Source organism: Varanus komodoensis, unplaced genomic scaffold (assembly GCF_004798865.1).
Source record: "Varanus komodoensis strain SLA01 unplaced genomic scaffold, ASM479886v1 scaffold27, whole genome shotgun sequence".
Classification (NCBI taxonomy): domain Eukaryota; kingdom Metazoa; phylum Chordata; class Lepidosauria; order Squamata; family Varanidae; genus Varanus; species Varanus komodoensis.
Window position 1 is genome coordinate 9,009,642 of NW_025335701.1, and position 239,634 is coordinate 9,249,275.

Sequence of the window (239,634 nt, forward strand, 5' to 3'; positions counted from 1 at the left end):
ATCAGGCTCTTCTCCAGGGAGTCCTCCTTCTCATTAGGTGGCCAAAGTATTTGAGCTTCATCTTCAGGATCTGGCCTTCTGAAGAGCAGTCAGGGTTGATCTCCTCCAGGACTGACTGGTTTGATCGCCTTGCGGTCCAAGGGACTCGCAGGAGTCTCCTCCAGCACCACAATCCAAAGGCCTCAATCCTTTGGCGCTCAGCCTTCCTTGTGGTCCAGCTTTCACAGCCACACATTGCAACTGGGAAAACCATAGCCTTGACTATGCGCACTTTTGTTGGCAGGGTGATGCTTTTTAGTATGCTGCCTAGATTTGCCATAGGCTGGCTTTGCCCGAAGAGGCAACAGCAAGGGGGCACTGGGGAAAGGCACCAGGGCCACCCTCTTACCCACATGGTTTGGACTCCAAGAAATTGGCCTTCAGCAGCATCCATCTCCTTTTCAATAATGCCCTGATTTCAGCCCATGAAAAAATGCCGCAAAGTAATGAGCTACCGAGAGGTGAGAATTTTGTTTCAGTTTTTTTTATTTATTAGATTTTGTAAAACTCCCTGGGCAGGTTACAGATAAAAATGTCTTGGTTGTGTTGTTTTGTCTGAGAATTTTGTTTTGTTTTGGTTTTATTTTGTTTGATAAGATTTTACCAAAATTTATTCATATCTGAGATGGAAAGAAATTGAGGATAAAGCATTTGAATGGAGGAAAAACCAAAACTGAGCTTTGCTCTTAAAAGTCTGCCAATTGACATCCAGGCCCAAATCACAGTGCTGGTTCTAACCTTTGAAGCCCTAATTGCTTGGGGCCAGGATATCAGAAGAAATACTTTGTCCCGTATGTTCCTACTAGAATTTTAAGATCACCCACCAAGGTCCTTCTTAGGGAACCTCCTTCCCCAAAGAAGCAACAGGGGAAGCCACCAGGAGAAGGGCCTTTTCGGCTGTGGCACCTCCCCAGAGAGGTATGGCTGGCACTGTCCTTGTCTTCTTTTCTGTTCCAGGGGAAACCCTTTTTATTTGCCAAGCATTTAAACAGTTCGATCTGCAATGACGCTTTAAATATTGTTTTCTTACCTGATGCTGAATGGAGGGTTAACTTATGATACTGCTGTTTTTCCTTTCCTGTTCTGCTGCTTTATAGCTTTATTGTTATTTGATGTGAATACTTTTTTAATTTTTATTTTCTTAACATGTACAAATACATAGAAGGAAATGTGCAATAAAAGAAAAACTAATATAAACAGAACAGACTAGAGCAAACAAGATAAACAAAGTTGCCAAGGGAATTCTAAACAAATGCAGCCCATATTTTGCAGCCCCCAAAACTGACTTTCTTCAGATGTGAATACTTATTGAATGCATGTATAATTTTAATAATTGTAAACTGCCCAGACAGCCTGGACTATAAACGTAATAAATAAATAAGCCAGGAAAGGATGCTACAACTCCACAAGTCCTTTTGATTGGTGACTTCAGGAGACGGCAGTCTGGCAGACCCAGTAGAAACCGGAAAAGGAAAGGACAGCAACACACCTTCTTCAAATACCCCCTTTTCTTTTGCAGTTCCTTCTGAGGCATATTCAAGAGGGGGCTTTAGACCCTTGCGGAGAATCTCTCGCCCCTCCTCAAGCCCAGGCGCTCAGACAAAGGCGCTTAGCACCATCCAGCAGCCAACAGACGCAGGCACGGCCGAAGGGGCCTGGTAAGGGATTTCTGCACTTGACACTGAAAAGAGCAAATCAGAGCAGCTTCATAATGGTTGGTGGAATGATTTCCATGTGCAAATTTCTTGGACAGAATTTGCATGGCTAATTAAATAATTACGACTGCCTGGTGAGGGGAGGGCGTAACTGGGCTTCCAACCAAAATCCGCAACCTGACGCACTTCATTGTTTCTGAACTCTGGAGGCGACCCTGTCGCCCAGCCCTCGATTCACCAAGCCAGAGGCAGGGCGTCCCATCTCCGCCACCTCCCCGCATTGCCCCCTGGTTATTTAGGCAGCCATTTGCAAACAGCTACATGAAGTGAGAGAGATCCATCCCAGAATAAGCCACCCGGAAGATTGTGCCCTTGCTGTGTTTCTCTGATGGACAGACGCTCATGCCCCGGATAACTGCATGTGTTACCTAACCAACATTCTGTGTTGTCTAATCAAACAGTGGCTAGAAAACCACCCCAGCATTGCCACTTACTTTCCTAGCAAGGGCGCTGTGCCTTTAGCGACTGGATGGCGCGCACTCAGTTAGCAAGGGAGGGCCTCTGCCAGTTTACCTCCATGCCAAGAAATGTGGGGCTGCTTAATTTCTGGACGACACGTGGCTGTTTGCGCAGGAGCGGTGGCCAAAAGAGAACAGAAAAAGATGGCAAGCCTGCTCTGCCGTCGCCAACCCAGGGGCCAACATCAGCGCGACCGTTCGTGCCTCGCTTTTTGTTTTGTTTCAGTTGCAAAGAAGACCGTGGCAAAGTCTTCCTTCTCCAGGAGTTCGTACAGCATTTGGAAAAAGGAAATCTCCAGACTTCCTTTTGGGACTCCAAGGCCCAATCTGCCTTTCTGTTCAGGCAGAATTCCTGAGAATTCTTATTGTTAAACCATCCCAAGACCACAGTAAGGGACAGTCTAGAAAAGAGTTAAATAAATATACATATAAATAAATCCTTTTCCAACTTTTCATGTGAAGAAGAATCTGCAGTGCTTTGCCAGGAGCCCCCACCAAAGGAATTGAGATGGGGCACGACTAAGAAAAGGGCTTTCCTGTTCTGGCACCCCACCTGTGAGGCTCAGCCGGGACCTCTTCCTCTCCCTTTTCAGCCTCCAGCTTGCTCTTTCTCTCCCCTCTCTCCCTCTTTCTCTGCCTTGCCATTTCTCCGCCTCCCAGCACTGAGCCTCGTTTTTCTCCCATGTGGTCTCTAGCTCACCGTTCCTCCCCTCCTCGCCTTCGCTGTTTCTCCCTCCCTCCCAATGTCTAAAATCACAATTTCTCCCCCCGCCCCTTGCCTTGCTGTTTCCCCCCTCTCCCAGCCAAGGGCCTTGCTCTTTTTCTCTCCACTCCCCCTTTGCCTTGCTCTTTCCCCACTCCCTGCCAGCATCCCCCTCTTCTGACCCATCAGGATGCCACCGGAGCTGTTCCTCCAAGCCTCCACATGCCCACATCCCTTTGAGCTTGGGGACTCCTGCCCTATCGCATTTCTCCATCTCTTGCTTCCATCACTTTCAAACAGCCCCTGAGCATTTCTTTCCTCTCCCAGACAAAGTGCCCAACTGAGCAGCACAAAACGGAGAGCCAGTGTGGTGTAGTGGTGAAGAGCGTGGGACTGGGACTCAGGCGATCTGGGTTCGAGTCCCCGCTCAGCCATGGAGCCCACTGGGTGACTTTGGGCCAGTCACAGACTCTCAGCCCAACCTACCTCACAGGGTTGCTGTTGTGGGGATAAGATGGAAGAGGAGATGTAAGCTGCCTTGAGCCCTTTGTCGGAAAAAGGCAGGATATAAATCGAAAAATAAATAAATAAAACTCTGCTGGGTCGTTGTCCACAAGTCCCCCAAGCCAGTCCCGCCACCACCACCACGCAGTGACCTCTTTGTCATCTGAAGCAAGTATGATAAAGAAACGCGTCCCAATTCTTCAAGAAAATCCAGAAAGCACTGCCTATTTGCCAGGGCAGGATGGAGAGATTTTGTGCAGTTAAAACGGAACAATGTTCCTCAGGATGAATTTCGAGCAGCTGTCATTTTGATGAAGGCATGCAAGTTGATGGCTCAGACACATCCAGGTACACTTCAGAGCTGATCCCAGGGATGGGAGAAATACGTTCAAGTCATATTTCAATGTAAACTTACCTGATGGTGCACTTTAAACACAATACTCAAACCGAAGCTCTGATTTCCCTCAAAATATGCACCTTTCCAAATTTGCAGTGGAGTTCTCCACTTCAAAAATTGCTTACACAAAGTTACTATTAGTCAAAATTTTGCACAAGCATGTAAGATTCAGGAGAAATCCTCATGAAAATGCAACCCTTAAACATTTTCTCAAAGTGTGCAGTGAACAAAACTTAAAATGGAAACATCCTCAACAGTTAGGATGAAATGAATGGGAGATAAATAGGATGGATGAGAGAAACCAAAATGGACAAATCAACCCATATCACTCAGGTGGGTTCCACAATGAACTTGGAGGCAAATGGCAGGAAAATGAGAGAAAAGCAGGCCTAGTAAAGAAAAGAATTAAGCATCAGGGCCCGCCTTATTCATTATATTTATTGCATTTTTACCGCAAAAGTGGCACCACTGGGCAAGCCATACATAGGCTGCTCAAAGCATCTCAGAGACAGATGGCAGAAGACAAGATTCTGGTTGCAACCCAGATACCAACCACGGGCTTTTCAATCTCCACATGATGCGAGAGATGGAACACACGTGGCTTCTCCCCATTTCTCCCCAGTGAGCAGAGGCTGAAGGATCTGGTGACACAGAGAAGGGGCATCGGGCAAGGCAGCATGGCCAAAGGATCTGTCGGTATCAACAGGTCCAGGGTGCAAACTCCTACAGGTTTAGAAAAAAGGAACTTCTCTCTGTTCAGGAAGAAAGAAGCCCTAAGCTTTCATAGGAGTGCCAGGGAAAGGCAGAAGAAGAGAAAGAAGAATTTCCACGGTATGCCAGAAGAATTATTTACATACTCAGGTACACAAACAATTATCAGGCACAGAAATGACTCAGGCTGCAAAGGCTGAGCCACGTTCTCCGTGCTTCATTCAAAAGGAGCAACGCTATGCACAGGACGATATTTGCTCCTGACCCTTTTCAAGGACTGCCGCCTTGCCTTCACTGCATCATCACTAATTTCATCTCTCTTCTTAAACTTTCCCGGGCAATTCCATCCACACTGACCGTATGCAGAAAGCTGCTGAATCTGGGACTAATGGATTGGATTTTTCACCACTGCCTTGTGCCTTAAAAGTGGTTATTGCTGGTAACGAAGGCTTGGGAGAGGCAGCAGAACAAGGAAAATGCTGCAGAAAAGCTAGGAAATGCCAGACTATCAGCAGCTGAGGCCAGGGTAGTGAGGCTGAGTAACTAGGTGGGCTGACGAGCACCCCTGGGAGTGGCGTCGATCCTTCTCTGCCATTCTCTTCCCTTGGCATTCCCTCTTAAAACCTCTGAAGGCATGCAAGTTGCATATGCTGCAAATCAGGAAGTCTGCAAAAAGGGAAGCGGCTTTGGAGTTCACTCCTGAACAGACGGCCGTCCCAGATACAATGCCTCTGAAGGGTATTTTTAAAAATAAACAGCAACAAATGTTTTACTGTGTGTGCGAATCTTGCTCTTGTGCAAGCGATTCTTCAGCAGCAGCAGCAGCTGAAATGTTTTTTCCCCAGAGATGGACGGGTGAGCAGCAGGAGTTCGTTTGTTCGTTCGTTCGTTCGTTCGTTCGTTCGTTGTTTTTATATGCTGTCCAATACCAGAGTCTCTGGACAGCTTACAAAACCCCCCCAAAACCCAAAAACAAAAACCAACAACATACCAACAAGCAACGCACTGCATCTGACCATTAATGATAACATCAAAGATAAAACCAAGTAACTGTTAAAATGTTGGGAAGATAAAAAGATTTTCACCTGACACTGAAAAGAATATAGGAATGATGCCAGGTGAACCCGTCTTAATTTCCTTCCAAGAGGGCTTCTGGAGAAGGACATCTGCCTCAAAGGGTTGGGTGAGAGAAAGAGGGGCAGGGGGCAGGGGGGAGAGAGAGAGAATGCTGTGCCAAAATTTTCTCCCCCACTTTCAGTAGTTCTCATTTAATTTGATGGTGGGGGGGGGGAATGCTTTCCAAAATATTATCAGGGTTGGATTTAGGATTCAAATGAAACTCACCAGGCTCTTGAGTGTTTCCCAGACTTCCTCCTGGCCTTGGTCCAGTCTCGCAAAACGAGCTGAGCTGAGAGGAAGTCCACAAGCGCTTGCACAAGGAAGACTGAACAACTGGCAGTCTCCTTCTGCATCAGGTGCAGTAGAACAAAGAGTGCTGCCATTGGTGTGGGAGAGGAATGCTGCTCACACAGAGGCTGTGCAGGTTCGCCAGCGCTGGAGACCGGCATGAGCGCTGCTCGAGCACCTGCCCTCTTCCACGTCAGGGGCTGTGGGCAAGGGATGCTGCAGTTGGGTACCAGTCCCACCCGGGCTGCCTCTTCCATGGATGCTGCATTGGCCCAGAAAAGGGCAGTGCATGGGGCTCAGCCCCTAGCCAGTTCCCCACAAACACTGGGGACCCTCCCCAGGATCTCGGAGCCACTGAGCCAGGTAGGTTGGGGCCAGGCAGGTGAGCCCAGGGAATCTAGTGGGTTCCCAGTTCCACACCCAAATTCATCCCCATCCCTTGCTGGACTCGCGTTTCTTGTAATTTGGAGGTCAAGAAGCATCCATCTGCATGTGCTCCATTTCTCTGCAGAATCTTCTCCCTAGCAGCCTCCTTCCCTTCCCACATTTCCACCCCAAGAAATGCCATGATGTTATTCTGCCTACAGGCCTTTCTCAGATCAGGAAACGTGGCCAACGGGGAGGCTGCAGAGCCTTGGAGAGCCCAGGAAGAAAGAGAACTCTTCTGAAGCAGCCGGCCACCTGCATTAATTTGGCAAGCTCAACATCTCCATCCAAAGACATTCGCAACACATTACAGACTGCCCTGAAAAGAGGTCGAGAGACCTTTTTCCCTCTTTTGGGGGAGGAAAGTGTCTGTAAATTCTAGGAGGGATTCTGGCATAGTGCTCCCCGTGCCTGCAAGGTTTATCCACTCCACCTTTTTGGAAGACATTGGGGAGGTGCGAAGCCAAACAATTTTGGAAGGCATTTTGCTTAGAAAAGTTCAGAGATTCGTTCTTTCAATCCGTTTCCCCGCCCCCTGGAAACAAAGGGCCACTTTGCAGCATTTTCTCCCCAAACGTTCTTTGCCAGTTTTGGGGTGAGGGGGGGCATGGTGCTGGCCTTCCCCTTCTCTCCCAGGAAATCATAGGACAAAGCAAGGCAAAGGACATTGTGCAAGAGTACAAGCTGGTGGCCAGGTGGCTGCAATTCCTGCAAGGCTCACCCTCCAACCTTCTTCTGCACATGTCTCTGATCAGCAAGCAGAAAAAAGAGGCTACATAAAGGCAATTGATCTTTAAATATCCTACCCCAAAATGAAATGTGCTTTGCAGGCATAAAACCTTGACATGACACAGAATTGCCCTGTGCTTTGCATGCGTGAAAGCAGTTGAGATGTGCTCACTTCTGACTACACCAGCACAGCATTGTTTTGTACGTTCTGTGCTGTTGATTCATGGCTTCCAAGGCACTTCCCAGATTGATGTTTGTCCACCCGCCTGCCCTGAAAATCTCCTATCCCTGCCTTGGCAGAGCTCCTGCAGATTTTGACAAGTTCTCTGCTTGCTGAAAATTCTTTTCCAGGGATTTATTTTGGCTTCTAAATCCTGCCAGTCGTTCTGTCTCCGCTTGTCCTGGAGATCCATCTTCCTGACTATTCCTGTGCTTTCTCCCTCGGTCTTGCTCAGGCACGAGGCATCCTGGGCCTGTCCGTGCAGGGAGGGCATGCCACTCCTAAATGCAGACATCTCTCTGCTTTGTAAACTGTTTAACCACATCAGCAGTCTAGGGCACGGTGCTGTTTCTGCTCCACGCCACGTTGCTTGGCTCCAGAGAATCTGATGAGCTCTAGATAACAGGTAGATGGATGTGTGGACACAGGGCCTCCTTAAATAGCTCCAGCACAGTCTGCCATTAAACCTCCCTACACCCTTGTAACCATGGGTCTGTAAACCGGGCCAGCCCTCCCCAGTTCCTGCACTTGGCACCTGCAGCTGTGTTGCCAGCTTGTTCTATGAACAGTGGAGCTGGTGAGATGTCGTAACTTTAAAAGCACCAACAAGGCAGGGGCAGGGAGAAGGCGGGGGGGGGCGGGCGGGCGGGGGGAGCCTGCCTTCTTCCCAGTCCTCAAGGGAGGTGAGTGATGCGGAAATTAGTGGGGCTCCTTTCGCATTGCAGCTTTTATTTTGAGCTTTATAGGAACGAGCCACATGCCTAGTTCGGGTGTGTTCAGCACCATGGATAGCTCCTATTCCTTGCACCATGGAGGCTGTGGCGTCTGCTGACGTTGGAGTCATCAGCCGCTCCTGCCAGCCCTTTCATCTGTTCCTCCCCGCAGTCTGCCACACGGAACATCTGGACACCTGCTCTTTACAGGGTAACGCTGACAAAAGAGCTGGAACAGAGACAGGTAAGACAGACCTGGCTGCAGTGTGCACCATTTCCTCAGAAACGGGGACAGATGGCATGCTCCATTTTGGTTTCTGCTTGTCACCTGCACTTCATAGTATTTGCAACACTGAATTCTATTTTTAAAGGACATGTGACCATTTGTATGTATTTGTGCATTTTACCCACAATACATACTATACTGTTTCCTAATATAATGCGGTTATGTTACTCTAATCTACACAGTTTTGTATATGCCTTTGTATACTTTTTTCAGAGAACTTCATTGCACAATTGGGAGAAGTGGAAACTTTGAAGGAAAGTGTCACATTGTGTGAAACTGGGTAAGTTTGCATTAAAAGGTGAGGTGAAAATTTCTTTCTAGTCAGAGGAGGGAATGAGCAATAAGCTTGGAGCAAGGCTAAGAATGCGCACAAATTCAGCAGTTCATCCAGCACACGAAACTCAGGTTAGGAAAAACGGTATTTGTTAGGCTACTTGCTAAAACAGAGTTGATCCTGATGTGCGTAAAGGTGAAGCGGAACCTGGATGCATTCCGAGTGTTGAACTTTAGGTCAAGGGAGAAATTCTCGGGATATCTTCCAGTTTGGAGAAACTCTGAGGAGCCCCATTCCAGTGATGGGCAGAACAAAAGAGCTGGAGCCAAAGGACCAGAATTATCCGTGCATTGTAGTTTAAAGCTCTTCCTACCAGTGAAGCATTTCGACATTTAAGAATGGCAGACCAAGTCGGGAAACCACCAAATAAGTGGGGGTTGGGGGAACTGGGCAGAGTGAGAATCTCCCAGGGCAGTCAGTGGTCATAAGGAATTGCGATTCTGTGTTTCAAAGGCATTTCTGAGCAGTGGGGCACCGTTTCTTATGGTTTCCCAAGCAACTGAACACACAGAAATTCCAACCAGTACAAGGACTCTCTCAATTCACAATGCAAATTATATGGTGGTCCCCAATGGAGTGGGGGTCAGACTAGATGGTCTCTGAGATCCCGTCTGAATCTGGGATTCCATGGCTGACTTTTCAGCTCATGGCATTATTAAAGCTGCGAAGAGGAAAATTGGAATGAATTTGTGCCAGGAAATTCTTCTCCCCCTTCTCTTCGGTTCACCTCGCCACCGAATGTGTGTCGGTTACACTCTGGATAGCTGCGATTAACTTCATGCTGGAAAAATTCTTTGGGAATATATTTCATTTCAGTCTCTGGCAGCACCCAATAGCTGGGTATCGCTTTCTCCAAAAATGCCTGAAATACGCCATTTCTAGCACAGGCCATGAAAATAGGCTGGGCCATTGAGGATCAAAGTTTCCCACCTGCCTCCACCATCAAACCAGTACCTATAACTAAGGTTGGGGCAAACCTTTTCAGCACCGTTCCTCCAGCATCTGTGGGCCTCCTCTGTGCTTGGCCTGGTCTTGCAGAGCGAGCTAACCCAAGAGGGCATCCACAAACACCCACAGGTCCCTGGGTGCGCGGCCGGCAACCTTCCCCATTGCTGCCGCCCCCTGAATTGGTGGACTGCAAGGGATGCGCTGGGAGCCATTCCTGGGGCACCACCCTCCTTCCCTGCCCACGCAGCCCGTGGCAGCAGCACCAGGCCCAGAAGCGGGGAGCTGCTTGCACAACGCCTGGGCTCGGCTCCCGGCGAGCGTCCCACGAGTGCTAGGCGCGCCCGACAGGAGCGTGGCCCCACGGCTGCTGCTCTGGGCCCAGAGAATCTGGCAGATTCGCACCCTTAAACAGAGAGGTGCCTCATTCCTTGCCTACAATAGCGAGGGTCCCGTCCCTGTTTGGATGGCCCCTTCCTGAGGGAGGTGCTGGGGGTTATTGCTCTGCTCCATGCCAGGTGGGCCCCCAGGACTTGAATTTATCCCTCCCGTTGTTTAACAACTACACAAACCCACGGGGTGGAGGTTACCTGAGGACGTCCATCGAGAGGCCACCAATATGCCGATGCCCCTCCTTTCTGTCAACCAGGTGATGTCCTGGATCAGTGCTTGAGCAGGGCCACAGATGGGACGAGGGCCAACAGATGGAAGCTCGGCCCGGACGAGGCAGATGGACAGTCAGCAAGAGACCCGCCGCGGCCCGCCCTCTCTGGGAGGAGGCCGAGGGGTTCCGGCCGTGCCTGCACCCACCACTGTCCCTTGGGGCCTGGGTGGCCTCCATAGCCAGGAGCCACTTTCCTCAGCTCAGGCTGCCACAGCCCTGGCCTCGTGACACCCGCCCCTGCGCTCATCGCATCCCAGCCAGATACTGCTCTGCATTACATGTACACTCTGCAGACGGCTCAGAAAGGGCACTCGGCTCAGAACTGCGCTGCAGTGGCTTCCAGGCCCGTTCAAAGTCCAGCTCCAAAGGGTGGTGTTTCCCTCTAGAGCTCCAGATGACTTGGGATCAAAGCAGGGATGTGGAGGGATCTGCCCTGGGGCCGGGAACCCAGCAGGTCTCCTGGCTCCACACCCCAGACTCCAGCCCACTTCGCTGTGGCCCGGGGCAAAGTTCCTGGCCAGCTTGCCCGGCCCAGCACCATCAGGTGGGAGATGCTCAGGGGCTGGAAAATGGGGCAGCCCCTCCATGGTCCTGAGTCCCAGCGGTTAGCCTGCCCTGCACTCTGCTGAACTATCTGGCTGGGGGATGATGCAACTTGTAGCCCAGGTATCTGGAGGGTACCAGGCTGGGGAAGGCCTCTGGAAGCAGCAAAGGGTAGGGCGACCCAGCTGTGAGAAGCTTCGGAGCAATTTTTGTAACAAGTCTCTTCTGTGCCCCCCCTTGCAGAACTGGGCACATGCATTTATTCTATTCTATTTACACCCCACCTTTTTCCTTCTTGGCCTTCCTCTTCTGCTCCTTATAATCCTCACAGCAGCCCTGAGAGGTAGGTTAGGCTGAGAGTTCCATGGCCAGGTGGGAATTTGAACCCAGGTCTCCTCGGCCCCAACCACAGGACCACATTGCCTCTATGGAGGCTAAGAACGAAAGAGGAAGACTTCAGCCAGTCTCCCATTTCCCTATATCAGCCCTTCCCACAAACACACCCCACAGCAGCACCTCCCACCAACTTAACATTATTATCCCATAGGCATTTGCATGGGGGGGATTGTACAACTCGGCTCCCAGCTGGCATTGCAGGCCTTCTCTCTCTCTAAGCCTCCATTGGTTGAGTTGGCACTGGGCTTTTCTCCACAGCGACTGCAGCAGCTTTTGATAGGTTTCTTCCTTGAGGAACTGTTTGCATAAAGTTTTACAGCAACCGCCCTTCCTGTTCCAAGCGGGAAATCAGCCCCACGGGGACTGATTCTAAGCGATCTCATCCTATTTGGTTTGGGGAAGCTCCTTTTTGGAGGCATCTGATGATCCTCGCAATGAGGGCGAATTAATAAGATGAGTCTGGCCCAGTTCCTGTGCACAAAGCCAGGATATCTTGCTTCCCTCCTCTCTTTAAACTGCACTTTACGGATTGTGTGTGATCTCCTGATAACAACTTGAAAATCACCATGAATGGAAACTGTTATTTCCACCAGCCAAAGGCACCTGTTACAACATAGATCCATGGCAGGCCACCCTCCACAGGGTTGCCCCCTCCCTTTTTGCAGGTTAGCCACTTTGTTGTATTTATTTAGGGGTTATTTGAGGATAATCACTTACCACAGCTATACAAATGACTGATTTCCAAACTATAATGTATTTTGTGCAGCGTTATGTGTGCAGGAACAGGTGTGGATTTAGGTTGGAGAAACAGCATGGGGAAAGGGCTAAACTTCCCTCCCCCTGCAGGGGTCAGGATAAATCCAGATCCCCCCCTGCCCCCCGAAATGGACACTTTCCTGTAAGAATAGGGATGGCTGGGAGAGCTGACTACAGATCCCTTGGTTCTGGGGTGACAGATTTGCTGAACCACTTTTGTATTGCTGTCATAAAGTGCTCATATCAGTGCCGTGAAGTCATCACTTGAGCAACTCAATGCTGGTCTCCAACATTGGCAACCAGCAAAGACACCAAATGCCGACTGGCTTCGTGGAAAGCTTGGATCAGTGAACAGCGCATTTGCTTTGACGCCGGCAGTTGGTTTCCAGCACGCCTATTAAAGCAGTTGACATATTCCTGCTCACCCCCGGCTTTTAGTTATCTTACAACCTAGCCTGAAACTTTATTTGTTCATTGAGTTTATATGCCATTCCACTAGCCCTAAGTTCTCTGGACAGCTTACATCATGTTAAAATCTGTACACAACATAATAAACAATACAATATACAACACAACAGCTCACAGTTACAAAAGGACCAATAACAATAAAAATCCATAAATAATCTTCCAAATTTAAAGAAAACAAGATGGGAATAATAAAACAAACAAACAAAACAGATATTATATAAAACACCAAGAATAAAACACAGACCCATTAGAATTTAATTTATATCAAGATCTTGCTTTTTAAAAACATGATGGCAGCAGCATCTAATGGGATAAAATCTTTAAAAACGTCATTACAAATCAGCAATTCGCCAATTAAAACAGCAGCGGAACAGAAACTTCTTAAGTTGGTGCCTAAGATGAGTAGAGGCCAACCGGACCTCCCATGGAACCGAATGCCAGAGCTGGGGTGCTCTGCGTGAACAAGTCCCCCTCCTTCCAGTCTCCCCCTTACTTCGGAGGTGGAGCTGGGCTCCTGATGAAGGCTGCAGTGAACGGGCTGGTACATACGGACAGCATGTACCTGAAGCTGCTCCTCTCATCACCACCATTTCCCCTCTTGCCCAATGGTTTACGCCCTCGCGTAGGTTTTGAGACCATTTAGTGCCCAAGATCCTGCAGTGGTCGCTAACCAACGCCAGCATGTACGGACTGACAGTGCTATCCATTTTACTGATCGAGTGGGGCCAGCTGTGTGCACACCATATTCAGTCCATGAGTGCTTTGTGAATGGCCAGGTATTCTCAGCTCCATGAGCCACTCATTGATAGAACTGGGTTTTTTTCTCCTTCAGTAAAGTACACAAAAGCATCCACTGCAATTTAATTTTCAGCTGTATGAACTATTTTGCTTACTTTTCTTAGTGCTGAAGACAAAAAGGAAATGTGTCAACGGTGGTGGTGGTGGGGTTAATGGCAAGTATATTTCCATATTTCCATCTATCTTTTGTACTTTTCTATATTTGCATATCATTCTGGAAAATGAAAAGCAAGGAAGGTTCATGCCAGCAGAATGGACAAGACTTGGTAGATGCCGCCCTGCTACAGAATCAGTAGGCCGAGTCTCTGTAATCTTAATCATTTGAATCTGCTAGAATTTCTTTGACACCCTTATTCACATGGCTAATTGAGTAAGGAGGGAGGGCGAACTGAGTCAACAAAGAGCACTCAAGGGAGGTTACGGCATCGAATAGGAGAAGCAAGCACATGTTTGCACCAACCAAGTCTTGACTGTGCGGTGCATTGCTATACGCCCAAAACTAGCAGAAAGAAAGAAGCCAGTATTCTGCACTTTGCTTTCCATAGCTCATTTTGTCCTTCTGACGGTACTGGCTGCATTGTTACACTGAGTATTCGGGATCATTAGTCTTCAGTTATGAGCCATAGGTGCATCATAAAAAAGATGGGTAGGAATTGCATTTTGGCTCAGTTTTGAATTTACCCAGATCTGGGACAAGATGAACTTGTGACAAATAAATGAAAAAAAACGAGTGAAACCAACATGGTCTGATTTGTCCATCATTGGAGCAGCACATGTTTGCAACCATTTGGACAGAGAAGAAATTGCTTTTTTAAAAGAAGTGTTGCAGGAGAAGAAAGTTTTAGGGAAATTCTTGAGGATGGGGTATGGGGTTCTTATTTATTTATTAAAACATTTATATGCCGCCCCTTGCCGAAGCCTCGGGGCGGCTTACAACATCAAATAAAATACACAATACATTAAAACAATAACAATTAAAATATATACAGTAGAATAAAATAAGCCACCCTGGCCAAATAAAATTCAATAATATTAACATTTAAAATGCTGCTTAAATAAAAAGGTCTTCACCTGGCGCCGAAAAACAAATAACGACGGCACCAGGCGGACCTCTCTGGGGAGCGCATTCCATAACTTAGGCGCCACCGCTGAGAAAGCCCTCCTCCGAGTAGCCACCCTCCTAATTTCCTTCACTGAGGGCTCCTGGAGGAGGGCCTCTCCCGCTGATCTCAAGGGGCGGCTGGGCATATATGGACGTAAGCACTCCTTCAGGTAACCAGGACCCAAGCTGTTTAGGGCTTTATAGGTCATCACCAACACCTTGAATTGGGCCCGGACTTCAATGGGAAGCCAATGAAGCTGCCGGAGAACTGGAGTCATGTGAGCATAACGTCCAGTTCCCGTCAGCAGCCTGGCAGCTCTATTTTGAACCAATTGAAGTATCCGGACCTTCTTCAAGGGAAGCCCCACGTAGAGCGCGTTACAGAAGTCAAGACGGGAAGTCACCAGTGCATGAGTCACTGTTGCGAGGCTGTTGTACTCCAGGTAGGGGCGCAACTGATGAATCAGCCGAAGCTGGAGGAAAGCGCTCCTCGCCGCTGCTGTTACCTGAGCTTCGAGTGAAAGCTCCGGGTCGAGGAGCATTCCCAAGCTGCGGACCTTGTCCCTGGGAGGGAGTGCAACCCCATTCAGGACTAGGTTCAATTCACCTTCTCCGAAGCCTGAACCGCCAACCAACAGGACCTCCGTCTTGTCTGGATTGAGCTTCAGTTTATTGGCCCTCATCCAGCCCATTACCTCAGACAGGCACCGGTTCAGTACAGTCAGCTGGATTGGTGGAATCTTACCTCTCTTATGGGGTACAGCAGATGCTCCCACTGGTTTCCTGACAAGGGTGCAAGCCCTAGCCACTCCAGAGAAGGAACATGGGACCTGGGGAGCCCTGAGGGAGGAGAGTGTCCCAGTGGAGCAAATCTCTTGGCAGCGTCAGTGGAGTGGGCCAGAACCTGCCTCCCTCCTCTCCCTCTGCTGCAGGCTGATGGAATGGCAGACAACCTTGCTCTAGACCACCAAAACCCGCTTCGCTTCCCACGCACCAGTTCACTCACATCACTTTCTCTTCTGATCCACAGTGTCTAAGAGACTGACATCTTTTGGATGTGCTCAATTCTGGCTTTCCCTTCCGAGTGAACTGATGTGGTCTCCTGACTGGTATATACTCACAAGGAGACTGCACACGGCTTGCCTGCCAGTTGTTGCTGATCCCAGAGAGCATACTGACCTTATGAACATACGCGGAGACTTCATAATTATTACTTTTTATATTCTCTGGGAGCTGTGGCTCAAGATGTATCAACAGAAGGTTCCGCTCCCACTCACCAAATCATAGCTTCTGGGATTCTGCTGGGTTGGGCATAGTCATTAAGGGTGCAATCTATGCAAGTCTAGACTGAAAAAGGCCTACAATTCCCAGCATGCTTCAGACCTTTGGGGCTTTTTCCCGTCTAAACTTGCATGGGTTGCATTTTGACTTAATATAAAACAAATCTGCAGCATAGCTATACCGTAAATGCACAGAGAATCTTAGCACGATGGAAATAGAAACAGCTGCCAAGTTAAATATTTCTCTTGAACAATCATCACCATCTTCTGTGGGATAGTGAATTACTTAAATGGGTAGTGCGCCTTTCACCACCTGAGTTATTTGTTCCATTTCCACACCCTGACCAGTGATAATAACTCACTCAATTACTCTCTCCCCCACTTAAATTTCCTGCTTCTTATCACCATCACACCACAGTGGGGGGGAAATACGACAAAAACCCTGGGACAAGGTGGTTAATGCCGCGGAAGCCTTTTCTCATTGCAGCACTGTTTTTTTTTCAATTTTTCAGTGGCCAAAATTATTTCTCTTCGTAGGCACATTAGCAGCCCTGTTGTTTTTTGAAAAGAAAATGGAAGCATCGAATATAAATAGAGGATGCTGTTTCCCTTGAGACTAGGCATTCCCGAAGGGGAAAATAAACCTCCTGTGGGAGGTAAGGATTTGGGATGTTTTGTGGCAGGCAAAATTGCCCAGAAAAGGCGTGACAAAGGGCTGTAGGATTCAGGCCGATCCTTTAGGTTCAGAGGCTGAGGTGCTAATTAACTGGCAATTAACTCAGAGAGAATATTCAACGCAGACACTGATGCGCTGGTGCAGACCCTTCCCCTGCTCCATGGAGCAACCAAGCGCCAGTACGAAGGATGGAAAACTCTCGCATTGGACTTCACCCCTCGTGACTCAGGACCAGGAGACCCAGAGGCCCATGCGTGCCCTCACAGGTCTCCAGCAGGGGGCCACCGAGTGGTAACCCCACCATCAGGAGAAAGGCAGGGCCTTGGTGGTGGCTCCCCAGTTGTGAAATAATCCCTCCGAAGCCATTGCACTAACATGGCCTTTCTGGAGCCGGGGAAAGTTCTTTTTATTCTTCTGTTGGTGTCTGCGGCTTGTTTTGTAAGTCTGGGCTGTTTTATTCTATTTTACAGACAGTCCTGAGAAGAGAAATGAAGAAACGGCATTAACATTTCCCAATAAAATAAAATAAAATAAAATAAAATAAAATAAAATAACATAGGTTCAGGGTCTTCCTGTTGACAGTGGTGCAATCCAGTCATTTCAGACCCTGGGTTTAATTTTCTAATGAAGGCCAGAGGAGAGGCAGCCTTCGGGTTTTCTCCAGTTGTGAAGCATGCAGCTGGCCTCCCTCCCTGCCACCTCTGCCAATGGCTTCTGCACTCTTTATATACCAGAATGCTAAGATAAGATCCCTTGGGGGCCCAGGATGGAGGACTCCTGGCCATGCCTCTGCCTGCCGCTACTTTCCATTGCCGTAGAAAGAACTGCACCAGCTACCCAAGAATAAAAATGTGCCGGGAAGGATGCATGCCAGGAAAGGAGGGAGAGGAGGCAGGGCCCACCTACCTATCCCAATTTTTATCAGTGCCCCAGCACCCTTTTCTCCCCTGCACCCTTTCTCCAGAAAGCCGAAAACAACTGCCTGTATAAAATGGTTCAAGGAACCCCAAGAGGCTTGCGTGGCTTTCCTTCTCTCCATTTGATCTTCACAACAGCCCTGTGAGGTAGGTTGGGCTTAGCATCTGTGGCTTGCCCAAAGTCACGCAGTGAGTCTCACGGGCAAGTGAACCTTGGGTCTGGAACTCCTGAGTCCCGGTCCAACATTTTAATCACTATGCCATGTCGTAAACCGGTCTGAATGCCACTTTCGGTAGCAAGGCCGGGTACAAATCAGATCAGTCAAGTGATACAATTGTAGTATTGGCCATGGCATATCAGTTGCCCTAGGCTCCTTGTCAGGAAGAGTGAAGTAAAAACCAAGTAATTAAATAATGATAGTGCATTCATAGCACATCTCCATCACGGTGTAGTGGCAAAATCATTGGACCAGGCCTTGGGAGATCCAGGTTCTAGTCCTGTTTAGCCACGGAGCTCACTGGGTGTCTCTGGCCAGCCTACCTCACAGGGCTGTTCTGAGGATACCCTGGAAGGAGGAAAACCACACAAACCACATGGGTTTCTTTACAAGAGGAAAAACATCAGGAGACAGAGGCAAGATGATGAACAGAACAGCTGGAGTAAAATAGCTGTGTTTCTTTGCCTCTTCCAGGGTGACCATACGACTATCTGACATCAGAAGAATGCGCTGGGCCAGCATTCTGGTCCCCCAGTAGCCGCCCAGTTGCCCACAGGAACCCACAAAAGGACAGGAGTGCCACAGCACCCTCCTGCCCATGTTCCCCAGCAACTGGTATACGTAGCCATCAGGACTGGTAGTCATGGAGAACCATCTCCTCCATAAACCTGTCCAGCCCCCATCACCTGGAGTCCTGTGTCCAGTCTCGGGCACCAAGATTAAAGAAAGTTGCAGGTAAATTAGAAAAGGTCCAGCGGAGGGCGACAAAAATGATCCAGGCTGCCCTGTGAGGAGAGGCTGAGAAAACTGGGCATGTTCAGCCTTGAGAAGGGAAGACTGAGGGGGGACATGAGATCACCCTATAATTCCCTCAAGGGCTGCCACTAAGAGGAAGGTCAGGATCTCTTCTGGCTGATGCCAGAGTGCAGGGCACGGAAGAATCAAGTCAAGCTGCAACTACCCAGATTCAGGCTGGACATCGGGAAAAGCTTCCTCACTGTCAGAGCAACACGACAGTGGGACCAGCTGCCTGGAGGGGTGGGGGGCTCTCCCACCCTGGAGGCATTCAAGAAGAAACTGGGCAGCCCTCTGAGTGGGAGGGTGTGGCTTGGTGTCCTACTGCAGCAGGGGTTGCACCTGACGGCCTTCCTGGCCCCTTTCTGACTCCACCATTCTGTGATTCTATAATAAAGGCATCCAAAATGGTGGCCATCTCTGCATCTTGTGGAAATGTACTCCATATTCGCACCTCATGCCTTGTGAAAACGCTCCATCGCACATTTGTCCTGAACTTCCCACAGTGAGTCTCATCGGATGACCCGGGTTCCAATTCTAAAAACGAGGAAGACAACTGTCATAATTTTGCACACCTCTGCAAAGTCTCCTCTTACTCACCCAAGAATCCCAGACAGTGTGATGTCTCCTCACAAGGTTGTTCCTACAGCCCTGTGATCATTTTAGGGTTTAGTCAGGAAAAAAAAAAAAAAACCCTACAACTGCCAGGGTTCTGCAGGACTCTTTTCTGTTAATCTCTTCTGTCCTTTTCCCAATTTATTCAAGGTTCTACTCACTTCAGGCTTTTCCCAGCTGAGATTTGGTCATGCAATAGGTGGGGGGGAGGCAGACATTTGCCCCCAGGTCCAGCCTTTGCTGCACCAGTATCCGATGCTTCCCCTCCCCTATTCACATCCCCCCCCCCACATTGGCAAGTGACGGGGAGATGCGGTTAGGTCTGGACCCGGGGGCCAGAAACCCAGAAACTGCGTTCCAGGGAGTTCCCCAAAGGAACACCCAGAGAGGGGCAGGCAATGGAGGAGAAAAGCCACCCTTTTATTCCTGCCGCTGCGATGTTGCGCCGATTGAAGCAACCTCAACAAGCAACATGCTCCAAAAGATGCGCGTGCTGGAAAGGACATGCTACATGTCGAAAACCCCACGCGTGCTTAAACTGCGGATGCGCAAAAACGGTCCCCGCACACGCACGGTTCCTATCCTAACGTATTCGGAATGGAGCAGCAGCTGGAAGGCCGGGAGCGGGAGGCGCTGGAGGGGCGCGCCGTGCACCTCCGCCCTGGCGCCGTCCGAGCTGCCCTCCCCGCTCGCGCAGCCCGGGCCGCGCGTGGAAGCGGCAACCCTCCGGGCGGCCCCCGGGGCTCGTCCCCCCGGGCGCGCGGGCGCATGCGCGGGCGGCGCGGCCGACGTCATCGGCCCAGCTGGCCTCGCCTCTCGCCCGGTGGAAGTCCGCGAGCGCAGCGCGGGGGCGCACTCGCCGCGCCTGCCCGCCCGCCCGCTTGCCTGCCTGCCTGCCTGCCTGCCTCCCTCCCTCCTCCTCCGCGGCCGGCTGGCGCTGCGCACTGGCCCTCCCCGCCTCCCGCCCGCCCCCCGCTCTCCCCGCCCGCCCCGGTTCTGCATTTCTCTCCATTAGGATCGGCCGAACGATGCGCTCGCCCGCCGCCGCCGCCGCCGCCGCCCATTAGAGACCCCCGCGCTAGGGGAGGAAAGCGCACTCGCCCGCACCGCACCGCACACGCACGCACGCACTCACACGCACACGCGCACACGCGGAGCGCTGGGGCAGGGGCAGGAAGACATTCCGACGGCAGCCCGGTTCGGGGGAGAGAGGCGGGAGCGAGAGGCGGGCGGGAGGAAGGAAGAGGCTCCGCGCGTCGCCAGCGCGCCTGCAGCAGCGGCTGCTCCTGCCGCCAGAAGAGACCTGCCCGCAGCCCCGGCGAGAGGGGAGAAGAGAGGGAGGGCGGCCAGCTCCCGCTCCGAAGCTCCGGGCTTCTGCCGCGACGCTCCCTGCCCATCTTTCGGCACCCCCGCCCCCCGCGCCGGCACCAGCAGCCCCGCTCAGCCTGGGATTTCATTTGGACGCATTGATTTGCTGGGCTGAAGTGCGACGCAGAGCCGGGAAGGAGGAGGAGGGAGACAAGCGGCGAAAGCGCGCGCGCTTGGGGGGGCAGAGACACCCCCAGAGCCAAATCCAACCCCCCCTGCCGGCGGCTTCGGCTTGGTTTTTCACCTAGGCGAGGATCCGCATCCGCCCCCCCGCCTCGCTTGCTCGCCTTTCCTCTTGGCGGCTCTGTGCATCCCCCCTCCCGTTACCCCCCTTGGAGCGCCTGAGCAAGGGTGGGGGGACCCCAAGCAGCGTCCACCAGCCCAGGACAACACATTTCGGGGGGCCACCATGGGATGTACCCTGAGCGCGGAGGAGCGGGCCGCCTTGGAGAGGAGCAAAGCGATCGAGAAGAACCTTAAAGAAGACGGCATCAGCGCGGCCAAAGATGTGAAATTACTCCTGCTAGGTAAGCCGGCTGCATCCTTTTCTTGTCCCCTGCCCGCATCACCGGCGCGCGCGCCCAGGTACGATTGCAACGCGCACTCGCCCCTCTCTCTCCGATCCCGCTGCTCTCGGGTGTGATCCTACCCCCGCCCCCGCCCGCTCGGTTTCTATATTTGCAGCTCTGCTTTCCACGCTCGTGTGCCACGATCATGCCCCCCCCGCCCCATTTCTCCTCGGTTCTCCGATTTAAGCTATTTCCACCCTCCTTCTCTGCGTTGCCAACTCAGGGGTACAAATTAGCCCCTCCCAAATGAAATTAAATGAAACTCCAGCCTTCCACCAGCGAGGCGTGTGTGCCACCACTCCTCCATTTTCAGCCCCACCTTTTGCTGTACTGCACAATTACGCTCTATCCCTCCCCTTGGCTACCTGCTCGCCTCCCTCCCTTCCTCTTGGGCAGCGGTCTAGCAATCCTCATTTCCTCTTTGGCATCAAAAAATGCGTTTCCCCAAATATAAACCTTTTTCACCACTGCCCCTTTCCAGCTGCCTGTCCTCCCCCCCCCCCAAACAGGTATGGTCCTAACGCCCCTCCCAGTTTTCTTCATGGAAAAAAACAAGCACCATCTCTATCTCCCCCCACCAAAAAAAACCCCCTTCTTTGCACAAACATGATCGCCTCTAACCTCACCCCTCCATGTGGATTCAACCATTAAGCACAGCTGTTCCTTTCTATGTAATCTCTTTTTATCTCCTTATATTCTCGCACTCTTCAGATCTTGCCTTTATTGGGGTTTTATTTTATTATATTCCTTTTTTTTTCTTTTTTGTGTCCCAACAGGGGCCGGGGAATCCGGGAAAAGCACCATTGTGAAGCAAATGAAGTAAGTCCCTTTTGAGGATTTTTCGCACCATCTCAGCAATCTTGTGCAGTCGGTGGTGTGGCATTTTCCATATTTCCCCAGTGATTTGTCCAGGCTGCTGCTTCCCATTTTTGGTCTGCTTGTTTTCGAACCGGAGGGGGCAGAATCCAAGCGCCTTCCTCCTGGTTACCCTGGCAGTTTCTTGTTTGGAGTGGTGGGGGGAGCATTCAGGGAGGGGAAGCTGAGCAGATCCTCTGTTGTATGAATGAGCGTCCGCCATGTTTGAAGTGGGAAGATCTTCCCAGAGCATCTTCCTTCTGTGCTGTCTTGGAAGGACCCAGTTGGTGTGGTCCGGTATTCTGGGCAGTGACTGGGAAGGCTGGGCAGGCAGATGGGCAAGCGAAAAGGGCAGGGAGGGGCTGAATACCCAGCCCCTACTCCTCTCTTTGTGTGTGTGAAGCAAATACGCTCCAGGTGTTTGCTGTTCACAGCTTTGGTGCTGAAGTACAATTTCTCGGCTCCTCTTCCTTCCTCCCCCTCCCACTTCCTAAGAAAAGAGGGTGGAGGAGAGAGAGGTGGGGGTCTTGAAGGCGAGACTCTTCCCAGGGATGCAGTCAGAGATGGCCATTAAACATCCCAGTGTCAATGACGCCTGCTGCCAGGATTTCATCTTCTAGCCTGTACCTGTGTTCCATCTGGCTCCCTTCGCCTCTGTCCCCCACCCATTTATTTCCAACATTGGATGGCCTGACATAGACTTATTATGGTTTCCCCTCTGGTATGGATGCACGTCTTGCTCAGATTTAAAGCAAAGCTCCATCATCCTTTTCTACCCCACCCTCCTTCTCTTGATTTGAGCCCTTCTCACTCTCTCTTTAATTAATTATGGCCGAATTTGGCTGCGACAGCAAATTAAGCTGGGATATTGGAGGAGATAAATCAGCAGCAAACAAACAGAGGGGGGCACTGCTCCCCCCCCCCCCGCTGATTCCACTTCTCGTTTACACGCAATGCCCGGGCAGAGCCAATTCCTGATGGGCACAGCTTGCCATGTTTATCTGATTCTGAACCATCTCCCTCTCTCTGCTGCACCAGACACCTCTGATAACAACCTGTGTTGTTGATTTACAGTCCCAAGAGGTGTGTGAGTTTGTGCATGTGTGAATTGATGTATCAGGCAGCTGATAAAGCACAGGTGTTCCGTGACTATTTTGCACGCTCTTGGAACCCACACGCACACACTCAAACACGGAGACTCTTCTGGCGAACCGACATGCAGCCGCCTCTGGTTTCCACTGGGTTGGAGAGCACCCTGGAGGAAAGGGCTGTGGCAAGGAGCACATTAGCCGTGCGCTGTAGCGAGTGCGTTGTGAGGTGTTTGTGGTGTTGAAATTTCAGAGCAAGAAGGCGAGGAGTGGTGAGGGGGCCTCGGCTCTGAATTTTGCATCGTATTTGGCTGGGGGAAGTCGCCATCATGGTAGAGCAAGTGCCTCGATGCGAGCCGAGCATCCAAATTGTGTTCTTGTTTGCAAAAGGCCAGCCGGGTTTGCTGTTGCTAATTGCTGAAGAGCCCTCCCCACCCCTGTGGTGCTGGCATGTTGCTAAGGAGGAGATGCGTGCCAGATGCAGGGCGAGGGGGACGTTCGTCGCACACTGGCACACTTGAGCACTGCTCCCCCCCCCCTCTCTCTCTCTCTCGCACTTCTGCACACTTCGGGCTGCCGTCCTGCTGTTTGCTCAGGCATATTCCATCTTTGCTGCAGGGTGCTAGGCAAAGATTTCAGGCAGCGCAAGCAGTGGACAGCGCCGACAGAGCCCATTGGCTCCCAGGAGGTCTTCGTCGGGTCTGGGCTGTTGTCAGGCGGGTGTGGGGCTCGGCTTGTCCTCGGAAGCACTGGGTTGCCAGCAACCTGCTTCGGCAAGAGTGGGAAAGGTTCGGCCATGGATAAGAGAATATATACGTAAAAGCTGAACTGTATTTGACTAGAGAGTTTGGGCTGGAAGCAGCACAAATTCCTGCCCAGGGCAAGAAGGCTCATTCTGGAAGTCTTTTTCTACATCCTTACTGAGAGGATAATGGTGCTTTTAAACACAGTATTGGTGGTGCAATTATATCTAACAGCACAGCTCATTTTTACATGTCTCTGCTGTCATTTGAAAGAGTTCTCCAGGGTAACATTTCCGAAGTGGGAAGTTGGCACTTGCTTGGGACTCAGACCCACTGAATTCACAGCATGTTTTAAGTTGGATTGCACTGTATGACTTGGCATCACTTGCTAAACAATAGTGAAACCGCTGGGGGTTTTCAGAGAGCCCTGGGTATCTTCATAACAACCCTGTAAGGCAGACTGCTTGTGTTTCCATTTATTGATGGGCTCTGGGAGATGTCAGTGGGAGAATTCAGGTCTGACCAGAGATTGATTGATTGATTGATTGATTGAGATCCAGGTCTGAGCCCAGTTTTCTGCCTCACGTGTGATTAATGTTGGGATGGAGCACTCGCAATGTGAAGTGCTGTTGGAAAGCTGTAAAACAGGGAAGTCCCCAGCGGCTGTGCTAACGAGGACATGGGACTGCAGGTCCCTGTTCTGCAACCTGGAGCCCTCCAGATGTTCTGGCAGGCATCTCTTGTGGTTGTTGTTGGTTCAGCACATCTGGAGGGCACCCAGCTTAGAAGACCCACTGGAGCGCTCTAGGGGGGTATCCCAGGCATTGTGAAATCACACGGCCCTTTAGCAAATCCATTCATTAATTGACCCAGCCAGGGCTCTGCTTTTCAGGCAGAGGGGTGTTTCGCGCGCTCGTGGAGTCTGAGACCTGTTTTTAAAGAAGCCCAGTGCTGATCGTGAGGCCTTCTGCACTCAGAGCCGTGGGTCCCACTTCTGAGCCTCCTGATCACTCTCTCTCAGCCCCAGTTGGTTGCACTGTTGCGGCATGGCCCCAGCCTTGGTTCCTTCCCATGTCTTCTGCCCCCCATGCATTACCAGCCCCAGCTGGCCCATCCCATGATTGTTTCATGCAACCTGAGCGACTGCCAGTGCCAATTGGCTTGTCCAGCCTGGCTCAGCCGGGCTGCGATTTAATCCTGCTTAGAGCAGAGCCATTGAGATGAGCGAGCCCTTCTCCTTTAATTTCTTTTTTATTATGCAATGCACAAATGAAGCCAAACCACACCATTAGAGAAGAAAAAGAACAATATAAACTAAAACATTACACTTTTTAATAAGATTTAGAAAGATCCATAACACTGGTTATATATACATTGTTGATTTATTAGATTTATATCCCACCTTTTTCCTTTTTAAAGAACTCAAAGCCTCTTGCATCCTCCTCCTCCTCCTCCTTTCCATCTTATCCCCACAACAACAACCCTATAAGGTAGGCTGGGCTGAGAGTCTGTGACAGGCCCAAAGTCACCCAGTTGGCTCCATGGCTGAGCAGGGACTTGAACCCAGATCTCCTGAGTCCCACACTCTTAACCACTGCACCACCCTGGCTAAGAATGATTATATAACAAAACATAGTTTCATTATTAAAATAATGCATGGAATTAAACAAAGATACCCCAAATAAATATCCATGTGTAGATTATGCCTAGAGGCATAGTCAAAAAACCATTCAAAAATCAAAGTTTCATTGAATTAAGCTAGATGGAACTCTTGGGATATTGCCTCTGGTCCCCTTCAGATGTTCAGGACCTCAGTTCCCATCATCCCTAGCTAGTGCAGCCAGTGATCAGTTGCTGCACAAATAATGGGGGGGGGTGCTAGGTGGGGGAATCCGGGGCTGAATTTGCACGTCCAAAGTCACGCGCACTAAAGATACACACACTCTCTTGCTCTCTCTTTCTCCCTCTAAAACATGGTAAGGGAAGATTAAACTCTGTTTATTGTGGATCTAAGTGATATGGCACAAGGTGCGAAAAAGAACCTGCTTGCCATATTTTAACATTTGTTTACAAAGAACATCTTTTGCAATACTCTATTGATGAAGACATCAAAACGGTTAAAAATCAATACCACCGTTAAACAAGCTGGGCGGTGAAATCCATCAGGAAAGGCCTGGGAAAGGGGTGGATGGGTCTTCAGGTGGAGGCCTCTTCAAGGCAGCCCATCGGACAGGTGCCTCCCTTCTTGGGTACTGCCAGAGGTATCCGTCGGTCGCACAGCACCCAGCGAGACCTCCTTGGACTGCAGAAGAACGTCCACCGCTCCGCTTGGTCCCACGCCATGTAGGCCTTGACCACGGCCCAGTGTTGGAACACTGCTTACACCTGGGGCTTCTTGCTGTTTAATATACTCAGAAGTGGGTCATGGCATCCTTTGCAGAACCTTACCTTCTTTCCCTGACTTCCTAAAAATTTAAAATGTTCTGGATCCTGCACAGCCTTTCTCTCCCTTCCCCACACCCCTTTCTCCAGACAAACCCTGATATATTCGGCTTGAGGGCCACAAAGTCTGCAGGAAACGCCAACTGGCAGTCCAGGCTTGTGCTGGTCTGCCCTCCCAGGGAGACCTACCCCTTAGGATCCCGGGGCCTTCACTCTTTATTTTACTAAGCCAATCTGAAATGCAAAATCTTGTAGAACTTCCCCTGCTGGGGGGCACTGTCCTACCGGGAAGCTTCTTCCCAATTTTTAAGATGAATCGGTCTGTGATTCCCTCGGAGTAAGTCCCTTTGAACTCAGGGGACCTCCTTTGGAGTAAACATGCCCAAGACTTCCCTGTAACTATGGCGGGCAATCATTTCAGTAGATAATCGAATCTCAGAAATCTATGTAGAGGAAAGGGGTTCTGCTGCAGATGCATTTTGCACAACATATAACATGTCTGCTCATCTTAGTTTTGCAGCAAAACTGCTCCAGTTTTGGGGAACCCAAGTGAGAATATTATTTAAAGAAAATGCAAGAAAGCAGAGAGCTAATGTTGATTTCTAGCTCACCTTGAACACATTTGTTCTTGTAATAATAATAATATCCTAAATATGGTGTACATCCAAATAAATCCAGCAAGGGAGATGGGTGCAGGAGCGGCTGGTGCAGCTTTGCATGTGAAGCATCTGTTCACACGCACTCTGGGCCCATCTTTGGGCACCGATTATTATTATTATTATTACATTTTTATACTGCCCATAGCCAAAGCTCTCTAGGCAGTTGACAGCAATGATCACAGAATCATACCCTCGAGTCACCCATCCCGCTTCTTCCCAGGCCTGACCCTGCTTAGCTTCCAAGATTAGGCAGGGTCAGGCACTTCAGGCTACAGGTCTGGGGCTGAGCATTTTGCGGCTCGGAGCCATAACCTGCTGTGGCAGGGGAGGGCTTGTGGCATTGAAGAAAAGGTCTGGCACTCACCTGTAACAGCTGTGCAGCGCCTGCGTCTAGGATGCCGGAAGACACTTGTGTTTGCCTCCATCCGGGAAGGTTGGTGCGCTGGTGTTGTAAAGCACTTCCCAAGTAAAGAGGAGTGAGAGCCTCTGGTAATCCTGTTGTCGATCCCAGTGAGATGATCCCATATAGATCTGTAAGTAGCGATGTGCAGATTGTATCTATACTTACTGCTGTTATGTAAGGAAAATTCCGATTAGCAGAAACTGGGCTGCAGAACTGGAAAAGATTAACACATTTGACAGAGTTTCCTGGGATTTTTGTAAGTCATACGCGACCTGATGTTTTTGACTGCAATTCCCACCAGCCCCTGCCAGCACAGAAATGGTTGGGGAGTGAAAATCATTGTCTGAAACATCTGGAGGGCACCGGGTTGCATATCCCTGGCATAAGGATTGCCTTCAGTGTAGTTATGTATTCTCTTGATGTTTTGAATCCCAGCTGTCGGGATGGGGAACAGGTGCTTAAGATTTTGTGGGGTTTGCACTCCGTCTTCCCCCAAAGAGCGGGTGGGGAGGTTGTCAACTCTGCCTGCATTGTATCACTTCTGACCGTAATTAAAATAGGGCACGCAGTGCATTTCTGTACTTCCAGTTTGTCTGGAGTCATCAGGTTGGGAAAGGTCTCTCTCATCTCTACACTGCAGTGGCTTTCAGATCACCAAAGTCATTTATCTCTCCTTGGTTTCAGCGTTGTTAATTTGCTTCACGTGCCCGATAAAGATGGCTGCAGAGCCTCCACTCAGCCTGGGTTCCTAGCCTTGCCTTCTGCCGTTTCCCCAAAAGGCACGCCCCTTACCAGTTGCACCTCCTTTTCCCAGATGCCCATCCTCCACTGGTCTGAGCCTTATCATGTTCTTCCCCCTGCTTCTGAAATGTCAAAATGCCTCTCCCATGGCTTTGTTACTGGAAGCAAGAGCTAATATCTGAAGCTGGATTTTCCTTTTGCTGTTGTTGTTGCTATTTGGATGTGTCCTTTTATTTTCGTTGCACCCTCCCCCAACCCCCCCGGACTGAAAGGGGTTCAAGATCCCTGCATAAAATAGACCGTTTCCAGCAACAACGCCAACTCTTAAGTTGACACAGCTTTGCAGCTTGCTCTGTTTGGGTCAGAAAGAGCATTCCTCCCAGGCCATTCACAGGAACCGAAAATAGATCCAAGGTGTTATCTGCAAGATTGCAGACAGAAGCACGCCAAGCACTTCCGCACAGAAGTTTTCTGCATCAGGGTTTTGTCGGTGGGAGAATCCTGCTCTGCTTGGGCAGACCTGGTGCTATTAATACTAGCAGGGTGAAATGCTGCTAAAGCTGGAACATGGATTTTGAAGAATTTATGAGCTTTGTACAGAGGACCAGACAAAGTTGTGTCTGGCAGTCTGCTATGAAAGTCATGCATAACATAGAAACATAGAAACTGAGCGAGTCAGAAGGGGCCTCCCGGGCCATCTAGTCTGACCCCCGGCTCCAGCTGGCTCCGCTCATGACGTGCCCACCATGTGCATGTCCAGCCTATCCTTGGACACCCGCACCACAAGGGTGTGGTGTTGGCACATGGTGGTGAAGGGTTTGGGCAGTAGGAAGTGTTGCTGTCGAATCGATTTTTGTTCAGTTGGTGGGGGGAGGGGCAACTGGCTAAGGAGGAGAAAGCCATGGGTGCCAAAGTGCAATATTTGGAGAGAAGGACCCCCCGGCCCCCTCCCCGAAGTGCGGCTGTCAATCAGAGAGATGATGCTGAAGTGCCCGCTCTGCATGCAGCTGCTTCCCAGTCTCCTTTTAAGGGTCTTTCTTCTTTCTTTTCTTTCTCATGACCTTACATGACCGTGGGCAGCCAGCGCCGAAAGCCCCTTGCAGGCAGAATGAGGAAGCAGCCTGCAAACGTGGCCTGTGAACCATTTATTTTCCAGCGAGAGAGAGAGAGAGCGGGGGGGGGGGCGCCTGGAGGCGTCTTGCATTTGGCCAAATGAGGTTCTTCATTCCATTCTCTCATCTTCCCTTTAATTTACTTGAAACATACCTCAAAGGAGCAGGAAGGATGAGAAGGGCCTTCTACTCTCCTGCCGGGGTTTAGGCTTCTGTGTTTCCAAAAGGGCAGAGGGAAACCGTGAAGCTCAAGTTTGATTAATTGGGCAATCAGGCTAAGGGACCTGCTTGTGTGGGGAGAAAAAATAGCTGATGGTGTCTTTTGTGGAGAAAAAGAATGGTGTGCATTGAAAAGTGTGTTAGTGGCTGGTCTTTAGAGATAATTTGCTGATAAATCTTCAGGGATCACAGAAAGGAGAATGGCTTGATTTGGATTCTGACACAAACTTACCTAAATTCATACAGTGGCACCTTGGCACACGAACTTAATCCATTCCAGGATTTGGTCGTGAGCCAAGTTAAATTTCCCCATAAGGTTCAATGTAAATAAGGTTAATCCATTCTGTAACCATTTTTTTAAATCAGAAAAATGTGAAGCAAAGTGACAAAGAACAACAAAGATTGTGGCCATCTCCCCCCCCAACCTCCAGCACAAGCGCAGCCATGTCCCCCCGCCCCCCAGCACGACTGCGATCACGCCCGTCATCTCTGCACATGCCTGTCATCCCAGCGTGCTGGGAGGGGGGAGAGATGGGCGCAAACGCGAGCGCCCTGGCGGCGGGAGACGGGCGTGATTGTGCTTGCGGGGAGACGGCCAAGATTGCGGTTTGCTCCTGCAGGAAAGATGGGCGCAATCTTGGCCATCTCCCCCCACCCTCTGCACGATCACGGCCATCTCCCCACTCGGGGGGTGGGGAAATGGCCATGATCGCAGTCAACACCCAATGCGGAGTTCATGATCTGAGTCAAAATTTTTATGAAATTTTTGTCCACAACCCGATTTGGTTGTGAACTGAGGCGTTCGTGAGCCGAGGGACCACTGTACTTTCAAACTGGTACACAATTCAGAGCTCAGTTTTGTATGTCTCCGAATTTTGAACAGAATTTTCCAGTGGAAAGAAAGAGAGTGTGTATAAGAATGTATATATTAGGGGAAATGGGACATAAAATGCATACGTTCATGAACATAGTGTTCCAAAATCTGTTGTGCTGGGGAAATTCTTTGCAAAAAGACACGTATGTGTTGCGTACAAAATTTGTGTGTAACAAGAAGCATGTACCCAAGACATAAATGTTTATACAAACTTTTTAAAAATATAATTTCAAACTTTGGGATGAATGGGATTTCAAACTGGAAAACTGATCAAATGTCAGAATATTTCAGATAAAATAGGCTGTTATTTTGTTTCTTCTTTGGCCTGATGCTTTTTGCCTACCTATACAGCCCTTCCAAGACCGAATTTGCCCCTTAAGCTGGCAGCAGTTCAGCATTTTTGTTCTAAAGAGAAATGTGCTTCGAGACACACTTTTCCCTGTGTGGAAATGCTCATAAATCAAGTGTTGTTAATAATATTATTCTTAGGTTTCTTTGATCTCTTTCTCCAGAAATACTCACAATGGCATTTTATTTTATTTTATTTAAGTTGGTTTTAAACCAGGAGAGAAATGCTATGAAGGCTTTACTGTTATTCCTATTTCATACTGTATTGTAGTTCAGAATCGTTGTATCCTTCCTAGCTTTGGCTATTGGCCAGTATAGAAATACAATCAATAATAATTTTATTTATTTATTTATTTATTTATTTATTTATTATTTATTTATTTATTTAAAGTTTTTATATGCCGTCCCCATTGCTACATAGCCTCAGGACAGCTCACATCACCAAATAAATAAAACAAATACAATTACAATTAAAACTTGGAAACACACTGGCTGCACAATTAAAACTATAAATGCCATATTTTTCACTCTATAAGACGCACCTGACCATAAGACGCATCTAGTTTTTAGAGGAGGGATCCATGGAAAGCTTCCTGATAATCACAGGCACATTCCCCATCACTTTCCCATGGGCTTCATTAAAAGACGGGTTTCCATTTGAAAACACACACTGACCTGTGATTAACAGCTCTCACCTGCGCCGGAGGAGGGGGGTGTAGCAGGGTGCGCCGAGCACATGCCGGCCAGGTGTGGTGCAGCCAGGCCGGCAGTGTGCTGGCAGTGGTCTTCCGGGCGGCGTGGCGGTGGCAGGTCTTCCCGGGCGGTGGGGGTGAGCAGTCCGTCTTTCCATGGGGCCGGTGGGTTAAAGCCCGCGGCTCCTCCTCCGCAAGCCTCACCCTGAGCGGCACAGCTCTCACCTGCGCCGGTGGGGGGGGGTGAAGCAGCGCATGCCGAGCGCGTGCTGGCCAGGTGGTGCCACGTGGTGCAGGCGGCCGGCAGCGTCCCGGGCGTCAGGCACACACACATTCGCTCTATAAGATGCACAGACATTTCCCCTTACTTTTGAGGGGGGAAAGGTGCGTCTTGTAGAATGAAAAATACAGTATTAAAGATTATTAAAATACTGTTTGAATAAAAAGGTCTGAATAAAATAATAAATAGCAATCATCCGCCATCCCCAGTTGCACAGTGAATGCAAAGAGGTTCTGATCCAAGGGAGAGAGAACAGAGTGAAAAGAGGGCCTCTGTTGCAACGGATGCTGGGATACTGGCCAGGGGACCAGAGCTGCCAGTCTGGTTCATTCCCAGTCCACTGTGCCGTGGATTCACAGACGGATGGCACAGCTTGGTTATCTCTGGACTTCAGTGTTTGCTCATCTGTAAATCCTGGCAAATCCTTACAAAGGTAGAACAGCAGTCTGTTTGCAGCTCCTCGTATCAGAGAGGTTGCATGTGGCATGGCTCGCCCTGCTAACACACGAACTTTTCATAGCCTGGAAAGCTCATGGGAATTGGCACAATCATGGCTACACTTTTATCTGCCATGCTGTGCCAAAGACCTGACTTCTGGCCCACCCTCTCATGCCCAGGAGTGCCCTGTTAATGCCCAGCTTGATGTGTTAGTGCCATTAGTGACCAAACGGATGAATTTTAATGTTTTAATCAACATGGTGGGGGCTTCTCCTGTTGGAATGGATATTTTATTGCTGTTGGTGTTTTATTATTGGATGGGTTCTGTTGTTTTATGTTTTACGGATGGTTTTAATTGTGTAAACCGTCCAGAGAGCCATGTGTCTATTGGCATGATCTACAAAAGCATAAAATCAGTAAATTAAGTAAATAAATTCTGGGTGCAAGCACAGCCAATCTCAGCGAGGAGACTGGCAATTGCTATGCCGAGGGTGTTTCTGATCCACTGCAGCTTTGATTCTGACCTTTATAGGAGCCATCCATGGTGATGAACCTATTTTGGAGTGGAGTTCAGCACCATGGATAGTTACAGTGCATAAAGAGCTCCCCTGATATTGGTGTCTCTGCCCTCCCCAGTAGCAGTTACCGTAACAACAATGAAATATTATCAATATTGTTGTTGTTGGCAGTACTAGCAGTGGGCCCATTCAGTTCGCCTGTTCCTTGCAATGTTTGCAATCTTGTTTTTATGCAGTGATCGGAGGTGGCCGGCTGCTGAAAGCAGTTTTCTGAATGGTGTTTTTGTTGTTTTTTGGGAGCTTTCCAGGGAAGGAAGCCACATGCTGAAACAGGCCCCCCGTGTTACTGTAGCAAGAACGCCAGTCTCCCTTGCAGGGATGTTACACCAGGCCCCAAAGTGGCAGAACATGGCACAGAATTGCATACGTTTGCTTAAGTGGAGGGAGCCGCATCAGTTCCAGCGGAGGCACTTGGGGTAGGATTTGGCTTCTGTCTTGGGCAGACGGGAAGGGACGGTCCTCTAGAGGAAGGGGCCTGCTTCCAGGATGCCCTTCTGCCCATTTTGCTGGGGGATCCCCACCCCCCTACATGCACCATGGCTTACCCATTCAGCAGGGCCTGGCCTGGTGGCTCTCCGTACAGAGTTCTCCAGGGGCTGGAAGGGCTTTGGTACAAACCCGGAGGTGGGGAAGGCCATCTATGCCAATGCAGTTGCTCCACTAGAAGTCTGGCTGCAACCTGAAGAAAGCCAGTACGTGTCACTGTACAACAATCTGGAGGACTGTGACCTGATGACCTCTGTGGGCTTCTTCAGGCTGCCACCACATAAGCCCCTTGATAGCAACTTCAGGGCCCTTGCTCTGCTCTTGTGGTTGGTTTGCTTCCCTTAATCCAGATGTGGACCAGACAGCTGCAGACAGAGGACTGCTCTGTGCAAATCAGGACGCACCACCACCTACTCCCAATCCATGATGCCAGTGCTGTAGCTTCAGGCACGGCTTGGCCCCATTTTGAAACAGCCCCGCTTGGTTTCCCCGGCCCTCCTGAAGGTGGCCTTCAGGGTATGCTAGATGCTTCCTTTGCAGACCACCACACTGGTGTGCTCCACTGCTCCTGGCAACCACGCTTGTGCATCCCTCGCGGTGTATCTTCAACCCTCAAATTCCACCCTTACCTCTGCAGTTCAGACTCCTTCGGCCAGGTTTATCCATCCGGGCAACCTCTAGCTGTGTCAGGACATGCTGAGTTACCACCCAAACACAGAAGAGCAGAGTTGGAAGGGGCCATGAAGGCCATCGAGTCCAACCCCCTGATGGTGCAGGACACCAAGTTCCACCATCCCACTCAGATGGCTGCCCAGTTTCTTCTTGAATGTCTCCAGAGTGGGAGAGCCCACCGCCTCTCCAGGCAGCTGATTCCACTGCTGCATTGCTGTGACAGTGAGGAAGCTTTTCCTGATGTCCAGCCTGAATCTGGGTAGTTGCAGAGTGTCCTGCACTCTGGCCTCAGCCAGAAGAGATCCTGACCTCCCGCTTTGTGACAGCCTTTGAGGGACTTCTAGAGGGACTTCATGTCCCCCCTCAGCCTTCTCTTCTCAAGGCTGAACATGCCCGGTTCTCTCAGTCTCCCCTCACAGGCCAGTGTCTCCAAACCCTGGGTCATTTTTGTTGCCCTCCACTGGAGCCTTTCTCATTTACCTGCATCTTTCTTAAATCTAGATAGCATCGGTCTGGGGAAAGCCACATCAGGTTGCTCCAGGCAAGCCACCTGTCAGCAGCATGCAAAGGGCTTGGTCTTTAATAGACGCGACGTGGAAAAGGTGTGTCTTTGGCTTGGTTAAATGCAATGGCAATCTCTCCTGGTCTTCATTGCAAGCAGGGCCTTTCTGCCTCCAGGGTGCCATGTCCACAGCAGTTTTTTTGCAGGGTAACCCCCACTCTTCTGCCCTTGTATCTGGCATGGAGACTCAGTTTTGCAGGGAGAGATTTGAGGCATGTTCTAAAGCAGACTTCCTCTGCCCAGCGGCTTCTGAATGTGTTGGACTCCAAACCCCTTCATCCCAGCTTCTGTCCAGGAAAGATGGGCACCTCCATTGCATCACGGGACCTTGACGATGCGGTTCTTTTTGGTTCTGCTCAGAAGTGCCATTTTCTCTCCTCCTTCCCCACCTTGACCTGCCCACCCATCTGATTCTGCTGTAATTGAGCTGCATTGAACCAAGATTTCACTCTTGCTTTTGAAACTTACTCCCAGCACTTCAAGCTGGCAAAGCATTTCCTGAGAGGAACAAGTCACAGAGGTGGAGAAGGGAACCGTGCGTGGAAGTGAGGGGGGAAACAGGCCTCCACACCCTCCCAAGCTTGGGCAAAGACAGCCGAGTCCCTCCTGAGTGCCGAGTTTCTTTTGCAGCCCAGCAAGATAGAACAGGAAAAGGCATTTCCTTAGTTACCCAGGTGGCATGTTAGCACTTCCATTGATATTTATCAAATATGACTGATTAGATGCAAGAACAAATGGATGCAGGGATGAGCTGGACAGTTTGGGCGTCCTTTCATTCTCCACTGGAGCTCTAGCTGTCTTGCCATTGTTTCTTGCGGTGGAAGTGGGTTTCAGAGCACTGGCGATGGAGGCCCCGTTGCCCCAATTTTCACTGGTTGTAAGAATCACCATGCTGAATCCTGGCTTGGTGCTCGGTGCTTAGCCATGGCCAACCAGAAGCTATCAGGATATTAATAAACAAGTTGTGATAGCTGTAGAATGTCCTGTGTTTCCATCCCTAATTATGGTCCTGAAATCTTTCCATTAGAAGGGTCATAGCCAGTAGTTAGCAATATAAATATCCTCCATGTAGTCATCTAATTCTCTTCTTTTTTCGTTAACGCTCGCTGCCATTGGGTAGCATCAAACTCCATAGGTTCTGTTGATAATTTTGCCTTGAGAAGTCCTTGATCTTGATTATATTTAATCTTCTGCATATAAATATCTGCAAAATGACTGAATGTTTGCATTGCCGAGTGGCTATTACTCCCTACACTCCACACAGTGATATACAAGTTGTGATTTTACAAACTTCAGGCATACGTCTTCCCTGCTTATCTATCCCTCCTTCTCCACTCGTAACCATAAATGAGAAAATTAGATTGTGTCTTTAAAAAAAATGAAACAAAGCCCTCCTTTTCCTGTCTCAGCCACCTTCTTCTATTATATCTGGATTAAAACTGATTGGAATTGGTAGCATAGATGTGTACTTCCACAGGGCAGGGAGATGGAACGCAAAGCAGCAAACAGCTGTGAAAACTGGGTTTTGTGCAGGTTATTGTTTTTACAGGCAAAAGATCTAGGCATAGATGTGTGTTTATTTATTTTTAGATTTATATCCTATTTTTTCTTATAACAGATTCAAAGCAGGTTACATAATTCTCTTCTTCCTGCTCTCCATCTTATCCTCACAACAACAACCCTGTGAGGTAGGCTGGGCTGAGAGTCTGCGACTGTCCCAAAGCCACCCAGTTGTCCCATGGCCGAGTGGGGACTCAACCCCGGATCGCCTGAGTCCCAGTTCGTGCTTTTCACCGCTGCGCCACACCGGCTCTCCAAACGGGCACATGAATGAGCATGTTACTGACTAAAGCATGTTTGTTTTGTGCGTCTTTCAACAATGTGTGTATTGTCAAACACATTTTTTTTCTTTTGCAAGATGCATCACAAGCCCAGAAATATTTCAGATTGCAAGTTGCATCCTTTCCGTACTCAGTTCCAGGAGGCAGGGATTGGGTAAATCTATTTTTAAAAATGGGTGGAGCAAATTTCTCACCTGCAAGCTAGGACATCATCTCTTCACCTGTCCTTGGTCTTTACACATAAGCACAAAATGCCGAAATAGGGTGACCTTCGCATGGAACCATCATAGCATTGTTACCTGCTAATACCTGAACATCAGATTCTCAGTCAAGGTCTGATTTAAAAAATATATAATCCTATCACATAGTGCAAGTCCATTTCAAGCAACATAAAGCATTAATAATCCAGTGTATTTGACCTACTTGATTTGAGATGTTTATTATTTATTGATAAGACTTTAAACCTGCATTTCAGATCAGGTCACAAGACGCAAATAAAGAATGATTTCAAAAGGGGAAAAAAATCTCTTCTTTCCTTGATTCTAAAACTCTGATAAACTCTGGTAAACACTCTAGGCATGTCATGGGTGCAACTGGCTGGAGCTGGGGGTCAGACTAGATGACCTGGGAAGCCCCTCTGACTTGCTCTGTTTCTGTGCTTCCATAAGACTAGGTCGGTTCACCCACATGAGGTGGAGACCTTTCCCCATTCTCTTCCCAGCATGTTGCATGAGATCCTTTTTCCAGAAAAGTAGACTGTGAGAGCCAGTTGCATTCCTCTGCACAACGGAGAGCCTCTCCTACAACTTCTCAGTTGGGAAACAGCTCCCCAAAGTCCTGCAGCAATTGCAAACGCACAGCGAAGGGGGTCAGGCTTCCTATTTTGGTGGCAATCAGGAGTGATGGCTCAGGCAGGAAGAAAAAGGTGGGAAAGGCAAATTCGTAGCCTAGCCCAGTGAAGCTACTGTGTGTCCAAGTCCACCTCCTCCTGGTGAGGGAGTGCAGAGCATTTGGCAAACAGCTGGGTTTCTCCTCCTTTCTTTTTCTATGGTTATTTTGTTTCATTCTAATTATTTCTTCCTGGCCTCTGTACAAGTGACAAGTCTTTTGAGATTTGCTTATGTTCTAAAACAAATTAGATCTATGCTGAGAAATCACTTTCGGAAATTACAGAATAGAATTTCATTTACCAAAAAACAAAACAAAAAATGTTGGAGCTGTTAGAAGCTCAGAAGAGAATCTCTCTTGCAACGTGAACCATTCAGGGGAGAGGCGTTCACCAGGCTGCCATGCATTTCCCTTCCCCATTTTTGCACCATGGCTGATATTTTATACATTTTCTTACTTTTTAAGAAAAGTTCTGCCTTTTTCCTCAAAGTGCAAGTTCTCCTGAGAGTCCAGAGAAACCTCAGTTGGTGAGTGAAAACTGCTTTGGTTTATTTTGGGAGGGAACGCAGTCCTAAGTATCAGGTTGGATGATCTTTAGGTGGCCTCCTAGGCCACCCTAAGGATACAAGGGGTCACTGTCATGCCCCAGCTGGGGGGATCCAGTGTGTGGCTTGAGGATTTATGCACCCCATGGTTCAGGGACTACCTTGGACTGTCTGGAAAATCTCCTGACCCTCCAGAGTCATTTGGCATGGGGTTGAGGGTGGAAAAGTCAGCCACACCCCTACAAGTAGAAGTATCAGGGTCTTCCTTTCAGTCCAGGCAGGACTCATCAGTTCAGCTCTTGCCTGGTTCCTTTCACCGCCTATCTGAGGGACTGAATATTCACGTGTCACTCCAAGCCCCTGCTCCTCAACCAGACATGTGAAAAGAGCCTTTTCCCAGCAGTTTCCCTTGCCAATGATCCGTGCCAACTTGGTTCGGTCCCGATGCGTCAGACCAGCGTGCACAAAGCACCTCTTGGGAATGCTGAACTGGAGGGCTTTTTCCTTTCGGAACATGCGCAGGGTTGCATAGAGGTTATTCCGTGAAGGCTGAAACGGAAGTTGGGTTTCTCTGCGTAATCTGGAATGTCCCCAAGGGAGAGACAGTCCCCTCGGAAGGCTCGGAAGGGATCCCAGCTCTAGACTGCTCTTCATGGTTCGACCGCCAAATTGACCCCCCGAAGGCAGCCAGCATGAAGCTGTCACTTCCAGTGATCACTGCAGGAGACGGGTTGGCCCCACGAGCTGACCAGGGGGCTTCCGTTGCTGGCTCAGGAGTGCAACACACGGCTGCCCCGGCCGTTTTGGTGCTGAGCTGGAGAATCCAAGCTGGCCCTCCTGTGGGCGAAATGACAGGAAAGGCTGGGCTGGCTGGCCGGGCCTGGGAGCCCCTGTGCAGCCCCCTCTTGCCGCACCCACAAGGCACTTTCCGCTCAGTGCCCAGTGGGCTCCGTGCCCCTCCCAATTTTATTTTTGCTTCCTTTTCTTCAATTTTGGAGGGTGGGGAATGAGGAAGGGCACCTTTGCTGTGCTCCATGTGTCCCACATCCTTTTGTGAGAGAGCATTTTGCTTGCGTGTGCTTGCGCTTCCTTGAGTATCAGTGTTTGCGTCCTGTGAAATCAGTGTTTTGATGGGTCCCTGCTCAGTTGGGAAGCTCGTGTAGTGCCTTCGGGCCATGCTCTGACTCTCAGCCTATCCTACCTCAGAGGGTTGTTGTGAGGATAAATAGGGAGCAGAAAGGATTGGCTGTGTCATGCTGGGCTTCTTGGAGGAAAGGCAGTGTAGAAATGTAGCATGAGAATTCGTACATATATACATTTTGTGATTTAGCATTTGGGCCTCAACCCTGACCTTTGTCTTATCGTTATTATTTCCATTCCTAACCCACCCACAGCCAAAACGCTCTGGGTAGATCACAACAGGATATAAAAACAATAAAATATAATGCATAAAACAGCATTTAAACCAATCAAAATTAATTGAAATAGCTATTAAAATACTTCAACAGGCAAATAAAAGATCTAGTCAGAAAAAATCAAAAGACACCTGGGTAGACCCATCCGTTCCTTGTGTGCCCAGGGAGACCTTTAAAGAGAGCTGTCTCAACTTGGCACCCAAGAGATGGCAAATTTGGTGCTCTTTTGGGGTTTTCCAAGCCCGCCCCACACAGAAACGCGTTGCAGTAGTTCACCCAAGGGGTTATCAGAGCGTGGGTAACTGTGGCCCAGCTCCGCTCATCCAGATTGGGTCCCAGCTGGTAAACCAGGTTGAGCTGATAAAAAGTGCTCCAAGCCAGTGACCCCCCTGCCTCCAGCAACAGTTCTGGGTCCAGGAGCACCCCAAACGGCAGACCTTGTCCTTCGGGGGGGGGGGTGACCCTATCCAGGACAGGTTGAATAATGGCAGCCCACCCATCAAGAGCACCTCTGTCTCGTCTGGACCGAGTCTCAGTTTATTGGCTCTCATCCAGTCCATGACTGAATTCAGGTGCTGGTTTGAAACAGGCTTGATGAAAAAGAGGGGTAGCGCTGTGTCACCTGCATATTGATGGCAGCTCAGCCCAGACCTCTGGACAACGTCTCTTCACCTGCTCCCCTGCAAGGGATCATCTGGCTTTGGCCACAACATCCAGTCCTGGCACTGTGGCTTAGATCCAGGCAGAGTACTTTCAGCAGTCTCACTGGCCTTGCCTGGACAGCTGGCCCTTTGGCTGAGCTGACACGGAGAAGGCTCTTGTCAACACTGAAGGCACGGCCACCTGCTCACCTCTGCAAAGTTGATGATGCCTGGTGACCCACCCAGAAGGCTTCCGCAAATTGCGCTGTCTGTTCCTCTGGTCTGTGGTAGTTTCATATTATTCCAAAGCGGGTGGCGGGTCTCTGTATTTTGGTGCACGGAATGAATCTGGCCAAAGGAACCTTCTTGCTACCAAGGGTGACAAAAGCCCTCTTAGCCATCCCTCTTCAGGCTTCACCAAGCAACCGCTGGTGTTGTTCGATTGCTCGGTACTTTCTAAATGTAGAAGATGCCCAAGAACTCTTAATGTCTGCAGCTGGTGCTCACTAGAAACATCTGAATGATGCATGGATGAATGGAGAAGGAGAGGAGAAAAGGCCTTGGAGGAAAAGCAGCTATGGAGATATGCATGGAAATTCAATTAAACAGAAGGTGTGGGGGGAAAATCCTAGCCAGTGACGACTCCCGGCCCGAGGCGACCAGAGGCTGTGGAAGGAACTGCGAACGAGTCCGAGTTGTGGGAGGAAAGAATCAAGATGTGGAGGGGGCAAAGTGCGGAAAGTTGCTGCTTCTGGGACTAGGGAGGAGTGGAGGTGCAGCCCAGATACTGGGGCCTGGTACTGATGCACAGACTGCTTCAACAGAATTTTGTTAAACAGATGTTTAACCAACCAGATGTTTGAGGGTACAATTCACTTCATGTCAGCCAATGCCCACGTCAGCTGGGTTATATTTGAACCTTGAAATATTTCTGGGTTATATTTGTGTTGTGGCCCCAGCACATCTGAAGAATGCCAGGTTGGACAGGACCACTGAAACAAATGGGGCCTGCAGCAAAATGTTGCAGCGCATTATCATCCCCCGCAGGAAGGGCTTCGGTCCATGGTGCTGTCCATCTGCATACCCACTCCAGAAGAGTATAAATGATTTTAAGCTTGGGCTTCCCCAGACTCGCTGATGCTTCCCTCCTGTTTCCCAAGGAGGGAGGGTAAAGGAAAAGAAAAGCAAAGGGACCGGTGTGTGAGGAGCAGAGCAAACCTGTGGGTTTCTGAACTGGACCGAAACCAGTGTTGGGTCAGGGAGGGCTTGGGCCAGTTGCTCTTGAATGGTCCCGGGGTGCAATGGAGGGGGAGCTCGGGGGAGCACGGCTCTGGGACTTTCTCGGGGGGAGCTGCAGTGCCACCCTCTGGAGGGCTGAGGAGGGCCAGTCCTTCTGGCAGAGGCCGTGGCTGCACGGCAGCGGACTGGCTTTGCAGGAGAAGGTCCCCTGCTCAATCCCCGACATCTCCAGGTGGGGCAGGAAGAACTGTTGCCCAACACCCCACAGAGCTGACTCCTGCCCTGAGTGAGAGGGGCTGAGAGGCTGCTTCCTATACGACCATTTCCTGTACGTGTCCGTTTAATTTCAGTGCAGGTCGGCAGGGAGTATGCCAGCCTCAGGGATGGGGCGGCCAGAATTCTCCGTGATTGTGTCCTTCAGGCCTGACCTCACAATCCTGTAAGAGCCCAACCGTGCTGCACGGGGCTGCCTTGCACAAGCAGCTCTTGTGCATCCAGGTTGGTTTGTGCTTGCCTCCGGTTGACACGCCTCCAACGTGGGGGACAGGCGGGCACAACATGTGTGCTGCCTCTCACAAGCAAAAGAGCGCGAGGGGTTTATTTTCACTCCTGTATGGCACCCAGCTTGTTTTTCTCAGGCAGAGAAGAATTGGCCCTTCAGTGTGGTGAGAGAGCTGACGCGGCCGCCTCATAAAGAGCTTTTTGTTGGCCACGCTGGGTCTCCCAGATCTGATGGGGCCTATTCATGGCTCTCTTAAATGGAAGCAAGGCAATTCAGGGGCGTCCATTTGTAAAGCAAAGCAAAAGAAGGAGCGCGGTGCAGGAAAAGTTTGGGAGATAGTTGGCCTGATTCTCAGAGGCTTTTGTTTTTGTCTTGTATATCAGCTGTATTAGAGATGGAGGAAAAAAATGTTCAGTTTCCATTCTGATTAGTACTTCCCCAAGTTGTATTTTTGAACACACACAATAAAAACTCAGTTATCGGTACTTCTTTGTATTTTGCAAAAGAGTCTTCTGGGGCCTTTTTAGAAGGCTATGCCTCCTATTTCGGTTGTAAAGCAGGCTAATTTTTCTTCCCTCTTCCCCCCACCATTCCTGTTCTCCCAACTGCTTCTGCGTTCCTGAAATAAATTTTGGCAATCCTGTTTTTTTTTCTTTTTTAAACAAACCCCTGCATTTTAAACTCACTTAAGTCATGCCATAGTTGTGAGTGGAATTTGGTTTTCCTGCCTTTTTGATGCTACACTTTTTTACTTGGGAATATGCAATGTGTTGTCGTAGGAGAGTGATCTCATTTTAAAGTAAACATTTAATAAAATGGACATTGGCAACCATACACAGTCGCCAATGTTCTGGGTGGCAGCAGCCACCCCTCCCACCACTCCCACAATGCCCCTGGATGCAGTGACTAGCGGGGGATTGTGGGAGCTGCAAAAGGGTAGGCAGACTGCTCACACGCTTAGCTGCTGCCACCACTTCTGCAGTAGCAGAAGCAAAAAAGCCAAGATAGATGTAGATATGGAAAAAGAATGGATGGATGGATGGATGGATGGATGGATGGATGGATGGATGGAAGGATGGAAGGAAGGAAGGAAGGAAGGAAGGAAGGAAGGAAGGAAGGAAAAATGATGAAAGAAAGAAGCTTTGTTATTTGCCACCGCTGATTGGAAGTTCCACAGTAAGCCCCACCCAGTGCTCTGGGGCCAAGGTTCACAGGGCTGAGCACCGGGACTTGGTGAAATTGCCCACCATCCCCCAGTCCGCCCACTGGATTCCAGTGCCCCCTCTAAGTGGGGCTTCAGTCCTTGAGATCTAGGGGGAAAATGGATTTTCCCAGCCACGGTCTACTGTTGAGAGCTAATCTTGTGGTGATTCAAAGCCTTTGAGGGCAACGTGGTCTTCAGTGAGCAGTTAAGACCCATTCACTTTTATGAAGGATCTTCTGATGGGGATAGAAGTGAATGGGACTCTCCCACAGAGGATGTTCTGAGGGGTTCTGCACTTCAGAATTCCCCACCAGCCCCGTTCCTCAGCGGGGCTGGAGAATGCCTCCTTCCCTTCAATGAAACGGTGAAATGTCTCTCTCTGCACAAAGGTTGGGTAATTTCCAGAGGTCCTTTCAGCACAGCCCTTCTGAGGCTCAAAAGCAGGACCAGTAAAACAAGAGACAAGAAGTGTTCGTGATATCCACGTATCATCCCTTCGTTTCCAACTGATGGCCACCCTGGATTTCAGTGTTACCTTTATAGTTGCAGGGGGACATGTTCATTAAATCCCTTCTCACCCTTGTAAGAATTTGATATCTGTGGAGTTGGAGCGTTCTCTAACTCGGCTCTGTTTCCTCCAGCTTCCCCCATGTGTTGCGATACAGCTAGGGATGTATAAGAAAGTCATTTCAGGTTTTTGTTAAAATCAGGATTGACTCAGTTCACACCTTCTGAGGCAAATGTGGAATCAGACTCAATCTGTGGTGGGTTCTCAACATTTCTGAGCTTATACCCATGATTTGTGGAGCAAACATGATGTATTTGACCGCAGGCATGCATTGGAGAAATGCACGCAAAAGAAAGGGGTCCTCTTGGAAACATGCACACCTGTACACGGAAGATGGATGCTGTCCGGGACCAAGGCTGGGCCGTAGGCAGCCAGAGGCAGGACAGAGGGAACAGAACTTGAGGAGGCACAGGATCCGAATGTAAGTTTTGCTGGCATGTCCAAGCCATCCTAGTATAGGCCAAGGTCAGGAACCAGGAAGACCAACAGAGGTACAGGTACCTTGGGGGAGGATAACCGGGCAGGAGACACGGCAGAGAAATATTCGTGGTAGGATGCAGAGGCACAGCAAGGGAGAGGCAGGAGGCAGGCAGGCAAGCAAGGGAGGGGGCCAGCAGCAAGGCAAGGGGCAAGCCCAACAGCAAACAGAGGGACCTCGGATGCTAAGCTAACAGGGCAAGTGGGAGACACAGCAGGAGCAGGAAAGGTCAGGCGAGCTGCAGCACTACAGCCAGCAAGAGGACCTCTGCTGCTGAAACTACTTCTGGAGGGAAGACCTGGCTCTTCCCCCAGGACTCCCATCTGGCCTCATCAGCAGACCGAGCGCTTCAGCGGGGCCTGGGGTGGATCCTACAGATACGGTGCTTGCTCTGGTTCTGGCCACTAGAGCCATCCTGGCAATTCTGCCCTGGGAAAAGAGGCACACACCTGACACGCAGCACTGGAAAAATACACCTGGGTTTCCATGCATAAAGAAAATCGCTAGCAATCAGCACCAGGTGAAAAGCTTTTATTTTTCCCACCATTTTAATTGCTAATTCATCTTAGTCTGTGGTTTTACATCTAATATTGGATGCTGTGCTACTGTTACTTTTATTTTTCATCTTATTTTATTGTTGTTATCGTGAACCGTCCTGAGACATCTGTGGTGGGATGGCATACAAACGTGGTAGGTAGGTAGGTAGGTAGGTAGGTAGGTAGGTAGGTTGATAGATAGATAGATAGATAGATAGATAGATAGATAGATAGATAAAAATTGTCTGTCAGAAGAAGCTTTGGGAGGGCATTTGGGGAGCTCCAGAGTTTCGCGTTAGCCAGAGTTCTGCTCACGTGCCCTCCTGCAGGGCAGCGTCCTGCAGCGTCAGCCCGGCATGTCTGAAGGCGCGCGGTTGTGTGTGGCTGGGCTATTCCCTCTTACCGAGGCTGCTTTCCGTAGTGAAGCAAGTGGAGAGCCTGAGGGCCGGTCTTATAACTTCGTGCGTGCAATGCTGTGGCCAGTGCCCTTGAGTCCACGGCCCTCCAAAGCCTCCGAAAAATAGGAATTCGTTGGAATCCTGCAGAAGGGAGCAGAGTGCTTTCCTCAAAAACGGATGATGAATGCGCATCATTACCTTACAGCCACTCTTCGTTTCAGGTAATGGCTTGAAAATTAGATGGTCAAATGGTAGCTAGAAATGATAAATACCGGAAGAGGGAAGAATGGATAAATTGCTTCGTGGTTATTTTCAGGTCAGCATTTTCAAAGCTTTGCTTCAAACACTTGCTCTCCGCTCACTCAGCTTCTGTGTGGGTAGTTTGTGGTCCAAATTGATGGGAAAACGCAAGGCAAAACGTTGCTGTCACACCGTAAGAACTCAGTTCAAGGGACCATCTTTAGGGTTCCTCCTGCCCCTGCACCTTATGAGTGAATGAATGAGCTGCTTCCTTCCATGAGCAACCGTGGGAATTGGTCCAGGATTTGGTTAGTCTTTTCCAGTCGGCACCTCTCAGGTGCTTCCCATGATGGCTTTGTGGGACCTCCCTGCATTTGTCTCTGAACACCAGCCGCTGACGAACATGCCAGGGAAGGTGCTGCTGAGGCGGTGTCCTCGGGCTGTCGTGGCTTCTTGGAGGCATCTGCTTGACCTGATTCTTGACGAAGTTCCTTTGGGACTTAAACTGGCCACTCTTTCTTCTCGTTTTCTTGCTCTGCCTTGATTGCTTCTTCTGCCATTTTCCTCCAGATTATCCATCCCCAGATCCTCACATCTTTCCTGTCCTTCCTCCAGCGGTGCAATAGTCTTTTCCAGCTGCAGCAACCAGAACCTTGCAATGTGTTCCAAGAGTGGTCACGCCGTCGTTTCAGGGCAGTATGATCTTGGCAGCTCTGTTTTCACTTCGTTCCTACAACACGGCGTTCACCCTTTCCACAGAGCCACACACTTTTCGCTTGAGCTGGCACCGCAATCCCAAGATCTCTTCCTTGGTCAGTCACTGCTGCCTCAAATCCCATCAACCAGTACTTGAAACGGGGCTTTCTTTCCCCACTGTATGTCTTGCCACACTTATTTATTTATTTATTTGGAATATTTTTATCTCGTCTGACGCAATCCAATCGTCCCAGGATGGCTTGCAATATAACTTAGCAATAAATACACAAACAATAAAAAATACAATAACAAAACAAAATGTGACTGAGAATATAATAAAACCAGATTAAAATTATTTAAACCTTAAAATGTTGGGTGAATAAAAAGGTCTTTACCTGCCGCTGAAAAGAATATTAAGTCGGTGCCAAGCAAACCTCTCCAGGGAGCGCGTTCCACAGTTGGGGTGCCACCACAGAGAAGGCCCTGCTCCAGGTGTTCACTCTCTTAACCTCCTTCAAGGAGGGCTCCCGGAGCAGGGCCTCTGCTGCAGATCCTAGGGGGCGGGAGGGCGTCTAAGGAAAAAGACATTCCTTCAGGTATCCTTGCCTGTGATGAACCACGTTTGCCATTTAAAGGCCGTTCTCCCAGCTTGGAGCAATCTTTTTGGAGCACCTCGCAATCCCTTTTTGTTTTAACCACCATAAATAATTTGACGTCATCAGCATTTCGGCTGGGACCGTGGCAATGGACTAACCCCAGTGAGTTTCCTGTGTGCCTGGATTTCAGCTTTTTTTGCACCTCTTACACAGATACATTGGCCTGCTTTCCTCACCTCTAGCACCCGAGGAGCTCAACAGAGGCCCTGACCTGCCCCCCCCCCCCCCCGCTGCAAGTCCACGGGGGATTTTGGGGGCTGCAAAAGGATAGGAAGACTGCTCACACTCTTAGCTGCTGCCACCACTTCTGCAGTAGCAGAAGCAAAAAAAGCCTGGGAGAGAGCAGACCAAGACAAATCAATGGGGTTAGTCCAGGCAAAGACCTTTTCATTCACCCAACATTTTAAGGCTTAAATAATGTTAATCTGGTTTTATTATTATTCACATAGTTCAACCACTTAGTGCTTGAGAGGTTACAGAGGCAACATCTGTGCAGTTCAGCTCAGACATCCCCTCTCATCCTCCCCAAATAGGTCTTTCTTCTTTGTAAGTAGATTTTGGATTGCGACACGTTACATTGTAGATTGCACTTTGTGTGGAGTTAAGACGGGGTGCAGTATAGTAAAATATTGTTTTTTGATCCAATTTCATTTTGGTCAGCTCCAGAATCTGAAGGAATGAAAAGGAAGAAGTCGGTGCGTACTAGGTGCTTCTAAGATCGTCACACGGGGCAAACATTAGAGGGGGCTGAGAAGCATGTAGTCTGGCCATTGGCTGGTTAATTCAAGCCACCAACTTGGTCCAGACAACAGAATAATCCACCCTGAAGGGTTGAGTATGGGTTCGCGTGTGGGTTGTCATTGAACTGTGGGTTGCTGGGTTATCATGCTATTTGAACCTAGCCAAGATAGCAAACCATAGTTTGTTCGTGATTTGCTATTGTGCTTGGGTTCAGATGACACCATGGTTTGTTCATGAACAAGCCATGATTTGTTCATAACTTGCTGTTATGTTTGGGTTCAGATGAGAAAATAACCCACAATTAAAGAAGAACTCATCCTCAAGGTCCTTAACCCTCCAGTGTGGGCAGCTGGGTTTTCTGAGCCCAGTTAATGTGCGCTGCCCCTCTCCCCCTTGCAATGTTTGCATTTTTCCTCCGGCTCCCAGCTCCTCCTCTCTCAGGCCCCTGCTTGTTTACACTTTTCATCCAGTCACCTTTCTGCTTGGATCCTTTTTCCTTGCTCTCCCCCTCCCACAATTTTCTAGCATTATCTTCCCAGGCTGATGAGTCTTTCTTCCCTCTAGCACTTGGACTGCAAATATTCTGACTGCAGTGTCGACACACATCCGGGCACGTTCCCGGAATCAGGGTCTCTGTCAGCCTAAGCAGAGGGCACCATGCCTTGGTCATGGCTCTGGTGATCAACATGGGAAACGTTTGCCTTCTGCCATCTTTTGAAGATACCAGGCAGTTTTCACCTCTAGCTCAGCCTGATTACTGAACAATGGGCCACTTTAAATTTTGTTTACTTTTGCATCAAAGATCCTCACCCTCAAGGTGGTAGGCAATCCTAGTGTTCCAAGCTTTCCCAGACAGCACGTCCCTTTGGGCGGACCGCTGATTATTTGGCACTGGCTCAACTTTTGAGGAGCTTTCCCCAGGCCAAAGGTTGAAATGCCTCCCCTAAAGCTTTGTGATGGATAGGAAGTGCTTTAAGCTGCACTGTGCTGGCGCTTTGGCCCTGTTCCTTGTGCCCTTGGCCTCGCCCACCCTGAGACATGGCGGAGTGATGCCATCCTGGAATTTGGCGCTCAGACTGAAAAGGGATGTTGTCACCACCAAATCATGACGGGGAATTTTCTGCCAGGTTCCCCAGGCTTGGCTGCCAGATTCTGGCCCACTTTCTTGCAGCTGTGGGTGCCCACCAGGGACTGGGCCCTGTATGAATTCTTTGCAGGGGCATCCCTTTTCTGCACAGGTGACTTGCAGGCTTTGTCTGACATGCTGCGGAAGAAGATCGGCGGTGGCACAGCTCAAGTTCTGCAAGCATTCGCGGCCTTCCTCTCGGCTTAGCGAACTCCCTAAGTGAGGATGAAGCACGAGAAATGTCTGATGCACTCAAGAGGGACAGATTCCAGAATGGATCTTTGTGACTGTAGTTCACACCCCTGCTTTAAATGAATGACTCTGTTGCCGTTCCTGGGGGGACATGAGGAAGTGGTGTTGCAATCTGATTAATGAGGCTTTCTAGTGATCGTCCCCTTCATGGATCACTGCCTTGCCGTGGCGAAGGGGCTTGTATAGCACAAGGAAGCTATGAGCTATGCTGTGCAGGGCCACCCAAGACGGACAGGTCATAGCAGAGAGCTCTGACAAAGGGTGGTCCACTGGAGAAGGAAATGGCAGCCCACTCCAGCATCTTTGCCATGAAAACCCCACGCACAGTACCAAAAGGCAAAAGGATATGACGCCGGAAGATGAGCCCCTCAGGTCGGAAGGTGTCCAATATGCTACTGGGGAAGAGCGGAGGGCTAGTACTAGTAGCACCAGAAAGAATGAAGCGACTGGGTCAAAGCCGAAAGGACACTCAGTTGTGGTTGTATCGGGTGGGAAAAGGAAAGTCCGATGTGTAAAGAAGGGGACGGCAGAGGATGAGGTGGCTGGATGGAGTCACTGGGGCAGTGGGTGTGGACTTGGGTGGACTCCGAGGGATGGTGGAGGACAGGAAGGCCTGGAGGAATGTTGTCCATGGGGTCATGATGGGTTGGGCATGACTTTGAAACTTAACTAAACAAAAGTGATCGTAGACCCCTGGCTGGTTTTCATCCCTGAACTGGGTTGAAGGAGGGAGAACATGGATGCCAAGCTGTGCGGAACCGGGGAGACTTCATTCCTGGGAGACAGAATAGCCCCACGACACAGATGCCTGCCCTCCAAGTGTCCTTTTGGCGCCTTCAGCATTTCTAGCACCAGGAAGCGCTGTTGAAATCCAGATCTCTCTCTGGCTCAAAAGTGAATAGATGTCTCGCAACTGCTCTGCTGTGATCTCTGTTCACAGAAGTCCTTTGATAGCAGGAATCCCAGGTCAGGAGTTAAAAGGTGCAAAGTGATATAAATCAGCACAGCAGAGCAAGTGGGAATGTAGTGTGGATTATAACCTTGAGTAAAAATAACTTCTGCTAACATGTGTATGTGTGATAGATGGGCTGTGCAGATGAGCTAGCCTGCAACCCCCCCCCTCACTATTGGCTCTGCTGGCCATGGATGATGGGTGCTGTAGTTCAAAACCTCTGGAGGACTACATGTTACGCAGCCCTGGAATAAGGAATGGATGGTGATTATGGGTAGAGATGTGCGAGGAATCCCTTTTGGGGAGTGTAAGTCCATTGGTTTCTCTGGACTCGGCTCCCGGGACTTTGCTCTGTTTTGACATGGACATGAGTCCGAGTTCCTGGCAAGCATTTCCAGTGCTTGTGTGGCATTTTCCAGGAACTGAGCCTGCCACACATGATGGGCAAGGTGGGCGCTGGCAGTGCAGCGTTCCTTCTGCTAGCGTGCACAGATCTCCTGCTTGCTTGGCTCACTTTCTGAGACAGGGCAGAGCACCTGAGGCAGCCTGCGAGTGCTGGGGGGATGGATTCCGTGGAGCTTTGACCCATCCCTAATTATGGATACAGATGTGATGACGGAGCATCTTCTGACCTCCGATCGCTATGGCCCAACATGGCCAGATCTATGCAATACAAAAAGGGTCATTCGTAGAGAATAGCGTTGCTTGAAGGGATCCTGATTGCTTAACTGGTTTTGGAGAAGGAAGAAGAGGAATCCAAGTTTATTTTATTATTTTATTTTATCTTAATATTTAGCCACCACCCCATTCACATAGGCTCTGGGTGGTTTACACAAACCTAAAAACAACAGTGAGTAATATTGACTAATACAATTTATTAATTAAAACTGGCATGAGAACTAATCTGAGAAGGCCTGTTGGAAGAGATACATGTTTAATTCCTTCTTCCACATGGGAATTTGGGGAATCAGCTGCATCTCTCCTGGCAAACCATTCCACAGCTTAGGGGCAACCACTGAAAAAATCCTCTTGACATTTATCTCACAGAAGCAGGTTCAGACGTTTATCCCCAGAAGACAGTAGCTGATGAGTGCATGGGCAAAGGTGCTCCTGAATGATCTTTATAGCAGGGTTACCTACTCCATGCCTGACACTTCAGAGTTCAAAGCACTTTGCAAATATTATCTCATGATACCCTACAGCAGGGTGACGTAATGTTCAGACTTGTTCCTGTAAAATGGATCGGTGCTTGGAGAAGTTGTACAAAGCTGACCAATGTGTTCATACTTACTCTTGGAGCATATTCAGTAGATACGTATGGATGGATTTATTTCCTAGTAGCATTCCACATTTTTATATGGGACCAGATTGTTACTGGAGTGGCTGATCCATTCCTGGTTTCAGTCTGGACTCTATGGAACTATCTGTGGTGCTGAACTGGTTTTGGAGATAAGGTCCAACACTCTGGATAGGTGCTTAACAATTCAGACCAAAATCCAGAGTGGAAAAACTGCCCAGCTGCCATTGAAGCCACTGACTGGCACTGCAAACTCTACAAACTGTCCAGTATAAACTGTGGTTGGACCTCCATAATATTTTACAACACTCAGTTTCCAGGATGCCCTGAAAAACAGACTTGTGGTGGCTAAACATAAGGAAGGAAGGAAGGAAGGAAGGAAGGAAGGAAGGAAGGAAGGAAGGAAGGTCTTATTCAGTAATCCTCATCCATAATATGCAATCTTAACTATCTTTATCTTTTGCATTTTTATTCACTTGTGTGCTCATTTCTACTAATATAAGCACTTTGTGGGGACAGTCAGTTGTGAGTTCCAAAGACCACATCATCCCTTTTGTAGCTTACTCATGTAGGACTGGACAATGTATTGCCCACAAAATCGTGCTTGATGCATTTGGAAGGTGAGCTTATAGAAATTTATTATATCCCACCTTCCACCATTGTGGAACTCAAGGTGGAGATATGAGGTTCCCTGGTGGTCTCCCCTTCAAGTTCAGGACAGTCCCGGACCTGCTTAGCTTCAACATGGTGGATGTCTTACGTGTCTCCGGCCCATGAAGTCCCCAGTCATCATAATGCAGTTGCTTCCATCTTTGTTCAGCTAGTAAGTTGCACCCATAATGAAAAGGAAAGGGGCACCCAGCATCTTTGTAGATCTCCAGAATGGCTTAAACACTGGTGAAATCTACAGTGCCGCTTTTGTTTATATTCTTCTGGCTGCTGTAAATGCAGGGAAGGGTTAACATAATGCATTTGATACCAAATGTTAAACATGTTAGATAATTAAGAGGTAACGTTAATGGACAAGATGAGTTGATATGGCAGGACGGCGGTCCCCTGCCGATAGACTGAAAATGAAAAGCAGTTGGGCTACTCTTTGTGATAACCAGAGAGATGTTTATGCTTCGACAATGTTATTTTCCAGTGAATTAATGTTGGGAAAAAGTGACTCATTAGGCGGTAGGGCTCTCATTAAGGCAGAAAGCGTTTCTTGATTCACCGACAAGGGACACTTGGCCAATGTATTGAACGTTGCCGTTCTCATAAGATCGTGCGGAGAGGCCTCCTGGTCTCTCAGTCAATATGAATGATCAGATTCACAGCAGCCATTTGAAAACATGCACAGCCATGACAGGAAGCTGATATCTTAATTGCCCGAGCAGAACGATTTCTTTATTATCGGATGTTTCCACTTATTTTTTCTACAATTTATATCCTCTCCTTCCTTAGAAGGAGGCAAAGCCAGCGAACGATCCATACGAAACTTTACAGCATCCCACAGGCTATTGCAGTCCTAACTGTAAAGGTCCACATGCATAAAAAAGACAGTCCCACCTTCACCAAAACAGGCAAGACACTGTCTCAGTCTTCTGTCTGGAGGCGGCCTCCGAATGGCAACGGTCTTGGGCACTTGGCCATGTGGGGTCGCCTCGTGAACCAGAGGCGTCCCACAACAGAACCTCTTCTGCCCGTCTTGGTCTGCAGTCCTTCAGTACCAAAGCCTGTTTGATGTGGCTGATCAAACAAGTATATAAGGAAGGGTCCTAGCCCTGGGCATTTCAACACTATGCAGTTTGCACATTTTACATTTTATTTTTATCCTTAATTTTACCATCATTTTAATGTTGGGTCAATCATTGTAGCATTTAATATATTTATATCCTATGTTGCTTATGGTGATGTCAAAGAGACTTTGTTAGTTCTGTGTTGTGCTGGTCTGTGACCATAATAACGAATTTGATTTGATTTGATTTGTGTGTTTGATTTGATTTGCGCATTAAGAGCAACAGAGCTTGCCTTGTGCCTTTTGTAGCCTAGCAATTCTATGGGGCTGCTATTATGGGATGGCCATTCTATCTGAATGTGCCACCCCACAGTGTGAGCTGACATTTACCACCTCTCAGACCTCATTTTCCTATTCACCCAATTTTAATTCTGCTCTTCTCAAAGGGTTGCAATGCAAAGCATCCAAAATGAAACACCTCGGAAAAATACCCCATTAATTTAAAGTCATCATTCTACATGCAGGTTTCTTACCCCAGCCTTCTATCTGTAATTATACAGAATTTTGTCCTACATACGGGCCTTTTTCTGGCCCCAGATCCCATCAATTTAGCTAAGGTAAGAAAGTAGATGGATCCAAAGGCACCGGAGAAGAGGAGGTGGGATTATGAATCTGAAAAGGTGTTTCCATGGATCAAGTTAAGGCTTGACCAGATTTTCTTTAGCTTCAGTTTGTGGGCACAAATTAGTGAAAAGTCTCTGGGAGGGAGCACTAAAAATACTTCCCAGGAAGCATTTTAAGCATCAAGACATTTTTTTCCTGTGTGGCACCAACTTGCCCAACTGTTTCTGCTTCAGTAGCTGTTTCCCTCCTCCCCCGTTTTGTACCTTCCCCTGTAACAATACGGAGGATGCCAGGCCCTGAAGGACTGCAGTGGCAGTGCGAATGAGATGCTGTCACACAAACAGTTGGACTTCACCACTTGATGACATCATGGGGGTGTCTGAGGTCACAGAATCATAGAATGGTAGAGTTGGAGGGGGCCGTGCAGCCCATCGGGTCCCACCCCCTGCTGGTGCAGGATGCCAAGCCAAACCATCCCACTCAGAGGGCTGCCCAGTTTCTTCCTGAATGTCTCCAGCGTGGGAGAGCCACCACCTCTCTGGGCAGCTGGTCCCACTGTCGCGTTGCTCAGACAGTGAGGAAGCTTTTCCTGCTGTCCAGCCTGAATCTGGGTAGTTGCAGCTTGAAATGATTATTCCATGCGCTGCACTCTGGCATCAGCCAGAAGAGATCTTGACCTCCCTCTTTGTGACAGTCTTTGAGGGATATTGTGTCCCCCCTCAGCCTTCTCTTCTCAAGGCTGAACATGCCCGGTTCTCTCAGCCCCTCTTCACAGGGCAGTGTTTCTGAACCCTGGGTCATCTCTGTTGCCCTTCGCTGGACCCTTTCTCAGGAGACAGAAGGGGCTAGTTCTAAAATATGGTGCCGCGGTCCCTCATTGTGTCCTCAGAGAGTGTGTGGAACCTCTGGTAGCTCTGCTGATCCACACGCACAAACCACTCCTGCAACAGAGAACAGGAAGGGACTGCTAGGAGAACGGTCCCCACCCCAGGCACTCGGAGAGTGGCAGCGAACTCTGGGGATTCTGAGTGGGATGGCAAGTGATGCCAGCATCCCCATCCTGGTGCATCCATGGCTGCAAACTGGCAATGGGGGGCCCTTCCACGGTCCAGAGCCCCCATTCATTCAGAGGTGGTTTGTTAGGCATGGACTGGCCCTAGCGATGGTGAACAACCCACTGTTCACGATCAAATGACTAAGCATGGATTCTCTTTGTGGGTTGTTCATGGTTAAGAAGCCAGGGCATGCTCGTACAGTTGGGTTCAGACAGCAGGATAATCTACATCTCAACAACAACCACATTCAGTCCATTCTCAACCTCTGAGTGGGGGTTATCATGCTGTCTAAATCCTTCTCTCCCTTTCCCTTTCCCTCTTGATTGCCATCCATCCAGCAGATGAGAGAGGTTAGCAACTGTTGTGAGACTGCGTGCAGCGGGGTTTGGAAACCAGGCTACTCCACACTGCTACAAAGACATAAGCCAAAATTATTGCAGGCACTTCATCCAAAATTGTGTTTTTGAAAAAGAGCAGGGGGAGATCTCCAGAATCTGGATTCATGATATGCCAACTCTTTTCGGTACAGTTTAGAGCATCAGCGACCCTCCATCTGTTAATGTAAGTTCCCCATCAGCCCCAGCCTGCATGACCAATGGTCAGGGATGATGGGAGCTGTGGACCAACAACTACTATAGAACAGGAGAAGTATTACTACTTTGGAGGTTTACTTCTGCTCCCAAAAGTTTACCAGTGACTTGTCCCATTGCAGTGTTTTCCACATCAAAATGAAGTGACCAGATGGTATGGCGGAGAGACATTCAGATGTTAAACACTAAATTCAAGTGAGAGAAGCCATGAAGGAAACTCAGAACCGACAACAAAAATATATCTCTGCATTGATTTAGAGCTTTTCTATGGGAAGCATTTATTATGCACTTATAATTCCTCACGATAGTTTGTAGGTGCTTGGCACAAGATCGCCATTCTCCAAGGCCTCTCTTGTGGTTTACAACCAACCTTTCAGCTTTCTTTGGAGCTTTCACTCAAGCAAAACGGAGGCTTATTTGCAAAGGAAGGCATGAAATGTATTTGCGCAAATTTGCATTTATACTACAGTGCCACCTAAGTCTTCTACAAAGGCAGACACCCCCCCCCCCGAACTGGTAGAGTGTGGGGGAAGAGCAGAGGGAAACATGTAAAGGAGCTGAGATTAATCCTGATGAGACTGCAGAGCAGAAGCCTTGGTTAAGGGCCAGGATAAAAGCCTGTGCTGTGTAGGAGTGATAAAAAGGATCCGTGCAATATTTAAAAGCCAAGATGTAGGTACAGAGTTTAGAAAGGAGAGTGGAGGTTTTCTCCCTCTGTCCTAAAACTAGACCTTGGACTTTGATAGTGGATTCAGAAAAAGGAACTGCTCTTGCACAATGTGTAATGATTTTACAGAATCGGTGGCCCAAAGGGATGGCCATGTTTGATCACAACTAGATTAGATTAATGCGTAGAGGATACAGGTGTCCGTTATCCATGGTGGTTTAGGGCAGCCTTCCCCAACACCAATGACTTGGCCAACAGTCGAGGCTGATCATTGGGTAATAACCCCAAACTTCTGGAGGAAGATGGGTTAAAGCAAGTTTCTGTCTCAGGGCAGTTGGATGCCAGTTGTTGGGATGAAAGTATTGTTTGTTTGTTTGTTGCATTTATATCCCACCTTTCCTTCAAGGGAACCAAGATGCTGTACAAGGTCTTCCTCCTTTGGTTAAGCTGAGAGAGGCCCCAGGTCAGCCAAGTGGAGACCAGAACCTGGATCTCCAAAGTCCAAGGCTCAGCCACTGCTCCATGCTGGCTCTGGGTAACAAGTGGATAAGCCCGGCTGCTCACCATGGGGTTCTATACTTCGAGTGCCAGAACCTGGGATATAATAGCAAGGGGAAAAAAGCTTGATTGTGGCTTTTGCTTGACTAAGCAAATCTTGAAACAAGATTACACAGCTGATGGATTTGGGCAGTTGCTCCTGACTTGATGGAGTGGAGCCATGTTTCTTGGCATCCCTAGGCAGGCTTCCACAGCCATGTGAGGGAAGGGTGCACCCAGTTTATTCCCTTGAGCGGAGATGGAGATGCTGGAAGAAGCAGCTGGATAACCCTGTCCTATAGCCTACAACTGCTTGGCTTCAAACCCAATCAGCTGCAGCCTTGTGCGTAGGTTGGGGAAGTGTGCCAACTAGTGACTGAAAGTGGTACTGCAGGGTTCAAGCATATCAGAATGCATGAAAATCAATTAATGTGTTTTAAAAACCAAACAAACCCCAGATGCACATCCACAGGCTATGCACATTATGCATGCCAAGCTTCAAGAAGCAGCATTACATGGTCCTTTTGTTGTGGTACAGGGGGATGGACAGACAGACATTCCTCCTCTTTTATTACTATAAATTATGACTAGAATAAAACCTTAAAATTCAGGTTGACATTTCAGGTTGAATAAAAGTCAGGTTAGTATTTGACATTTAGCTAGCAATCAAAGGCAAGTGACATTAAAATATTTATGTACTGATATGGGCAGGACAATATATAATGGCTTTTAAGTAAATTCTTATTATATTTTTTCTCCTGATAACTTTCTGCCAGTATGAATGCACAAGAGTGACAGCCAACGGATCAAAACAGTTCTGGTTTCTGCATCCATAACCCCATGGACAGTGCCAACTGTTTCAGCCAAATCCAGCAAATAATGCAGACATGGCAATTATAAAAGGAAACTGTTCTGCCTCTCATATGAAGTCGTGGCACAGTGGTGGTCACCCGGCTTTGCGATCAAGCATTTCTGTGCACTTGTCGGGGAGAAACTGCAGGCCAGAGTGGGGGGAGATGAAAACCTCAGCCCTGACTTTGACGTGTGTGCCCAAGAGGCAGTTAAAACAAGAGGCCAGCCATGAGAGGCTCACCCACGGCCAGAAGAGAAGCAGTCACTTGATCTTATGTGACACCCAAGATACTGTCAGCTCCAAACTCCAAACTCAGACAGACTTGGGTTGGATGCGGATTCATGGTCTGGGGGAAATGGCCTTCCCTGCTGCTTTCCCCAGCCACCCCCTTACTTGTCTCTGAGGCAAGATGCTGCACCTGACACTTGCTTGCCAGTGAGCCAAGTGTATGGGGCGGAGGAACCCTCTGTCCCCAGGCGGGAGGTCCTTTCCCGTTCTGGAAGCCGGATCCTGGGTCCAGTGCCAGAGTTTTGAACCATGCTCCATTTTGTGATGCAAAGAGCAGCCAAAACCATTTTGCGTGGGTTGCCTTGGACCAACTTGGGGGCTGCAGAGAGGGGAGTTTGGACACTTCTTCTCCCTGCCAGAGCATCGGCAAAAGTGGTCTCCGCCTGCCTTTTAGCAGGAGCCTTCCCTGGCTCTGGCAGGTCCCTCCCTTGAGCTGGACGGAGCCGTCGCACAGAGGAGAGTTCAGTCAGGAGAACAGTCCTGCTCGCTCCCCTTGCTCTGGCCTGGCCCTCCCCACTCCTGCCTGCATGCATGTCGATGCCACTTCTGTTTCTCTTGTGATTTACTTCTATCTGGACAGATCATGAAGCAATGAACCAAAAGATCAAACATACACAAGAACTGAAAACTTACTCTGAAAACCGGATGGCATTAAAACCAAAGAGCCTTTGGCTACTGGGGAGTATAAAAACGAAATGAATACAACAGCCCCCCACACCTAGCCAGCCAGGAAGGCCTCAGAGCCATCTTCAGCAGGTGCAGAATGCAACACTGCATTAGCACTGCCTGGCCTCCGGAGGCATCCGTTCTGGAGAAGTGGGCCCACCCCCCTGACGGATCTTCTCTTGGCGGACACCAGGCGAGACATAGGTCCATGTGGAACCACATGGAGAATGTGCATCCATGAGCAGGCAGATTGGTACATGAGCAGCCTCCCTCTCAAGCTTCCTGGACTTAAGGCACTTAGAACTTTCTTTCTTAGCACCAGAACTTCCACTTGGCCTTGAAGCAAACAGAGTTTTGCGCGCACTTAATGCCACCCCTGCTTCTGTCAAAGCCAGCCACCTCTGATGGTGCGCCGTGCCGTTGTGTTGGGCTACCCCTCTCAGTGTCTCCCTGGCATTGGCTGTGTGTGATGGGTACAGTAGTCCAGCACAGCTGGAGGGCGCCGTGTTGGAAAGGCTGGCCCAGGCAAGAGATGCAAAATGATCTTGCTGGGCTTCCAGATCGGTCCCCCTTGCTGTTCCAAAATGGTTCTGCAGAAGACTCGCTTAGGGTTGAGCAGTATCAGCCTGGGAGCAGCCGTCATTCAGGAAGGAGGAAGTGAGCGATCTTGGCTCCATAAAGCCTCAGACTCTTCCAGTTCCAGCCTTCTCTCCCATCCCTTTTGCAGCCTCCTAGAAACCTTCGAGGCTGTTTAGGTTGGGAAATAGCAAGTGGGCCCCATGGTCAGCCGGTCACCTGGGTTGTGGCCGAGCCAGGATCTGACCATTTGGTCTCCCTGGCTCTACATTCAGCAGTAACCTTCCTTAAGTCTTGGAACAATTTTCTACATCTGAAGCCAAGTTACTGACGTCCTGGCACTGGTTTCTGGACACCCATGTGGCTTTCTGTTCCTTCAAGGATTCTTCAGTGGCTGCCAATTCCTTGGAATATTGACGCAGTGGCCAAATGCTGGCTGGATGCTTCAAAGAGCAAGCCAACCCATCTCCATGGACTTGGGTGGCAGAAGCTTGGGCGCCTGGAAGAAGAGAGCCCCAAGTTCTCTTCTTAGCCATGAAGACTAAACCTTGGAGGCTGTAATATATTTTGGTGCAAAATAATCAAGCAGAGAATCACCTCTGCGATGTCCATGAGCAAGCTAGGTCCAGAAATGCCGCGTATAAGCTTCCTAAGGATCCCCACTTGATTTATCTTTATCAGCAAAGATCACGTTAAATCAAGATTTTGGAACTCACTGATTTGAATCACGTTTCCGGCACAGCAAAGGAATGGGTTACTCCAGCTATTAAAATAGACCTGCTTCCAACTTGGCCAGGCATTTAAACTTTCACACACACATAATGGAAGGCTTTTGTCTGTGCAGTCCACTATAAAATGCATATTGGTTTGCGATGCAGTTGGAAAATGACTATTTCACAATGCACCATGCTATGCTAAGGGAACATTAAGCAAAAGCGCCTCCTGGAAGACGCAATGTACGGTACACTCCGTAAACAATGGCTGAAAGTTACTGGTCAGAAAAGAATGTTTCTCTGTTTTGTGGAAAGAAAAAGATGGCACTGTTTGGTAAGCAATCTAATTTGGGGTATAGTGATAAATACAACACAGAAGACTAATGATGTCATCTTTAGAATACTTGACCTCAAAAACCAAATATTGGGGGGGCAGTTAAACAAAGGAAACAGGCATTGTTTTGATCTGCTTAATTTAAAAACAAATTCAGTTTTAAGAGATAAGATGGTGCACAACTGCAGTAACTGCTGACTTGGAAGTAGACCAGCTGAATATATTTGTTTATTTGATTGTTTATAAGTTTATATACCATCATATATCTAACAAGATTCCTGAGTGGTGATCAATACAAGAAAGGAATTAACAGATATAAAATATATAAAATCCGAATTCAAATATATAAAATCTGATTATATCAATCAAACCATGGCTGGTTAATCGGGGAGGTTTATTTTACCAAGAATATCTTCAGTAGCTGTCTTCAAAAGTAGCTCTAAACAGAATATTGGGACATGCTTGACATCAAGAAGCAGAGAGTCCAGTGGAGTGGAAGGAAGTTCAAGAGGTCTGCATCCAGTGGACTCCAGATGGACCTCTGGTCCATGCAGAACCACCAGGAGTGCTCCATCCCATAATCTCAGTGACCCAGCAGCCTGATTTGGGAGAAGGTCAGACTCTCAACTAAATTGGGCTTTCTGCTGAGTATGGGATTGTGTTATATAATAACAGTAGTAGTAGTAGTAATAGTAATAATAGTTCTGTACTCGAATAGCTAATTTATTTTGTTTAGGATTTAGAATAATTCTGTAAGCCATCCAGAGACGACAGTGATAGATGGCCTATGCATTTCCTAAATATAAATAAATAAATAAATAAATAAATAATACTCTCCATAGGTAAAACTCCCTAGGCAATTTACAACAATAATCATGGATCATACATTCAAGTCATCCATCCAGATTCTATCCATCCTGGCCCTGCTTAGCTTCCAAGATTAGGTGGGATCAGGCGCTTCAAGCTATGCAGAACTTGTAGCCATGCATTCTTGGATAAATGTAATATAGCCACTGGGAAACACAAAGCTGGCCAGGACCAGCAGGGCAATACTTACGTTCTTAATTGTATAAAATAAAATCGCTGCCAATAGTCCTTTCTGTTTGAAAGATGGCTCCGTGTGGGCTTGAGGCCTTGGGTGTGATCTCAGAAGCGTGACGAGAGTTGGATCTGCGGATCAGGTGGCTCGGCCTCAACCTTCAGCAGCTTTCCTTCCTTCTCCCCAGGCATACGAAGCAAAATAGTTAGGCAAATTACTTGAGGGGTTCTGTTTTGGGTTTTCCGAGGCATGCAATTAGCACATTCTGCAGATGTGTTCTGTTTGGGGCCCACTGCTATGCATGAAAAAGCAACATGGCTGGCTGGGACTTTTTTTGGCTAAATATATGTATCCTTGTGCCCTTACACTGCTTGCAGAACTCAGCTTTGCTTGCAGCAGGATTTACGAGTAGCTTAGGATGCTAATTTGGATGGCTTGCATCTTCCAGGGCCGAAGCGCCCGTGGCCGTTGTCATCTGCAGCAAACCAACGTGCTTGGAGACACAAAGCTTGCATCTTCTGAAGCAGCCCGGCCCTTTTCTTTCTCCTTGCAATAATTATACAAGCTGACACAGGCTGCAGAGTTTGATGCATAATGGATTTTGCAAATGTGTTAGAGCATCATTTATTTAACACTCTAAATATTTAGATTCTCCGAGCTGGTTTACATAGCTTTCTCCTGCACTGAACTATTTATAAGGCTTTTCTAAACGTCTTGTCCGAAAGATAGTTGCATCTTGGCGCAGGCTGGGCGGGAGTCGGGCAGGCCCAGGAGAGAGCAGGCCTCTTTGGAGTGCCTCTCGCAGCTCTTGGTGTCACAGGAAAACCTGGGCTTGCCTTTGTCCAGGCGACTTCTTAGGTCCCCCGTGGCTCCCATGCAGTCAGAGCTGTGGCCAGCTGCAGATGGGACACATCCATCAGAGGGATCCGTAGGCTTACTTAGGGATTTATTTATTTTTATATTTATAAGCCAGCACATAGTTCAGACAGACTCTGTAGGAGGTGTAGAACAGCAAAAGGAAAGACTAGAAAACCATCATTAAAAATAAATAACAAGATGATGGTAGCGATGATGAGGATGGTATAGTTATAATTATAATTAAAATACCAAGATCATTCAAAAATATGTCCAGGTGAAACGGACAACTGAATTTGCTAACATTATGATAAAATTAATAAACCTCAAAAATCCATTATTGAAACCAATCATTAAAATGGGTGAAAAAGAGAAGTGTTTTTGCCTGGTGGCAGAATGATAGCAGAGTCGGTGCCAGACTGATTTCTCTGGGGAACCTGATCCACAGGTGGGGAGCAGCCACCAAAAAGGCCCTTCCTCTGTTTACCGCCTCTCTCACCCCTGAGGGACGGCACATTCAGAAGGGTCGCCTGCCCAGCTCTTGCCCATGGTGTGTGAGAGAGTTGCTTCCAAGAGTGAAGCGACTGTGAACCCACAGGAAGGATCTGCCCCTGTAGACAGCCAAATTCCATTCTGGAAACACTCTCGGGGGCCATGTTTCAGGGTGGGTGGAGCCACTGGCAAGAGGGGCGGAGCCAAGAGGCAAAAAATACAGCACCCTAAGTAGCTGCACTCAGGAGAAGGGAGTGGGTGGAGAGGAGGGGGGGTCTATCTAGGGAGTTCTATAGGGCTGGACCAGGGCTCCAGGCAGCTTAGACCTGGCGCTGGATGCAAAGGTTCAACACCCCTGCAATTGTACACAGGCTTCAAGGAAGGTCTATCAAAGGGTCAAATGAGCAGCCATTCAAACTTGGCATCAACATGCCACTCATTCAAGTATCGAAAGCATCAGAAAGGCGCTGAATCTGTAGCATTATTGGAGGTGAATGTTTATCCTTCCAGTTGTGCAATGTCAGCCTCACAGGCCACAGAGATTCCATTTCCCATTCCATTTGCTGATCTCCATGAAACAGGTAAATAATTTGAAAGCGTGTCTGCATCAGTGAGTATTAAAGACTGTCACAGTGCAAAATCAATTCTTGTAATAACCTCCCATACAAAAAAGGCAACTCCTGCATGATGCGAAAATATACGTATTGCACCAGCAGCCAAATTAGACAGGCTTTTATGAAAGAGAAGTTGCGGGGTCCGGCAAGCACCAAAGAAACGTTTTTGCTAAATAAGATGTTCCACAGACATGACAGGTAGATACCAAAGTGACGACCTACTTGGTGGTGGTGCCCATGGTATTTCTCTGGTCTCCAAATGCCCCCCCCCCCAGACACACACACACAGTTTGGAGACCCCTGGGGCTGGGTTCCATGCGTGTGGCTTGAGACTCCTGCATCTAGCAGAGGTTTGATCCCATGGCTTTATTGGATCAACTTACTATTTCAACTCTACTATTCTAGGAGTCTGCTGTTTTGTCCATTATTGTCCCGAAGGTCGTAGGCAAACTCGCACACATGCAACTGACCACGGGCTGGAATCAATCGGCGAGTTATGTGTTGCACATGCACACACAGTCTTTTCAGTCTCAGGCAGTCAAAATTCTGGTGCACTGATTTTGCAGGTTTTGCAAGTTGCAAGTTTTATTTATTTAGTTAAAACTGTTCTACCCCGCCCACTGCTGACGTCTCGGGATGGCTTACAATAAAGAACAAATAAAATAACCAAAACAAACACAGCATCCGGCAAGTCAAGATAAAAACCCCCAGTTAAAACCAACTAAACAATAAAATAGTGCGACAATGAAAAGATTTTCACCTGATACCAAAAAGAATAAATAAAGAGAACCTCCTCTCTGGGGAGGTTGTTTGCAGGCTTGTTTCTGGAAATGTGCACCAACTCGGCTTTCCTGGACCAGTTTCCACCCTTTTTCTTTCCACAGGACGAAGGATGGGCTGAGCGGTCTCGTTTTTGGTGCATCTCACGTTCACCTATGTTTTACCCCAAACTGTGTTCCATTTCTGCATGCATCTGCAAAGGGGTGTTTATTGTTTTGGAAAACAGTCGGACTGCTGCTGCGATGTTCAGAGAGGTACCAAGTCTGGTAGATGGCTAAGTTCTAACTGCAGCAGTCCAAGGTGTTATTTCACACAGGAATTCGCCAAGACGGATTTCCTGACAGTGTCACACAGCATCTCTGCCACTTGGCTCTTCTGTTGTTGTTGCTGCTACAGGCCATCAAGTCACCTCCGGCTTATGGCAACCCTATGAGTGAACGTACTCCAAAATCGCGGTCTGTGACAGCTCCATTCAGCTCTTCCAAGTTCAAGGCTGTGACTTCCTTTATGGCTCAAAGCCATCTCATTTTGGCCTTCCCTTTCATCTTCTGTCTTCAGCTCTCTCTTACATGATTGTCTTCTCCAGGGAGTCTTACCTGTCATGATGTGTCTGAAGTAGAACAGCTTCAGTTTTGTCCTATTTGCTTCTTGGGAAAGATCGGACTTGATGTGCTCTAGGACCCCCCCCCCCCCGTTTGTCTTTCCATCCAAGGTGTTTGCAAAGTTCTCCTCCAGTACCATGCTTCAGGTGCATCAATTTCAACGCTGCCTTCGCCACCCAGCGTTCACACTCACACATCATGACTGGGGATGCAATGGCTAAGGTGTCTCAACCTTGATCTCCAGGAAAATGTCCTTACGTTTGGTGATCTTTTCTGGTTTCTTCATTGCTGACCTTCTAAGTCTTGGTCTTCTTTGAGTTTCTTGGCTGCAGGCTGCCTTTGAATTGATGACTCAGCCAAGGTATTCAAAGTCTTTCACAGTTTAGATGTCTTTATCATTAACTGTGAAGATGTTCACTTTCCTGCTATTCAGCTGCAGCCCTGCTTCTGCCCTTGTTCTTTCCCTTTTATCAGGGGCCCTTGCAAGTCACTGCAGCTTTCTTCCAGTAGGATGGTATCACCCACCAACTTTTGCTGCTTCTTCCTCGGATTCTGCTCTGGCTTTCCTTATGATACGTTCTGCCTACAGACTGAATGGAGTAAAACGCATCCTTGTCTGAAATCCTTGGCTATTTCTCCGCCTTCTGTCCTCACTGCTCTAGTACCACTCTGCAAGACTCTGATGCACCCACAACTGGAGTATGTGTCCAGTTCTGGGCCCCACATTATAAGAGAGGCATAGCTAGGGTCACAAGGAGAGTAGCCGGATTCGGTGGGGTTGTCATATGCGATGAGGTTGAGGGAGCTGGGTCTCCTCAGCCTGGAGAAGAGGAGACTCAGAGGGTGACATGTCGGTATGTGAAGGGGTGTCACATGGTAGAGCATCATGACCTGTTCTCCCCTGCGATGAAGGAAAGGATGCGGTCCAATGGAAATGTGTTTCAGGCTGGATATCAGGAAGTACTGCCTGATGGTTAGGACCGCTAGGATATGGAATGGACTCCCATGGGAGATGGTGAGGGCCCATCGGTGCAGGTCTTCAAGGAAAGATTGGACAACCACATGTTGGGATTACATGAGCAGAGCTGGCTGGAGCCGGGGGTCAGACCTGATGGCCCGGGAGGTCCCTTCTGACTTGCTGTATTTCTAAGGTGTTGGTCTTAACCTATAAAGCCCTACACAGCTTGGGACCACAATGCCTGTTGGAACTTCTCTGCCATTCCCGTCTCCTGGACCTCTGGAGACTTCCTCTTGATGTGGACCCCTTGAGAGGCTTGGGCGGTGGCAACTGGTGGGAGGGTCTTTTCTGTACTGGCCCCCGTCTTCGGAACAACCCCTGTGCTGCGGCGTCCAGCACCAAATCGGCCATCTTCTGGGTGCCTCCTCTTTAAAGATCTTCCTGGCCATCCGGGGGCCTCATGGGTTTAGCCAGGTGCCTTTCTTCTGACTGGGGCTTTATATTGTGTTATAATGGCTATTTCAGTTCATTTCCAAATGGTTTAAATGCTCTTCTATGTATTGTATTTTATTGTTTATATAGATATTTATTTAAAACATTTGTGTGTTGCCCTGCCCATTGTGCCACAGCGGCTCACAACCACAAGATAAAAACACGACAATATCCTTTTCTGAGCCATCCAGAGAGCTTTGCCTGTGGGTCGTATAGAAATGGAATAAAGAATACTAATGATCATGATAATGGAAGGACCATTGAGGGAGCGCATAGCAACTTGAAACAACAGCAGCTTAAAACAATAAAAATAAGAGCAGTAAAAAGCGAATACTGACATAGCTACATAGTCTAAGAGGATGAATCAAAGAATCATCTTTCTACCCCTTTAAAAAGCAAAGAAAATTTGGGAGCAACATGGGAGAAAGCCAGTTCATGAGCAACTGCCAAAGGGAGATGGGGGCTTTCCGTGTCACTCAGAGGAGACTAAAAGCAGTGCAGAATAGGAATAGGAAAAAATAGCTTGCACAGGTTTGAAATTTGGAGTTAAACTGCGCTCTGCCAGCTTTTCGCCTGGAAATGCAGACCGTGGAACTTGCAGGGACTTAATTCTGAGTAACCATGTGTGGGATTGTTTAAAAATGTTTAAAAACTTTTAAAATGTTTCAGAAGTTTGGGTGAGTTCATAAAGGGTTTGTTTGTTGGTTTGTTACATGCGAAATCCTGAAATAATGTTTCGCATCCATGTGCTACATTCAATAGTCTTAGCTACTGTTATTTCCCGTGTGAGCCTCCAGTATTTCACACTGAAGAGCCAGTGTGGTGTCGTGGTTAAGAGCACGGGACTGGGACTCAGGCAGTCTGGGTTCAAGTCCCTGCTCAGCCATGGAGCCAACCGGGTGACTTTGGGCCAGTCACAGACTCTCAGCCCAACCTACCTCACAGGGTTGTTGTTGTGTGGATAAGCTGGAGGAGGAGATGTAAGCTGCCTTGAGCCCTTTGTAGGAAAAAGGCAGGATATAAATTGAGAAATAAATAAATAAATATTTCTATAAACTCCCAGTCCCAAGACAGCTATAACTTGGAGTATCAGGAGAAGGATGATTTAGAAACTAAGACTTTTTATATATTTGCCAGTGAAGTCGAACTGAGAGATTTTGCTTGGCATCTTTTCATCCAAATGAATTTCACCTGGCATAAAGGAGAAAAGAACTGATAGACTTGCCCTGCACTGCAAACCCGCCTTACCTTACCCATCATTAATTTGGCATATACCTAGCAATAAAATACAGTGGAAAGATTTTCCAGTGAGGGGGAAAAGCAAAACCTTGCTTGGGGTGAAATCTCAGGATCACGGGGCATCCTATGAAAGATGGGGCGGCAGGAGGGAAATGGGAAACATGAGACAAAAGTTTCCTGTGCAAAGCAGCCAGGCAGCTAATTTCGGCTACCTGTGCCACCTCAGCTCAGGTGAGACCAGGATGCCTCGTACTACAGCAGTAACAGTTTCTTCCTTCCCTGCCCCCAGAATGCCCCCAAATTACTTTTCCAGGAACCCCAAAAAAGTAGCTAGTGCAATGTTTTCTGCACCAGCAGTGATGGGTTAGGGTTGGGGAGCAATTTTGGAACTCTGCAAATCCCGTGGCCCTTTAGAGGCTGCTTGGAGCACCGTAGGATTGTGCTGTTCGGAGCCCAGTCAGAATCAAAACCGTCAGTATACAAATAACTTGCCTAGCTTTGCAGAAGCTTCTTCTGGGCAGGGAGCGGGATAAGCTCCCGCACTTGATGGCGGGGTCACTAATCCCCTTTAAATTATCAGGCTTCTCCTGGAATAGCAAATACACAGCAAGGAGAGCTGCTGCTGTTTCAGCAACACGAAGAAATGCAGTGGCACCAAAGCAAACACATTACTGGTGATGGTTAAACAGTCATTTTAATAACTGGGCCCCAAGGCATCTTGGTGTACTTGATATGCTACCTGCAGAACGCTGGAAGGGACTGTGTTTCTCATCCCTGAAGGAATCTGCTGGGAGTCACCTGTGGAATTTGTTTATTTATTTAAATCTTTTATCTCCCGCCCTTCACAACGTCTCAGAGTGGTAATACAATAAAATAAATGATTAGATACAGCATCCAAGTAATAATATATAAAACTCAAACTTAAAACACTACTAACATTTAAAATAATGGGGAAATAAAACAGGGTTGGCCTGGTGCCGAAATGAAAAAGTGTCAGCTCCAGACACACCTTTCCGGGAAGCCCATTCCCTCCTGCCTTGCTTTCCCTGTTGCATTTCTCATGGCACGACCTTGGGAGATTCCTGTTCTGCTTTTTGAAGGGATCCCAGGATCCTCTTCTGGATCTATTGCCATTTTTCTTTCTGAGAATTCAGCCAGGAAAAGAAAGAGCACACTTTCATTGCTCTCCCTTTCTGGGGACGTCAGGGTCTTTGTGCCCCCCTCTTTCTGGGGGCTTTGCGGAAGCAACCCAACCCAAGGACCGAGTCCTCCAACGCCTCATTGCTTGAGCCACGCATGGGGCGCTGTCTCTCTGTGCCCATGGCTGCCAAGGCCCTCCCCTGATTTGGGGCCGGCATCCTTTTTCATGCCGTTGGGAATCTGGTGAAGTGCACCGTTACTACCCTCGGCTTCCCGTTGGGGGGTGCGAACAGACTTGCAGCCCTCCAAGTTATAAAGACTGGTTTGCACGGAGCCAACCGTCTCTCCAGAAGCTTTTCATCCCAAATACCTACTCTATTCTTCACCTTTTATTTATTGACCTCTTTGTGTGGGAAATAGATCTAGGGTGAAAATTCTTCCAAAGTGGGCTTCTGCCCCCATGGAAGCGAATTAGTGGACACCTGTCACCCTTTCCCAAAGAAAGTCATTAACCAGGATAACGAAGGCTGTCTCAGTGCTGGGTTTAGGCCTTAAACCAAGCTGAAATGGGTCTAGATTAGTGGTTCCCAAACCTTTTTGGTCGGGGAACCTTTCTGAAGCATTTTTTTCCCGTGGAACCCTAACTTTATCCCTGATTTTCATTAAGTATCATGATCCCACAACGTTCTTCCTTCTTTCATCTGCTCCCCTTATCTCCATGCGTGGCATAACACAATAGTTTGAAAATAGAGAGAAAACATTTTAAAAATGATGAATGACTAAAGCGATTATATGGTAAGATCCCAAATGAATTCTTTTGATTATTCCCAGCACTACGCCATCAAGTCCTAGGGACGAAATGATGTGACGCATTTCCTTGTTTGCTGCTTGGATGCTGACTGGCCTCATGTGGTTTCATTTGAAAATACGTTTTAAATTTGATTTTTGGGATTTTTCATGGAACTCCTACAAGGCTTTGGTGGAACCCTAGGGTTCCACGGAACACAGCTTGGGAACTGCTGGTGCAGATCAGCTTCCCCAGCCTGGAGGCCATCAGAGGCATTTGGACCACAACTCCCAGAATTCCCATCCAGCAGGGCCATTGACTGGGAATGCTGGGTGTTGCAGTCCAAACGGGTCTGGAAGGCACAAGGTTGGGAAAGGCTGCTCCGGATGACCAGCTTCCTGCAGCAAGAGTTGCAGTGGGTCAAAGATTACCCTCTCCCGAGAAATGGGATGTTTGCAGCTGGCGTCTGATGGCCTAAAACCTCCAGGCCAGGACAGGCCTCTTTGGAAGGCTCTGCCGTGGGTGCGAGGGAAATAAGGTGTGCAAAGCCCTACATGGCTCAGAAGCCAGATCCTTGAGGGGACCCTTCCTCACTACGGACCATGCCAGGTGTTGCTTTATTTATTAATTAAAAGCTTTTCTATCCCATCCCCTGCAGAACATTTCAGGCGGTGGCCCATGGGGCTACCCAGCTGCGGGGTCCTTTTGGTGGTGGCACCCTAGGATTGGAATTCTCTTCTGATAGAGGTTTGGCTGCCCTTACTCCATTGTCCTTCAGGCACCTGTTAAAAACCTATTTCTTGGTGCAGAGTTTGGGGCTATAAGAAAGTGCTCTTTTGGTCAGTTGACTGTGTTGATGGTTTTATCGCATTATATTATGTTTTACTGATTGGGATCAGTATTTCAGTGTCTTCTGCTGCAGCAGAAACAAAAAAGAGTCTTGTGGCCCCTTAAAGACTAACACCTTTCTTCTGAGATAAGTGTTGGTGGACACCTGCCCATTTCACCTTAAAGAGGCCGCAAGACTCTTTGTCCTCTTGATGTCGTTTGTCACATGCTGTGTTGTTACAGGTTCTGAGCTGCCCAGACTCTTTGTCAGAAATGGTGGCAAATAAAGAAGCATCATTTTGTGAACTGAAATGGTGCAGTTCGTGAACTTCAAAAACAAATTCAAAAGCAGGAGGCCCTGTTCATAGAATAGTAGAGTTGGAAGGCACCATGAAGGCCAGCAGGTCTGACTTTCTGAGCTTCTATTTTCATCAGTGATTTTACAGTTATTTCTGCAACACAGAAGCCCTCCAGGTGGAGACTGGCACATACCTGCTTTTCAACACTTACACACATAAGTGGTGAGAGAAGAGTGAATCACACTGAAGGTGTTTTCCAGAAGTGGAAGGAGGAAGGTATCCGTTAAAAGTTTTCATTCACGTTTTGGTTCAGGAATCCAGATTACCACCTCCTCCTCCTCCTGTTAACTTGGTCATTAGTACAGCCCAGTGTTGGAACCAGTAGATGTCAAATCCAAAGCCAAAGACCCAGGACACGCTCAGATAATTTCTTTGCAGCGGCTCTTTCCCTTGTGGTTCTCCAAAATCTTCTGACACATCAAAATCTTCTTCTTTGTTTGAGCACTGAGTAATTCTTAACTCATTTGTACACAGAATACCTTACATTTAAGGGATGTCATTTCTCTTGTTAGATCCCATGTTACTTATGCTCTTTTTTTTAAGTAAATTTTATTATTATTTTCTACAAACTAAAAAAAGAAACCAAAAAAACCAGCAGTCATCAGAGACATCAGACCTGCTGAGTCAGCCCCCCTTTTTTTAATGGCAATCCATAGACATATTCAAATCTATGCATAGTTCCATTTCTGTAGCCCATAATAAAAAGAGTTCCAAGTTTGATAGAAATATGTATCCTCTTTCTCCTTCAGAGACAAAGTCAGCTTGTCCATTTCAGCACAGTCCAGAATCTTTCTAAAAATTAGTTCATCAGTGGGTGGTTACTTACGCTTTTGAGCAAGTTGCTTTTCTTTTAATTCACCCATGCGTCTTTTCTACTGGCGATGCCACTACGGGGCAATTTCAAGAGCAGGCAAGAGGAACTCCAGGGCACCTCCATGACAGGCCCTCCAGATTTGCCCACTGGTCCAAATATTTGGGTTCCCTGGGGCATTTCCGCACTAACGCTCAGCCAGGTGCTGTCCACAGAGGTTGCGTTGCACTTCCCATGTCCCTCCAGCCAGCAGGGCTGGGTGCAAATGAGGAACTTGTAGCCCAACATATCTGCAAGGCCCCAGGCTGGTGAAGGGTGACGTACAGTGCACCTCTCCTTGGCTCCATGCATGTTTGTTAAGCGCCCCCTCCCCCAAGAATTCTGGTAATTGTTGTTCAGTGGGTTGCAACTCCCATCCTCCCCCACTCTTGACTCTGCTGGCTAGGATGATGGGAGTTACTGTCCTCCAACATCTCAGGCCTGATCTAAGCAGGGATTAGGGGTGAGTAAGAATCCATTTCAGTTCAGTTTTTGTTAGTTTGCTTGTTTTCCTCCTATCTCAACGGTCGATTCCAGAAGGTAGTGCTGGGGAACCATGTCTCTACGTCATGACAGTTATGCCATGGAGTACCACAGGGCTCCATTCTATCCCCTCTGCTATTTAACATCTATATGAAACTGCTGGGAGAGGTCATCAGGAGGTGTGGGCTGCGGAATCATCAATACGCTGATGATACCCAGCTCTACCTCTCGTTTTCCACTAATCCAGGTGAGGCAGTGGCTGTGCTGAACCGGTGCTTGGCCAAGGTAATGGGCTGGATGAGGGCCAATAAACTGAAACTCAACCCAGACAAGACGGAGGTCCTGTTGGTTGGCGGATCGGGCTTCGGAGAGGGTGGATTTGACCTGGTCCTGAATGGTGCAACACTCCCTCTTAGGGATAAGGTCTGCAGCTTAGGAGTACTCCTCGACCCGGAGCTTTCTTTGGAAGCTCAGGTGACAGCGGTGGCGAGGAGCGCCTTCCTTCAGCTTCGGCTGATCAATCAGCTGCGCCCCTACCTGGAGTACGACTGCCTGCCGACGGTGACACACACGCTGGTGACTTCCCGCCTAGACTTCTGTAACGCGCTTTACGTGGGGCTTCCCCTGAAGACGGTCCAAACACTTCAATTGGTGCAAAATAGAGCTGCCAGGTTGCTGACGGGGACGGGGCGTTATGCTCACATGACTCCAGTCCTCCGTCAGCTTCACTGGCTGACCATTGAAGCCCGGGCCCAATTCAAGGCGTTGATTATGACCTATAAAGCCCTAAACGGCTTGGGTCCTGGCTACCTGAACGAGCGCTTACGTCCGTATATGCCCGACCGCCCCTTGAGATCTGCGGGAGAGGCCCTTCTCCGGGAACCCTCCATGAAAGAAATTAGGAGAGTAAGTACTCGGAGGAGGGCTTTCTCTGCGGTGGCGCCCAACCTATGGAATTCACTCCCCAAAGAGATCCGCCTGGCACCGTCGTTACTGGTTTTTCGGCGCCAGGTAAAGACCTTTTTATTTAAACATCATTTCAATTGTTAAAACATATGATCTGGCCAGGGCAACTTCTTCTTCCTTCTCTTTTCTCCTCCTATATTATTTATTTACTTATTTTATACTGATAATTTTAATTTTATATTATTATGTTTGTAACTCAGTGTATTTTTTGTATTTTTGTATTTAATGGTAATTTATTATGTTCTATTGTATTTCAATGTTTGTATTGTGTTGTAAGCCGCCCCGAGGTTTCGGCAAGGGGCAGCATAGAAATGTTATTATAATAATAATAATAATAATAATAATAATAATAATAATAATAATAAACTGTGCCAGTAGTCCTCTATATGGCTCTCTGGCTGGTGTTCGATCAACACTAAAACCATATAATAAAACAAGTAAAATACATAATAATACAATATTGACAACAGCATAGATAATTGGCTAAAATTATTTCAAACAGTGGACTAAAACTATCAATAAAATTCATTAATTTTGTAAAAAATCAATTCAACACTATTCAGTTATTAAAATGCCTGGAAAACAAACCATTTTTATAAGAATGTACCTAAATTCACAAAGTTCTCCATATTTGGGACAAAAAATAACCCCTGAGGTTTTAAGAAATGGATTTCCCCATCCAGGTCCAAGGATTTTGAGTGATTTTCTATTAAAAGTCTGAATAACTACCTGTTGAATTCAGCTGGTAGAAAAGGGCAAGAATTTCAGTTCAGTTCAACTTTTATGAGAGTTTATTGAAATGCACAAAGTTCTTCAGCTTCAGAGGAGAAAGACAGTGGATGTGATTTCAATCAAACCTATTGAAATCACGATTTAAATCACTAGTCAGTAAGTCTACATTTAAATCATGTTCTTCTGCAAAATTTGCTCACATATGCATCTGCCTGACCCATATGCAGAGGAACTAAACTAAAATATTCCCAAACTGGGTCTCTTTCACAGCGTGTTGCCATTAGAAGATTTTTCCTCCAGAGAAAGATAAATACTATAAATCTCAGCTTATAAACAAAAAGATCCAAAGACTTATGGAGTATTCTGCTCAAAAGATTACACTTCTGTTTTTACTGCTTTTCCACTTAGCTTCTTGTACAGATCTCTTCTACTCCCAACAATCCTCCTCTAGTCATTGAATTTTTTTGAAACTTGGCACTTAAGAAGTGAGGGGTTGCGTCTGTGTGTGCAGATTTGCAAAGGAACAATGGGATTACGGACCTTTTCTCAGCTGTGTATGTTTATTTTCTAACATTCTTAACAGTATTTCTGGGAAGAAGAGGCATGTGATCTCCGCAGACATGTATTCACAGTTCTAAGATCTGTAAAATCAAGCATCTGTAATATCTTCTAGACAGAAAAAAAATGCCCAATAATCTTACGCAAACCTCAGGAAGAGCATGAAACTGTGAATGGATTAGTGGATTTCATTTACCAAAAAACTTAAACATTGAATAAATATACAGCCTCCTGTTGCATAATTAAAAGCTAATCCTTATTTCATGATAAATAACCTTTGGACTATAACGCATCTTAAATAGAAAACTATCTTTAAATAGATTTTTCCTCAAAAAGCATTTTATTTTTTAAAAAATCCAATTTAAATTAAAACATCTGATTTTTATTTTGAAAATCATTTATTTTTATCCACCCTGGAGAATGGCCGTGTGTATTAGGTTATTTGGATGTGGGAGCAACCAAAACTGACTGAATTCACTCATGCTGACTGAAAATCTTGTCCAGCAAAGTTGGCATAGCACCATTTCAGACAACCTACATCCCTGCTTCCTTGGGACATGTGCCATGTGGTTATCTGTTTGCTTGGAAAGAAAAATCCTGCAAGAGATCTTTCTCCTAGATGTGGCAGAAGAGGGGGAAATAGGGTATATCTGAACTAAGGTGCAATTCATCATACTCCGCTTTTTGGAAAAAACCTTGAGATTTAAACAATACAAATGCAAGAGAAAGCAAAACTGACAGATTTGCCCATTCTTCGCCAAGACTGAGAAATATTTATTTCAAAAGCTTCTTGGACCAAAACCAGGAAGAAATGTTTGTGGATCCAGCCGGCTCTCTCACAAGGTGCCCTGTAGAATAAACCGTTCAAGGGTCTGCCCTGGTTACATCAATGCCCAAGGAAAGGGTTAACCTTTGAGAATGGTTTAACTCAGTTAAACGAGGACATTTACAGCTTGGCAGTAAGAGCTCTCTATTGCTGTGACCTTCGCTTTCTTCCTTTGCACTGGTTTCAGGGCAAGCCAGATTAAGGCGTGATCTCCAAGCGGGTCTTTGCTTGTCTAAGCTGGATGTGAGTGGCAGGAATGGAATCCACCGCCGGACACAAGCGGGATTAGAAGACATTTGTGCCTGGGAAATCCCTGTGACGTGCTTGGGTGGAAGGCGCTCTGACCAACAGCAGTTCTGACTCTGTTCGCATACAAGCCAAAAGCAGAAGCTCTGCATTCCCCCTTCCAGAGTGGTTGGGCGGCAGCTCCTGCCCTTCCTGGCCAGCTTGGCCAGGCTGGGAAGACTTTTTGGGAAGGCCCTGCATCGGAGAGCAGCATGCCGGACGCGAATCCGCCCCACCCTGCTTTGGACACCACAGAGATGCTGAGAAGTGCGAGTGACGTCGACACCACTAGGCTGAGTGGCTTGAAGGGGGATGCTCCAAATTCATGGATCTTAGAAACGTAGAAGCAGAGCGAGTCAGAGGGGTTCTCCTGGGCCATCTAGTCTGACCCCCAGCCCCAGCCAGCTCCGCTCATGACATGCCTACCATCTTGATGGCCATTTGTGATAACTCCAGGCCAGCTCCGGTATTCCCCGGTGGTTGGGGAAGATGGGCAGAGGGAGCTGTGGCTCTCATATCCTGCCGGAGGGGCAGGTTCTGTGGGCAGTGATGGCCACTGTGTGAACAGTAAGCCAGACAAGATGGATGCTTGGCCAGATCCAGCAGTGCTCCACTGAGGTTCTCTGGGCCAATAGTGTACAATGCTTCTCGTGGAACCATAGAAGGCACATCAGAGGAAATCTGCCACTAGAGCAGGGGTCTAGCAACTCTGGCCAGTTCTGGAGGTCACATTTGGCCTTCCCCTGGATCCCTGTCTGGTGGGCGTCAGCCATCCCGCACTGGATGGACCGAGGTGCTGACTTGGTCCACAGCAGCTTGTGTTGCGCCTGCCCACATGACATGGGACCTGCGCCAGCCTCGTAGCCTTGCTGGAGCCGCTGGCAGTGCACCTGGAGCAGGGATTGAGAGGCCTGTGCTCCTTGGACTTGCTGGGATGTGCACGTGGGGGGCAAGGCTCACTGAGGCTCATTGTGCCCCATTTCCACCTGAGCTTGCAATTTTTTAACAAATACGGAGGGATTCCTCCAGAAATGCATATGCATTTTTGCTTTGCGCATAGTTAATATATGCATTTGTTCACACATTTTGCAAAGGTTTTAAATCCTGGATAGTAGAGCAGGGGTGTGAAACTCCTTTAGCTCAAGGGCAGGATTTCATTCCCAAGAACCTCTTGGGACCCACCTTCCAGGGTTGGTGTGTTGTTGTTCAGTCGCAAAGTTGTACCCAACTCTTTGTGGCCCCATGGACGACATTCCTCCAGGCCTTCCTGTCCTCCACCATCCCCCGGAGTCCACTCAAGCTCACGCCAACTGCTTCAGTGACTCCATCTAACCACCTCATCCTCTGCTGTCCCCTCCTTCTTTTGCCATCTATTGTTCCCAGCATTAGGCTCTTCTCCAGGGAGTCCTTCCTTCTCATTAGGTGGCCAAAGTATTTGAGTTTCATCTTCAGGATCTGGCCTTCTAAAGAGCAGTCAAGGTTGATCTCCTCTAGGACTGAGTGGTTTGATCGCCTTGCGGTCCAAGGGACTCGCAGGAGTCTCCTCCAGCACCACAATCCAAAGGCCTCAGTTCTTGGGTGCTCAGTTTTCCTTATGGTCCAACTCTCACAGCCATACATTACAACTGGGAAGACCACAGCAGGAAGCAAAAGCATGCTCCAAAGGCTGCACGCTGTGCCTTCTTGGGCAGCGGAGACGACTGCAGGAAACCTGCAATTTCTTCTTCTCTGGAAGGACTGCAGTGGGACCTCTGACATGCTGTACAAATCCATTTATAATTCATTTTGAGTCTTCCGTGGCATGTCAAAGACAGGCAGGAAGAGCAAAAATGACAGGCAGTGATGAGTATTGTCGGCACAATCGGAGATGGGTTCGGAGGTCATGCCAAAACCAGTGGAACGGTCAGCACCCCCAGGAACGTGACTGAACTTCGGGATAACTGCCTAAGGCCACCCAAGAAATCTATGTCAGAGGCTGAATTTGTTCCTCCAGGTTCTCCAGTGCCAAACTCAGTGTTCTTTCTGCTGTTTTAAGTAATGGGCTGAGAAAAGAAAATATCATATATATGATATATATAGAGAGAGAAGGAGGGGTGCCCAAAAACGTATACACATTTTAAGAAAGGGAAAAAACGGCATTAAAAACTATTGCATGGTGATCCTGGCTTCATTTGATTAACACCATCTTTTCCACAAACTTCATACCTACTCATTGCTGCCATAATTAAATTCAGCTTGAAAAGTAATGCATAGATAACATCTCTTTAAATGTGTATACTTTTTTTTTGGCACCTCCTGTGTAGTTTTCTCTTTCCGTTCATGCTTCCCTCTCCTGTAATACACGTAAAAGTAGTGGTCCTGGGTGCTCGTGATAAACACGACTGGCTTAAATTAAAAGCTGTGGTGCCAGGGCATGCTGTGAGTTGCCTTTTTTTCCCTGTCTCACCTTGCATAGGATCGTGGCCTAAGTAGGCAGAGCGCCAGTCTTCAAGGAACGTTTGCTGAGCTGGCAAGCTGACTCTCTTTATGTAGGCTGCAAAATGAAAATGAGTTGAAAAGCTTCTTTAAGTCAGACCTCTATTTTTTAAATAGTCAATTAACTTCTGCTGAGCCATTGAAATAAAATATCTCCCCCCCACACACACACACACACACACCCCTGACCAACCCCTACTGGCTTTATTATCACCTTAAAAAAAATGTTTTTTTATTTCATAAGACTGTGCTTGTACTCAGAACTGCCAAAACGGACTGGGACATTTTAATAGGATCCCTCTGGGAGACTTGTAGTTCTTGGAAGCCCTCCTCCCGTTACACTCAGACAACTGTCAGCATAATGGTTTGAGACACTGACTTAAATCTGGCCACAAAACCAGAGCATTCCTCAAACTATTTCCCAGGCTGCTCTTCCACGCTGAAATGTTTCTCTCCCCGAAACGCAGGCCAGCCTCTGCTCCCCATAAAACAACGGTCAGTCTGCAATGTCTGCCCATTTCCTTGGGAGCAACTCCTTTGCAAGGCAGTGTGGTGCGGTTGTTTAGCACGTTGGATTGGGACTTGGAGAAGCCAGCCCATCCACCCTCCTGGGGTGCCTCAGGGCCAGCCACAACCTTTGAGCCTCGCCTGCCCCGCAGACTCATCGCTGGGAGGTGAAATGGAGAACAAGAGGAAGAACATGTGCACTGCTTTGGGTTCTTTGCAAGAAAAAAAATGGCCATTAATATACTAAATAAATAAATAGCCCTGGACACAGTGGGAGTTATTCATTCATTCATTTATTTATTTATTAGATTTTAATCCCATCCCATTAGCCATAAGACTCCCTGCTTGTGCGCAAAGCTGCAAGGGTTCTGCCATTCATAGAAACATAGAAACAGAGCGAGTCAGAAGGGGCCTCCCGGGCCACCTAGTCTGACCCCTGGCTCCAGCCGGCTCCGCTCACGACATGCCCACCATGTGCATGTCCAGCCTATCTTTGAACACCCACACCGATGGAGCCTCAACCATCTCCCGTGGAAGCCCATTCCACACCCTCGGCGTCCTAACTGTCAGGAAGTGCTTCCTGGCGTCCAAATTGAATCTGGGTTCCCTGAGCTTTGCTCTGTTGGAGCTCGTCCTGCCTTCCTCTGCAGGGGAGAACAGGCCTCTACCCCTCTCCATGTGACACCCCCTCACATACCTGTATGTTGCCAACATATCCCCCCTGAGACTCCTCCAGGCTGAAGAGACCCAGTTCCCTCAGTCTCGCCTCATACGGGATCTCCTGCAAACCGGCCACCAACCTTGTGGCCCTGCGCTGCACTGACTCTAACCTGGCTATATCGTTCCTGTAATGAGGGGCCCAAAACTGAGCACAATACTCCAGTTGCGGGCGCACCAGAGTCGTATAGAGTGGTAGTAACACCTCTCTCGACCTAGAAGCCACACTTCTGGCTATGCCACTAAGGGTGGTGTTCGCCCTCTTGACCACCACATCACACTGCGGACTCATGTTCAGCCTGCAGTCAACCAGCACCCCGAGGCCCCTTTCACAAGAGCTGCTCTCAGAAGCCAAAGGCCAAGCTAGATTGAGATATTTTCACTTTGACCAGAACTTTTCGCTCTTCTGCAGAGATGGCAGAGTATTTGTGTGCAGCTGGGAATAACGGCCTTTCCTTTTCCATTGTGAGGTTGATGTGCAAGAGAAATGCACAGAGAAGCAACAGCAGGCTTCCATAGCTATGAACATGCTGCTGCGCATGATCTGGCAGGGATGGCCAAGGTTACCGAGGGTGGGGGGGATAAGCTGGGGGCTGGCCTCACTTAGACTGTGCCAAAGGCATCTGGCTTCTGTCCCCAGTTGGATCTGCTTGCCCAAATCAGAGCTGTCCCAGCTGACCTGGAGGTGCTTCTGCTGATAATGGCTGACATCATTCTCTCAGAAGAAATATGTTAGCGGAGGGATATTGTCTCCCGGGCACCACAATGGACAAGCTGCTAAAAGTGAAGGGGTGACAGGCAAACTTTATCATTATGCACAATGGTTTAAGATGTTCCAGGAAGAGGGCCCAAAACGGTTGCTTGGTCCAACGATCTGCCTGCCTATTATTATTATTATTATTATTATTATTATTATTATTAGAACATTTCTATGTCGCCTCTTGCTGAAGCCTCGGGGCGGCTTACAACACAATAAAATACAATACAATACAAAAATAACAATATAAAATTAAAATTAATAATATAAAATAAATAAATAAATAAATAATATAAACGATATAAAAGAAGTTATAAAAGAAAAGTTATAAAAGGAAAGGAAAGGAAAGGAAAGGAAAGGAAAGGAAAGGAAAGGAAAGGAGGAAAAGGAAAGGAAAGGAAAGGAAAGGAAAGGAAAGGAAAGGAAAGGAAAGGAAAGAAGTCGCCCTGGCCAGATGAATAAGTGAATATTGTTAACAATTAAAATGACGTTTAAATAAAAAGGTCTTCACCTGGCGCCGAAAAGCAAATGACGACGGCGCCAGGCGGACCTCTCTGAGGAGCACATTCCATAGATTGGGCGCCACCACAGAAAAAGCCCTCCTCCGAGTACCTACCCTCCTAATTTCTTTCACGGAGGGTTCCCGGGGAAGGGCCTCTCCTGCAGATCTCAAGGGGCAGTCGGGCATATACGGACGTAAGCGCTCGTTCAGGTAGCCAGGACCCAAGCCGTTTAGGGCTTTATAGGTCATAACCAACACCTTGAATTGGGCCCGGACTTCAGTGGGAAGCCAGTGAAGCTGACGGAGGACTGGGGTCATGTGAACATAACGCCCAGTCCCCGTCAGCAGCCTGGCAGCTCTATTTGGAACCAATTGAAGTATCTGGACCGTCTTCAAGAGTAGCCCCATGTAGAGCGCGTTACAGAAGTCAAGTTGGGAAGTCACCAACGCATGTGTCACTGTCGCCAGGCAGTCGTACTCCAGGTAGGGGCGCAGCTGATGGATCAGCCGAAGCTGAAAGAAAGCGCTCCTCGCCACTGCTGTCACCTGAGCTTCCAATGAAAGCTCCGGGTCGAGGAGTGCTCCTAAGCTGCGGACCTTGTCCCTAAGAGGGAGTGTTGCACCATTCAGGGCCAGGTCAAATCCACCCTCTCCGAAGCCCGATCCGCCAACCAACAGGACCTCCGTCTTGTCTGGATTGAGCTTCAGTTTATTGGCTCTCATCCAACCCATAACCTCGGCCAAGCACCGGTTCAGCACAGCCACTGCCTCACCTGGATTAGTGGAAAATGAGAGGTAGAGCTGGGTATCATCAGTGTACTGATGATTCCGCAGCCCACACCTCCTGATGACCACTTCCAAGATCCAGATCACAATCCCATGCTTGGAATTATTTAATAACCAAGACGGGCAAGGGTCCAATAGGCAAGTGGTGGGACGTACTCGTCCAAGCACCTTGTCCACATCATCGGGCCGCAATAACTGAAATTCATCCAATAATTCTGGACTAAACAGCTGCATTGGCGTCTCCCCAGAACCCTCTGATTCATTAGTGGAGTCCAGCTCGTGACGTATCTGAGTGATTTTCTCCCTGAAATGCCTGGCAAAGTCGTCACAGCGGGCCTTTGAGGGTGGAACCGGATCTTCCTTGGGACCCGGGCCACCCAGGCCTTGCACCACTCGAAAAAGCTCTGCCGGACGGCATTGTGAGGAGGCAATGGAATCAGAAAAAAACTTCTTTTTCGCTGCCTTCACCGCCACAGCATAGGCCTGATAGTGGGCTTTCAAGTGTGTTCGGTCAGATTCATCCCGTGATTTCCTCCACCTACGCTCTAGCCGTCTCCCAACCTGCTTCATCGCTCGCAATTCAGGTGTATACCAAGGGGAAGAGCAGGCTCTGCCTGGTGGGAGAGGACGCTTAGGAGCGATCATGCCCACAGCCCTGGTCATCTCCCTGTTCCACAGTTCGACCTTTGAGCAGCTTTCTTCTGCTCTTATTACACAAATTACATGTGCATTCACTTTTTAAAATCTTGAAATCTTTTATGCAGTTTCTGGATAATTGAGGGAATTTTAGGATGTGTGAAGCCATGGTGTCCTGCCGCTTTTGGTTGCATCCTTTTTAGCTTCTGCTCCTGGCTTTCTGTTGGATCATTTGGAGGGTGCTGTCAGGTTGTATATCCTTTTGATAGATTTGAACTTTGGCTGCAAGCTTTACTCCAGTCTTCCCCAACCTGGCACCCTCTAAATGCTTCAGACCACAAATCCCCCAGCAGAGGGTGCTGGGGACAAAACTAATATGAAAAACTGGGCGGTGCAGTACCAGGGTGCCGCTCCTGGTACAGCCCTGAGGACTAGCTGATAATAAAATGGTCAATTTCAGGAGGAGAACGCCATCCAGCGATGTTTCTTGTCTGAACATCCCATCTCCAGGGCTTTCCTTCTCATAATTCTGGGTTGTTTCTTGGTAGCCCGTAACTTAAATTACTGGCATTACTGTAATATGGATTCGGTGAGAAGGCTTAAGTGCAAGTGGAGCTTGGCCAAGCTTTTAGCTGGAGGAGTCGCATTGCTGCTCGAGGGTTTTCCTGCCCACTGCAGGCTTCCATCCAGTCTGGGTTGGTGAGCAGTAGAGACCCTCCTTGCATCAATAATGCAGCCTTCTGCAAAATATAGGCAGCGGGGGGGTTGGGGGGTTGGATGTCTTTCCCCTCCCTTCCCCCTCCCCCTCCCCCTGGAATTCTTCAAATGCATTTCTTAATGGCAGCATCAGGCAAGAAGCTTGCTCACTTGCTTCCGATCTGAGTTCCTTTGAGCTTTTACTCTTGGTAAGAGCTGCTTACCTGCTTTAATCAAACTTCTGCACCATAAACACACAGACCCACAGAGATGGAGGGCTCCCTAAGGCAGACGGGGCTGCCTTGCATTGAATCAGGCCAGGTGTTCAGCACCAGAGGTAGCTCTCCAAGTTTCCATCCGGGTTCCTTTCCACTTGGAAGTACCCCAGATGGAACCTGGGGGCTTTTGTATGCCAAGTACCCCTAGTGAGCCCCAACCCCAGCTACAGGGAAGTCTTGTCCCCATCTTCCACTACCCCACCCTAAGAAATCCGGAGCCACAGCCATCCTGGTAGACTGATACCTGCCCATCTTCTCAGTGAAGGCTTCCAACGACAGAGGGCCTCGCATACCCGACCCTCTGCCGATTTCTTCTACAGGCCGCACTGCTTTCGTCTTTCCTGCTGTTGACTGGAAGTTGACCCTCCTGTCCCATGGGCCTGTTAAGTCTCTCCCTTCCCTGTGGCCACAGGGCCTTCTTGGTATTTACGGTGGACTTTGAATATCCTCCAGGATACACACAGCACTCCCTTCAACCATAGTTCATTCACCTTGTTTTCCATGCTGCTGACCCGTCTTCTTTTTGCATGATTCTGTTTCTGAAAAGGCATCATCCAGAACTGGGCCCAAATGGAGCCACGTTGTGTAATAGTTGTGCATTGTGCAACCTGCTGCCAAGCCATTTTTTTTTTTTGCATGATCCTGAGTTCTAGTATTAAGTGTGAACATCTCACTTGGTTCTGCTTCCAAACCATGAAAATAATTAATAAGCCATGACGGTGCAGAGTGAAGATGTCAAGAAATCCACAGTGAATTCAAATAAATTTGGATTTTTTAAATCTGACCTGAGGATTCCGCAGCAGACAAGCCTTTGCTGGGTCTTACAGATTCCACAGAATTGAAGATCTACATTATGTAGAGGAGCATTAGCACAAATCCACATTTGCAAACTGAATGGAATTCTGCATCCTGAAAAAAGCAACTCTGTCAACAGGTGGATGATAGGATAAAAGATGCCTGACAATCCACAAAATACAGACAATGCAGATATAATAAAAACACAGTCATTTTACAAACCTGCATGAAGCAGAGTATCACTTTATAAAACTCCAGATACAGACCTCATAATGGTCTAAGCCTCCGTGGAAATCCGAAACGCTCTGCTCCCGCGAAGGCATGGATAAGTGGAGCGGGTTTGCCCCATCGACGTAAATGGGATCAAGCATGGTCCTCGGTGGATTCCGTTGACAGCAGAAAGACCTAAATATTCTGCAGCTGGAGTGTGTTCACTGTTGGGATTTCCATGCATTTGACTGTACCATACAGACAGATTTGGGAAGTTGACATGGAGAGCAAGTTCTCAGATGTGGATGGGAAAGTAACTTTCTGACCACCCAATTCTCCAAAACTCATTTTGCAGCTCATTTTGTCTTGCTCTTTTTTCTGTTTGTGACTCTATTTTAGTGAGCAAAGCCTGTGACTCTAATGAGAAAAGCACACGTTTTGTGTATTTCAAAAGTGCCCGCTTTTCAACGTTGACGAAACCATGACGATGACCATTTTTCTACCTTGATCTACCTTCGACCTTTGGGAACAAGTTCTGCACACAGTCCAGTTTGGGGTTGCAAATGGGGACATGTCTCCATGGTTTGTGGACAGAAATGAAATTTTCAAATGTGCCTAGTCTCACATAGAATTGACATTCCCCGGCTGTCACCTGTGTGACAAGCGTCCTTACAAAATATGGATGCCACAAGAGTGTGATCTGCTTACAAGAACACCTCCCAGCTGGAATCAAGACGTAAAATGCATATTAATTTGGATTTCATTAGAAGAACCCCTTCTGTGCCTGTGTATGCACGCATTTTTCACTCTGAAGCTGGTTCAGAAGCCATTTTAACAGTGGTGATTTGCTTTTCTTACAAACATGAAAGTTTGCATATTTCAGGAAGGGCAGCAAAGCCTGGTGTCCTCTTTACAGAAGACAGTCCTCTGTTTGAAGAGCTAACTGAGGACTGCCCTCAAAGTGAAGGAGAAAGTGGGTCGGAACCTCCCCATTGCCCATCCACAGTTCTTCCTCTGCAGACACGTGGGTGTTACTAATTTTGTGTAGTATTTCAGTTTGTTACATCTAGGTAGTCCACAATAGCTGAAGGTCTCGGGTGATTCACAACACAAAAATAAGACCCTTCAGCTTAGTAAAGCAGAATAGAAAAAGCAGAATAGAATCCAGATAAATAAACGCTGCACACCAAAGATATTAAAAGGAAGGCAGCCAGGCAGAAGGAAGGAAAACTGAGGGGTTAAAAAAAAGCTGGGGAAGGAGCACAGCGCTGGCACAAGGCGAGTCTCTCCAGGAAAGGCATTTCACAAACGGGGCCATCACTGAAAAGGCCTTGCCTTGGTTGATGCTGGTGGCCGTTTGCCCAGCCTTCTCCAGTCTGTCTTCCCTGCTTAGCGAGAAGTTCTGTGTTTCTCTTTCAGGTTGCAATCCAAGGCATGTTTAGGCAGAAAAGGGTCCTGCAGCTCCAAGCCAAAGGAGGTTGGGACTACTGGAAACAGAAGGGCTTTTTCTGTCTAAGCATGTGTAGAATTACACGTGTGTCACTAGAGCCCTCAGTTATAGCAATGATTTCTAAATGTGCGTCTGTTCTTATAAATTGGCACGGTCAGTTTTTCGTGCACGCCGGTGTCCTGCTGCGTCAGCTTTTGAGGCGATGCATGTCCTCTTTTTTCAGGAGGGGAAGAGGCCACCCAAGGTTCATACAGAGTGTGTCCCCTGCCACAATGCAGAGCATTTCCCCCTGTGCAGGAAAAGCCAGTCCTGCCCATTGACAGGCACAGCCGAGCAAACCCAGGTTTTTAAAACATGGAAAAGATCTTCTACCAGTCAAGAACGGAGCCCAAATCCTGTACCAGACTCCAAATGTACATGATGGGCAGCCGTGACGGCAGGAAACACACACGTCTCCAGGAGCCTTGGGGGAATCTGGAAATTGCTCTCTGCCCCCCCCCCCTTGCCCCCGCGCTGCTTTGACAGAGCATCCCCATTGGCCGGCCCCTGGTTATCAGGCGACAGGCAGTGCGAGAAGAAAACACGCTTGTTTATTCTTATCCCTTGAAAAGCTTTCGCAGAGCTTTGTTCTGTGTCTGGCGAGGAAAAGGGAGCTGTTCGGCGCAGGGTGGGGAGAAGCAATGATTTTGCTGATACAAGCGTCGTCCAGCCAAAGGCCTGATTAATTGCACACCCAAGCGCATGCATCTCTGGCAGACATGAGTTGCTGGTCTTGATTTCTTGTGCAATGGCTGCGCTCAGGAATCCGGTTATGACAGCCATGCTCTTTGGGGGAAGCCATTATTAATAGCATCTTGGCAGTGTGTGCCTTTGCTACAGGCATCTGCTTTATTCCCTCAGAAGCCGGAGCACAGGCTGGTGACGAGCAAACATCCTCTCCCCACTGTTATAACGAGAAGCACATTTTGTGGCCAGCTGCTTGCCCTCTTGCTCCAGACCCTTTTGCGGAGTTTATTTCTGCAAGGTGCTGGGTGGCTTGGCCCACCTCAGGCATGTCAACCTGTTGAAAGCTAGGCAGGCAGTGAAAAAGCATCTCCCCTCCCCTTTTTTCAGATGTGCCCTCTACTGCCTTGAGAACTGGAAACCTGAAAAAATAACACCAGCTTTCAGAATTGGCACAAACTCCGTGCCTTGGAGGCTGCTGAGTAGTAATGCCTCTGTTAAAGGAATCAGTGCCATAACTTTAATTTCAGCACCTTGCTCCCCAAGTTCCAGCTTAGGAATCAGAGAAATATTTCAAAGTAGTGTTGCTGAAACATGTTGTGTATAAGACGGATTGTGTGCCATATAGCGATGTACAAATTTTCTTAGATCTGTTCTGTCTGTCCTTCATAGGCTTTCTTGCATTCCATTCTCTGTTAACTAGTAGATTTTTTGTAGTAGAATAATGTTCGACTTGCACAAACTCATTTTAACTCATGTCCATCAGTTAATTACAATCTGTGCAAATCTCCCGAAAAATTGAAAAAGGGGAAATGCACAATTCCCCCCTCATTATACTTTCACCCTTTAGCCCATGATCAGGAATACATATCTTGCTGGTGTTTATTCCCATTCTTTGTTATGACTACATTTGCATACATTCCCAACAGTTAAAAACGAAACAAAACCCTAAGTCTGCATGTCTGTGGATTCTGCACAACTCAACATAAAACCCGTTCATTGCCAGATCCACAGATTAGATTCACGAAAATCCAGACTCATGTGGATTTCTCTAACCCTACCAGAGCTTTGTGGGAATGAGATCACGGGTGACAGACTGCATTGATTTAACACTTCCCCACATTAGAAGAAGAACAATGACTGCAAGGCGTCATTCCGCTGTCTCGTGTGGGGTGGAGCACTTGGGTGCTTCTGGGAAGTGCAGGGTCAGAACACGAGGGAGCACTTTTCTGAAGCACTGGTTCAGCGGGGACAGAAGTCCAGGCCCCCACAGAAGGGGGAAGCCCAGATCATTGCCCAAAGGTGGGCAGGTGCAGAAACAAACTCCATTTTCTTGATCACCTTGAACCTTGGTCTGGTATGAAGGAGTAGCGAAGTACAGAATGTATTAAATACAGTCAGTCTGCAGTTTGCAGGTTGTCAGGTGCCCTCGGATCCATCATCCGCTCAGTGACAGAGTTGGGGGTCTTCCCCCTTTCCTCACACTTGTGTTCATTCGCACTTGCAGACATGCGCACCTTGGCCCCATGATCCCCCCGCCAATACTTATTGCCAGGCTTTAGTCTGCAGGGGGAATGCGTGTTTTCAGCTGCTGTTTCTGTTTTGTTTTGTTGTATTTTCTATGACTAAATTTGCACATAATTACTGGAAGTTTTTTTTTTTTTTAATCCACATGTTTGTAAAGTCTCTGCAACTCGGGAAAAGCTGTTCCACCACGGAATCCACAGGTCACATTCCAAGGAAAAAAATGAACTCAGCTGAATTCACTGGTGCTTCCTCTGACATCCTAGGCAGAGGCCCCATGTAGGGCCATCAGTCTGTTGAGGAATAAGGATCACGAAAAAGTACTTTCTGGAGTAGGAGCTGAAAAGGTGGCTTCTCTCCTGCAGCAAACAACTGTGCGGGCCACCAGCAAACAGGATAGGCACCACTTAAAAAGAGAGGACACAAGTCTGCAGAGCTTTGCCTCTGCTGTTTGGTATTCATAGCTGGAAAAGTAGAAATCATGCTTCCTATTTAAAAAGACGAATGGGACATTTCATTTTTGGGGGAGGAGACTATGACCAGGTGACAGGTGTTCAGATGTTCCTCCTAGTGGCGCTTTACTTTTCATCCAGACTTGGAGTGGACAGTCCTCTAAGCAGAGGGAAGTCCTCTGTCAGTCTCTGGGCTATATCGCTTCCATACTTTCTGCCTGATCTTGAAAGCTAAGCTGGGTCAGGCCTGGTTAGTATTTAGTTGGTTGACCTGAGTCCTGCGCTGAGCAGTGGATTGGGCCCAATGGCTTTCCAGGCCCCTTCCAACGGTGTGATTCCATGATTCCTTCGATTATAGGATTCTCCTGTGTAACCACATGCACGCCCACCGTATCTGGTGGGACAAGAGAGCGGGAGCTGGCCCGGCCTCCTGGGGCTTTCTCTGGAGAACCCAGTGGTGTCGTTCCAGCTTCTGCGCATGCATGCCATTCCGATGCAAAGCCTGCCCCTGCTTCTCTGCCTCACAGAGGCTGAAACCTTTTCCAGCCCAAGGACCAAATTTATTCTGGGGAATCTCTCGGTGGCAGCATTCCCGCAGTGGGTGGGGTCAAAGGCAAAGGGGCGGAGCCAAAATAACCACACTACCTGCCCCTTTTAGCTTCATACACTTTCTGCTGCAGCTGAGCCTTAAGTGAGGCATTTCAATCTTTCAGAATGGGGAAGGAAATTTGTGCAAGATCCGACAATTAATGGAAACTGGAAGATGAAAACCGTAGGACTGTAGGGTGATTGTGCAAAACTGGGCACTTTGCAGAATGATTTGCACAAATTGCACTAGAGTGTTGTGGTTTCAACTACCTATTTGCGCAGGTAATGCCACAGGTGCTTGACTTTCAGATTTCAGTTTCCACCAATTTCAGGAGACCCGCGTGGGTTTCAGCATCCTGTTTCTGCAAATCATGGTAGAACCATATGTTTTTAGCTTCCAGCTTCCACAAATCACCTCATTTTGCACCAATTTGCTTAGCAGTTTATTATTATTTTTAAGGTGCAAATCTTAGAAGCCTGGGAAGAAATTGCTAATTTCTTCCATTTTCAGGCCTCAAATCAGAAGTGGGCAGGAAAGTCATTGAGTTCTAGTGAACTAGATGCACCTGTTTCAGCACATCCTTTGGAACCCTGGAAAGCTGGATTTGGCCTGCAGGCACGAGTTTCAGCACCACGTCCCTTGCGCAGCGGCTGGCCTGGTAGCTCCCGTTCCCAGAGGCTGCAGCCAAAAGAACAAAGCATCTCATGGCGCCTTGCAGGCAAACAGTTTACTTTGGCGAGAGCTTTCCTATCCAAAAGAGCAAGGCTGTCCACAAGTGCCCGTGACAGAATGAATCCGTTAACCTTTACGGTGCTGCGAAACTCTTCGTTCTTTGGGCTTGCTCCAGCGCATGTCCACACCCTCTTGCAGACAACCAGTGGACTGGACCACAGTCACCAACCTGATGGGAATCATAAACTGTAGTCGGTCAGGATGCTTCCACCTGAAGTCATGAAACCAGTGGCGCGCCCAGGCTTTGCCGTTCTGGATACCCAGCTGCTTAGGCAAGATGTGGCTGCAGCCCCCATATGTGGCTTACCCCTTCTTTCAGCCGGGTGTCTTGACCGTAGGCCGACTTCCTGAGCTAACCAACCTAGCCAGATTTTTGCAGGAGAGAAACTGGATTCACCGTTCTGCCAGGTCTCCCTTCTTCCAGCAGGGCTTCATTTGTCCTGGGCCTTCGATTGCAGGAGGCAGCTGCTGGCATCATGGAATGCCTTCCACCCATAAAGTATGGCCTTTGGGGCTGGAAGTCTCCACCTGTAGTCAGAGCAGCTCAACCAGAACCAGCTGTGCATAGGAGCAGGGGAGGTAAGAAGGTGTCCTGCTCGGGATGGGAGCCCAGATTTCTCCAGCCGGGTTGTGTCTGCCGGTCCCCCGGCCTGCAGACCCCAGGGGTTGGCCCAACCCCTTCTGCTTGCAAAGCACGTGCTCTGTCCCAGGACTTACTATCCTAGGCAGAACCCTCAAGCAGTGGGCAGGTGGCCCCTCCACCACACGGGCACAGTTTCTTCTCCCCCGGCATTCCCAAATACTGTCTCCCAAAACAGCTGCTGAATCCAGAGCCTTTCATTCACTAGGCAAATTCCCCCATGCACTTTTGCTCTGGGATGGAGCAATGCGAGTTGCTTTAAAATGCAAAGATCTGCATGCAAAGGAGGTTTTTAAAAATCCCCTTTTGACCCTCGCCAGCACAAGCAAACAATCCATCACGTTTTGGTCCCTTCCGTGGCCACTCATAGGGTTGGCTGGCAAGGAGTTTTCTTCCTGTTGTTATGGTTGCTTTGCTTTTTGCTTTTTTGTTTTTTGTAAGCCATCCAGAGAAGTCTTAGTATTGGGGTGGCATATAAAAACTTTGAATGAATAAATAAATACCCCAAAGTGCCAGGATGTTGTATGCCCAGCTGGGGTACACGAAAGTTCTTGGCTTCCCTTCCTTTATCAATTTGGGGCTGTTCTCAGTGAATTGTTTGCCACAAATTCTGAGCTGCATTTATTTCACTATACCCAAGATAAAGACTGTGTAATTTATTACATGATGAAACAGCACGTCAACAGCCCCTAATTACCCCTGGGCACATTTTGTTTTTTTCAACTCACCTCAGCTTCTGATTAACGTTTTCATCATGTGAGCAAATGTGAGATTAAAATGAAATACATTGTCATCTGATCAATGTTCAAAGTTCTGAGGAGATATGCATACACTCACTACTATTTATCAAGTCATTATTCTTTCACTTAAAACATGTATACTTTTAAATTATTGTCCTTCCATCTCTCCCTGCCCCATGGCTTCCAGAAAAAAAAAGAAAAGTCATTTCAGTCCAATCCAGCTCCCAATTACAAACTCAACAAAATGAGTACAATGGATGCTTAGATCCACTCGGTGCCCTCCAGAGGCATTAAACCACAACTCCAATCATCCCCAGCCAGCATGACCAGTGCTTGAGGAAGACTGCTTTGCAGTACACTTCAGTCAGAAAGCTGGAGAAATAAAGTGCTCGTCTCTCCCGAGGAGGAACGCACCAGTAGCAGGAAACGCCCGTGAAACAGCATAACGGTTCTGTCCGCCTCGACAGAGCAGCAGCCCGCTGTGTTTGCGGCGCTGGCACTTCACGAGGTGCTGGGCAACCCTGAGACCCAGACCTGACCAGCCCCCAACCAAGCCAAGCCACTGCCAAACAGAGCACCTCTTCGGGGTGTTTCAAAGCCAGGGGCTACCCCTAAACAGGCCCTGTCCATCCAGCCACCCATCCAGCCACCCCCCGTCCGCCTTCCAGAAACGAGGCCTACCGAAGCAGGAGCTTTGTTTTCCTGGGAAGGAAATGTGTGCAGCTTAAGATCCTTTTTGAGGCCAACTGTGGGATGTCGGCAGAGAATCAGCCAGAGGGGACGCCCAGTGTGGGGTCATGCCTGGTTCCCCAGGAGAGCTGTCTGGCTATGACCCTTGCAGGCGCTGCCTCTGGCATTCGGTCCGCTCAGTTCCTTTCAGCAACGGGTTGCAGGGTCATCAGCTGATCTTGGCCATGACTCATGGCCGAGTTTCCCGGGGCTGAGGAGCTGCAGGTGTCTGTTCTGGCTTGCGCAAGAGTAGGACAGGAAGCCATTCCCCCGCTTGGCCAACGCTATGGGTGTTATCAGAAAAGAACACGGGAAGGCTGTCCTTCTTCCATAGGAATGGACAACGGAGGCAGTTCCGGAGCATCCACTTCAGCTGTTTTAAAGGGCCAGATCTGAATTTGGAGAATCTCTCAAGGGGGTCACATTTTAGGGGGGTCCCAGGTCAAAGCGATGGGGCCCCGATACTGCCATGTGCTTGATGCTTCCATCTCAGGAGATGCATTGCTGCCCAGAGATTGCTGGCAGAGGGTTGAGCGGCTGCAGCAAAGCTAGGAAAGCAGCGAATGGCCTGGCAGGCCCAGCTGGACTCTCCACTTGAAGCTCCACAGCCCTCCTTTAGAGCCATCCTGAACAGGCATTGGGAGAGGTGCTCCATCAAGCACAGAGGGTGCTTTTGGAGAAATGGGGGGGAGAAGCCCATCTCTGGGAGGAAAGAAGCGCGCTGCCCCACTGTACGCATTTCCATGCTCCGCCGATCCAAGCGAGACAGGAATGATGGATGCCTGCGTTCTCGGTGGGCTGACACAGTGAAACGAGTATTTGTTCTGAGCTTTCATGGTGGTTAATGGCAGCCCGCGGGTTTGTGTAAGAAGGTGAAATGGCTGAAAGCGGGAAAGGGCGCTGCAACACTGCTTTAATCTCCGAAGGTCTGAAGGCTGCACATGGGCTTGTTCTCCCTCTCACCCATGCGCCCAGCATTACGGTTTAAAGCGCCATCTAACTTGGAGACTTGGCGATGAGGTGAGAAAGCTGGATCGGGAGGCAGAATCACGCATGGCTCTCCCAGCCTCTATGAGAACCCTTTAAGAGGATTACTGGAGCGGGAGAAATTCATCCAAACGGCATTATGTAACATTGCCCTGAGAAGTGATGAGAACCCGTCCTTTTGTGGGTGGCCCAGGCTGCGTGGGGCAGAAGGGCTGCTGCTGTGGGTGGATTACCATCTCTTTATTGTCCCCGTTCTTATCAAAACCTCGGCTTCTGTCCTGCCAAGTCTGGCTTATGCACTTGCCCAGAAGTCGGTCCAGCTTCCGCTTCCGCTTCCCCACACAAGACCAAAGCTGGTGCCTGCAGATGGCTTGGGCTGCATCCAAATGCCAGCCGTGAGATGATGGGATTTGTAGTCCCATTTATGTGGAGGACACCAGTTAGGGAAAGGTGTCGTGCATCTCTCTACAGACACATGTACGGATTTTAAATAACTGCACGGGCAGCTCTCGTATTGATTTGTCTATTTTTTTGCAGCAGCCACCTGTAGGAGACCGTCGACACATGCCACATGGGAGATTCTTTTTAAAAGCAAGGGTGACCAGATTTCTTAATTTCAGCAGCTTGATTTTGTAGGGAAAACATTCTGTGCTCAAAGTCCAGACCTGGTTACATTTGCAGAACGGAACAAATAATACATTCCAAGGTGCATACATCTGAAAAATGTGCATGGAAAAAAGTACTTACTCTTTTGGAAATGCGCATAAACATGCTTCCTTTGATGGGGGAAAATGTGAGCATTTCAAAATGCACACAGTGGTCATGCTTGCAAAAATACACATGAATTTCCATGCAAAAAAAGAAAACAAAGTTCATGATCTTAGAAGGCCATGAGTGGGTAGGAGATTTGGAGTGGAATTTGGAGAATTCGGCAAATTCATGTTTGCTGATTCTCACAAATGTAGAAGTGATCCCAGACTGTGCTGCTTTAGGTTGCAAGCACGTGTGGGCCGGGAGAGTGAACTGTTAGCACATGTGGAATCCACAATTCCTACACACAGAGAACTCGAAAGTCAAAGAGAGATGTTTTACTCATCAGCTTGTATGTGTTTGTAGGAAAATTCCCATCCCTGCCCTGTTTCCTTCAAAGAGAAGACATTTACCTTTAACAGAAAAAAATCTTTTGGTAGATTTTGTTTGCATAATATAAGCAAATATGATATTGGTCATAAGACACCAATCAATATCCAAAACCTATTAAATATGGATGCATTTTTTAAAAATGCTGATTTGTCCTGCAAGAGTGGAAAAGGCTTACCCCCCCGCTGAAATTTTCTTCCGGAGAATACTAAAAGTTGCTTGTCCCCCATTCTGTTTTGCCAGCAATGGGCTGTCTTTTTCTTACATGGCCCTGGGCATTTTCCCAATTGGTGCGAAAGAAAAGTACCCTTGGAAAAGGGGAAAGGGGGTACGTTGGGGGCAGGCAAGGAAAAACTGGAGAGGCCAGCATAGGAGCTTTATTGAAACTGTGTCTTCTTTCCCTCCGTTAGTTCAGGCAACTATGCAGGGCAAGAAGATGATTCCCACTGCTGCCTTGCTTTGTACGGGATGCCCATAGGCCTCTGATATTCGGGGGAGTATGAGCACCCCAATGCTTGCACCCTAAAAGAACAAAGATGAAGAAAAAGGGGGACAGAGCAAAGAAAATGGTTGTGCGGACATCGCTGCACCCCACCCTGGCGCAGCAGTGTGAAACCCTGGGAGCGTAGGTGCAGCCCGATGCATGCGTCCTGACTTGCAGTTGCGTCCTGCGGCATTCATTGGAAACCAAATCTGGTGCATGCGCTCTGGACTGAATCCATTGTGCTCCAGGGTAGGTGGCCCCCTTTCCATGCACTCTTATAGGTAAAAGTGGAAATAAAGTCCTATCCCCATCAATGCAGCATTAGACAGAATATCTGGCAGATCCATTTCCTCTAATTTCTGGGGCAAAGAGCTTGTCTGGAGCCAGGTAACAAGCCATGACTTGCTCATGACAGATAACCCATGAAGAAATCCCCTGGTCTGCCATTACGTTATGAACTGTGGGTTGTTCTCACAGTTTGTTATTCCAGCTGGGTTCACAAGAAACCATGTTTCAAGAACCTACGATTCAGGGACAACCCACACGTTCATATTCAGCCTTGGAGTTGGATTGCATTGTCTGAACCCAGCCGGAGACTTTCCTTTAGCCATGAACACCTTGCGAGTAGGAGCGGAGCTTTGGTGAGGAGGCACATCGTGTTGCATACCCTACATTGACCTGGGACTCTCGGACTCTGGGGGGCAGCAGCTTCGGGAAGGGCGTAGGCAGTGATCCTGTGGGAACGATGCCACAGCAGGGCTACAGACCTCAAATTCTCAGGCAACCTCTGGCTCTCCCCACACTTGCAGCGTTTAGTAATCTCTGACTTTTGTGCAGTTCTCCTCACTCTGAAAAGGGAGAGTGCTTCTCCTAAAGATCCGTTTAATAGCAGTCCAGTCCTGTACAAGAGGTCCGGCGTCTCCCAACATCGCCCAGCTAACTCGTCGGCCTTATTTCTGTCAAAACGTGCTCACTGTGCTGTAAGGGGGCAATGCTATGGATGTTCAGCAGGAAGCCAGTCCTGTTGTGTTTGTTGGGGCTTCCAGGTAGAAGTACGGCAGCCATAAGGGTGCAAGCAAAGGATCTTGGGTCTGTAACCTAAGAAAGCTGGAAAACGTTAATGAAGTCGGGCAGGAGCACACGGACTCCGAAACGGAAGCAAAGTCACCCTTGCAAGTTCAATGCAAGGTTGTGTATAAGGTTACGCTTGCTTTTTTTAATATACTGTGAAAAGAGGTTTGTAACCTGATGTTTCTGATGCACCAGAAGGCTGAGGTCGTATTGGAACAGAGACGGGCGGAGGAGAGGCAAGGGGGGGTTTCACAGCAGCATCCTTTATGGCCGCAGGATTTTCAAGTTGCTCCAAAGAGCTTCGAGAGTCTGTTCATGGACTTCGGCTAGTGCAAAACAAACCGGGTGAGAAGAGTCCACTCAGGAGTAGCCGGGAGAGGAAAGCAAGCGTTGCTCTAGGACTGAGATGAACGGGGGAAACGGTGCAAAGCCCTTGAACGACCCGGCATGGCTGTCGGAGGTCGAAGCAGAGGCCCTGCCGCATCGGAGGGTGCCCATCACTCATCCACTCCGTTTGACGTGTGTGCCGTGCCCCTCCGCCACATGACACCTCTAGCTGGGCCTGCCTTCACCCACGTGGGCACTTTTAAGTTCCTTAAATCCTGTGGCCATGTTTATAAAGAAAATGGCCATGTGCACCTTGTAGTAATTTGTCAGCTTGACCATGCTAGGCGCACGCACACACAATTTCTCTTTTATTAGCAGACAGCAAATCATTTATGCCATACCTGCTCTTCTTGCATAACAGCTTAGAACAGCCTTTCTCAACCTGGTGACTTTCAGAGGCATTCGGACCGCAACTCCCAGAATTCCCGTGAAGCAGAGCCCTTGACTGGGAATTCTGGGTGTTGCCATCCAAACACGTCTGGAAGGCACGAGGTTGCGGAAGGCTGGCTTGGAACATTGATAAAATAAATCAACAGCAAAATAAAATAGCAGTGCTGCAGTTTTAACCCAGTTCAAATTCAGGACTGAAGAAAAGACTGAGGGAGAAAAAATTAACTTGGCAAAAGGTTAGTTTGGTGTCTGTCTGGATATGTTTTTAGCAGGAAGCCTACGTGTTAAGTGGATTTTAATTGACATGGAATGCAGTACATTTTTCATCTGTGGTCACTCAGTTTAAGATTTCAAGGTGCAGCAGCATGTAAGTGTCTAAACATGGAAATCTAATGCTGAATTTTAAAAAACTAACATGGGAAATCACATTTTAGATATAATCATTCGCTGTTTTGGCTCATGAGGAATGGAGCTTGCATCTGCCTTTGGTGGACCAGGGTTCGAGTTTCCATTGCGGTAGAAATAAGGCACAGTTGTGTTGACCAGATGAAAGCAAGAAGAGATCCACTAGGTTTACAAAAGTGTTGGAACAACCAAAATCTCAGAATTGTTTGAGAAGTTTTGAACGGGCGACAACCAGAACCCTTCTAGCCCAATTAAAAATCTTATAATAAACTGTCAAACACCCTTCAACCTCATGTGGTGGACTTGTGAAATAATTAAAAGATTTTGGAAGTTGATTTGTTGATACACCCTTTAAAACTAGGTTTGCAATGAGTCCTAAAAATATGCTTTTGAACATAATGCCAGAGACTCTTTCAAAGAACATGTCAGAATTATTCAAATATATGACAACTGCAGCAAGGATTGCAATTGCTTCTAAATGGAAAACAACAGAAAGTCCAACAATTGAAGATTGGAAAAATAAGTTGGCACCGTATGCAGTGATGGCAAAATTAACTAATTATGTAAACAGAATACCGACTGAAGAATGTAATGATAAATGGAAATTCTATTATATCCAGTATAATTAATACAATGTAAAAGAAAGCTTGTTAAAATGTTGTCGCTGATTTATAATTGATTTAAAGTGATTGGAAAATTTGTCAGAACAGAGAATTATAGTCATTCCTTTTTTGAGCTTCAACAGAGTATTGATTGACAAAAAGGTAGAAATTTTTGATCTCTTCGGAAATTTACAGGTTATGAATGTCTTAGTTATACTGGTTTAAAATCCCTTGGCTTCTTTAAGAAATCCTTACGCTTCTTTAAAAAATAGACAAACGAGCTTCCCAACACCTGAGAGAAGAGCATCTTAATCTGGTGCTGCTAAGATCACAGCGTTGCCCCGCGGCGGACCTCATTGGGTGGCAGAGAAGGGCCTCTGACCCAGATCTTAAGGAGCGGGTAGACACATAAGGAAGAAGGTGCTCCTTCAGGTATCCATGTTTAGGGCCTTATGGGACAATACCAGTACCTTAAATTGGGCCCAGACTTCAATTGGCAGCCAGTGTAGACAATACAGGACCGGCGTGATATGGGAGTATCGGCCGGTCCCTGTTAATAACCTGGCAGCTCTATTCTGGACTGATTGAAGTACCGGACCATCTTCAAGGGCAGCCCCGGGTAGAGTGCATTGCAATAGTCCAGACGGGAAGTTACCAGAGTGTGGGTCACTGTTGCCAGGCGCTGCTCATCCAGGTAAGGACACTGCTGATGCATCAGCCAAAGTTGGATTTACTTGCACATGAAAAAAGATACAGAGGAAAATCAAAGTTCACTGCCTTGGCCCATATTTACAGAACTGGTACAGGATCTCCACACTGGGATGCGACAAGCCCAGATGAGTGAAGTGTCACAACCAGTGGGGCTCAAAGCCCAGCCTAAGTCTATTTTAGGTGCTAAAAGCCGAGCATAAAATCCAAAAATGCTCCTTCTCATTCCCATGCAAACTGCAACAAGAATTGCACACAAACAGCAGCATTGGTTTGTCACTTTGCAAAACAGTTGCTGTTACCCGGTGGAAAAAAACGCATGCAGAGGACTCCTGCGGCACCCTAAGGCTGAGGTCGCCCATGCATTCCCACGCATACACACCGCAGTACCTAAGGATGCTTAATTGGGCTTGCGCTCAGCTGACTCCACTTTATCAAATGCTTTAGCACCGCTGTGAGGGACACGCTCCCCTGGAGGCTGCAGTCTCTTGGGGTAATCTGTCAGGGGCTGCATGTGGCCGTGGATGGAGAAATGGGGATGGTGGGCTGCCCCTTCTTCTCTCCCTCGCTCTCTGTCCCCCACGTCTTTCTTCCTCTTCCTCCCTCCTAAGAGGAAGTAAACCTGTCAATTTGTCCCCCCACCCTGCCACATTCACATTTTTGAAGTCTCATGTTCTTTCCCCAGTACGAAGAACGTGGCACATTTTGGAATGTGTATATGAAAACGAGCCAAAATGAAATTCTCACCCACTTGCCCAGGGACAGCCAGCAGGACAGCTACACCCAGGGCAGAGAGGACCACAAAGGAGACCTGCATTGCTGCTGTGAAAAGGCGGGAGCCCAAATTCGGCCCCAGTGTGACCCAGTACGCAAAACAATTCATTGCTGGGGATTCTTTTAGCGCTTCCACACTCCGTTCCCTGAGCCTGGAGGGGCAAATCGGATAGTTTTGGTCTTTCCTGTATCCAGTTTGTATGTTTACTTTTTAAATCTCAAGCTTTTTTGTCCTGAACAAAGAGTACTTTGCCAATGCTCATCTCATTTTTTTATTTTATTTTTATCTAAACTGAAACAACTCTAAAATAAACATTCCTGTCACACAAACCAGCTAGTTCATAAGATGCCCCAAGGTTGTTTTCTAGTTTTGACAGCCACAACTTAATTCCCTTTCTGGAAGGTGAATGGTAAAATCATTGATTGGAACATCTTGATTAAAAGGCTGTTTATCTTGCACGTTTCACTTTTGCAAGAAAAGAATGCAGGGCAGCTGTCTCTTTGGTGCTCCTCTTGTTCGGAAGATGCTCTGATTCAAATGGCGAAGGCATAAATAAAGAAGGAGGGTGTTGGGTGCTGGGCGTTAGCTGGCGATTACTGGCTAACTAAGAAGAGGTGAGAGCGGCAGATAATCCAAGAAAGCTCATCTGATTAAGGGCTGTTTTGCTAAGATTTTTATTAACCCCTCATTCAGGATTGCGTAGAACTTCTCCGCCCCAGACACACACCGTGCTGGCCGTGTGCCTTGTGAGAAGATGAGTTGCATCGCCTTACATTATCTGGATGCAACACTGTGGAGGGAGAGGTGGGAAGGCGTCTGCGGGAGGCCTGGTTCAGTGCAGCTAAGCTTCTGCAGGCTGCACAATCCATCGCTGGAAACAAGCAGAGAGAATAGATTCTGGCTGAAGTGGCTGCAGCTGGTTTCAGAGCCGGTGGGCTGAGGCAGGCAGAGCCTGGAATCGGACAAGAACCGGAGAAAGCTGCAGTGCCCAGGCGTTGCAAAATCTTCCAGGCGGGTGGGGGGTTTTGCATTGCCAAAGCTCTTCCCTAGAGAGGGGACGGAGCGGCATGCAAAATGCGTGCGTGTGCACCTGGGTGCAAGCACACGCGTTCATATGTAGCACTGCAAATTTAGGCGTTATGAGTAGAATTTAAATGGGAATGGGAACATCTTGCCCTGGTGGGGGAGAATGTGGGAGCTGGTCATACAGCTAACTCCCGATGGACAATTTCCAGGCCCCGATTCTCTCCTCTGATGGTGACTGAAAGCGATGAGCAACTTACTCTAAGGGTGTAGCCCAGCGGTGGTACCCACAATGGATTACTAAGATGTGGTTCTTTTTTTGCCAGCACTGGGAAGCCAAAGGGTTGCTCAGCTGTGCAGCAGGGCAGAGCCCGGGACCTGAGCAGGGTGGGGGATCGGGCCACGGAAAGACGTGGGAAATGATTCGGACTGGGACGGGGGAAGGTGCTGGGCAGGTGCCCAGGGAGAGAAGCCTGGAAGCATCGCTGCGACACGGGGCAGAAATTCTTGCCGTCTCAGGACAGCCCAGCTGGTCTTTGGGACCCAGGAGAATGCGGGGTCCTAGCGGAAAGAGTTGGGGGTGGGAATAGGACTATTTCCTAGTCTTTTGAGGTGTAATTGCTATTTTAATTGGGGCTTTATTGAGGATGTGATGCTGTGCTTTTTTCTTTTTTCTTTTTATTGTACAACCGCCCTGAGACCTTTGTAATAGGATGGGATAGAAAAGCTTTAGATGGATGGATACTGTGGATGGATGGATAGGAGACCTATGCATTGGATGTCGGATGAAAAGGGGTGGGCAGGCAGGTCACTCAGTACTCAAAGAGACCCGCAGGCAGGGAACTGGCCAGATGGACAGGGCTTGCTTAAGGGCATGCTGGGTGCACCGGGGTCTATTCTGCTCACAGCGACATCCTCTCTTGTGCATTTAAAAGGTGTTCTGTATTGCAAAAAAAAGCCCCCTGGTGCTAGTCCTCAGGACAGTGTGTTGAGCTGCAGCGGCAGAAGCAAGCTTCATTTTGTGCCAGTAGCTGCAACAGTGACGTGATTAAGACAGTTGAACATGCTCAGAGCCCTTCCTTCTTTCTAGAGCAAAGTCGGCAAACTGTTTTGGGGTTGTCTAGAGGAGGGAGTCGCTGTAACCTATCATGAATGTAGAAATAGTAATATAGCATGGACTGCAGAGCGGGGAGAAACAAGGACTTGTGCTGTATTTTGCAGGTGAGATAATGACCATGTGCAGGGTGGGGGTGGGGAGCTGCAAGATCCTAAATATGCAGGGTCGAAAACTACCCACCTGTGCCAGTGGGCTGTCCGTTTGACTTGCTTAAGAACTTGGCGGCACATGAAGAATGTGATCTGAATCGCTGAAGCTTTGCACAGAACTAGAACTGCAGTAAGGTTTCTTGGAACTAGTTTCTTGACCAGCTGTTTCTCAAACCATGAATACCTGTCTTCTTCCAATCTACGTACTGAAGGTTTGCAGGCTTCCTTCCCTAAGAATGTGTCCAGTAATGCATTTTCCCCAGAGAGCCCAGGGTCTTTATTCCTGCAAAAAAAAAAGTGTGTGTGGTGGGGGGAAGGATTAGGGATTCTTTACCACTTCTCTGAGCCTGCTGCCAGCTCCCTCTTATTTCTCATGAAGCCAGGTTTGGCCACGATCCGGGCAGCACCCACCAGCTGAGTCCATGATTACAGCGTGATGTCACCACCACCCGATCACCTTTGATTATCCTCATGTGCCCATCACAGCACAGTTCTTGCCAATAGTTATTTGCTTTTGAAAAGCAATTCTGGTCCTGTTCTAAGTGCCTTTAATCAAGTGCTTCCCCTACTTTTGGTCGTAGCTGATAAAAGGGGAGGGGGCAGCAGAGAGCTGGAATGCCGCTTTGGAGCCAGGGGTCAGCAGCTGCATTTCTTGCTGCTCGCAAGTAAATGGATGCCCAGCCTGGTTTTGCATGCCAGACCACAAATCCATTTACCAAAAGCAGGAGGAACTGTTTCCCGTCTTTTCTGGGATTTCTCCAGTTACCAAATGGACTTACCATGTAGCCAGTGCAGGAGGTAAGATTGATAAGGGACTGGGGGCGGGTGGGGGGGGGGACTGGCTTGCTGTACCCGCTCTCAGGCTCAGCAGTTTTGGGCTCCCATACTGAGTAAAACTCTTGCAGCTGCAAGAGAAGGGGCATCTTCTCGCAAGCGCCTCCCTTTACCAAAGAGAGGGTATCATTTACGGTCCGGGCTTTGGGTGGCCATTTTGTCTTCTGACACCTAATGACAATACGATATTCTCATCGATTGAGGGTGGTGTCGCTCAAGGACACCCCCTTTGACCAAGTTGTGCTTAGGCAGCACTTCTCCAAACGTGCCGGGTGGCTGGATTAGATTGGGGTGTTCACCTTCTCAGGAGCTGAGCGCGACTGTATGTTTAGGACGCAGTTGCCTCTGGACAGCAAAATATTTTACGGCAACTGGATTCCGCTGCAAGTCGGAGCTGTGGGTGCTAGTGACCAAGGGTAGCGTTTTTCAGTCTAAAGAATGCCGTGGCCGCAAGCTGGTTTCTTGCAGGAAAGATATGCAGGGATGGATGGGCGGAGTTGAAGCTGCGTGCCGAACCCCTTGACCCACAGGACTGACCCAGGCCAGACGATGCAGGGTCATATCACTGTCCCCAGCTGGGTCCACAGACAGCTGGGTGAGGGACACCCATCCTTCCAAGGCCATGGATGCTTGTCACCCTTGGGCAGAGGCTGATGTGGCCAACCTCACGCAGGTCGTGCCGTTTTCATCGCCACCTCTTCCCCGTCGAAATGAGCCAGCAGGGCTTCAGTACCAGGGCTGCCCACTGGCCCAGCGTCTTCTCGTGGCCTCTGTGCAGGGTGCTGCGCATGCATCTGCAAAGCTCACGGAGGAAGACGTTTCCCTGGCAAGGGCTGCCCAAGATCCTTTGCGGCTGCAGACGGCAGGGCCTGGGCTGGGGCTGCTCACATGCAGGTCACAGGTTCCCCCCGCGCCGGGACAAAAACTCCTCCATCCTGACAAACCGGGGGTGCTGCTTAGTCAGTCTTCAGTTCCCAAAATCTGGATCCCGTGGGGGTGGCCGCTTACCAATCACCCCAAAAACAGGAGAAAAAAGCACACTGGTGCCCATAAAATGCATGCAAAGGTGCCCTATCCGATCCTTCTCCACTCCATTTCTCTCTCATAACAACAACCCTGTGAGGTTGCACAGGCTGAAAGTCCATGACTGGAGGAGGAGAAAGACGGAAGCTGCTTTGAGTTCTTAAAAATAAAAGGTGGGATATAAATCTAATGAAACAAGAAATCCATAAGATAACTGTTTGAACAAAAAGGAAAAGGGTGTCCCAAATGAGGATGGGAACAAGCAGAACTTTGAGGTGAAGTTTGGAAGGGTCTCAGCAACCTGAGCACCCCTCCTTCTCCCTGTTTAGTCATGTGGGTCTGAGATCCATGGCCCAGAGGGCAACCAAGTGACCCCACAGCCAGCCCGGGTGTTGAGACCCTGGCAACACAACACACCCGGTCTGAAGTTGTTCACTGCGGCACTTTTCCTTCCTTCTTTTTGACGCAGTTCATGGTCAGGGTATGGCTGGTGGGGTGCCTTCGCGGCGGGGGCATAGTTTGCTCTTTTGCACATGCGCCCCGAATCATCCTTTCCCGCAGCAAGCGTGCTTATTCCCATGACAAAGCGTTGCTCATCAGAGTCACAGAAGCAACCCTCATTTTATCCCTGCAGCCATGATGGAGTTAGGATTTAAGTTCTGCAAAATGCAGAACTGCACCTGCTCTGCGGATTTCTTCTCCCAAGTGGGGCTGGTAAACAGCAGGGCTTTACTTGGCCCTTGCGGCAGCGTCTCGGGAAGGCAGGCACAGGTGCAAGGCACAGGATGCTGAAGGTGAGGCTGGGGGTGAGCTGCGGAAGGCACATCGAAGCCTAAAGAGGGACCCCGTAAGAGCTTAAGCGCAGGGGTCTAAAATTCCCTAGCTGTGCTTCTGGGAAGAAGGAGCAGGAGCAAGAGCTGGGCCAGGTGACTTACGGCTTGATGGTGGGACCCCGCAGGACTCTGGGCACTGGCCAACACCCCACAGTGCCGGCATCTGGCACCAACCTGGCGATCACACTGCTGCTTTCCCTCTTCCCAGAGAATGCTGGGTTCCCAGCTGCCCCTGCTCGCACCACCTTCCGTCCTTTGTCGTGTTGTGGCACAGTGCAGGGGAGACTGCTGGGCAAAACAGCCCTGCTTTGCAGGGTTGGGGAGACAGGAAAAGGGCATGAATCTCCTGCCTCTCCGTTCCGTGCATCAGAGATTTCCCGTAGGTTCTCCTCCCACCTTCTCCACCCCAAATTTCTTGCACAGCAAAACCAGCAGCTCTACATTTCTTGCTCCCTGGATCTTGGAAGGAGGTTCGTCAGGTCACTGCGAGTGCAGAGACCAAGCCTTTTCAGCATGTGGAACCATCCTCGGCCTTGCTAACTTGGAAAGTCCAATTGTGAGAAGTCCTGACAGCTGCGTGGGAGCGGCAGCTCCTGATCAACTCCGCCTGACCTAAGAGGGCAAGTGGCAATGAGGCGCAGATGAGGCCTCTGCGCTTCTGGCCCGAGGCGCTCATTCCAGCTAAAAGCATCGCACTGCTGAGGTTGCATCAGAAGGTCTGATGTAACATGGAGCAGTCGGTGGCAAAGGCAACATGCTTCTCCTTGCCTTCAGCCACCTGGCCCTTGTGCGGTGCCGCTTGCAGAGCAGCCTTCCCAAGCCTGGTCCCCTCCAGACGTTTTGCACCACAGCTCCTAGCATGCCCAGCCATTGGACGGGCTGGCTGAGTCCGGTGGGAGCTGATGCTCCAGCATCCGGGCTGTGGGCACTGTACGTGTGAGTGAGTGAGTGAGTGAGTGCATCAGCCACAGCGTCTCCTGTACTTCTTCCTCACCAACATTTTCCAGGCCAGGGCAAGAAGCGGGTGAACAAGGAGGCCGCAATGGGGAGGAAGAAGAGCAATTCCTGGGGGGTGGGGTCTTGTCACTAGGCTCTCATGGGGTGGGGGCCCAGACCTTGCCCAGCCTTGGCGCCTGCCTCCGCTTCTCCTCGAAGACAAGTGGAAGGGAAGTGTGCCGAATCCGGGGACACGAGCAGGCATTCCGGTGATTTCTTCACTGCGCTCCAAAGGCTTAAGAAAAGCCGTGTAGTTTCACTGTGCCCATTACAGAGCAACTTTCCGGTACTTCCTCAGTGCCATATGGAAATGCTTCTTCCCGTAGTTTGTGTGTCAGCTCGGCATCTCCATAATTTCCACAATCCAGAGATGATCCCCGTACGGGTCAGCCCTGCGGGCTGCGGAAAGGCAGCTGCGCTCTTTCCCCACTCGGATCGCATCGGGAACAAAGGCTGGGTGATCAGAACAGAGCAGATCAGGCAGGTCTTGTTTTGTTGGCTGCATAATGCACTTGGAGAGACAAAGGCCTGCAGCTGTGAGTCCCCTTTCCCTTCTACAAATATTCGGCACCATCAACCCGGGTGGTAATGGGCAGGGCCTGGCACACACTGCAGGCAGAACTTGAAGTCGCCTTGGGTGCGCCCGGAAGGAATGCAGATGAGGCACTTGGCAGAGCTGATGTCTTCCCCGAGGTTAGCTCCATCGGATCGGGCTTCGGAGAGGGTGGATTTGACCTGGTCCTGAATGCTGCAACACTCCCTCTTAGGGACAAGGTCCGCAGCTTAGGAGTACTGCTCGACCCGGAGCTTTCTTTGGAAGCTCAGGTGACAGCGGTGGCGAGGAGCGCCTTCCTTCAGCTTCGGCTGATTAATCAGCTGCGCCCCTACCTGGAGTACGACTGCCTGGCGACGGTGACACACGCGCTGGTGACTTCCCGCCTTGACTTCTGTAACGCGCTTTACGTGGGGCTTCCCCTGAAGACGGTCCGAACACTTCAATTGGTGCAAAATAGAGCTGCCAGGTTGCTGACGGGGACGGGGCGTTATGCTCACAGGACTCCAGTCCTCCGTCAGCTTCACTGGCTGACCATTGAAGCCCGGGCCCAATTCAAGGTGTTGATTATGACCTATAAAGCCCTAAACGGCTTGGGTCCTGGCTACCTGAACGAGTGCTTACGTCCGTATATGCCCGACCGCCCCTTGAGATCTGCAGGAGAGTCCCTTCTCCGGGAACCCTCCATGAAAGAAATTAGGAGAGTAAGTACTCGGAGGAGGGCTTTCTCTGCGGTGGCGCCCAACCTATGGAATTCACTCCCCAAAGAGGTCCTCCTGGCACCGTCATTACTGGTTTTTCGGCGCCAGGTAAAGACCTTTTTATTTAAACATCATTTTAATTGTTAAAATATATGATCTGGCCAGGGCAACTTCTTCTTCCTTCTCTTTTCTCCTCCTATATTCTTTATTTACTTATTTTACACTGTTAATTTTAATTTTATATTATGTTTGTATCTCAGTGTATTTTTTGTATTTTTGTATTTAGTGGTAATTTATTATGTTCTATTGTATTTCAATGTATTTTATTGTGTTGTAAACCGCCCCGAGGCTTCGGCAAGGGGCGGCATAGAAATGTTAATAATAATAATAATAATAATAATAATAATAATAATAATAATAAGTTGCTAGCTGTGCCGGCACCAGGCTGTGCCCCACAGCCTGGGCGCCCCGTTCCAATAGGGGCTGCGTCATGTGCCCCAGCCAGCTGCTGCATGGCAGGGCCTCTGGCTGCAACCTCGAAGGAGGTGCTCCTGGGCCCAAAGCAGGGATTTCTGGGGATCTTGAACTGCACCCAGAAATACACTGCAAGTCAGTGTGGGTGTACCGTGGGCTGCTACACGTTTAGGACCTGGGCTATTGGGGTATTTGCATGTGGACTGATCTTTCTCTGATGGGGTTCCTACTGCAGGGGTTGGGTGGACACCCTTCCACGCGAGGCAGTGTGCGTTTCACAATGAAAACCTAAGTGTTGCATTCCCGTGGCTGGTCTTTCGTTGAAACTTGGTGTGCTTGCACTTTGGAACATAAGCAGAGTCCCTCTAAAGCCCTCAAAAGCCAAGCAGGTGTCTGCGGAAGCTGACAAAGAGGACACGGACTCTCTTGTCCATGTTCCTCGGCAACTGGCAGGCACAGGCTTAGAGCTCTCCTGACCAGCAAACAGAGAAGGGCTTCTTTGCAAGAATCTGTCTCTGCTCGTTCTAACGCCATCCGGGTTGGTGGCCATTGCGACATCCTAGGGAGGTGAATCCCATACTTTATCGCCGTGCCTTGCGAAGGGCTTCTCTTTATGGGTCCTGAATCCCTCACCATCCTTCTTCATAGGAAGACCCCCTTGAATTCCTCCGTGCATAGCCTTGCACCCCTTTGTCATGGCGCTCCTTCTTCACCTTGCCTTGTAAGCTGAGGCAGTGTGGCAAAAGCCTGGCTCTCAACGGGAACACTGCGTCCAGTGACTTGGCCCCTTCTGCCTCCCGCTCGCTCTTGCTGGCCCTAATCAGTGGGGTATTGTGGGTCCCTCCAGACGGTTCTAGAGAGCTTCTGGTGTCCTGAGTTGCCACCAAATGAGCGCCGCTGAGGCCTGTCCCAGCCAGTCTCGGCCAGCCGTGGCTGGCACTGCCCTGCTTCCCCTCCCTCATCTCAGCCCGTCTTCTGGTCCCTGCTGTGTCTTCAGACTAGACAGAAGGAGGTCTGAAAAAACGCCTTCTCTCTTCCAAATCTCTGCTGGCTTAAGAAGTAACAAAAATATTGGTTGGACTGACGTTCCCACCGCCCCAAGCCAGCATGGTCCTTGTGAAGCAGGTTGCAGACTGTGGGATTATGGGGTATGCTCCCGGACACACAGAATCCACAGAGTAGGGGCAGTTGCCCAGCAAGATCTGTCCTGAGGTCACTGCGCCAGCCCCCTCTGGCCATGCCCTGCCCACGGCTGACGGTCTGAGTAGGGAATCGCTGCACCTGCGGCGTCCGGAAGGGCCCACACAGGAGGAGTATTACCCGAGATCCTCGGCTGCCTGGATAGGACATGTGTCCGCTTGAGCTTGTGCACGCGGGCCAGCTGGCGCCCAGGGCTGGCCTGCTCCAGGCGCACCCCCGGCGGGGCCTCCTGCAAGAAGTCCCTGCAGCCTGCTGGCTCAGCTGCCTTCTGCCCTGAGAAGGAAAAGGGAGGCTGCTTGAAGGAGGAGCTGCAGACGCCCCGACAGCTTGCTCCTTCCCTTCCGGTCCACGGAGAGGCGGTGAGGAAGAGAGGCGGTGCTGCAGGAGCAGAGCTGTGACTGCTGGCAAGCCACGGAGGGCGCCCTTCTTGCCCAGAGGCAAGCCGAGCCGGCAGGCCCCCCTGCGCGCAGGTGAGCAGCAGGAGCCTGCGGGCTTTTGCTCTCTCATCAACCCTTCTCCATAGATGCATCTGGCGTACCTAATTCCCTCCAGAGGTGCTGCGGGCCCAGGCACCACCTGCTGCTTGTGGCGACTCGCGGATCGCTCTGCCACATGTTTGCTTATTCCCACAACTGGCAATTGCCGATGAGCCATCACCGTGCAGCTCCCGCTCCGGTCGCTGCTGATGTTGCTCGAGCTTCACCTGAGCAAGGCCGACTGAGGTGGCTCGTTGGCAATGCACACTGCTGAGAGAGCAAGACCCAAGCGCCTCCTGGCGTCACTGCCCTGTTTTCCCAGTTCCCCCTTTTCTTCCCTATGCCTTGCAGTTCCAGAGTGAGGTCCAGATGCATTGCCCTCACTCTGATCTGCCTTCACAGCCATGCACCACAGCCCTTAAGGACGGGCTGCATTCACTCTGAGGTTGCAAACAGAATTAAAAATGGCACACGGCAAGAGGAGGAATCATGGTCCCTGCAACTAGCTGGACAAATAACTTGCCTGTTAAAATCTGTATTTCAGAACCAGATGCTGAGATTTTTAAACCCTTAGATGAATGCAGAAGCAGAATCCAAGATCAAAACAGCCCCAAGCATTGCACACAGACCGAATCATCCTCCACTAAGTTGCATTAATTTTGACAGGAAATATCGCAGTAATCCCTGCAAGGACTTAGTTGCAGCAGGCATGCCACACCACCGGAGGGTGCGACTCGGGGGCACAGCATCCCCCTGTAGTGATTAGAGGCGGCATCAGGCGGGGTCGCAGCCCCTGCACCTTTCTCCCAGGCATGCAGAAGACTCAAATTCCTGTCCTTCAGGCCGCAGCCCTGTACTTGCATGCCACTGAACACATTGCAATTCTGCAGTGCAACATTAGCGCATTGTAGAAACACAGAATAGTCGAGTTGGAAGGGGCCAGGAAGGCCATTGGCACCAACCCTCTGCTGGTGCAGGATACCACATGACACCCTCCCACTCAGAGGGCTGCCCAGTTCCTTTTTGAATGTCTCCAGGGTGGGAGAGCCCCCCACCCCTCCAGGCAGCTGGTCCCTCTGTCGTGTTGCTCTGACAGAGAGGAAGCTTTTTCTGATGTCCAGCCTGGCTCTGGGTTGCCACAACCTGAACTGATTATTCCATGTCCTGCTCTCTGGCATCAGCAAGAAGAGATCTGGACCCTCCTCTTTGTGACAGCCTTTGAGGGACTTAGAGGGATATCATGCATGTGTGAATCTGGTTACGCTGGGTCGCCTATTCCTCTGTCTCCCCCAGCCCCACCGCCTTTCACTCAGAATGCTGCAGGATTTCCTCTGCTGTCCTTCCTCCCTCTCTTCCCGCTTCCTTCAATTCCGCCCTCTAACGGCTCAAGCCCAGGACCTCAGCCTGTCGCTGAGCTCAGCACGCATCCCTGGGCGACCTCTCTTTGGTCCCCTGTTCACATCCTCCGCCCCACCGCCCTCTCCTTCCTTTGCGCCATTTTCCGGTCGCATTTGAGATTGTAAGTTCCTCTGCTCTGCTCAGGGAAAGTGGCGTGTGCACTGGTGGCGTGATAGAATACACCTTGTCGTGGATCCGCCCGCAGGCCGGCACCCGTGTTTTCCCAGTGGGTGCCCTCCCAGCATCCAGGAGAAGTCCGAGGGTTCCTGACCATTGGCCATGCCTGCTGGGGCTGATGGGAACTCCACTGCAAAGGCACCGCTTGGGGAAGGTGGCCTGTGTTATTTGGCTGCTTTGGGGTCCCCTTGTTCTCCTCTTTGACTCTTGTGAATTCTGAAAGGCCCCCAGGGAGGCTGCTCTGATTGTTTATCTGTGATTATTATCTCTCTGCTTTAGCCCCTAATTTCCCCTAAGGGTTGTGAGGGGGAGGAGCAGTGGCAATTAGCAGGTAAGGAGAGGTGAGCCAGATAAACAACCTGGGGAGGGAAGCAGGCAGCAGCCCCTTCCCGTTTTCTCAGCCCGTCTCTGGCTGCCCGCACTTCCAGCAGAACCTGGCTTTTACAGATTTCGTACGACGACTAGAACACTGAGGTGTCCTGATGGGATGTCAGGGTTGCAATCACCCCCACTCCTTCCCCTTGAATTTTAAAATTGTATTTCTTAAGATTTCCTGGGTTTTTAAAAACTTGGGAGTGCCACCCACAAGCCCCACCGTTCAAACAGCAGTGGTATGGTTTTGAGCTCAGATTCTTTTCTAAAATTCAGTTGGAACAGTAACTACTCTTTTATTTTGCTTATTTATTTGATCTATATCCCGAGTTTTCTTTTTTTTTTTTTTAAGAACTCAAAGCAGCTTGCATCATTGTCTTCCTGCTGCTCTCCATCTTATCCCTGCAACAGCCACCCTGCGAGGTAGCCTTGGCTGAGAGTCTGTGACTGACCCAGTGGGCTCCATGGCTGAGCAGGGACTGGAACTCAGATCTCCTGAGTTCCAGACCCCGTGCTCCCAGCTGCGCTTGCTATGAAAGGACACACTAACCGGGAGAAAGAGTGTCCAGGACATTCCCAGACTTCCACGTTTGCCCGCTGCTCCAAAAGGCTTGGAGGCGTAAGGGGCAATTTGGAGACAGCCTCGTTGATAACAAATGCTCTTTCTTTGTGCTTCCTCCCCATCCAAGGATCATCCACGAAGATGGCTTCTCCGGAGAAGATGTGAAACAGTACAAGCCTGTGGTCTATAGCAACACCATCCAGTCGCTGGCCGCCATTGTCCGTGCGATGGACACCCTGGGCATAGAGTACGGTGACAAGGAGAGAAGGGTAAGATGGAGCAGCCCTCCAACTTGAGCTGATATGAGATGTCATAAGTGTCGGGGGTCTTTCATGCTTGACTGCAGACCGGGTCGTGCCACGTACATGAATGCATTTGCAAACACATCATTACCCTCATCCACGTGGGCACTTTTGCTCATTCTCACTCCCCAGCTACGTATCTCCTTGTTGCACCTGAAGTGAGCTTTTGAGTGCTGCTGCATTCCAGAATTAGGGGACACCACCACAGAGGCCCTGTTAAACTACAGCCCCCATCAGCTGAAGATACAGCCCAACTCCAGGCCTTGCAGGAGTTGTAGTCCAAAGCATCCAAAGGACACCCAGTGGCTTTTCCCTGCAGCAGAAGGAACTCTGCACCTTCCCTGGTTTCTGTCTCCACGCATGAGACGAGTTCTGGGTTGTGGCACGGGGCACTCGCCACAAAGAGCTTGCTTACCCTGACCCATTTTTGTTTATATTATTTTTATTTTATTTCCCATATTCATACGGCAACTGAGCCACATGGATTTTGTAAGAATTCCCTTGCCTGTAATGCAATGTTCTCACTCTGGTAGACTTCAGCCCAGTTTAATTCAGATGTGAGTTACTTCTGAGTAGACCTGCATAGGATTGCGCTGTTCTTTTCTGAGTTTCTGACTGCAGTGAGCCGAGTGATCATTTCCCCTTCTGATGGCTCAGCTGGTTTCCTTAATTGTAATTACTGGCAGTTGTTTAGTTAAATCTCGTTCCTGGAAATAGCACCTACTATCCTTCCCTTGGCCAACAATTTGAGAACTGGGCTACTACAGTTCAGTGTTTGTTGCTAGGCTGCAGGATCGGCAGCTCTTCCCGCATCTTCTGGTGAGATTTTAAGCCATGTGCTGGTGCTGGTATCCACGCATGACTCAGGGCTGTTTCACGCCTGCCTGCGAAGCACTTGATTCTCACGCCACGGTGATGTGGCTGAATGTGTGAACTGCCACGAGCGCCTTTGTGTGGGAGGTGACCCCCAAGGGACCATGGGGCACAGTCTGGCATGGCTTGCGGGCACACAGATGCCTCCTCGTGTCATGAAGTGCTGAACGTGGAGGCGTGTGAACAGAGCCCGAGGGAATCGGTGCTGGGAAAGTGATCCTTGGAGGTCAGTACGGGAGTTTGGAGGGTGGGGCGGTGCAGAGAGCTGTGAAGAAGCTGCCAGCACCTTCTGGGACACCAGGGTATTTCTCTCATTCCCTCCTCTGGCATTCACATGGGATGGAAGACCAAGATGCCTTGCCCTCACTCTTCATCCCGCGGCCAGCAGCGCCTCTTGGCGTGAAGAGTTGCCCTTCTGCACCTCGTGCTCTCCAGGCATGTTGGACGACAGCTTCCAGAACCCCTGGCCATTGGCCAAGGTGGCTGGGGCTGATCGGCACTGAAGTCTGAGCACCTGGTGGGCACCAGCTGGGGAAGGCACACACCCCACCTCTAGAGTGCATTCTTCAGGTGCCTTCCACCACATAAGGTGCATTTGCTCCTTTGAAGATTAGCCTGCACGGGGCAGAAGCGGCCCTCCCGCTCTGGGGTATTCCCCTTGTTGTTGCCCTAAGCTGGGCAGGCTTGAAATAAACAGCATGCCAAACTGCAGCACAAGGCCACAGGCTGCACATCTCTCCAACATGCCAGTGGATCCAGAAAGATTCCTTGCGTGCTGCTTGTTATAATCCAGTAGGCGATTGCCATCCTGTAGGAAAACCTGAGCCCTAAGCCCCCCCTAAATTGGGAGGGAAGAGAACGGGGGGGGGGGGGGGAGAGCAAACGCACAGAAGCTTGGGCCTGAGTGTTCACCCAAATAGAAGTTGATGTTCAAGTTATTTCCAAATGCGAACGAAGGGTGCTGGGTAATGCTCATCATGATCCTCCAAGCATGGTGCTTCTAGAACTAAACAGATAATTTTCTGTGAATAATGATACAGCTTATTTTCCACTGTGGCAATTAAGATTTCTTCCTCTTTGTGTATCATGAAGAAGGGTCTTTCTTTTTGGCTTTGGGGGTGGGTGGTTCAGCATTTCACCGCCGCGGGCTGTTAACTCTGCATGTCCCTCTGTTCAGTGCCAGCATTTGGTGCTTGATTCTGTTTTTTGTCATCTGCTGCCCAGCTGGGACGGGAGAAGCTGCCAACTCTTGCTAACTCCTGATTGGCAACTAACTTGACGGGCAGCTTGCTACCTCTTGATGGGCGACTCCAAGTCCTGGCCCATTCTTCTCTTAAAACCAGACTTGGTCTAGACACCCGCTTAAATAGAGGGCATCTTCAAAAAGAAGTCTCTCTGCTGCACATGGGAAGAGAAATGGCCCACGAAAAGAAGGGCAACCCTCCTACAGAAACAGAATAACAAAAAGGCAGTAGAACGAAAGCTGTTTCAGAATGTGCTCAGGGCTGCTGTGTTTTCAGCAGAGGAGTTGTCCCACGGAGGCACATATGTAAGGACCAATCTCCGGGCCCTGAGCGACTTCTCCCCTTCTCCTGTTGCATTCGAGTGAGTGGGGAAGGCAGGTGTCTCAGCATGGAGCCGATAACCTCCGTATGATGGCCTGATAGGGGCAGGGCGGGCGGCAGGTGAGGCTTCCGGCTTGTAATTTTACACCACATTCATTCCCTGAACAGAACAGGGATGCTTCTTGGCAGTGGAGCTCTCGGAGGTCTGCACCTGGCAGGGCTTGCAGGTCAGTGGGTGGGTGCTCTTGGCACCGGGGGTTCAGCCTGGCATGATTGGGGCTTGGCCAGCAGGACACCAAGCCCAGGTCCAAAAGTCTCCAAAGGGTGATGAAAATGGCGACCCGCAGCCAAGGCCCGAGCAGTGGGAACTGCTGGTTGAACAGGCACTTGAAATGCAGCAGCGTGTGCCAACTCATGCCCTCTAGAAGTGTTGGAGTGCAACTCCCATCATCCCCAGTGGTGCAGGCCAAGGGCAGAAGTTTGCTGGCATGTGTTCCAGTCCGGGAGCATCTGGTGGCTGTGCCACCTCCCAGGTCGCCCCATCCTTAGGCTGCAAGATCCTTGGCTCAGCCCTTGGCATTCCCAACCGCCTGTGCAGCTCATACCTGCCGTCGTCGGCCTGCCCCAGGCCTCGCCCCTTTTCTCCTGGTTCCCCCATTTTGGTGCAGTTTCCCCCTGGCTCTAAAAGACAAGGTGCTTCCTTGCCACAGGGGCTCGAGCCCAGAGCAGTCTGGCGACACTGGCAGGTTGAAACCCGCCTGCTTCCCTGCGCCCGGGGCTCCGTCGCAATTAAATGTGGCCATCGGGCTGGAGAGGCCCAGCGTCCCTGGCCTGCCCCGTGCGACGTCGTCTTCCCAGCCTGTCCGTGTGAAAGGGACCGCTCCCCTTTCTGGGGACGCCTCCTCTGCTGTGGCTGTGGGCCCACATGGCCCCCCGCTTGGGATTCCCGCTCTTCAGCTGCCTCTTCCATGACTGGCTTTTCGAGTCATCCAGGATTTGGGGGAGAGTGGTCAAGACCGCGGGATGAGGGATCCCGGATCCGCTTGAGCAGGAGTCCCAGGGGCTCCGTTCCTGGCAAGCGCTCCACAAATTCCGGGTGCACTTCGCAGGAACCCGGGCTTAAGGCCAAGACAAAGCAAACCACTGCCTGGGGAGCCGAGCACTGGGAATCCGCTGGATCCCCAGGCCCAAACGGGATTCACCACTCCCTAGTTGGAGTGCCCTCTACAAAATCCTGAGAGAGGTGGATTGTCCTTCAGTCCCTCAACTTTTTGGAGACTGTTTGCTTTTTCTTACAAATTCAATGAAGGACAGTCTTTTTAACCACACTGTTTAAATCTTGGTAGGGATGCTCAGGAAGAACTTACAAAATTGCTTCTTTTGGATTCTGTCTGGCCATGTTGGAGCATATGACTTGGGTTTCTTCACCAGGGAGGGAATAGTTCCATCTGTGGATGCCAAAAGTTTTCCATCAAGAGGACACTGGGTCAAAATGAGGCAAGTCCAGCTAGATGCATGGGAATACCAGAATCAGTCATGTTTAATGTGTACTGGATTATACAAACAGCCGGATAGTGTTTGGGTATTAATTGATGAGAGAAAGAGCTTCTAAATTGCTCGGTCAAGTTGCCTCTTCCCTGAACAAGCCATATAAATGCACAAAATGCAGTGTGGCATTCCATAAAGACACAGCGAATGCACTTCTGGAAACAGAACTCACCTTTCTGAAAATCTCTGTTCAGTAACAAGAACTCATAACAATTCTAGTCCTCATGGGTTGAAAGTATGCTTGAGAATGCCTGGGCAGTGCAGACGAAGCTCTCGGAGGCTGGAGAGGGGTCTGAACAGGATTGTAAATGCTGGACACTCCTGTGCCATCTTACCCCGTCAAGTTTCAGATGCTGACGTTCCACTAAGGAAGTATGAGGAAGTTGTTTGGTGTTGATCAGGATTTACCCAGATCACACCTTCCTGGCAGAATGCAGAGTCAAGCCTCATCTGAGTTAAAATCGGTGAATTTCCAAGCTTGCAGCAGGGTTCCCAAACCAGCACAAGTGCAAGCGAGAGCCAGCACGCACTCAGCAAACGCACAGCAAGGGCATGCAGGGTGTGTAGAGTCTAAGAGGCGTGCAGTCGGTGCACACCGTTGCAAAAATATGCTTGGCTTAAAAAACAAAGCTCACCATCAGAGAAAACCTCCGACACAGCGTGCTGTGGGGGGCCTTCCGAGAACGCTGGCATGCTCCGGTTTTGCTGATCTGTGCATCCTTAGGTGCCACAGACTTGACGCCACAGCACTGACAAATGGACAAACATCCCTCCCACGCCCACACGGATCTGCCTTTATCGGTACGGGTTGCCCAGACGGTGCCTGGCCATACTATCCATTATCTCCCCGGCCATGGCTGTCGTTCCTCCGGCTCCTCTGCCCTGAGGCTCAACGGTCACAGAATAGGAAGGCAGAGAGACGGTGGCAGGGGAGAAGCCGTGCATCATGGGGAAGGGGATACTGATCCCTGGGAGGCCACATGTAGTGCGTGTTCAAGGTCCTGGGTTCAGGCCTTCACATCTTGAGGGCTCAAAGAGCAAAGGAATCCCAGTCTGCTTGGTCTGCAGGCAGATTTGGGCATCTGCAAAACTGCCGAGGATACAACCACAAATTCCCGACTCACTGTGGCATCTCTTCAGCAAAACCCCTTTCTATGGGTCTTCTTTCTATCTCTCAATGTCTCCTTGATAGGATTCAGCTAATTGCAGTGCAATGCAGCTCATTTTGGCAGTGTCCAACAGCTGCCTTTTTTGGGGGAAGGTTGTTAAACAGGTAAATGTTGTACTGGAACTGTCTTCGTTATTCATGGCTCTATGCACTTTTTTCATTTTTTTCTGGTTTCATGGAAAATAGTCAAAACTAATTCTGTGTACCTTCTGACTGACATTGCAACATTGTAAAGATAAACTCTCGACAGCCTGAGGATGCAGTGGGTAGCATCCGAGCACCACCTTCACACGCATGTTATTTGGGTAATTTGGTCTGCTTTTGGTGACGCCTCAATATAATTGCTAGAACAGTGTATGCCGTTCATAAAAAATGGTGCATGCCTATTACGAGCTGGAGGGGGATTAAACATTTAAAAATAAACATTAGGTGCAATATACCTAATACCTCCACAGGTGTCCCTGGGTAGACTGCATCAGATGGACCAGGCATCTTGGCCTGCTGGAAACCCGTCTCCTATACTTGCAAAACCAACACCAAAAAAAATCCTCATTTTCTACATGCCCATCATTAGGATTGTTTAAGGCAGGCGCACCTCTGGGTTTGGAATTGGAGGAGAGATAATAGCAGCACTGCTGTAAGAAAGGGAGTGAGAGAGAGGGCAGCTGTGACAAGGTACCATATAAGTTGAAATAAGGAGGGACGTGCCATCAGGTGTCCTAGATGCACAGGGGTGGGCAACGTGTGATCCTTGGCACCTTGCAGTCCTTATTTGAAAAACCTGCTACGTGGGAAGGAAGAAAAAGAGAGCCTGGGGTGGGGGGGGGGGTGGGAAGAGGGAGACTGAGAAGGAATTGGGCTGCACCCATTTTTGGCTTTCATCCCACTCACTGCCCCTGGCAGATTATCCTCACGGAAAGGTGTCCCTCATCTTCTGCCCTACGAACATCAGCAGGGCCTTACTGAAGCACGTCCAGAGAGAGCCAGAGTGTTGTGGCCCCTCGATGGAGAAGACCTGCTGCTGAACTCGAGCATTCTCCATGCAATTCCAGCGGAGGGCCTTCATTCTCAAGTGAATTCCACGAAGCGAACCACGCAGGATGGGATCGGGTCCGCCTGATCCCTGTAAGAGCATCAGAAGAGCCATCAGGCTCAGACCCGGGGTCCATCCAGTTCCACATTTTGTTCATGTCGTGCTCAACAGTTGCCCATAGAAAACCCACAAGCACAGCTGGGGGAGGCACAGTTCCTCTGACACTGCAGACGACCAGTTGGCCTTGAGACCAGAAGGGTTTTTCCTTCGCTGTGGAAAAACACGGCCGCATGTGGCGGAGTGAGGAGACGATTGTGCGTCTGTCCGTGTGTGTCTTGCATGTCTCTGTGTGTATTCTAGCACTGCCCTCCTAAAACAGCAGAACCAGCGTGCCCAGAGCCCAGCGTTGCAGAGCCTGCGCTTTGTCTTGGTCGTGCGCTTCTGTTGTCATGGCAGCGATTCTAATCCGCACTGAAAAGTAATCATTTAAGCCTGCTCCCTGCGTTCGCTTTGAACCTGGAGCTGCACGTTACCGGGTGAGAATACGGACACGGCTGCTGGCGCTTCGTGGTGCAAAGTGCAAGGCCGCATTGGAGGAGAACAGAAGGGCACAGAATCTCCATTTCTGGCCGAGGCCGGTTCACTCTCGGAGCACAGTGATGGGGGAAAGGGGTCCCTGCCCAAAACGCGCTTTGGGGAGCAGTTCAGCAAACGCCAGCCTTAGCCGCAAGCACTTTTTATGAGCAAATTGGTTGGAAAGGCACCTTCTCTGAGCCTTAAGCAGAGAATCATTTTGAAGGTGTTGGTCCTCTCCTAAAATGAAGTCCCCCTTTCACGGCACTCTGCAGAGTTCCCCACCTCTTCTCCCCCAATTTCAAACCCTCCAGATTTTGTTAACGAACAGTTTGTGTGTTCAGCCATAGCTCCAGCCTGAATATGCATGACAAAGAGATCATCGGGGAAGCAGGAAGGCTCGAATTAAGGAAAGGAAAAAAGGAATTCAGCAAGGAAGAAAGGAAAGCAAGCGGGAGAGGGGCGTTGAATAGGGAGCGTGTGTCTGAGAAGGAAACCGAGAGGTGGCGGGGAGAAACGCCAAGCGATACCTGCGTGGCACATTTTGGGCATGTTGCTGCTGATAAAGTGGAAGGCACATTTTACTGGTTTGCCACACCCATCCCACACCGTTCCCTGCCAGGAGCCCGCAGTGCCACATCTAGCCTGCCTGCTTCCATTTTATCTGCACAGCAACCTGCCAGGTTGGTTAGACTGAGAATCACTGACTAGACCAGAGTCACCCACGGAACCAAGTGGAGGCCCAAACCCGAGCCTCCCGCATCTCAGTCCCACATTCCCACCACTGGCTGTCTGTCCCCCACCTTCCCACCCATGTCGTCCCTGGCTCGTTCCAGTTGAGATTGTCCAAGGAGTCTCAGTAGACTCGGTGAAAGGGTGCGTGTCCTTGGCGCACTTCTTGGATCTCCAGGAAGTAGGCTTGCCATCTGAGGAGCCCGCACACCCAGCGCGGTGTGGGACTGCCAGAAATTGGCAGCAGTGCCCAAGCATTGCTAGTCTCAAGGCAAGTGGCAGGCAATTAGTTGAAGCCAAGCAACTGGGCAGGGCTCTCATCACTCTCTTGAGTTCTCTGATGGGGAAGAAGCAAGAAAAAGGTGTGTGAGGAAAAGCAGCTATTACATTGGAACCTCACAGCCTGATGAGGTATTGCCTCTCTTTGAAAATGCATGTCGCATTTTGATACTGGATATGGTGGGTAAATCAGGCAGGGCCTAGAAAAGCCCCTTTTTGAACCCGGAGAGCTGCTACCAAGCTTGCAAACCACAGTTAGCTGTGCCCTCTTTCTGGGAACCCACCCCATCTTCTGCCTTTCCTTTGGAGGTCTCCCGGCTTTTGTGCAGTTAAAGCTGAAAGATGGAGGTACCACTCCTAAAGTTTATTGCCCGAGAGCGAGAGCTTTACGCTGAATGCTGCTGGCTTTGGGGCATTCTGGCCCTGCTGCTTTGGCCCTGGGAGGCCCTGCAAAAATGCCGGCAGCAGACCCCGCCAAGCAGCGGCCTCCTTCAGCATTGGAGTAGAGGCCGGCCTCACAGGTGAAGGAGCTGGAGCCCTTCGTTGGCCAGCAGTGGAGCTGCCCACACTTTGCCCACGGCGCCTTTCCTCCCGCTGAACTGGGCTGCAGAAGCCGGGGAGGGAGGATGTTCCTGGCCATTTTCAATGGGCATCCCTTCTCCTTAGAAGTCTGCCAGGGGGCTGCCAAGATGGATGTGCCATACCCCTCTGAAGGAGGAAGACCTGCCCTTCCAGCGTCCCCTTCACCCTGGGTAGTGCCCAGCTTTTGCGCAGTACCTCCTCCATTCCAGAAGGCCCAAGTGCTCCTCCTTCAGGCTTAGTCACCAGGCAGAAAACCCTTTAAGCTAAGACACACTGGTATTTCCTGGTGCAAGAGCTAGAAAACCCCCACAGAATTGGTGGCGGGGGCAAGTGGGTGGGGCCATGCTTGGCCCAGGCGGTTTGCTGCCGGAGGCGAGGAACAAGGTGAAGTTCGAGCTGCAGGCATTTTTCTTCCGGAATAAGCATCTTCCTTCAACACGGATGAGGGATGCCATCCCCGAGGGCTTCAGACGAGCTGAAGGCAGACCACGCTGAAGGGAGGGCCAGAAGAATTCCAGTCAGGCCAGAGTTGGGCCCTGGACCTGCATTCCTGCTCAAGGATCATTGGAGTGCCCCCCAAGCAATTCAGGGAATCGTGGACACCGGCCTTTTGTATGTTCTTGCAGCTGGAAGTGTGTCTTCCTCAGCAGGGAAGCTTGGTTTCTAATGGTCGCCGCCGAGTGATTCTGCTGAGTCATCCCAGCCTCCGAAAATAGCCGAGCCATGTTTTCCGGGATGGCTTTGATGACGTGTGTGCCGAAGTGGTCTTTGACACGGACAGCAAACCCCTGGCTTCTCAGTGGGTCACTGAAGCGTTCAGACCAAGTTTGCCCTTGTTTTCCATTCGGGGGGATAAGACCAGGAGATTTGCGAACCGGTGGGCCGAGCCAGCAGCGTCTGTCATGAAAGAAGGCGCCTGGATTTTTTGTTTGCATGAGCGATACCCCCTAGGAATAGTGATGCAACAGCGTGAGGCTGAGGGAGGGAGATAACGCATCCGATGGGTGAAAAGAAAGACAACATTTGAGGCACCTCTCATCTCCCATTTCACGCATCTCTCTGCAGCAGCCACTTTGCCCAACTAGGCATAAAACACAGAATGGGAGAAAGCGACATGCATGCAGCAGGTTCGGACTCTGTTCAGTGACGGAGGGCTGTTCTTACGTCCTCATGATTAGGCAGCACAGGCCTGATTCATGCCCTCACTGCTTTTCTTTTCTTTTATAATAAATTTTATTCAAAATAACCCTAAAACAAACCCTACAACAAACAAAACAAACCCTACAACAAGCCCTAAAACAAAACAAGGAAAAACTAAAAACAGCATTAATCATCAGAAACATCAGACCTGCTGGGTCAGCCCCCACATTTTTTTCTATTTATGATAACTTAAAACCATATTTAAATCATTATGAAGTCCCGTCTCTCTAGCCAGTAATAAAAAGAGTCCCAAGTTTGATAGAAATCAGTATCTTCTTTCTCCTTCAATGACAAGGTCAATCTATCCATTTCTGCACAGTCCAAGATCTTTTTTAGGATCAGTTTGTCGGTGGGTGATACCCTCACTTCTTAATGAGGGCAGAGTGGCTTTTTTCTTCGTCAGCTGCAGGAATCCCGTTAAATTCTGCACCCTGGTGTTGCACACCAGCAAAATCAACTCTGAAGGGTCTCTGAATTCCACCTTGATGCTTCTGCTGACTGGCTGTGAGGTTTGGTGTTCTGGCAAGCCTGTTAGTGAATACTTTCATGTGCTCTTTTTCCAGATATGTATATGCTCCCTGATCATAGACATTTTTGAAACCTGTTTTTCTTCTATTGATTAAGGCATGTTTCTGTGCATTGTTTTTAAGTGTACAATTTTTGGTATGTGTTTTCCCCCATGAATCACATGGCAAGCTTGGAAATTGAAGAACTTTGACCACAGAATGTGTTTGGGTCTGTGAAATGAGAGCTGAGTCAATTCTAGTCAAACTCACACTGGGTATGTCTCTCATGTCCCTAGCACCTGTCCTCGTTGGGCAGCAGCGCCGCACTAGAAGCACCTTTGGATTCTGGCTTTTTAAAAGGACATGTTGTTCAGTCGCAAAGTTGCCCGACTCTTTGCAAGCCCATAAACAGCATTCCTCCAGGCCCTCTTGTCCTCCACCATCCCCCGGAGTCCACCCAAGCCCACACCCACCACCCCAGTGACCCCATCCAGCCACCGCATCCTCTGCCGTCCCCTTCTTCTTTTGCCATCTATTGTTCCCAGCATCAGGCTCTTCTCCAGGGAGTCCTTCCTTCTCATTAGGTGGCCAAAGTATTTGAGTTTCATCTTCAGGATCTGGCCTTCTAAAGAGCAGTCAGGGTTGATCTCCTCTAGGACTGACCGGTTTGCTCTCCTTGCGGTCCAAGGGACTCGCAGGAGTCTCCTCCAGCACCACAATTCAGAGGCCTCAATCCTTTGGCGCTCAGCCTTCCTTATGGTCCAGCTTTCACAGCCATACATTACAACAGGGGAAACCATAGCTTTGACTATGTGAGCTTTTGCTGGCAGGGTGATGTCTCTGCTTTTTAGTATGCTGTGTCCCAATCTTGATTTCTTGGCTGCAGTCCCCATCTGCAGTGATCTTGGAGCCAAGAAAATAAAAGCTGTCACTACCTCCATTTCTTCCCCATCTATTTTCCAGGAAGTGATGGGACCGGATGCCATGTTCTAAAAGGACACACTGCCATTTACATCAAAACAAGACACAGGACAGTCTTCCAAAGTGGCTTGAGTCAGGACTATTACATTTTTTTAAGCTAAAGACATTTTCACAAATTGCATAATTTGTCTAGATGAATGCAATTTGCACAAAGTTTTGTGCATTTTGCATAATCTGCTTCTGAAAAGAGCTCTCAGGGTTTGCACAAACTGTGAGAGGACGACCTACTGATTTGCACAAATTTGCATTGATGGACACAATTTGCACAAAGCGCAGCGTTTTGCATATTTGGCACAATTCTGCCTCTGAAAAGCACTTGCAGGGTTTGCACAAATTGCGAGAGGACTCTAAACCAATTTGCACAAATTACGTAGATTAACATGCATTTCTTTCATGTTTGTTGTTGTAGTTCTCGTGCATAAATTGTAGCCCGTTTTAGAGATGGAAATCCATGAGCTGGCTTGAGTCAGACTGTGGCAAGTTGGCGTGCGGGAGAGCAAATGGTGCAAGCCATTCGATTTTCATCCACCTGCCAGAATCCTCTCAAGCCCCTACTAGGCCCAGGCCCAGCTTCTGACTCTGGAGCGGCTTTTCCCCCTCCCTCCTGCAACTTTCCATTCCTGTTCGCACAATAGAATTTATTTATACATGTATTTATAGGCCGCCTATAATTGCCAAGGGCTTCCTAGGTGGCTTACAATACATAAAACATATTAACAAATAAAACACATTAAACCAATTAAAACATCTATGAAAGCAAGATAAAAAGGGCCACGGAATTCAGACTAAGTGTTAAACACATTCCTAAAAGGTTTGTCTTCGCCTGCAACCGAGAGGAAAATGGAGACGGCGCCAGGCGAATTTCCCCAGGGAGGGAGTTCCAGAGATGGGGAGCAGCAGTGGAAAAGGCCCTGCGCCTGGTTGCCGCCCCCTCCTCTCTGTGAGGAGGTTCTCATGGAATTTGATCCTTTCAACATTGCATGGCTGGCTAACATTAACCCTGCACATTGGGTGAGAAGCCCTTTTTCTTTTGGGGTCTGTAGCCCAGGAATGAGTGGGAGAAGCCAGGTCCATATGCGTGGGCTTTTCATTTGGGCCAAAATGTGCATGAAAATTCACCCGAGGGCCACATGGGCTCCTCAAGCTGCAGGTTCCTCACCCTGGTGCTCTGAAAGCTTGACAGAGTCATGTGAGCCAAAGGTAGGTGGCTCTGCCCCAAGAAGCTTGCATATAGTCTTACTTGGTGAAAGGAAAGAAGCATCAGTAGACACAGCCCTGTAGTAACATGTATGCTCGATACCGAATGCCGGTCGCTAATATGGGCGCAGACATGTGGGTGTTCTCCAGTGGCTTGGACTGCAGCTCCCATCGTTCCTGAAGATTAGCCTTGATGGCTTGGGCACAAGCCCGTTGTGGTGCAGAATGTCGAGAGAGCATCACCAGCCCCCGCTCCTGCTCCAGCAGGTCCCGTAGCAAAGTGCTGCCTGCTGGCAAGCAGCGAAGACCGGATTCAGTGATCTAGTGGTGGCGGCTCTAAAGTGGTCCATATGAGGAGACGGGGCACAAGGAGTGTTGCTCATTCTGGCTGAGGGTGAAGGCTAAGGCAAAGATTCGAGGCCAGCTGGCAACCTGTGGGCCAAAGCACCTAGAGGGCCACCTTTCCTACCAGCCCTAGCCTCCACGGCCAGTGGGGAGGGAACCTGGGAACTGCAGGCCAAAACATCCGGAGAGCTCATCTAACCCCAGGTTTCAGGCCAAACTTTATCTCAAAAAAAGAGGATAAAGAACTGAACCTTTCCGCCCCTCTAGAAGTGGCCTCCAGATGTGCTACACTACAATTCAGGGGGCCGCTTATGGTCCAGCACATCTGGAGGACATCAGGTTGGGGGAGGCAGAGCTACATGTTCCTTCTTTGAAGAGGTCCAATCTCTGGCATCTCTAACTGAAGGAGTGACAGGAGGACCGACAGGAGTTCAGGACCTTGCGTGGTTGTGGGAGGCAGCCACAGAGCTGGGGTCCCTTGCCAGGCTGGGCCCTTCCAAGCCGCCTTCATCCCCTGCAGGTCCTGAGGGGAGCAGGGAGCTCTGTTGTGTCTCAGTTCCTTTGCTCTTTTTCTCTGTGCCTCGCAAATGTTGTCAGAGCATTTCCACCCTCTTTAACTAGCATTTCTTAGACTTGAGCTGTGATGGGGACATAACCGTTGTTACAGCTGCAAAATATCATAAGCTCGGGTGCTGCACTGACATTTCAAGGATTTTGTGGATGAAGGAGACATTTAGGACTTGGAGCGCTGTTGGGCCGAGCATTTCAGCTGCCGTAGATCAAGCTGGGCGATCGAGCCTGGCAGAATCATTGAGTTCAAAGGGACCCTTTAAACCATCGAGTCCAACCCCCCGCTCAGTCCAGGAATCCAGTTGAACTCTTGACAGATGGTCATCCAGTCTTTGCTTGAGTGCCCCCTGGGACAGAGAACCCCATCCCCCAGCTGCTGGTTCAACTGCCTGAGCACTAGGACTATTACGAAGGCATCGCGATGCTCAGTTGAAATCGTCATTCCTGTGACTTAAGCCGGTTATTTTGCATCTTGCAATCATGAGCAACAGAGAACAGGCTGCCGTCTTCTGCGCTGCGGCCACAACCCTTTGGGAACCCGAAAAACGGCGTTATCTGGGCTTCCCAGCACCTTTCTCCAAGGACCTCAGGGTGGCGGGGGTCTCCTTCCCCATTCTGTTACCTGCAAAGCATCCAGTGGAAGATCTTGTGGGCAGGAGCACAGCTCCGTGGCCAAGTGCGCTCTCCAACGTAGAGAGTCCCAATTCTAGTCCTCAGCCTCTCGAGGTAGGGGCTGGGAAAGGTCCCCCCTGGACTGCCGCTGCGAGTCAGTGTAACCGGCCTTCCCTGCTCAGTCTGAGAGATGCTTTGCACTTCAGCTCCCATCAGCCTCAGCCAACATGGTCAGTGCTAAGGGCTGCTTTGAAGCATCATCTAAAACTTCTGAAGGACACGAAGTTGGAAGTGGCTGAGGAAACTGTTGGCCCCTAGGTGTTGTTGGACTCCATTCCCTACTGTCTCAGCCAAGCATGATTAACGGTCTGGGATGGTGGGATTTTTAGTCCAGTAACATTCAAGTCCACTTCTTCTATATTTTGTCCACTTCTTCTCTAACCCTAATGCAGGCCATACAAAGCTAACTGTGCTGATCGTCTTCGGAGGAGGCACAATTTGGTGGTTGAGTGCAAACAGTCTTTGAGTGCACAACGTACCAGATTCGGTGCCCATCATCCCCAGCCAGGGGTGTGAAAAATGCCTCTCCCTTTCTGGAATGCGGCAGAACTGCCAATCGGTGTGAGCGATGCTGAACTAGATGGACTGATTCTAGGGAAGCATATTTCCAATGTTGCACATTAGCCTTATGTCCTGCCATTGAGCCGCTGGAGTTTCTTGGTGGGAACACCATGTCAAGTGAGGAATTGTGTCTTCCTGCACCTGCCCTCACCCCGGCTGCTCCCTGCAAGACGGGCGGGCCAAGTACCTTCCCCCCGAGTTCCCCCTTGAGCGCCGTAAGCGGGCATGGCTCACGACCCGGCTATGGGCCTGTGGTCTGAGGATGGTCGCCACATGTTGGGCTCACATACTGGGAGTCAACCGATGCTACTGGCGCTGCGATTCCAGTGATCCGGGGTCTGGTCCCCACCTAGCCATGGAGCCATGTGACTGGCCCCAGTGCGTGACTGGGGCCAGTCACAGACGCTCAGCCCAGCCTACCTTGCTGGGTCGTTGTTGTGGGGATAAGATGGAGAGCAGCAGGAGGAGAAGGATGTGAGCCACTTTGAGCTCAGTGTAAGAATAAAGGACGCTGAAGAAAAATCTAATGCAGAAAACGTTTGCTCTTCCCCTCTGTTGCCCACATCACGCTTTCGCCACCCGCAGATTGCCTTGACCCGTGGGTCTTCTGTCAGTGCATTGGGGTGCTCTGGTGATATTTGGGGGGGGGAGCTCTTCCAAATCCTGTGCCCCCTCAGCCAGCACATTAGGTCTGAAGGATTGGGCCATAAATGCTGCATCGCATTCCTAATCTCTTGCCCGGGATGGGGGTCTCTATGAGCACGGCAGAGGAAATGCACCACCAAAATCGAGGACAAAAGAGGGTGGGGAATGTGCATAACACACACGTGCACTGACTTGTATACACGCATGTGTAAAAATGCTTGCAATTTGAGAGAGACACAGCACATCACGTCTCGGTGTGGGAGGCTGGCCCGGTGAGCTGTGCTCTGGCTATTCCGCCTGCTCTCCGGTGCTGCGGATGGCTGGAAATTCTGGCTTTGCCTTTAAACTGGGCTTGCACTGGGCAACCCTTCAGGTGCCAGTCCCTTCGTACAGAACGAAAATGCAGCTCCAAGCATTCCTTGGGCAGGATCACTAAGATGGGGAAGGAACACCGAGGAGACAATTCTCCCCTTTTCTCTCCGGGCTGAAAAAATCCCATTGCAGTGGACTGCAAAAGAGGTAGGGCAGCCCCGCTTAACCATACAGCTCAGAAGCCAAGCTGGGATGGAGACATCTCCTCTGGGGTCCCCGCCGAACGCCATTCTTGCATCCCACGGATCTCATGAGCTCAGCAACCTCTGCCCAGAGGTGCACTTTTTCTTCTCTTTTTCTTTTTTAATCAGAAAGCTGCTCGGCAGCTGGCATAAAAAGCTTGTTAAGGCCTTAGCCGATCGCCTCCATTCCGCCAGGGTTGCAGGCTCTGTCTCGGGCGAACGCTTCCACCTTTTCCGCAGCCGTGTCTGTTTCTTAGTGCTGCCTCTGTGGTCACATAGTGCCGTTTTCGACCTTGTGTTGCTGTAACAGCAGCCAGTGGCTTATTCTTCGAAACAGGAGCAAGTAAGCAATTGCCACATGCGCCGACTCTGACATCACAAGCCGTAATTCTTCAGCTCTCCAAGGCTGCATCACAGGAATAGAGAAACGGTGGCGTGTAAGTCGGGAGCAAGTCAGAAAATTGCCCCTGACAACCCATCCTGATTTGCACAGCATGGGGGGAAACGCTATGGGATTTTGAGCGAGAGACGACTTCTGTGGCTCGAACCACTCTTGGCCCCCATCTCACCCCTGACCCTTCCTGATTTTTTAATTATTTTGTCCAATTTGTCTTAAAATGAGCAAAGGACACCCTTCTGCGCCATGCAAGAATAAGCAGTTTTGTGCTTTGGAGCTCAGACCCAAGTTCAGCCATGGAATCACAGCACGTTCTTGGATAAGTTACTCTCCTTTTAGTGTTACCAGTTTGCCTTACAGGTAAAGCATCTTTGTAAGGATGGCCACATCCTGGAAGGCCTTTTGGGAAAGAAAGAGCCCCCGTCCGCATCTTGTGTATCCATGTCACTGTCAAAATTCCAGTTTGCTAACTGTCTCAAAGCCATAATGTTTCTCTTTGCGTTTTTCCGCTAATATCTATGCATGCATTTTCTGCCTCTCTTCCATGTGTGGGATTCCCAGGACAGTCAAGGCTAAGCAGAGCAGAATGTTTGGTAATTGGCCAGGATTTAGACATCCAGATTGTTCTGACCTGTTTAATTCCAGCTGGAAATCCAGATTTTGGAGCTGAGATAATTCTATGCATGGGCCATCTCATTAAATGCCAAAATATATATCAAGTTATATAATGACACCATTCTTTCAGGTTTTCTTACATTGAAAAAAATACTTCCTCACAATTGAGAAACCATGAATGTGTTTTCTCCGGAAGGTTATTTATTGATTGATTTGATTTGATTAAGACATTTATAGCCCATTTTTCCCTTCTCAAAGAGAAAGGAGGTGTTCGGGGTAGCTTACGGAATATAAAATGCGCAGGACAATAACCCCTCGTTAAAATGCAGTTGCTGCTAAAAGCACCAGCGGCAAACACACACAAAGAACCAAAGCGAGCAGGCAAATGAAAAGGCAGCATCTTGACCACATACACAAAATGTGATCCATGCCAAGCATGTAAGAGGCTGCCGCTGGGAAATCTTGGGGGGGGGGCCCAGACGCAGGCGTCCCCGAGGACCCTGTGGCGGGAGGGACCTCAGCAGAGGCTGCGCGGCCTCTTTCCGTTGCCCCCTCAAAGCCAACTGTACATTTGCTCCATTTTGTCACAATGCACAATTTTGCAACTTGGTTATTATTATATTTAGAATTGTCTTTATTCATATTCTGCCTGTTCCCAGTCCTGGAAATACTCAAGACTGCTTGTGACACTAAAAACTTACTCAGTTGGAACATGAATAGAAATGTCCAAAAGTTCGGAATATAATGACATCAGCTGGAATAGATAAAATACCACATTAAAATAGCACAGAGAATATGGCCAATGGGACTAGTCCAATAGAGTCTCACAGGGGCAGACTATTCCCAAAAGCCTGCTGGGACAGAACGGTTTTGTGCCAGTCCAACCTCCCTGGGCAAGCAGCTTTCCACTTGTGGGGCAGCCACCAGCAAGACCTTGCCTGCACTCCCGCTACGCATGTCTATGAAGGAGGTGAGACCCAAAGAAGGGTCTTTTTTGAGGCTCTTAGGACATGGCAGAGGAGCTGGCCATCTTTTGACAAGAGCCCCAGGATATATTCAGTGTTTCCTCTCCTCTCTCAAGCCAATAGTCCTTGCAACAGGATTACCTTGCAACAGAAGGTGGGGGCTGGCAAACAACTCTCCCGGACATGCTCACTCCAAAGCAAGCCCCACTGTGCAAATGGGGCGTAACCCTAAACAAAAGATAATGCGCATTCCTAGAATGTGTATCCTTTGTTTCTCGCTCTGGGCGTCTTCTCGTCTTCTCCGTCTCTTCAAAGGCTGATGCTGTCCACTAAGGCAGGGCCAGATTTGGGTTGCCGGAACCCCGTCCCGGCTGTCTGAGATCACCACAGCCCCTTCCCAGCCCCGCACTTCTTCTGCTGATCTCTAGTGGTTCCCCATCTTTTTTGCAGCTTTCCCCCATTCTAAAGGGGCCGAGGTGTCCCTTGGGCACAGTGGTTGTCAGTAGGAGCTTCCAGCTAAAATATGAGGTTACTGAGGGCGTTTTGACCCTACCACCCTCTGCCTATACCTCTTTTGCCTGGCTATGCCTCTTTCCCTCTTTTGCCCTCCACTGTGATGCTGCCCCCAAGAAGGTACCTGAAATGGAGTTCAGCCCCCAGGATGGAGGGGGCAGATCGCCCGCAGACTATCCAGAATCGCGACCCCACCTGGAGAATAGAGTGGCCCCAAATGAGAGAAATATTGCCTCCCCCCCCCCCGCAACCTTCATGCCCAGAAACAATGGTCCAGAAAAGGACTGTTCCTAACAATTCAGAGACTTTGAGTTCAGCGCACCCCATCCAGTGGAGTGTCTCTCTCCACTGGATGCACAGCTGGATGCACAGCTGGAGATTACAGGGTTGTACATGCTCTTCCCTGCTGGCCCCACCTGTGCAGAGAGAGACTTTATTCGTTTTAAATGCTGCCTCCTCCGCAGGGCTGGTGCCACGTCTGCCCCGCTGAGAAAAGCAGATCTGCCCCCAAACTGCCCAGACAGGTTCGCCTGGCGCCAACGCTTCATTCTTTTCGAAGCCGGGGCAACCCCTTTTTATTTTCCCAACACGTTCAGGTTTAAATTGTCATTTAAATGGGGACTTTATAGAAGAAGATGCTGTGCTTTATTTTCTTTTATTGTAAGACCACCTTGAACCTCTTGGTAAGAGGACGGTATGGAAACGCTTTAAATAAACACATTGTATTCCTGCTAGAAATGGCTCTTTTGCAGAAATGGCTCCTCTGCATTGCAGAAGCAAAGGGTATATGGCCTGCCAGATCTCAGTGTGTGTGATAGGGAGGCAGCTCCCAATGGACTAATGACGGGCCCTGGATTCGAGTCGTCGTCAGCCTCTTGAAAGTGCCGCACTGACCTCTGGTGGAGAAGGGTAGCAACGCCGTGTGGCTGCCATTGCAAGCCCTTTTGCAGTTTCCATCAGACCTTCCCAATTTGGTACGCTCAGGTGTGCTTGTCTCCAAATCCCATAGTCTTCCTGGGACAGCTGCTGGCTGGAGGGTTAAAAGAGCTGCAGTCCAAGACATCTGAAAGGCACCAGGGTGCAGAAAACCTATTTACAGGGTGGCATTAACTCTTGGGTTGTGATGCCAGTCAAACAGAAGTGGCACAAGATAACCTGTTGCAGCTGTCCTGCTGAAAGCACTTCCATGAAGCCTTCTCCTCCCTCAGCTGACAACTCCCACAGCCTTTCCCACAGGCTGCAGCCGAGGGAGGCGAGATGGAAGCAGGGCCCTTCCTCCAGCCCTGCCAAGACACTTTATTTTTTCTTCTTCCCTCTGCATCCTTTTACCTTGTGTGCTGTGCCTTTTCAGATGGGCAGGAACTGCCTTGCTTTACTGATTCTATGCAAGCCATTCAAGGAGGAGTGGAAAATATTTGAGGAGATAAATGACTGTGAGCAGTTCATCTACTGAGGAAATCAAGCATATTAGAATCCAAACCCAGGACCTCATTCAGACCTCATTCACAGCCCCTTCTCTTCCTTGCCTCTGTGGGTTCCCCCCGGAATAGTCCGGAGATCAAAACAGGATAAGAGAACCATTCCTTGCCTGGAAATGGCACAGAATCTTGTGGCAATCTCTCTGTTTTATGTTTTAATTCACGTCTGCAAATCCTCTATCCCACAAGGGGCCTTTGGGTAGATTTGGGAGGGAAGCCTGGTGGCAAAATCAAAGCCCATGTGAGCAGGGGGATGAGATTTGCGCAGGAAGGAGAGAACAACCAAAAATAAGAGATGTCTGGACTCAGAGAAACCGAACTGCTTGAAGTGAGCAGTTCAAAACCCATTGCTTGGATTTGCATCCTGAGAGATGATTAGCCATCGTGGGGGAAGGAAGATATCCTTTGGGCAATAGGGCAATGGTGTCGAGACCTGCTCTCCTTTAAATTGGCAGAAGCTAAGAGCTGTTCTGTGCACCTAATGGAATGACGTGATTTTGCAACGGGGGGGGGGGCCGAGTTTAACCTCTGGCATCTTCAAATGGGGTGGGCGAAAACTCGTGCCTGGCAATCCACAGAGCTGCTGGCAACTTGTGGCTGGAACTGGGTGGCACAGCGACACCAAAGGTCCCCCGTTCCACTGCAAAACAAGGTTTTTGCGGTGAGCATCTTCCTTTGTGGCAAAACCACTGGGGTGAGGTTTTTGCAGTAGCAGCAGTGAAGGAGTGATGGGGGGAAAGGCCAGGGGGCCAGGATGGCCCACAGCTTGGTGTTGCCCACCCCCAGTCTGAGCCCGTCCAACTCATACGGCTTTCCTTGGATTCTTCCACTTCTGGGTGCAATTGCAGATAGGTAGCGTACTTGCATGATCCTTTGCCAAAAATAAAACCAATCCTGCATAGATCAACTGTGGCATGTTAGGAATAATCCACTGGAACTTGCTTCAGAATTTGCTGGCATGGGATCATGCTATAGGTTTATCGTTCATTCTGATACTCTTATTCATGGGTGACAATAGATGGCAAAAGAAGAAGGGGATGGCAGAGGATGAGGTGGCTGGATGAAGCCGTCGGCGTGAGCTTAGGTGGACTCCGGGGATGGTGGAGGACAGGAAGGGATGGAGGGATGTGGTCCATGGGGTCGCGATGGGTCAGACACAACTTCGCGACTAACAACAATAATATTGCAGAGCAGTAGCCCCCCATCCCTACATTGTCCACAAAATGCTTTCCCGGCCATTACTGATTTTATAACCAAGTTTTCCTGTGTAACCGTTAGCAGAGGGGAGTCCCATGGCATGAAACCGACCAAGAACTTGTAGCAGGCAAAACATACATTGACAAATGTGAAGGTGTTCCTGATTTCTTCTTCCGGGCTTACTTTATTGATGCATTGACTCCTTGAAGCACTTTACCTGGAGAGAGTCCCGTTGGTCATTGGTTAGATAGTCCATGCAAAAAAGACACGGCACACAAGGAAAATGGGTGGGGGGGGGAGGAGGGGAACAACAAGCTCAGGTAGTTGTTGTAGTACTTTTCATGACCAGCTGGGACAAAAATAATTCAGGCAGTAGCTTGAGGATCTCCCAAAAACAGCCATGTAACAGCCCGGCTGTTCTCTCTCTCTCCCTTTTGCTTTGCAGCACCATGGGAAAATGAGTCACAATGCATTATCCACTGTCCTTTTTGTGTGTTGCAACTAATAATGATGATGATTTAAATTTGAAGGGCGAATGATGGGGAAGGAGGGGTCCATCCCCCTTTCTGAAAACCAACCATTTTGTGGAAGAGGGTTTTATAGCCCTTGCTCATATTTCCCTTTGCGGTTTAGCAAAGAAGAACGGGTTGTACTTACTAGTACAAATGAAGAGTTATCATTCAGACAACCCACCTCCCACCCACAGCCCTGCTCCAAGTGGCAGGCTCCACCGAAACCAAACATCCTTTTAATGAAAATGGTTGGCAATAGAGGGCTTTCGTTCCCTTGCGCGCCAGGCCTGCGCAAACAATGGCCCATGTCACAACAGCACAAGTGGAAGTTCCCCTCCAGATAACGGATGAGCATTTGCATATGATCCCCTTTCGCTGCCAAGCCTGATCGTAATAATTAGTCTGACACTTTCTCTCTGCCCCCCCGCCCCCCCGTCTCTCCTTTTCCTCATTCTGGTTCCTTGCTGCAAATGCTAGGAAGGCTTTGCCTGGCGATGAAAGCAGAGAGCGAGGGAAGGACAGAGGGGCAGTTTGCTGGTTTTGTGTCACCCCCAGTGCGGATTTGACCCTCCCAAATGAACCTTCCTGGAGAGGCTGAGATTTCTCGGATCAAGAGGAGGCTCTCCATGAGTTCCCCTTTCTGCACTAGCCATTTTCTTTTCTGGCATGCCAAGTTTCACTGAATTTGCCCTTGGAGGCCAATGGGGTGCAGCAATCCGAGTCACACACCAATGTAGTCACACCTTCACAGCCTAACCCCCCTCACAGGGTTGTTGTGAGGATAAAACAGGGAAGAGGGGGATTCTGTAAGCCACCTGGCAGGAAGAACACAGGAGATCAGTATAATAGATCTAATTAAAACAATAAAAATAAACCCCAAGAGGTGGGTTTTTTCAACCGCTGAAGATAATGAGGACTATCCAATGCTCTCATTCCCCACTTTCCAGTGGCTGCCATAATTTCCGAGCCTTTTTTCAGATGCTCTCCCTGGATTGTACCCTGGTCCAATTCACACATGAACTAGGTAGTGGAGGGAGCCTTCTCAGTTGCAGTCCAGTTGTCTAGTCTGGGCCAGCTTTGATCCAGGCAGCAAATCTGCCGCTTAGGGGTCGTTCGGGGTTGTTTGGAGACATTTCCTGGCAAAAGAAGAGAAGTCAAAATAGAAAATGACCAGGATGTTGCAACTTAAGGTCCTTACTGCCAGGGGTGGCATTTTCAGGATGGGGGAACTGCTGGGAAAGCCAGGGTGCACCCCAAACATGGATGGCTGGGGGAAGGGGCAGGACAAAAAGAGGAGGGGCAGGGCCTGATGCTCCACGCCCCAGACCAAACCCTGCTCCCATTTCTGCCAGGACGTACCTGCTTCTCTGCCTCAGCAATGCATTCGACCATTTCTCGTGTTTGCAGAAGTGGAAAGCCAGCTTGGAACTCCCCATGCACCCAGCAAGCTGGTACCTGCCGCCCACAGCAAGTCTGAAATTAGAAGTCCACTGATGTGTGTAAAGTGTTCCATCCTCTTTAGAAACAAAAGCAGGTTTTTCCTTCAGGGAAAGCCTCAGAAGATTTCCATTTTCCATTTCCTGTTATTGGTCTAACTGGATTGTCAGAGGTGAGACAGCTTGCAGATCCAGAGCGAGCAGACTTGAAATGCAGTCCACCTGAGTCAGAGGCTCTGAACCTGACCTAGTCCTGGGGCAGGAAGAAAGCTGAGGTGGCTTGCTTGGCTCAGAGAACAACCCAGTCCAAGCATTTTAGGATTTAGCAGAAAATTACTTCTTATTCCAGCTGATAGAAAAGAAATTGATTTCAAGGAAAAACGTTCAAGGGAGAAGGACATTTTGGAGAAATTCTCATGGGTGGACTTTGGGTCCTCTCCTTACACGCAAGATGACCAAGAAGTATGTTTGAATGCCTTTCATTGTACCAATCCTCTCCCCAGTTGCCTGCAGCCTTCCTGACTTCCCACACTTCAATCAAAGTCCTGGAAAATATGTTTCGAGGTGATTCCTCCCTTACAGAGCTTTTTCTGATCAGGAACTGTGGGAATCCTGGAGGGTTGCAGGAAGGGATGGAGCAGGGCACTACAGAAAGAGAGAAACTGCAGAGCCTCTTTATTTATTTATTTATTTATTTATTTATTTATTTATTAAAACATTTTTATGCCACCCCATTCGCCGAAGCCTCGGGGCGGCTTACAACAATAAATTACAATAAATATAAACATTAAAAATCCAAAAAATACAATATAAAATTAGCCGCCCTGGCCAGATAAGATCAAATAATACTAACAGTTAAAATGCCACTTAAATAAAAAGGTCTTCGCCTGGCGCCAAAAAGCAAATAACAACAGCGCCAGGCGGACCTCTCTGGGGAGCGCATTCCATAACTTAGGCGCCACCGCAGAGAAAGCCCTCCGAGTAGCCACCCTCCTAATTTCTTTCATGGAGGGCTCCCGGAGAAGGGCCTCTCCCACTGATCTCAAGGGGCGGCTGGGCATATATGGATGTAAGCGCTCCTTCAGGTAACCAGGACCCAAGCTGTTTAGGGCTTTACAGGTCATTACCAACACCTTGAATTGGGCCCGGACTTCAATGGGAAGCCAGTGAAACTGACGGAGGACTGGAGTCATGTGACCATAACGCCCAGTCCCCGTCAGCAGCCTGGCAGCTCTATTTTGAACCAACTGAAGTGTCCAGACCGTCTTCAACGAGAGGTAGAGCTGGGTATCATCAGCGTACTTCTTCAGTGAGCACAAAAATAGGACCCAAAGGACAATGTCAGGGCAATGTCCCCACTGTTTGTCCACAGCAGGGCCCCTCCCCTGCTGGGGTCAGTTCCCGGAGAAGCACAGAATGCGATCTTCCATGGCTCAAAGCTCCATGATCAAGCGGCCCACGCAGAGTTCCCCCTGCCGCAAACGTCATTTCTCCAACCTGTGCAAAGTGAGGACAGGGGTGCGGTGGAAGGTGTGAGGTCCCCACTATTTTAATCTCCGGTTCAAGGAGCCAGGAAAAGGAGGGAAGGGGCTCAGCTCAGATCATCATGCATGCTAGAGAGGTTAAGGAGGCAAATGGAGTATTTTATTAATCCATTTCATCTATTCATTTAATGTTTTCATATCCTGCCCTTTACAGTGTCTCAGACTGGCGATAACATAAATAAATAAGACACAGGATCACAAATAATATATAAAACCAATATTAAAAGCAATACTAACATTTAAAATACTGGGAAAATAAAAGGGTTTTGGCCTGGTGCCGAAATGAAAAAAGTAGTTAAAGTAGGCAGACTATGTTTTATTAATTTATTATTTATTATATTTCTATCACACCTTTTTTTACAAAGAACTTACACCCTCTTCCTCCTCTCCCTCCTCCTCTCAGCCTTATCCCCACAACAACAACCCTGTGAGGTGGGCCGGGCTGAGAGTGTGTGACTGGCGCGAAGTCGCCCGGTGAGCTGCAAGGCTGACTGGAGACTCAAACTCACACCACCCGGGCGATTTAGGACTTCTGTGTTTTGACCTTTGCTCACATGCACTCTGGAATGTGACCTCTGTGAGCCTCATCCAGGCTGAATGCGGCCCTCTGGCTGAAAGAGTTCGACATCCCTGCTTTACCCTGAGCCACCATGGCTGGCCCCGGTGTCAGGGCAGTCTTTCCAAGCCCACCCAGGGGTGCTGGAGACGGGACCTAGAGCATTCTGAAGACGACGCAGGCAGATCCCTGTGTTCCGGAACTACAGGACCTTGCTGAAGTGTCTCTCTCAAAGGCCCTTCCGGGACTGCTCCACAGCTGGTCTTTGTCCTTTGTCCCTCGTTCGGCGAATGGAGCTGAACGGATTGCTCACTCAAAGCTCTCTTGGCAAGAGTCTGCACAGGGATGGACGGGCCCCGTGCAAAAGTCTGACTTGGGTCAGTAGAGCTTGTGGAGGGGAGAATGCACAGAGACATAGACGAGTAGAGTCGGAAGGGGCCAAGAAGGCCATCAGGTCCAGCTTCCAGCTCAGGGCAGGAATCCAACTTCAACCCTCCTTCTCAGACGGCTGTCCAGCTGCATCTTGAATGCCTCCAACATGGGAGAGTCCATCCCCCGCCCCCCCGCCAGGGTCACTGGCTCCATTGCCGACTGCTCCAACAGTCCAAACCTTCTTGATGTCCAGCAAGAACCTGGCTTCCTGCAGCTTGAGCCGTTATTCTGTGTCCTGCACTCTGAGAGGGTTGAGAAGAGACCTTCTGGAAGACAAGCTTCAAGTCTTTGAAGGATGCTGACATCTCTCCTTCTCTGCCAAGTCGTGGCCTTACAGCCTGCTAAAGCTTACCTACCTTTGCTCCACCGGGCTCTTTATCTAAGTGACCCAATCAAGGAGACACAAATTGTATGTTTACTGCTCCCCAATGCTCTGCTCTCTTGGCTTTATTATCCAAGATGCCGTGTGCACTTCAAATAATTGTCTTCTGAGTGATTTAAGGACTAATCTTCGCCACTAATGGATCCCTTGCAGATGAAAATGTATTCATATTTACGTACAACAGAGCTTCCAACTGCGATTAAATTTGTACGACGCACCAGCTCGGAAGTCACCACCGTAACAGCCTAACTGTACAAACCGGGGTGGGGTGTGACAGTGTCTGCGGCAGAGTGGGAATATTATCAAATTCTCCATGTCTCGTACATTATCCGCGCCCAATTCATTACGCCAGGTGCGCAGGAAAAGTAAGGAATGCGAAGATGCATGAGCTGTACATAGGAGGAGATTTAGTAAACCTCAGGAGTTAAAAATCAGGATGGGATTGAACTGTTCGAGCGATTTGGTCAACGTTTAGCTTTTCTGAAAATGTTTATTTTAAACAACAAGAACACCCTAAAACTTTGAGTCAGGTTAGGTCGGAGATAGGCTGTCTGGTGTTCTGAAGAGTTTTCTATTACAGCTTCTATAACTCTTTACATTGGCCATGCTGGCTGAGGCTGATGGGATCTGTAGTCCCAAGCATCTGGATGACACAAGATTACCCATCTCTGAATTAACTGAGCAGGAGATTTAAAAGAAAATAATTAAGGGCATTCTTGACTTTCCCACTTACAATATTAGGTTATCTTAGAGAAGAAGTTTTGTTCTGTGCGACTTTCAGTCACACTAAGCCAGCAAAGTTCTTTCGATACAGAAAGTCACTTGCTAGTGGGAGGGAAGTGGACGAGAGGGGCTTAATGAATGGATCATTAAGCTCCAAATGCTGTAGGTGGTAAGTAACTCAAGCAATTCCCAGGTCTCTCAAAAAAGTGGGTACAGCAAAAAGAGCAATTAGCTGAGTTTGGCTGTAAATACCTAATGCCACTACCATTGAGTAAGAGGTGGAGGAGAAACTCTGCAGCTCTGAAGGTGCGTGCCAGATCCCTAGGCTTCATGTAAATGGCTGCAGCTTTGGCAAAGGTGGAAGATTTAATGCTAGCTTGTAACAGCAGAAGAACACGGAGCCCCAGTGATGAAGCATCGCCGTCGTCGTCACCATCATCATCGTTGTCAATTATAATTTAACTTGCATGTCACCCCATTCGTCATAGGCAGCTCACACAGGCCAGCTAATCACTCATGTAAGGAAAATATGCACACTTTTTTTCTTTTTTGTCTATTAAATTGCTCAGAAAGTAAATAAAAATTCATTCACACTCATAAATCCCCAACTGAATCTGAAACAAGGGTGCAGCAAGGAAATTAAATCTGCAGTGGGCAACCCCTTACAAGCCCCTCACCAGGCATCCAGCAGGAATGAGGAGTTTTGTGGCCTTGCTCTAACCAAGATTCCTCGAGCACATACTTGAATTAAACCCAAGTCTAGAAAGTACGAGAGAAACGGAACATTGCTGAATATTTGTACAAGGCTCTGTGCAGGTCCAGTCTGTGAAGACTCTGCTTATACACAAAAAGGTGCAGCATCAGTTCAGCTTCAGTGTCAGCTCAGGTTTTAGGACCTACAGAGCAACTCTTAAGCTAAAGGTCAGAAGTCCAGGCCCGATTCAGGGTGCTGGTTTTGAACTATAAAGCCCTGAACGGCTCTGGACCAGGATACCTGAAGGAACGTCTCCTTCCTTATGTGCCCTCACGCCCCTTCAGATCTTCAGGAGAGGCCCTGCTCTGGGAACCCTCCCTGAAGCAGGTAAAAAGGGCATCTACTCGGAGCAGGGCCTTCTCTGTGGTGGCACCCAGACTGTGGAATGTGCTCCCCGGAGAGGTTCGCCTGGCACCGAGCTTATACTCTTTTTGGCACCAGGTCAAAACCCTTTTATTTAACCGTTATTTTAAAAATTAGTATTTTAATGCAACATTCATGTTCTACTTAATTTATTTTTATTGGATTTATATTATTTACTTATTATTATAGATTGTTTTAATGTAGTTAATTTTAATTGATTGTAAGCCATCCTGAGATACCATGCATAAGTGATGGCATATAAAAGTTATAAATAAATAGACGGACTCAAGTTTAGGGGTTAGTGTTTAAAAAGATGCAAACAGGAGCTCCGTCCTTACAGATCATATCCGCTCTTAAACCAGATATCCACACCAGCCCCTCGTGTCCCCAGGGGAGCCTGAACCATGTCTCTTGCCATCTTTTACCTATTGTCCATTCCAGTGATGCATAAACAGGAAAGGGTAATGTGTCTCTAAGATCGGGCTCTGTACCAGAGGGATGGAGAATGGCTGATGTAACATCAGTTTTCCAAAAGGGTGAGAGGGGATATTACTAGTTGATTAGCTTAGTAAATATTCCAAGTAAAGTAGCTGGAAGTATCATTAAAGATAAAATTAGTAAGCATAAGAAGGACAAGCCATGCTAAGAAAGAATCAGGATGGCTTTCACAAAGGTAGGTCCTGTCTCGCTAAGCTTGTAGAATTCCTTGGCGTTTAGTAAACATACGGACGGAGTGATCTAGTAGAATTTTGACTTTGCAGTGGTCTGGAGTTAACGCTGAGGTGTGGAATGATGTTTGCCAGTAACACTGAATCATTCAGGGTGGTTAGAACCAAAATGGATTGGTTCTGGTCCCCGCTCTGGTCATGGAGCCAATGGGTGACTTTGGGTCAGTCATAGACTCTCAGCCCAACCTATCTCACAGGGGATAAGATGTAGAGCATCAGGAGAAGAATGGTGTGAGCCTCTTTGAGTTCATAAGAAACAGGTGGGATATAAATCAAACAAACAAACTCTCCAAACTGGGAGAATGGGCGTCAAAAAGGCGACTGCAGTTCAGTGTAAGCAAGCGTAAAATGATGCAAGCTGGGTCAGAAAATCTAGGCGTTAGGTATAAACTGCTAGCAATGAATGACCAAGACAGATGTCTTGGAGTTGTGCTGGATGGCTTGATGAAAAAGATCAACCCGGTGTGCAGCTGCTGTGAAAAAGGCAAACTTCATGCCTTTTTTAAGGAATTAAAAATAAAACTGCTGAGATCTTCTTCCCTTTATAAAAATCTACTCTACACTGGGGCAACACCTAGAATATATGTGGTCACCACACCTAAAGGGATATTGCAGAGCTGAAAAAGGAACAGAAAGGGGAAAATAAGATTACCAGGAGACCAGCACAGTGAGGAACAGTTGTAACAACTGGGACTTGTTTGCTTAAAAAAAAGAGAGAAAAGATGCAGTGGTGGCTCCAGGTTTCCAGGAGCCCCTGGGAAAGATGCCCTCCAGGACTTCTGCTGCTGCCCGTCTGCCCTGTGGCCATCTGGTCGCCCTCTTCCCCATCATTGCAGAGAGCCAGGCAAGCACCACGGGGGTACCTCCTGCTGCTCCGCCTCGCTGCTCCCATTCCTGGACCAAAGCAAGGGGCCAGTGAACAGGCAGGCTGCAAAGCGGATGAGGAGGAGCAAATCCATGGCCTCCCGCTGCAGTGGGGGATCTCTCCGTGCCCCCCCCCCCGACCGCAGCCCTGAATAACGGCTGATTCATGCAGTTCTGCAGCTCAGAGGCCAGAAATGTGAGCCGAAGGTGCGAGCTTCCATCCTTGGTGCGAGATTCCAGCTTGCCCCAGGAGCTCCTCTGCTTCCCTGGTTCCTCCTATTCATCCAGTCATCTCTGCCTTTTTTCGTGCCCGCTCCGCCCAGCACATAATGCAGGCACTTGGCAGAGCTGGCATCTTCCATCTGGAGGCACTGAATGGAGTCGAGCGTGTTGCTGGCAAGAAGATGGGAACAAGCCGCTGCCCATTACTAGGCGGTGCGGTTCTCTCGCCACACGGAGGGAGGGCACCCGGTGCTCAGAGTCTCTTGGCCCTGCCAAGTGGGAAAGGCAACTGCCGGCCGCTGCTGCAACTTGAGGAGCCGGAAACAAGGGCAGGCTCTCCATGGCCCTCCCGCATTCAGTGCCCGTGCTTTAAAAGCTTAGTGAGGGAAAGCCAGAGTCCTCTGGACAGCTCTCAGCAGCCAAGCAAATGTGGAAGAAAAGAAAAGAAAAGAAAAGAAAAGAAAAGAAAAGAAAAGAAAACTGCTGTGTGCACATCCAGTGTGCAGATTTAAAGCAACAAAAATGCCAAAACATACAACAAATGAGCATTGCAAACATTTCCATGGAAAACTAAACCTAAGTAAAGCAGAAGACATAAGTCTTCAAGCAGAAGTCCCATGCCTTGGCACAGAGGGCTGGCTTGACCTGGGCCCAAAGGGATAGAAAAGTCAGTGTCAGGCAGGCTTCAGTGGAGAGATTGTTCCATAATTTGGGGGCTTACACAGAAGAGGCCCTTCTCCTTGTTGCCACCAACTGAGCCTTCTTTTGAGATGGCGCTCAGAGGAAGGCTTTGGATGTTGAGGGTAGTGTCTGGGCAGAGTGTCACCATAGGAAGGACAAGCCCTGCTAAGGCAGAATCAGCGTGGCTTCCACAAAGGTAAATCCTGCCTCATTAACCTTGTAGAGTTTGCCGCTTCTGACTTTCCAGAGGCTTTTTGAATGACTTTCCAGAGGCTTTTTGAATGTCTCCAGCGAGGGAGAGCCCACAGCTTCCCCCCAGGTTCCATTGTCATAGTGCTCGGACAATGAGAAAATTCTTCCTGGTGTCTAGTCTAAATCTGGTTTCTTTTAAGTCCATTACTCCATGGCCTGCACTCCATGGAGTGGATGAGAAGAGATCTTGCCCTTCCTCCTTGTGACAGCCTTTGAGATACTTGTAGAGGGATACCACAGACCCCCTTAGTCTTCTCTTCTTGAGGCTGAATGTGCCCAGTTCTCTCAATCTCTCCTTGTAAGTCTTTTCCTCCAGTCCCCAAATCATCTTTGCTGCCATCTCTGAACCCTTTCTAGCTTTTCAACATCTTTTTTCTCCACGGTCTTGCTGCCCTCCCTCTGGAACAAAGACAGAAGATGTAAGAGAAAAAGCCAGGCTGTGGTTGCCACGTCTTTTGCTGGCAAACGAACGGCCTTCTGTGACCGGCAGTTACTCATCTTCACTCGGCACTGGCGAGTCAGCGATAACACACAGTGTCCATCTCCACGCAGGCAGGAACTAATTCATCCCAGGAGATGAGCCTGCACTTTCTGTCCCCATCTTCTTGACTTCACTGGGGATATAAAGCCCTGGTTTCAGCAACACGGAAAAGCTTAGCATCAGCATGGCAAAAGCTCTTCCTCACCCAAACAAGCCATTTTCGGAGCCACAAAACGCTTGAGGCCAAAAAACCCGCTGTCCCAACTTTTATGTCTAGATCCACAACTGTCACTACAACTTTGCACAATCAGATTGAGAAGAACAACAAAGATGGAGCACCAAAAAGCTAATTCACAAGTGATTAGGAAGGGATGAATCAATTTCATATTTCCGTTCCATCCCATTTTTGCATCAATTTGCAGTTACTACTTTAATGCATTAACATTTGCATTATTTTAACATTTATTCTCACCTGCATTTTGTGCATGTTTTTCTATCTTGAATTGTATCGATCTTTTACTATCATGTATTGTATCCTGCTCAGTTCATGCATTGGTCCTGAAAGTACAATTTCACTTCAGCATCCCTAGATGCTGTGGATTGTTAATAATACCCAGCATTTGGAGAAGAATTGAGAGCACTTCCTGTACACCCCTGTCGGTAGACCACCATTCATTATTGGCAAATTGCAAATCTGAGAGGATGGTGCCTGAAAGGTTATGCCACCAGCCCCACCCAGTAAAAAATGCATTGATTTTAAACCTAGTTACCAACAGAGGGAAATGCATCTAAAGGTTTCTTTCTGGACAAAAGCAGAGGCAGCATCCGTCAACTACTCCATGGTTTTTCATAATGAATTACATTTAGTCTCTTTTATATAACCTGAGGAAAAGCTTTCATAAATGTCACTGTATATGCCCCTAGTTTATATATACAATAAAATCATGCCTATTTTGTTTTTTAAACTCAGAAAACTTTGACTTAGCCTTTTGCTAAATTCAGTTTGCAGGTCCGTATTTCAGCAGGTGAAGAAGTACCAGGGGCTTGATGCTGCACTGCGCAGCCTCCAGACCCGTGCAGTACCTGACCTTGTCACACATGCCTTTGTGCGACACCTGAGCTGAGATGAATGGCAGATCAGTTCTGGTGGCCTCTTTTGGAGAGACAGCCCCCCCCCTTTTGAGCCCCATTGGCTGGGGGAAAGAGCGGCGGGGGGTGGTTGGGTAAAACCCATGACCATCAATTACACGGGCCTTACTCCGAGCCTCATAACCACTGGATGGTATTAGCCAGCTGGCTGCGGATACTAGGCATTGTAGTCTAAACGTAACTGGAGAACATTCTCAGGGTACAGCATATTAAGCTTGCCTTTGCAGCTCCATCAGCTCCAGAGTGCCAAGACAATGCTGGGAAACATGGACCTCTTAGGTTCTGAGGATTTCTGTCTGAGGGTTTCTCCTGCAGTCTGTTGTTATTGTAGTCTGTTTACTTTGGCAATGCAAGGGTGCAGGGGATGCCTACTCAGAAGTGAGACTCACTGGCCTTCACAGGGGACTCTTTCCAACTCAGTTGGTCTAATAAGGACACTTCGCCACCTCGATGCTCCTCAGCCGCTGCCCGAAAGCTCGCACAGGATCTTCCCAATGCCTGCTTGGAGATACGGATCTTGATGCAATTGGCAAGGAGTACAAATGCGGTCAGAATTCTGTGAGCCTGCCCTGCACATTCCTTTGCGGATCTGCTTTTTCTGGGCCGTGCAGAATCAGTAGCCTTGACCAGTTCTTCACTTTTGGAGGGATCTGCACTAATCCATATTAGTGCAAGTATTCATGAATGCTAGCGCTTACGTGTGCAAGTGGGCGAGGGCTCACTGGTTAATGCAAATGAGCACTAATGTCCATCAACTAATGCAGATCAGTGCATACGCACAAGTGTGAATTAGCACAAATGCCAGTTAGTGCTAGCATGAGCAACACGAGAAGAAAACGCTCCATTTCTATCAATGAAGAGGTGACGGAGTGAAAGACAAATGACAGTCAGCAAAACGCACACTAGCGATTTAACAGCACCCCATACCAGGACTCGAACCTGCAACTTTTGCGTGCAAGGCCTTCCCATGCCCTGCATGTGGTGTTGTAATCGCACAATGTACGTGAAGTGTACATTTTAGAATACAGGCAATCCCCGGGTTATGAACGAGTTCCAGTCCTGAGAAAATTAAAATTCGCCTTTAAGTCAAATCTGTATGTAAGTCAGATCACGTATAGTCGGCCCTCCACATTAGGGGCGCAGGACCCCTGTGAAAGTGGAAAATCCGTGAATTCTCTAGGGCCCACCCCTAGTGCCCCTTCTTTGCAGCAAGGAAAGAGAATTCCCTCTCTGGATGGATGGGGCAGGAAGGCCTGCTTTGGAGGCCTCCTTCTCTCCCCTTTTGCTTCCTCTATCTCTATGGTGATGCTTGGAAACCTATCTCTCCCCCCTCTTTTGCTTTCTCTCTCTCTGTAAGGTGGTGGTGATTTTTCAGTTTGTTTGTTTGTTTGTTTTAATTAATAGGCTCTGTGGCACTTCATTCATAATTACGGGTTGTTTGTAACTTTGATTTTTTAAACTCAAGTAATTGTCTGTATGTACTCCCTGCTGTGCGTGAAGGTGGGGTGGAGGGAGATCTGTAGGTGAGGGCAGGTTGTCCTTCAAAGGTGTTTGCCTCCCCTTCCTGATCTTCTCTTGACAGAACTGCTTGACCAACTTCTCTACAACTGCATGATTCTTTCACTGCCCATTCCTTTGAAAAGGTCTGCAGCACCTTTCAACCAAAGACGTCTTTCACATACTAATGAAATGACGATGGTACTGCCCCACGAGTCCTGTAGGTGGGATGCTATACTCAAATACTCAGAGGAGAGGACCATGCGTGAACCTTGTTGAGCTTTCCTCCCATCTTCTCCAGTTCCTTACGGCCGAAGAGCCAAGCCACCATCTGTTTTTCGAGCTGGCTTGACTCTTCGACAACATGAGGGAAGCTCTGACGGAACGTATCATTCTCTCCTCTTTATATAAATCCCATCTTTGGACCACATTTGCAGACTGCAGGAAATCCCCTTTGTAGGCTGTAAGAAAGCAATATGAACCCACCTCAAGGAAAGCCATGTGCTTACATGCTAGAAAAAAGCTTTCGCCCGTGATCCCTACCGTGCGATTCTCAATCCTGCATTTTGACACTCCAAAGACTGCTTTCTGCACATGCCCGCTCCCTTCTCGTCTCACCACAGAGACAATGAGATTCTGCACCATGCGTTTCAGGGGGCTTGCTATTAAAGCTTGGCCCTGTGCCTTCAGCTGGCCAATCTTGGCATGATCAAGAGCCTTCGGTTCTTGGCAGAAGAACCGCTTCCCTCTCCTCGCACTCTGTGCGGTAGACCCTTTCCCCCTCCTGATGCTGTCCTCTTACTGTCGCCCCATTCGTTTTCCGTCAGCCGCCTTCATTCTCGCGGCCTTTTGCAGCTAGGAGACAAGATGTTGCCGTGGTAACAAAGCCCTTTGGATGGCTGCAGGCTCCAGAGTCTCTCTGCAGAGCCCTGAGCCCTTTTTAAATGTTATTTTTATTAACTAAAGGGCCAGCAGTCCCACTGCTAATTGAGAAAGCAGCTCCTGGAGACAGAGGGCCAGGCCTGGCATTTCCCTGGCACTTCAGCCTCCGTCAAGGCCATTTTCCTGCTACTTCACTTTCTCCGTGCCTGCCTGGCTGAATGTCTACCAGGAAATGGCAGCTGCTAAGAATTTTCTCTCTGCAAAAGAGAAGGAAGGAGAGCAATACAAGCTGAGCAGAAACAAGGGATGCCATTTAGACAGGAGCAAAGGGTATGCCAGCATGCAATTATTCCCCAGCAAATTAAACCTGCCCATCCCTACCTTACTTTCTACGGATGCAAACAAAGACCAGCCAGTCCTACGGCGAGTCGGCCACACCTGAACTCATTAACGTCAATGGATGCATGGGACTGGAGTAGAGGAGGGTCCAGCCTGCAGCTGCGGACACCCCTCCCTCCTCCATTCCATGCCCTTTTGCTCAACGGCAAACTCGGATCTTCCTGGCTTTTGCACATTTCACCCCATTCTAAGAGGCTGAAATGCTTGATAGGTTTTTAACCCCATTCTAAGGTTTAGCAGCCATTTCAAACTAGGCTTTTGTTTTGGGAAGTTTTGCATTTTGACCCCGTCCCAGTTGCCTTTGTCTCGCTGCTTTTTTCTTTTTTCTCAAAAACCAGACCAAGCCTATTTCCAGGCTGCCATTAAAGGTGGAGCCGTAGAACTAATGCTGCTTAAGGTATGCATGCAGCTTCTCGGAAAACTTGCCCGTTGTTTGTGGCTGCCGATGACACCCAGTTCCGCCTCTCCTATCCGTCTAAATACAAGGAACCTGCTCTGGATCTAAATCCAGGCTTGATGTCAGAAATGGACTGGATGAGGGAGGGAAACCAAGAGAAGCTTAATCCAGACAAGACAAAGGCATTTTCACTCAGCTGAAAAACAGATCAGGAAATGAGAATTTGAGCAGAGGTTACACTCTCAGCCTTCCCCAGGAGGGATCTGTTGCTTCCGCAAACTGTTCAGAAACTTCAGCAGTCCCAAAACTACACTTTGGCAAGTGGGTAGGTGCATGAAACCCTTGCTACAGTTACTTTGTGGGTTACTGTGCTGTTTCCCAGCATAATTCAAAGCACTGGCTCTGACCCATGAAGCCCCATACCAGGGGTCCTCAAACTTTTTAAACAGGGGGAAGATCCAGCACATGCGCAGTTGAACTGTTACAAGTTGGCACGTGTCCCTGCTCTCTGCTCAGTTTCTGTGCTTGCTCAGAGCTTTTGGACTCTCTGAGGTGGGCTGGATAAATGAGCATGGCGGGCTGGATCTGACTTGTGGGCCGTAAGTTTGAGGACCCATGCCCTATATGATGCAAGGTCACATTCTCCCATGTTCGCCTGCACATTTCTTGAGCTCTTCGGATGAGGCTCCTGTTTTGATACTGGCAACCTCAGAAGTGCATTTGGTGCTGAAGGGCTTTTCAAGCCCTGCTAAAGGAAGTAAGGTTTGCCCCACTTTGCTAAGCTTCAGACAGCAAGCAAAGACTGCTTGATTTGTCTATTTATGCCTCTTGATGCCAATCCACCCTGCAAGTGGATCTCATGGGTTGGGTGTGGCTTTTCATGCTGAATTGGTTAATACTTGTTATTTGCTTGTCGCAATTCTATGTCTCGTGAGATGGTTTCAATCACTGCCATTTCATGAGGCAGGGTGCGCATCTCATGAAATCAATCATTAAACACTTTCAAGGTGGCTGAAGGCCTTCCCATCCCTCCGTGGTCCAGAGCAGCTTTCTCTGAATTGGGACCCTCCAGATGTGCATGGCCCAGCCTGGAGCATGCTGGAAATTGTCGTCCAACACATCTGGAAGATGCTGTGCAGGTTCAATCAGGAACAGGAGAGCTGGGGTCCCAGCGGAGGTGAATTGAGAAAAGTCCATCTCTGCATATGGTTAGGGCAGAGATGAGCCACTATGGCAAAGTATAATGCCAGGAGGGGGAATTATCCCTTGTCCACCCTCATCCTCACTGCTAGATCCATCGGTGCCCTGCAATGACCTCTGCTCTGCAATACAACAGGCACTAATCACATTGCCCCACTGCAAGAGAGTCAAGCAAATTCAAATTTCTGTGGGTCTGACCCACAAGATTCCTCAGAAGACCAGCCGCTCCTGAGTTGCATGGATCCCACAGATCTGTGGACAGTTTCCAGCACTTTAGGCAGATTTAGTCTTAGAAAAAGACACAAAAATTAAACAGACCAGCCAAAAATGTGCACTTCCCCCCACAGGCTAAAGCATGAAAATGCATATTTGGAAGAGATTCACACATCTGGGGAAGTGCACACTGAAGCAAGTGCACCCCAAAAGAAGTTTGGGAGATCGGGGAAAAAATAGCATTCAGCAGAGCCAAAGAAGCTCTCTGGGGTTCCAGATCCCAGTGGTGGGTAAAAGAAAGAAGCGAGGCAGAAAACGCCATCCTGTTTGAGCTTTAAGCTCTTGCCACCTTCTTGCTAAGCCTTAAGAGGCAGATGTAAACATTTGGGGGCCGTCCGGGGGGCACAGGAGCCAGGAAATGAGACAATAAGGGGTTGGGGGAAAGGGGCAGAGGCAGTAGAAACAGCAGTCAGAGCAGGTTTGACTTGCAGGCCAGACGTTCCGTGCCTCTGCCTTCGTGTCTCCATTCAAGATACCTTGGCCGTCCCAGCATGATTCTCGCCTGTGCCCCTTTTGGGATTTTGTGCACACAAGCACCGAATATGGAATATCTTTTAGATTTCCTCTGTGCTTGTATGTGATCTAGCATTGGGGGGGAGGGGGGCGAGGCGCTTTTGTCCATGGAACAAGTCTTGTTGGCTCATTGGCCATCCTCCAAATTGTGGCCGCTGTGAAAGGCACAACATCCTGAACTGGCTTCATTTAGGTCAAGACTACTACTTTTGCAGCTTACCAAAGCTTGCCTCTGCGTAAATGAATTTTGAATGGTGCACTTTGCTTTAGACTGGGGAGGCGGGGGGAGGTACCTGCAGCACCCTTTGTCAAGATACATTCGGGACTGTATCAAAGGCAGGAGAAAGATCTGCGATTCTCCTGACATTCTCTCACCTGTGATGAAATGAAATTTCAGTTGGTCCTAGATTCTTTTCAACCACATTAGCAACGAGAACAAATTGGTGGCAGGGGTCAACAAGCATCATATAGTACATATCAAATTGTATGACATCAAACAAATTTTTGATATGTATTGTACCTCAACTGTAAGTACTTATGTTCAGTTAAAAAAAAAAATAAAAAGGTGTGGAGGGAACAAGCATCATACAAGGTGCTTAGTATAAATGGGGATATTCCAAAAATGAGAATGAGCATACGTGAAAACTATCTTATCAGAGCCATATGGTGTTGGGAGAAATACTGCTAAGTCTGCAGTGCCAATTGTCCAATTCTTCCTTGCAAAGAAGTAGTCAAAAGAATGAATCATTACCAGTAATCACTCCACTGATATTTTCGATGGTGACATTTGAGAAAATGCAGCAATTTGAAAGAGAAGATGGGTTCTGAGGCTTTAATTAGCAGCCAATATGTTAAGGGCAGCTCGGGGTTATTTTCAATTCCATTTTTAAGCGGCTGTACAAGACCTCAGTACAGAGAATTTTAGGTTAATATAGATCACGGACTTGTGTGTTGACATCCCAGTTTCTGTTTGGGTTTCATTACAGAAAACAGAGCCCGAGAGCCATTTCTAACGGTGTATACATTAATGAACAGCAAAGGTATCTCCAGAAGCATTCTGCTAATGTGGACAGCAGTCCACCAGAACACGCTTCCCAGGTCAAGTCCCCCTATATCAGGGTGATGAACCCACAGCCCTCCGTTCGTTGTCAGCTTCCCAACTCCAGTTAGACCAGCCAGTGTGGCCAGTGGCCGGGGATGATGGTAATGGCAGTCCAACAGCAGCTGGAAGGGTCACGGGTTACCACCAGCTCCATATTATAGGAAAGCTGTTACGAAATTCAAGCAGGTACGTGTGTAATCTAGATCAGAAAACCCTAGAGAACCTCCAAAATAACCCAATAGAAAAAGGAAAGTCTGAAGACGCAAACACATACGGTGTTATTCTTCCAAGTCGCTTGATGCATTTTGGCCCTGTGGCCTATATTTTGTGTGTGGATGTGTGTGTGTGGGGGGGGGGGCGTTGTTTTTTTTGTAAAGTTAGTCTACAGAGGTATCTGAAATGAGGGATCTCCAAAGGACATCCTGGCACTGGAGGACATGGGTCCTCAAAGTACAGCCCGGGGGCCAGATCCAGCCCGCCATGCCTATTTGGACCTGCCACATGCGCGCCCACACATGCGCCCACCGCCGCCCACCTCGCCTCGCGCACGGGAGGCAGAAAACAATCTCCAAGCAAGCAAGCCGCTGCCTCGTGTGCCTGCCTCTCGGCGCATGCCCACCCCCGCCTCCCCTCGCCGCACATGCGTGCCCGTGCCTCAGCTCACCTCGCCTCACGGTGTGTCCCGCCCCACTTCAGTGCGCGCACCCCCGGCCCGGCCCGGCCCGTGTGCACCGCCAGCACCGCCTTTCCAGCCCGCACCCAGCACCGGCGGCTTTCAGCTGGCCCCCGCTGGAAAACTTTGAGGACCCCTGACCTTAGAGATGCTTTTATCTTGACTGCCCCAACATGACAGGCTGGAACATGCCATCTCTGAGAAGATACTGACCCAATAGATTCCCAAATGAGCCGATGCTCCGTCAGTCACAGCTGGCATGTTCCAGTGCTTGGTTCATGCAGTCAAAACCTGTGATGCCCAGAGAGAAAGCAAACACTCGCTGTAGCCATTGAATAAGGGCATCTTAAGGGCCGTGAGGTGTTCTTGGTGTGATGGAGCTAGTAAAGCAGAGCAAATGCAAATTTAGAAAAAATTGGTTGCGTGTCTGCTCTTCAAATACAGCCCAACACACATCTGTAGTTAAACACAGATTGTGTGGGACGATTTATAGGGCTCTCTCTTCGTGCTGGGAAGAGATGCAGGGCCGAAACCCAGTAATTACCTGCCTCTGTGCAGCTCAGTGGTAGAAGTTGGGGGCTCATGCTCAGCTCTGTAATTAACGCAGCAAATTTGCCAGTGCACGACGGAGCCCTGGGCATCGTCTGTAGGCTGAGGCTGCCCTGGGAAGGAATCACCCTCAGAACATTCCTGCCCTCTTTTCATCCCTTGTTATTAACACATCCTAACAGTTATGTAAACACACCCGTCTTACAAGATACAAGTCCTTTTGGGCTGCAAACTGTCAGGTGGAGGCTTTCTTCCCATCTCATCTCAGTTTTTCTACTTCTCCAGGGAGGGGTGATTTTGATCAGGAAAACAGTGCAGAAAAGACTGCTTTAATAAGTCTGGAGCAAAATACCACTCTCCCTGTTGTTATGACTGGAGGCAGCAGAACAGGAGAAACTGTTTCAGTTCTTTTGAGGGGGATATTATAGCCCTTCTCCCTACCTCTCCCCTCAAAATCTCAGCTTTTTCACCTGGGCTTTTTAGCCCATCCCTCGGCTGAAATTGGAAGCATTTCCATAGCTGCCTTTTAGTTTGAACCAAAAGGGGTGGAAGGGTCAGTCCCATATTTCTAGCATCATGTCTAATTTGACCTTAGGAAAGAAGGAAAAGATGGCGGTATAGAAAGAGTTGGATGGCCTAATTCAAGAATGAAAGTGGGTAAATTAGATATGCATTTTATTAGGATGGGCATGTTTCAAATAAGGTCCTCCAGCAGCCACCTAAAGCGATGCCAGTTTGTTTTCGTCAAGTGCTCCGTCATGGAGAGGCTTCTCCCCGGGGTCAACAGGTAGACAGCCTGTTTGCAACCAGCAACGCGCCTCTGGTGCTTTTCCAGCCCCTGCGCTTTTGTTACCTCTGATTGCAAAGGCCGAGCTTCCTCTCCGAAGGTCTCAGCGCTGGCAGTGAGCACTTCCAGCTAAAATGTGCTCGTGTTTGTGTCCGCCAGGGAGTTTGGCCTGCCTCCCCATCTGCTCATGGCTGTACCCACACTAGAAACGGGCTTCTCTGAGGGGCTGCCAAAATTGTCCACTTTTTGAGGACTCTGTTTGCAATGGTGTCTAGTCCAGGTCTGTTGTGAAGAGGCAGTATGGTGTAGTGGTTAACAGCATGCAACTGGGACTCAGGTGATCCGGGTTCTAGTTCCTGCTCAGACATGGAGCCCTCTGGGCAACTTTGGGCCAGTCACGGACTCTCAGCCCAGCCTACCTCACAGGGTTGTTGTGGGGAATAAGAGGAGAAGGATAATTATATCAGACATCTTGAACTCCTGGGAAGAAAAAAAGGCAGGATATAAATACATACATACATAAATCAGATGCTGGGAGAGAGAGTAGACAGGCTGTCTTTCTCACTCCGAGGAGATAAGCTGTAGTTCTACTTAAGTTGCAAAAACACTTTCTTAGTCTGTGTCTATACATATAATTAGCATATGCATATTGCATGCATATCAGCAGGCCTCTTTTGTCCTTAGCCTGGCAATGCATGTGCCCTCTTTTGGAGATGCACAGATGGCTGGCCTATGCAAAATGGAGCTTGACCCTCTTGCTGAAAGAGGTGCACACCTGGAGTCTTTGTGGATTGATCATCAAATGTATTCACTCTATTTATATCCTGCCATTTTCCTTCCAGGAACTCAAAGGGGCTTATGTAATTCTCCTCCAACTCTCTGGCTTATCTTCACAACTGCCCCGTGAGCTTTGTGGCCAAGCGGGGACTAAAACTGACCCCTCCCAGCTGACGTCCCAGCGCTCTAACCACTGTGCTATACTGCTCTCCTTTTGTTTGCTTCCTCTCCCTTCTCTTGCTCTTTCCCTCCTCCTCCACCCACAGGCGGTTCCAGGTGATAAGGGATCCCTGGAGAAGCATCATGATGGTCTTCCACCCACCGAGCGCAATTGCCTCACCTCCATGGCTGCGGGTTTGCCTCTGCTTTGAGCTTCCCCTGTGCCTGAGAACAGCTCCGCATCTGGACCAGTGTGAGAAATCCAAGATGGCGGGCAGACTCCCCATCAGTTCCACCTGCAGCTGAGAGCAGATGGGGCGATGTTGTCCATGGGGAGACCTCTGCCCCGAAAGGTGGCTAAGAATTAGTGAAAATTAATGAGTAAACTAGCAAATAATTAGGTCCGGTGGGGGCACGTGGGTCCCGGCAAGTTCCTGCAGCTGCCAGGTGCGGCCACATACCTGCTTTTCTCAGGGGCCCTTCCCGTCCAGGTGAGCAGGAACTGGCGGTGGGGACCTGCGGCTCCCAGTCCGCTGAGCGCTTAGCCAGTCGTCCATCATGACGGTGAAGAGCCACTTTGTCCTTATCGGCCAGGAGAAGATGCCGGCAGATAAGCGAGGGAGGTGTTTTTTTGCAAAGAAAGCAAAAGGGGAAAGAGCAAGGAAAGGGAGTCTCATTAGGAGAGTGTTCCGCAAAGCCCAGCTCTTGTGCCTGTTCTAGGCATCTCTTGAGTGCCCACTTGGGTATTTTTAGCTCTCTCCTGCCTAAAATACCACCATGGTGTTCATTAAACAAAATCCCAGTGGGATGAGAGCAGCTTGGATGGGGTGGGGGGGTCTGTTTTGTTTTATTTAATTGCAAACTTTGGCACAGATGGCAAAGCACGGCAGGGGGTTCGAATCCCACTGCCTGGGGGACACACGGGTGTGGGGGGGGTGAGGCCGGCCTGGAGGGAGAGAAAGGAAGAAAGATCTAGTCAAGCCACAGTTCAAAATCTTACCTGCTGGGCCCAGAGGGGGAAAAAAGATGTTAAGGTCACTCACAGTTTGAGACGAATCCTGGAGCGTGCTGAAAGGAGGGGGCACTGTCTCTGCTTGGACTGTTAATTGCTCGTTAAGTCAGCTAACAAATGTGCGTCCTGAAGGACTCAGCCCTCTGCCCTTTTGCGAGGTGTTCACAAGCACTATTGTTATTCAATCTCGCCTTTTAAAAGCTCGAGTAGTTTAACTCGGGGAGCAACTAGCTCCTCCAGATGTTTGGGCCTGCAACTCCCATCAGCCAGCATATCCAGTGGGCAGGAAGATGGGAGCTGTGGGCCAAAACATCTGCAAGGCCACCAGTTGCCCCCTGCTGATGCAAGCCGCGAGATTTTTCCCAAGGCGGGTGAGATGAGACCTTCCTCTTTTGCAACCAGATCTGCCCAAGAAATGCAACCCTGCCATCTCCTTTCCTGTGATCGTTTCCCGGTCTTGTTCTCTTGCATAAGGACTTTCGCAGCATGGAAAGCAGATAATCTCAAAACTTGTGCATGAGAGAGGAGACGAGGTTTTCTGCTGATTTGCTGGGTACAAAAATAACTTCTCTGTCTTGACACACGAGCTCCGTATTTGTCCTAAACTGAGGATGCGATTGACTTTTTAGCTGTATTCTCTTTGAACATCTGCATGTAGCATTTCTTTCTGCCACACTATCACTGTCTGTTGATGCCCTTCCTGTCACTTTCAGTGAAGGAGCCCTTTCTTTAAGGTAGCCTACAGAAAGTTCTGTCCACAAGACAGAAGGGGGGGGGGGCTACCTCTGGTGGAGATAAATGGGAGAGATGGAAGGCCAAACAGCTACTGGGGATGTACTTTGAGAATCTTGCTCCGTGATTAAAATGGCAATCAGGTTGGCTCGGGCCAGTGCAGGTGTGGAATGGATCTTAGATGGCTTATAAAGGAGCCAAGGAATACCCAGTTTTCCAAGAGAATACCTGGCCTGTCGCCCAAGAGATAACCCAAGAGAAATGGAGATGGAACACATGTCCTGTCCAAACGTTTGAAGTCAGGTGAAAAGGGTCAATCCATCGAGGTGGTCAGGCGTCCTCCACAATCGGCCCATGGGCAGCAAGAACCACCCCGAAGGTCCTTTTGGCTCGGGATCGACTTCCTCGCATCAAGCTGCTTTCCCCTGGTGGCTGTTATTCTAACTCCTCTTGTGTTTATGGACAGGGCCTTCTGCAGTGCTCCCCTTTTGCATCCCAGAGGCAGCCTGGTGCACCGGCGTTTACAGGATCAAGGCTTCAGCCTTTGCCCCCAGCTTCTTGCAGAGGGTGGGTGGGAACACACGGGCCTGTGGTCAGCATGGCCCGTTTGCCCTGTGAGCCTGAGGTTCAGCAACTCTGTCCTGGAAGCACTGGAAGGTTTTTATGGGCCTTAGGCAGGCCCTGCAACAAGCCCTTCTCAATCCCTCCTATGACCCCAGTGCATCATGCACCATTTATTTATTTTTGCGCTTCTGGGCCACCAACAGGAATCTCTGGGAGGCTTGCAACCATAATCAAAAACACCATTCTTAAAAACAAACACCCTAATAAGACCACTAGCAATGTCCTAGTGACCATTTAAAATGATAGATATAGCGAGTTGGAAGGACAACTCTATACACCATTAACATTAAATTAGTTAAAATCAGTTGTTAAAATGCCTGGTAAAGAGAACTTTTTTCGCCTGGCACCGGAAGAGAATAATGTTGGTGTCAGGCAAATCTCTCGGGGAGCTTGTTGTGTACATGTGAACAGCGATGGCGTGATCTGCAGGGACACGGGAAAGAGGCACAGGTGCACTTTCTTGTGTATAAAGGCATCTCGTGTGTGCGCACATCATGCAAGCAGTCCCTGGTACATGTGGTGGGGCACTGTTCACTTTTCTCCTTTTGCTGTCATGCTTGCGAATACGTCAAGCAGCAGTGCCGAAGAAGCACTATCTTCCTTGGAGAAGGGTGCAGCCCCCAGCTGTCTGAAATTCGGCAGAGCAAACTTTTGATGGTGCAACAGAACTCCTGAAAATACTGTGCAACTTGGATGGAAAATGTCAAAGTAACCAGAGAGCCCTGGTTTTTCTGCTAAAATCCAAACGAAATAATATCTAAAAACTGGAATGACCAAAGTGGGTGAATCTCATCACAAAATGAATGCAATTCACCAGGAACATTGTTCGGAATGGAAATGTACGAGGAGACAAACAGATTTTTCCCCTTTGTGCATTCTCGCAATTTGCAAATGTAACTCACAGGATTCCTCCTCTTTCTCCCTCCAGGCTGATGCGAAGATGGTCTGTGATGTTGTCAGTCGGATGGAAGATACGGAGCCCTTCTCTGCAGAGCTGCTTTCGGCCATGATGAGGCTTTGGGCAGATTCTGGTCTCCAAGAATGTTTCAACCGGTCCCGGGAATATCAGCTCAATGACTCCGCTCAGTAGTGAGTATGGCATAACCTGGCACCCTGCCAGAGCAGGAGGTTGGATCCGGTGGCCTTCTGGCCCCTTGCACATGATGCTGCGATTGCTGATCTATCTGCTCACATGGGGTCTGTGTTCTTGGGAGATTAAGGAAGAATCATTTGGTTCACACTGATGTGCAGATTTTCCGAACTTTGGATTGCTGGGCTAATATTTATTTATTTATTGAAACGTTTGATATGCCGTCCCAGTACTAAAAGTCTCTGGAGGGCTTACAAAAAACAGAAAACCAAAAACAAATCAATCACAACAATGGCAACGCACAGCACGCGGCATCCAGCACGCGGCATCCATACACCCGGATGGTTCAGTTCCCCCACTGTTGGCACATATAGTTGGAGCAACTGCTGCTCTTTGCAAGGGACTCCAGAAGCACCATGGAAACCATGATGCTGGGTTCATACAATCAGAGAAACTGTGGTGAAGGATGGAAACCCTAAACAGGCCACTGTTTCATGTCATGATTTCTAAAAACCAGACATACCACACTGAAAGACCGTGACCATGGTCAGATAGTGCAAGGGACTATCCAGTGCAGGGAACCATCATGGCTTTCGCGTCGTGTGAATCCACTCCTCCTTTGTTTTCCCGAGAGAACAATGTCCAGAGACACTTCACTAACTGGCTTCAAATGATATTGGGACTGTGGGTTGTTACTGAACCATGGGGTGTTGCTGAAACATGGGTTGTGTCGTCTCAACCGAGCAAACTAAACCAGCCATGGTGAGAAGCACACAGTTCGCAACCTGGCAACAAGCCATGGGTTCTCTTCATGGCTTGTTAACAGAGCTGTCTATGTATGGCTATGCATTATTTTCTTGGCCCACTCTAAATAGTTAGCACAGTAAGTGGCAGAATCTTCTTTGGATGATAAGTGGAATTATAAGTGGAACTGGGGGAAATAAAGCATTGTATAGCAAAAACATTTCCCTGTATGTGGAAAGCATTTCTGGGGAATCTAGGTTCGACTGTTCTCCGTGATGTGCCGTTCTTCAAACCACAGACGGTAGTTTATTAAATGTAGCAAGGAAAGAGTGACTCTTCTGCTGAAGGCTGACCTGGCATACTTTGAAAGGATTTTGGTCTTCAGTTGCACAGAAAGTATCTTGTAGTTCTTAGGCTTGCATTCAGCAGAACCAAAATTTCCATCTGTGTACACTTTGGGAATTTACTCTTGGAGCCCCAGCAGGTCACAAGGGTAAGAGGAGGACTCTGCCTTGGACACACCTGAGGCCACAGCCAGCACGCCAAAGGGTTTCACGGCCATGGAAGCGGCATCTTTGGCTGCAGTGTTGTCCTTCTAATCATGTCAACAAGCATCAGGGTTACTGCTGCGTTTCCTGCGGTAGTTGCCTCTATTAGGCCCACCAGCACCCTTCGAAATCTTCATGGCCAAAGAACTGCTCACACCACTCCAAGGTTGTGGGGTCGCTTCAACGTCCCTGGCCGTCAGATCTGTCACTGCGGCAGTTCTCCTGGTGTTCTGTTGTGGTTTGGACGCTATGAAGATGGCACCTGTCCAAGTCAGGGTCACGAGCCCTTCCTGGACGTCCACACCAGAGCAGCGCTTGGAAGAAAAGAGCTTGGTGCATAAGTTGCGCCAGGCAGGAATACTGAGTGACAGTTCTCCTGAGGCCCCTCATAACCCACTTGCTTTTTACTGAGCCCTCGATCATTTTCGATACCCTGTACTCCACCCTCTGCCTCCCAGGAACACGAGACGACATAAATTGCAGGAGACTGGGAGAAAGATGTTCTTCTGTTGGAGAGAAATGGCTGATCTAAGGCTCATACTCCTAGAATTACTGAGAGTAGCAGCAGCATCTGCGTTGTAGTTCAGGTGGAGGAGAGATTTAGTATCCTGCTGTTATAAAGCACAAGTACTCTGGCCGTTATAACATGGATGTCCACCTCAGGACTGCAGGCCGAATCCAACTCACTGGGGTTCCCCAGGGGGCCGTGTCCCCACACGCTTCCTCCTTTGGCAGTTTCTTGACTTTTGCTGTTTCCGCCGTTTTAAATGGCTGAAGTGCTTCTTCTCCAGCGCAAGTGGGAGGGCATCCTCCTTGAAGTATCCCTTCCTTTTGTAAAATGGCTCTTCTGCATCTGCTTCTTGTGGGTGCTAATAGCAGCTCTCGAAGTATCCAGCCCACCCCGGCCCGCCCTGGTTCTCTCCACCCCTCACTCCACACACAAGGGCAGCACTGCAATTAAGCACTGCAAAAGAGGCAGGAGATGCTGGAAGGCAATGAGAGGAAGACCGTGCTCACTATTCCACAGGTGACCCACACCCCACAAGCTAGCCTGCTTCCCACGGTTTGGTGGAGCATGCCGTCCCATTCTGCTGTTCCAAGGGAAAAAGAAACAGAGCGGGTCAGAAGGGGCCTCCCGGGCCATCTAGTCTGACCCCGGGCTCCAGCCGGCTCCGCTCACGACACGCCCACCATGTGCCTGTCCAGCCTATGCTTGAACACCCGCACCGATGGGGCCTCAGCCACCTCCCGGGGAAGCCCCTTCCACGCCCTCGGGGTCCCAACTGTCAGGAAGTGCCTCCTGGCATCCAAATGGATCCTTAGTTCCCTGAGCTTGGCTCCGTTGGAGCGCATCCTGCCTTCCTCTGCAGGGGAGAACAGGTCTCTACCCACCTCCGTGTGACACCCCCTCACGTACCTGTATGTCACCAACAAATCCCCCCTGAGTCTCCTCCATTCCCCTCAGTCTCGCCTCATACAGCTGCAATCCAGCCACCATCCTAGCGGCCCTTCACTGCACCAATTCCAACCTTGCTATATCTCTCTTGTAATGAGGGGCCCAGAACTGAACACAATACTTCAGCTGTGGGCGCACCAGCGTCGTTTAGAGAGGCAGTAATATCTCTCAATATAGAAGCCACACTTCTGGCTATGCAACCAAGGGTGGCGTTCGCCCTCTTGGCCACCGGATCACACCGCTGACTCATGTTCAGCCTGCAGTCAACCAGCACTCCGAGGTCCCTTTCACAAGTGCTGCTCTCCAGCCACTTGTCCCCTAACCTGTATTTATGACCCTTATTCCTATGCCCCAAGTGCAAGACCTTGCACTCATCCGCACTGAACGCCATCCTGCTTTCCCCTGCCCATTTCCATAGTCTGTCCAGATCCTTCTGGATCTGGAGTACCTGCTCCTCAGCTGTGGCCACTGAACCCATTTTAGTATGGTCTGCAAATATGATCAGCGAAGTGACTCACAGGGAAGCTGGTAGCAAGGCAGGGAGGCAGATCAAGAAGAAAATTAGACCGGACCTTAGGTAGCTGCAAGGGGGCCTCCTGGCTGCAGCACACAGCCCCAAGAAACATAGGAAGCTGTTGTCTCAGCAGTGAGCTAAAGTCTGCTGAAGACTTCTGCAATGTGATCAGCATGACCAGTGCTGAAGCAGACCGGACTGTTCAAAGGCCCTATCTGAGACTTCAGTGATGCTGGGAAGGTTCCACTGGGGACTCATCCTGTGAGCAAGAGGTGACAGCAAATCTGTGCCCACCCCTGAGGAAGTAGTCCATGCCTCTCCAGAACTGGCTGTACCCCAGAAGGCCCAGGGCCAGGGTTCTTCACAGCTGTCCCTCTCCAGACTTGAAGAAAGATGCACCTGCCCATTAGTCAGATTCTATACATGGAACTGGAGGAGAAATTTGTGTTTGCCTCAGACAACAAAATGTCTGGGGCTCTGCTCACACACACACACACACACACAGATTCATACTGACATCCCACGATCCCATGTAAGAACTGCAAGGCCTGTCAACACACACTGCTGGGTGGTACAGTCAGGCCTTTAGCTCCGACACCCCCACCTCTGATGGTGCAGCCCTCCCTTCTCTGGAAGGCTGTCGTCCGCGTGCAGTCTGCAACACTCCAGAGTCCCTCTTAGCGGGGTCAGTCCCGTGGGACAAGCCCAATGCTCTCGCCTTTCACGGCCCCAGAATACCCAGTGAGGCTTTTCTGGTCCCCCTTTCTCCCCTCTCCTTCTCCCTTATTGACGGAGAAGCATTCAAGCATTTTATTCGGGAGAGGCATGGTAACAACGCCTGGTTTGTCATTTTCAGAAAGCTGGTTACTAGGGGAGTTTGTTTCTGCTGGGCAAAGGATGATGGGAACTGTAAAATGTGACACAGAGGGCAGGGAATAAAGGCACATGCCCAAGGTCACAGAACAAAGTCGAAGGAGGGCGAAGGAGGAAGGTCCTGGAGAGCTGGGCCAAGCAACACACTAGATGCATCACGTTCCCGGAGCTGACCCCGCCCCCGGACCTTCCTGCTCCAGAGTAAGCACAGAGTAAGCACAGCCTTGATTTGGATCAGGGCCAGTGTATGTGAGGACAGGCAGATTAACTCCCATGCTTTGCCCGTCCCTGCCATTTGTTCCCCCAAATCCTTCTTCCCCGAGGCAGGGGTGATGTTTAAAGGGAGGAGGGTCTTCTGTTGAAGGTGCGCTTGGCACTTAGACCAGAACAGAGCCATGAATGTGGCTCAGCAGAGCCCACGGATCGGTTCTGGGACTGGATTTGCACGTGCTTCCGTCTCACTGTCGAATCAAGGGGAAATAGCGGCGTAGCTTCTCTGCCTTGGTTCCCTGAGTTTACTGGATGAAGTCCTCTGGCACGCTCAGGATTGATTTCTGGGCCACTGTAGGAATGGCCAAGGGAGGCACTGTCACAGAAAGCATACAATCAGATGTCAGCTGTGGAGAGACGTGCAGGGGGGCTTTCTCCTGGCGGCTGCCCGCAAGGGCGGACAGACGCTGGACCTGGGAGGCATAAAGAAAGGTCAGTCAGCTGGGCATCCCTGGACAGCTGAGAGATGTCATCAGCAAAGAGGCCAAGGGTGACGAGCGCAGGGCTGGACTCAGTCAATCCGGGTTCTAGTCCCCACCTGGCCATGGAGCCCATGGGTGGCTTTCGGCCAGGTGCAGCCTGTCAGCCAGACCTTCCTCAGGGGGTTGTTGCTGACAGCCCCAGGAGCTGAATTACAGAAGTTCCTTGGGAGGAGAAAAGGTGGGATATAAATCTAAGAAATGAATAGCATTTGGTTAGGTGGCCCATTATATAGTGGTAAAACGGGGATTGCAGATTTCAGACCATATCCCAACATACACATGCCCTGGCATTTCAATGCTTGAAGATGCTGCTGCGTTTATGTCAGCTGTGGGAGGAGCTGGGGAGTGCCCTGCACTTGCGCGGAGTGCTGCACAGGCAGCTTGCCGCTGGGACCTGGGCGAAGGCCAGGGGTGGGTTCCCTAAGGGCCACTGGCGTGCTGGAGAAGCCGTTCAGCTCTGGCATCGTGTCAGGCCAGCACCGAACCAGCCTGTGGCACCGCCTGTCCACATCCCAAGGAAAGTGTGCCCAGTTAACCTTTCCGGGGAACCAGGGTAAAGCACTAGCTGGGAGAGAAAGCGCGAGAACCATGTTCAGGATTCTCCTCCAGCCAAACTGGAGGAGGGGGATACACTGCAAGGTTAGCGGATGTTCTGGAGCTTCAAAATGGTGCAGTGCAGGTTTCGGAGCTCCCAGCTTTGGGTTCCATGAGGCCACCAAGTGGCTGGTGCAGCTGGGCCACCGGGAATCTCTTAGCATAGTCCACCTGAGATGGTTGTTGTTGGGTGAAACAAGGAGGAAATCTTCATGATCCTCCATGGGGTAGTGTAAAAAAGCAAGCTGTAAAACACGAAGGGGCCAGAGGAAGACTCATCCTCTTCGCACCCTGATTGTGCCCTGGGGGGGTAATGGGACCAGCCGACCTTCTGTAGGGTTTCTGGAAGGATTGCTGGAATCCTTGTTGAATCTAAGTGGTGATTCACAAGACCCGCTGCCTCTCTTGTCCCCTGCAACATCTTCCTCTCTGGGAATAGCAAAGCCAGCTGTGCAAAAGCTCTGTGCACACAGAATTACGCTGCACAGGGGAAATCAGCCAGACTTGGCCGTTTTCCACAATTTACACTGTGGAGAGAATGAAGCTTTCCTTGGCAAGCCTCCCGGGTTTCCTGGGGGGAGGACCGCTGCTGCCTTCTCGGAGCCGTGCAGAGCCGGCGATGGTCCTTCTAGCTCAGCAGGTTATCTCTTGCCTGCAAGCAGCCAAACGGCTCAGTCGAATCTCAGAAGCTGGGCAGAACAGCCGCGCCTGCTTGTCCAAGTGGACGGAGTCCCTGGGCTTCCTGTGCATTGCACACCGGAAACCCCTCTCCCTGAGACCTGCACCAACTGAGTGAGCCCTGATGCGTCCACATGGCATGTTGAAGAGCAGGCCTGCATCAGGCCTCTGCGGACGGCTGCGATTTTAGTTTGAGGCAGCTGTCGAGGTGCTCGATAGGACAGATCCTCCCAGTTGTCCAGCACAACGCGATTCGCTCTGTCACTTGGGAGGGTTTGCATGTTCCTGCAGCATAAGCAATTCAGCTTGCTCCTGATGAGCATTCTGGATGTGGCAGGACACAGGTGTTGCCTGCAGAGGTAGAAAGAACCGTTCGCTGCCTCCAGGTTTTGTTTGGGACTGAAGAATCGCCAGTCCAGTATTTTCTCGACCTCAAACTGCCAAGACGTGGCATTCCAAGTCTGGAATATGTTCCTTGCCTTAATGTGTTTGATCAGGGTGCAGAGACAGGTGTGCTGCCTCCCACACCTCTGGACTCTGCATTGTTCAAGCTGCCATGGGACAAGAGAGAAGAAGGGAAGAATGCTGCAGCTTCTGCCATCAGCCAGAGGAACTGGGGCCACTGAGGGACTCCGTCCTGCTTCTCGGGAGTAACATCAAGGGGAGAACAATCCAGCCCTGGATCCTGCCAGAAAGAAGACTGTGCTCCACCCGAGAGGGGAGGCCCACTCCTTGGCCCTTGGAACAAGGACGCAGTGCAAGCAAGGACGCCAAGAGAGGGGTATCAGCCTGGCCAGAAACACACTTAACTGCCTGCATCAGGCTCAGCGCTTTGCTCTGGCTCGAAAAGCAGACTGCCCTCCTCTTGCTTCTCCCTCCACCTTATCCCTTGTGTGTCCTGCCTTTTTAGTTTGCAAGGTTGACGGCAGGGCCTCTGTCTCAGTCTCTTCTTGATGTGAGCCTTGTCGGGAAGGCAGGATTTAAAATGCAGCATGAACGGACATAAGTAAAGCAGTTGCAGGCACTTCACGCTGGTGATCAACTTGTGGTCTTCGGTTCCCATCAGCCCTGGCCAGCATAGTCCATGATTATGGTGTCAGAAGCTTTAGGCCAGATGATCTGATGACCTGGGTTTTCGTCTTGCCTCTCCCTGTTACTGAACCTCCAAAGTGCTTTTGACAACTTGTCAACTCTGAGCTTGCATTACAGTCTCCCCAAGACTGGGGCCCTGCAGATTTTGTTGAACTTCAGCTCCCGCTGTCTCTGATGGTATGTTGGCTGGGGATGATGGGAGGAAGATATAGTCCAATAGGTGTGTAGAGCTCTCCTTTGGGGAAGAGCAACATAGTGCTTCCAAAAGTCTCTTTGACCATAGTTTCAGAGCAACAGGCACCAGACCTCCTTAGGGATGTGCAAATCAGCAAAATGCGAGCTCGCCAGATTCCATCTTAAAACTCATTCCAACCTGAGGCCATAGTGCCTGATAGCTTTTTTCCCTTTTCATATGAAAATCGGTGCCCACTTTCATGCACATTTTCCAAATAACTGCATCGGAAGTTCACATTTTTGAAGTGTATACATGTTCTCCCATTGAGCAAACACCTTTGTGTCCCTTCCTATAGAGTATGCATTTGTTTCATGCACATTTCTCGAATCAGTGAGTGCTTCCAGATACCTCCTTTTTCTTTTTTGTCCATGAGCCACACTGCAGGTTGCATCCGAGTGTGTATATGGTCCAGAAGATGCAGGCAATGAAATCCTGGTCAGAACTGACCTGAAACTAATTTCTCATAGACTGTATATTGGCTTAAGTTCTTAGGTATCATCTCGCCCTCCTGAGGGAAACTTGGTTGAATGCTAACATGTGAAGAATTCTAGGAGAGTTTTTCCTTATAAGGTTTCCTGCCTTTTCCTTAAACTCTGCCATCTTCTTCTCTCCATACCCCAAGAGATGTAATTTTGCCTTCTGCAGCAAACTATGTGTTGCATTTTGTCCTCGTTAAGCCTCCTTAAAGGAATGAATCAGAAAATGGCATCCTGCTGCAAACCAACACATTTCAGAGGGGCGACCTACAGAACTCCTTCATACTTTTACCATTCTTATCTCAAAACTCTGCAATGTTCATTTCACTTCTAGCTGTCCAGCACAATAAGGCACAGTATTAAAAGGAAGATACTGCTTAGAAAAATCTGCTCTAGGATGAACCAAGACAGTGTTCTTGACAACTAAGCATTGCAGTCTTATTGCCTTTGCAAACGTTTATAAACTACAAGAGGCCAAAGCCAGGATATCATAGAATCACAGAATAGTAGTGTTGGAAGGGGTCAGGAAGGCCATCGGGTCCAACCCCCTGCTGGTGCAGGACACCGATTTCCACCCTCCCACTCAAATATGTGCAGGGTGCATATGTGTGCACAAGGATCAGTTACCCCGTTTTGATCCCTTCTGGGGGACATGGAATTTTTCTACTTCGGGCTGCAACCAAGTTTGTACATGTGTGACCACACAATGTGATCAGCACGCTATATTTTGGCAACATAATTTTTGGCATACAACTTGGATGACAAGTTGGTTACTTGGCCTAAACCTCCTCACATCATGCAGAAAGAAACCTGGGCTGGTTCCAGAGAATCCCAGATTCCTGATGCATGTGCTTGTCCCGTACATATTTGCATTCACATGTTGTTTGGGGAGTGTACAGTTTAAAAAATACCTTAGGTTTACCTATGAAAGAGTAAAATGTGAGGTGGTCCTGGAATGAGCCAGAAAAATGATACACCAGCTGAAAGAGAGAAAGGGATTGGGTGGATTTCGTGCAATTTGGAAATGCCTGAGATTTAAAAAATGCATTGATGTTACATAAATCTACTTTGTAGAATAACAGGAAGGAGTTTCAAGGAGTAAAAAAGAGGCAGCTTCTAAAATTAGAAACAAGGAAAATAATAGAGGGAATTCAGGAAATGGGGGTGCATCTTTTCTGTGCTAGGTGGTCCCTAGACAGTTGCAAGAGAATGCGCAGCCCCGCCTCTGGCTCTGTGGCTGGGCTCCAAATTGGGAGCACCTTTCTGCTAATGTTGAGACTCTTTCCATGCCCAGTTCAGTTCCGAAGACACAGTGCAACTTCAGAGCCAGCACAGGGTGAGGAAAAGGCCACAGCTCAGGGGTCCCTTACCATGTGGGAGGAGCACAGGGGCAGTTCTCTCCTCCCGGACTGCTCCCAGTCTTGATTAGATACCTGCAATCCTTCAAGTTTAAGGGATGCCATTAGTTTATCATTTCTTAGGTCGGAGTTTATTCTGCCTTCGAGGAGAATTCCCCATGCTGTTAAAAATAATAGCATCAGCAACACTGCAATAACACATCCTAACATAGAAACAGAGCGAGTCAGAAGGGGTCTCCCGGGCCATCTAGTCTGACCCCCGGCTCCAGCCGGCTCCACTCACAACATGCCCACCATGTGCATGTCCAGCCTATCCTTGAACACCTGCACCGATGGGGCTTCAACCACCTCCTGCGGAAGCCCATTCCACACCCTCGGAGTCCTCACTGTCAGGAAGTACTTCCTGGCATCCAAATGGAACCTTGGCTCCCTGAGCTTTGCTCCGTTTGAGTACGTCCTACCCTCCTCTGCAGGGGAGAACAGGTCTCTACCCACCTCCGTGTGACATCCCCTCACATACCTGTATGTTGCCAACATATCCCCTCTGAGTCTCCTCTTCTCCAGGATGAAAAGGTCCAGTTTCCCTGCAAACCGGCCACCAACCTTGTGGCCCTACGCTGCACTGACTCCAACCTGGCTATATCCTTTCTGTAATGAGGGGCCCAAAACTGAGCACAATACTCCAGTTGCGGGCACACCAGAGTCATATAGAGTGGTAGCAATACCTCTCTCAATCCAGAAGCCACACTTCTGGCTATGCAACCAAGGGTGGCCACCTCATCACACCGCTGACTCATGTTCAGCCTGCAGTCAACCAGCACCCGAGGTCCCTTTCACAAGTGCTGCTCTCCAGCCACTTGTCCCCTAACCTGTACTTATGACCCCCATTCCTATGCCCCAAGTGCAAGACCTTGCACTTAACCACATTGAACTCCATCCTGTTGTCTCCTGCCCACTGTACATATTGTACAATAAAACTTGTAATTGGATGGGTCACAGCTCAGGGAAAATAGCTGTACTGGATGACAGCTTCAAGGGCTGAACCAAAAGCTCAGCTCTCCGGTCAGAGCAAATAGAGTTGCTTTCTTCTGGATAAATAGGGTTGCTTCCTTTGTTTTGCTGAATAACAGAAAAAGATGACCTATTTGGGAGGGGAAGGGAGATAAGTTATGCCTCCAAGGAATCAGAATGAAGGATCTTGGTCCAAAGATAAGCTCCTGCTGCGCCATTCACACATCCGGGGACAGTTGCAAGCCCAGTAAGGGAGCATCTTTTCCCCATGATGGACAGACGCGTTTCAGAAATGCTTGGCAAAGGGCACGTGAGAAACAAGGCTCTGCAAACCTTGCACATTTCCTCCTGTGATATTGTTCTTGAGATCCTTTCCTGGAAATGAACAATGACAATATTAAGCAGAGAGAAATAGAAATGGGCCAATAGCGCCGGGGCGGCTCCCCCTCCGTCTAGCTGACTTCCTCGATTCCATTCCATTCAAATGCGCAAGTGCATCGGATCGCTGGGTTGGTCCCGTGGAGTGATGCTTTTGGCTCAAACCCTTGCTCACGATGCCCATGCCCTTGCCCATGTACGTCGCACCTTCTCCGCAGCCTTTCCTGAGGGTGGTGGTGTCTTGGGATGCAAGCATTCACCCCCAGGGCTGCAATTTGCCAAGGCAGAGCTGAAAGAATCGCGGGGATGGTTCTGCCTTCCAGAGGAGGCACCACGTGGCTTCCGCAGGGGAGCAGCTCTTGTCCTCTTTTCTCCACTCCTCTGAGCTGGAAAGCATGTGCCCAAAAGAAGCTCTTCCCAGCAGAAGGAGCCCATCCCTTTCAACAAGCTGCGAGTGAAATAACAGGATCGCTTTATTTCTTTTGATAATGAATTTCACCAAGATGAGACCAAATCTAAACAAAGAAAAAAAAAGCAATTATATACATAAATATCTACATAACTGCATAAGTTCAAATTAAATAATTATACTCACACTTCAACAAAAGGCAGAGCAGATATCCATGTCTGTATGTCATTTGCTCAAATACTCTGCGTGTTGTTAGGTCTTCAGTCCTTTGCGGTGTATTAGTATCCTTCCAGCACTGCAGTGTTGGTCTTTCTCCTGCCAAGAGTTCTCACTGGGCTGTGGGGAAAGAGACACCTTGCAGTTTCTCCCTGAAACCTTTGTCTGCCTCCATAGACCTAGAGTTCCCCACCACCACCCTTTGGGCTATAATGTTGCCATTGTTCACCAGTTGATATTCCTACGAGAAGACAAAGTTAATGAGGACTGTTATGGAAGCTACCTTGGGATTCCCAGCAGGAAAAAAGGCAAGATATAAACGTAACAAAATCAATCAATCATGGTGGTGGTAACAATACGACACCATTCAAAATCTCAAAGGATGGGGAGGTCCTTCCTCCATGCAGTTTACACTCTAGGAAACAAAAGGAGAGTAATTAACGAAGCTGTGCTGAGCTCCTTCAGGGATTGCTGAATATAAGCAGAATTAGTAATAACGATGCTTTAAATATGGCTGTTCTGTTTTTATTTCTGGTATTTAACAGCGTGTTGGTGATGGTTTTCTCTCAAAGAGGGTTGAGTTGGGTTGGGTTGCTTGAGTTGGGTTGGGTTTGCTTTGGTTTGGGTGGGTTGGGTTGAGTTGTTTTGCTTGGGTTGAGTTGGGTTTCTTTGGTTGGGTTGGTTGCATGGGTTCTGTTGGGTTGCTTTGGTTGGGTTGGGTTGAATTGGTTTGTTTGGGTTGGGTTCCTTGGATTTGGTTGGGTTGGGTTTGCTCTGGTTTGGGTGGGTTGGGTTGGTTCTTAAGCATCAATACTAGCCATGGAAAAGTATATTTTATCATTCCTCTTCTTAATATTTCTGCTTTATAGCTACCTCGACAGCTTAGATCGAATTGGAGCTGCTGACTACCAGCCAACAGAGCAAGATATCCTTCGGACCAGGGTCAAAACCACTGGCATTGTGGAAACCCATTTCACATTCAAGAACCTCCATTTCAGGTGAGTGAGATCAAGAAGTGATGTGGCTGCAATTCTGCCCGTGCGCCCCTTGCATGACTGCAGTTCTCCCGCTCGAACAGGCAGCAGCCTTTGGCTTTCACCATCACACAACACAGACGCAAACCTTCCAGTCTGAAGGAAGCCTCTGCACTTGTGCTCTAAATGTGAAAGCTTGCAAAATTGTGTTTAGTTATTACTGTTGTTGAAGTGCCATGATATTTGCAGGATGAGGGAGCCTTCCACATTTTGGGGGGCAATGCAGACCTTATCCTGTGGGCTTATCCAGGCTTCTGTGGGCAGCAGTTCCCTCAAAAGAGCATCTGCTGCAGATCTTGATCCTTGGGTGTGGCATATTCGTGGCACCAGCCCATTGAGACAAGGACTGCCTTAGACGACCAGAACCTGAGTCCACTATAACTTTAAAGGCTGAGATCAACACCTTGAATTGAGCCCAAAAAACAACTGGAAGTCATTGCAGGAATTCAGAACTCGAGCCATACCAGTTCATGGCCTAGCTAGTACATTTTGCACCAGTTAGAGCTTCCGGACATACTTTAGGGCTAGCCCCAAATCAGGTGCATTGCAGTACCCTAAATGTGATGCAACAAAGTCATGAATGACTGTTTGGCCTCTGTGTTCTCCCCAAAGCAGGACGGGGGTGATGCGCATCGATTAGATGAGGCCGGGGACTTAGGGGCACAGATTAGAGTCACACCCCTAGAAGTCGAGGGGCTCCTCAGGGCATTGGACATTACAAAGGCACCAGGCCCTGACGGGTTGCACCCGAGAGTACTTTGAGAGTTGGCAGGGGTTCTCTCACGCCCGCTGGCCTCCATTTTTGAGACCTCGTGGAGAACAGGTGAAGTTCCAGAGGACTGGAGGGTGGCATCAGTGGTCCCAGTTTTCAAAAAGGGTAGTAGAAAGGACATGGGGAATTATAGACCGGTTAGCCTTGCGTCCATTGTAGGAAAAACAATGGAAAGGCTCATAATAGAGAGAGATCTAGCGATGCTAGATAGAGAAGGGAGGCTGGCAGCCACACAACACGGCTTCCACAAAAACAGGTCCTGCCAGACAAACCGTGTGGGATTCTATGACAAGGTTTCGAGGTGGCTAGATGGAGGGGATGCAGTGGATGTGGTTTACCGGGATTTCAGCAAGGCCTTTGACAAAGTGCCCCATGATATTCTGGTTGAGAAACTGAGGAGTTTTGGGATACACCAGAGCACTGTCTGATGGATCAGGGCATGGTTGACTGACCAAAAGCAGAGGGTAACCATTAGTGGGGAATCATCAGGATGGTGGCCAGTGACAAGCAGGGTCCCCCAGGGCTCTGTCCTGGGGCCGATCCTGTTTAATCTTTTCATTAACAACATGGAAGAAGGGGTGAACAGTCTGCTGATCAAATTCGCAGACGACACTAAAACTGGAGCAGTGGCCACAACTGAGGAGCAGGTACTCCAGATCCAAAAGGATCTGGACAGGCTGTGGAAGTGGGCAGGAGACAACAGGATGGCGTTCAATGTGGATAAGTGCAAGGTCTTGCACTTGGGGCATAGGAATAGGTGTCATAAGTACAGGTCAGGTGACAAGTGGCTGGAGAGCAGCACTTGTGAAAGGGACCTTGGGGTGCTGGTTGACTGCAGGCTGAACATGAGCCAGCCATGTGATGCGGTGGCCAAGAGGACGAACACCACCCTTGGTTGCATAGCCAAAAGTGTGGCTTCTAGGTCGAGAGGGGTATTGCTACCACTCTATACGACTCTGGTGCGCCTGCAACTGGAGTATTGTGCTCAGTTCTGGGCCCCTCATTACAGGAAGGATATAGCCAGGTTAGAGTCAGTGCAGCGTAGGGCCACAAGGTTGGTGGCCAGTTTGCAGGGGATGGGGTATGAGGCGAGACTGAGGGAACTGGGTCTCTTCAGCCTGGAGAAGAGGAGACTCAGGGGGGATCTGTTGGTGACATGCAAGTACGTGAGGGCGTGTCACATGGAGGTGGGTAGAGACCTGTTCTTCCCTGCAGAGGAAGGCAGGACGCGCTCCAACAGAGCAAGGCTTAAGGAACCAAGGATCCATTTGGATGCCAGGAAGCACTTCCTGACAGTCAGGACCCCGAGGGTGTGGAATGGGCTTCCACGGGAGATGGTTGAGGCTCCGTCGGTGAGGGTGGTCAAGGATAGGCTAGACATGCACATGGTGGGCATGTCATGAGTGAAGCCGGCTGGATCCAGGGGTCAGACTAGATGGCCCTGGAGGTCCCTTCTGACTCGCTCTGTTTCTATGTTTCTATGATTAAGTCAGACCAATCCAGGAAAGTCACAGCTGGTGCACCAAGTGTGCAAGCACACTCCTTGTTAGCACAGCCACCTGAAGATCTCCCAGACTTTGAACTTGACCCTTCAAGGGGATCACTATTCCTGCCAGGACAGGTTCTGTTCCTGCACTCAAGTTAGGCTTTGCACTCACCAACAATCCCTCCATCTAGTCAGTGGTTAACTCAGCTTGTTCACCCTCATCCAGCCCCAACATTCGAGGGTTTCAGCTATTTCCAATAGAAATGGATGCCACCAGGATATTGGTGGCACCTTCCTCCAAAGCGCCAGATGGTTGCTTCCAGTGCTTTCATGTAGATAATACACAGCACAGACAGCAGCAGGGAACCCTGTGGGACACTGTAGGCCAGTGGTCACAGAGTCCAGCAGGAATCCCCCAACACCTCCTTCTGGATGCGGACTGACAGAAAGGACCCGAACGACTGCGAAGCAGCATCTCCAAGTCCTGTCCCTGCCAGGTGATTCAGAAGGGATCAAAAGCCTCTGCGAAATCCTGGGGAGCTAATACAGTCTTACTCTTCACACCCCTTTCCCAGCTGAGGTCATTCACCAAGGGGACCAAAGCAATACCAGTCCCATTTTCCAGATGGAGGCCCAATGGGAATGGATCCAGATTATCTTCCATCCAAATATATCTGGAGCTGCAATGCTCCTTAGCTAATAATACATTGTGTTCACTTATTCATTTATTATTTGATTTATGTGCCACTGCACTAGCCAGAAGCTGTGTGGACAGCTTACATCATGAGACTTGAGACAGGTCTAGCATTAGACAGGTTTCCCAGGCCGGGAGTGCATTGATGAAAGTCTCATTACTGCTTCTTTTAAGCAAAAGGGAAGCAACCCCTTTGCACAAAGAGGCTGGCATCATTTGCAATGTCTTCAGCACCAGTCAAAATGTGGCCAATTTAATCAGACAAGAAGGTCGCTGTTTGAGGACACAGCTCTGGCCCTCCTCACCCCACATCCCCAGGATCCGAAACTGAAAAAGATCCAGTGGAATTAAAGAAGCTTCTCAAGATGTTGAAAACCCATACAGCTTTCCTCCAAGAAGTAACCCTGCCGATTTCAGTTCTGAATAATATATATGAACCCACAGGAATCCTGTGAGACGGTCTTTTTCAAAGATTCCTGCAGGCACTTGTATAAATAATGACCTTTGAAGAAGGCCTGCACATGGAGTTCTACTTCTTGGACTGAAGCTACATATTTTTTTAATATCCTGGGTCTTTGTCTCCTTGTTCAATTTTGGATGTTTTGCTTGACCTTGAAAAAACAAAATAAGAGAACTAGACAATCCGTTGCTGAGGTTACATTGCTCTGACCTGCTCCAATATTGGAGCCCAAGTCCGGATGAACCCAAGCAAAGAACAAGACGGAAGATTCAGAGTGAGCGCACCGGCTGGTTCCCTCTCCCCTGTCAAAAGAGACCTTGCACTGCATGGAGAAGCATCACTGGTCCCTGCCTAGGCACACGTCTGTAAATGGTCCTTCACCCATGTTGAATCAGGTTATCTTCAGTTCTTCTCCAACAGTGCTGTAGCTGACACCCCTCCTGCTTTGTGGCCCTCAACCTAAGCCAGGGCGCTGGCCTGTCCCCATCAGAAGAACTGGGGTTCTTGGGAGCAGGATCTGCAGCATCCCAGATCCCATTTCTGTATCCCATTTCATTTCTGCCACCCCATAGCCCATAGGGTTCTCTGGGTGGCTTACAGTATGTATGTATGTATTTAAAACATTTGTATGCCTGCCCAATCGTGCCACAGCACTATACACACACACACACACACACATGTATATATAAAAAATACAATAATACATTAGAGCAATATAATCAAGCATTGCAATATTTAACTGTAAGCAATATAAAATCAAAACAAATCTTAATACAATATTATAATACATAATGCAATATATAACATCAGTACATGGTACAATGTAATACATAATGCAATGAATAATATCAGTGAGGATAAGATACAGCTATAATCCCTCCCACAGGCAAAGTCCAATGACCCATCATTGCAGTTAAAGAAACGCAGCCGCACAGCCCCGTATGGGTTACACAGCATGCAACAGAGGCTCACCAGAAAGGGCCTAGTCTCCAAGGCCTCACTCAAGATGGTACCTGCTCCTAGCCGGTTCCTCGTGAAGTGTCTCTCCCCTCTCCCGCCTCCTTGACTGCCGTTTCTCCCACAAACCACAATGCCAACCGAGGTCAAGCTGGAGCACACGAGTGGGAGCGCAGGTGGCCCCCATGCTGGTCTGCGGCAGGCGGGAAGCAGTGGTGGAAGCGGCAGGCAGGTGGTGTCCCACAGATCAGCCAGGGCATCCCAAAAATACGAGGCAGGAAAATTCCCAAGTGCATTCAGGAAACCTTTGAGTCCCTACAGGACGTCCATGAGGTCCACTCTAACCCATTCTCCTTATTTCTCCCTCAGGCTCTTTGATGTTGGAGGCCAGCGGTCAGAACGTAAGAAGTGGATCCACTGCTTCGAGGATGTCACAGCCATCATTTTCTGCGTCGCGCTGAGTGGATACGACCAGGTGCTCCATGAAGACGAAACTACGGTGAGTTTTCCCTGGGCTAAAAAGCCTCTCAGATGTGCTTTCCTGCTTGCTGCGTTTGGTCCGAGCTCACCTCACAATCCACAATCAGTTCATAGACCAAAAGGATCTAACAGATAATACTTTGCTACTCACACGTCTTCCTTTGACTCTTAAATGCTACGAAGATTTCCAGTTCTACCACCAGCAGTTGGATTAAGTCTTCCATTCACCAGGACAGCTTTAGCACAGGTAACACAAGCACTTTCCACTCTTTGTACTGGTCACATATTTGGCCAGAAATCCATTCTTTTTTTCTCTCTGGTTATCCCAAGCCACGTGTCCCCTGGTGCAGAAGGGGCTTCTTTGGACAACTTCTTTAAAATAGTAATAACCCCAAAGAGTTGTTACTCTTGTTGTTTTGCTCAGGGAGAACGTGCAAAAACGAGAAGGGTGTGGTGGGTGGGAAGCTGGGTAGCTTCTTGTTCCAGGTTGTGTACGGTGGGCAAAAGAAGCAACAGAGAAGCACAAAGAAAAATCTTGGGTGAATGTGAGTTGGACATGAGTGAGTGAAAGCGTACACAGAGTTGTTCTTTTATTATTGAGTAGTTTCACGTGATCATCCCAGAATCTTGGATTTGGCCTCTAGGCTTGATCTAAACCCTGGGAGCTGGTGAACAAAAAAGGTGCTACAGACACACACACACGCGCGCGTACGTACGTACATATTAAATACATACTGTAAAAAACCTCAGTTGTATTGCATTGTATTGAACATGAATAGCCAATTCAGCGAACTAAAATTAGTGCTTGTTGAAGCTTGCTTGTTCCCAAATAGCTGCTAGTTTTGGGGAACTTCTTAGGGGGGTTCCCCCTGGAGGGGCCTCTTGTTCACAAGCTGTTCATGCACACATCATGCGACATGGCAGGCCAACGCTGGGGAGAAATGATTATGCCAGTGCTGATTTTCCAGTCTGGTCTGGAAGATTGTGTCATTACTGTGGATTAACATTCTTTGCTGACCACAACATTCAGGGGCTGGTAAGGAATTCCTGACCTGGTGAAACTGCCATTCCTACTAATCTTGTTTTTCCTCTTTTGGTGTGGAATAAAATGAGGGCTGCATGGCCATCGTTTTCTGGGCTGCTGTGAATCCACTCTCTTTTCGTTCCAATTCTCAATTCTCGGAAATGTTTCTGCTGTCATCCTTCTCCTTTTCCACATCCTTGTTCTAGATGGAATTCCTGCCCGGGATAGTCACAAAATGGTTTTCCTTGGTTTTCATGACACCAACATTGTGCAATCCCACTGCCTCGTTCACGAAATTTTAAGCAAGCCAAGATGGCCTCCTCTTTCGTTTGTAGTCCCTCCGGTGCTTCCCCAGAGCATCTTCCACCTTTCCTCTCACACGCATTCCCATAAAGTGGGGAAAAACCAAATTGCTGCAACCTGCTTTTTGACTGTTAGTGCTACGAGCTCTCCACCTGGAAGCTTCCGATCCCTCCTAAGACTTGCATAGCAATGTTTCAAAACCCTTAAAAGAGGAAAACCAGCGCGTAGGCTGAAAGCAGGAGGGACTGGAGAAGGCAGCTCTCCAGCAGAAGCTCACCGCCATTGGAAGATCAAATGAACTGTTGGCGTGTCCTCACATCCGAACTATCTGTATTGTGGTTGCCACTGTGTGGGCCTGGCCCAGAGTGCACTGAAGCTGCTTTAGACCAGCCTTGTGCCTCCAGATGCACTTGGACTGCAACACCCAGAATTCCCAGCCGATGGCCCTGCTGGATGGGAATTCTGGGGGATGGGGTCCAATGCTTCTGAAGGGCAGCAGGTTGGGGAAGGCTCCTTTAGAAACAAGCCCTTATTTAGCCAGCACTGCTCTTGCTCGCGTTGGCAACCCGATTTCCACCCTGGTGATCGACTTTGTTTCTAACTGAAATAGATCCTAAGTTTGGTTGCCTGTTTAGAGTCTGTGTAAGATGAAGCAGCGAGCACCTGGGTGTCGTTCTGGCCTGTAATAAGCCAGCGTCTTTCCAGAATGTGTGAGTGCGTGGGATGAATTGCAGCAAAGAAAAGTTCACCCTGTGCCGGCCTGGAGAAGGGTTCTGTGACGCTGCTGTTCCCCACTTTATTGTGGCATAAGCACAAGCAGACCCGGGCACCTGCAGGGCCTACCTTGGGGTTGTTTGTTTGTTGTTTGGGCCCCAGTGCAAATGCTCAAGCTTGTGGGCCAGTTCTGTGGCCCTCAAAGGATCCCCAGATGGTGACCCGCTCCCCCCAGCTGCAAATCATTCGGTGGTTTCCTGGCTTTCTGTGCAGTTTTTCTGCACATTCTAGTTCAGGAGCTTAGCAGGGGAAGCGTAAACTGCAGTGTGCTGATATGTCTGTCCCACTCCTTTCACTTTGGTCCTGCCCATCACTGGATGCTGCCCTCTTCCCCAGAGAGTCTCTCAGCTGAATTTGGCCCTCGACTGAGAGGTTGGCTACCCCTGAACTAGATCCTTCTGCAGAAGTCTACACCAAGGAGTCTGGTTTGGGTAGGAAAACGCCGTGGAGCACAGAACCCAGAGAGCCTGGGGCTATTGGGCAGCATACCAATGAAATAATGAAATACAATGTACCAGTGGCTGCATCAACATTCTTCATTTTGGCCCATCCCCACCAATTTGACTGTACATGCATTTTCACTGAGCTAAAATCCTTAACACAAGTTGTTTTAAAATGGCCATGCACTTCCCCTTTTGCTGTGGCAAATTATGCCATCATAGATGTAATCTTACCCTGGTTATCCGCTAATGTGAAGAGCCCAACTGGATATCTTGATTTTACATCAGTGGTTGATCTGAAAACAAGGGTGCAAGTAGGCATTTTTAGACCCCAACTTTGGGAGCAGTCCCGCGCATGTTTAAACAGAAAGAGGTCCCACAACTTCTCACATTCCCCAGCCAGCAGGAGATTGTTAGCTGGCCTTCAGGAGACCCCTTTGGGTGGCCTTCAGTGGAAAAACATACCACTAATATGGGGCCGCAATGGGCCGGACACGACTTCGCAACTAACAACAACAACAGTGCTCACTCCCCACCCACCATGGCTTTGCAACAGCTTTCATCTTTCTCAAGCGTGTTGGAATGTTTGTCAACCCTCAGAGAGAGAGAGAGAGAGAGAGAGAGAGAGAGAGAGAGAGAGAGAAACATGATGGAAGCTCAAGCACACACACACACCACACACCTGTGGTTGTGCACCGTACGCTCGTGGCATCTGCCTGCCTGCAAGAAGCTTGTCCCCGCTGCCGTGTGGGTCCTTGGGGAGGAGCGCTAAGGCGAGGGTCTCACAAGGCCCTGACCCCTACAAATAAATAGGGAGCAGTGGCTTGTGCCAGAGCCTGGGGGCAGATCACGTCGACATCCTAACAACGGTGGTTGTATCATTTATGGCTTTTGGAGCAGGGCTCGGCTTCATTTCCACCCTGGTTGGCTTCATCCAGTTGGAGTTAACTGAAGTGTGTTGCAGTGCACAACATGGATATTTCTGGAACTGTCCACCGCTGCCTTGCTGGCAGGGGAAGAGTCTTGCTAAAAGGAGGTCCGTACAAGTCTTCCCATACATTCTCAAAACTGGGGACAGGCCGATGGAGCAGCCCTTGCCCCATAGTGAATTCAGCTGGGTGGTGGGCTTGAAGGACAGGGAAGGGGACCCTTACCTAAAAGATGCTGCGCATGACCTCCTTCCCCCAGCCAAACGCCCTCCAGATGTGCTGAACTAATACTGGCTGTTGGCGATGGTCGTTATCGACTGCAACCCCTCTAGTGGTTCTGATTGGTCGTATATGCTTTGTGGTATAATTCGTTCTATTCATCCAACTGTACTCACACCTTGGATTTAACCTGTTCTGATTGTGTTCATGTGATTCTCACTTGGCTAGGAGACAAGAAAAAAAGAGTAAGTACTGCTAATATTGCTGGAGTTCGTTGTTTCTGGTTGCAATGGAAACAAATACTGGTAGAGGGTGGAAGCATTCTGGCATGGTGTTAGATTTGGTATTTCTGGCTTTGCTAAACGGTGAGAGGGAAGTCTTGTTTATTCAACCTGGACTGAGAGTCTTTGGGGAACTGTCTCTTTTCCTTATCGATATCCTGGATCTGCCAAAGAGGAGGAGCTCTTTGTAAATTGGGCCCATCTGAGCAACCTGCATTCCCTCCCAGTTGACCCCAAACCAACTGCTGGGGACACAAAGCATACCAGCTCGCTATGAAAGGTACCATTTGCACCCATCCTAGTCCCTAATGTAGCACACCCAAGACCAACTCCACATGCAGGTGTCTGAAAACCCAACCTGGGGGGCATATGTGGCTGGAACAGGCTCTGCTGCCCACTCTTCAGAAGATGCAGCAGCGTGACCCGGGACCTGTGCACAGGTGTGGGAAATCGCACACTCCCCCCTACTCCCCCTTCCCTTGAAACAGTGCTCTTTCCCCTTGATCCCGCTAACACACTTTGCCAACTGTCTGAGAGCTGTGACGAGATCTCTTGCACCTGACCTCTGCGCCATCTCACCTCCTGCTGTCCAGGGGCACAGGCCTCCCGAGTCATCGGTCAAGGGCAAGGCCGAGCCTTCTTTTCTCCCGGTGCCTTCCTGCCATGCCCCCTGCTGCCCCTCTTTCTCATCACGCAGCAGGTGGCCAAGGGAGGGTGGATGGTTCTTGCCAGCAAGCAGGTGAAGGGCTGCACAAGGCTTTTCAACGCAACCACTGTGTTGAAAAGCCCATCGCCTGTTTCAAGGAGCGATTTCCTTGCTCTTCGTTTCCATGTCTGTGTGAGGTTTAAATGTTTCCTTGAGCATAGAATGATTCCTTTTGCTTTAATTCGATGTATAGCCCACCTTTCTGCCTGAATGCTTTTTTACTATAAAACCACAAAAATACATAATACAAAGAGCAGTGCAGGCACACTCATTGCACACACACACACACACAAGTCAGGCAAATATGCAGCTTAAGAGAGCACAGACATGAGCCTCTGAAGCCCTGGCTGTGCAAACAATGGGAAAACCCCATAGATGGCAGTGCCTGTTCTCCAGGGCTCCCTGTACATGAAAGGAAAGGAACACATTTTGCCCAACCTTCCAGATGTGTTAGGCCATAACTCCCATCATCCCCAGCCAGGACGCTAGCTGGCTGTGGACCAGTGGAAACGTTTTCCAATGCATCTGGAATGCACCTGTTTGGGGAGTGTAAGAGCATAAGAAAGGCCTGCTGGCCTTCAGGACGGCCCAGTCCATCCAGCCCAGCGCTCCGTAACACACGGCAGCAAACCAGCTCCTGGCAGGTCCCTCCAGCAAGATGGGCGCAAGGCCTCCCGCTGCCCAGGCTCCTCAGCCACTGGCGTGTGCAGGCATGCTGCTTCTGCTGAAGGAGGTGGCCCGTGGCCAGCAAGGCTGGCGGCCATGGATAGCCTCCTCCCTCGTGAATCCTTCCAACCCGCCTTGAAAGTGTTCCGTCACCAGACAAGAGCGTATTGGTCGCACGACAATATTTTACACAAGCTCAAGCGAGTGCAGGGGAGCTGATCCTCAGGGTTTGACCATGGCTCTGGCCCCGTTAGTTGGACAGGCTCAGGCGGGAAGCCACTTGGAAGCAGTGTCTCCCAGAAGGCCTTGCACCAAGGAGCTTTGTGCAGGCCAGGCGCACGGGCCGAGGGGGGTGCGCATGGTCTCTACTCGTGGCTGCAGGCTGCAGAAGGTCCTTGCCCCGTGACCGCAGCTGGATGTGGCCCTGTGCAAATGTCCTGGCACCTCGTCCCACTTTGAATCTCGGGGGCTTGGGACAGGTTGTAGAGTGCGGGTCACGGGCCAAGCCGCCTGGGCCAAGCATTGCCCCGAGGTGCAGCCAGCACTGCTCACTGCGTGGAGGGGGTGGAGAGCGGTGGCAAAGGGCCTTTGCGGAAGAGACCCTCATGATGCCCCCGAGGAGCCCGGCGTTCCCCGTGGCAGAATGCAAACTCAGCGTGTGGGGGGCTGCCTTGGGGAAGTTGCCGTCCTTCTCTGGGCAGGGCGGGGGAAATGGGTTTTCTTTCAGCTGCTCTGAAGACATCCGGAGCCCCTTCCTCTCTGTCCTCTTTCTTTTGCCGATTACGATGCGTGCTAGTTTTGTGCAGCGGGAGCAGTGGGACTTGGGCTGCAGCTGCTGATACCAACCTGGAAAGCTCTTTGGTCTATAACCTGCTTTGCCTTGGACGACCCCCTTGACTCTTTGGGTTGGCTTCGACCTCCGTCGCAGCTGCTTCTCTCTGCTATTCCATTTCCGGCTGGGAGAGGCGGCACGGGTGCTCGGCTTCGGCCCCTCGCTCCACACTCCAACAGGCCTCTTCACCATCAACACATTTCCTCGGCCGTCTGACCTTTTGTAACCCAACCAGGCCAAAATAATGAGATTTTGAGAGACCCTCCAAATTTTGCAGGTATGAAGCTTCTCTTGAACCGAGAAAAAAAAAAAGAGTTGAAAGCAGCCGGGGATTGTGACACTGAATGGCTGATTTTGCTGTGAGCTCTTTCTGTGACCGTGTGCCAAATCCCACAGCTGCCTCACTAATACATCGGAGTTTATTTTTGGTTCTTGTTGTTGCCCTTAGGTCTTGCATGAATACCAACTAAAACGCTGCCTTCCCTTCATTGGTGCATTTGATCTTGTGGCACTCCCAGGGGCAGGTAAAACCCCCAAACCAAGCCTAATCTAGACCCTGACGGCATGGCCTAACATCAGCAAATAATCTGCTGATATGCTTCAGTATTGCCTATCCCACTCTCCTCCTCCCCTCCCTCACTTCTCCTCTTTCTTTATTGCGTTATTCTTACGATCATCATCATTGTGCTTTTGATAAAACCGCCTTCCAAAAGGCTCACACTAAAAATGCCAACTGAACCGTCCCAACGCTAAACAAAATAACATACTACCAAGACCAAAGGTCACAGCAAGATCATTGCCAAGAAGACTTCGCCCCGCCATCTGCTTTCAACTCTCAATTAATTCGAGGACCTTCCCAGTCCTTGGTTAATGTACCCAACCAAATATGTGTCTTGCACACACGCGCACCAGTGGCACGCCCAACATCTGTTAACAGGAATGTTCTAGAAAACCTGCATGACCTGGACTTCTGTTTAGATCCCCAACCCTGGAGGGCAGCAATATTTTCGCCCTCCGCTTCCCGTATGTGCATGGTGCATGAACATTATCTAAGCTAGATTCTTGTTAAAGCAAAACAAAAACATGCTATGCAAATTATACAGCTGTCTTTTAAAAAACCATTATGGTGCTACTGAATGTACTTCAGATCTGTCGGAATTGCATCTCCTTCTGTTTGTACACATTTTGCGGAACGTTTCTGTGGATTATATTCCATCCGCTGTTGTCTGTTTCCGTCTGCGTTCCTTCTTTATTAGCTCCCCTGCGTGTTGAAGAGGAGGCTGCAGCAACCCTCGCCTCATGCTGCATTTCCCTTGTGTTGCAGAACCGAATGCACGAGTCACTGAAGCTCTTTGATAGCATCTGTAACAACAAGTGGTTCACAGACACGTCCATTATCCTGTTCTTGAACAAGAAGGACATCTTCGAGGAGAAGATCAAGAAGTCCCCATTAATTATCTGCTTTCCGGAGTATACAGGTAGGTAAAATAGCCTACCTGGTCTCGCATCCTGGTTCCACCATGCCTGGGCAGGTGCCTGTGGGAATCCTGCCACAAGAACTTGTGTGTATCCGAAGCCCCACACACTTACATACACTCATGTTCCTTAGTGACAGAGAAGGATGCTTCTCCTGGGCGGCCACTTAGGAACCGCCAAAGAAAGAGCTTGGCAATGGCATAACGTTTGCCCAAATTGATTTGTATGCAAAGGTGCAAATTGAGAAATAATTAGGATCTTTAAATATAGATATGGAACGTTTCACCATGCGAGGGGAGACTGAGGTGAGGTGAGCCAGTTTCTTGCTGTCCAGGTGCATAACTGCTGGCAGGCGACAGTTCTTTGTCTTCAACCAGCTTTGAAAGGACAGTCCTTCAAACAGAGGACCTCTTCATGCAGAGGTCCACCCTAATGTACCTAGGAGCCACAAATAGCTTCACTCCACATGAATCTGGCTGATCCCCTTGTAAAGGTGTCACAGTTTGGTGTAGGCTTCACCAGACATTCTCAAGAATGAGCTAAAGAAAAGATTTGATGGCTTTATGGAGAATTGGATGGATGGGGGGCTGTTAGTCATCATGACTTGATGGAACCTTCATGTCCATGCCAGCCTATCTTGGGGGTGGCCACATGTCCGCTTCTAGAGGATGGCCCACTCTTTGAAGACTGTGCATTCCAAGTGCTGTTGAAATGTCCAGAACCATACAGGAACTGCTGTATAAAGGTCAAGAACCATGCAAACCTGGGAGAGCAGAAACCCTGAACTTGGCCATCACTAGGTAGCACAGGACATCCATAACTCTTAGCATAATCCTTTCTAAGTGTGTGTCTATAATAGGAGTTAGCATATGGGCATCTTATGCAAATCCACACCTTCTTTAGTCCCCTTGCTTGAGGATGCATGTCCACCTTTTGGAGATGTGGAGGTAGTCACCTTTCAGGTTCTAAGCGCAAATAAGAAGGGAAGAGTCTTATGAACACCCAAAGACCTATAGCTGCTATTTTTGGAAACAGAATCCCAGGCAATTGCATCTCATGTGCCATCAGGAAGTTGAGTTTTCTCCAAGACTGAGGAGGGATTTAAAAAGGAAGATTCCGAGCAGAGAGCTTAGAAGGCATTTCCAGAGTTCACAGCTCTGGAAGGATGTATAAGGTATAAATACTAAATCTGAATTGTTCTCAGCTCGGGTAGGGTTGCCATCTTTGGGGCTGTCTCTTTATATAACAGACTGAAACACCAGAGTCACTTGAGGGGGTGAAGTGTTGTGTCTGGATGCAGGAGACACATTTTCAACCCCTCCTCAGCCTCAACTATTTGGATCGCCTTAGATAAACACCTTTCTGTCTGCCACAACAGGGATATTGCACTGCTAACCCACCACTCCACAGAGCGAGAAGCAAGGCACAAATGTAAGACCTAAATACAACCCAACTGGTTCTGCTTCTCCCAACGTAGAGTAACAGTGATGGTGGAGCATCTTCAGTTGGACTTCTGCTTGCCATACAACTAACAGTGCATAGAAAACCCACTGGGGGGGCGGGGCGGAGTAGGGATCTAAGTTTCAGGTGGCAGTTTTGCTCCCTAGGAGTGTCGTTGAACTTGGGGGAACTTACTTCTGAGCAGTCATGCCTGGGATCGCACTGTCCGTTACATAAGCCTTCTCAAGTTTTCGTACCGACACAATAATGCCATCAATGCAGACGGCTGGCTACATGGGGAAATTAATTAGGCTCCTGCTCATAAGGAGCTTGTAATGGTTTTCGGATTGTGTTCAAGGAACCTCAGAGTTACTGGGCTTTCCACAAATCAGAAAGTCCTTATTTATTTATTACATTTATAGTCCACCTTTCCCCCATTGTGGGACTCAAGGTGGCTACACACAGTTCCCAGGGGGTCTCCCCTCCAAGCTCAGGCCAGCCCCGGACTTGCTTAGCTTCAGCATGGTGGGTACCTCATGTGCCTTTAGCCCATGCTCTAGAGTGTATTACATACATATATGTATGTAATCATGTGGCCTTCTGCTTCGAAGTCAGGTGATGCGGCTACAGGGAGCTGGTGTCAAAAGCCCTCCCAGTGAGCCAAGAAGCCCGCAGGTCGCCTCAAGCAAGCTGTCAGCCTCCTCTCTCTCATCTGCAGTACCAGCAGAATAGTGCTGACCTTCTGGCACAGTGTGTTTGTTACAATTCGTGAGAGCCACACACACCTTATGCAGGCCGCAAGAATGCAGGTAGTGGGCTGTGTTTCCTAAATCTACACTGGTCCTGTACGGTGAAGAGGTAGGATCAGGAGAGACGCTTACAGGAAAGGACGTGGCTGCTTCCCCCCGCCCCCTGCATCTGTCCCACTTAAAATCACTTCCCAGAGCAAGCTGCTCTTGGCTCCAGGAGGACAGCGTCTTCCACGTGCAGCCTCCCCTTGCCTTGCAGTCAGTTTGCCATCTCATCCTTCATGCAGCAAACCCGCAGAAGGTTTCAAGATGGAGCAGGCTGCACAGGTTCTCCCACTTGCTGGCATGGGACACCCCCATCCGGAAGTAGCCTTCAGCCAAAAAAAGGCCCAGGTTAATTGCAATTCTTGCAACCTGTAGTTTGGTGCATGAGGTCGCATGAGCATCATTTTAAAAACATCAGGAAATGAGTATTTTTACGGGCATGTTCTTAAAAGTGCACATTCCACAATGAACAGCCTATTTCCTCCTCATCGGCCACATCTTGAAATGCATGTTTTGGACAAAGGCGATCAGCACGTGTGCAGAATGTTGGACACGCATCCTTGTGCAAGCAGGTGTTTTCAAATGCTTGTACAAGTTTGGGAAATTGTGAATGCTTCCATTGTTGCTCACATTCGCCTTCAGGATTGTGAATGCAACATATTTGTATGAATGAAATTCTTGCGCATCTCTGGAAGGATAGCAGTGCAATTAAGAATTAAGGCCACTACAGCAGAATTTAGGGGGATTACGGGAAACCATGCTTGGAATGTTAGCTTTAGGGGGCTGAGGTCTCACTCATTGCAGAAACCCAAACACTGGTTCTCCAAGACCCATCTTTTCATCTCTGTATTGGATGGGCCCACTTCCAAGTCGTTTTGGTGTATGGAGTTTCTTGTGTGTTTCAACAGAGGCTTTTTCTATTGCAGGACCGAACTTATTCACCGAAGCCGTGACTTACATCCAGTCCCAATATGAGAGCAAGAATAAGTCATCAAACAAAGAGATCTATACACACATCACCTGTGCCACCGACACCAACAATATCCAGTTTGTCTTTGATGCTGTAACTGATGTCATAATTGCCAACAATTTGCGCGGATGTGGACTGTATTAAAGCTGCCTGCCTTTCCTTCCTCCCCCCCCTTCCTCCCTCCCTTCCTTCCATCTGTCCGTCCGTCTCCTCCGCACCTTCTTGTCTCTCTCCCCTCTCATCTCTCTAGAAAGCAATCTCATGGTCAAGTTCATAGATGACTTTTCTTTCACTGCCCCATGTCAAATGTGGGTCTATTCCAGCAGCTCTTTTTGAGACTGAAAGGCTGCAACAAGCCTTATTTCCTGGTTCCACATTTTCCAGTTCAGTGGTTAAAATGGTCTTGCGAAAGTAACATTTATACTTCTTAGGTGTGAATCCACAGGGATTTCTTAACATCCCGTATGTTGCGGGAGAAATAGCCTCTCACAGGTCCTGTTAAAATGGGGAGGAAGAAATTGCCAAATGACTGCCTCTCTGGAAAATCCCGATCCCTTTTCCCTTTGACAACGTCCCCTGTGGTTTTGTTTTTAGAGTGACCGCCAGTATTCCAACTAACACAGTCGAGGCTGAACAGAGCCCCTAAGTGTTTGTATTCATAGAGCCAGAATGCATTTTTAAAGTAACGAGAGCAAGCTGGTGCTCAAGTATTTGGCACTTAAGGGCCAGCCCTTGGACAGGACAGAAGGAACAGGTTGAGGCTCCGGCCTGCGAACGGGAGCTGCTGGCAGGATGCATGACGTCACAGGGGCAGGCACCCGTCTTTCCCCTTCTCCGTTTGGAGAGAGACCTGGAGAGCTTCTCTCAGCTCCTTCCCAAACCCTGGCAGCCCCCCAGGTCGGGCCTGTGAGACTCTGCAGTGGACCCCAAATTGCTGATCCGCTCCCCTCTGATGTTTCCCACTTAAAATCCTGCCTCCCCCAAAGCTGTGCTTTGCACTACAAGCCAAAATGTGCAGTACTAGGCAGCCAGGTATTTTGCCCTGCAGGGCAAATGGCATCTCGGGGAAGGTAGTTTTCAGTCCGGGGGAAGTGGCTCAGCGGGGAAAGGTGTGCCGTTCCCTCTGCAAGGGCAGCAGTCCACCTCCAAATTGGCTGACTAAAAAAACTGAAAATGGCAGAAACTCCTTCTCCTGGATCTCCTCTTGCCTTGCACCCATCTTAGCCAAAAAGTCAAATTTTGAACCCCAGGATGAATAAATGGGAAGCTTTACCATTGCCCATTTCTTTGCCTTTTACCAGTTCATTAAGAAGAGCAAAAGCTCTGCAGACGCATTTGAATACCTGCTTGGAATCCAAGGTTAAACGAGTCACATCGTATGGCTTCGATTGTGGCCTGCAAGGGTTGCTTGGTGTTTAATGCTGGGGCAAGTGACTGGCTGCCAGGGGCAATTGCACGGAAGCGCTGTCAGCATCTGCTCATAGAACAGGCTCGGCTGCAGAAGTCGCTAAATAGTCCAGATTAATTTGGCAAAGGGCTTTGCCAACTGGGCTCCCAGGAAGCCCATGAAGCCTAAAGGAGGCCCCTGACAGTGCCAGCTCCCGCCCTTCACGGGCTCTCAGGCAAAATGCCCTCAGTGGGGCCCCTCTCCATCAGCAAGTCTGCCTGCTCACCAGCATGGCCGCCAATTGCTGCATATCTCCTCCTCCTCCTCCTCCTCCTCCTCCTCGCCCATCATGAAGGAAGGGCTTCTCTGCAAAAAGTTTGCCCCCCTATGCCCAGGGGTTCTTTGCCCTGCCCTTCCAGGACGGCAATGGCAAGGCACAGGGTGGGCCACCCTCGAGCTTGTAACATGTCCTGCCCTCCATGCAGAGGAGGGCAGGACACACTCCAGCGGAGCCAAGCTCAGGGAGCCAAGGTTCCATTTGGATGCCAGGAAGCACTTCCTGACAGTCAGGACCCCAAGGGTGTGGAATGGGCTTCCACGAGAGGTCGTTGAGGCCCCATCGGTGCGGGTGTTCAAGGATAGGCTGGACATGCACATGGTGGGCATGTCGTGAGCGGAGCCGGCTGGAGCCAGAGGTCAGACTAGATGGCCCGGGAGCCCCCTTCTGAATCACTCTGCTTCTGTGTTCCAATGTCCCCAAGCCAGCAGCCCTTTCAAAACACCCACGGTGTGCAGAAGGGGGGCATCTGCTGCATTCAGCACCTTCATTCCTCCCCTCAGCCTTCAGGTGGCCACAGGGGCCCAAATGCATCCAGGGGAAATCAGCTGGGCTGGCACAGTGCTTCAGAGGGCCGGCCTGGTTCTGGGACCCACTGGGCGATGTGGGGTCAGCCGCTGCCCCTCAGCCCAACCTACCCCACAGGGTTGTTGTTGCTGTGAGGATAAAATGGGGTGGAGGAGAACTCCGTAAGCTGCTTGGGGTTCTTTGCAGGAGGAAGAAGGCGGGGTGTGAATGAGTCGGAAGGAGGATGGCAGGGGGAGCGTGGCGGGTGTGACCGCAGCGTCCGCAGCAGCAGCTCAGACTGCTGCAAGTTAAAGCAGAGAGAGAGCGAGCGAGCGAGCGAGAGAGAGAGAGAGAGCGAGAGAGAGGTGCTTCCTGCTGGTAAAAGGAGAGCAGGTGCCCAGGTGGAGGGTGGTGAGGAGGAACTAAGCGCTGGCGGTGGGAAGAGAAGGAGAAGGGGCATTAACGGTGAGGAAGGAAACGGAGAGCACGGGGGCAGTAAAATAGGGAGCCCCAGAGGCATCCTGACCGCAGACCTAGGAGGCTTGGCAGTGGCCCCGTCTTAGTGTGTGCGACCCCTTCAGACGCCGCCTTCTTGATCCGGTACCTGTAACAGTCTCAGACACCACTCTGGAGCCTCGGTCCATTTGCGCGATGGAGGAGCGGGCTTGTAGCCTCCCCCTCCACAGGGTGCCTGAAGAGTGGGCAAGCCCTCCACGGGGGGCTGGCGAGGCGTCCCTGGCCTGCCCCCCAGACTTCCCGGCTCATTTCCCATCCTGTGCCGAAGTCCCCTTTCCACTGGCAGCACAGAGCGGAGCAGGCATGTCCAACGTCTGCCCACCATTTGGAAGAAACGGGAGGCCATAAGGGGGGCCGAGCCCACTGGTGCTTCCTGGAGCATCAGGGGGACGTCTGCACATGTGGGGCCATGCAGAGGAATGCGAGCTGGTTCTGCCAGGTGACTCTTTGAAAAAGAGGGCTCTGGGAAAGGGGGTTCAGGGGCTTCCCAGGAGTTACCTGTGTGGGAAGGAGGCGTTCTGCCGAGGCATCTGTGCAGCCCGGCAACACCTCGTGGACTCCTGTGCTTCGACCAACCCAGGCCGCATTCTCTGCCCCCACAGGGGAAATTGTACCATGTGAGCCAAGACACGTGGATTCCCTCACCCCTTGTTGCTTTGGTTGCACTGCCAAGTGTGGGGCAGAGTCAGCCTCGCTGCGCTTCTGAACAAGCTCTTGCCGGCATTGTGAGTTTGCTGCAGTGTGTCCTACTTTTGCCGTAAATGCACAACTTCCCTTGTGGGTGGCCTTGACGTCAACCCCGTGCGCTCCCATGTCTCTCCCTTACACACGACAGGGATCTTGCGACTTTGTTAAGCAGGCGTTGTGTGTTTGCACAGGGCTCCAGCAGTCCTGGTAGTCCCTGTTGTCGTGATCTTTGGACAGACACAGGCATTTCGTAATGGATTTCTGTAATGCAGCTATAGGCATGGGAGCAATCCGTCACATCCACATCTTGCACAGCAGGAGGGGTGTGGTGAAGCTTTGTTCCCACACGTAGGCTTCAACAGGATGGATGTATCTTGAGACGATTGTGTGGCATTGTGCCAGGCCCAGTGCAAAAGCAGTGTGCAGCTCCTCCATTTTTCCTCCATAGCAGGTTCTTTTTCCGGATAAGGAAAAAGACACGAGAAGCAGTGATCAAGTGCAGGAGCTTACACGTTGATAATGATGCAGTCCAGACCCCCTGCAACTTTCAGTGGATGGAGCAAGGCGCTGACACAGTAAGAACCTATCTGGAAGTCCAGTTGTGTGAAAAAGGCTAAAGAGCCACTGAATCTTTGGGGCATACAGAGCGGAGGACATGTGGAAGGTTAAAGCAACTGTGAGAACTCCATCGGCATTCTTGGGGGAATGGAGAAGGAATGAGAAGAACTGTGCAAAAGGACGTTGCTAGGAAAGCATGCCATCTAAAGGCCCGCGTACTTTTGCACAATACATCACCGAGTGAGCTTGTGCACCAGAAATTCCTATTCATGACTTCCCTCTGCCCATGCGTACACCTCCAGCAATCTTTACCACGCATCGACTTCCACATTCATGACTTGGTCAGCTTGGATTTTCTCACACTCGTGCACTCTCCTTAATGCTTCGAGTGTTCTTACAGTATATTAATACATAAAATTCATCTATGCACGGGCCTGGGAGGCAATGCCCAGGAAGTGAGCAACGAGACAAGATTTATGGAGTCCCTTTAATCTGCTCTTGCTGTGATATTATGGCAGTTCAACAAGACTTGGCTCTTTTTTGGCACGACCGATGTACTCATCACCCTCGTAAGGCCATGCCATCAGCAAAACTTAGACGTGTTCTTCTGTTAAACAGCACCTCCAAACCCAGCAACCAAACTCCTTCATTTAGTAACTGCAGGGATTAGTAATCATTTCAGTTGTTTTCTTCCTTTTACCATGGTCTTTCTTCCCCTGTAGCAAGACAGGTATATGCAATTCTTGCACAGCAATAACTCAGTAATCGTGACCAAAGCCATCCTCTTCAGAAAAAGCCAGTGGTTTCTTCAACTTGTATCCCTTCCGCAGCCCATAATATGCACATGAGGGATATGTGTAGCTCATGCTTCAAAGAAGCTGAGATTCAACAGCATGTACTCTAAATTCTGCGCAGAACTACACAACCTCAGCCTCTGTTCTTGTCTTCATTTCTTCCCTTTCTTCCTGGTCTGAAGAGCCACCGACTCCTTTCTTCCGCTCACTGTGCCTCTTGGACACATGTGTCCTCAGAATTGCTCCCCACCAGCTCCCAAGATCTCAGCTGCCAACCCACATCTCCACCCGGGTGAACCCCTCAAAGAGAGCTCGTGTCCCAGCTTTAGCTCTAGCGGGAGCAGCACAGCCATGGTGCAGCGTCCGTGATGGCCATGGCCGGCCAAATAGGCCTGTCTGAGCCAGAAGCAGCACCCACTTCACTAGATCCTTCTGGATGCATTCAGCTAAAATCCCCATCGTCCGCCATCAGCCTGGCCAGTGGCCCTGGGAGGGGATTGGTACTCCAGAACAGATGGGGGAAGGCTGGTCTCAAAGGGGTCCATGCAGGAGTTTTTTAAAAAGTCTCAGGCATGTTGATTTCAGCGTGTGAGAGTTACACAGCTGATCTCCAGGGAATCCATACTGGTGGTAATGCTGCATGAATGCTTGCATTTCAGCTTTCCCCAGCCGGGCGCCTATCCAGGTGCATTGAACTGCAATGCTCATCATGCCCAGCCATCTCAAGGACACCAGCTTGGGGAAGGCTGTAATTAAAGGGAAGGCTGGGTTAGAAGGGGTTCCTTTCATGAGCTAAGGGGGCAAAGCATTGTTAGTATCTCCAACCAGCATGATGTGAAGGTTGTGCTGCTGAAGTCATGCAGGTCTTGATGTGTCCAATACCGAGAAGGGAAGATCTTCACCCATCTTGTCAAAGGAGACAGAAGCAAAATAGGAACAGAACACACCAGGGGTGCAAACCGGACATCCATCTCTGCAATCGAAAGGCATTTTGCATATCAGTGTTAGGATACGCTTGGTCTGTTGAACCATCTCCTTCCCGTTGCTGCTTTTTCCATGTTGCAATCATTGGCTAGGTCTGCAAGATGGAGGATGAGAGCTATGGAAAGCTTTTCCCCCTGCGCTCCTACACAGTCTGTCAGAGATGGACAATCCAGTGGACATGGCCAAGGGCAGAAGAGAACAAAGGCAAAGGGAGAAGGGCTAAACTGCCAAATATCCCAGCATATTTTAGCTAAAAGCTCTTATTGCCGGAAAGCAACTCTTAGCAAAGGCACTGCAACCTTTTGGAATGGGAAAAAGTGGGCAAAGGCTGGGAAACCACCAAAATATCGCCCCTTCACCTCAACTGGGGTGCAGCTGTAAACTGCTCTGACAGCCTTTTATGGCTAAGTGCAAGTATAGGAAATAGTAATAGTAATATTAATATTAATACAATTGTGGCTGTGACTCAGAGCACTATGGGATCCATGCCACTTGAGGCTGCCACCATCGACCACTTAGAATATTCCATAATATTGAAGATTTGGCGGGATTCCCCATATTCCATTCCTCTATGCAAACTCTTATGTTCTTGGCCCACCCTTAAAAGTGCAGAGAGGTCCTTGTCTTTGCTTTTATTTACAAGGCATTTCCCCCAGGAGGTATTTTTCCCTTCGGATTGTTCGGTTGCAATGTTACCACCAGTCGTTTACACCAGTGTGTTGAACCTCTGGATTCCATCGCAGAGAAGCTCCTGGGGCCCAAGAGATGCGGCCAAAGGCAAAAAAGGGACTGGGCCAAAATGCCAGCCAAATTTAGCTTAAAGTTCTTATACTGCCAGTGATTATGCCTTAGGAAAGGCATTTCAGCCAATTAGAATGAGGGAAACTGTGCAAAGGCCAGAATAACACCAAATGTTTGGTGGTTGGGAGAAGGGGGTGGGAAGAGGGGAAGGGGAGTGGCCATCTGTGGAACTGTGGAGGGTTGGATGTGGGCCTGAGCTCGCATCCCTGTCTAATGCGGAACGACAGCCGAGGCCTTGGGCTCCCTTTCACCTGAATCAATAGGTGAACTTCTGCTCTCCAGTGGCCTCCTGGCATCACCTGGGAGGCCAAAGGATCCTCGCTTGTGCTTCCCCCTCCTGCCCTCTCATCATCCCCCATCTCCAGCAAATGCTTAAACCCTTCGAAATGCCTTTCGGAGCAAGATTGCAAGCAGTGGGACAGTCTGCAGACCTGCCAGGAGATCTGCAATTTCCCCAGTCAGTTTGTTGGTGGGAAGGAAGCAGCCAGGGCATCCGCACAGCCCCCTCTGCCTTCTGCAAGGGCTGATTGACATGAGGGCCAAATCCCTGACCTGGGCCACATGCAGCATGGCAGGTGGACTCGGAGGAGATCCATGTGCATTCATGCGTCTCCCTTGCTCGGAATATACGGGCCTGCAAAGGGCTCCTTCCTCCGTACATGACCCCAAGCTGGGTCAGGGCAAAACTCTTCTTATTTTTCTTAATATAGTGTTAATACTGGCCAAACCTGCGTTTCTCTTCCTGCCCACACCCCTTTTCTATCACTCTTTCCCCTACACTGTCTATTTAGAACTGCTTTCAACCTGCACACACGGATTTCTGAAGGACCCCTGAAGCTTGCGAAACTCAACATTTTTCTTTGCCAATTAGTTGCAGAATCTTTTTATTATTTTACTTTTTGCATGTTTGATCAGCCTGAAATGTATTAACTGTCATTTTCTATGGCGTGCAAATGAGTGTCAATCAGTTTAATAGATCATTTGATTCTTATTGTAATAATTTATTGGTTGTCTGTAATGTATTTATTAGTTACCAAATGTTAATAAAGCGCCAGCTCTTTTCTAGTGTGCGAGAGATTCTTGGGGAGGAGTTCGAGGAAACCAAGGTGAGTGTCAAAAGAATCACTAAGGGTGCATTCCTTGGGCCTCCTGCATCGCCAGGGGCCAAAGGATTCCGCCGAGGTCGGCACAGGGGTCTTGCAGTCTCGGTGCCCAGACTGTGATGGCTAAGCCTACCCTGCAAAACCCCATTCACAGCAGGTGCAAGTGCGTGGTGGGGGAAGGGTGCGTGCCGGGGCAGGGCAGGGAGGCAAGTGGGCCGCCGAACTGCGAATTCCTGTTGGTGCCAGGGCTCCTGCCCTCTCTTTCCCCCTCCTCAGTGTTTTGTCTACCGATCCAGAAACAGACATCTAGATAAAAACCCTCGGTGGAAGGTGCAGTGCTGAAAGGGACTGCCACTGTCCTTTGCATTAGGAGGCTTCCACACAGCAAGAGTGTTATTTCTTGAAAACCTCACCTGCCTTCCTGATAACTAACTCATGAAATATCTGTGTCCGTACCTGCCAGCACAGCTGCAATTGCACAGGCCCCGACCTTGAATCAGTCCAAGGCATGACGGACCATCCGGTTATTAACTTTGGTTTGGTTCCAGCCCTACAACAGAGGTAGGTAACCTTTGAATTTGCAGCCGTGAAAAGATTCAAGGTTTGCTCCAATACTGAGCAGTAGAAGAAGGGAGAGGCAAGGCGAGGAGAGAGAAGAGAAGAGAAGAGAAGAGAAGAGAAGAGAAGAGAAGAGAAGGGGCCAGACTATGCTGACCCTTGATACCATCCTTGCTCAAATTTCGGTGGCAAACTTGGTGGCAGTGCATCTGTGGAGAGGTGTGCTAACCAGGGGATTCTTGGGGGCAAAATTGGCCCCTGAACTCATGGACGTTTCCTATCCCTGCACTAGAAGAACGCGATTTCCAAGAAGATCCTCCTCTTTCACACATTGGTTCTCTTCCTCTCCTAGTCTGAAGCAGACTGTGCTTTGCTGTGTATCCAGGTGAAGGCACTTGCCCTGCAAACTGGAAATGGAAACCGGGCTTTGGAAGCGGATGCTGTAAGCCCTCTTCACCAGTCTAGATGGAAAAACAAACCATGGGTGCCCTCAGCCCAGGGCTATTCAAAGGTTATCTGTGGCACACAGCAAACTGTGGTTTGCCATGACGCCTCAGCCGAGCTCGTGTGCTCCTTCACACAAGGCGCTGTGGAACCATGGCATATGCGATGGCAGGAAGCACCAGCGTGGATGGGAAATACCCGTGAGGCTCTCCATGGTGCCTCACCTGGAAGACTCCACACTCCCTCCAGGATCAGAGGCAAGGTGCTGGGAAGCCTGGGCCGGGGGACGCTTTTGCGCCCGGTTTCTCCACAGGTGTCTGGCTGGCCGCACCAAGCAGAACCCTGGACTCCCAGCTGATCCTTCTGGCTCTCCTTGCCACTCACTCTGGGGAGCAAATTGCACATTTCAGCTCAGGAACAGGCTCCGGAGCGCTCAGTGGGGTCAGGTCCCGGACGGAAGCGCTCCAGCCTCAAACCTCTGCCCATCTAGGGTGCGACTTGAACAAGGTAGGCGTGCTGAGCAAAAGGCCTTGCTCCTGCGTTTGGCTGGGGACACAGCTGTTCAAACCGTGCGAAGGCTCATGGCCACACCTGCGGGCTAGCCCTGCCCCCTCCTGTTCCGATGCCCCCACTTGCCCCACGTCAAGCAGGGAGGTCTGGCGATACGCTCCCTGCCATGTCCACAACAGGCAAACACAACACTGTTGCAAACAGCTCTGTGGCCTGACTTAAATAACCCACTGAAATGCAGTCCACGGTCCACCACATTTTGGTAACCGAGGCACACGATCTAAATTGAGAGCCAGTGTGGTGCAGTGGTGAAGAGCGCGGGACTGGGACTCAGGCGATCCGGGTTCGGGTCCCCGCTCAGCCATGGAGTCCACTGGGTGACTTTGGGCCAGTCGCAGACTCTCAGCCCAGCCTACCTCACAGGGTTGTTGTGAGGATACTATTGTGAGGAGGAAGAGCAGAATGCTGTAAACTGCCTTGAGTTCCTTGGAAGGAAAGCAGGTGGGATATAAATGTAATAAATCAATAATAAATAGAGCATTTCTCTGCCTTGCACACACTGGTCTTCCTCTAATTACTTCTGTATGAAAATGCCAAAGCAAAATGACAGTTCTGCACTTAGCATGCAGCTACGCCAAGTATTGCGTCCTTACAGAAGAACATGCGATCTCTGCGTCCATTCTTGGGGTGTTCTTTCTTCACAGTGTCCATCCTGAAACGATGTTATCATTTTGGTTATTGTTCTTTGGGGTGTATTGTGTACCTGTTGATTTGATTCTACAGATTAAATGTGCATCCCCAAAATTTGCTTTAGAAAGCCGAGCCATGAGCAAAGGCTACAAAGGGCATGTAGTGGTTGTGTTGGTTGAAAGGGTGTCTGATGCATGGGATTCCTGAACTCTCACTTCCAGACGTGTCATACCTGTTTTTCGAGGTATGCTGGTTGCTAATCATGGAAATTGATGTGAGATGAGAGTGAGGATTGGTGGATGGTCATTTTGATTCAGCTCTGCTGGGAGGCACCAGGATGGGAAACGCAGGGTTTCCATCAGGCTTAACTTCCTCCCCGCCCTGCCCTGGTCACCTCCTGCATAAACACATATTTCTTCCAAAGGAGAAGTGGCACTTTGAATCAAGCCTTTGGGGTACAGAATTCCCTTTCTTCTAGGCAGATGTATTCAAAGTTCCACGTAGGCATCTTGTTTGTTGTAAGTTCCACTGCATCTATATTTCATGGACTGTCAGGTGCCTTCCATTCACTCAGTTGCCCAGTGACAAAACTCAATCTTTTTTTACAGTTCCTGAACTTGCATTGGTACATTTTTTGTAAATATGCTCTTGTGAAAATGAACAACCCCACATGTGTATTTTCAAGCTTTGTCTTATAGGAGTAAATGCACATCTTCCTTTTTCTGTGGTAGAATCTGTGTAAAATTCCCTAAACTAACAACACTGGTCCGCAAGTCCGTGGACCCTAGAACTCAGAAAACACTGATCCACTGCAAAATCTACAGGCTGGGTTCATAGCCATCCAAACTCCTTCGAATCCCATGGTGGGTTTTTCTGGCAGCCCTCGTCCCCCTAGGGACTTCTGCGTGGAATCTTGTGTACGTATTTGGTGGAGTATCAGGCCCGGGACTTGAAGGGACACAACAGTGGAGAGCTTTTTTATTAGAAGTGTTGTTGATGTCATTTGCCCACAGTCTCCACAAGCGCTGGAGACAAGCTGTTCCTTGTTGCAGTGCAACCCGTTGGAGGGGTGGCCCTGGTCCTGAATGGGCAACGAGGCCCATTGGCAATACGAAAAGGCCTGCTCCAGTTTGTGGCTTTGGGTGAACAAGGTGGCCCAGGCATATGGCCCAAGTTCCTGGGAAATGGATCTTGTTTTCCTGCAGCCAAAATCTAGCGAAGTGTTCTGTGGAATGAGTCGAAGCAGGCCGACGACAGAACTTGCGCTGCATGCTTCAGGAGAATGGGCAGGTGTTTAATGGAGGTGCAGCAGAGGAGCAAGAAGTGGTCCGTCTGTTCAGAAGAACATGGACCGGAGAGGTCCTCAGAGGCTCCCTCGGGCTCTGGCCATGCTTCTCTTGCGACGGGGACGTCGCTTTGGAACCCCGCAGAGCCCGGCTTTAGGCAGGGGGGAGGCGTCCTTTCTCCATGCACCGTTCGGTGGATGTTCTTCAGTGGCAACGAAATTTAGGAAGGTGGCAAAAGCCTGAGAATTGATGAGGTTGACCACCTGCCCACAGGTAACTGGCTGGAGAAGCAAGGCCTGTCCCACGAGGATGCTGAGAAGAGGGAACCCGCGAGCCAAACTGGGTGCCTTCTAATTTTGGGGAGCAGAGAGCGGTAGAGTTGCCAACTTCCCAGCCTGCCTCTGCTGCTTGTGCCTTTAACTTCCTGGTGGCTGTGTGCCCAGTTCCACTGGGGAGACTCTCTCAGGGGCCACATCCCAGTGGTGGGTGCGGCCAAAAGCAACAGGGACACGATCAGAATACCCCAGTGAACAAAAAATGGAGCTTATTTTCGCCTAAAGCTTCCTGATGCTCCTGCTGCCAGTAATGAAGTCTGAGGAGAGGCAGGCTTGGAATGAGGAAGAGCTGCATACGAGCTGGAAAAGAACGACTTCTGGGGCAGTCCCAAAGAGCCCCGGCCTGAGTTGCTGCCCCTCTGCCTCTGCTTTCTGAAACGCCCCGCATCTCCTGCCGCCATGTGTTCTGGTTCCTGTCGGAGCTGCAGGCCTGCACACACCAAGTGCGGAGAAGCTGGGGCAGGTGACGTTCTCGCACCCGTCCTGCCGGAGGGATCCTGCGGGCAGCTGGTTCGGCACTCTGTGTGCAGAGAGCTGGACTGGATGGACCTGGGGTCTGAGCCAGCACGTTCTTATGCTCAAATCCAGGGACCTATGGAGGGTGGGGAGGCCCTCAGCAGGCAGCCCAGTCGCGACTGCCTCTGGTGCCAGACTGGACTAGGTGTTTGATTACACAGGACCAACATACCCACAGCCACTTCCTTGTTCTCACGATTTCCTGATCGGTGACAGTTCTGGTTTTAGGAACACGGCTCTTCTTTAACCATCCCTCAGTGGCTGATTCAGTAGCACTTCTCCTCCGCTAAATCTAACGGCCATGCTCTCTCCTCTGTCTCTCTCCCCACTCTCTTTTTCTCCCCCTCCTTCCTTGCCTGCCTCTTCCTTTTCCGTCCTGGTACGTGCCCCTCTGCAGAACCGCATGCATGAGTCCCTAATGCTCTTCGATTCCATCTGTAACAACAAATTCTTCATCGATACCTCCATCATTCTCTTCCTCAACAAGAAAGACCTTTTTGGTGAGAAGATCAAGAAATCGCCTCTGACCATCTGCTTCCCTGAATACACAGGTATGTGATAGTCCCCATTCGACCTCGCAGGAATCCAGGGAGGCTGCAGCCAGGGACTTCCAGAGCTAACCAAAGGAGCAGTGGACGCTGGGGCCTACGAGGCTGGGTCAGGGTCAGACCCCCAGATTGGCAGTCCAGCTGTGCTGGAGATGGATCTTCCCAAGGGGAGCAAAAGCGCATCCTGGTCGTTGCCTTTCGGTCTCCCACGTCTGCCAGCGGTTGACCCGGCAAGATGGCAGCACAGACCGCAGTCTCTTATCAGTGGGAAGAAGCAAGCAGTGCTTTGCTGAAGAAAGTCAATGAGCAGAGATAAGAAATCAGGCTAGAGCTAGAAACCTGCAAATTTCCACTTAAAAAGATCGCAGCTTGCAGCTCTTGTTGCCTCCAGAGGAGGTCAGTGGCTGCAAGTCAGGGCTGTCTTCATGAAGCTTGCTTGCTTGCTTGCTTGCTTGCTTGCTTGCTTGCTTGCTTGCTTGCTAAAAAATTTTCTAGACCGTCCCATTACCAAAGTCTTGGGATGGTTTAACAATACAAGATGTAAATATTGAAAACATGGCATCCTAAAAATGCAACTAACAATAAAACCCCAGTTAAAACAGTCAGGTCTTAAAACATTGGGAAAATAAAAAGGTTTTGGCCTAGTGCTGAAAAGAATAAAGTGACCGCGCCAGGCGAACCCCTCTGGGGAGCGAATTCCACAATTGGGGTGCCACCGCAGAGAAGGCCCTTCCCCGGGTAGTCCCCCTTCTCATCTCCTTCAGGGAAGGCACCCAAGAGAAGGGCATCTGCCCCAGAACTCGAGGGGCGGGCAGGCACATCTGGAAGGAGATGCTCCTTCAGGTAACCAGGCCCTAAGCCGTTTAGGGGTTAAGTTTGCATTTACTCGGCTCAGGAGATGACCTTGCTGAACTCAAAATGTCCCGCTGCCAGTTCAAACCCGGGATTCTCCTCTGCTTCAGATTTTGGGCTGAACTTCCAAGCATTCCTGCCTCCCTTCCTGAGACCTTGAATGCTGGAATAGGAGCATGCTGGGTCTTCAAAGCCCCGGGAAATGTTGCTTTCCGGGGTGCCCGCACACAGGCATCAGATTCCTGGCTGCACACGCTGCGCCTGGACTGCTGTCAGAAGCCCTGGGTGTCATTTCCAGGGACCAGGGCAACTCCCATCATCCTTACTGTTGGTTGCAATAGGGATGGAGGGCTTGGCAAGCATTCCCACAGGATACCAGCTGCATCACAGCTGCAGATTCAGACTCGGAAGATGAAGGAGGTATCCGTGAGATTGGGGAACATGTGTGAGGATACGGTCCTGGGCCGCAACAGCGGGAATGGGGGGAGAGTATCTCGGGCCAGCGCATTGCTGAGCTGGATCATTCCTGGGAATGGCTCCGATGCACAGCCAGTGGGAGGGGTTTCTGGGGATGAGGAACTCCAAGACGGGGACCAGCCGCCCCTCTGAGCTGAACCCCGCGACAAGGCATCAGTAGGGCTGGCAAAACCCCATCGTCCTTCAAGGTGCACAAGAAGTTCAGGGGCACACCTCCTCGAGAAAAGAGTTCCAGGGAGGACAGAGCGTGCCCTGTAGCGCTGGAATGGCCGCTTTCTGTCAGGTGCCCGCGCCCAGTTTGCTAGCCATGAACACGCACGCTCCACCCTGCAGTGCTTGTGGCCATCCGAACTGCGGCCTTTGCCAGGTGAACACCTTGGGTCGCTTGTTGGCAGGCAAGTCAGGGCCAGGCCTGGGCCCCGGGATCCTCGCCCATTCTCCCAGGGCACCCCCCCCCCCGGGGAGAAAGATACTGGGGAGGATGCTGCATCAGCTCTCCTTCCAAGCTCGATTGCCCTGCGGGGGCCATTTCTCCTCCAAGGGCAAAAAGAAACGGGCAGGGGAGAGTAAATGCAAGCTGCGCGCAGCTAAGAAAGGAGTCGCTGATTTGGGCGATCCAGAGCAGAGGGCAAATAAATGGAAGACCGTCTTTCATTCGGGGTGATTTGGATGAGAGCCGAGTCCACGGAACGGCTTTGCCCTCTGTGAAATTTAAAGAAATCCTGACCCTTTTTATTTTCCCGATATTTTAACAGTGAATTGGTTTTATCCCTGTTTTCATCATCATTATTGCATGCAGTGTGTTGCACGTTGGTTGTTGTATATTTATTTATTTATTTATTTATTTATTAAAACATTTCTATGCGCCCCTTGCCGTAGCCTCGGGGCGGCTCACAACATAATAAAATACACTATAAATTAAAACAATACCAATTAAAATATATACATTGAAATAAAATAAGCCGCCCTGGCCAAATAAAATTCAATGATATTAACATTTAAAATGCTGCTTAAATAAAAAGGTCTTCGCCTGGCGGCGAAAAGCAAATAACGACGGCGCCAGGCAGACCTCTCTGGGGAGCGCATTCCATAACTTAGGCGCCACCGCTGAGAAAGCCCTCCTCCGAGTAACCACCCTCCTAATTTCCTTCACTGAGGGCTCCCGGAGGAGGGCCTCTCCCGCTGATCTCAGGGGGCGACTGGGCATATATGCTTGTTTTGGTCTTGGTTTTTTGTTTTTTGTAAGCCAGAGACTTTTAGTATTGGGAAGGCATAGAAAACCTTTAAATAAATGAATGAATGAATGAATGAATGAATGTGCCTAGATGGAGACAAATGACCAAAGCCCATTTTATGCAGGCTTGTGTCCTGTGCGCCACAACTCAGGGCAAGACATCCGTCTGCCTAGTACGCACAGCCTGGGAGGAAGAGTGCCTCAGACTATACGTCTTCTTCCTGCCATCTCTTTCATTTTATCCCCCCTAAATTCCAGCTTCATGCAGGAGGGAAAGAACCATTGCCCAGCCCACCTTCTTCATACAATGCACAATTTTATGAACCTTATTTAAAAATAATAATTGTACAAAGCGGCTCATCATCTGGATATATTCAAGTTGCCATCTTTAACTTTTACTGCTTTTTTAATGTAAAAGAATAAATGGCCACAGATAAGGACACATATTTTTATATGTGTCATATTCTTGCTTGCTTGCTTTCCCCTCTTTTCTTCATTTGTTTCTAATTGCACTGTATGTGCAGAGTGCAAGATGTGATGGACAGGGGCCACAGAGTCGTGCTTCAAACAGTTTTGATTGCTTTGTTAATACATTTCTAATAATAGTACTATATTTTCAATGCCCTTGGAACGATGCTTGAAAGCATTGGTTTGTTTCTCTCCAGCCGCCATTCCGTGCCATTTTCTGGCCATTCAGAATCACCCTTAGTAATAATCTCCATGGGTCTCTTCAAAGGAAGACTGCATTATTCTCAGGGATTATAGGTCGATATTTATGTATCTATATGTCTTGCTCTTTCTCCTTCGCAGGTCCCAACACGTATGAGGATGCTGCAGCTTATATCCAAGCACAATTCGAAAGCAAAAACCGTTCGCCCAACAAAGAGATTTACTGTCACATGACTTGTGCGACGGACACAAACAACATCCAGGTGGTATTTGATGCTGTCACCGACATCATAATTGCCAACAATCTCCGGGGCTGTGGCTTATACTGACCCCCTCCCCCTTTCTCCCTCCCATCTTGTATAGCAAGCCAACATATTTGGAAACAATCACAAGAGGAAATAAAATGAAATAAAATATTTGAAAAAAGGCAAAACAAAATATGAGTCTCTCACACACATGCACACACACACAAAGACACACACACACACACACACACACACACACACACACACACTTAATAATGAATCGTGCAAGTTGGTAAATAAAAAGGCATAATGAAAACTTATATATATACATATATACATATAAATATGTGTGTGTGTATGTCTATATGTATATATATTTAACAAACAACATGTTTATGTTTAGTTTGCCTCAAAGAGATCTGGATAGAACTGAGGTCCCTGATAAGAATGTAGTCCTTCCTTCCTGCTAAAGAAACCAAAAGGCAAATAATTAAGTGTAAAAGTTGTCATCAGAAAATGCTAAGAAAAAAAAGACCACAAACTATCCGATGAATTTTTCTAAACTGTCTGCCCCTATATTTAAAGCGTGACGTAACCTACGAATTTTAAAAGGAATCAACTTTCTTAAAAAGAAAAAAAAAGTGGTAATGTTATTTTTTAAAGACTTCTTTGTGCATAGGGTGATTTAGGGGAGGGAAAAATCTCTCTTTTTTTCCTGGTTCCTGTGGATTTCTTTTTTAACAGTACCACTTTCTGTGGAAATATTCCATCGTAGTTGTCATGGCGCTGCATCGTTTCCTGTGTTGGGGCTCGATTTTCAGGGTTTCTTGGTTCCGTTCAGCTCTCGCGTGGTTAAAACCCATTCAAATAAATGTTGGTGGTGAACAAAGCGCAGAAAAAGATTAAGACTTGTTTTTCTCCCTGCAAGGAGAGGACAAGACAGCACCCATCTCTGAATAAGTAAAAAGGATCTTTGCTTGCTTGCGAAATGCCAGTTCCTCCCCAGGTGATGCAGGTGGTTGTATCCTGAACCCCGCATAGGAGGGCATGAGAAAGAGGAGAGGCCACCAGCTCCTGAAAGAGGCTAGAAGGCGGCATTGGCCAGTGAATACCTTATTGCCAGTGTCATGTTTCCCCTCTCGACCCACTAAAGGATAATCCAGCTTAAATCTGATTTGGGGGATTCATCCCTTTCTCATCCCGGTTCTAGTTCCTTTCCGCCCCTCCCCAATATGTGTTTGTGTTCCTGCCCAGAGCGCTTCTTTTCTCCTCTGTATCTCTAGCATGCAACCTTCTGCTAATGGCCTCGTTGTGAGCAGCGTGGCCGTCAGGCCCTTGCAAAACGACTTGCCTCTGTGTATGATGTCTTGAACTGTCGGACTGTTGGCTGGGAGTTTCCATAGGTTGCTGTAAAAGCGGGTTTTAGCCTGAGCTTGACATTTAGCACATTAAAAATAAAAAGAGATTCAAAAGGGGAAAAAAGAGATTTTTTAAAAAAGGCTTTCCCTGTATGCTTTGCAACTAAGAAAAGAGAGGAAAAACCTCTCCTTTGCCCGCTGCTTTGTTTAAAACACACAAACGGAACATTCATGGATACGTGCACAGAGCATTATGGAACCATGCCAAGAGTGGCGTTCTCTGCCCGAGGCTGTTGTGACTGGGAGTCGGCAACGGCGGGGTAACAGGTTGGAGGATGAAGTTGTGGGTTCGTGGAGCACACGGCATAAGAAACACCATGTAAAGTCAGAATCCTAAAACCTCTTAAAGCAAGGGTGCCCCCACCCTTCAGATAAGTCGCCATGTCGATCTGCTCCAAGATCAGCCTGAAGAATCCTGGGGCTGGATGCCCACTGCATGGGGCACCTGACCTACGTCTGTGGGGCAAACAGCAAAGAATAGGGGAGTCTGGGGCTCCCAGCCCTGCCTCCCAGCCTCCCCCTCCCCTAATATTCCAGGTGCTGTTTTTTGTCCATGGGGAGTGGGAAGAGAGGGGGGCAGATGTCTTCTGCTCCTGCTTCTTTCTCAGTTTAGCTGTTCCCTGTAAGGGTGACTTGGCAGTATATTTAGGGTTTAAAAAAGAGGATCAGTAGAATCCCACCGGGAAGCATCCGTGGTTATCACCCTACTTTCATCCTTGCGATATGCATTCTTGCCTGCTCCTGACGGGCATCCAGGGGTGTCCAGGGAAAAGCTCCCAAGACCCTCTTGCGTACATGATCGCCAGACAGAGTGCGGCTGTACAGCGGGCCACCCACCCCGCGAGGGGTGCATCTTGCTTTCTAGGTTCATGATGATTCCTCGCTCTGAATTGTCTCGTTCACTCTCTGGATTTGTATTAAGTAAATACACACGCACGCACGCACGCACACTCAGTGGTCACTGGCCCCAGCTGGCCAAAATTACGTAAATGCCCTTTGTTTTGACTAGTTTGGTTCTGAAGGACAGGCATATTACATACCCGGTTTGTTTCCCTCTCGCTCATTTTCTGTCTCATATTTTTTAAGCAGATTAGTTTGGGTTGGGAGGGTGTTATTTTTTTCCACTCTGAATTTTATTTTTTTAATCTTCTACGCTCCCCTGTGAATGCTTTTCTTTGTAACACTTAACCTGCACCCAACCCTGCGTCCCCCAATCCTCTCATTTTGTGGGTGGTATTTCTCTCTCTCTCGCTCTCTCTCTCTCTCTCTTTCATGTGGGGATGTTCGTGCTGCAAAAACAAACAAAAAAACCAAGAAAAAACAAGAAAAAAAGAAAATGATCTAAAAAAAATAAAAATGCACACAAAAAACAACAAAAAGTAAAAAAAAAACAAAAAAACAAAATCGAATGTAGTGTTTACATTATTTAAAATGCCACCATTTCCGTGATCGACCCTTTTGTCATTTCTACTTTGATTAGCAATCAGGCATTGTCACAGTTTCACTTTTAAGAGGTACCTTTGCTGGAAAAAGCCAATTATACCTATTTCAACTAAAAACTGAATAAAATAAAGAGGAAAATCTAAAGAATTATATATATATACATATATATACATATAAAGTTTGTGTATATATATATAATTATACATCTCTAAAAGCGCCAGGTCTTTCTAAGCCTTTCTATTACCAATCGGTGAGGTTTCTGTGATCTATTAGACACTGCCAATTTCTTTCTCTGACTAATGGAAAAATTCATGTGTAGCTTAATAAAGAGAATGTTTGTCTGTACCATCAAGGCTCTTCCTCTCTCACCTTCCAGTTCCAGACTCCGGGTGTACTATGGCCATAGCTAAGCCGCATGAAATGGGTGTCCAGGTGGGATGGGTGTCCTTGGTCCTGGGTAAAGGCTCTGCTCCCGCTGCGATGGGTGTCTCTCCCGCTGGAGCCAAACCTGCAGCATCAGCTGCTTCTTGCCAAGATGACCAGGGCGCGTCTCGGGGGGCAGAGCAACGAGGCTGACCAGCTCGCCAGGTGACAACCCTCCTGCTCCCCAGCCTCTGCCCGCCCCCCCCCCCCCAGCGTGTCCAGTGGATTAACACGCACCTGCGCACCTGCAGCCAGCGAGGTGGGGGTGAGAGAGACAAGGTTCAGGGCCCACCCATGCGGGTGCACCGTGTTACTTCGGGCAGAGTCGGCTTGTGAACAGGCCGCAGGCAAATAGCAGCTGGCCTCTCCAATAGGGCTCCTGGCTCCACTTTCCAGGTGCCATCCGTGGTGCTGCCGAACTCCCCCACCAAAGCCTTCTTTAAAATCGATCCCGCACCAGGGAGAGATCCATCAAAGTTCAGACTGAAACGTGGAGCGGATCATCCCGTTGGCTGCTGGAAGGTGCCATCGTGCAAGACCATGGGCAGGAGAGCCAGTGTGGGGATCAGAGGAGCCCCCGGGCTGGGCAGCCCCCCCCCCCCCCGAAATGGCTTGCTGCTGTTTCCACTGATAGGCAGTGGAAGAAAAGGAAAACCTTGAAGCTGCACTCATACCGAGGAAGAGAAGGGGGCATTGTCGCTACTGGAACAGAGCACTGCAATGTATTGCAATACACTGCTGCACCAGAGCAGCCAGGCTTGGCTTGGCTTGGCTTGGCCTGGCCTGGCTTCGTTTTTCCCTTCCCTTCCCTTTGCTTCGCTTCGCTTCCTTTTGCTTCCCTTTTTTGCTTCGCTTTGCAGCAGTACAGAGATTCCAACACCCTTGTGATTTGACTTTCCCACTGAAGCTTTGAGGGAATAGTAAAGACCTCCAAGGGAGCTTTTCCTGCTAAAGACTTCCCGAATACTTTCCCTCATGAGGAAAACCGTTGGAAGAGACACTAAAGGGACCAAACAGTTCTTTTCAGCTGCCTCCATGAGAAAAACCCTTTAGGTGGCTCTGATGGAGCGATGGCATGAGCTCTCTTCTGCTCAGACCGAACCTGCCCTTGGGTTTCAGTGAATATGTCCAACCTCTGCAAAGGATCGTCAGCTTTATCATGTGCACCACGGTAACATAGTGAAGTGCGCCTTTTTCTTGCTTACTCTGGGTTCACTTGCCTTGTCTTGTCCCTGATTTATTTACTGTTCGGTGGAGCGCCTTCTTCATGTTCCTCCTTCTCAGCTGGGAGCCTTCCCCAGGCCTATGCAGAGACGCTCAGAACGGAACCAGACCCCTTCTTTGATGGCTCGCACAGCATGTGGCTCAGTAAATCAAACAAGCATCATTTCTCACCCTCGTCTCTTCTAAACTTCCCCAGGCTGGTATGAGAGGCAGGCAGTTTCGCTCGCACGTGCTGCAGATCCGTTTTTTAAAAGCAATCATTGAGCCCCAAATCAAGCAACTTGTGTCAGCGCAGATTCAAGAAGTCCGCCAAGATTGCACAGAAGTGCAGAGCTGGAGCGGGGGGGGTTGTCAGCCATCCAGGCCAACCTCCTCCTCCTCCAGGCAGGAAATCCAGCATTGGGGCATCTCCAACAGAGAGCTTTCCAGCCTCTGCTTAAAGGTCTCGGGGAACCAACTGACCTTAAAGAATGAGTCGCACAGCTGCAGTGCCTCGACCAACAAGGCATGTCTCCAAACATTCAAGCAAAATTTACCCCCCTTTAATCTAAGCCCATTGGACTGGGTTCTGGGGCAGCTGAGTAAATGTCTCTTGCAGCTTTTGCGGATTGGTCCCATGCCTGGCGTGCAACTGGGCAGCCAGTGGGCATTGAGACCGTTGAGAGAGTGTCACGGGTGCTCTCACAAAATGGCTACCGGGGCTTGCCCATTCACAAAAGTGTCGCTAGGGTGGACATGACAAGCAGGAAACATTCATTTCCTAGCAGGTGATGCTGAAACAGCAGCAACTTACCTAATATGAGGCAGAGACGAGGACTGAGCATTAAAGTATAAAACTGCTCTTTTGAGCCACAGACAGCATTTGAGGGCAGTGCTTTGCTTTTTAGACTCTAGGTTTTTGTTTTTAAGAAATAAAATTAAAATCAGGAGTGGGAGGGAACTTGGTAAGTGCAAAGAGAGGCATCCATAGGTTAGGATTGCAGACCCCCAGACCAGGACCTTTGCTTTTAGGAACTTAACGACCTCTCATTCGGGGTATTGGATAGCTCTGTATCAAGATCAGCCCTGGCTGCAACTTATATAATTGCCACTTCAAAGAAAGCAGAAAGAAACACCGGGATGCAGGTAAACAGAAGCTCCTATTTACAAACTGCAGTGTGTTTTCTGCCGTTTACCGCTTATTGTCCTGACTTCTTTATTTAGTAGCACGCTCAGTGCTGAACACTGAGCAAGACCGGATGTGCTTTGCGCCAAAAAGTGTTTCTTTTCCTGCTACACTTCGGTCGCTCCTGTGCTGTCGTTAAACTAGGCACAGGGAGAGTGTTAAAACAATGCCACCCTGTTTTCAATGCCATATCCTAAAAGCCCCAGCAAGCAGCCAAAGGACAGCAACTACTCTAGCAAGGTTGAAATGGGAAATTTTAATTAGCCGCCTAAAGGGAAGTAGCCAAGAGACCTTTCCCCCAAGGGAGGTTGTGCCGGGGGCGGGTGGGTGACACCACCAAAAAGACCCTTCTGAATACCTGGAGACAGGCCTGAGGAAGATTTCAGTGCCTGGACAGGGTTATATAGAGGATAATGGTTGCTCCAGCAAGTTGGCTCGAAACCACCCAGGACAGTCTTCTTGGGGGATCCTGGGCGTTGCAGCTGAACCTGTCTGGGGAGGGGCAGGGTAAATTGAAAGGCCGTTTGCATGGTGGGGGTCAAAACCAGCTCTTGGGCTCAGACATGCAGTCAATACGAATGAGGAAAATGGGGGACCCGAGGAGCCCCACAGTTGACTGCTGTAAAGAGCCGAGGCCTCCAAAGAGTTTTTAAAAGCACATCACCATAATCCAGGCAAGAGGCGAGTTTGGCATAGACCCTCCCAGCCCAGTCAGAAGACTCTGGAACAGAACTTAATTGCAAACTTCCTACATGCATCAGGAACCTCACCCCTAAGTTCACAGCAGCAAACACAATGTGATTTTGGGGGTGCCCCATTTTGCCTTCTGATTGACACCCCAGCACCTGAGGTTGCAGTCAGAGGAGAGCAGTGTCTGGGCCTTCGGATGCTCTCCTCTGGTTTTCAGCAGCTGAAGTGAGGAGGGGGGCAAAGATGCTAGCCCCTTCCTCAACACGCCTTCCTCCTGTTCTTGCTTCCTTTGCCCTTTCTTGCTGTAACTGGAAAGGAAAATCAGCATACCAAATGCAATCACACATTTAACATTGTCTGCCTTTTGGCCCTTAGCTGGCTGGGGCCCGTGGAAGTTAATGCTGGCCAGTTTTGCTCCCCACAACCCCAACCAACTTGGAAGAGCTGCCAATGTGTGACCCTTTAGCAGCACTTGACAAGATCATGCATGATCACCTGTGCTTGACTCAAGTATTTACATCTGCAAGATCAGGTGGGCAGGAAAGTGAGGATCCTAAACTCCAGGGGATGTGACATACATCTTTATTTTTATTTATTTATTGAAAACATTTTTATGCCGCCCCCATCACAACAAAGCCTCGGGGGAGCGGGCTCACAACAAGCCCTTTCTTTGAATCCCTTTCTTTTGGTTCTGCTTTGGTTCCCCCACACCCAAAACACGTACTTTCAATTAATAAACTGGGGGAAGGGGGAAATGAAGCCAAGGGTGCGCATGGCCAAGAACTCCCCTGTATGCATTTAAAAATAGGCAGGTATCCTTTGATTGCAGAGTTCTTGGGGGCCGCCTGCCAGTTGCGTGAGTGGGTGACAGCAAACGGGGGGGGCTCCAGCCTTATCAGCGCATGGTCGCTTAATGTTCTTGCCACGTGCAGCTATCCTCACAAAGGCATTGCAAACGGGCCGCGCTGTGCAAAAGCAAGGAGAGGACGTGGGTCTCGTAGAGGAGCGCATGGTGAGCCTTGGCGGGCTGGACTGGGGCCCCAGGCAGGGACACGGAGCTGCAGACCCCTGAGGATGGCCTGGAATGTGCTCCTTTCTGGACTGAGCTGTGCCTAAGATTTGAGGACCTGGCGTACCCGTCTATATGAAAGCGAATCACCCACAGGTCCAGTCGATTTCACCGCACCTTTGGAGCACGAGTAGGGTTGCAAAATCTGAGGAGCTCAGACCCAACAGACCATGCGGAGGGGTGGAGTGGTCCCTGGCAGGAAAGCGGGGAGCGGTCTGGTGTGCATGTTGAGGGGCTGGGAACCAAGTGGCTTCTCATCAAGATGAGGGGTAGCACCATGCAGCGAAGGGGAGAGCCAGGGGGTGCCAGGGAACTCCCTGCTGGAGGCAATTTCATGGCAGAAGCTCTCAAGATGAGCAGAAAACAGCTTCTCCTCCTCTGTTTTCACACCGCCTTGAGATTTTACCTCTTCTTCTGAGGACTCTGATCAGGCTAAAACACCAGGCCAGATTCCTACTGTTCCGTTCAGTTGCAAAGTTGTGCCCAATTCTTTGCCACCCCATGGGCAACATTCCTGCAGGCTCTCCTGTCCTCCACCATCCCCCGGAGTCCACCCAAGCCCACACCCACCACCCCAGTGACCCCATCCAGCCACCTCATCCTCGGCCATCCCCTTCTTCTTTTGCCGTCAAACATTCCCAGCATCAGGCGCTTCTCCAGAGAGACCTTCCTTCTCATTAGGTGGCCAAAGTATTTGAGTTTCTTCTTCAGGATCTGCCCTTCTAAAGAGCAGTCAGGTTGGATCTCCTCTAGGACTGACCGGTTTGATCACCTTGTGGTCCAAGGGACTCACAGGAGTCTCTGCCAGCACCACAATTCAAAGGCCTCAATTCTTCTGCACTCTGTTTTCTTTATGGTCCAACTCTCACAGCCATACAGTACAACTGGGGAAACCATAGCTTTGACTATACGAACTTTAGACTCAATACTAACTAACCTTAAACAAATTACTATTATTACTACTACTATTACTGTTACTACCACCACCACCACCCTGCATTTATATCACACCATTCTTTTGTGAGAAACTCAGCTCCCTTTTATCTGCACAACAACCCTGTGAGGTAGGCTGGACTGAAAGAGTGAGTGGCTGACCCAAAGTCACCCAGTGAGCTTCATGGCCAGGTGAGAACTTGAACCCAGCACTCTCACCTGAACTTTAACCCACCCAGTTCCCCAGGCCAGGTCTCTGACCACTAAACCACACTGCCTCACAAATGCTGCCACCAGCCCAGCTTTTATTCATATGCTCTTGCTTGGAGCAGGAGGAGGTGACTAGAGAATCAGTCTCTAGCAATATGTTTAAGGCTGGATCCCTTTTCTAGGAAGGGCCAAGGTACATTGGCTGGTTCAGGGCAGTTCTGGGGCAACCACAATTTGGAGGGTCCCCAGATGGCAGCATCAGATGCACTGCAATGCTTCTGACTTTTCACTGATGAACTCTGAAAGATCTGGAAAACAGATACGGAAAAAGAGCACTGTGTTCCCTTCTTCAGACGTATCAGGCCTCGCATGGGAAAAGGGATGGGGCGTCTTTTCCTCCAAGGGTGGCCGGAGAGGAGCACATGGCCCAGGTGGAATAGGAAGAGGTGCCCCAACAGGAAGGTAACAAAGAGGTGCCAGGCATGAGGCTACTGGGAGCTGAAGCCCAAAACCACGGGAGAGACACCTTCTGCCCACGCATTGCCCCCAGCCCTCCTGCCCCGCTTGACTCAGGAGAAAAAAGAATGAGCAGATGGGCTGTAAGACATACTTACTCAGGATCTGAGAACGGAACTCCAAGCACCTTCTGCTCCCAGTAGGGGGGAAATGTGGACATTCACCGTCTGGAATACGTTGACCCACTCATATAAAATGTTAGGACTCGATGGACTCGATCCTTTGTCTCTGGGATGAACCGTGTTGGAATACGGCAAGAATCAGCAGCTGTGCTCTGCAGGAGGAGGAATTTACTGGGTTTTGTTTATTATTTATTGATTTAGAAGGCTTCTATGCTGTCCCATTCGCCAAAGCCTCGGGGCGGCTCACAATAATAAATAAATAAGGACAGAATAAAACAATTTAATATGAGTCGACCTGGCCCAAAAAATAAAATAAATAAATAATTTTAACAATTAAAATAGCGTTTGAATAAAAAGGTCTTCGCCTGGCGCCAAAAAACAAATGATGGCGGCGCCAGGTGGACCTCTCTGGGGAGCGCATTCTATAGACTGGGTGCCCCCACAGAGAAAGCCCTCCTCCGAGTACTTACCCTCCTAATATCCTTCATGGAGGGTTCCCGGAGAAGGGCCTCTCCTGCTGATCTCAAGAGGCAGGTGGGCATATATGGACGTAAGTGCTCCTTCAGATAACCAGGACCCAAGCCGTTAAGGGCTTTATAGGTCATAATCAACACCTTGAATTGGGCCCGGACTTCAATGGGGAGGCAGTGAAGCTGATGGAGAACTGGAGTCTCCAGGTAGGGACGCAGCTGATGAATCAGCCGAAGCTGAAAGAAAGCGCTCCTCGCCACCGCTGTCACCTGAGCTTCCAATGAAAGCTCTGGGTTGAGGAGCACTCCCAAGCTGCGGACCTTGTCCCTAAGATGGAGTGCAACCCCATTCAGGACTAGGTTCAGGTCCCCTTCCCTGAAGCCTGATTCGCCAACCAACAGGACCTCCATCTTGTCTGGGTTGAGCTTCAGTTTATTGACCCTCATCCAGCCCATTACCTCGGCCAGGCACCAGTTCAGTACAGCCACTGCCTCACCTGGATCGGTTGAAAAAGAGAGGTAGAGCTGGGTATCATCAGCATACTGATGATTCTGCAGCCCACACCTCCTGATGACCTCTCCCAGTGGTTTCATATAGACGTTAAGTAACAAGGGGGACAAGATGGAACCCTGTGGTACTCCAGGGCATAGCTGCCATGGCGCAGAGCCACAGTCCCCAGCACCACCTTCTGGAATAAGCCGTCGAGGTAGGAGCGGAACCACTGCCAAGCAATGCCTCCTACTCCCAGTCCCGCCAGCCTATCCAGAAGGATACCATGGTCGATGGTATCGAAAGCCGCTGAGAGGTCCAGGAGAACCAACAGGGACGCACTTCCCCTGTCTCTCCCTGCACAGGTCATCGTACAGGGCGACCAAGGCAGATTCAGTTCCGTACCTGGGTCTGAAGCCGGACTGAAATGGGTCCAGATAATCCGTTTTATCCAAGAGTGCTTGGAGTTGTCCCGCCACCATCCGCACCTTGCCCAGAAACGGGATGTTGGCCACTGGTCTATAATTAGTGGCCATCTCTGGATCCAGGGACGCCTTCTTCAGGACTGGTCGGACTACCGCCTCCTTTAAAGGGGCAGGTACCCGGCTGTCCCTCAGCGAGGCGTTAACCACTTCCAAGATCCAGGTCCCTATCCCGTGCTTGGCGTTGTTAATTAGCCAAGATGGGCAAGGGTCCAATAGAACAAAGGGTTCAATAGAACATTTTGTTCTTGGTTTTTCACCAAGAGCAAAATGTGCATCAATTCTGTTTCGTTTGGGAAGTTACAGCATGAATGTTTGAGAAAGGGGAAGAAATTCATTTTCACATTCACTGCGATCTTACCTAGTTTCATACTTTGGAACAAAACCTTATTCTTTGAAATTCAGCCATTTCCAACCAGTGCAATGAAGTTCTCAATTTTTTTTTAAAGTCATTATTTAAAATGTTCAAATGTGCATTCTTTTAGGAAAACGGCTTCCAATGAATGTGCAAACATATACCAAATGCATGGATTAGGAGAAATGTGAACAAGAAAGCTTATAAATTTCCATGCAGACTTTTAACAAACATCCCCACGTTTGGGACAAATTTGGAAAATGGAAAAATGACAGAAATTGAAACCAACGGACTTGGCTCTCCCTCGTTTTTCAAGGGCTTCCGAACCAGCTCAACCGCTAAGGAGCTTCGTGGTGGCAGTTGGATGGATCTTATTCTGGCCGCTCTGCTTGGCAGGGTCAGTAAAAACGTTTAGTTAGCAGTCGTACAAGAGAGTTGCAGAATGCTGCAGCGTGTCGGTCAGCTCAAGTTAACTTGACATCACATTAGTGCTTGGCTTTGCTCCTTTCTTTAATACATTTTACACCCCCCAGCTGGCCAAAGCAATCAGGACAGTCCACACACCTCTTGTTGAAGCCATTTAAGACCATGGATTCCAGATGGCCAGGAAAAATATCTCTCGGCTGAGACAAACTCGGTGGCCCGGTCCATGCATCACAATAAACAGCAGTGGGTTTTGTCCTGTTTTTGAAGCCTTGGTGGTTGTGAGCAGAGGGGAAACGAGGGCGCAAGCAAGCACACGACCTCCCGCTGCCGGAAGCTGCCTCTGCAGGGAGGAAGGGCTGAATAACCCAGAGAAACTCTGCTGGGGAAAAGCAGACCCTGGGTTGAAACTCAGGATGTGCTTCTGGGTTCTGATTCTGTTGTCTCGTCCCCTGAAAGCGCAGGATTCCAGCTTTGCACACAGGGCTGTTCAGCTGCTCCCACTGGAGCAGTACTTGCACTGCAAGGACCAACACTGCTGGGTTGTTGTGATGTGCCAAGGCAGGAAGCTGCCTGAGGACTAGCTTCACAAATACGCACTGAAGTCCCTCCAGAAAATACAACTAGCAGCAGGGCAGGCAATGAGGCAAATGAGATCTCCACATGAAGAGTGGAGAATTTATTTTGGAGGAAACCCCGTGGAGCAGCACACTCGGTCCTTTCTGGATCACTATTTGTTTTCTCACCCTTCAGGTGACTGATGTAGGTTGGCTTAATAGAGAATCTATGCATAAAGTTGCCCCTTGGAAGCAGAGAGAAGTGAGTTCTGTTCTGTTCAGTCGTGCCTGTTTATTTTATTAAATGCTTTTATAGGCTGTCATTACAAGCGTCTTGGGACAGCTTACAAGAAAAAAAAACAAAACAAAAACCAGAAGATATAAATCAACAACAGAACAAAATATAAACCATCTTGTGGGCCAAATCTTGCCAGTTTTCAATCCCGTGCCACCTCTTGCAGCTGAACTATCATAGAATCACAGAATAGTTGAGCTGGAAGGGGCCAAGAAGGCCATCAGGTCCAACCACCTGCTGTTGCAGGACAAGTCACACCCTCCCACTCAGAGGGCTGCCCAGTTTCTTCTTGAATGTCTCCATTGTGGGACAGCCCCCCACCTCTCCAGGCAGCTGGTCCCTCTGTCGTGTTGCTCTGACAGAGAGGAAGCTTCTCCCGAAGTCCAGCCTGGATCTGGGAAGTTGCAGTTTGAAACGATTCTTCCGTGTCCTGCACTCTGGCATCAGCAAGAAGAGATCTTGACCTCCCACTTTGTGGCAGCCTTTGAGGGACTTCTAGAGGGGTATCATGTCCCCCCTCAGTCTTCCCTTCTCAAGAGTGAACATGCCCAGTTCTCTGTCTCCCCTCAGAGAGCTGTTTCCAAACCCTGGGTCATTTCTGTTGTCCTCCTCTGAGTCCTTTCTAATTCACATAGAAACAGCGCGAGTCAGAAGGGGTCTCCCGGGCCATCTAGTCTGACCTGGCTCCAGCCGGCTCCGCTCATGACATGCCCACCATGTGGACGTCCAGCCTATCCTTGAACACCCACACCGATGGGGCCACAACAACCTCCCGTGGAAGCCCATTCCACACCCTTGGGGTCCCAACTGTCAGGAAGTGCTTCCCAGCATCTAAATGGAACCTGGGTTCCCTGAGCTTTGCTCCGCTGGAGCACATCCTGCCTTCCTCTGCAGGGGAGAACAGGTCTCTCCCCACCTCCGTGTGACACCCCCTCACGTACCTGTATGTCACCAACAGATCCCGAGTCCCTTCTCACCTGCATCTTTCTTAAATCTTGGTGCCCAGAACTGGACACAGGATTCCAGGGGAGGTCTGACTAGTGAGGAGTATAGAGGAACTGCTACTACTAGTGATTTGGAAGTAATACTTCTGTTAATGCATCTCAAAATAGTGTTTGCCCCTTTGGCGGCTGCATGGCATTGTTGGCTCATGTTTAGTTATGAGTTATGGCTCATAACTGGCTCTGGCCTGCATCCTCTCTGAAGAAGCCTAACCACCTTGCTCTTTGGCGACCTGGTTTTCTCTTGCCACTGAGCATTCTATTATGTCGTGTTCTAAGGAGCCTGATCACATGACGTGGTCAAAGTAAGTGGGAGGACCATACAAATTGCTGAGAAACTGATCCCACCACCAGATCTAGAACAGAAGGACGTAAGTCCTGATGGATTAGACCTAGTCCAGTGCTCCATACTTGGGGGGGGGGGGGACACAAACCAGCTGCCCACAGGATCCCTCAAGCAGGATGGGTGCAAGACTCCGCCTGCCCAAGCTCCCCCACAACTGGTCCTTCTATCCATGTTTCCGGAATAGCGTATTCACAGATGCGTATCTTCCAGAGGTGCAACTTACCTCTCGGAGAGTGTTGTGAGACAACTTTTGCCCCAAATATCTGTTAGCGGAGTTAGAGTTGGGGGAGAGGGTGTCAAAAGAAGAAAATGTGCACATGGCAGGAAAAACGTTTTGAAATGTTTCCAACACTAATCAAGAATTTTATTCCTCTTTTTTAAACAATAAAAACAAAGAGTGTGCTCTGAGCAAAACTGCATCACAAAAAAACCCCCCCCCCCCCAGATTACTAACAGCATTGCAAGGTAAGGCTTTCCAATGTGGTTTATCGAAGTAAGTTATCTTCAGTTAAACACACAATTTCTGATGCTCACCTTCAAACACCCTAAAAACCTTCAGTAAAAAGACAATTTCCAATACAGTAGATGGATCTAGTCATATATTTTAATACTGGGCACCTTCTGAAGGACAACGATACACCTCAAACACTTAAAAATTACTGGGCTGCCATCACAAAACTCATTCATGTAGGCTAAGACCAGGTCTTGAATGTATCCACCAGACTTTTGCAATACTCCAAAGTTTGACCATGCCTAAGCTAATGTCTAGTAGTTCTCAGCTGTCTGAGATCTGTACATCCGATTAAGATAATGGGCATAACTATTATTGCAGAGTGTAAGATTATAAAAATAGACTTTCGCATGCTGCCTTGCCTCGCTTCAGCTCTTACTGGACAGCTCCCACTCCGCCACGCAGCCCTCCGCAGCCTCCTCCAAGCCCAACCAACCTTAACACCCTTTTCACGGTTTACCTGCTTAATGAAATGCTGAATTAAGAAGCCCACTCATTAGCTGCCCCCTTCCTCTTTTCTCCCTTTGGCCACATGCCTATTGCTGCAATGAAATCCATAGGAAAAAAAAAATAAACACAGAAACAAATCCAGAAATGGTCGATCTGTCCATGCTGAAGCCGAGAGAACAGCTTGCTTAATACCACTCCAAATCTCTTTAACCTCCTCCCGGGGTGCTCCGCTTCCGTGCTCCGAAGCTTAGAAGCATTACTTTTCTCCAAAAAACTGTGCACAGGCCAGGAAAGATCTAAGCACTGATTCTTGAGAAGTGCGGTGGCTTACTCGAGATGTTTGCTTAGTCAGAAGAGTGCTTTTGCCAGTAATACCATTCTCGGTTTCTCACTGACGTGGTTTCCGCTTGGAAAAGCTCAAACAGGACAATGCGGGAAGCTCGTGGCTGTGCAGCCACCGTCGCCTGCCACTCCACGGAGCAGCAGGCCTGGCTCAGGACTCTAAAGGACTGCATTTTTGGTTTGCAAAGAAGGAAATGTGTGTCGCTTGGAAAAAACAAAACAAAGTAAAACAATACCCAAGGAGGGTTAATGTGTCAGCCATCCAAACACTTATTAGGTACCACATGCGTTATACAGGGGAGATGCACCCAGCTCACAGGTCCTTCGTGCGGTTTGCCCCACTCGGAAGGGCTCCTTCGCACCGCCATGGAGAGTGCGGGGTCGTGGGGAACGCTGCTTGTATGGGAAAGGAACTGGACTTGCTGGGAAGCGTTAGGACGGCTGCTGCTTCTGGAGCCTGCGCTCTGCTGCTGCCGCCAATGTTCGGCGGCGCAAAGTCACGGGGTCGGAGGTTGCTCCCTCGGCCGGCACGGGGAGGCCGGCACCAGAGTCATCGGAGGTTTTGTTGAGGTAACGCCTGGAAGAAGAAAAGCAAAATGGGTGAAGGGAAATGGGCGAGGCTCCTCCTGGCCACAGGATGCAACCCTTGCCCGCAGCAGAGCTGGTTCGGTAGCAGTGTGTGAGCCTCTCAAATTAAAATCTTGCACCAAGTATGATCCTGCACCAAGGGACGCTGAATCCTGTGACCTGCATAACTCATGCACTTGCAGAACACTTGCGCTTCTTGGCTACAGCACTGGATGCCGCGCATCGCCTATCCTGGTTTTGCTAGCCAGAATGTGACAAGAACCTGTGCAGAATTTTGAGCCAGTCACAGCTCCTGATTCTAAGATTTCAGTGCGCATATGTTTTCAAGTACACCTCCAGAACCGTACAAGCTGTTTCCTTTTTTTATTCGTGAAACTTTTGACATGAACGTTTGGTTCTGTGATCCAAGGACGACCACACACACACACACACACACACACGCGCGCGCGGAGTGGGTTAGGAAGGGCACATGCATAGCTCAGCCATGACCTTGACTCCGGAATATGCACACGGAATATTGCTGAGTTCACAGCCTGCAGTCATTCCGGAAAGGACGAGCTGGAATGCGCAGGATGCCATGCCCTTCAAAATCAAAATAATAAACCTGCATATTTCACATTTCCGCTGATCCACTCCGGTTCTCTTCTTTGGCACTCTTCTCATCAATTGTGCCCATTTGGCACGGATCAGAACATCTCCCTACTTTTTGCTTCAACTGGTCCTCCCAGATCTGCATGAGCTTTGGCAGAGCCTGAAATGCCTGGTCCTGCCTAATCCTGGACGTTAAGCAGAGTCTGGCGGTTGAAATCTGGATGGGGGATTTAAATGTTGTGACCCTCCCCAAGAGAGCTGGCTATGGGCAGTATAGATATGTGATGCCTCATCATCATTCTCTTCATCCATGGGTCACTGAGTTATCTTTCCTCTCTCAAGTGTCACAGTGATGTTTAAAGTCTTGCCCGCAAGAATCAACAAAACAGGATTTGCATCTACTCCTGGACAGAGGTGGGGAGAGGCCTGTTCTCTCCTGCAGAGGAGGGCAGGATGCGCTCCAACGGAGCAAAGCTCAAGGAGCCAAGGATCCATTTGGATGCCAGGAAGCACTTCCTGAGTTAGGACCCCGAGGGTGTGGAATGGGCTCCCACGGGAGGTGGTTGAGGCCCCATTGGTGCGGGTGTCCAAGAACAGGCTGGACATGCACATGGTGGGCATGTTGTGAGCGGAGCCGGCTGGAGCCGGGGGTCAGACTAGATGGCCCAGGAGGCCCCTTCTGACTCGCTCTGTTTCTATGACTTCCAGAAACCCTGCAGCAGAATATGCACACTTGCCACTGTTGGCACATTATAAAAGTATCTGATGGGGACATCGGACCAAGAACATGTCACCAAACGCCCCAGAAAATGTGTGTCAACTTCAAGGAAAGGGCAGGAAAGGGAAGGCAGGAGCTGTGAGCAGCCCTTGCTCCTTGGGTGACTTGGAGGCGGCAGCCTTGCGACAACAGGCCAAAAGCTCCCTCACGTGCACAACACACACCTGCGCGCTTGCAGGAGCAAGTCTTCCTTCCTCTGCACTAGCATCCGCTGCCTTTCATCAGCTGACTTGGAAAAGCGGCTCCCTCTCGCCTCGAAGTTTTCCGTCTCCACGGACTCGGTGTCGGCCTCGTAAAACTCTGCCACCTCTTCAAACCTTGCCGTGAGCTCCAGCGGGTCTTTGTCGGCCTGGCAGGCAGGAGGGAATGGGTCTTTATTGTGACAAGGGCCATGAAGAAGATGGAGCGGAGAAGATAGGGGAGTCCTTTTTGAAGGGAAAGGAAATGCTAAGACTTTAACAGGTACGAAAGATCCGCATTTGAAAGAGAGTAGGAGAGAGTTTGAGAAGGAGGACGTGAAAGTTAGCTTTGTTCTGGGCAAAAAGCCAGGATGAAGTGGCAAGAAATAACCTAAGACAAACAGGTTACTCAGAAGTTTACTCATCCGGTCCTTGCTTTTCCTAGGCAATAGCAGGGGATAAGCCAATGTGGGATGTCCTCCTCACATCAACCTGGGGAACAGGTACCTAGAGGTGTGCCCTTCCATACTCAACCATCCTTGCTCAAGAAATACTCCTACCTTCTGTGTAGGGCCCTAGAGTTCTCCCCATCCACAAAGCACCAGAGAAAGAACTAAAAACCTTCACCATCAGTCCCAGAACAGACAACTACACTTAATAATAATCATAAATATAACAGCAGTCCCTTTCCTCCTTTAGCCAGATGTTGCCTGAATGCTGTTTCCAAATCCACCGGGGCAAAACGAAGGAAGAGGATGTACCAGGAGCGCTTCCGAGGGCTTGGGCTGATGTTTGTGTGCATGTAACTTGGCAGCCCCACGGCTCCCTCACCGGATTACCTGGGTGACTTCCTCAGCATCCTCTTGATCAGGGTTGTGTCTTTCCAATGGGCTGTTCAGCGCAGGCCTGATGCTATCTGAACGCTGTAAGCACAAGTAAAAGGGAATTAATCAATGTACAGTCCAAAGAAAACCCCAACTAAGAAGGTTAAAGCGCAAAGTTGCTGCACTGGGTGTGCAACTGGATGACCTTGGCGGTTCCTTCCAATGCTATGACCCGGCAGAAATATTCACGGACCCCACGCTCAAAAGTCACCCTTACACACAATTCCTGAGCCACTTTCTTTCAGTCTCGGATGTCCTACTGAAAAAAAAATCCAGCACGAACCCTAGATAAAAGCAGACATGAAGCCAAGCTTTTACCCATCGATTTAAAGCATTTCTATATCGCTCTTTGTTTGAAATCACAGGGTGATGCACAACGCTCCTTAGAACAACAATTAAAATAAAATGAAAGATCAAAAACAAAAGAACAAAACCCCCTGCAGTTGATTCAGCATACAGGCACAGTAACAGGGCAGAATAAAATGGAATGCATAAAATCAAAGTTTAAAACTTAAACTATTCAAATAGTGTGAAAATAAAAAGGTTTCCACCTGGCTTCAAAAATAATACCAAGGCGGCACTATCTCTTCGGGGAGCACATTCGACAACCGGGGTGCCACAACCAAAAAGACCCTTCCCCTGGTAGCCATCCGCCCCTTCCTTTGGAAAGGGCTCCTGGAGAAGGACCCCCAAAGAAGACCTCACGGTCTGGGCAAGTAGGTACGTGAAGAGGCGATCCTTCAGGTAACCTGGCCCTGAGCTGCTTTGGATGTTAGCACTAACACAGCCAAAAAACTTCACAGTTCAGGGTAACTATTTCAGAAAGTGACCCTTGCGGAACATGGGCCGCATGCTGAACGCACACAGACTAGAGGCAAGCTGGGAAAGGAACCGCTGGCTGCTCCGGCCTTTGAGTTGACCAACCTGTGTTGGGAAAAGCACTTGAATCCGCCCCTCAAGGATGTTGTCTGTTGTTATTTCTACAGAGCGCGTGAGCTGCAGGTCCTGAAGTATGAGGTGGTAGGGGACCTGCGGAAACATCTCCTGAATCTGATGGGCCTGGAAATGCAAGGGAAAAGGGATCCTGGCTGAGGGAGCCAACTGCTGCATCCTGCTTATTTTACTATATTTAGATCCCACCTCTCTCCCTCTATGGGGCTCAAGGGGGCTTGCCAGTCCTCCTCTTCTCCCCTTACCCTCCCAACAACCCTGTGAGGTAGGCTGGGCTGAGAGTCACTGGCCCAAAGCTTCATGGAACCACGGAGGGGCTGGAACCCAATCTCCCAAGCCTCCAGTCTGCACTCTCTCTCTTACCTTATTCTGGCTTTAAACACGAACCTTCTCACAGATACATTAAAGTAACTGAATCCCAGAGACCAACAGTTCAGGCTGTGGGAAACCCACAAGCAGGAGATGAGTGCCACAGCCCATGTTCCCCAGCAACTCCTGTACCCAGACATCCTGCCTCTGACCCTAGCGTACAGCCACGGATCTCCTCCTCCTCCTCCAGGAATCAACCTGCTCAATCACCATCAAAATGATTAGGGATCGCCGTGGAAGTGAATCCCACAGCTTCACCATCCGCTTCCTTCTTCTGTCCCGAATCTCCCATGGAGCACCATCACAGGATGGCCAAGGGTCTCCTGTTACCAGAGAGGGAGGGACGCGTCCCTTTCTGTGCCTTCTCGGCACCACGCGTGCTGCTGCCTGCCTGGACTCGCCCTTTTCCTACACTGAATGACTCTGGATGCTGCGACGGGCCCAGAGGAATGCGAGAGGGGCCTCGGCTTCCGTGGGGCTGCGCGCCAGCGATGCGGGAAGGCTGAAACAGTCTCCCCGCCCCTGCCGGACAGCCATGCGCTGCGAAAGAGGAGAGGGGCTTACCATGGCATTGAGCTGGGAGTTGCTGGCCTGCGCAATCCCGAGGATATTTGTGGTGTGCATCACTTCCACCGAAAAACTGGGCAGCCAGCTAGCGATGCGGGAGCCTAGGAGGAAAAGTGAGATTTCGGCGTCATTTGTGAGTATGCCCTCAAGCATCGCTACGTTGCTAGATTCGTTTGTCTGTTTGTTTGATTGATTGAAAGCTTTTATAGACTGTCCCACTACTAAGGTCTCGGGATGGTTTACAACAAGCACAGATGCCTGCAAAATGGCTCCCACTGTACAAAGGAGAAAATTAAGAGCTGTTGACTAGCTGTTGTTTAGCTGGGAAGCACAACATAAAACCCTGAACTGATGTGGGAGCTGATAAGCTGATTAAGGAGGAAGAGGGCCCTGGGATTTGATTAATGGAAAAACCTCCCCACATCGATGCAAGGAGAGCTTGTGCATTCAAGGCCAGGACTTAGCCTGGCATGCACACAGACTTGCCCGGGGCCCATCTGTAACATCTCCTACAGAAATGCTGCAGTGTCCAAATTGTATTTATTCGTTTAATTTCTATGCTGCTCAACAGCAGGAGTTCTGTGGGTAGTTTACCACAATCCATTGAAATGATGCCTCAAATGCAGCACAGCATGGAAGGCTGTCAATTACATGGTGATTCACTGACCCTGGAAAGGCAAGCTGCTCCGTGGATAGCACTTCAGTGCCAGGGGCTACCATGGAGAAGGCCCTGTCTCTGGCTGTCGCTCACTTCACCCCAGTGCCATTCACCCCAACAGCCTGACAGCCCCCGAGGCATATTTCAAAAGGAAAACGCGCTGAAAATCCAGGCACAGAGATGTATACTGCGTGTTTCGCCCAGAGCTAATAGACGCTCATGACTCACCCAAATATTAATTCAGAGTGAAGGCAGAAACAAACATAATCAAAGGAATGCTAGCTCAGTAGCCAACCTTCCCATGCCATGATTTGTTTAGTGGTTCAGAGAGTGCAAACAGGGTAGCTCATAATAAAATGTGGAAAACACACCCATATTTCCCCAGCTTAGGATACAGTAAATGGAACCTGGTTAGAAACCGGTAACGTGCAGCCATTGATTACTGCTGGAACACACTTGTACAAGACACCTAAAAGAGGGGCTTTCTCCGGAGAGAAAAGCATGGCCCTGCTGCTGCTCCCCCGGCGGCTGAATCGCCCTGCTTTGATCCCTTCAGGGTTGCCAGCTGCAGCTCTGCAGCCTGTTCAGAGCGGGCTGTGCTTGCTGCAACTCCGGGGGGGGGCAGCCCCCCTTGGGGCTCCCTGCTGCTGCGGAAAGATTTTGTTTCTCGAAGACGAGGCCTTGCATGGCCCTCTGCATGCCACAGCCAAGTATTTTATTTTATTTTATTTTATCTTACCTTATTTTAATTTTATTCAAAACTTTTCTAGACCATCCCATCTCAGGACGGTTTAACAATACAACATGTAAACATTTTAAAACACAGCAAGCTAAAATTTAACTAATAATAAAACCCCAATTAAAACAGTCAGGTCTTAAAACACTGGGAAAAGGAAAAAGGTTTTGGCCTGGCGCCAAAAAGAATCAAGTGACGGCGCCAGGCGAGCCCCTCTGGGGAACCAATTCCACAACTGGGGTGCCACCACAGGGAAGGCCCTTCCCCGGTCGCCTCGCGAGAGCAGATAAACCCACCGTCAAAGTGGAAGAAGTGATTGTGCTGGTGCAGGGGAGGCTGGCCCTCCGCCACGGCGACGGGAGCCAGGTTCTCGTTCAGGTTCTCCCGGTGGCGCTCCTCCCTGGCGCGGTGGGTGTCGGTGATGTTCAGCGACATCCGGCACGTGGGGCAGGAGGTGTCTTGCTCCAGCCAGGAGCGCAGGCAGGAGCTGCCGAGGAACAGGGGGTCTCTTAGGAGGGAGTCAGTGGCAGGTTTACGCCCCCTCGGAAGAAGCAACGGATTGTGCCTGCTCCTTTCCCTGCAACGGCTTCCCCGCAGACCTTCCACTCGGCACGTCTCCTCTGCTCATTTAATGCAAGCTTCACCCGCCTCTGTCTACCCCAAAGACCTGCCTGCCTAACACGCATCAGCAAAGAGGCAAAACCTAAAAAGTCAAACGTGGCAAGGATCTCCAGCTTGGAGGCCAAATCCTTCCCTCCTGGAATCGTCTCTGGCTCAGCAGCGACCCCCACGGGGCCGTGCCCCTTTATTCTTCTGTCTCATTTCTACCCCGCCCCACTGCTGAAGTTCTCTGGGTGGCCCGAAGGTTCCTCTGGCCCCACCAGCTTTCCCAGCCGTCCGCTGGTTTCCCGGCACTGGTTTTTTCTCCCCCGCTTCTGAAAAGCTGCTCCTAAGGCTTAGTCAGGAGCAGGAAGCACTTGAAGTTCAGCTTGGGCGCCACGTCGGCCCCATCCCGCTTGCCTTCAAGCTCCATCAGCCCCAAAACAGTACGAGGCCCGAGGCTGGAAGAGGCTCAGCAGCCCAGGCTCAGATGCCTGGACGCCCCAAACCATCGCCAGTGTGCCTGCCGTTATATTTATACGCCAGGTTTCCCACCAAAGGCTCCCAGCACAGCTCAGCAAAAATCCATCACCCACGTTACAAGGGACTTAAAATCAAAGGATGCAAAAGAAAAATTGCTTATATAAGGTTAAAACCCTCAACTCAAGACCTTAGAAAGACTGATCAGACATCCAAGCATCTAACACCTTCGTCCAAGCATCTAAAACATGGGTCCTCCAACTACGGCCGGATCCGGCCCAGCATGCCCATCTATCCAGCCTGCCATAGAGGTTTGGGACTCGCCGCGCACGCATGGCAAGCCGGCGCCCCGCCATGTGGCGGCTTGCTCACAAGGAGGTCCTTTTCTCTGATTGAGTCCCAAACGATCTCCTTGGACTGGCTTGGAGAAAACTATCTCCCAGCGCCCACCCCTGCCTCGCCTCGGCCCGCGCCCCCCGCCCGCACTGCCTTGGCAGCCCACGCCCATCGCCGGCACCTTTCAACTGGCCCCCTGTTGAAAAAATTTGAGGACCCCTGGTCTAAAACCTTCATCCAGACATCTAAAACCTAACATGGAACAGACCTGGACAAGGTCCTTTGGGGCGTGTTCCACAACAGAGAGGCCACCTCCGAAGACAGGGTCTTGGCGGCGGAAGACGACCATAAACAGATGGCGGTGAGAGACAAAGCCTCTCCACTTTCCCCAAATTCACAGGGAGAGAAATAAATAGGAGAGAGGGAGCTCCCCTACAGACCTTCGACCCTGACCATTCGGGGCTCAAAAGTCGCCCCCTGAATACGGCTCCCAGACCACCCAGTGGGCGACACAAACCACGCAATGCAGGCTGCTGCACGCTGAACCAAGTGAAATATATTAGTGCCATTATATTCATTTAAATACATATTAATACTGAAGTAGATATTGAAATATAGGTCAGTGTTTGCAGCCCCTGGATAGTGGCAAGTTACCCGAACCCATTCATAGCATATGGCTACTTATCCGTCATTTCCAGAATCCCTTGCATCCAGAGCTTCACAATGCCTATCATCCCCACATAAACCTGGTCAGGAGGAAAGGGACTGCTCCGACCAATGCGGGGAAGTCCCAAGGGCAAGGTCTTCCCAGCCCAGCTGGCTTTCAAGGTACAGCGTGACCCCCACCACCCAATATTCACCCTTGACGGAGGATGCAAGAGGCACTGCCGATGAGGCCTCTGAGCTGGGAAGAAAGCACAGGTGCTCTTCAGGTATGCAGGAGAGAGCTTCTGCACTGGCATGCCCAGGCCTCCCGGGACTGGGGGTGTTTGCTAGGAGGGACTAATGTTCTCATTAAAGGCGTCTTGAAGCCCTGGCAAATATTCACGGCGTGGCTCTTAGGGTCGTGGCTATGTGGAAGGCCCGGGCTCTGACCTTGGCATCTCCCAGTGGGGCTAGGAAGGAACTCTGTGCAGAACCTTGGAGAACCCCCATCAGCATCAAGAATACTGGGCCAGATGGACCGAGGGTCCAATTCTGCAGACGGAGTACAGTAATCCTGTTCCGCGGAGCTTACTGAACTGCTTGTGCACTCTTTATTCATTTCTAGGATTTGGTTCAGACTGCAAAAGTCAGGTCAAAGGATCCACAGCAACAGGTGCAGTGCATTCTAGTTTTTCAAGTTTCCTGGGGTTTTCCCCCTCCTTAAAAACTAGTTTTCTAGGTTTTTTTTCTCCTTAAAAAAATTGAAACTCTGAAAACCGATTAACAAGTAAAAGCACCCAGATCCAATAAAAAACAAAGTGCAAAAAGCTCAAATGGAGCGATGGCTTGCAGAAAACCCGCACCCGCCACACCGTCACCCCGGCTGTGTTCCCAGGGAGCCTACTTATGGAAGAGGTGCCCGCAAGGGAGCTTCCGCGCAGCCTGCATGGAATCCCAACAAATGGCGCAGTCGTCATTGTTGGCTGCCAGCTCGTCAGGAGTGGCCACTGCAAACCTGGAACAGAAAAGCAAGGAAAGGGCTTAGAGAGCGACGCCTCCGCTGCACTACAGCACTGCTTTCGCTGGGAGTTTGGGCTCAGCCCGAGGGCCGGCAAATACCGAGGTTCCTCGGGAGGATTTTAAGGCAAAGGCCCCCAGGTCATGCACTGCCCTGCTTATCATTGCCAGAGGCCAGCTGAGTCTCCAAAGGTGTCAAGAAAGGGCAGGGCCTTCTCATGGGTGGCCCCTAATCAGGCCTGCCTGGAGCCAAGACTGTCATCTTCTCAGTACTGACCATGTTGAGACTGCCCTGCACTTCCATGGCATATGACAGGAGATATACATTATTTCTCTTTACCAGGTTTAGTATTTTATTTAAATAGTTCAGTTGTTCAAATTGTTTGAACTTTTAAACATTTAATACTAGACTTTATTACCCTGTATCTTATAGTCTACATTTTTTGCGAATTGCCCAGAGATGTCGGACTATTGGGTGGTACAGAAATGAAGGTGATGCTGTTGAGGGTAAAAGAAGACTTTAAAGACATTTTAACTGCTACTTCTGTTATTTTCAACATTCTATTTAATGCTACATTTTAACGTTATTTTTCCTTCACTTAGCTGCCCATTTATTGACTCCTTTAAAATTATTTTAAATCACAGCTTCTGCTTTTAAAGCTTAAAAAAAACGTTCAATGTGCCATTAACTTTTAGTGCCATTTCACTGTATTTGCTTTTTGTGTGTAACTCACCCAAGAGGGACCCTGCACAGGGCAAACTCAGAAATTGAAACTTTATTGCAAATTCTCAATACAAGAAAAAAGAAAGAAAAATGTGGCTACCAAGGTTCAAATATATCAATTATATGCACACAGAGGGAAAGAGAGCTTTCTAAGCACTACACGCGAACCTCAGCAAAAACAGACCGAAGTGAAGGAACGGTCGAATACACTTTAGGCCACAGGAAGGATGGCTGCCCAGGCGTTTATTTACTCGCAGCTCAGTAGAGCTGACCTAGAACATCCGCTTGGCGAATTTCCTTAATTCGGCGGTGCCTCCCAATCAATACAAGGAATGTCATTACTCAGAGCTCCCTGCCTCCTCCCAGATGATGTCAAGCTAATTAAATTCAATACACTCTGCCAACCATTCTTCTTGTGTGGTTAATTAATCTCACTGGGCACCAACTATTCTCGCGCTGCTTCGGATTATTCTGTCTGTTCAGGGAGACCGGAATCCCAGGGGTCGCACTCTGGCCCTTCCTAGGCAGTTGGGACACTAACCCAAGTGGGCAGCGGCCCCTTCCCGCCCGTACCGGGACTATTCCATTAGGGTAGCGCACTCACCTTGCTTCCATGTTTCCAACCACCCGGAGGTAATTCTTGTGGCGGCGAAGCCTGCGCTGAACCTCGTGGAACAAGTAACGCAGCTGCATAAAGATCACCAGGCTGGCCATTGACAACCAGATATTGCCGAAGAGCTGCCAAGCGAACCAACAAGAGGGGGGGAGATGTCACAAGCGCAGGGCACAGCAGTGATACGTCAAGCGAGGGAATTGGGCGGCTGCAGGCAGGGCACCTCCGCAAGCTGCCTTCTGAAGGTGTCAAAGCAAAGCGATCCCTTTTCCTGCCTTACAGAGCTCCACGGGGGCGTCCTAGCAGAAGTCCTTCCTCGCTCCTCCCAGTGCGAGGGAAGGGGGAATCCCTGCCCACGGACACGGCATCTCAGAAGCGGCCTGGGAGATGTAAAGGAAGCAGGGAAGCAACACCGCACGCGACAACAAGCACAAATCTTGCGAGCAGCTGCAGCTACTGGGCGATACGAAAATGAGATGAAACAGAGTAGGCGGGTGAGTTCACAATCACACCTTGCCTATCTCGGCAACGAAATTCGGCTTGTATTCATGCGCCTCTCGGTTTAACGGATACGGGGTAAGAAAGGTGCGCACCCCACAGCCAAATGCTTCTCGAGATCCACCCAGCTAACCTGCGGTTTTCACCACAGTAGGTCACGCTGCCACAGAAGCAATTCGCAGCCCACTTTAGGAAGCAGCTCATCTTCTCTGCCGCATGGCAGATGAAAGCGATTCTCTCATGCTCCCTCCTTGAATGATGCTGGCAAGCCTTCGCTACCAGCGACTCTGCTCGGCCGCCCTGCTCCGAAGGCCAGCTGTGCATTCTGCCTCCCCAAACAGCTGGAAAGATTTGCCAGCCGCCACGAGTGCTCTTCCATACTTTGCTTGGGAAGTGGCACGTCTCTCCCACCTTTCTCTCAGTATGTAATGCTCCCACCAGGAATTTAATTGCAATCTTATAAATTAACCTCTCCCACCAGATTGTACCCAAGCTGTAGGGATCCTTCGCTGGATGAAGCGGTCCTGAGGACGAGGCACTGGCATTCAAACAGCCTGTGGCTCCAAGTTAACAAGAAACAAAATAAAACTTTATTTGTCCTAGGAGCATATTGGCTTCCAGATGTTCAGTAAGTTATTTCCTTGGTGAATCAAACAGTGCATAACAAAAACTTCTGATTGATCCTGATCCTTCATAATCACCCCTCACTCGCAGATCCTTCCTCTCCTGAATGTCCTTTGACCAGACCTGCTTCTAGTTATCTCAGCTCACTCTTTCCCTTCTGCACTCGGGTGTGTGTCAGCTTTCATTTCTCACACTCTTAGAATCATTGACAGGATTAGCTTTTGACTCTCCCTAGCGGCTAACACGTCCTCCAAGTATTCAACCTCCTTCCCTTTCCTTTTGCACCTTAAGTGCCTTCCACGGCACCATCGGGGATTCGAGCGAGAAGGCTGCCTCTTTGCATCCTGTGGACAACGGCCCTGCTAGGTGGGGATTTCGGGAGCTGCGGTCCAAATGCCTCTGAGGGGTACCAGGCTGGGGAAGGCTGCTGCAAAGGAAGACACCAGCGTACCAGCATGTGAATGTGATGCATCAGATCCAGCGACAGGAGCGTCAATTCCATGACGAAATCCGTGTAATAGACATAGGTCCCCTTGCTCTCCCAGGTCCCTTCATGGTTAAGATCCCAGAGATGAATGATGTAACTGGGCCAAGGAGAGAGAGAGAGGGAGAGAGAGAGACCCTTGTATTATCTGAACAGCGTCTCGCTTGTTTCACAAACAAAGAGAAGCAGCAGACGAGTCGATCTTGGCTCACTTTGGGGCACACCTGCGCAGCTGACTGCTTTGATTAATCCTATCAACCAGGACTGCAGGCACCAAGAATCCAGGCAGAGGTTTATGGGAACATCTCTCTTCTCACCTAGCCAAGCTGGGAAGAACAAAGCCAAGTGCAGAGCACCAAAGCAGCCCCAGCTGAGGCAGGACATGCATATTAATCGCTTCACTGTTGAATTAATGGCAAACCATCATGAGTTTTTTTTTAAATGAATGACGGTACACATTTTTGATAAATGAATGAATTATAAGGAATTGTCATCCTGGGCAAGGGTTCTGTTTGTACACACACTGAAGCAAGGTTGAAAGTAGGGACTCAGGCGGCACAGCTGGAGTTTACGGGTGAAGATGCGGGAGAAGAAATGGGCAAAGCGTCAGCGCCTCGCTCGCTCAGCCCGAAGAGCCACAAGCCTCTTCTCAAGCCTGAACCACCTGCACAAAATGCACACATGTATCATGCACCGCTGGCCTTGCATGAAGCTGGGTGGCAAGGATCCTGTGCGCCTGCCATGCTCTGGAGCTCTGCACATGCAGCCCGTTGGGGCCTCTTTGCAAGAGATGTTTGGCGCTGCACCCAGGGCTTGACTTCAACAGACCCCCATGATGAGAGGACTTCACTCCTGGAAGGCAGGCTTGGGGTCCTGCAAAAGGTCACTGGGGGCATGAATATATAAATGTGTGTGTGCATAGAATAAACATTGTGTTTTCACTAATTGGCTAGAGTTCTATCCTGCCTTTTTTCTTTTTCAAACAACAGAAGGTGGCTTACTCCATTCTGCTCCTCCTGCTCACCATCTGATCCCCACAACAACCCTGCAAGGTAGGCTGGGCCGAGAGTCTGTGACTGGCATAAGGTCACCCAGTGGGCTCCGTGGCTGAGCGGGGACTAGAACCCGGATTGCCTGAGTCCCAGTCCCGCGCTCGTAGCCACTACGCCACTCCGGTTCTTATTATAAATGAGCTTGCAAATGTGGGCTACCGTGCAAACACGCACACACACACACACATGAGTCGTTGCTTGAGAAGTGGGAAGACCACTCAAGGATGGGAGGCCAGGCCGGGTGGGAGTGGGCACAGCCCTAAGAGGGACCGCCAGGGGGGTCTTCCAGTCTGAGATTCTGCAGCCCGCTGCAACCAGCTGGCAAAAACTGCAACCTCAAAAGAATTTGCAACTGCACAAAAACCAAGTGCATAGACATTCCCTCTGCCAGAAACACCTTAAAGCATCCGCAGGTGCGTAAACCTCCTTTACTTACCGCAAAATCACATGCACGGTTCTCACGGTGACCAGCAGCGACTGCAGGGAACAAAAGCGAGAAGCAAGTCACTGGCTGGATCAAAGACTAGATGCCAGAGACGCGAACCGGGAGGGCTAAAGCGGGACAGGGTATCATGGATGCCACATCAAGTTCTTGGTTACGGTCCTTGCTGCCTTCTTGCCTCTTGCCAAGATAAGGGAAGGGGCAAGCTGAGCAAATCGGTCTGACTCCTCGGCTGCCAACAACAGCCCAGCTAAGGGTTGTCTTCCCCGAGAGACAGAACAGCACCAGAAGGGAGCTTGTGAACAGGTTTCACTGCTTTAGGGAAGACAGGACACAGGTACCCCCAGCAAGCCAATGGCGAGGGCAATGCGGCACTGATCCATTGCATTTATACCCCACCTTTCCCCCTCCAAGGAATGCAAAGGGGCTCGCACACGCCTCTCCCAATGGTGTGGCAAGAAAGTGGCAGCAGGTGCGAAGCCACCCGGCGAAATTTCTGGCCAACCGGGGGCTTGGCATTTGGATGCCAGTCCAACGCTTCAACCACTCAACTACAACGTTCAGAGCCGAAGGAGCTGCTGCATACACAGGCCCACCATGCTCTGCCCCGACAGCCAGTTCAAACGCAACTCCGCCATCTGCTTTGTAGGATCACAGAATGAAGTTGCCATGAAACTGGGCAACTTCCTCATGCTCTAACGGCGCTTGCATCAGACTGCATGAATGGTTACGCTTGCAAAGAAGGGGTTTAGAACAGCCCATGAAAGACATCTGAATTCAGCTGTCTGCAGAACACTTGCACCACGAAATGGTGCTTCTGAAAATCTGGCTTCCTACTAATTTCCTATTTGCGGGCTCATAGCCCTGCGGACGTTTGCGCTGGACTCAGCGCCAGTGAAGTAGGATGCATTTGTTGTTACTGAGGATTCAGCCCAGGACATGTTTAGCCAGGAAAAAGTCCCACACCCCTCATGCTGACAGGGAAATGCTGGAAGGTCCAGGACGTTTTGCCATCTAAGCATAGAAGTGCACTCCACATCATGAATCCTTCCCTCTAATTACAACCCATTAATTACAGCATCTGTTCTAGATCTGACTAGCTTGCACGCATTCTGGCTGTCCAGTTTGACTCATCCTGTATTCGTTCTGTTCCTAATTTAATTGTATGGGGCTGACGGGACCTAAACGGTGGCTGAATTTTTAAATTTCATTTCTACCTAGGCGTGCACAGGACTGCACGGTGGCTGAATTTTTAAACTGATGCATTTGATCAGCCTCTGCTGTTCCAAAGGCGCATGTTCTTCATGAGGCAGTGCCACGAAGGGCTCTTGGGAAGAGGACCAAGACTGTCCTACCACTAAACCCGCTGCTTGAAATCTAGCAGCCCCTCCTGCACACGGCCGGGGCAGAGAATGCATTCAAGGCGGGGGAGGGTGCTATTCCAATGACCACGGGTGCCATTCTTGCAAGTCGGCAACCTGGTTTGCTGTGACATACAAGCCTCGGAGGCAGGGATGAGAAAGCCCGAAGGAACACCCAAACAAGCCATGGGCTATTGGAGGATTGTGCACCCTCAAGCGATCCCAGCCACTTGGGTTCAGACAACAAGCCAAGCCATGGCAAGCCAGAACCAACGGGAGTTCAGCATGATGCACCTGCCCCAGCGGGAAATTAAATCCATGGTAGGTTGTCGGGCTGTGCAAAGTGGGTCATTGTTCTGTAACGTTAATTAGTAGCATAATGAATTAGTAGCAAGTCAAACTGGACAACTGGAACAGATGCGACACCAGTCAAACACCAGGAGATCAGTGTTTTAATTAATGGGCTGGATCCATCAATTCAGGTGTGCTCTTTTGCATTTTTCTAGGGAGAGGAATCTGAAACTGCCAGCAATTCCTAGCCAGCCTGGCAGACAGACCGGACAGGACTGCGCCTTGATCCCTTTTAGAAAAGACCCACTGAGGTCAATGGGAGTTAAAGTAAATGTGCATTTCAGTGAAGCTGTTACAAACAGGAGGAAGTCTGGATCTAATGTTTTTCAGAAAACCACATCTGTGAAGTAACTCCTCAAGCATGACAAAACCGTGCAAACAGTTTTCAGTACGTTCAATATTTGCTTTTAATAGCTAAATAATATAAATATATCCTCTGCCGCTGTTTCCAGCTAAACTGTCTGAATGTGACAGTCATACAACATAAATTTAAGGGTGTCCTACTGAATGTTTTTCCTAACAAAGTATCTCACTTAAAGTACTTCCGAGTATTGAAACAACTGTTGAGATGCTTACACAGTATGCAAGACTAAAATGACTTTTCTTTCTTTTTAGATTGTTCACTAAAACTAAGTCAAGTAAGCCCATTAAGATGGAGCTTCATCAATCTGGGGCACCAGAAAAATTCCCAGAGAATTTTCTAACCTAAATTAGAACCATACCATAGAGGGAAAAGACAGGGCAGCAGCTTGGTGTCCTTCAGAATTTCTCATAAGCCCCTTCTACCATAGGGATTCTGGGAACTGAAGACCTACCAATCTGGAGGGCACCAGGTTGCCAAAAGGAATCAAGGAAGAGAACATTATGCAACAAACTCAGTAATGACAAACGAGGAAACAAAAGCTATTTCTAATGCAGCTAAACCAGGAAGTAAGTTCTGGGAAGGCAAAGTCAAAATTCAAAGTAAAACTAGGGGAACTGAGTTGGATCAAGAGCAATGAAGAACAGCCAGAAGGCAAGACTGCTTCTTAGAATGTCTGCCTAGCAAGAATGATGAAAGAAAAGAAGGTCATCAAAACAGACGACATGGCGAACATGATGCAAGAACGCTGCGCCACCCATGGGAAGCCAGGGTGACTTTGGGTCATATCCATCAAGGAGGTATGAGCGAGATGCAGGGTGTTCTCCATGCATCCAGTCTTTTGACACACTTCAAGAAGCTGGAACAAGTACCAGCAGTGAAAAAGCAGTGACACAAAGAGGCCTGTGCAAATGGGTGCATTAGGAAAGAGCTGAGACACCAGGACTGTTTGGCTCCCAGAATCTATGACCCACCAGATCCTTTCAGATCTGCAATATCTGGGGAGTGAGCAAAGGAATGCCTAGGCAACGAAAAATGGTTTGGGGAAAAGGGATGCTGTTTGGAGTAGCGCTTCCTCGGAAGGCAAAAATGAAGACCATTTGCCCAGTAAGCTGGGTGTACAGAACAGGAAACAATGGTAGTGTCTGATTTTTTTCTTACTTCCTTTTTAATATTTAGATTTTTGTAATTAAGAAAAATCAAGGGACCAGTGTGATGCAAAGTGACGTGGCAGCCCAAGTGTGAAGCATCACCCAGGAAAAGGAAAAAAGTGTGCTGGGACCCAGCAAGTGCTAAGAAGTGCGCTTGCTCGCTCTTGCTCTCTGTGTGTGAGATTTTTATTTGATTTTTACAATCTTTCAGCAAAACCAAACATCAATGAAACACAACTGAGAACACAACAGCAAAAGCACAGGCACATGTGCAGAAGAACAAAAAAGAAGTAACATACAAACAGTAACCTCCACAGATGCACTGAACTTATCTCAAAAGGAATAGGAACACTGTGTATTTGTATACATATACGCACACGTTTTGCTGCACTGAGTGGGTGTGAGGGGACCGACTGGGTTTCTTAACCTGGGGCGTGTGCTGGCTTGTGTGGTTCTGCCTTGTGCGTGGCGAGTGGCTGTTCTGGCTGCATGTGTTCCTCTGAGCATCATCAGTTTGCCTTCTGTGAAATGGGTGTCGGAGCAGAGAACTGTATGTTTAAAAGAGGCATGGGGTGGGGGGTTGGACCTCATGCCCCCTCCCTTGCCTGACTGGATTTGGGTGCAAGTTATTCTTTCTTAGTCTCACCTGTATGCCTCCTAGGGAGTAAATGTTTTGTGACTGGACAGGTCCATCACAGCAACCATTTTGTGACAGTGCCCACAACAAATGCTCCACATTCCAAATGACCAGGGACCCTTGGGCTACTTAATTTAAAGGACTAGTGGCCACCACGGGACCTATGGCCTCAGCTATGAATAAATGCTGTAATTCCTTCTAAAGCAAAATATCCAAAAACTGCAAGAATATTAACATTTAATGGGCACAGTGAGCTGGTGTTTAAAATGGGTTGCATTCATCAATTGCACATCTACTGGTCTGAGCTTTGCTGAGTTCACACAACAAAGTGTTGATTGCTTTCAACCCCCATTGCTTCCACCCCAAAAATCCAAAGTATCGGATTATTCCCCAATTCTGTAATGAGAGCCATTCCTCAACAGAACCGCAAAACAAAAAGTCCTCAGAGTAACGTGGACAACAGGTTCAATGGGAGCCAACAATGCAGTGCAGCCGCCAAAGGGAAAAGTGCTATTTTGGGATGCACTGGCATAAGTATTACTTCCAATCACGAGAGGTAGTAATTTACCCATGCTCCTCACTAGTCAGACCTCATCTGGAATACTGTGTCCAGTTCTGGGCACCAAGATTTAAGGAAGATGCAGGGGATCCAGCAGAGGGCAACAGAAATGACCCAGGGTTTGGAAGCACTGCCCTGTGAGGGGAGACTGAGAACTGGGCATGTTCAGCCTTGAGAAGGGAAGACTGAGGGGGGAACATGAGATCACCCTACAAGTCCCTCAAAGGCTGTCACAAAGAGGGAGGTCAAGATCTCTTCTTGCTGATGCCAGAGTGTAGGACACAGAATAATCAGCTCAAGTTTTGACAACCCAGATTCAGGCTGGACATCGGGCAAAGCTTCCTCACTGCCAGAGCAATACGACAGTGGGACCAGCTGCTCAGAGAGGCGGTGGGCTCTCCCGCACGAGAGACATTCAAAGAGAAACTGGGCAGCCACCGGAGAGGGAGGGTGTAACGTGGTGTCCTGCAACAGCCGGGGGCTGGACCCCATGGCCATCATAGCCTCTTCCAACTTGACTATTCTAGGATTGTACTTTATGATGGATTCATAATTTCCGATATGCTCTAGTGAAAGAACTTTCTAAAAGGTTTTTTTAAAGGACTGCACTGATAAAGCAGGGCCGATGAGAAGACGTCAAGCGAGCCACAGCGGGCGGACCCGGAAGCCTCACCTCTGCCGCCATGAAGGACAGCGTGTGCATCCCGTGGGCGCATCCAACGCCGCCGCACACCAGCGCCAGCCCGCAGCAGGACAGCAGCATGGCCACGAGCAGGACCAGAACCCGGGCATGGCTGTTCATCGGCGTAGTGGGAGAGAACGAGAGCTGCGAGGACGAGAGAGCGGGTGAGAACGCGGCCGTCGCCCAGCTTGTCTTCTGACGCCGCCAGCTACGGCCCCCAAAGGACTTCCCAGCTTGGCCTTGTAGCGAAGCCGACATCCATGTTTCAGCACAGTGGATCCTGCAGGCGCTTAAGCCAGCATGGACCCCTTGATCATCCAATTCCTACCATATCTAGCAACACAGCCTAACACTGCATGCAAGCTTCCGTGTAGCCTGAAGCGCTGGATACTGCCTAATTAGCCTGGAAGCTAAGCAGGTTCAAGCCTGGTTGGAATCTGGATGGGAGACTTCATGCTGTGAACTGCCCAGAAACCTTGAACTGGGCAGCAGAGAAAAGCAATTCACAGCAACAGCAACACCACAGTGACTGGCTTGAGACAGCATAACCCAGTTTGCGCATGGGCCGAGTGCGGGTTGCCACTGAAACATGCGCTATTGTTGAAGCATGGATTACTGCTGAAACTGGAGTTATTGTGTTGTCTAAGCCCAGCCATGCTTATGAGCCAGGATGAACAACCCACAGCTGACAACCCAACAACAAACCCTGGGTTCGCTCCACGTGTTGTTCATAGCAAACAAACCATGGTTTGTTTGCACGGCTGTGTTCCCCAGACAGCCTTTCCCCTTCAGCCGGCCCTTCTCTCCTCTTCCATCCACCCATCTTTGAGGGTTCCAAGCTTTTGTGCAGCACTTTTTCCCTCCTGAAAGATTAAAATGCCTCTCCTTTGTGCTTGGTTGCTGGCAATATGAACATTAAGCTGCGACATGCTGTGTTGGTTGGTATTGAGCCAGCCCCTTTGCCTCAAGCCCCGTGTGCCTCTGAACATGGCCCCAAAGCGTCTCCAAAAGGGTTCGTCCCGTTCAGGCCGGACAAAGTTCCTCACCCCATGATCCCTTCCAGTTCTTTGTCAAGGAGCCCACATCCTTGACAACTTGAAGCAAAAGACGAAGCGTGCAAACCAATCTGCGTGATCCAGGGTTCTCGGGGGGGGGGGGGAGAGTGCCTGCACCGAGAGGTCCCCGTTCCCAGCCCCGAGCCACCAGCAAAAGGAACCTACATATTCAAACCGGTCCTTGCAGAGCTGAACCATGAGATGCAGAAAGACGAGAGCAGAGAACCAGAGGCACCACGTGACCACTTCTTCTACCGTCTGGACGTTGAGCACACCAAAAATAAAGATAAACTTGTAGAAGATGAAGTTCCAAAATTTATCCTTGAGATGCTGAAAAAGAACGAACATGCAGTTTTAGGGGTCCATCCTGAGCCTCCTGCAGGACTCTGAACCTCGCCAAATCCTGCCCACGTGTTTTAAGTTGGATAGTGGTCAAAATTAGAATTTAAGAGCCTGATAATCTAGAGACCTGAATAAATGTACGAGTAATTGTATCACATAGTGGAACATTTAAGGTACACGTCTTTCCAGATAGAGGGATTTGGGGGATTTTTTAAAAAATCCCTTTTATATGAAGTTTTATGGATGGATACTTCATTTAACATGGGATGCCAAATATAAAAATATGTCGTAAGATAGATTCCTATAAACAACATAGCTTTTATTTTCATAAACATTTGGACACGAAACGACAGTTGGCAGGCAGGCATCGCTTGAGATTTATTCGAAATTTAGAATTTTGTCCTGTCAAGACATTTTGGTACCGTTGAAACCTCTTCTGAACACAACATTAAATCAGGTTGTTTTGTCCCCAGACTGGCAAAATTCTCTTTTGGTGTCGCCTTGCTTGCCTCAGTCACCACAAACACTTTAACACTCTGCAGTGTACAGAACAAATATTTTGTGCAGACTATTAAGCCATCAGCAACAGGCCACAAAATTATTCAGCAAGACCTGCAAGGCGGCCAAATGTTGCTTACCTGTCTTTCACTAACTCGGAGAGGACCAAACACAACACTCTGTATTAACTTAGCGATCAACATCAGAATGCAGCATGCAGTATTCACTAATACCTGGAACAAACATAAAATATATTTGGGTAAGTCTCAGGATGAACAAAATAAAATCTTGAACAAATCTTCAAACTCCGTGGGTTTGGATCCCATGGACCGTTTTGGCCAACCAAATGCTTGTTAGATGTCAAGAACCGTTCAAGCTGCCCACTCAAAGCACCTGCTGGTACCAGAGGATGGAAGTCTGGAACTCTCTCCGTCTTTCTGTGGCTGCATTAACGTCGGGGGCAAGCTGCATTTTCAGCCCATGGGCATGTTTTGAAATTTGGGGAACTGCCCAGGGTATGACCATAAAAAGTGGACCCATGGACCTGGTTTGGTACAAGCTTGTTTACACCTTATTTTCCATCAGGCCCTATTTCCTAAACCTCCACCCCAACCAAATATATTCACAGCTAGGTTCAGCTCTGAGGGAAGGGAGGTCTTCCTGACACCAAAGCCCTTCTGGTTCTGCTACGGCTGAGTGGAGAATTTGTGTGGGGCTTACGGCCAGCTTGGGTCACCCTTTTCCTGGTAAGGCGCTTGGCCAGCCTCCTGAAAGAGCCTCAAGAACAAAGCTGTCGGGAATCAATAGCCAAAGCCTCGTGCTTAGCTAAACAGGGACAACCACAATGTCTTTTTATTGCCTCTGTTTCATTTGGAGGTAAGCGAATCCCACGTTCATTATCTCAGTATGAAGAAGAAAGAAGAGGGAGCTGAGAATGCAGTGCCAATTAACTGAATGAATCTGTGAATTTGCCCCGTCTGTCTATCCTGCCAGTTCCTGGACCCAGTTATGCAGTCTACAATGTTCAGGCTCCATATACCTGCTACACCTTTCAATGTGATATATGTCACCATTAGCCAGCGATGGCCCACCGCAATGTAGGACAAAGCAACCAGCCTCTGCGCTAAAGATAAATGGATGCAAATCTCTTTGACAAAAGTATAAACGAGCACAAATCTAACACAGGGAAAAGAAACCAGCAGCGGGGGAGGGTGGGGGGGGAGGGACACGGCCGTCTCCCATGGATGGACAAAGGGATTGCAAAATTGCTTACGTACAATCCTGCAAGAGATGAAACTCTGTTTGCTGCTGATTGCATTAACAAGGCCTTTAAAAGTCATTATACGATGTATGTTAACTGCAACGCTGTCTGTCTTATGGCTCAACAATTTAAATAGCAAATATTAAGACTGGCGGCATGGCCTGGATTTCCAGTACCCCTTGACAACACCACAGAAATCTTATTTCTTCCTAATTTCAACAGCACTTTGTATGCATCTGATGAAGCAGCAATGTCCACGAAAACTCAAGCCAGCGCATATGTTTACCAGAGTATATATTTTTCTTATACATCTACTGTTCTGCCTATAGACAGAATATATCTATTAGTCCTCAAGGGTCTCTGCTAATTTTGCTGCAACAACAGATTAGCACAACTAGCTTTCTAGTAAACTAATTCTGTGAACAGGCAAACCAAAGAGACCTTCATATTGGTTGTGAATGCAAAACAATCCTGAACCAACACCCCTTCAAACAGACACTGGTGTGGCAACTAGGAACCATACTTGACTGTGACGGTGGCACTGGGAAAAGGGGGGCTTTAGCCTTTCCAGCACACATCGCTCTCCTGATTTCTCTCTCCAATTTTTTGCCATATAAAGAAAGACATGCCAGTATTTAGAGAGCTGTTATTTGGTCCAAGTTGTCTGGCCAACGGGGGGGGGGGGGGGGGCGGGAATCCAACAGGAAAAACCACATGGGAGGAAAGGTTCAAACGCATCCCCCAGTCCTGCGGGTCTAATCTAAATCTCTCCTGTCTCTATACGCCATTTCCAAAACCAGCCACAGATCTTGTTATTTGTCCCACAAGGAAACAGAGGAGTGCCAATTACCCGTCATTCACGACATAACATAATGAGGCTTATTCATCCACCCATCACCTTTGTTCTAGCCCCAGAAGCAAATACGGACAACTGCTTCTTGACTTTGTATTTTTGGCTTATTTTATTCAGTTGCATCATTGTTACTGTATGAAGCCACCCTTGATCTTTTGCTAAACTGCCTGCTCTGCGGAGTTGAAGAAGCTTGGTTTGCCACAAAGGTTTTCAGCTGAAATGAACGATGCTCAGAGTTGCCAGGACTCAAGTCTTTGGTTGGTAAACCAGATAGCAAGATGCATCACTAGCACCAAGCAGTTTCAAATTGCCTATTTAAGGCCAGAGAGCGAGTTCTGGGGAATGATGGAAATCCTGCACTTCCACATTTAAAAATTAAATCATTCTTACGAGCAAGGTGTGCACATCCCTAACTTCAGGCACTTCAGTTCTTTTAGTAACGTTGCTAGTGATTTATCTATGACAATTGAGAGCCAGTGTGGTGCAGTGGTGAAGAGTACGGGACTGGGACTCAGGTGATCCGGGTTCGAGTCCCTGCTCAGCCATGGAGCCAACTGGGTGACTTTGGGCCAGTCACAGACTCTCAGCCCAACCTACCTCACAGGGTTGTTGTTGTGGGGATAAGATGGAGGAGGAGAGATGATGTAAGCTGCCTTGAGCCCTTTGTAGGAAAAACGCAGGATATAAATCGATAAATAAATAAATAAATTCATAAAATGCTTCACAGACAATAAAGGCTTAAACATAAAAACAAATGCATAAAATGGATCATACAGGCATATCCTTAGGGCTGTAGGCTAAACAATCCAGGGGACGCATACAAAGCCAGTTGTCTTCAATGTGGGCCAAAAAATAAGCTGTTACTTCATTCATAATAGTGGAATTAATTGAGAATTCAGCCTGTTTGGTGAATGAGCAGCAGCAGCCCAGGTACTTGCATGCAGGTTGCAGCCAAACAGTTTTAAAACAGTGAGACAGAGGCAAATTATCTATCTATCTATCTATCTATGTATATATTTATTTATATTTATATCCCACCTTTCTCCCACTGCAGCTTCATGCACCCAAGTGGTTTCTCCTCCAAGCTTGGGCCAGCCCCAGGCCTGCTTAGCTTCCACATGGTGGCTACCATAGGTGCCTTCAGACCATACTCCAATTTCCACTGCAGAATAGCAATGTGATAAGTGTACTCTATTTTAGGCCACTCCATGGCTTCCCTGCTTTTTCTCAGGATCCAGACAGTGGAAGCAAGTCTTGTGGCAGGGAAATGGTCTAGGAAAATTTCACGGGTTGGCACAGATGCTGGGAGGGGGCAATGGATGGAGAAAAGGCTCTCCATCTCTCACCCCTGCCATGTTTGCTCCAGAAATCCCTCCAGTCATTTCCCCCTTAATCAGCATAGCAATTTCTACAGGAAACACACAATCAAACTCTAGCCACGTCCACCGCTTCCGTCTCTAAGAAGTAAGCAATACTGAGATCTATTTGCTCAACTTTTCCTACTCTTGTTACTAAGATCTCTCGCTGGACACACTTGTTGGTGATTCACTGACATTCTCAATATGCAGAGGTTATAGCATTTAGATCGTCTGGTCAACTATATAAAGAAAAAGCTATCTTTTGATGTAAGCTGTAATTTTTAAAAAACTGTAGGTCCATGCTGTAATCTTCTTAGACTTTTCAAGTTGCTATTACTAGGATAGCTAACAGGTCTGAGGACAAGGAATGAGAAGCACACTTAAAATGTATAGATAGCAAGATACCCCTTCCATCTTGCCATGTTCTTAGCATTTACATCTGTATCACCCCTGAATCCAATGGCAGTCAGCTCTTTTAATTACAGAAGTATGATGTTAAGGTTTAAAACACTGCCGGCACTAATTAAATGATAGCGTTCTGTCCATTTTTATCAAGAAGAATTCCAGCCATCCTACTGCCAATGTTAACCACACACACAGTTTAATAGCCTAAAAGTAACTCTTAGAAATGTCCCCACTTCTCGCATGTTCCATATGCATAAAACAATGCTAATCTGGATTTAGGAGGCTTTATTCCAAAGAGATCAAAGTAGCACAAGAAATGTGGGTTCTTATCTACATTATATAGGTTTCAATTAATAACCATGTTAGGGCTTTCCTTCAGTTTGCTGGGAACGGTGCAAATGGCATCTTGCCAAGGCGACCTGGGAAAAGTCACTCAAAGGGAAGGGACACAAGATACGAGATCTGGAAGGTGGGAGGCAGCTGGGTCTGGACTACATTGCACAACTTGGACTCAGGACTGCGGAAGTGCCAATATTGGCAGCAGCCAGAAGTGGCTGGTGGACCAGTTGCAGCTTATCTGGACAAACTCAGACTGCTTCCGTAACCCATGCCCGGGCTCATTCTGGGTTACGTTACTGTGACGAGCTCAGCACGGCACTGCCCTGAATTCCAAAACTTGCGCTCGTGTAGAATGAGATGGCGCAAACACTGCGGGGCAGCCTAGAACACGGCCTCCTAGACCTCTCTGGCTGGCCAGGCTTGTCCATCCAGCCCATGGAGCCTTGGACCCCCTCCATCGGGCCAGGGGTTTACTGGCTACCTTGTGAGGTGGCTCAGTGAGGAATCCCTGTTATTTCCCCAGTCTTTGATCAAAGCTGGCAGGGAAAATTTTGGGAGCTTGATCCGCCCTGCATTCCTTCCCTCCCAGAGGAGGCGCCTGGGGCAGGCACAGCAAAGCCCGATCTTGGCAGCTGCCTGGAGAGAATTATCCGGCCATTGTCCTGCTGTTAGATGGCCCATGGAGGTCAGGTGAGGTCATCTGCCCCCTCTGCCCTCCTCCAGCTCCAACCAGGGATTCGGATTCTATCACACCTATTCTGCACCAGCTGCCTTCGTGTTTAAGGTGCTACTTTTAACCTGTGCAACTTCGTGCATCAAAAGGATCAACCTTCCCAGGCCTTGTAACCGTGCCCTGAAACATTGCTGCCAGACTCTTTAAAGAAGCTAGCAGTCTTTTCTGTGAAGGTGCCATCAATCCAGAATACGTTCAACTAGGGAAATTAATATGGTCCCCTCTCCGGTTTTTCAGAGAATCCTAAGACCTTCTTTTATTCCAGCCAGGTGCTATTTTACATTGGTATACACTCGATCTTACATAATTGTTGGGCGGTCTTAAATACTGCCAACTGGCATTTTGAGCTGCCCTATGCGAATGGACTCCCTAAAGGGTGGGGTGTTATTTAAATATGTGAAAAGCAAGGCAATTCCTGGCTTGCTGGACTAAGGGCAGCACTGGGCAAGGACTGCTACACAATCCCAGGTGCCATGTTTCATCACATGGTGGAAACGACCTGCAGTCCTCAGCTGCTGATAACCACAGCGATGGGGTGCTAAACCTGCTGAAAGAGGGGACCCCTGAAGGGTGTTTTGCCCAAGGACCTGGGAGCTGGCCCTGTTTCTAGGTTAGAGGAGTAGAAGATGGCCAGTCTGCAAACCTGGAGAGCTTCTACAAGCCCATGGAGCAAATACAGAGACAGACGCAAGCTGGTTGTTCGCAGAGAACAAGCCAAGCGGGGACCTGCATCTGCTTTGCAGGCCAACTCTCCTAGGCTCCACCTCCAGCACTGCCAGGTAGGGCCAGAAAGAAACCTTCTTGAGGTCTTGGCAAGCCAGGGCCAGGGGTGCGCAGTTGGCATGATTGGGACAGCCCAGCCTAGAACGAGCCATGGGTCTGGACTTGGCAAATCCCTGCTTAAGTATTCAAAATGGCCACTGGTGTGCAGCGCACCCCATGATGGCTTATTTCATCATGTGAACTGCCCCACTGTTGCCATACAGGGCTAGCAGGACCCACGGTCTGATTCAGTGCAAGCCAAACTGGGATGTTCCAGCCTTCCTAGCCCAAGGCAGTCTTAGGAGCTTTGTGCAATTAAGCCCTGCCATCAACTGGCCAGGGCAGAGGGAAATTGCAAGTCAAGTACCACGAGACCCAGCATCCCCTTTCACGCTGCCCTGCAACCCGCTCTCTGCACCCCATCTGAGCCCGCGCCTGGCCCGTCCGCCTCCATCCCACCCTCTGCTTCGGCCCCCGGGGCTTCTCCTGCGCTGCCCCACTGACACCCCCAGCCTTTCGGGGCGTTCCCTCGCCCACCGCTCCCCAAGGGGCCCCAGCAGAAGCCCTCGCGGGGTGGGGGCGGGAGAGGAGACTGGGGACCTCCATGCCGCCCCAGACCGGCAGCCGGCCCGTCCCGTCCCGCTCAGCCCGTCCCCTCCGGAAGGGTCGGCCGCGGACCGCGCAGGCTGGGGATGACGGGAGTGGTAGTGTCCCCCCCCCCCGAGGCGCCCGGCCGCTCACCCAGACGCAGAGGCTGTCGGAGAGCAGGTAGTAGGCGACGTCCCAGGCGGCCGGCCCCGCGCGCGGCGTCGCCGGAGCGGGAAC

At 49.3% G+C, this 239,634-nt stretch overlaps 3 protein-coding genes across 3 annotated transcripts; 2 read left to right on the plus strand and 1 right to left on the minus strand.

The window, feature by feature from the left end:
• Positions 1-20,147: 20,147 nt before the first annotated feature.
• LOC123025310 (guanine nucleotide-binding protein G(o) subunit alpha) lies at positions 20,148-182,592 on the plus strand. The gene is made up of 8 exons (XM_044433898.1): positions 20,148-20,710; positions 21,529-21,571; positions 108,573-108,714; positions 153,080-153,240; positions 165,445-165,573; positions 170,348-170,477; positions 177,957-178,110; positions 181,269-182,592. Exons 1-8 carry the CDS (start codon positions 20,593-20,595, stop codon positions 181,454-181,456), a joined length of 1,065 nt encoding a protein of 354 aa, XP_044289833.1. The 5' UTR covers positions 20,148-20,592; the 3' UTR covers positions 181,457-182,592.
• A 6,328-nt stretch (positions 182,593-188,920) lies between these two features.
• LOC123025326 (guanine nucleotide-binding protein G(o) subunit alpha-like) lies at positions 188,921-197,512 on the plus strand. The gene is made up of 4 exons (XM_044433913.1): positions 188,921-188,989; positions 189,897-189,986; positions 193,681-193,876; positions 197,247-197,512. Exons 1-4 carry the CDS (start codon positions 188,921-188,923, stop codon positions 197,432-197,434), a joined length of 543 nt encoding a protein of 180 aa, XP_044289848.1. The 3' UTR covers positions 197,435-197,512.
• Positions 197,513-211,324: 13,812 nt separating this feature from the next.
• On the minus strand, positions 211,325-239,628 carry AMFR (autocrine motility factor receptor). The gene is made up of 14 exons (XM_044434073.1): positions 239,551-239,628; positions 233,239-233,331; positions 232,424-232,588; positions 231,195-231,347; positions 226,096-226,136; positions 224,575-224,707; positions 222,993-223,126; positions 221,552-221,662; positions 218,883-219,073; positions 217,190-217,293; positions 216,230-216,364; positions 215,261-215,344; positions 214,407-214,591; positions 211,325-212,862 (listed from the first exon to the last, which is right to left on the minus strand). The coding sequence occupies exons 2-14, from the start codon at positions 233,299-233,301 to the stop codon at positions 212,718-212,720; spliced, it is 1,644 nt and encodes a 547-aa protein (XP_044290008.1). The 5' UTR covers positions 233,302-233,331; positions 239,551-239,628; the 3' UTR covers positions 211,325-212,717.
• Between the last annotated feature and the right edge of the window lie 6 nt (positions 239,629-239,634).

Coding starts and splice junctions, on each gene's coding strand:
- LOC123025310 (XM_044433898.1), top strand. CDS start 20,593: ATGGGATGTACCCTGAGCGCGGAGGAGCGGGCCGCCTTGGAGAGGAGC. Junction 153,241..165,444: donor CTCAATGACTCCGCTCAGTA/GTGAGTATGGCA, acceptor TCTGCTTTATAG/CTACCTCGACAGCTTAGATC. Junction 170,478..177,956: donor TCCATGAAGACGAAACTACG/GTGAGTTTTCCC, acceptor CTTGTGTTGCAG/AACCGAATGCACGAGTCACT.
- LOC123025326 (XM_044433913.1), top strand. CDS start 188,921: ATGTTAATAAAGCGCCAGCTCTTTTCTAGTGTGCGAGAGATTCTTGGG. Junction 188,990..189,896: donor AGGAGTTCGAGGAAACCAAG/GTGAGTGTCAAA, acceptor TTCCTCTCCTAG/TCTGAAGCAGACTGTGCTTT. Junction 189,987..193,680: donor GGGCTTTGGAAGCGGATGCT/GTAAGCCCTCTT, acceptor CCTCCTTCCTTG/CCTGCCTCTTCCTTTTCCGT.
- AMFR (XM_044434073.1), bottom strand. CDS start 233,301: ATGTTGATCGCTAAGTTAATACAGAGTGTTGTGTTTGGTCCTCTCCGA. Junction 219,074..221,551: donor TGCGGGCACCTCTTCCATAA/GTAGGCTCCCTG, acceptor GTTCCTCGGCAG/CTCCTGCCTGCGCTCCTGGC. Junction 212,863..214,406: donor TTGCTCCTGCAAGCGCGCAG/GTGTGTGTTGTG, acceptor TTCTTCTTCCAG/GCGTTACCTCAACAAAACCT.